Raw genomic sequence first — 288,358 nt, forward strand, 5'->3', positions numbered from 1 at the left:
TGTCGGCGTCCCTGTTGCTTCTCGATCGTGCTCATGCGCTGCCACTTGAAGCTGCTCTTGAGTCACCATTGATGTACTACACTGCTGATGAGGGTGTCAAACAACTTCATGTCAAAAATATACAAACTATCCCTTTACCTTACTGTGTAGTGGTAGTGAAGAATGGTGACGGGAGCATCATCCGGATCCTTGTTGGAGCTTTGTCACTTTTATAGTACATGTTGCTCCGAAGGCGGAGGAGAAGATCAAATTTAAAATGGTGCATTCACATGAGGGAAACATAAGACAGGCTAATGATGTACTGAAAAAGCTAATTATGAACCCTCGATAAATTGACATTTACGTGTATGCATGTGTTAGTCTTTCTGTGTGATACACAGGCTGGATGACAAGAGGGTTCACTCTGCATGTGTCTGTGCTCGTTGGCTCCATATGAAATGAACACAGAAGAGAGCGAGCATCTTCTCAGCTATTAAGCCTCTTTGTCCCAGTAGTGGAGGCGGGGGCTACGTACATGGAGTGCGAGCGGTTACCAAGCAGACGCGAATGTGAATGAAGGCACGAAAGTAATCAAATTCCACAGTTTCAGTGTGGCTGTGAAGCAAAGCCTTCTTCCCGACAGTCAACGCTTACTGAGACGTTTGATCGGCGGAGTAAATATTAAACAAAACATCGCAAAACGGTGCGCGTTCAGTGTCGCTCACTACATTGCAAAAGAAATGCAACCTTTCAATACGGTTGAAAACCAACAGTAGGAATTGCCTGGGAGAGATCAGAAACATTTCATTTTAGCTCACTGACATAGCTGCTTTTATCCACCGACTGCGTTGCTGTGTGTAGTTCTTTTGACACCATAGGATTGGTATGTGACGTTGTGAGTGTTCTATTAGGCGGCTTCTGTTTCTTCTTTGTAAACAAGAAAGATAACATGACAAAAAGATCATTGAATAATCCATCCATCCATCCATCCTCTATACCGCTTCATCCTCATTAGGGTCGCGGGGGCATGCTGGAGCCTATCCCAGCTGACTTCGGGCGACAGGCGGGGTACACCCTGGACTGGTCGCCAGCCAATCGCAGGGCACATATAGACAAACAACCATTCACACTCACATTCATACCTACGGACAATTTAGAGTCACCAATTAACCTCACCTGCATGTTTTTGGGAATGTGGGAGGAAGCCGAAGTACCCGGAGAAAACCCACGCACACATGGGGAGAACATGCAAACTCCACACAGAAATGCCCAGGGGAGAATCGAACCCAGGTCTTCCCGATCTCCAAGCTGTTCCTGTATTGGCCAACATGCTAACCACTAGTCCACCGTGCGGCCCTCATTGAATAATAACAAACAAAAAAAAAAAAAGTAAAAATGATCAATTATCGTCGATAAATTTTTGCACAATTATCGACCAGCAAAATTTGTTATCATGACAGGCTGCGTTGCAGGGTTTAGGGTTTGGTGGGAGAGGAGTGAGTGTTGTGACGGTGTAGCATAATGAATCCTTAAGGAGGTAAACCTATAAAATCAGCAAAGGATCTAATACTTATTTTCCCCACTGCATGTCACAACTTGTGGAACACGTAACTGTCAGAGAACTTACCATAATGAAAATGTTCACCTACCATGACACTGGACCTCTGGGTCTCCCCAGAACAGCTCCCTGCACTCGCTGCATGTCCTGCCTCCAAAACCTGGCATACATGAACACTGACCGCTGACCTGTGGAAGTAAGACCTATTGAGAAGCCATCTTTAGCCGCAACAACAGATTTTGGATAGCAACACTGCTTACCTCATTGCATGACGTCTCGTATGAATGTTTAGTGTCACAGTCACAAGCCTGACAGCCGCTACCGCTTGCCATGTTCCAAGTGTCAGGTGCACAACGGTCACAGTGGAGGCCAATCACATTGGGGAGACACTGGCACTGACCACTAGTACGGTCGCAGTGACAGTCACCTGATGATGGACAGCTGTCAGAATCGCTGCCAAGATGACAAGTGCACTCTGTGGACCACAGCAAGGTAATCATCAGTAACTGCAACTCTCTCTTTCTCTAAACGTCCTTGTTGGCGTCCTTGTTAGCTTGCCACTGTGTGTAAGAACCAGAACCAGAACCAGAACCAGAACAGCAATCGAAACAATGGCTGTATTGGGTTGAAAGTGATCAAATACACAGGCTAACGTGAGGTGTTTGCACAACAATGCAGCTGCTTTCAAAACATGCAATGTATCAAATTTCGTTTCAGTCGTGATTAATCACATTTTGTCCATAGCTAACTCATAATGAATCTGAATTAATCACAGATAGGAAAGACGTTTTTGTCTATAATGAGTCGGGATGTCAATCTCTTTTTGGAAAACGATTCGATACGCACACACGGGTTAAGATTCAAAAACAATATATTTTAAAAACAGAACAATTCAATAGCGTGTACAAAACGACATGGTTACACTTGTTGATCTTACATTATAAAATATATATAAACGTGTCCTTCTTACAGTGTTATCAAATGTATAAAAGAACACATCATATCGCCCTGTAAGGCAGGGGTCCCCAGCCACCGGGCCGCAGGAAACGTTGAGGTGCAGTGATTTTAAAAAAGCTGAAAGCTTCCCGTGGCCCGGTTCGGGGAAGCCCACAGGAGAATGACATGGCTTTGGAAGCTTCAAAGATATGAGTTGGTTGGAGGCACACCTGCACGTGTATCTTAAGGCCACACTTCAAACACACAGGTTCCTTGTTTGACATTATTGGAAAATCAAAAGAAATCAACTAAGAGATCAGGAAACTGTGGCGCTCCACAGGTTCACCTTTGCGTGTCATTTTCTGATTCCTGAAGGCTCCACGTTCTGTTCAAACAATTATCTGCAAGCCTAAACATGGGAATGTCCAGCCATCATAACCCTCAGGAGGGGGAGGGGTTCTGTATCCCAGAGATGAACACGTTTTAGTCTGAAATGTGCCAATCAACCCCAGGAGCAAAGCTAAAGAAGTTGATGGCTGAAGCTGGTGAGGGTGTGTCATTATTCACAGTCAAACAAGTCTTGTATCGACAGGGGTTAAAAGGCCACTCTACCAAGAAGAGGAGTACTCCAGAAGCAATGTAAAAAAGCCTGGTTACAGTTTGCACACTTTTTTTGGAGACATCCGCTGTGGTCTAAAGTGGAAGTAGTCAGCGCTACTATTTAGATGGGGATGAATTACACACAGTGAACAGAACGTAACACTTACAGTCAGTACAAGTTGCATATTTACAATCCGAAGGAGAAACTTGAAGATCATTCCAATACCACTGACTTAATGAGCTTGTTACTCCGGTGCTGATATCAATATCTACATTATGGACATCCCTACTCACAACCTCATCAACATTCCAGATGGACATACCAATGTCCTTTTAAAAAACACGACATTTGAATAATATCCAAACAAAAGTGTGACCTGCACACTTTTGAAATTCCACCTGCATAGTGAAGTGAACTTACTCTTGCAGTCCTGCAACAGGGCATCGCCATAGTATCCCTGCTTGCAATATTCACAGGAATCCCCCTCGCTGTGGTACAGGCAGCGCAGGCACTCGCCAGTTTGGGCGTCGCAGGATTGTGGGTCCAGCATGTCAATGTTGTTGTTGCACTGACAGGGCTGGCACAACCCTCCGACCACATCAGGGTTTCCATAGTAACCAGGGGCACACTCATCACATCGAGCACCTGAAAAAAATGGGTCCATATGTCCTTGACCTAAATTTCTATAGCAAATCTCGTAGCACTATTTCTGAAACTGTACTTAATTGCGATGCGCCAGTGGCTGAGCTTCAAAAAATGGAGCCGAATAAAAATAGTAGAAGGAAGAATTTGAGTGCAGAATAACATACTGTATGCTCTTCAACAGTGACACAATTACTCCTTTTTTACCTTTCTTTGAGTTTGTGGTTTTTACCCTCATTTTGTAAGATTAAATATATGTTTATTTCCCCTACAATAAAAACAGATACAAGCAGAGTCACAAAAGAAACTCACAATTAATTTAGCAGCTCCTTAAAAATCGAGGGGGGGTTACCATTCCACGCACCATTCTTACTCGTATTCTTACTTGTTTTTGTTAAGAAAGAGCTAAAAAAAAAAAAACATCACACCGCAACGGTATATAGACAAGAAACCACCGACGAGTACTGCTGCTGAATAACTGACAACTATGTGAGCTCTACACGTGTAACTTAGCGGCCATTTACAACAACAGTACAGCAAAGCACGCTGGGAAACAGGAAGCTCTGTTGTCAAAACCATTAAGACGCCGCACCGCTGAGCCGTACGTCGGCGTCGTCGCCATATTGGATGTGGCAAGGCTGCACTCTAAGTGAATACAAAGAAATGTACTTAATAAAGCGCCTTTCTGCCAAGAAATTGAAGTTAATGCCTCTCATTTATGCATTCACACACGCACTAACATACTTGGGAAACAGTTAGGCACCAAAAACAATGTATTTGATCTTCTCAGATGGCTAACATAAGACCTTTATTGACATTGACACGTTACATCAGCTATAGAGCACAAAGTAGTGACAAGTTGAAAAATCTGTAGAATTAGCATTTGGCACATTTGGATCTTAATGAGGTTTTAAGTAGAGCTACAATATGCAAAAACAAGAAGGGGGAGTGAGACAAAAAACACTTTGAAAAAGTCATTTATTGAAAACAACAATTAAACTGAAATAGGCTGTTTATCAGCTGATCAAAAGTTTAAGACCATCACTCAAAAAATAACAAAAAACTCTCCAAACCATAACAAAAAATGTTCTCAGTAGGACTCAGTAATGAGGAGCTCCACCGTTCTTGTTCATCACTTCCAAAATGGCTTTGGGCATGCTTGATGCCAGTGTTTCCAGGAGGCTAGTGGGAACATTGCTCCAAATGGTGAAGATGGCTTCACCAAGGGCATCAACTGTCTGGAACTGATGGCCATTTTTAGAAACTTCCCTTGCCATCCATCCCCAAATGTTCTCTATGGGATTTAAATGAGGGGAACATGCAGGATGGTCCACAAGAGTGATGTTATTCTCCCTGAAGAAGTCCTTGGTCAAGCCAGCATTGTGAACTGCAGCGTTGTCCTGTTGAAGAACCCAGCTGTTACCACACAGACGAGGGCCCTCGGTCATGAGGGATGCCCGCTGCAACATCTGCACGTAAGCGGCCGCCGTTTGACGACCCCGCACCAACTGAAGCTCCGGTGTTCCACTGAATGAAAAAGCACCCCAGATCATGATGGACCCCCCTCCACATCAGGTGGGATCTCCTTGTCATGCCAGTAACGTTGGAAGCCATCTGGACCGTCAAGGTTACATTTTTTCTCATCAGAGAATAAAACTTTTGTCCACCTTTCAATGTCCCATGTTTGATGCTCCCTGGCAAAGTCTAAATGGGCAGTTTTGTGGTGTTGAAGAAGATGAGGACTTTGAATTAATTTTTTATTTTTTAAACCCTTTTCCGGCAGATGTCGTCTGATGGCTTATTGCGCTGCAGTCGGCACCAGTAAGGGCCTTAATTTAGGTGGAAGACCGCCCTGTGTCTTGATGGACAGCCAATTGGATCCTCCGGCTCAGCGCAGGTGTCATTTTTTTGGGTCTACCGCTTGACTTTTTTGTTGAATGACTGATTTACTGCTCCCAACCTCAGCAGCAATGGCACGCTGCGTGAGGCCTTGCTTATGCAGCTCCACAATAACACCACATTGAAAAAGAGAAAGCTTCTTAGCTTTACCATCAGGAGGGCATGACAGTGTGAATGCCTGACAGAAAATGAACATTTTGAGCAAACTTTTGATCAGGTGATAAACAACCTATTTCAGTTTGTTGTTTTCAATAACTTATATTTTCAAAATGTTTTTTGTCTCTCTCCCCATTCTTGTTTTTGCATATTGTAGCTCTACTTAAAACCTCATTAAGATCCAAATGTGCAAAATGCTAATTCTAGCAATTTTTCAACTGGTCTTAAGATTTTGATCAGGAGTGTGTGTGCGTGTGTGTATATATGTATATATATATATATATATGTATATATATATATATATATATATACATATATATACATATATATGTACATATATATACATATATATATATATATATATATATATATAAAACAACAAAACAACTGTATCTGTGTAGGCTCTCAGTCGTACAGGAGTTGTCCATCGAGGAAAAGGCTTCTTGAGACGTCATCTGTACTTCTGTGAAGAAGGTGTCGGACGTTTCGCTCCTCATCCGAAGAGCTTCGTCAGCGAACTAATAAGTGCTGGTAGTTTAGGCCTTAAATACAGTAAGAGAGGGCGGAATTGGTGTGCCAACACCCTCCTCCTATTGGTTCGTTACACTAAGCCTGGGCGGAGTAGTGGTATAATCCTATCCTGTTATTAACACCTCCGATAAAAGGGAAGTGTCGCTCCCTGAATTGGGTATGAACGACTCTGATACTGGCTTGTTTAGCATCTATTGTTCTGGCTCGGCCCTGCCTTCACCTCATTTGCAAGACTAAGAGCTGTGGGTTTTGGTCTCAGTAACCTGCTGAACACAGGGTCCAAATTAAACCTCAAACCAATAGGAGGAGGGTGTTGGCACACCAATTCCGCCCACTCTTCCTGTATTTAAGGCCTAGGCTACCAGCACTTATTAGTTCGCTGACGAAGCTCTTCGGATGAGGAGCGAAACGTCCGACACTTTCTTCACAGAAGTACAGATGACGTCTCAAGAAGCCTTTTCCTTGACAAAACAACTGTACTCATTTAAGAGTATTGTTACTTGACAACAACTTTACTCAAGGAATAGATATGTCATGTTACACATGTCGATATTGGTTGATATCGGAAATTGAGAGTTGGACAATATCGACATCGTTTTTAGGTAAAAAAAAGCCAATATCGGACATCCCTAAAAAGTACCTTTGTATCCAGTGTCACAGGCGCAGAAGGCTTGTTGGGAATCATCAGCACGGAAACAACTTCTTGCAAACTGCCGCAGACTACCAGGGCCGTCAGGACACATACAGGGGCGGCAATGGTCAGCTGCACCCAGCATCGGATTGCCATAGTAACCATCCAAACACCTTAACAGGAAAGAATAAGCATGACATTCTCGTGACTCTGTCCCTTTATTAGATCAGAATCCATGTCAGAATCAGAACCAACTCTATTGGCCAAATATGTTTCACACAAAAGGAATCTGGTGCTGATAGTTGCTGTCACTCTCGTACTATACCAGAAGATGTAAAAAGGGTTAGTGGTTGGAGTTCTAATGTGTACACGGTGGAACCCCTTTAACTAGACCTAGACATCAGTGTTGCTTGTTTGCGACTTTGGCGCTTAAAGGGCGATATTGGTTTTCATAATAGAAGGAAAAAAACAATATTGACCGATACTACATTTTTATGCCAATATCGAGACATCCCTGCTTTCCATACTTGCATAGCAACCCAATTAATGGCAATCGGAAAGGAGCTAATGCAATGTGCTCTTGTCTTGGTTCTTTGCGGGATTATTGCTACTGCTGAGTAAAGTATATTTGCCCCTTCCCCTTTATCTCCGTGTATTAGCCCCTGGAAGATCTGATGTAACTCACCTGTCGCAGTTGTGACCTGTGCTGTAGTGTCTGCATTTGACGCACTCTCCAGTGTGAGCATCACAGTCTTCTGTGTGCCCATTACAGGAGCATGGACGGCAAGTTGGGAAGCCCCAGTGGCCTGGCAGACAGCGATTACACTGACGTCCGTACGCTCCCGAAACACAAGCACACTGACCAGTAAGCTGATCGCAAACCGGGGTCTGTGAGCCTTGAGGGTCGCAGTCACATACTGCAAATACAAAGACATGCTGTTTTATCTGTTCTTGATAAAAGCATACAGAACCAGTTCCAATTTTGGATCTACCTTCTCACTTAACCGCATGAGAAAGTGTGCATACACTTTTGACTAGAGATCATGGAATGTTTTTTTTCCAGGGCCGATACCTGTTTTTATTAGTTAAGGAGGCTGATATTTGGAGCTGATATTCATTTGCAGTGAAAGAAAAAACTTTTAACTTAATTCCGGTGTATGAGCCGCTACGTTTTTCTTAAACTTTGAACCCCGCAGCTTACACATATAGCATACACATAATAATCATAAATTATAATATTTTTGCTGTGTAAAGTGGCGGAATTGGCCTTTGTGACATGTATTTTCTAAAAGTCAATTATGTTATTATTTTACTTCTGCAATGAGTCACGTTCCACAGATGGCCGCTGGGCCACACTTTGGACACCCATGCGCAAAACCATCAGTGACTCTTCTGTGTGAGAAGATAGTTATTCAGGCATTTACAAACACAGCCTTTGTGTTGCATAATCCCTCTGTTGTGACATATACGGTAGGTGTATATACCTTTGCAGCCACTTGGCCCAAACTGGAATGTGGCTGGAGCACATCTGTTGCAGTCTCTGCCGATGACGTGAAGGCGGCATTGACACTGACCTCCGTTCGGGTCGCACACTGTGCTTAGAGATCCTTGTGGGTCACACTGGCATTCTGAAAAATTCGAACAAGTCTGCATTCTGATCTTTCAATTGGGAATATCCCTCAACATCTTCAGTCTCTTGTCATACTCGTACCTTTGGCCCCCTGGTGTAGCGTCGCAGAAATGCTGAAGATCAGGTTTCGGCAAATGTCGGTCATCTGTGTCTTGATCACGCTCTGGCTGTTCTCCACACAACGATAACGCTGAAATGTTTCCCATCCGCGGTTTTCACCAGATTCGCCTCCTTCTGAGGCGGTGAACAGGTCCAAGTTCTTACAGTGAGGCATCAGCACAATCTGACAAGAAGAACATGTGCCCGGTTCTCAAACCTGAAGGGGTTTTGTTTCAACCTTCGTGGTCACATCAAAGTCAGACCAGTCTTACTCGTCAAGTAAAACAGGGTCCCTGACGCGATTGATCAATTTTGCTTAAATATGTTGTACGTTGTTTGTAATTATGTTGCGCATTGTTCGTTTTTTGAAAGCAAACGGTAAATTTGCAAAAATGACATTTATGCCATGAGATTTTGACAAACTCCTTGTTGCAGAGTAAACAAACACTTCTCGAAGTAGCTCGTCGACTTTGTTCGGTATATTTTTAATCAAAATAGCAGTCATGCCAAAACACTGTGTTGCTGCTGGATGTTAACAGTATGGGGGTGATACCGTAAATTTGTTTTCTTTTCTGCAAGTGCAGAGAGTGAGAGACAGATGGAAGCCCACCTCGAACTTTTTTTTTTTTTTTTTTGCAGTGTTCATTTTACTGATGACTGCTTTCAAGGAACACCTTTACAAGAAGCATTTGGTTTGAAAGCATTTTGAAAAAAAATGCTCTTCCGCTGGCGGAACAGGACCCGGCCGGTAAACAGGGGGAAAAAAGACAAGAACGACCACTAAGTCAAAGTTGCCACACAACAGAGTAAGTCATGTGTTGTTTATACAATGTATTCTAAACACTATTCTACCATAGCGACAAGTCTGCAAAGCATTATACATGTTACATAAACATCTTTTCACAGCAATGTTGATGGTGGGGGGCGGGGACGGTGGCAGCGGCTGCCGATGGAACAAAGTACGAAATAAATCAGGCTATGAAGACCCTTATTTCTCATTAATAAGCCGATTAAAAAATAATAATTGAAGGATAAGCAACTCCTGAGTAATTTACACTTAGCATTCTGTGTTTTGAAGGCGACCAGTCTTCATCTCCATGTTTTAAGGCTCAAGTCCATGTTCTGCAAGTTCTCTATTTGATCTCCAAATGTTTCTCCCTTCTTTTCTCCAAAAACTATTGACACATCACTCAAATCTTGGCTAAAATAACTGTAAACATCCTCTGTCTCTTACAGCGCCATGGGTGTGTAGCTGAGAGGCGTTACTCCGCTTATGTCACTTCCGGAAATAATGCTTTGCTCCGACCACTAGTTTGTCATCTCTGCCGACATGAACTATAAATGTAATTTTTCCTAATTTATCGTTGGCTTTCAAAAAACGAACAATGTAGAACATAATTACAAAGAATATATAACACATTTAAGCAAAGTTGATAACTCATGCCAGTGACCCTTAAGGTCTCATCTGACAATAAAAAAAACATCTATACCAGCTTTGAGCTGAGTCCATTATGCTCTCCTAGTATTAAAATCTGATCACGAAGTTGAAGGTTTTCTCACCGAATCAATGAGCGTGTACGGAGACTGAACATCACTGAGGGCAGAGTACAACGGCAGGCTAAGGCGGATGGTATAGTTCAGACCAGATTCAAAACACACTGGTCTGGGAAGGGCCACATGTCTAAGGACGCAAAAAGGCAAAATGAAACATGATAACAAAACAGGTGAACAATGCAGGATACGGCAATAAATCAGAACAAAAATAAAAGTCAGTATTCATTGAAATTCGCAGGTGGTAAGAAAGAAGATTAAGCAACATGAACAATTCACAGTGAGGAAAGACAGAACTTAATCGTCGCATTTGCTCTTACCAATCGATTTTTTCCTGCTTTTAAAAAGCGTTGTAATTGTCATTAAAGGGACAGTTGGGATTTTTTTTGGCATGAAGTTGTATGACATCCCCATCTGCAGTGTAGTGCATCAACAGTGACTTACCCCCCACTTTGTCCCGTGAGCCCAGTTCTGGTCGAGTTTTAGTGATGAGGAAAAAAAACAGACCTCACAAATCACTCGGCATTACTTTCTCTCCCGTCATATCACTGCGTGCGGTCGCCCGTCCATTCTTGTGTATGTGAAGAAGGTAGCATCCATTCAGTCATCTGAATGGATGACGATCGCGTCGCAGCCATCTTCTTCGTCTTCTTGTGAAAGTAACGCCGAACAATTTGTGAGGTCGGATTTTTTTTGAAGGGGGCATTTTTGTGATGCAAATGTATTACTCTTTTGAACGCGCATTGTTTTGAGAAGCGAAACTTTTTACTTAAGTGACTCCAGCAACTAACCGGAGCTACGAACTCAGACCAGAACTGGGCTCACGGCACCAAGTGTGGGGTAAGTCACTGTTGATGGACGACACTGCTGATGGGAATGTCATAGAACTTCATGGCAAAAAATCCCAACTATCTCTTCAAGCTTCAATACTCAATACCACCTATGAAAATATGTGTACCCCACTTCGGCAACGCAGGCTGGAGAGCATATGTGTCAAAGTCAGGCCATTAAGAGCGCCGAGACACTCCAGGTTTTCTCTCCAACCAGTTTCTTCAGTAGGCGATTTAATTGATGAGCTCCTTTCCTCAAAAGTGAAGGTGTTGATCATTAAAACCACCATCCTTAGTGACCGGCTGGATGGAAAACCTGCAGTGTGTCGGCCCTCCAAGACACCCCTGCTGCAGAGCAAGGGTGCCCATTATGTCGATCGCGAGCTACCGGTCAATCACGAAGGTAGCGTGGGTCGATCACATGTGTCACCCAATGTTATAAAAGTCACTTTGTAGATGTCATATGACATCAGTCAGCTTCCTTCCTGATTCCCTATTGCTCCTCCATGGCAAAGTACTCCCTACTTAGAGACAACAAGGGAAGCAAGGTTTCAAGGCTAACTAGAAGAGCACTCAGAGAGCGCAGATCTCTGCCAAGCACCATAGTTACACCATAAATGTTACTCCTACATTTATTTTATCTATATATTTAGACTGGTAACGTTAACATGCTAGCAATGCTAACATGCTAATATTAACATGATAACACACGGCATAATAGTAGTAAGTGTGTCTACCCATGAAAATAGGTAAAAATGTTAGTATGCTAACGTTAGCATGCTAGCAGTGCTAACACCTATTGACTTTGGAACGGTCTGAATGGGTTGAGACATGTGGAAGTAGTTAGAAGTCGAGTTAGATCAAAGGCATTTTGCATTCCAAAAAATGTTGCGCTTGGCAGAGGTAACAAAGATTACCGTGATCCAGGGTGAAGTGAAGTCATCTGGTGGTCATCGTCCGGCACAGTATTTATACAACGACTGTCTGTTCTGATAGGTCCTGGTCTCATCACTGTCATCAAAACCTCCTCCCATTGTTCAGGCAGCTGAAGGAAGACATGACATGATTTGTGCTCTAACATGTTGTATACTACGGAGTCCCTAAGGGGACATGGAGAAAAAAAAATATATGATAGGTAAAAAAAACCAAAAACTTTTGCGTTCCCTCTCAAAAATGTTTAAGGGTATTGCACTTCTATGTACCTATACTTACTGTGGTAAAGTTAGAAACATATTCACATATTCAAACTTCCGAGCTCAATAACTCCCGAGTGAACGGTTCTAACACAGTAAACCATACCTATTTCCCACCGTGGCAACACAGCAAACAGCTACAACCCAGTTTTTATCAAAACAAGCCGTCTTCTGTGCAGTCTGACTTATAATGATCTCTATGAGAAGCCGGCAGCGCAGGGACCGTCTACAAATGTCTTCTTCTTCTTCTGTATTATGGCGGTTGGCATCGATGTTGACAAGAAAAATAGCTATTGGCTGTCCTAGAAGGCCATATGACATCGTTGGCTAGTTTGCATGTTTTTTGCATATGATGTTGTAAGAGATAAAAACTGGCTTGTAACTGTTTGTCTGTGTTGCCATGGTGGGAAAGAGGTATGGTTTGCTGTGTTACAACCATTCACTTGGGAGTTATTGATCCCGGAAGTTTGAATACGTGAATATGTTTCCAGTTTTACCACAATCTCTTTTGCGTTATCTCGCAAAAGTTTTGCGAGGGTACACAAAAGTTGGTTTTCTTTTTTTTTTACCCATCATATTTTTTTTCCCTCCCTCCTCCATGCGGGGCTTCGTAGTATTATGACACTGGGGGTGTCACGAGACACCCAACTCACGAGACAATGCGATGCATGAGTTTGAGTCCACGGGACAAGAGTTTGACGTTCATCTTAAGAAAAGTACAGTGAAAAAACATGACTGAACGAGAACGTTTTTATTTAACCGAGTCACAAAACAATGTAGGTGTGTTTTCAAATGTTCATTGTCCCACAAACTGCCGCTGGAAGTTACGTTTCAGCTGCCGTGATTCCTGACATATAACACCTCTTTGTGCACCAAACACGTTGCTGCATCCAAAACATGTAATTTGACCAAACGGCCACAAAAGGTTACACCTCGTTAAACATAAACAGCGTATTCCACACAGAATATTGATAACAGTGGAGGAAGAAATGTGGCAGTAGGAGCAGATAATAAGAATTAGTTGGAAGGAAAAGGGTGAATTTTGGATCATCCCCAAAATGGAATCACTTCTTCCATATCCCATTTCCAACAATTCCTGAAAATTTCATCCAAATCCATTCAGAATATTTCAAGTTATTTTGAACACAAGCAGACAGCCAAAAACATAACCTCTGGCTTGCTGCATTTAAAGGGGTGATGGATGAGGGAACACTGATCAATCAAAAGATCAATCAAACTGGCTATTAGTAAAGCCAGAGGCTACACTTTCCATGCTGTGTCCTACCTGCGGCTCATAGCGGATGAGAACGTCGTACTCCATTGAGTGAGGAATGTTATCAACCGTGAATTCCAGGAAGGCTCCCTCGGGGACGTTGACCAGGCCAATACCTGTCCAGGTGGGGCTGTGGTCGTGAGGGTGGGGCCTTGAAACCACCACCACACCCTGAAGAAACCAAACTCATTAGGCAAGCGTCAAAACCACCGTTCAGTGAAGAAATACTCTCCTGCTGTGGAAAAAACTCAAGTATCTTTTATCAAACAATCTTTTGTTTAGGGGGTGAAAAAACAAGTGGCAGAACCTAAAAAATGTAAAACAGCAAACGAGAGCAGAAATGCATCAGACGAAAATAAATCACATTGAATGAACGCAGCACACATTGTGCATAGAGGACTGCCAGCATGTGTGCACATCCGCTCCACTTTCCCCGTGAAATACGTGAACGGACAAGGGCAGGTGGCTAAGACGAAACGTGTGTAGCGATGGGGAACGGGGCCACACGCTGGAACTATTCATGCAACACTTCAGCCAATAAATAACTTACCTTTACTAAAAATAAAATAGCAATCCACACTCTTTAAACCGATCCTTCGCATCGTTGAACTTCCCTAAAAAGAAACTTTGTAAACCGGGGGTCTCTTAATGCGTCCTGGGTGCCGTTTTCAGCCCACGGGTCTTTGGCACACTCAAAAAAAAAAAAAAATAGGAAGACCAGTTGAAAAATTGCAAGAACTTAAATTTTGCACTGTTGGGTCACTAAGCACGAATCAGCATGAATCAAGCAGAAGCAGCCAGAATGAAAAGGCCACTTTTGGGAGAGGCTTTGAATGCCGTTCGAATACCGGTACTTATCTTATGGGAGGCAAATAGCAAAGTAATGTACATTTTATAGTATATGTACAGTATATGTTTACCATCGAAGTCTCTACGTGACGCTGGGACCTGTCGATATGAGGAAGAATGTTTATTTATTTTGTTTTATTATTTTTTTTAGCAAGGCTTTCAAGCGCAACATAGTATCATTAGACACGTGCACATCTGCTGAGACATCATGGCAATCATGACTCACAGGTCCAAACTTGGCATCTTCTGCCTCGTAGGTGTAGTGGTCGAGAGCAATGAAGTAGAATCCTGACTCCACTTGGTCACAACGGCGGCCGAACATGTGATCTCTGCAGACGCACTGACCACTCAGCTGATTGCACCTACGGAACAGTAAGCCAAGCATGTCAACTACGTTGATTGTGGTCTGTTCACAACAAGCAGTTGGCAGACCTGTATCCAGCAGTTCGTGATAATTACTTGTTAGCAGTTAATAACAGGATCGTTAGAGGTTGTATTGACTGTGTATCGACTCACTGGTTGTTAATTGCTCCTCCCAGGTCACAGTCACATGGTCTGCAGCCATCCATGTCATTACTAAGACCCCAGTGTTCAAGCTGAACACACACACACACACACACACACACACACCGAACAGATGTTAGCATTTGACGCCTCACCTTGTTTCATCCAAGCTCATCACTCATCATCAATGAACAGCACATAAAATGAACTGCCACAGTTTCTCATGCGTTGTCAGCGTCCTGTCGCATTTTTAGGTGTTTCGGTTGTCTAACTCACCACACACTGTTCACAGTTTTGGCCAGTCACCAGCCGTTTACAGAAGCAGTTTCCTGTCTCGCTGTCACAAGGATTCCCTCCAGGAAGTGTTCCAAGCAGGCTGCAGGTACAGGCTGACACACCACGGCAATATGTTCTTATACTTTCTTCAGTTGAAGTCATGCACACATTGCATTCATCTTGACAACAAATGCACCCTCACTGTGTCATACTGTATGTATGACAAAACTACTTTTAAAGCTACTTCCTTTCTTCTCATCTATACATTGTTTTAATCTGTCATTTAACTCAGAGCATTTCTGAAGAGGCATGACATCGGGTATCAGTTGGTGAGATAAAGAAAAACGTGAGCATTCTACGAGCATATTCAAGGGTCAAAATGCATGCAGCTCTGCTATTACGACCAAAGTAGGGTGCTTGTGTGAGGATGCCATCCATCCATCCACATTCCTGTCATACCCTTGCAGCCTTCAGTGTCATCACTGAGTCCGTAGTACGCCTGTTTGCAGCGGTCGCAGCGTTCACCCTCCACATTGGCTTTGCAGCGGCACTGACCAGCAATGAGTCCTACGCTAATGTCTGTCCTCCCATCACAGATTCCTCCATTCAGGGAGCCCAGGGGGTCACAACTGCAAGCTGAAAGGACACAAAGATGACAATGACTGCGTTTACATGCAAGTCAATATTCCGGTTTCTGAAACATTCGGAATAACCCGTTTACATGCGTGACGAAAAAAAAAAAACGCATGGACAACGTCTTGACGCACAGAAAACGTCATGACACAATCCACAAACAACAACACCACGAGCACGGCCTTTGTTTGTGCTTTGGTACTTGTACTGACCCACCAGCAGTCAGTACATTGAAACCATTGAGTAGCATAGTAGCATTTGTAGACATTTTCATAGCTAAACACATATATAAACACTTAGCACTCTGATGCTACGTGTTAGTATGCTAACATGTTAGCATTGCTAGCATGCAGCAACAAAAACTAACTGCAGGCTCCTACAGGTGGATGGTGGGTCTGTATTCATTTTTCTTTTTGTGCTTTTACTCTGATGTTGTTCCTGTCTCAGTTTTACACAGTACATCATAAATAAGATCAATCAGATCACGATAACATACACACAAATAAAGGCAAAATAAGAAACAAAAAACGATCTGCCCAAACGTTTATTATTGAATCATTATTTATTTGCACGTTATAATAATAATTAAGTTGGAATTGTCTAACAGCAGTCCTGGCCAATAGCACTCATGATACTTAAAATATACAGTTAATCCATGTGATCACCCAGTCTCACTCCATGGATGATCGCCATTGGCAGAATAAAACCCTGATCAGTTGTGATTCCTGTTGTTGAGAATTTATTGTTTTCATATGGATTGTAAAATCCATACTGCTCAATACTCACGTTGGCAGATATTTGGATCTCTCACGTCCTTCTCCGGGTGTTGGAAGTAGAATGGCTTGCACTGCTCACAGTTGTGTCCAACTGTATTGTGCCGACAGTCATCGCAGACACCGCCACTTCTATTTCCTGAAGCCACATACACGGCCAGGTCAAAGTGACACGAGTCCGCATGCTGGTTGCAGTTACACCCTGAGACAACCACAGAAACGCACCATCACAACACAAGTAGCTACAAATTCACATTTACACTTAAGTGTTTTTTAAATCACAAGACTTAAAGATGTGAAGGTGAATATGAGGGGTCGCGTTTGTTGAATTGACTCAAAAGAGTAAGATAAGGCTACGTACTTCGCTTATTCCAACCTGTCCTATAGACAGTAAATGGTATCCTTAAATTACTACATAAAAAAACTAAATTAGCCTGACTTTCTTTGAGGGCGGCGGGTGCCACTAGGTGAGCGCCCCGCCCCCAAAATATAATGGTAGGGAAACAGCTTCATGACAATCTGAAGGCGGTCCCGTAAAGTCAGTGCAAACTCACTCTTGCAGGCATTGGTGTTGCGTCCCTCAGCGGGTCTCCATGGGAGATCATGATAGAAATCTTGACACTTTTCAGAGTTCAGTCCTTTGGTGTTATGATTGCACATGCAGTGACCATGAACCTGGAACACATCATCACAACATCATCACAAAGCCCAATATAATCATTTATTGGTCCATGCTTGCCTAGTCAAGTCATGGTTAGCTCAGGTGCCGCCGCAGTGCAACATTCTCACCCTCTAACAGCTGCACAGAAGGTTCCCATGGCAACTTACCATCCCTTCCCTGGCATAACCAGTGTGCTGGATGGGGGCACACTCTGATGCGTGGCCATAGCAGAAGCAGTTTCCTCGAACCACCATGTCAAAGACAGCATAGTAATACTTCTCTTTAATCTCCATACGAGAGTCAAGCAGGTTGTCCCCCAGTGTGTGAAGTTTGGTGAACTTCACCCTTAGATTGGTGATCTTCAGCATGTCTGTCAGAATAATAATCAATGACTAAGCAAAATCCAGTAAATTCAACAATAACTTATTCAATACCAAAGACATATTTATACGTTTTTTTTTACGTATTAATATGTCTTTGACGTTTTTTTGCACGAGAGGCAAAAAGAGGTGATGCAGACTAAAAGAAGCCACCGTCACTGCAGTTTTAAGCCTTAAAAACGGCCACAAGGTGGCAGAACTGCATCTGATAAGAGCTCGCATGGTTCTTCTACATCAGGGGTTTCCAAAGTGCGGCCCGGGGGCCATTCACGGCCAGCGACTGCTTTTTTGCTGGCCCTCGGCACATTCTAAAAATACGATTAAACAATAGCATTCTAAAAACAACAGCAAAAATGGAAAAAATGCAGTAATTTCACAAGAAGACGAAACATTAAGGGAATAAAGTCATTATGATAACAGAAGACAACAGCATAATGTTGAAATATTATAGGAAAAAAGTTGTAATATAGGAAACAAACCAAACAAGGAATTAATTGGAAATTTGAGGAAAATTAGGTTGGGTAAATGCACAAAAACACCTAGAATGTTGATATATTTGTAAAAGTAGTGTAAGGGGAAACAATTCGCAATAATAATAATATTATTATCACTGATAAAAATGAATAAATATATTTTATATGTGTAAATATAAATATAGATTGTATTAAATATTTTGTTTGGGTTGTTTTCTTGAAAAAAATGTAAAAGCGGCCCCTGCATCTTTTAATTTTTCAGTATGCGGCCCCTCAGTGGAAATAGCTTGGACCCCCCTGTTTTATGTTTTACATGTACAGTGTGCCCTCGCTCCCAGACTAGCCCACGATAAGTGAAATCCGCAAAGTAGCCAGCTTTATTTCTTTACCATAATTGTGTGTTTTCAGGCTGTAAAACCCCTCACCATACAATTTTTTTCCCACACTTTAAAACACTCTCAAAGTTTAAATGTTGTTTGAATTTTAAATGATCAAACTACTGGATTGGACACAATAAATTATTAAGTCCGTATTCACTGCTCTGACCGTGCTTCGTCCTGGCGCCGTTCGGCTGTAGCGTTTTTGTCAACAACTGCCGTCGTCCTCTCCTCGTCCTACTCCTTGAACCGAAGATTCATTTAGCCGGCTTAGCTTCTTCTTCTATTCTTTATTGACGGTTAGCACACAGCTCATGCAGTTAGCTAGTTTGCTAGCGACGGCAGGAAGGAGATTGATTTACAATGGTCTACAGCAAATCAGGACGCAGAACACAATGGGCGGGTTCTCCCTTAACCAATATGGACTCTATATTTGGCCGGCTAATGTCTGCTGTGGGTTCCTAATATTGTAAACACACAGACAGGTGGAGATGCACACGTCTTCCACATGAGTACACAACACCCCCTTTTTCCCGCTTATTTATTGAGAACTGATATTTTAACTTACCGATGCTCGACTGCTGATTACTAAACAATGAACTCAAGAACTGATGAAAGATGAGAGTCTAATCTTTCTTTTGGTTGGTTCCATGTTTACTATATAGCCATAGAACAAAATATTCTGTGTGCCTTGAAAAATCAGTCATAATCGTCTAAAATGGCCGGTTCTGAAGCGGTTGAATTTTGAAAAATGTCTGGGATTGAATGAGTTAAACGATATGAAATTAATCAAACAACACATTCAAGGATGTTAGTACAAGTCTGTGCATACTTTGGATTCGGGGGCTATAGGGGTCATGGATCCGGAACGCCGGGTCCAAAACTCGGAAAATGACCTTAGGGGAAAAACACACCAGATTATTGACTCTTCAAACCGCAAGCGATCACTGAGAGAGTTATGAATAACAATACCTCGCCTTCGGTAGACGGTTCAATGTCAGAATAGCGTGAGTCACAGATGACATCATCAACCTTCTTCATGGGACCGGATGAAACGTCAGGGAAGGATGTTTCACAGTCGTAGGCAAAGTAACGATACACCTCCCAGGTTTTCCCAAAATCAGCCGAGCGCTCAATCACCATGGCAGCAGGTCGGAATGTCTTCAGGGATGACAGCCAACACAAAGCACCACGAATGAAAGAGAACACATAAACACTCAGTGGTAGGGGCGTCATGATGCAATCAGCTCACGAGACGAAACAAAACACGGTATTGGGCTCCTGAGACAAGACGATATTTTACATGATGCCTTTTTGCTCTTTTCCTCTTTTTGTTTTTTCCAGGAATTTTTTTCCTGGAATGAGCCACGCACCAGCGAAAGCTCAATGTCGTGTCTGCGTGCTTCCAAATCCGCACTGAAGCTGTACACACCACGTACGGATCCCCAAATTTTGTCCACGTTTTTGCAAGTAGACGGCATGCACTTGCAAGTACTCACACACAGACAGTGACCGTGCTAGCTGCAGCACCAGTGCAGCACCATCTGTCTAGGCAGGGGCGGTCGCTGTGTGTGACTGGCCAATCATAGATCATGAAGAATGAATACATAATAATTACGAGCTGTACTCGTTTCATGCTCGTACTCAGCAAAAATGCATAATCTGTAAAAGCCAGTCGTTTGCAACGAGTATCCGGCACATCCCTACTGTTAGGCTATTTTTTTTAACACCTGTCCTCTGTTAGATCGATCACTGCAATATCCCAATTTCATGTAACTTACTTTGAAGGTCATGATGAGATGAGTAAAGTGAAACTCTGCCTCCAGGTTCAGCTGGATTGTGACGTTTTCCAGACCTGCAGAAAATCAATAATAAAAACATTCCAATGTTCTCAAATATCTTTATTTTTAACCACATATAGTTGTTGACTAGAGAAAACTAATTATTTTATTTCGATTCAAATGTCTGTATTAACAGTCCATCACGAAGAGTGGAGAAAGCATTGACTGTTGACTGTCGCTACCAGAGACACACTGTGCAAATGAATAAACTTGCCTCGCCGTAGCCATCGCCACGACTTTTATTTACACCAAACTTCCACATCAGCTAGCATCCTGAAACCCTGGCTTGCATTGGCATGAGACAGACCTCATTTAGAAGTCCGACGTAGCGCATCAAAGACGAGGTACTGTTATTTCTACAAAATGAATGTGTGAACATGAATCGTTGCTGTTTCTGATCGTGCACCCTCCTTTGCATGATATCACTGCGTTGCAAATGTTGCACTTAGCCAACCGCTCTTTTTTATGAAGTTAAGCCAAACTTGCTTTTCGTTGGTGTTCGCGGCTATTTCTTCCAGTCGGCAAAGTGGGCATCGAAACTAGGAATCAAAATTAAAACATTTGAATGATCCGCGGAGAATCGGAATGTTAGTCCCGGTTCACATTGCTGCTCGAGACTCCATGCCCAACCCTACCCTGAGTGGAGCACCCGGCCTGATGTCAACTGTGTGTGCCACGACAGCTCCCATCGATTATTTAGTTTGTTAGCTTGTCGTCAAAAGCGAATGATGGTAATTCAGGGTCAAAATGTGTGCCGTTAGCAGATCTGGAGAAATGTAAAAGTCGTAAAAAATTGTCAGGATGACAGGGAATTTGCGTTAGAAACATTTTGAATTGCGGGGAAAAGGTTTTTGGGGTATGAGAAATTGTTGTGTACAAATGTGCTGAATGGGCTCAAGGTTTTGACATTGGAATGGGCTGGGAAATGTGGACCTTGTAAAAAATTATACTGCACATTCATTTCCAATCCAACTACTATTTGGTAACTGCTTTCTCCATAAGAACCTTGAAGCCGTTAGTCAGCTAAAATATCTGGATCGAGAGGTTGAACGTGTAACAACATGTGTGACTGATGTTGACCTTTGACCGTTGCTTGGGTCTCACCGTTCTCAGACTGCCACCAGGTCTTCAGTCTGTTCGGGGCGAACGTGGTGACAACATTCTCAATACGATGGTTGTCGGTCTGATTGGTTGGTTCACTGTAGGGGCTCACTGAGTCACACACAAAACACTTTTTTTCCTCCTGACGCAAAAGAGTAGACGAGTAGGGCAGAAAAGCAGAAGGCAAAAAAGAGGAGTTAATGAAAGGCGGAATTCCTCAGATTCCCGTCTTCCTGCTGTTGGTCTGTATGAATTCAGAGGAAGACAATTTATCCTTCAAAACTTTGCACACAGCAAACACGTAATTAAACAAACCTAAAAAGTGGCATCACTGGTGTGAATTCATAAGGTTTTCCTGTTACTATCAATTCAAAATTCAAATAAATTAAAATTACTGTTTTGCTTCGGACAAAGTGAAATCAAAGTTTTTAACTTCTCAATCAACAGAATAACGATGCTACGAAGTAAAAACGATACAGGCTTCCTCCGGGCTTACTTGGTCATGTTTAGGGCTGTCATACTTACCGTAATTTCCGGTGTATAAACTTTGAACCTTGTGGCTTATACAGCGCTGCGATGAATTTATGGCTATGTTCTAATCTCGTGACATCTCCTTTACTTCACAGCTCCTACTAATCGTTTAAATACTGTGCCACTCACGAGTCAGTGAGGAAAAGGTAGCTCCTTCTTTGGCAGGAGCCAATCACGAGCTACAGGTGAACTCACGATGAGCTTGTCAACCCAAGAGGTCGTTACTCATCTTACAAAGAATGCTAAAATCATCACACGGCAACTGTAACCCTCAAAAGGTAGTTAAGAAATGTACAATACGGGTTAAAACGAAAAAACAACTATTTTTACTTTTTCCCATGATGTATTTAGTCCCAGGAAAGCATCTTATTGCTTATTCCTGCCGGAGAACTGCAATGCTGTCTCTGTAGAACAAGGTCCAGTCCCTCTGGAGGAGTTTAGTTCCAGAACCTAAACTGTGGGTTGAGGTGAGTCTGACTATTTCTAGTGGAAATGTCTCAACCTCTCGCATAACCTGTGGCTTTCTTTCAGACATTCACTTTTTAAAAAATGGAAGGGGTGCTTCTTCTGACTGATCCTATAAATCTTTTAAAGTGAATGTGATTGCACACGCTAATTTAGACAGATGATTCTGTTTCATGTCCAACCATCGTCTGAGGGAAAAGGATTACTTTAAGTGAGAGAACTCCACAGTATCCTTTAGCAGCTGGACAAACATCTGCCTCCTGTTATATCAGCACCTCCTTATGGGGGTTGTGAAGTGTGTGTGTGTGTGTGTGTGTGTGTGTGTGTGTGTGTGTGTGTGTCTGTGTCACAGGGGGGCGGGGGGGGGGGGGGGGGGGGCTAAATGGATTGAGATGGGTAGTCAGCACAGGAAGTGGAGCAGACTGTAACCCCCAACTCCACTCCCCCCTTCAAGCCACAGACAAAGTCACACAACTTTGTTTATTTTGTTGAACATTCCGTTCCATCAATAGACAGGGACCAGTCTAACAAAACATGTCTAACTCGTCATCCTGAGGTGACCTATGGTTATGCACTAAGACAGGGGTCACCAACGTGGTGCCCACGACCACATGAGGTGCCCGCAAGCCTGCTTTTCATTCAGGTTTCCACTTAATAATGAAAGAACAGTAGAAAGAAATGCATTGTGAAATACAAAATGTGAGTTGTGGACACCAGCATTTTGTTCATGTTCTGGTAAAACAAGCATATTCGCTTTGTTTGGGTTTAAAATAAGCTCTGGAAATAAATGTTACAAAAATGAGTAGCTCTTGGCCATTTTCATTTTGTAAAAGTAGCTCTCACAAGGAAAAACCTTGGTGACCCCTGCGCTAAGAGATAAACTGTATGCCGTAATGTACATGCTTCACTACCACACACACTGCAGTGAGAGCCATGTCGGATCTCAGCACATTGCAGCCTGAATGAACATCATGCTGTGTGTATGAAAGCTATGCAAACAATGTCATCAAGAAATACTTTGCTTCTGATGTATCAATTGCATGTGAATTAAAACGTGTTCCAGCATTAAAGTCTGGGGAAAAAAACATGTAGTAGAAATGTAAATAAGCTTGCAAAAATAACAGCTTGAGGAAGACCAGGTGAAGTATAAAGTAACAAGAGCTGCATGGTCACCATGACCATGTTGTGTCCCACTGGGCATCCTCCCATTGTTTATGATACTGTCTGAAAAACATGTGCACCGTCATAGAGGTTCTGCAAAACTGATTTGCACTGGCCAAACTTTATGACCGCCTTGCACAAGAACACACTAATACTCATCGCACTTGCACAAATTTGACCTCGCATTGTCCCGCAATGCACCGTGGCAATGCGTGTCATTTAGACGCTACGTCTGAAAAGTGTGAAGACTAGTTTGCGCACAGTTTGCCTTGTCTTTATGCTTGAGGCGTGCAATTTGTGACTGAAAATGGGGCGCACTGGCACGAAATTCCACGCTTCCGCATGACCTGTTTACACCCAAGTCACGTACTGCTTACGCCAAGTGTACGACATAGTACACGAGACGCGCATTGTCTCCGGTACATTGTCACCACCGCTTGGTTGCACTTGGAGAGAAGTGGTACTTTTTACTGCCACCTGCTGTTCTAATTTAACATGCCTATTTATTGAAGAAGGTCATAACTTAATCCAAACTGAAGAAAAAGATACAATTTTGCCTGTCTGCATGCCAAATGTAACAATGGTGTGTCAACTATTAAAGGGTCACTGACGTGATTTTTCTACTTTGCTTAAACATGTTCAATATTGTTTGTAATTATGTTCGACGCTGATCTTTTTTTGAAAGTGGATGTTAAATTTGTAAAAAAATTACATTTTTGTATGTGGCGCCGACATTTTTGGTCGGAACTTGTCAGAAATAAGGCATTTCCCAAGTGACGTCGGTATAGGGACCGCCGGCCATATGGGACGCCTCTCATCTTGGGCTTTTAAACAAACACTGGAGTTAGCCCCTCGACTTCGTTCGGTATATTTTTCATTCAAATTCATGCCAAAACGTTTTGTTGCCGCTGGCTGTTCACAGTGTCAATTTGTTGTCTTTTCTAAAAGATGAAGGTTTAGACGACAATGAGCTAATGTAGCTACGCAGGAGAACCAGATTATACGGCGGGGCGAGTCACTTGCCGTGGCCGATGCAATGTAAGTGGACCGTACAGCTGTGGAGGTCTGGAGAACGAAGCAAATGCTAATTTCCGTGTACGTGATATGGCCCACCGCCTCGCATTCATTTCACTGAAGGCTGCTATGAAGAAACACTTTTACTAGTGTGGTATAAACACATTTTGGATGCTAGGAAGCTAGCAACAGGACTAAAGGAGGAGAAAGGCGTCAAAGTTGCCACAGAAGTCATGTCTCATTTCCATATTGTATTGTAAACACTATGCCACCATAGCAACAAGCATTCAAAGCAATATACACGTCCGCATCAGACGGTGGTTCTAATAAATACGGCTTCATGCCATGTTCTGCAAGCTCTCTATTTCATGTCCACATGTCGCTCGAATCTTGGCTATAATCACTGTAAACGTCTTCTATCTCGACCATCCTCTCATGTTTGTTTACCCCGCCTACATGAGAGCTGCGCCTTCGCTGACATCACTTGGGAAAAGCCCCTTGTCTAAGAAGATGAGTCCCAAAATGTCGGCGCCACATACTAAAATGCAATTTAATGTTTGCGTTAAAAAAAACAAACAACATGGAACATAATTACAAACATCCATCCATCCATCTTCTATGCCGCATCTCCTCATTAGGGTCGCGGGGGCTTGCTGGAGCCTATCCCAGCTGACTTCGGGCGACAGGCAGGGTACACCCAGCCAATGGCAGGGCACATATGGACAAACATTCACATTCATACCTATGGACAATTTAGAGTCTCCAATGAATCTAACATGCATGTTTTTGGAATGTGGGAGGAGACCCACGCACAGGGAGAACAGGGAGAATCGAACCCAGGTCTAACCCATCTCCAGACTGTGACTGTGTGGCCAACATGCTAACCACTAGACCAACGTGCGGCCAGTATAGAACATATCTAAAAACTGCATTTTTTTTTGGGGACTTTGCCCATCATCCACAATCCTTATGAGAAACAGGAACACATATGTCTTTCCCTTTTCTATGCGTTCTAAAGAGAGAAAGCGAGTTAGCATGAGCCAGCCAACAGTACACGTCATGGGAGGTCCCTCTTTCAACTATGAAGCCCTTTTATGTTTTATATACAGGTACATGTAGTGATCATGCATTAACACGTACATTAATGTGTTCATGCATATGTGATGTATACCAAAGTATATCGTAAGTAGTTTGTACAAATAAAATTAAACCATTACCATGTGGTGGCGACATCTCTGTTACTCACAAATCTTGTGACTTTTGGGTTTTAATACCTGCAGGTGGCTGACAATGCAGAAGGGTTCGGGACGGTTCAGGCCACAGGTGGAGGTGGACGACAACTGGTGGGCCCGACCAATGAGAAGATCTCCTGTTGCCGGGTAACAGCTGCCCTCGGTGCAGCCATCACTGAACTCTGCGAGGCTGATCTGATCCTGGCCTTGGCCCGCCATGGGCCCAAGTTGCTGGGACAAGGCAGACCCCAGTGAACCTAAGAGAAGAAGATTAACAAAGGACACAAGAAGGATTTGCTGCTTCAATTCCTTATTTTTACATGAAGCTATCCAACTAAGAGCGTAAACTTTGAGCAGCATATCAATCAGAACCAGCAGTCGTACGAATGATTTATTCACCACAGTGATTGTCCTTCATTTGAAATTCAGTTTTCGATGTCTTACAACAATGAGACGTGAAAAAGAAAAGTGGTTTTGTTTCGTGTGAAGCAGGACTGTCCAAACTTTTGTACTAAAAAAAATCAAAAGATTCCGTGGCTATTTTGATGTGTGAATTTACCAACCTATGCTCAGAATATATATATATATATATATATTTAAAAATAACAAAAAAAACAGCTTGCATCTCAGCTTTGTGTTAGCCTGTATGTGACAACACGGTGTGATTAGTGTTATTCGTATTCACATTTCAACATTTTCAATTGAAATGATGCTGCTTCGCTTCTTTTTCGCTCTCTTTCTTTTACTGTTCTTGTTTAATTGTATTTTGAGAATGTGTCACAGGCAGAGCCACCTGGCCCATTAGGCAATGTAGGCAAATGCTAGGGGTGCTCTGGCCTCCAGGGGGTGGCAAAAAAACTGGAAATAAATTCACCTCTATTATAATTATATTAAAACTAGTTATTACTCTTAAGTCTTAAAAGGGAAAAGCTCACACTGATTCAAATGTAAAGGAATGCCCAATTATGATTTCTCATTTATGAAATCTCTCCTAGGGTGCCACATTGGTAGCGGGCTGGCTCTGGTAACGGACCACTAAAAAGCAAACAAGAAAAAGCAGAGGGCCACAAATGGCCCCCAGGCCGCACTTTGGACACCACGTGCGTTAAGTCATTTGCACTTTGGTATTTTAACAGCGATTAGTTTTAATGTGTAAATTTACTTAAATGTGCGGCTGCAGCACTGGCCAAACAACAACAAAAAGTCCAAAAACAACTTAATTAAATGCATGAATTAAATCGCGTCGATTTACTCGTTTCTACTGGAACTAGCCACATTTATGTAACATAAAAGCAAAAAAAGACATAATATAAGTTTCTTACCAAGAAGCAGTGCCAGCTGAACGCGCCACATCTTCGCCTTCACACAAAACCGCCGTAATCTAAACTTTAGCAGTCTATCTGCTGATCTGAAGACGCCCACACACCACCGCCTCCTCCAATAAAGCAAGTACCAGCGCGTGCCGACAAACACCATCCGGAAAAACTTTCAAAATAAATCACTTGTTTTGTACTTTGTCTTTGAAATGCTGCACAGCAAGATTGCTATTTTGGGGAGTTTATATGCACGTGGACTCATAGAGAAACGTTTTGTTAGTTCAATTAGCTGTTTTTAGTCATCCAACTTTAAATGTGGGTCCTAACCACCCAGTTAGCTTGTGTAACACGATGTGCATCAGACATTATAATGGAAATGAAAAACAATTTAATACATCTTTGTTGAACGAGTTTTAAAAACAATAATAATAATAATAAACATAACTCTGATTTGGTATTTGCACGTATCATTGTACTGATATTGATTGCTTCCACACCTTTACTCTTGTAGCACAGGAGCAATGCAACTTCCTGTGTCAGTAATATACTGATATATTACTTAGTATTACTCGAGCTCGCTAAATTGTGAAACTGTTAGCCTCAATGTTAGCTAACTAAAATGTTTAACTGTTATAACCAGTGCTGTCACCAACACTTTAAATGTCTTAAAATAGACCCAATGCAGCTTTGTACATACTGTAACTTTAAGTCCCTAAGTGACATTAAAAAAAACATTTAGGAGTGGTTGTCACGTGACGATCATAGGCTATGGCTTCCCTTTAAATGGGAATGTGTCAGGTAAAATAACTATTTCCAAAAGTTATTTTTTTGTAATTAGATAAATGTTTAATTTAATGAAATTTGTAATTGTCAAATTCATTTGGAATACCCAATACACGTACCATCTTTGACAATAGTTAGTAAAAAGCATCAGAATGTGTGATATATCACCCACCATTTCCCTTTAAGCACAAATCGGCTTGCGTTTTTTTGGGTTAATGTTACAACCCCCACATTCCACACCGACTCGTCTCCCAACCCCAAAGAAAAACCTCAGTAATCTCACCTGCAAGAACAAAGGATGAATGTGTGTCTGGGTGGGGGATGCTGGGGAATTTGACCCCCCACCTGAACATCTGAAGACTCATTCAATTCCTGCTGCTTGCTGAGAGTAGGTCATTCCAATGACCCAGAACCTGTAGTAGCTTGCAGAGCCCAACATCACATCTGTCTGCAAACTAACATGAAAATAACAACACCATCATCAACACTGAATGAGTGCCGGATCGTGTCGCACACTGCATCAAATTTACTATGTCACAATTCCGTCCTAATTCCCTGAGGAAATTTAAATGAACAAGCTGTCTCCATCCTAAAGCACAGGAATTAAATAGTGCATTCATGGTGCTCATTTATTTAATTAAATATGTTTAGATTTTTACCATCATTAACGCATGCGCATCACGTCAAGTAAAAAGTTTCATTTAAAAACTGCATTTTCTCTTCAGTTGTGTTGTCCTTGACTAATATTTACATTTTGTTTGATGATCTGAAATATTTAAGTATGGCAAACATGCAAAAAACACCCAGGAAATTAGGAAGGGAGCAAACACTTTTTCACACCACTGCATATGATCATCAACATCTGACTTTTATTTCTGCTAGGAACTTTGAATATTAGTAACTGCCACCAGTGATCGGTCTTGCTTGTAAAACTGATACCAAGCCAAATGTAACAAGCCTAAGTAACGGCTCAGTGATCAAATGACCTCTGGAGGTCATCTGGAGCAGTTCACAATCAATGCTCATCTAAAAACATGGCAAGAACATACAACATATGAAAGAAAATTCTATTCGCTTTCCAACACCATTTATGAAGATGCAAATATATTTTCACACTGGTCCTGTCACCTGCAATGACGACCGTGAAGCAGCCAAGGAGCTGGAGAAGCAGGGTTACTCTACTGGACCAATAGGAGTGAAGAAGTCCAGCGAGACCCTAACCAGCCTTCTGTAGACTTCTTCAAAATACATAAAATTCCTATATTTATACCCCCCTGCACAGTTTCTGGTGCTATTTGGCATGAAAAATGCAAATATCACAACCACTGTTTTCTAAAACATTGGGAACCTTTGCCATTTTGGGGTGTTGGCAGAGTACAAAATCAGAGTACAGCCTCAACAACAAGAAGGAACAGGATGCTGACGAGGTACCACATTAGTGAAGAATACATGACAGCCTTCAGAGAGGACCCTCCCCAGTACGCTGCTCTCCACTGGGATGGCAAGATGTTGAAAGATGTCCTGGGAAGTGACCCTGGGACCATGTCAGAGACTTTGGCTGTGCTTGTCTCAGGTCCACCTGAGCTTCTGGGAGTACCGATGATAGACAGCTCAACAGGAATGGCTCAGACAGAAGCCTCCATGGATTTACTGGAGGCATGGGGGCTTGCAGGTGTGGTGACTGCCTTTGTGTTTGATACAACGTCTAGCAACAGTGGTGTACACAAGGGAGCTGCTAAACTACTGGAGCAACAGTTGGATAGAAAGGTCTTTTACTTAGCATGTAGACATCACATCCTAGAGGTTGTAGTTGGGGCTGCCTGGGAGAAGCTGTTCGGAAAGGTCAAGAGTCCAGACAATCCATGGTTCAAAGCATTCAAGGATGCATGGACAGATCTTACAACAGACAACCCCAAGAACCTGTCCATCAGACAAGGATGGCTGAAGGAGAAGAAGAAGGAGTGTGGGGAGCTGCTCCAGGGAATACTGACTTCTCAGAAGTCTCCAAGAGCAGATTATCGTGAGATGTCAGAGCTGACAGTCATACTGCTTGGTGGGACCTCTCCTCGTGGCATCCACTGGAGTCATCCTGGAGCCATCCATCAGGCCAGATGGTTGGCCAGGAATATCTACTCCATGAAAATGTACATGTTTGCAGAACAGATGCACTATGATGATGACACTGTGGCAAAGCTGGAACGCCTCAATGTCTTTCTGTCTCTGTTCTACACGCCAATGTGGATGACTGCAACGTTTGCTGCTGATGCTCCGTGAATGATCTGCAATTCAGGAAGGACATGCTCAAGTTCAAGAGAAGCGACCCAGAAATTGCAGAAGCGGTGCTTCAGAAACTTCAGAACCACAGGTGGTACTTGACACAAGAGGTTGTGCCATTTGCTCTCTTCAGCACCAGGCTCAGTGATGGTGATAAACAGGACGTTGCCACTAAGCTGCACGCCACTGAGAAGCCAGATAGTTTCAGGAGAGGGAGACCTGTGTTCCCTCAGGTTACAGCCAAGACGACTGTACCGGATCTGATTGGCCCAGAGAGTCATCTTCTGCTTGACACCCTTGGCATCGAGTGGCTCCTGCGACCTGTGTCCACATGGTCAGGCCGTGATGGTTGCAACAAGGCACTGGAGTATGTCTGGAATGTGAAAGTAGCGAATGACATTGCTGAGCGGGGAATCAAGATGATGAGCGATTTTGCAAACATCATGACTACAGATTGTCAACAGAGAGGGTACCTGCTTCAAGCTGTGGAATACAACCGTGAGCCATTTGACAGCTTCAAGAAGCAAACTCTGAACAAGTGACTGTGATGTCTAATTGCGACATGACCACAATATTTTTGTAATTTGGATAATTTTGTGGACATGATCTGTTTTTTGTTTTTTTTTCAAATGTATACTTGAATTGTTTCTGCAAATAGAACATTAAAAATGATTCAATTTCATACCCATTATGTTGTTCTATCAAAAAGTTTTGGGTGAAAAAACGGCAAAATTTGGCATTTTTCTAAGGTCATGGGATTATTATCTTTATGTCCAATGAGGCAAAGGTTCCTGACATTTTAGCTCAAAATGGGTGTGATTTTTGGCTTTTTCATGGCAAATAGCATCAGAAACCGTGCAGGGGGGTACAAATACAGTAGTACCTCGCATAACATAAACTCCCTATTACATAAATTCCACTGAACATAAAGAATTTATGTAAAGCTTTTGCTTCGTATTACAGAAGAAATTCCATATAACATAAAGCGTCAAGTCAGTGCAAGTCTTTTTTTTTTTCAATCAACTTTATTAATGCCTCAAGTCAGTCCAAGTTCAGACTAACTCTTGGTGACGCCTTCTGATGCATCACGCTCTCATTGGCTGATTTTCGCGGCACCGCCTCCGCTTTCATCTCATTGGCTGAGTTATACAGGGCGTACGTGAGTTTGTGTGAGAGAGAGGCTTCTCCCTTCAATCTCCTTCCTCTTCGTAGTCCTCCTGAAACTAACTTAAACAATTAAGTTAAGTTACAAATTAAAATTTTGCACACAGCATTATCGTGTAGTGCGTGTGCGTTCGTCTGTGAGACCAGCTGACTCTTAGACTCTTTAAGTCGTGTTTCGACTCAGGCTAGTCCTCCTCCTTCCTGCCTCCACTTGCGCTCCTGATCAAGACATCTCATGAACGGTAGGATTGTTTTTGTTTTTCAGTTTTATTCATTTACAGTAATCTTATTTATTACCTTATTTTATATTGGAATGTTACTGTACTATGTTTATGCTAATGTTTTGTTATATTTTCCCACCATATTTGGTGGACTTTGAATATTTTGAAGTGCCAAAGTTGTGAGTTTGGGAAGATCTTGGAACGGATTAGGCTATTTACATGTATTTTACGCTTCGTATAACATAAAAACCCTATAACGGAATGGATTATTGACATTGTAGGGGCGTCTACTGTATAATAATTTTATGTATTTTGAAGAAGTCTAAGCCTTCAACCATGGCGAGCAGTAAGTGCATGGGATGCGCCACAGCAGCGATGACCACCAGGAGACCATCAGAGAACGGCTGTGGGAGCCTCAATGATGTGTCCGGGAGGACACCGAACACGAAGAATGAAATGCCTTTGAAGAGGTGATGGACTGGACTATAGAGGTTTTGTATCCTTACCCGAGGTATGTAAGTAAAGACTTCGGATAGCAAAAATGGTTTACAGGAATAAAATATTTTTGTTCAGAATAACCCTTATGGCTGCTGCTGTGATGTTTATAGCTAAAAGAAAAAGGGAAAAAGGCTGTTTCAGTGTGTTACTGATCAGCTACCTTGCTTGGATGACATAACTCAGGCTCTGTTTAAGTACAGTGTAACTTGATGAGGGGCCCCACCCGGTGGCTGTATCCCCTCACTACTCTTAGATGAGTGAGTTCATCTCAGATGGCAGGAAGCCTTGTTCGGTTGTGAGACATCTGTTGATGTTTTCTTTTCTTATGGCTCTATTGTCTTTGTTGTTGACCTAAAAACGCGCCACAGTGAGGTCCGGGGATGTGGCAGGCCATGTGCAGAGGGTGACACACTGTGGTGACTTTTTCTTGTGGTGTTGTTTTAAAGACAAAGTTTATGTTCCACCACTTCCAGCAAATATCCATGACATGAAAGATGGAAGATCAGCTGCAATCAACACGGTGGCCCGAGACATCCTGAGGTGCGTTTGGGAAGAATTCTCATATGGGCTTGATGTTGTCCGTGCTGCCAGTGGTGGCCACTTTGAGCACGTGTAAAACATGAAATGAAAACTTGCAGGTATGTACAACACGTGTGTCCCAGCTGAAGTTTTCTGTTGTTTTTCCTTTTTGAAATATTGCGTGCTGATTTTGGTGCATTCTTTTTGAATCACCCTGTACTATTTTCTAGGGCCCATGACACTATTCAAGCAACCAGTAGATGGCGCTGTGATGCTTCTGTATGCACAGGCAACATACTGTACTTACGAAAAACGTCACGTGCCATTCGCTGAATTAACCCATGCCGACTTTAAGTACAGGCATGGAAAACATGATGAGACCACCCTAGTTTCTTCAGCTCCGTTACACCCCTAATATTTACTTACCTGTTAAATGTTGTGCTGTCATTTTGTGTGTGTGTGTGTTAGCACCGTGATTGTAAGCAGTGTTCTGTTTGGTGACCCCCGTTTCTCCATGTGACACACTCTTGGTTCCGTGGTCGCTTATGCTTTCACCCTGTGAGCATCACTGGCTTACCTTAGACCTTGCGGGCCGCATTTACAGTAGTCTTTCCTGTCAAGAATGTGACTTGGTGGGCCGTAAATGGCCCGCAGGCCGCAAGTTTTGAGACAAGTGATGTATACAGTAACGTGCATGGCACAAACAGAGCTGTACCCGCCCCTACTTTGGGCACCCAGGTTTCTTTTAGAAACTCTTATAGACATTTATTGGTCAGCATTTGAGGATGCAGAAGACAGGGTTAGATGGAGACAACTGATTCGCTGTGGCGACCCCTGAAGGGAAAAGCTGAAAGGAAAAGAAGAAGAGACATTTATTGATGGTCCCTGCGGCATTTGTGTGTGGATCTGGGGTGAGCCATGCCAGTCAAAATATGAAGAAATGATGTTGGTTGGTCACTTCTAATCACCTGACAGCGACGGGGAGGTGATGTCGTGGTTTGCTTGTCTACATGGAAACGACAAGGCGTCGTTATCAGATTTTCCCACTTTGGAAGCCGTTTCAAGGTGCTCAGAACACCATTTCTGTGTGGATGAAAGGCTGAAATGATAAAATACTTGCCTGTTTTGACATGAATACGTTTCCGTGGGGATAGCCTTTTCAATCCCGAGTTCACCGATTTATTTCCTTGTTGCAGTGTTGAGTTTGGTTGGTAAAGTTGTGTGGAAAGAGCAAATCATTGTAGTTGTTCAAAGTGTGTATGCTCTCTGTTTTGTGCGTTAGTTTCAGATGCCCTCAGCCAACATCTTGGCACTGGATTATGCCTTTGCTCATCAGATTTGCTGTCCTGGAAATGCCCCTTGATCTTCAGAATTCTGACTACTTCCACATTTGTCAAATGATTCAAACTATTCTAGACCAAAACATTCCACTCATTGAAGACATCCAGGCAATGTATTGTTGGCATTCCAAGTTTTCTCGTAATTGCACCCCAGGTAGCAAATGAACATTGAAACAATGTTGAATTATCAACGTCAGATCATGTCAGGATTCCCAAATCTCAATGTGAAGGTTTTTCAAAAAGGTAGTGCAATAATTACACTTCCTGGTCACTAATTCCATTTAGGAAGGCGTAATCTCGTGAGTAATTAAATCACGTTTTTGGGGGAAAGTAACTAGTAGCGTCAATTAGTTTTCATAAAGTAACTGACCAAAGGCAACACGTTGAAGATTAGATTGCTTAGCAATTTAACATGTTGTCATTTCAGACTGATCTTTGTATCACGGAGAATCCATTCACGACAGGAGAATCTCCATTTGATGAGTGATTAAGTGGATGTACAGTGGTCTATTCTTAAACCCTGGGTTAGATTCTCTGAACATATCAGTGCAGGCACAGCGGATTCAAAGAAGGTTATGTTGTTTATTTTAAGCAACACACACAGAGACCAAACAGTGCCTACCTAAAAGAAGCCAGTGTCTTCTTTCCATAAATGAGGGCTTTAAATCTTGTAGCTGACTGCTGGAATCTCTTAAGCCTCTGGGAATTGTTGAACTATGAGACATGTGTTTTGGCACTTTGGCAGCGGACATTTGTAGCATATGATTATGATCAACTTTGCTTTTAGTATGCAGAGCTTTTCATTTGAATTAATGTTCCTAGGTAGCACTGTTTGGTTTGGTTTAGTTTTATTTGAACATGAAGGTTCCAATGGAATACATCTCATGAATCATCCTTTCACACTTCCACATGTCCAAATGGAGTAGGAAGAAGCAAAGCTTATTTAATCCTACCCCCCCATCTATTCTACATCTATTACAACACTTGTTATTCACTTCCTGCGTTGCATGTCAAGTTTTCTGTGATAATCAGGATACTAATACATAAAAGATGACAGTAAGACCAAAAAAAAAACATTTTGTATATAAATGAAATATCAATAAAAAAACAGAATTTTTTCCTTTTTGTTTTTCTTTTTTTCCCCTTTATTTATTTTTTCCCCTTTTTTCCCTTTTTTTCTCCTCCCCTTTCCTTAAAAAAACAAAAGCAAAAAAAAAAAAAAAAAAAAAAAAAAAAAATATATATATATATATATATATATAACGAACCTGACAGAACATCATTGTGATGATGAAGACTCTTCTGCCTTGTATTTAGCAAACATCAACTGCTTGTATTATTTATGAATGTGCTCATCTCTGGACTTTGTTGGACTTCCTTACTCAATCCCTTCCATAGTTTCATTCCACACACGGAAATGCTGTGGCTTTTCAACGTAGTTCTCACATATAAATGTTTTAAGTTCAACTTTCCTCTAAGACCATATTTCTCCTCTCTGATTGAGAAATACTGGATGAGGTTTTTGGCTAACAAGTTATTATTAACTTTATACATTATTCTAGCCGTTTGAAAGTGTACTAAATCTGCAAATTTTAATATCTGCGATTTTAAAAATAAAGGCTTTGTATGTTGTCTATACTTGGTATTATGAATGATCATCACTAATATGTGATATTAAAAATAAAGGTGTGTATGTTGTCTATACTTGGTATTATGAATGATCATCACTAATATGTGATATTAAAAATAAAGGTGTGTATGTTGTCTATACTTGGCATTATGAATGATCCTCACTAATATGTGATATTAAAAATAAAGGTTTGTATGTTGTCTATACTTGGTATTATGAATGATCATCACTAATATGTGATATTAAAAATAAAGGTGTGTATGTTGTCTATACTTGGTATTATGAATGATACTAATATGTGATATTAAAAATAAAGGTGTGTATGTTGTCTATACTTGGTATTATGAATGATCATCACTAATATGTGATATTAAAAATAAAGGTGTGTATGTTGTCTATACTTGGTATTATGAATGATCATCACTAATATGTGATATTAAAAATAAAGGGTTTGTATGTTGTCTATACTTGGTATTATGAATGATCATCACTAATATGTGATATTAAAAATAAAGGTGTGTATGTTGTCTATACTTGGTATTATGAATGATCATCACTAATATGTGATATTAAAAATAAAGGTTTGTATGTTGTCTATACTTGGCATTATGAATGATCATCACTAATATGTGATATTAAAAATAAAGGTTTGTATGTTGTCTATACTTGGTATTATGAATGATCCTCACTAATATGTGATATTAAAAATAAAGGGTTTGTATGTTGTCTATACTTGGTATTATGAATGATCATCACTAATATGTGATATTAAAAATAAAGGTGTGTATGTTGTCTATACTTGGTATTATGAATGATCATCACTAATATGTGATATTAAAAATAAAGGTGTGTATGTTGTCTATACTTGGTATTATGAATGATCATCACTAATATGTGATATTAAAAATAAAGGGTTTGTATGTTGTCTATACTTGGTATTATGAATGATCATCACTAATATGTGATATTAAAAATAAAGGTGTGTATGTTGTCTATACTTGGTATTATGAATGATCATCACTAATATGTGATATTAAAAATAAAGGTGTGTATGTTGTCTATACTTGGTATTATGAATGATCATCACTAATATGTGATATTAAAAATAAAGGTTTGTATGTTGTCTATACTTGGTATTATGAATGATCATCACTAATATGTGATATTAAAAATAAAGGTTTGTATGTTGTCTATACTTGGCATTATGAATGATCATCACTAATATGTGATATTAAAAATAAAGGTTTGTATGTTGTCTATACTTGGCATTATGAATGATCATCACTAATATGTGATATTAAAAATAAAGGTTTGTATGTTGTCTATACTTGGTATTATGAATGATCATCACTAATATGTGATATTAAAAATAAAGGGTTTGTATGTTGTCTATACTTGGTATTATGAATGATCTTCACCATCTTTTTTGCAGTACAGTGAGTGAGTGAAGATTGCTTTTGTAATTATTCCCCATATCTCCACACAATACATTAAATATGGTCACACTAAGGAACAGTACAGGGTGTGGAGTGATTTTTGGTCAAGAACATATTTTGCTTTATTCAAAATAGAGATACTTCTCGCCACTGTATGTGTCAACCAAGATGTTCTGTAAATGTACGTTCAGTCTGGAAGTGACTTTTAGTTCTACCAGCTGTTGGTACTGTAACTATACATTACATTATGGTGTTGGGCAACATTTTGATGAAGAAACCCGGTTACACACCTGGTCAAATTAGAGATGAGGGTTAGGGTTAATATTGAGCTTGTTGTCCTAATGTTCACACTCATTGCGGGTTCATTGTTCTTGTTCTTGTTATTATTTTACCTGTCCTGTCCAGCCAATAGGACAAGTAGCAGAGGTGGGAGAAAGTCAGTGTTTTGCAAGTCTCAAGTAAGTCAAAGCCAAGTCTCAAGCCAAGTCCGAAGTCATAAGCTTGAAATTTTCAAGTCTTTACAAGTCATAATCGTGGTTTGGTGTTTACCATTTTAACAATCCAACCATCTATAACATGAGATAAACGCATGAATGTATTTTGAATTTGTTAATTTTTTCAAAAAAATAAGGCCAATGTCACTCTCATCCGGGAGAAACTCGGAGTAGAACCGCTACTCCTCTGCATTGAGAGGAATCAGATGAGGTGGCTTGGGAATCTGGTCAGGATGCCTCCCAGATGCCTACCTGGGGAGGTGTTCAGGGAACGTCCAACCCTGTCCTTCCTGCTTCACTGCACCAGTTCACATACAGTACACATAGGACTTTGGGGGGGTGACTGGGCGTGGTGGGGGTGTAGGGTTGGCTTGTAGCAGCTCCTGCCTCAGACTCGGTCGCTTCTCCATTTTACGGCAATTTGCATAACAATAAACATAAAATAAAGTTAATTAGAATTCATATAACAGTGGAAGAGGATCCTACACTTTCCTTTGGCAGAGCAAATCTGTTTAGCATGTAAGGACATTTAGATCACCAATCCTATCTGCCCCAATGGGTGGACAGGACAAAAAAAGAAAGTCATAAAAAGGTTTTCTATGCTCCAACTACGCAAATACAGTATTCCATTTATTAATATTGAATCCTACTTCACAGAAATTCACTTATCCCTTACTCTGTGGTAGGAAACCTTTATTATAAAATTTTTAATTGTCGCATCTGCCCTTGTCACAGCCAGCAAGCGGCCAGGGAGATGACATAATCAATAACCAAGTAGCGTCCCATTTCTTAGTGGCTTATTCCCCTTGGAATGGTTTTCAGGGGTAGAGGTAAGACGAAGGCGAAGGGCTAAGAGGTGGAATTGGGATCCAGCCTAAGTTTCCTCTACCAATAGGGGATCAGAGAAGGCCGAAAGCCTTGCTTCCCTTTGCCCCTGTTGACCACCTCCATGAACTCCACCAATTACACTAGCATCCCAGCTACCGCTGGCCACATACACACACTCACACACTTTGTACCCAGTGTATTTTCATCTGTTTAGTAACACTGCTCATATTCCTGCTTGCATGCTCTAACCATAAATACACTTCTTTAGTCACGCTTGCACTGGATGCTTCCTGGATGGGTCCAAAGCTGACTAGCGTGCCATTTATTCTAATCCAGTTGAATGGAATCCAATTGAAGTGATGAAGTAGGAGTATTTTCAATCAGGACTGAGTCTATTTTGAGCAACAGCAACTTTATCCTGCTGGCAAGTAACTCTGCAAACGAGAGGGACAAGGAGAACACTGAAACGTAATGTGTGACAATGTGTTTCAGACCTCCAAATAATCTTGCTCAATTAGTCATGAAAAGCTGACCTGCACGACTGAATGGAATACATGTAGTCACACTGTGCAGCGTGAATGCTAACTACTCTTTCCTGTCAGGGTCAGCTGCTTTGTCAGGTCTTATAGTAACAGAAACAAGACACTTATTTCAAGCCGTAGTCACACTAGGCCGGTCGTACGAGTGATGGAACACTTGATTCTTATTACTGACTCCAGTCTTCATGAGTCACTCACTGAAGTGAACTGGGTACCCGATTCACTCGAGTCAGTTGTCACAAAGCGCGTGCAAGCCCCCCGTACCGAATCACTGAACCCGTCTCAGAGATCAGCATAGAAACTCGTCTTAGCGGCTACTGGCCGATAAAAGGCCGGCCAGTCAACTCAGCATCCGGCACGGCTCTTAAGGCTGAGGGAGTGAGAGTTACCAACGTGCACCGTTACAGTCGCACATAATGGACTCACTGAACCCGCCACAGAACGCATGTTTACTAAATTGAATTCCGCAAATCCCTCAAGATAATGCTGCACACTTTGGAGGTAAAATGATCGACTCCGCACCATTGTTGATCTGCAGCAAATGTATTTGTAACAAATCCATCCTGTCTTCCTCTCTCTCTTCTCTGCCTGTCAGCATCTTATGCGCTGTGCTCCCTCCCCACCCCCCAATGACAGATGTGGAAACAGAAGCGCCAACAATTGTTAATAGCAACAAAAATACAAAATACTGAGCAAAATAAACTTCTTTACTTCCAAATGAACCTTTTTCAGGATAGCCGAGCTGCGAGCACCCGTCATCATCCGGCGACCTTGTGGTAAATGCTCGAGTGTCTGGAGTGTTGTATCCGTAAGCTCTCGGTGGCTTGGAGTTTGCGAGTACCTGAGTTCTCAGAGTGTTCGGTGTTGGCGAGCGGCTCGTACAGGAACAGGAAGTGGAAAGGAGAGTTGATTTGAGGTAAGGGCGTCATCAATAACGCTTGCGTACGCAAAAAAAACAGGGCCGAGAAGTTGCTTATGCCATTTTCCACGCAAAGTATGCGATCTACCAACCCAACCTGATGTGAGAATGTGGGCACCCCACATGTGAAGCAGGGAAGTGAAGTCATATGTTAGAAATAAACATGCAATGAATGCCAGTAAAGATTTATCCATCATTGCATGAAAACATCACGCCATTATTGACGTAAAACATTTGTGGAAAGTGCTGTTATTTGACATGACACTGATGGATATTATTTGTCATTTACCCTAAACAGCATTACGCACCAGTGTATAGCATCTACAGCTAAAGATACATAAAAAACACAACGCAGTACATGAATATTTCATCATTTTATTTTATAATCATGATCATTTCTTTGTGCTGCCTGCCCCTATGGGCCTGGTGGCCTTCTGGCGGCCGGGGCCTGGCCTTGCTATTTGGGGCGGGGCTCTCTGGGAGGTGGAAGGCGGCCCCTTTCCTTTCATGCACTCTCAGTGACAATCACACGCCCACACATTCCTGCACCTTTATATATATATGAAGTCTTCCTTACATACAGAGATACCTGTACATATGCACACTCACAGTACATGCGTACTTCCCCACATTACTCACTGAGTTAACCAGGGTGTTATTATGTTGTTGGTTTTATTACAGCGACGGTGATATCAGCAGTATGACTATATATATATATGTGTGTATGTGCGGTATATATGTGTATATATATATATATATATATATGTATATATATGTATATATATATGTATGTATGTGTATGTATGTATGTATGTGTGTATATGTATATTTTTTTTTTTTACAATGATGTGCATTACAGTAACTTTAATTCTATTCACTATCATGGATAATCATTTCATTACTACAGTTATGTGTGACTGTTTCAATGCGGTATTATCATGGTGATCACTATCATAATTCATCATTTCATGACTGCTATTGTGTGCGACTGTTTCAATGCAGTATTGTCATTGTGATCACTGTCATAGTTCATCATTTCATGACTGCTATTATGTCTGATTGTCATTGACAGCTTTGTCATTGTGGTTGTTGATATTGATTTGTCCTTTATCCTTGTTCGTCTTTATAGTTGTCACGGACATTTATTTGCTGATGTCGTTCTGTATGTTTCTGTTGTTCTGTCACAATTGTTGTTGTTGCTGTTGTTGTCCTTGTCTCTTGTCTCTCTTTTTTTTGTTTTTGTCCCCTCTCGCCCCCCACCCCCGTTTCCTTTTCTCTTCTTCTCTGTCCCCTCCTGCTCCGGTCCGGTCGCTCCAAATTTGCTTTATAACAAGCATCAAGGTCGAATAAATTTTGTATGACAGGGGAAGTGTATATCACACTTCTCTCTGGCAGAGTAAATCTGTTGAGCACTTGACGGCATTTAGGTATACAATTCTATCTGCTTTAAAGGCTGGACAGGACAGGGGTAAAAAAAAAAAAAATAAAAAAAAAATAATCATGATCATTTTACCGTAAATCACGGTGTATAAACCATGCTTTTTTTCCACCTCTAAGAAGCAAAAAATCGGGGTGTGGTTTATACACGATGACAGGTCTGTGACCAGACTCGGACTGAAAAATATCAGACAACGCTTCTACAACGCTTCAGCGGAAGATCACTCGTACTACAAGCCGGGTCACACCGCCTGAACTTTGCTGTAGCGTTCCTGGAGCGGTAAAAAAAAAAATGAATCACCGCTCGTTCACCACCGTTTAACAGAAGTTGGACCCCGTTAAGGCAACGCCGTATCCGCTCGGCCACCGCTGATGGTCCCTCCTCCCGCTCCGAAAGTTTTGAGCTGCACAAAATATTACGAGCAGCCAATTTTCCGCCACGGCAAAGTTAATCACGGCTCCAACAACGCCCAGTCAAAGTTTGCCGCCGCTAGACGCAAGTTCGTGGACGCTTGGGTCCGCTAGGCTAGAATTTGGCTATAAATACCGGGAGACATTGACCACAAGCGCATTTGGAAAGCCGTCTGTGGGTCAGGCAGTTGCTTTGGCTTTAGCGCCCTCTGCTGTACAGTTGCTGAAAATGTTTGGGTGTGCTTGAATAAACGTTGGAGTTTATTCAAATTCACACTGAAGCAATGCAACATTATGTAATTCCATTGCAGATGAATTGATGGACTTTCTTCTTCTTTTTGAAATTGCTTCGTACCTTTAAGCATGTTGATTTGAGATGAAAGAGTTGGCAAGCATTTATGAACTCAACTTTTTTTTTTCCTCACCGTGAGCCTGAAAATGGGGGTGCGGTTAATACACGGGTGCGGTTTATACACCGTGATTTACGGTATGTGTCCGATTAGCATATCAAGTTGTAAAGATGATTTTAGGACATTTGAAGTGTTGGCTTCATATGAGTTAATAAGATAATAGGTGATCTGCTTGCAAATATCCTCACGTTCAGTCTGAGCTATAAATTGAAACCACCCGGTCAGAAGTATACACCGTCTTCAGCGTTGTTTGACATTTGGGTTTCTAACCAATGGGCAAAGACACAAGAACATTTTAAACTCAGACAGGTGCTTTTAAGTGCTTCTCACACACTTGATCTCCCTCCAGTCATACACACCACCCTGGGTTTCCATCATGCTTGCTCCCGAGGAAGGAGCAAGACATGAAAGTGAGGGAAGGTATTTTTGTATTTGGCTGTTCACACGTTAAATTCTAATATTTCTGGATCATCGTGACAATTGACTGATAATCAAGAGAAAACTAATATCATGTTTCGTTATGGCCCTCATCATTTTACTTGGAATGGGACTCTGCAAGGGAGGAACATTATGTTCTGCACAGGTAGGCTTATTCTGGTGTTACAAAAACGGAGGACTTGTGCTCCGTTTGAGGTTTGTGACAATGTACTGTAACTTGTGACGATGTACTGGATTTTTTGACTTATTGCGTTTTGTACTTCTGTGATTGAGTGACTGACTCACGACTAGAAATCTGTGGGATTGAGCCATGTCCTCTTGTACTGAGCATTATATTTAGCATCCGGTTGCTCTTGATACTGCATCATCAGTGAGAATGAACAGTTTATTTTCCTTCAACGGCAACACACGCCACTGTCATTAATCACTGCGTGATTGAGCTGACAAGGCACATGCATGTTGAAGGGAGGAGGGAACGTATGAATTGGCCACGTACTGTACTTGTTTAGTCAGCTGTCTTTTCTTGTGGTCAACAAAAGAAACGGAAGAAAGGAAGAAAATGAATTGGTTTTGACACCTACTGGCAGACCAGGGCAAACGTCTGCAATGCTAGTCAAGTTGCGCTGCTGTCTTTGCTATGTGTCACTTATGTCCAGAATGCAAGTGTGTGCGCTGCCTGTGCTTTCTGGCATTCCACAAATACGAGCTGTCCACCCAAGTGGAAAACGTGGATTTGCATTGATAAGTTGTGATCATAAAATATAAATATTATTGAAAACAACAGTGTCCCTGGTTTATAAATACATTTTTTTGCACCTACGCTGAATAAATACGAAGCAAATTAAAGCTGCCTGGAGGGCACTGACTATTAAACGTACTGCAAGCATCACATCTCGCTGTCTTCGTGCTTTTAGTCTGTAAAATAGGTGCTATGTAACACCCACAAGCGCACTAGATATGTTTTTTTTCAGATACTATGGCAAAGATTTGCCAGTTAGCTATGATTGAATTTATAGTCTGTCCTAACAACATCATGAATGAAAATTATTGATCGCCTCTCTGAGAATGCTTTTGTGTGTGTGTGTGTGTGTGTGTGTGTACGCGCTATGTACGGGAATACCAGACGGCAGTGAGTGACAGCTAAGTGGGGCCAAACGCCAATTTACACCAATTTTTATGCAGTTTAACTCGTGATTGTAAAAAATGTAGACATTTTTTTGTTCAGTCTGTTCTCTTAAACCAGTATGGCAACAACATTGATGGTGTTATTATATTTTTTGGTCAAAATTTTTTGTAGCAATAGTTGATAAGATGTTTTTTTTTAATCATTTTTTTAGTTGTTCGTCTACCACAGCATATTTTATTATTTTTTAGTACAATATAATATAATATACACAAAATATATCCATCCATCCACTTTCTATGCTGCTTATCCTCACTAGGGTCGTGGGTATACTGGAGCCTATCCCAGCTGACTTCGGGCCGGGTACACCCTGGACTGGTGTCCAGCCAATGGCCAATGACATCACTCACATTCATATCTATGGACAATTTAGAGTCTCCAATGAAGCTAACATGCATGTTTTTGGAATGTGGGAGGAAGCCGGAGTACCCGGAGAAAACCCCCCCACACACACGGGGAGAACATGCAAACTCCACACAGAAATGCCAGACGGAGATTCAAACACAGATATTCCAGATGTCCTGACTGTGTGGCCAACATTCTAACCACTAGGCCATCGTGGGACCCATAAATCTGGTATATGTACTATAAAATAAAAGCATAGTATTATTTTTAGTCTATATTCAGATTTCTTTCTTGAGAAAAAAAATGTATCCACAGTTTTTAATTACCCATTGACCAAAAAAACATACTATATGCGATGTCACATACATCAGTCCATCAAAATCTATGTAGACCTTTAAATGCAGTGAAAATAAGTGAATTTCAAGAATTTGAATTAGGATTCAACATTATTAAATGGAGTATTTTCGTAATTAGAGAATAAAAAAAAGTATTTGTGACTTTGTAAACACAATTTTTATCATATTAGAGCCCTCTAGACATGAAATAAGACCCATATAGTCACCGTTACGCTCCTATTAGCCAACATAGTAGACAGAACCAGAGAAAATAAGCCAAGTAAGACATAAATAAGACTTATGCGAGTGTGTGTTTCAATAAATGTCTTCCGGATGTGTGGACAGGAAGTGATATTGGGGATTCAGAGTTGAACTTTACGGCCACAACAGTAGCCCGTGTTGTTATTATTATGATGATGACGACGACTAATATTATTATTATTAGTATGTTATCGGGCCGCACGGTGGCCAGCACAGTAACAGCCTGGAGATCGGGAAGACCTGGGTTGGATTCTCCCCTGGGCATTTCTGTGTGGAGTTTGCATGTTCTCCCCGTGTGCGCGTGGGTTTTCTCCGGGCACTCCGGCTTCCTCCCACATTCCCAAAAACATGCAGGTGAGGTTAATTGGCGACTCTAAATTGTCCATAGGTATGAATGTGAGTGTGAATGGTTGTTTGTCTATATGTGCCCTGCCATTGGCTGGCGACCAGTCCAGGGTGTACCCCGCCTGTCACCCGAAGTCAGCTGGGATAGGCTCCAGCATGCCCCCGCGACCCTAATGAGGATGAAGCGATATAGAAAATGGATGGATGGATGGATGGATAGTATGTTATCATTGCGCCTGCTGTGAGATAAATAATTATGAAATAATTAAAGCCTGTGGTCTGTGAGCCTGCGGAGTCTGGTGAGTGTTACTAGTGACACCTCGTGGCCAGTGTACAGCTCATCAACGTTTCAACCTGTATAACCTGTATTTGTAATTTAGTTAATTTACAACATTTTTATGCTTACATTATTATTAGTCAGAAAGGAAAAAGCAGTGGCTCACTTATAGAGGTACTTCGAATTCAGAGCATTAAGAAAAATCTTTTTGACCACCTTTCAACTTGGCACAATCTCCAATACAAGGAAGATGTGAAGCTGCACGCTAGCTGCACAACTCCTGCCACAACACAGAGCTCACTGCTTGCTTCTTTTTCCTGTTGTGTTCCTCGTGAAATAAAAAGCAAAGTGGTGTGCTGTTATAATGCGGTGTCCTATCACATTGCTAAAGATATGTTCCCCGTTGCAACAGTGGAAAAAAGGCTGCTGAAGACGGTGGGCACAATTATTTAGCACAACAAGCTCTACCACAAATGTACAAGGAAGTCAGATAGACAGTTGCTCAGCATGATGCACTTGACAGGTTGGTGTTCCTGGCACAAAATAAGGACATGCTTCTGTCTTCTAAAAATGTTTACCTAAAAAATATGACACTGTTCGATGTCGTCAAGGCCATGTGGTGGTGTCACATACTGTACACTTTTGATTCGAGATGGCCCCACAGAAAAAAAGTCCACCAAAACTCGGCATTCCTCAGAGTACAAACAACACGCTCGTTCAACCTTTGGAGATAATCGTCACCGTTGATGCTGTTGCTTACTCGTTTTTTTTTGGTCTCACTCCCATTTGTTCTATTTGGAAGCTCTACTTACAACAAAATATAAATTCTTATAATTTTTCATCGGGTATTCAAATTTTGATCAGGAGTGTATTATGTCTACTAGGTCACACTTTACAGTAAGGTACACAAAAATACAGTAGTTACTGAGGAACTAATGAAGAACTAATGAGGAACTAATGACTAAGGCACATAAATTTAGACTAGTTACTGAAGAACTAATGAGGAACTAATGACGAAGGCACATAGATTTAGAATAATTACTGAAGAACTAATGAGGAACTAATGACGAAGGCACATAGATTCAGAATAATTACTGAAGAACTAATGAGGAACTAATGACGAAGGCACATAGATTTAGAATAATTACTGAAGAACCAATGAGGAACTAATGACTAAGGCACATAAAATTAGACCAGCTCATGCAGAATTAGTGAAGAACTAATGAGGAACTAATGAGTAGAGTAGTTACTGAGGAACTAATGAAGAACAAATGAGGAACTAATGAGTAGTGGTTCTGGCTAGGTAGGCTCGTTCCTCATTAACTACTGTAATTTTGTGTACCTTATCGTAAAGTGTTACCCGTCTACTATATTGGATAATAGGAGTGTAAAGGTGACAATAGGGGTGTTATTTCATCCTTAGAGGGCTCTAATAATGTACAGGTTTTCTATTCTTTAACTCTGAAAATAGTCCATTTACAAATAAGGAATCCTACTTCACCAAAACTCACTTATCACAGTCGGGTCTGGAAGTAATTAACCGCGATAAAGGAGGGATTACTGTATATGTAGTTGTGTGGATATGTACATTTGTGTTTATGTATATACTGTATGTATATGATTATGTATGTGTGTGTGTGTATACTGTGTTGGCCTCAGATCCGATCTGATTTCCAGTTCGTAGCCGATATTTTTGACAATGTTATTCTAGATTATGGAACTGAAAATGTTTCTAGTAGGCAACTAAAGTTACCAAATAATATCTTTTTATAAAGTGTATTTCATTTAATGTAGAATTTACAAGTGTCGTTGTAAATCCCATGAAATAAAACTCTCAATAAAACACAGAGAAGAAGAGTCAAATCACACATGGACTTGGTGCAGTATTGTAAAATGTAATGAAAGTCATGACATGAGGCCAATGTCAGAGCTCCAAAGTCCATGGTGAGACTTACAGCTGTCGAGTTTTGTTTTAAATGACATTGCACTGCACTTTTTTATTTTTATTTTTTACAGCTGCGCTAAGGCGCTGTCGGCAACGTGGTGTCGTGATAGCAGAACAAAACTAAAACACGGCAAAAACCCCACAATCCACAAGGGAGATGGTCTGGTTGTCCGAAGCAACAAATTCGACTAGCTTTTCGCTCTCTTTTGGATAGTCCAGAGAAGTCCAGAGTTTGCTGCTTTGGTGCAGCAGCCTTTTCGGCGGTGGTCTTACTAATCGCTTCGTACCTGGTTTTATGTCTGGTCCTCAGATGACGGATCAAATTTGTGGTCTTGAAAGCAGCTCTCTTGAAACTGTCATTTTGCATACATAAGTGACTGTAAGACTATTTTCACAGTTCTTAGCTCAGTGATTAAACAAATGTAGGAAATGTAAAAGAAATCAATACATATGCCTTGCGTTTGTCATTCACAAGTGGGTGTGAGTGTGTGTGGGTTGCCACTGCCAAACATGAGTACTTAGCCATTAATCCTCTCTGAATGAATCCTACCACTGAATATAGTTTCTCTGCAGCTGCCCAGCCAGTCTTGTCAAAACCTTTTTATAGTGGCAGACTTCTCAACACCACAGCACAAATGCTTTCTAGAGCTCTTTATCCTGGAGGGATAGAGTTACAGTAGACACACACACACACACACACACACACACACACAAGTATGTATATCCACCGAGACACACAATACACATTCAACCAACTGTGCAAAAACATAATTGGGTCTTTATGCATTATGAACTGTTCAACAATTACATGTCTAAAAAAAGACAAAAAGTGTGCACTCGCTGGCACGACTCAAAGCTCATGAATAAATGCAGTCTCCCGATGATTCCCAATAAAGTTCGGAGGAGGCACTCTGTCACTGTCTGCCTGCCTACATCGTTCTCTCTCTCTCTCCAAAAAACAGGGAAGCAGATGCGTGTGTTGTGGTGCTGCGTGTGACACACGTTTCGTTTGACTTCCTCTCCATCTGTGCTTTGGGAACCCCATGTCTCTGTTGATGCCTTTTTGAGATCTGCATTTTTAACATTTTTCGATCATCCGTCTGGCACAGAGTGGGCTCAACCAAGAATGGCAGCCTCCCCAACTTCCTCCAGTGGTTTTGAGGTCCTCTTTTCCGATCTACAGGTAGGGATTCACCATGCAACTGCATTATTAACATAACAATAACACATATGCTACCTCTCAAACCCTTTAGAACAGCCCAATTTTTCCAGTTATTTATTGAAATTCAAGTGGTTCAAGTCCAGTGAATAGCTTGAAATGGTACAAAGGTAAGTGGTGAAGTGCCAGAGGTTAAAAAAAAAGGCAAGGTTACCCAAAAGTGAAAAAGAATGTGTTTTTCAGAATGATACTGTTTCAGGGACCACAAAATGTGTCAACAACTTAAAGCTGCTGTGCAGAAGTGGCGGTTGATCAAGCCTTGGCAGTTGGGTGCAACTCATTCCTGCAGGCGTTCCAAGTTCGGAAGTACTTACCACCTCCTCTGTCGGCATAAAACAGCATTGGGAGCACACTGTGGTACTATACCCTCGTGAACATCAGTTGAGCAGCAAAAAGAAAAAAAGGAAATATGAATGGAAGAGAGACAGACCATCTTAACGCTTAAAAATGTACTTGTTTCCTCCAGATAAATTGGAATGTTCTAAGACGTTTGACCGGTATTTATATGTGTTAATAATATATAACATGTAGCTAACAATAATAACATAATATATTACTATGTGAATATGTTGTAAAGTTGGAAAAAAGTGTATTAACCCATTAGAATCCATAGCCTTTTGTGCTTAATAAGGGAGAAGAGACGTGTGAATGTGTTACATTGGGCGTTCATACTTGAGAATAACTTGCCTTGACAGTTTGCGCTTAGCACCACAAATCTACTTTGAATTGAATGAAAGTACATGTGAAAAGGGCTGTAAACATGTTAAGGATGTTAAGTGTGATGTAATTCTTGCTCCTTGAGGTTTTTTGACTAAAGCATATGATTTAAAACACTTGGGAACTGTTTTAATTTGTAAAAAATGCATAACTTGTCATGAGCTTTGGGTAGTGACCAAAAGGACAGGATCAAGCAGCCGAAATGCATTTTTTCTGTAGGGCTCTGCCTCATACTGTTTGGATTTTTTTTAGCAGAGCTTCAATGACAGACAAGAGCTAAGCAGTTTTTTTTTGCATTGAGTTTGCTTACGGGACAAAGGTGGCCTTAAAACCGAGGTAGGCTACATAGCGAATGATTACAGCATGCAGTTACACCCCTACTGTATATTGATACAAGTGTCTCCTGTACTGGTGTCCGTCACTTTTAAAATGTCTTTTATGCTTTTGTGGACCTTGACTCACACTGCAACATACAGAGGTTTTGACGTTTTTTTCGGTTACCATCCAAAATCTTTACTAAAATTTTGCCTTGCCTTGTGTTCGCCTGCTTGTTTAGCATCCAAAATACTATCCGGTTTGTTTACGCCGCCATCTGGGATCACTCACCGAAGACGAAATTTTGCGTACTTGCACGTGATCGAGCAATGCATTGCGGGCCGCGGGCTCCATTTTAGGACAAGGCAAGGCAAGTTTATTTATAGGGCACAATTCATACATAAGGTAATTCAAAGTGCTTTACAGACAAGAATGGTAAAACCACTTCATAAAATCATTCCATAAAAACATAAATTCATTCTAAAATCGTTACGTAAAATTCCATAAACCATTCCAGAAAAAAAAAAATACATTGCCAAAGTTGAGGATTGTCGCACATCTTTTGGAAGACTGTTCTAGATTTTAGCAGCATAAAACTGAAATGCAGCCTCACCTTGTTTAGTCCTGACTCTGGGCACCCACAGGAGACCACCCCCTGAACTTCTCAGAGCCTGAGATGATTTAAGTGGCTCTAACATGTCGGAGATGTACTTTGGCCATCTAGACCATGAAGAGACTTCTACACAAGCAGAGCTCTTTTAGAGTCTATTCCCTGAGTGACAGGAAGCCAGTGCAGAGACCTGAGCACTGGACTAATATGCTCATATTTCCTGGTTCTAGTCAGGACTCTAGCAGCAGCATTCTGGATGTACTGCAGCTCTTTTCCAGCTCATTTCGAGAGCCCACTGAGAAGGCCACTACAGTAGTCTAGCCTGCTGGAGACAAAGGCATGGATTACAGTAGTCTCTCTAAATCTGGTTTAGACTCTATTCCTCATATTTTGGTCATGTTTTTTAGTTGGTAAAAAGCTGATGATGTTATAGATTTAATGCGGCTGTTGAAGTTCAGATCTGAGTCCATCATTACCCCTAGATTTCTAACCTGATGATTAGGTTTTAGAGAAAGCATCTCAAGGTGACTGACAACACTTTCTCTTTGTTTCTGTGGGCCAAAGACAATGATTTCAGTTTTGTCTGAGTTTAGCTGGAGAAAGTTGTTTTGCATCCATACACTGACCTTTTTGATGCAATGACAAAGTAAATAATGTGACCGTGTTCACTGGCCGTCAGTGACACGTAGACCCGAGTGTGGTCTGCACCGCTGTGGTCGGACACACTGCAGCTGCGTATTAGCTGGCCTGAAGGACATGTACAGATTGAACAATAGGAGTCCCATCTGTGTAGGCTCTCAGTCGTACAGGAGTTGTCCATCGAGGAAAAGGCTTCTTGAGGCGTCATCTGTACTTCTGTGAAGAAGGTGTCGGACGTTTCGCTCCTCATCCAAAGAGCTTCGTCAGCGAACTAATAAGTGCTGGTAGCTTAGGCCTTAAATACAGTAAGAGTGGGCGGAATTGGTGTGCCAACACCCTCCTCCTATTGGTTCGTTACACTAAGCCTGGGCGGAGTAGTGGTATAATCCTATCCTGTTATTAACACCTCCGATAAAAGGGAAGTGTCGCTCCCTGAATTGGGTATGAACGACTCTGATACTGGCTTGTTAGCATCTATTGTTCTGGCTCGGCCCTGCCTTCACCTCATTTGCAAGACTAAGAGCTGTGGGTTTTGGTCTCAGTAACCTGCTGAACACAGGGTCCAAAGGCAGGGCCGAGCCAGAACAATAGATGCTAACAAGCCAGTATCAGAGTCGTTCATACCCAATTCAGGGAGCGACACTTCCCTTTTATCGGAGGTGTTAATAACAGGATAGGATTATACCACTACTCCGCCCAGGCTTAGTGTAACGAACCAATAGGAGGAGGGTGTTGGCACACCAATTCCGCCCACTCTTACTGTATTTAAGGCCTAAGCTACCAGCACTTATTAGTTCGCTGACGAAGCTCTTTGGATGAGGAGCGAAACGTCCGACACCTTCTTCACAGAAGTACAGATGACGCCTCAAGAAGCCTTTTCCTCAATAGGAGTCCCAGGTTAGACCCCTGGGGAACACCACAGGTCATTGCCATTTGGTCTGAGACACAGTTACCAATTCCAACAAAGTACTTCCTGTCCTACAGATATGACTTGAACCAGTTTAGAGAAGTAGCAGAGGGTGTCAAAGGCAGCACTCGAGTCCAGCAACGAAAAGCAAGACTTTTTTAGCTTGTTAGTATTGAGTCTAATATATTTTTTTCCACTTTTGCAAATTATGGTTGCAGGAAATGTGTTTATTTTGTGTTATTTTCTTAATTGATGGTTTTGTGTTTTTTTCCCCAACAAAACCATGTAAAAGTGATGTTCAGTATTCAGTTGTCCGTTCATTTGCCATTTGTAAATCTTTTTGCAGCATTTTCTGCATGTAAAACTATAATGATTGTTTATGAAATGTGTTTTGTGTTAACATTGTTAGGTGTCTGGAATGGTTTATTTTATTTACATTATTTTCTATGGGAAAATTTTCTTTGGTTAGAGTCCATTTTGGTTTGAGTCAGACCTTCTGGAACTGATTTGTTAACCACGGCACCACTGAACACCATGTAAATGTATTCAAAACAAACAAAAAAACCTCCAGAGTCAAATGAACTTAATTTGTAATTATTCACATTGGACTTTTTAATTCATATACAGTATATTAACATTTATATTTCATCTGGAAGCGTTAAAGGAAAACTTAATCCCATAATCCACAATCCTTATATAAGACATGAACACTGTCTTTCTCTTTTTTTGCATTTTAAAGTTATAAAAAGTTCAAAAGACGCAGAAAAGAATGCATATATTTGGGCGCATCTATTCCGCCTATAAAGCCTTTTGACAAAAAAACTCCAAAAAGTGCCAACAATGCTCCGGTGACCTGCACTGCATCCAAGCTACAGCGACATTGATATTGTCGTTGTTTACAACTTTACGCCCAAGAACTACGTCGCTGGTCTTGTTTTAAACAACATAAACTGTAATAGGAACTGTTCATTTGTTGTTCTAATTGTTTTGCAACAATCTTACACACTCTCTGCACTGTTTGCGTTTTGGCAACATAAGCATCAATAGATGCAGTAAAATAGGATGACCATAACATTTTCTTAATTTCTACAGAATGCAACAGATGTTGAGAGCACCTTGAATGTCCTCAATATCCTGGATGAGCTTCTGTCAGCAGGTACGTTCATAAATTAATGGAAAAAAATGTCTGTCAACCTCATAACCTTTTAAAACCGCCAGACCCCAGTACAGGGGGCAGATTATTGCTATGGTAACTGCTACACAACGCCTGTATCAATAAACACATGCTATACAGTGGTGTGAAAAAGTGTTTACCCCCTTCCTGGGTTCTTAGTTTGCATGTTTGTCACACTTAAATGTTTCACATCATCAAACAAATTTAAATATTAGCCAAAGAACAAGAAATGCAGTTTTTAAATGAAACTTTTTATAATTAAGGGAGAAAAAAATCCAAACCTACATGGCCCTGTGTCAAAAAGTGATTGCCCCCACTGTTAAAACATAACCAAACCACAGTGAGAGCCATTATCCGCAATTGGTGAAAACATGGAACAGTGGTAAACCTTCCCAGGAGTGGCCGGCCAATCCAAATGACCCCAAGAGTGCAGAGACAACTCATCCAAGAGGTCACAAAAGACCCCACAACAACATCCAAAGAACTGCAGGCCTCACTTGCCTCAGTTAAGGTCAGTGTTCATGACTCCACCGTAAGAAAGACACTGGGCAAAAACGGCCTGCATGGCAGAGTTCCAAGACCAAAACCACTACTGAAAAAAAACAACATTAAGGCTCGTCTCAATTTTGCCAGAAAACATCTTGATGATCCCCAAGACCTTTGGGAAAATACTCGGATCGACACAAAAGTGAACTTTTTGGAAGGTGTGTGTCCCATTATGTCTGGCATTTCAGAAAAAGAACATCATAGCAACAGTAAAATATGGTGGCATGGTAAAATATGGAAGCATGAATTGTGCTGAAGGAGAATGTCCGGCCATCTGTTGGTGACCTCAAGCTGAAAGCAACTTGGGTTCTGCAGCAGGACAATGATCCAAAACACACCAGCAAGTCCACCTCTGAATGGCTGAAGACTTTGGAGTGGCCTAGTCCAAGTCCTGACCTGAATCCATTGAGATGCTGTGGCATGACCTTAAAAAGGCGCTTCATGCTGGAAAAGCCTCCAGTGTGGCTGAATGACAACAATTCTGCAAAATTCCTCCCGAGCGCTGTAAGAGACTCATTGCAAGTTATCACAAACGCTTGATTGCAGTTGTTGCTGCTAAGGGGGGCCCAACCACTTATTAGCTTTAGGGGGCAATCACTTTTTCACACAGGGCCATGTAGCTTTGGATTTTTTTCTCCCTTAAGAATAAAAAGATTCATGTAAAAACTGCATTTTGTGTCCAGTTGTGTTGTCCATCCATCCATCCTTCCATTCAAGATTCAAGAGTTTTATTGTCATGTGCATAGTAAAACAGCAGTTATACTATGCAATGAAAATCTTATTCTTTTCATTCTCCCAAGAAAAGAAAGAAAACACAAGAAAGAATAAGAACATAAGAAACATAAACATATATACCAATAAATTAAGCAACAAAAACAGAAGAGACATTAATACAAATAAATATACAAATAAATAAATAAATAAATAAATAAAGTGCTATGAGTGTGTGCGTGTGTTGCGTGTGGCGTGTGTGAGTGCTTCGTTGAGAAGCCTGATGGCCTGTGGGTAAAAGCTGTTTGCCAGCCTTGTGGTCCTGGACTTCAAACTCCTGTAGCGTCTGCCTGACGGTAGGAGTGTGAATAATGAGTGTTGTGGATGTGTGCTGTCCTTGATGAGGTTGTGTGTTCTTCGTAGGACTCTAGTTTTATAAATGTCTTGCAGTGAGGGGAGGGCTGCCCCAACAATGTTCTGTGAGGTCTTGATCACCCGCTGGAGTGCCTTCCTATCACGTGTTGTACAGTTACCGTACCAAACAGTGATGGAGGCGGTAAGGACACTTTCCATAGTGCATCTGTAGAAGCAACTCAGGATTGTGGTGGACATGCCAAATTTCCTCAGTCTTCTCAGGAAGTACAGTCTCCTTTGGGACTTCTTCAGAATTTGTTGGGTGTTGTGAGACCAGGTGAGGTCCTCGCTGATGTGTGTGCCAAGGAACTTGAAGGTTTTCACACAGGGGTCTATGCGGCTCCTTTTCCCTTGTTTTTGGGTCAATGATCATCTCTTTAGTCTTATCTGTATTGAGAAGGAGATTGTTATCACGACACCAAGCTATGAGGTCTGCCACCTCTCTTCTGTATGATGTTTCAACACCACCAGTGATCAGTCCGATGACTGTAGTGTCATCCACAAATTTAATGATGCTGGTGTTGTTCTGGGAGGCCACGCAATCATAGGTGAAGAGCGTGTAGAGGAGCGGACTCAGCACACACCCCTGTGGGGTCCCAGGGCTCACAATTCTTGAGCTGGATGTGCGATTGTGGACTCTGACTGACTGGGGCCTGCTGTTAGAAAGTTAAACACCCAGTTACAGAGGGAGGGAGACAGGCCAAGTGTAAGGAGCTTATTTGTGAGTTTGTGGGGGCTGACTGTATTAAAAGCAGAGCTATAGTCTATAAATAGCATTCTGACGTATGTGTCCTGGCCCTGTAGGTGAGAAAGGGCTGTGTGAATGGCAGTGTTGACTGCATCATCCGTGGACCGGTTCTGGTGATATGCAAACTGTAGAGGGTCCACACTTGCCGCCGGGATGCTCTTTTTGATGTGGGTCATGACTATTCTTTCAAAGCACTTCATAACAATAGGAGTGAGTGCTATAGGGCGATAGTCATTCAAGCAGGTCACGTTGCTCTTCTTGGGTACGGGCACTATGGTGGTGGACTTAAAGCAGGTTGGTACAGAGGCTTGTGCAAGCGACAGGTTAAATATGTCAGCAAGCACATCAGCTAGCTCTGATGAGCAAACCCGAAGTGCACGTCCTGAGATGTTGTCTGGGCCTGCTGCTTTTCGTGGGTTTGTTTTGTTCAGAACCCTGCGCACATCAGCTGATGTCACCATGAGAGGTGAGTCCTGTGTGCTCTCCAAGTCCGGCCACCCTCTCTGCTCATCAGGAGTTTGGGTGTCAAAGCGGGCATAGAACTCATTCAGCTCATCTGGAAGTGTGGTTTGGCTGGACGTGGCTATGCTACTCCGCTGTCGATAGTCTGTGATGTGCTGGGGCCCTCTACCTCTACCGCTTAGCTGAGATCGAGTCGACTAAGCAGGGAGACCCAGATTTTCCTCTCCCTGGCCACTTCGTCCAGCTTTTTCCGGTGGATCCCAAGGTGTTGCCAGGCCAGTTGGGAAACATAGACTCTCGAATGTGTCTTGGGTCTTCCCCGAGGCCTTCTAGCGGTCGGACTTCCCCTGAACACGTCCCCAGGGCGGCGTCCGGGAGGCATCCTGACCAGATGCACAAACCACCTCATCTGGCTCCTTTCAATGCGGAGGAGTAGCGGTTCTACTCTGAGTCTCTCCCAGATGACAGTGCTTCTCACCTTATCTCTAAGGGAGAGCCCAGCCACCCTACGGAGAAAACTAATTTCGGCCACTTGTACTGTAACTGTCCTTTCGGTCACTACCCAAAGCTCACGACCATAGGTGAGGGTAGGAACATAGATTGACCGGTAAATTGAGAGCTTTGCCTTTTGGCTTAGCTCTCTCTTCACCACAACAGACCGATGTAGAATCTGCATCACTGCAGACGCAGCACCAATTCGCCTGTCAATCTCGCGTTCCATCCTTCCCTCACTCGTGAACAAGACCCCAAGGTACCTAAACTCCTCCACTGGGGCAGGAGCTCTTCCTCGTTCCACCCTTTTCCGGGCGAGAACCTTGGACTCGGACTTGGAGGTGCTGATTCTCATCCCGGCCGCTTCACACTCAGCTGCGAAACGATCCAGTGAAAGTTCACGGCTCAATGAAGCCAGCAGGAGCACATCATCTGCAAAAAGCAGGGACTCAATCCTGCAGCCACCTAACCGGAACCCCTCAACGCCCTGGCTGCGCCTATAAATTCTGTCCATAAAAATAATGAACAGAATTGGTAACAAAGGGCAGCCCTGGCGGAGTCCAACCCTCACTCGAAACAGGTCTGACTTATTGCCGGCAATGCGAACCAAACTCTGACACCGGTCATACAGGGAACGAACAGCCTGAATTAACTGGTCTGATAACCCATACTCCCGGAGTACTTCCCACAGAATTCCCCGAGGAACATGATCGAATGCCTTCTCCAAGTCCACAAAACACATGTAGACTGGTTGGGCAAACTCCCATGCACCCTCAAGGACCCTGCTGAGAGTGTAGAGCTGGTCTACAGTTCCACGACCAGGACGAAAACCACACTGCTCTTCCTGAATCCGAGATTGAACTATTCGGCGGATCCTCCTCTCCAGAACCCCTGAATAGACCTTACCAGGGAGGCTGAGGAGTGTGATTCCACGATAGTTGGAACACACCCTCCGGTCCTCCTTCTTAAAAAGGGGGACCACTACCCCGGTCTGCCAATCCAGAGGTACTGCCCCCGATGTCCATGCGATGCTGCAGAGTCGTGTCAACCAAGACATGCCTACAGCATCCATGGCCTTAAGGAACTCCAAACGGATCTCATCCACCCCTAGGACCCTGCCACCGAGGAGCTTTTTGACAACCTCAGCAACCTCAGCCCCAGAGATAGGAGAGTCCACCGTGGAGTCCCCAGGCTCTGCTTCCTCATAGGAAGACGTGTCGGTGGGATTGAGGAGGTCTTCGTATTCTGTCCACCGATCCACAACATCCAGGTCAGCAGCACACCTTCCCCACCATACACGGTGTTGACTGTGCACTGCTTCCCCCTCCTGAGACGCCGAGTGGAGGTCCAGAATTTCTTCGAAGCTGTCTGGAAGTTGTTTTCCACAGGTTCTCTAAACTCCTCCCATGTCCGTCATTGATTAATATTTAAATTTGTTTGATGATCTGAAACTTTTAAGTGTGACAAACATTCAAAGAGGCCGCACGGTGGTCTAGTGGTTAGCATGTTGGCCAACACAGTAACAGCTTGGAGATCGGGAAGACCTGGGTTCGATTCTCCCCTGGGCATTTCTGTGTGGAGTTTGCATGTTCTCCCCGTGTGCGCGTGGGTTTTCTCCGGGTACTCCGGCTTCCTCCCACATTCCAAAAACATGCAGGTGAGGTTAATTGGCGACTCTAAATTGCCCATAGGTATGAATGTGAGTGTGAATGATTGTTTGTCTATATGTGCCCTGCGATTGGCTGGCGACCAGTCCAGGGTGTACTCCGCCTGTCGCCCAAGGTCAGCTGGGATAGGCTCCAGCATGCCCTCGCGACCCTAATGAGGAAGAAGCGGTATAGATGGAAACATTCAAAGAAATAAGAACTCAGGAAGTGGGCAACCACTTTTTCACATGACTGTATATCCAAGTAGCTCGAGGAATGGCAACTCAAAGCTCAACCACACCAATTTTAGAAAAACCTAAATGAGCAAATGTCAAAAACAAGAAAGACCAGCATATCTCATGAATCATTTAATAAAATCATGGAACCAAAATTAACCCTGTTTGAAAGCTAACACCAACAGCACAAGTGTCGTTCTTCTACTGCTATAACTCCCTGAACAAGCAGCTTCACTTTTTCTTAAACAGTACCAAAGATATGTACAGTAACCATCAAAGCGTCCCTTTTTACTTTGATATCAAGATCATCCATGTAGATCTTGTATGTGAAAAATGTTATTTATTTTGATATGTTGTTTCTAGCAAGCCTCTGAAGACCAGGGTTTAAGAGGTTAAAGTAGTTATCCAACCATCTGCATGAGCACACGACCTGATCTGGCCCAAAATGCCATCATCACTATACCCACGCTATACGTACATCTCCAGAACACACTGACAGTGGCTAAAAGCTCAAGTTGTACACCCTGGACTGGTCGCCTATCATTTATAGGGTATCTATTATGTCTGACACAGTCAAAATAGCAGTGTCCAGTTAACTACAATCCCTTGTTTCAGGTACTGATCATCGTATTGACTACATGATCAGAAAAGGTGGGAGCGAGGCATTGCTGAACGCGCTTGTCACCAATGGCTGTGGGCTCAGTCCCAACTACAGGATTCTGTTGCCAATCCTATACCTACTGGCCAAAGTTGGACACAAAGGTAACAACATACTGTGTGGGGGATAAAGCAAAATGGTCACACTTTATAATAAGGTACACAAAAATACAGTAATTACTGAGGAACTAATGACGAAACTAATGAGTTGTGGTTTGGGTTAGGGTTAGGTAGGTCAGTTCCTCATTAACTGCTAAAATTGTGTGTGCCTTGTTGTAAAGTGTAAGAGTGCAAAACCCAAGTATTTGCCACCCGTCAAATCAATAAATGAAATATTTGACCAACATAGGAGCCAATGGTAGACAGGTTTTCAAGAAGCACACCTCAGCTGCTGCATGATGCAATGTGTGTTTTCCAGACTGCTGTGTAGGTAAAAAGGCTGAGGAGGCTGGAGCTGTCCTGCTGACTCTAAACCTGCTCAAAAACAACATTCAACATGCCAGGAGAGCTGCAGCATGCCTCTTAGTCATCCGAGTTTTTGCATCATCAGGTAAAAATCGGAGGTACTCGGTTAACCTACAGTATAAGAACGCAGACACATGGTGCCTAAAGGAAATGATGGGGGCTTTTATCACAGACGTGGAACACAAAATAGAAAAACTGACCATGAATCGCAAATGTGCAGCGTGTGGGGATCCACTATACTGAGAGATGATCTGGATCTACCTGCTGCAATCGAACTTAGTACTGTAAGAGCCTGGTACTTATCTCCTGCACGTGCCTCGTGTTTCCACTTTAACAAGAATAAGAAAAGGGAAGCGTAAATGTGGATTTTTACATAATCATCGAACTTGAGTGAAATTCCCTCTCCCTCGACTGTACTCACAGGGCTCCTTTCTCTCTTTGACATCCATCGATTAAACAGCACTGTATTCCTGCTACTTAACTGACTTTGGGGCTTATTGTTTGAGTTTTATTTCTTTTGTGCAATGTGGGTATCATTAATAACACGTGGGAGGAGCAATCGCAATGTCATCACCCATCTATATGATACACATGGACTTGCGTGTGACCAAGCATACTTGGACTATTTCAACTACAGTCGTCCATCGTTTATAACGGGTAATTGGTTCCACATATGACCTCATCAAATTCATTTCTGGATTCAATGTTAATAAATTGAATATTTTTGTAGTTACATCGTAGAAAACCTGTTCATGACTTTCGAAATATTTTTTTTAACATTATTAGAGCCCTGTATACGTGAAATAACACCCCTATAGTCACCTTTAAACTCCTCTTATTCATTGTTTACACCACATTGCCCAACCCTTATGCTGCAGGGACTTGCACAGACGGCTGCGAGCTAGCAAGCTTACCAGTTACTGTAGCTTTCAATTTATTTATTCTAAACTGAAGAAGCCAAAAACTTACCACTTCCACACGGACGGGAGGATAACTTTTTTTTCGCCCTATCATGTGGGACATGTAAAGGCTGACTTCATGCAGTGTTAAGGTAATGTCATGTCAGGTAATGTCTCAATGGTCTGTGTCATTACTCCCACCTAGTGACCACAGTACGACATGTCTGTTACGGTTTGGCGTGTGTTTGTCTGGACCTCAGATGCAGAGGCGAGAAGAGGCGCAGGTTTTGCAAGAGTCTTTAATGGACAAAACTTGAACAATAGGCGATGGTGAAAAAACGTACCATGAGAAAGAAAACACAAGCTACCCTGGCAGAGGCAGGTAGCTGCTGGAGGCAAAAAGCAAACAGGCGAGAACGAGGCTCAGGCGTTTGTGTAGCAGGTACAATAATCCGACGCCTCACAGCTGGCAGCACTGGGCCTAAGTAGGTCGGTGTTAATTGGAGTCAGGTGAGTCCGGCAGCTCCGCCTCCTGCTGGGAGTGTGGGGTCTGAAGAAAGAGGGAAAACAAGGAGAAGGCAGGAACCAGACGAGGACATGGAATGTAACAATATCACTTGTATTCCAATATGTTTTGACTAATAATAGAACATAGTCTACCACCAAACAGCCATCCTTGATTCATGAATTAATTACTGAAAACCCGCCATATAGCGAGGGAGGCATTAATCAGCTTCGGAAGATCTGACGCCAAATTAAACATACTCTTACCAAATCAATGTTTCCAATGTAAAATGTAAATCGAATTCATGCTTTCCATCCATCCATCCATTTTCTATGCCGCTTCTCCTCATTAGGGTCACGGGGTTCATGCTTTCCAGAAAGTAAAAACCAGTTAGCACAAACCACTTTTGTTAAATCTAGTTTTACAATGACAGTTTTACATGCAGAAAAGGGTAAATAAATACATGTAAACAATGAATAAAGGAGATAACTGAACATTTAAGGTTACCTTCACTGAAGATGTGGTTGTTGGCAAAGACACAATGCGAGCCAAAGAAAGTTGCAGTCAGACAGACTCAGGAAACACGCCTAAAACAGCACAACAATGGGACGAATGTATATGCATTTGTTATTTTTCTTGATTAATTCTTTGTTTTATTGTGTTACAGTTTCCACGGCAAATCTGATTGTGTCAAACCAAGGGCAGGATGTAATTTACAAGCTAATGCCTCGTTATACCACCAAGAATCTGCAAACAATCAAGTACGTACAGAGAATTAACACATTATGCACCAACTGATTTAACTTTTGTACAGAACCAAATTTGTGCTGCATGACGGTCTAGTGGTTAGCATGTTGGCCCCACAGTCACAGTGTGGAGATCGGGAAGACCTGGGTTCGATTCTCTCTTGGTCATTTTGCATGTTCTTCCCGGGTACTCCGGTTTCCAAAAACATTCATGTTAGGTTAATTGGCGACTCTAAAAATTGGCCATAGGTATGAATGTGAGGGTGAATGGTTGTTTGTCTATATGTGCCCTGCGACAGTCCAGTCCCAAGTCAGCTGGGACTGACTTGGGCTCCAGCATGCCCCGCGACCCTAATGAGGAGAAGCGGCATAGAAAATGGATGGATGGATATGGCCAATCCCCGGTCCTGGACGCAGCTGCTTTGCTTTTTGTTGCTGTAGTAAATTGCTACCACTTGTATCACCAAAGACGTGTACATACTGTACACTACACCCATGTAAACAGAATGAATGTGAGTTAAAAGGTCATTAAAACCAGTTTTGGAAAAACAGCAGACAATTCTGACCACAAGCACTCACCGTAATTTCCAAACTGAGTGAGTGCACCTGAATATAAGCCACACCCACAAAAATGAAATAAAATAAAAACTTTGTACATCGTGGTGTGAAATACTGTAAGTGTTTTCCACCTTCCTGATTTTTTGCATGTTTGTCACACTTAAATATTTCAGGTCATCAAAAAAATGTAAAAATTAGTCAATGACAACACAACTGAACACAAAATGCAGTTTTTAAATGAAACTTTATTATTAAGGGAGAAAAAAATCCAAACCTAAAGTACATGCCACCCACCCCATTAAAAGGTGACTGAAGTGAGATTGAGAACAGAGCTGTGGGACTCCAGCTAACCACAATGAGAGCCATTATCCACAAATGGTGAAAACATGCAACAGTGGTGAACCTTCCCAGGTGTGGCCGGCCAACCAAAATGACCCCAAGACAGCAGCGTCGACTCATCCAAGAGGTCACAAAAGACCCCACAACAACATCCAAAGAACTGCAGACCTCACTTGCCTCATTTCAGGTCAGTGTTCATGACGCCACCATAAGAAAGATACTGGGCAAAATCGGCCTGCAAAGACCAAAACCACTGCTGAACAAAAACAACAGTAAGGCGTGTCTCAATTTTGCCAGAAAACATCTTGATGATCCCCAAGACCTTTGGGAAAATACTCTGTGGTCTGAGGAGACAAAAGTTGAACTTTTTGGAAGGTGTGTGTCTCCCATCTGGCGTAAAAGCAACGCCGCATTTCAGAAAAAGAACATCATAGCAACCGTAAAACATGGTGGTGGTAGTGTGATGGTCTTCAGGACCTGGAAGACCTGCTGTGATAAACGGAAGCATGAATTGTGCTGAAGGAGAATGTCCGGCCATCTGCTGGTGACCTCAAGCTGAAAGCAACTTGGGTTCTGCAGCAGGACAATGATCCAAAACACACCAGCAAGTCCACCTTATGAATGGATGAAGACTTTGGAGTGGCCTAGTCCAAGTCCTGACCTCAATCCTATTGAGATGCTGTGGCATGACCTTAAAAAGGTGCTTCATGCTGGAAAAGCCCCCAATGTGGCTGAATGACAACAATTCTGCAAAATTCCTCCCCAGCGCTGTAAGAGACTCATTGCAAGTTATCACAAACGCTTGATTGCAGTTGTTGCTGCTAAGGGGGCCCAACCACTTATTAGGTTTTGGGGGGCAATCACGTTTTCACACAGGGACATGTAGCTTTGGATTTTTCCCCCCCGAATAATAAAAAGTTTCATTTACAAAATGCTTTTTGTCTTCAGTTGTGTCGTGAAATGGAGCAAGGGTGGAATTAAATGAGCTCTGCCTCTGCCTACTCCTTTTAAGACATGTTGAATTGTAAACATGTGCTGCCACGTGATCTTGTTTGCATGTTCTTAATAAATTAAAACCATTACCAATTTGACTTAATTAGTCAGAGAATGATTTGACTATAAACAAATGATTTTTTTTCATCTGGCTATGCCTGTTTTGTACAGTGACACACAGAACAATTAAATGCTCTTCCACTAGATGGCAGAAGGTAGATAATGAACCTTTGGATCCACTTGCTGTTACCAGTCTTTGTTTGGGGGGTGCCATTAGATTTTTCTGACACAAAATAAGTGCCCTGGCTCAATAAAGGTTGGAGCAAACTGCTCTGCTAAGTGTTTGGAGTACCCAAAAAGCCCTTTTGTGGCTCCAGTCACTGTACACTGTGTAGGCCGACCACCTGGGTACCACCTGTGTACCACCTGTGTGAAGTACTGTACCACCATCACCACTTGATGTGTGAGACTTTACAGTATGTGACCACCCTTCACTTGTGACGGATACCATCAGGACCACATTTAAAGCAGAAAACATGACATATGACTGACTGTGCATGGTGTGTTTAAGGTTGCACGAGTGGGACTTAATTCTTCTTATGTTTTGCAGGGCGTCCATTAATGCATTTGCTGCTCTGCTTTGCTCAAGTAAGTTTTTAAATTTCCCAGATGATGGTTTGTAATTCAAATTCATTTACACATAGTCATCATTAAACAACAATCGCTAATCATCACTTTGCGATCTATTTTGATTTATTCACCTATTTCCATAAAGTAAATACAGTATGTGTGATATTATTGGGTCAGTTTGTTTATTTCTTGCGATCCTGACTGACTGAAGCAGAAGCTGCTGCTGTCCTTCCTGGGATCTGCACGAAATACAGCAGTATACAATGGTACTGTAATATTACAGAAAAAAGTACTGATATACATAATACAATTATTAAGAATAAATAAAAATCTTGCAATTCATTATGCATCCACTGATAAAACAATTCTCAAAAAGTACGTCATCAAATATCCTAACATATACTGTATAAGACTATAAGATTACATTAGGATCACCTCAAATGTTACTAAAATCGAAATCATCTACTAGGTAATATGTCTGCACTACTAGTATCACGACTGTGCTTGACTGGCAACCAGTCCAGGGTGTAGCCCGCCTCTCCCCGGAAGTCATCTGGAATAGGCCCCAGTTTACCCGTGACGCTCGTGAGGATGGAATCTATCACAGTAAACCAGTGTTGCCAACTTGGCGACTTTGTTGCTAAATCTGGTGACATTCCAAACCCTCTTGGCGACATATTTTCTCAAAAGCGATTAGCGACAAATCTTGCAACATTTTCTGGCGTTGTTGGAGAGTTCTCTGGTATTTGGGGACTTAAAAGTGAAAGCACGCATTGTTATACTGTTTCTGTTGTCACTGAGCAGCAGCACCTCCCCACCCCAAAGCGGTCACAAGTCGTCAGTACACTATCGGCTTCCACAACACACCGAGAGCATAGTGGAGCTCAACGCATCCATTGAAAAAAGGATGCACGAGGCGCGATGCCACCGGGGTGGATTTCGTCCTGTTTTATAGAGCGGGGTCTAAAAAGAAAATGTTTCTTAATTCATTAAAATGACTACTCATTGCACTGAAGCCTCAGTTGGACTCGGCCACTTACCTGTCAGTGTGATGGAAGAGATGTGTGATAAACAAGTACGGTAGTCCTAACTACAAGATAAAAGGGGGAGGCTGGAGGTGAGTCCGGATGTAATTATTACGCTGTCTAGACTTTGAGAGGCGCTAGCTGAGATAAAATATTATGATAAATATTATGTTTATTTTGATGAAATGATTTTTTAAAATTAATTAATTTTAAATTAAAAAAGTAAGAATCAAGTTTATTTGCAGTTCTAAACATAATTAAGGTGTTTTCACTCACTTTTTTGTCTCTCCTATGAGGTTGTGCTTTTTTGCTACATCACCTTTTACATCGTATGCAAATGATGTACAAATTAGCTGATGACGTCTTCTGGCAACTTCTAAGTCAGCCAATTGCTACTTTTTTTAAATTTTTTTTACTGAGCAGTTGGCAACAGTGCAGTAAACTCACAGGCTAGTGAAAATGTAGAGTGAACCTTTAGTAAAACTTGTCATCTGAATGCTTCTTCTATTTGTATAATTTGCCTGGGAAGGATTGATTCCATTCGTACATTCCCATAGAAATAATTAGTCAGTGTCGCAACTTCAAGGACCGCTGAAAAAAAGTGTGAAATCTTAACGTTTGAGGAAAAAACAAAGACGTAAGCATAAAGACAGCATAGACAGGCATAAACACAAACATATACACATTGTGAGCTTGGTGTGAACAGCGGCACATGCATGCTATGCATCTGACCTATATTATCACATACTTAGCAATTATTACTGGCTGCAGGAAGAAAAGCCCTATTTAAAAAAAAAAAAAAAGTTAAAATGTTTTCACCAAAAATCTGGTAAAAAAAAAAAAAACGTTGCATCACAACTATGTGTACAGTAGTACATATAACATAAACCTCCTTTTACATAAATTCCACTTCACATAAAGAATTTATGTAAAGCTTTTGCTTCGTATTACAGAAGAAATTCCATATAACATAAAGCGTCAAGTCAGTGCAAGTCTTTTTTTTTTTTCAATCAACTTTATTAATGCCTCAAGTCAGTCCAAGTTCAGACTAACTCTTGGTGACGCCTTCTGATGCATCACGCTCTCATTGGCTGATTTTCGCGGCACCGCCTCCGCTTTCATCTCATTGGCTGAGTTATACAGTACAGGGCGTACGTGAGTTTGTGTGAGAGAGAGGCTTCTCCCTTCAACCTCCTTCCTCTTCGTAGTCCTCCTGAAACTAACTTAAACAATTAAGTTAAGTTACAAATTAAAATTTTGCACACAGCATTATCGTGTAGTGCGTGTGCGTTTGTCTGTCAGACCAGCTGACTCTTAGACTCTTTAAGTCGTGTTTCGACTCAGGCTAGTCCTCCTCCTTCCTGCCTCCACTTGCGCTCCTGATCAAGACATCTCGTGAACGGTAGGATTGTTTTTGTTTTTCAGTTTTATTCACTTACAGTAATCTTATTTATTAGCTTATTTTATATTGGAATGTTACTGTACTATGTTTATGCTAATGTTTTGTTATATTTTCCCACCATATTTGGTGGACTTTGAATATTTTGAAGTGCCAAAGTTGTGAGTTTGGGAAGATCTTGGAACGGATTAGGCTATTTACATGTATTTTACGCTTCGTATAACATAAAAACCCTATAACATAAAGGTTCTCGGAATGGATTATTTATGTTGTAGGGGCGTCTACTGTATTATTATTAACCAGGGATGTCCAATAATATCGTCCCACCGATATTATCTGTCCGATATTGGAATAAAAATGTGATATTGGAAGATATGGGTATCAGGTTTTTCCCTATAATGAAAACTGATTTTAAAAACTGCTGTATATAATGGGCGTATGCCATCCCGTACTGGCTGTTGTCAAAGCACCCAGTACGGCCACTAGAAGTAAATACTTCGTCACGTCCTGTGTTATTCCTCGCAGTCGGAACTGAGCTTTCATGTGTTCAAACAACAAGCATGGGTTGTCTTGCCACAGACAGCACCGACATTAGCAAACTCATTAGCTTGTAGCAGCGCCGGCACGGCCTTGCTGTTGTCACTGTTGTCAGTCGACATTTTTACCCATGCCTAGGATCACCAAATGTGGAGGTGCGATTCACAACGAGACAGGAGTCGAGGTAGGCGGCACCAATGAGTTTACCCTCCACTCAACTCAACAACAAGCAACCAGTCTTCAGCAACAGCTAAGTGGCCAGAAAAAAACCTCATGACCCACAAACAGAAGTATGCTTGGTGAATGTCCGAAACGATATTGTGGGTCACCACAATGTGTTAATTCCATGACAGGAGATATGTGATGTTACACATATCAGTAACTGAGATCCGGGCATATTGGATATTGGCAAAACAGCCAATATCAGACATCCCTCATATTAACATTTAAACTTTTTCTGGTTACATTATGCCTTATTACTGTTTTTTTTTTTAACTTTTTCTGTGTATTTTGCTGTTTTCTTGCTGGTGGACACACTTAGTACACCTTGGGTGTGCAGGCCACACATAATTATCAAATATTATCCATACACACTGTTGCAACTGTCAGGATATCAATCGATCGGACAGACCAACCGTCTACTGAAAACGCAAACCGCCAGTGTGGGCAGCCCCTCCACCCCCCGGTGTTTAGCTGGAAAACTGACAACCTCTGCATTTGTCTTGTTTCTCTGTTTCTGTCCCCACCAGATGCAAACATCTGCTCAGCGGTAGCCAAAGGTTACATGGCTAGCCTCTTGCAGCTGTATGAGGACTGGCACAGCAAGGATACTACACATTCTGCCATGGAGATCCGCCATGCACTGTTGCGTTGCCTTCATAAAATCACACACAGTGCTCTTGGCAGACGTACTTTTGTGTCACAAGGAGGCCTCAGACTTCTTTATCATACAACCCAGGTAGAATGCTTCTTGTTTTATGAATTCTGTTTGATTTTAGAAGAAGCCTGAGACATACAAGTTAATAAGGGTCTGTTGACCTGAGACCATTTTAAGTCAGATCCACTAATTTGTGCTTAAAGGGAGGACCAGACCAAGTGGAGCACCTAGAACACTTTACTGGTGTTTTGTCTTCTTTGTTTAAAAAAAAAAACCTAATTCATATCAAAGATCTCTGATACATTTCTGTAAAAGGGATAGTTGGGATTTTTGACAGCAGTATTGTACTGATGTGACTTTTCCGCCTTCGTCCCATTTGCCGGATACGATACGGTCGGTTTTTGGTGTTGGGGAAAGTCGTTTACAGCTAATTCATTACAAATAACCAACACTTCCTCAAGCTAATTGTTATGTATCGTAGGGCCATAGACACAGCCCATGCTTGATGACAGTGTCAAAATTTGACATTTTTATGGGGTTCTCAATTACCGTAAATTGTGGTGTATAAGCCACACCCACTAAATTTACAGGAAAAAACAGATTTGTTCTCATATAAGCTGCACCAATGTATAAGCCACACGTGTCCATGTCATAAAATGGCATATTGTGCTGTGCACTAGTCCGTGAGGACCAGGCAGCTCTTTATTACGTGATATGATTTATTATAATCATGAGCTATGAGAAAACTCACAACGAGGTTGTCAACCCATTGGAAATTGCAGGAGGTCATTACTGAATTTAACAGTCTGACTCACTGTAACACTAAACTCATCACACAGCAACTTAACACTCAAAAGGTGTACCTGATAAATATCCAAACCAATGTGCCAATATGAGCTGGAAATAAAAAAAAAAAACAACATTTGGAGGTTTTGTCACCATGCGTTTAGTCTGAGCAAAACATTTAATTGGAAGACAAGCAGCATAAAAAATGGATGCATGGTGCTGCAATGCTGCCTCTGTCCACCAAAGGGTGCAAGAGGAAGACGGAACCCACAGGGAAGCTGACGTAATTGCAGCGCCCCAATGAATGCATTGCTCAGGCGTAATGCATTGTGGGAAAGCTTCAAAATATTTTTTTTTCCTTCATTTTAGGCTCGCATTGACACATGTCTGTATATTCCCAGGTATACCTTTTGAGTGTTAAGTTACATGTGGTGATGAGTTTGATGTTCCTGGTGAGCCACTGAAGATCTGAGGAGCCACTTGGGAGCCAAAAGAGCCGGCCCTTTTTAGTGAGCTGAGCTAAAAGAACTGGCTCTCTAAAAAGAGCCAAAATTTCCATCACTAATTACAAGAGCAAACTGGTGGAAATGACTTTTTATGTTTACGTCTGTCATATTTGTGGCTTTTGCAGACATGTTTGCTGAATAAATGTCTGGAGTCACTGGTGGAGCCCTCTGTTCAGCTGATGAGGAAGTGCCTGCCAAAGACCCCCCTGCCACTGACATCAGATCAGTCAGCATATAGCTTCCCCCTGCCTGGAAGACAATGTGCCGTTTGCGATGTAGCTGCAGCAACAGGTAAAGCCATGGCCATTCAAGCTAAAATTGCAAATATACTGCCTCAGTTTATGAAGTAACAGTTACCAAACTCACATCTAATAATCTAAAAAATAAGTATTGTACACCGCAGTGGAAGGTCAGTATTATGCTTTTTTAAAATTATGTTTAGACAGGTGTCTGGTGTACTAATAATGTACAAATGTTCTGCTGTGTCCCAGCAACAGCTGTTTCTTCGCATTGTGTATTATTTTATAATGTGCAGCTCATTTAGTAATGCTTGTCAGTGCAGTACTGTATAAAGTATGTAGATACAATAGACAGATACAGTATTTCCATTTCTTCTTTTTCATTTTGTTTTTGTTTTTTAAGATGGCAGCAGTGGGGAGATTGAGGAGGAGGAGCAAGAGGAGGAAGGTTGCCAAGAGGCTGCCAGCATAGACTATGTACGTTCATCGGACTGTAACTGGTATGAATGTTGGAAAACAAGAAAGCTACACAATTCAACTTTACATTGTATTATTAGTCCAGTTCTTTGTATCCACCAATGTCAGCATTTTCAGCGATGCAAATTGTGGGTGTTCATTTCATTTACTGTAACTCTCAACACTGCAGCTCATATGATTTTGTTGGAACTTTCATCGGAAGTCAACAATCCTCTGCAGAAACAGAATTTGACATACAGTAGAGGCACAAATACTGTATATACAGTCTTCCCTCGGCACATCACGGTTCGAATTTTGCGGCTTTACTTTTCAAACATACAGGCTGTCCCCAAAAAATGTACGCACCCTTTAGCAGCTGATAACTCAATTGTTTGTTTTTTCTTTGCAGATTAAACCCATTGAAACCCATTTGGAGAAAGGAAATAAATTCTGGAAAAAAAAGCGTGAATGCACACAAATAGCACGGAAATAGTTTTGTGATGTGTACGATTCCATTGCTTCGCACTGGCAGCAGTGTCTGGACCAGAAATGACGTCTGTTTGAGAACAAGCGGTGACAAAACAATGTTTGTAACAATGTTTGTAAATTCTATTACATTTAGAAAATCAAACAAATTAGAAGAAACACCTACATTACAACGACGGTGTATAAAGTCTGTATACTTTTTTTTGGGATACTGTATACCAATAAATAAATCATGCCTGTCACGGGAACAAATTTAGCTGGATGATAATTGTCCTATAAATGATTGTTGATAATTGATATGATTGACAACATTTTTGAGACAATTTTTTCATTAATTATATGGCAAAATAATGGGAGTATATTGTATCAAAAGCAATAAACTTCAATTTCCCAAGGGTATTTACCATTGTAATTGGAAAGTCAAGAGCTTTTAAATAACTTAAACAAATGACATAATACATTAAACAATCAAAAACAGACACATCAACTAAATGAAAATAAAATGGACTCTTTTGCAAAAATTGCACTTAAATAAACATCAATGTCAAACTAATGTAGGCGGCCAAATTTGAGCTGGACCACATATCTGTGGTGGCGGAGTAAAATGCAATGTTTAAAATGCAATTGCTTTTTGTCACATGTACGCTGTCCCAGGCGATTCCTACTGTCAAACATTTCTAACATTTCCCCAAATGTTGGCTTTTCAACCGTATTGAAAGGTTAAATTTCTTTTGCAATTTAGGAAGCGACACTGTCTGTGAGCAAGCACCATTTTGCACTGTTTTGTTTATATTTACAAAACAACCAAACACTTCAGTCAGCACTGACTGTCGGGACGAAAGTCCACTGCACCTGTCGTATTTCCCGCCTTCCTTGTTGCTACTTTCGAACAAGTGCGACATGTCGGTTTGTCAGTGTTCATGCGCTCACCTTGTTCAATCTGTTTAAAACAGAAATATTTCCACACTGGCTGTTGGCTGTTAGCCAGCACTCACTAGTAGCCCCGCCTCCGCGTACTGGGACAAAGAGGCTGAATGGCTGAGAGGAGGGTTCACTCTCTCCATTCGTTCAACGGTAGCACCAACGTACCCAGACAGATGCAGAGTGAACCCTCTTGTCATCCAGCCTGTGTGGTAAACTGGGACGAGGAAATCAAACACGCATGCATGCACATCTCAATTTAGCCGGCAAAACTATCGACTTTGGGGATTTTCATCGTTCGATTCATTGATTTATCGATTATCGTGACAGGCCTAATCATGCTGTTTCATAGTTGAGTATGGCACCTATGGTCTGGTGCTTGTGTGTCTCAATGAACATTATAGCAACATGACTGACACCTAGTGACCAGTGTAGAATACTACACAGTTGGAATGTATCTACTGAATACCTTAAACACATAATTGTATTTTAGTTCAGTTAGCAACTTTTTGCGTAAATTTAGACAAAAATACATTAAATTTGCTTAAATAGGCATATTTTGAAAATTAATACTCGGTCATATTCAACCATGAAACAGTATCATTTATTATAATAGTGTGAAGTCGCAAAATTTGAAGCCAACGTGTCGATCGGCTACTGTACATTGTTTCATCTGTTGGAAGACTAAATTACGTCATTGCATGTACGGTATTTAGGCATAATTCAGAAGCAACGGAGAGGAATGTTTGTTGCTTGTTATGGATCACAAAATATTTCTTGTTCCAGGATGATGACTTGGAGACTGACCTGAACAAACTTTGTCTTTGCCCCGACCCAGACAGACCCAAAGAGCTACTGCCACAGTACAGCCGTCTCTGTCCCGAGCTCTTGCATGACTTCCAGGTAATGTTTGTGAAAGTGTTGCTTCTGTCAGTATGGTATCCTTGTGTGTGGCTCATACTACAAACAATTAATTACTGTTATCACCACTGTTAGCACCAGTGTATCACAATTTAAATTCATCCTCTTATTGCTTTAAATTTGCATTTCAGTTAGTTTACATTTGGTTCGTTCATTGTAATGCTTGAAAATGCTTCATTTAGGCAGAGAATATGTAAAATGTGCTTAAATAGGCATCCTTTTTTCCAAGTAATGAATTTATATATTTTGGAAAAAACTTAATAGAGTGAAGCTACAAAATTCAAATCGCAATGTGGCAAGAGATATGCATTGAAATTTCCAATTTTTTGTTTTAAATACTATAATGTCGAAAATCTGTCATGTTACGTGTATGTACTGTATCACGAGGGTGTGTCATGGTAAATGTACCGGTTTTCCTTATTTGAATTAAGTCATGGAATTTATACTTAGGGTTGTCCGATATTGGCTTTTTGCCGATAACCGATATGCCGATATTGTCCAACTCTCAATTTGCGATTCCGATATCAACCGATACCCACACTGATATGTGTAACATCACATATCTCCTGTCATGGAATTAACACATTGTGGTGACCCACGATATTGCTTTAGACATTTGAGATATTACTCTTGGGGATTAATGAAGTATCCATCCATCCATCCATCCATCCATCCATCCATCCATCCATCCATCCATCCATCCATCCAAGTGTGATGTCATGGGGCGAGGTTTTCCCCTACTTAAGAACGATTCAACTTAGTGTACTGTATATATCATATGTATATACCGGGGGGGTGAGGGAAGAGTTTTACATATATATATATATATATATATTGTAGCTGTTCATTCATTTAAATAATCAACATTTGATATGATATATTTTTTACATTGGTAACTTTTTGGGCAATAAATTAATTTAAGACAACAACAAAAATCTGAGGAGCCACCTGGGAGCCGAAAGGCTCATCTCTTTTTAGTGAAAGGAGTCAAAAGAACCGGCTGTCAAAAAAGAGCCCAAATTTCCATCATTAGGGACCACCACCCCGCACTTACACGTCTGGCAACGCCTCTTAGTGTGTTTCTAGCAGCAGCAGCAGTCTACTTTTGTGACAGAGGTTGTGATTAGATTCAAATTATATTAACTATTCTTATAACTTCAGAAAAAAAATGCTCCACAAAATGCTTGAAAATAATCAGCACAAATCTGTCTGTTTCACCCAGGAGCTGGATTCGAGTTCAGAGAGAAGTTCACCATCATCGTCATCTTCATCGGATGACGACACTGTGCTTTACAAAAATGTAGCTTTTCACTTCTTTGGGGCCGAAAGACGGCAGAGTGCTGAAGTTCTCTCAAAGACAGAAAAAGGCACACCAAGTCAAACCAAATCAGGTTAAGTTGTATTTATAATTTATTGTACGTAACATCCAAGATCTAGAGCAGGGGTCACCAGCCTCTAGCCCTTTCTTCCAAGAGGTACGTTTACAAAATGAAAATGGTCAAGAGGCCCTCATTTACTTTCATAGCTTATTCATATTAAACAAAGTAAATGTGCTGGTTTTACCAGAACATTGACAAAATCTTAAATCCAAAACTCACCATCCGTCCATCCATTTTTCTCTCCTTATGCGGGTCTGAGTCGTGGGGAAAGCAGTCTCAGTAGGGAAGCCCAGACTTCCTGGTCCCCGACCACCTCTGCCAGCTCCACCAGTAGGACACCAAGGTGTTCCCAGGCCAGCTGTGAGACATAATCCTTCCATTATGTCCTCAGGCCCCCAGGGCCTTCTCTCGGCTGGGCATGCCTTAACACCTCACCAGGAAGGCATCCGGACTAGATGTCCGAGCCACCTCAACTGGCTCCTCTTCATGAGAAGGAGCAGCGAGTTCCTCCCAGATGACCGAGCTCCTCACTCTATGTCTTAGGGTGAGTCCAGCCACCCTATGGAGGAAGCTCATTTCAGCCGCTTGTATCCGCCATCTCGTTCTTCCGGTCACGACCCAAAGCTCATGACCATAGGTGAGGGTAGGAACATAGATGAGGAGGTAAATTGAGAGCTTTGCCTTTCGGTACAACGACCCCATTACTGCAGACGGTGCGGCGATCCGCCTGTCGACCTCACTCTCCAACCTTCCCTCACAAGACCCCCGAGATACTTGAGCTCATTCCCAACCCTGAGGGAGCAATCCACCCTTTTCCGACTGAGAACCATGGCCTCGGATTTGTAGGTGCTGAGTCTCATCCCGGAAACTTCACACTCAGATGCAAACCGCCCCAATAAACGCTGTAACAATTGTTTTACTGTATGTAACAATGTAACAGCTTTCAAAACATAATATATCAAAAGACAACTAAGTACATGACTTGGACCATTGTATTCAAAATAATTTGAATGAAGACATGAACTTGTGAATGTATGAGCCCCTGGAAATGCTGCGTGGAAGTATGAAGTGAAGTGGGACACTGTGTAGTAGTGCTATATTAGTGATGGACATGGGACTTAACACGTGCATCTTTATTTCACTTTAAAACGCGGTATAACACTCTTATATTAGATAATGGTGGACATGTGGATTAACAGTTGCATCTAGTTTTGTTTATCGCACAGAGATGGGACTTACATGAGGCTAAAACCCTGCAATACGCTCGTAAAACTTGCATGAAAAAAACTAGAATGTTATCCTGACAGTGTGCAAGGGGCAATAAAGTGTTGTGTTATATTGTTTTACAAAGTCACAGCTTACCATGGTGTAAAAAAAAAAAGCAGTTTGTTTTGCCGTTTCTCTCGTCGTATTCACTGTTGCAGCCGACTGAGTGAGGGGTGGGGGCCAGGTACTCGGGCAGGGTGCAGCGCAGAGACACACAAGAATGGAGCGACAGGAATTCCGCGCAGATAAAAAAGAGTTCATGTATTTGTTACATATTCACTGATGTTGATTAATTGGTGATAAGTCATAATTGGCTCGGGCTCTAATTAAAACAACCAAAAAATGTGTCCACCTGAATTTTGGATTTCAGAATGCATTCCTTTGAAGAGTACAGAACAGTGTTTCCTCGTTTATCGTGGGGAAAGGTTCCCAAATTGCCCGCAATAAGTGAAATCTGTGAAGTAGCCAACTTTATTTTTATTTTTTACAATTAAGGGGGAGACCAGTCCAGGGTGTACCCCGCCTGTCGCCCGAAGTCAGCTGGAATAGGCTCCAGCATGCCCCCGCGACCCTGATGAGGAGAAGCGGCATAGAAAATGGATGGATTAAGGGGGAGATAACACGCAAAGCCCGTGGGAACGAAATTGGGATGCAAATTATTTTCTGCATGCACGCAGCCAGGTCGCAAGGGAAAGACAGACTTGTGTGTGTGGCAATTTTAAAAGTACATTGTGTACACACACACACATATATACAGTATATACAATACATATATATATCAAGGGTACCCAAGTGTTACATTTAAAATGTTAAACTGGTGGATAGACCTTGGTAATGTTATCAACACAAACTTCAAACATTGCAAAAAACACAGCCAACATACCAGAGCCCGAGACATCTTCCATTTCCCATAGCAACCCTCCCAAGTTCACTCTTTCTTAAATGTAAAGTACATAACTCGGTGTCCACTCGGTGTTAGACTTTTGTTCAAATAATCTCATTTTACTCTTTTATACACAAAAAAATCACTTTAGTTGCAGAGTTGAGTAATTATTCCATGAATATATACCATTGTAATCATCATGGGGTTTGTTTTTCCATGGAATTATGTTCTTCAAAATTTTCATCGGCAGGCGGACACAAAGGTTATGTACTTTTCACTAATGATTACACAACAGTTATTTTTTTTTACACTGAATATTTGAATAAAACACATTAGAAACCAATTTCAGACATCATTCTTTAATTCTAAGTAGAAATCATGACAAAATGATCAGAGAAAATATTGTTTATTTCACAACAAAAGTAGACATGCTTTACATGTAACATTTCAATGTCCAAATATAGACACCTTTTACAACATAGCCGTGATTGCGCAAAATAAAAACATGAACAGGCTTAATTTATTATTTATTAATTTAGAATAATTTATTTTTATTATTTAAACGTCTATAAACGTCAGAGTGATAGGGATAGTACACATTGTTAGAACAACAATTTCAAATACTACTCTAGTCCAGTTGAAGACAGCAAAGGGTACCCTTGATCTGAGGATGCTTTGTGTTATTATTGGTTGTTGGTTTCAACATTTCAGCTTTTTCACATTGTGCCTTTTGCTGCTGTGATGCAATTGTTTCTGCAGTGATGCAATGACAAATGAGCCACAGGCTTCAGATGGCCCCTGAGCCGCACTTTGGGCACCTCCATACCCCGACTTTTGTGGCTCTTGGTCCGGGTTGAGCCTGTGGCGTCGGCTTCATGAGCAAACCACAACTATTTAGCTTGTTGGCTCAGTGTAGTGGAAGAGCGATGCAGACTGAGGAGAGGGGTGCTGGTCAAAGCGCTACAACGGTCAGCCCTTAACGAGTGGCGTCGTCACGGCTCAAAGATTTATTGGAGTAATAGTTGTAACTTTGAGGTAACAAAGGCAGACTTTGAGCCCGACAGTATTAACGTGCTATAATTACTGTTGTGAGCGCAAGCACATTGCTGCAGCGCCCCGTCACTCCCTCCCTGTTTCGCTCGACATTTTTGCTAGCATGGAGGAGCGGGTCGGTGTTCTAGTGTACGTCTGGCCGGTTTTTGGGGGAGGGGGTCCTTGCTGGGGCTCGCGGGTTGCTGCCTGGTTAGCAGCGAAGCATATGGGCGTGTTCAGTGGACAAAATGCGTGCCTGTTGGTCGCTCTCACTGATATGATAATACAGTTTTTTCAAAATGTCTTCATGATCGACCGGCAAAGTCCCAAAGATTGACTAGTTGCTCATGATCGACGGGTTGGTGACCCCTGCCGTACGCCCGTCTTGCAATCGAAGTGAGTGGGCTGCACGGGCCTCATACGATGCCCACACACGTACCTACCTGGTGAGTGGAAAATACGACAGCCTGACATGGAGCACACTTAACAGGCACGAGTCGCACGCCGCACTCACGATCTACCAATCTTTGACGGAAGGCAGAAAAAAAGGTATATAAAGTATTTTGCGTAATTGCTTACTACTTCCTATGTCTTTGGCATACAGCTGCTGCCATATTAAAGGCCAAAGATTTCAACAGTCATAATGGCATCCTAAGCACCAGCTCTGAGGTTGGAGGCAAGGTTAGAGAGATGAGGTAAGTTGTAAATCCTGTACATCTGTGTGCGTGTTTGTTTTCCTGTTTTTGGTCAGTTAGGGATACCAAAGTTATTTCTATTTGAAATTATGAGAAAGATAAGATTTTAGGGAGTTTTTTTGTTACTTTCCTGAAAGTCCAAAGTTTACATGCACAGTGACGAAGTCTTTAAACATGGCTTGGCTTTGCTTTGCTAGGTTAACTGACATTTGAGTTGGTTGGAGGCACACCTGTGCATGTACCGTAAACGCCGGTGTATAAGCCGCACCCACTAAATTTACAGGAAAAAACAGATTTGTAGGTAAATAAGCCGCACATGCCAACATGGCATGGCAACATCGCAGTGCCAATACTGACACCGCAACGTTGTATGTCAGCCAATACCGATACAAATATCAACCTTCTTTTCTCCTTTTCTGTGATTGTAACAGATTTGCATGCATGTACTTTTATAGATGTTCAACCAACAAAAAAAAAAATTTGGAAACTCAGTTGAAATTTGTTTTCTGGTTCTAGGGGCGAAGCAAAGTCCGGTCCAACAAATGATGACCAGGATAACAAAGAGGGAAACAACAACTTTTACAATTGTGCCATGATAGACAAGTTAATTGAAAGACATGGTGTTTCCATCCCTTATCATAAACCCACCATGTACCGTGCTGCAGCCATCAAAACAAAATCTATTCCAGGATTCAACATCCTGGCTTTCCCTGATTTTTGGGGTCACATCCCACCAACAGGAAATGAAACCATGGCCCCACGCAAGCCCAGTGTTCAGAGGTACACCATTACACACCTAAACAACGGCATGCAATCCTAACTCATACTGTATTGTGGCATATTTTGGTGACTTGTACAAGCCATGGCATGCAAGTTTAGTCAGTCATTCTTATCTTGGGCCATGTCATTACATAAGAAGTTTTAAAAAAATGAGACAGTCAAAAATAACACGTTAATTTTTATAATTATGTTAGAATTATTGCATGCGCATGGAGGCGAGCCACACCTCGCTGTGACGACAAATGTAGCATCCCCGTGGATGTGCACAGTCTGACCCTTTTTTTTGTTTTACGTTATTTCTACCATAACACATAAACAGCATTACGCAGTTCTAGGCCTGTCATGATAACAGACTTTACTGGGCGATAATTGTCCTACAAATTATTGCCCAGTTCTGGTCGATGATCCGTGACGAGGAAGGCAGTTCCGCTTAATTGATGGGTCATTTAAGTAAGCTTCTCAAAACAAAATGCTATTGAAAAAGAGTAATACATCTTCATCACAAAAATGCCTCCTCAAAAAAAATGTAGTAGTTGTCTCCCGTCGTATCCCTGCACACTGTCGCCTGAGCATTCTTGTGTACACCCCTAATCAAAGTCTTAAGACCAGTTGAAAAATTGCTAGAATTGGGAGTGAGGCAAAAAACATTTGGAACTTGTCTTTTAGACAAACAAACCGAAAAAATTAAATAGGTTGTTTATCACCTGATCAAAAGTTTAAGACCACAGGCTAGAAAAGCCAAAATTTGCTCAAAATGACCATTTTCTGTCATGCATTCACACTGTCATGCCCTCCTGATGGTAAAGCTAAGAAGCTTTCTGTTTTTCAATGTGGTGTTATTGTGGAGCTGCATAAGCAAGGCCTCACGCAGCGTGCCATTGCTGCTGAGGTTGGGAGCAGTAAATCAGTCATTCTGCATTTTTTTGAAAGCTCCTGAGCATTATGGAACAAAAAAGTCAAGCAATAGACCCAAAAAAATAAAAATAATCACACCTGCGCTGAGCCGGAGGATCCAATTGGCTGTCCATCAAGACACAGGGCGGTCTTCCACCTAAATTAAGGCCCTACTGGTGCCGACTGCAGCGCAATAACCATCAGACGGCAAAAGTATTCTGCGGGAAAAGGGTTTAAAAAGCAAAAGGAATTCAAAGTCCTCATCTTCTTCAACGCCACAAAACTGCCCGTTTAGACTTTGCCAGGGAGCATCAAACATGGGACATTGAAAGGTGGACAAAAGTTTTATTCTCCGATGAGAAAAAATGTAACCTTGATGGTCCAGATGGCTTCCAACGTTACTGGCATGACAAGGACATCCCACCTGAGATGATGTGGAGGGGGGTCCATCATGATCTGGGGTGCTTTTTCATTCAGTGGAACACCGGAGCTTCAGGTGGTGCGGGGTCGTCAAACGGCGGCCGCTTACGTGCAGATGTTGCAGCGGGCATCCCTCATGACCGAGGGCCCTCGTCTGTGTGGTAACAGCTGGGTTCTTCAACAGGACAACGCTGCAGTTCACAATGCTGGCTTGACCAAGGACTTCTTCAGGGAGAATAACATCACTCTTGTGGACCATCCTGCATGTTCCCCTCATTTAAATCCCATAGAGAACATTTGGGGATGGATGGCAAGGGAAGTTTCTAAAAATGGCCATCAGTTCCAGACAGTTGATGCCCTTGGTGAAGCCATCTTCACCATTTGGAGCAATGTTCCCACTAGCCTCCTGGAAACACTGGCATCAAGCATGCCCAAAGCAGTTTTGGAAGTGATGAACAAGAACGGTGGAGCTCCTCATTACTGAGTCCTACTGAGAACATTTTTTGTTCTGGTTTGGAGAGTTTTTTGTTATTTTTTGAGTGATGGTCTTAAACCTTTGATCAGCTGATAAACAGCCTATTTCAGTTTAATTGTTGTTTTCAATAAATGACTTTTTCAAAGTGCTTTTTGTCTCACTCCCCCTTCTTGTTTTTGCATATTGTAGCTCTACTTAAAACCTCATTAAGATCCAAATGTGCCAAATGCTAATTCTAGCAATTTTTCAACTGGTCCTCAGATTTCGATCAGGAGTGTTTATTCAGGCTGGCAAAATGATCAAGCTCGTTTATGTTTGTCGTGTGGACAATTGATGTATTGATTATCGTGACAGGTCTACTCTGTTCCAACACCATGTATGCATATTGGAGTTGCAAAAATGTCTCTCCTTGGAACAACACTTCCTCATTCTCACCACAGTACCGTGATGTGCATTCACAAACACTCTGAACTCCGCACTCCGAACATTAACACAACAAAAGCAGGTCATAGGAGACCACTGGACATCAGCAACAACAACAACTACTGCTGAAGTTCATTCATGCAGTCTATTTTTCACTCAAAAAAGAGCAACGGCTTTCATCACATCATCATCAAAATCCTGCTGTGCACATCCAAGGCCACCCAAAACCTCGCCCCCACTACTTTTCAGATTTTCTTCAATGTTGTCACCTTACATCCTCCTCCCCCCTCCACCTCAGAGCTTTCAGTCATTCTGCTGCCAAACTTTGGAAGTCACTCCCACCAGACATCCGTATTCTGGACACTCTTCCACGTCCTCAAAACCAGACTCAACCCCCCCAGGACATCATACTCTGTGATTCACAGTGGCATCTTATTAAATTATTAAAATTATATATTTATATGTTATTACAGTGTTCCCTCGCTCAGTCACGGTTCACCTTTTGCAGATTCGCTGTTGCACTCTTTTTTATTGCTCCTTTTTAGTTATTACAGTGTATGAACGTTGGTACAGGCCGAGCCTGGCCCTTTAAGAACAATTGCATTGGGGGAAGTTGAGTGTGCAATGAGGTTTTGCTCCGTTAAAGATTTTCATTTTTCGCAAGCCGCCACCTCGTCTCTGCATACTGGGGGTCAAGCACTCGACAGCCTCAACTCGAATCGAGTTTTGCAGCCTCAGAACATATACAGTATAATAATATGTACAAAAATATTGTTGGCTACTTTGAAGTTTCACTTATTGCGGGCTATTTTGGGAACCTATCCCCCAAGACAAACGAACGAACAGTGTATATTAGATATTGTAACTGTAACACGCCCCACCCGTCAATGTTTATGTTTGGACATAAAGTGGACAGAAAAGTTTGGACACCGCTGACATACTACAACCTTTTTGAATGGTTGCAATGTCACACACGTTTTGAAAAAAGTGACTTAATCCTACCTGAATTCATTGTCCTACCCTTCAATACTTGTTTTGTCAGGCAGAAAGTGTTTGAAGACATCCAACGCTTCTTGAATACTGATGACATGGTCAATCAAATTGTCTTTGACCTGGAGGATGACAGGTAGGTCAACAGTGCACGCTAATAAACACAGCACTTTTCCTTTCTTGAATGGTACAATATGAGGCATACATTTTGTTTGTCTTAAAGTAAAACCACATGAGAGTTTATTTTAAAAGTATTAGACATAAGTAATAATAATACAGTAGCAAGTAAAAGTAATAAGCACTGTTTTTCTTTGTTAGCTCACCTGACAGGCCAGATTCTTTGAGGTTTTTTTCCAGGTTTGAATGTGGAAACCTCAGAAAGGCTGTTCAGGTTCGCAGGTATGCCCATGTTTTTAATAATAAGTGTTTATTTTTCATTTCAGAATAAAGAAAAACATTATTCATACTGAAATGCATAAGTAACCCAAAAATAAGAAACTACAGCATGTGGATTCTGAGCCACGGTGGGCCGAGACACTGCAGGTTTTCTTGATTTTAATGATAAAACACCTCCTTCAGTTTGAGGGAAGGAGCTCATCAATTAAAATACCCGCTGGAGAAAACCTGCAGTGTCTCGGCCCCCCCGTGGCACGAGTTTGACATGTGGTCTATTGGGAGTACAGTGGTATCTCGTTTTTTGTTGTATAATCACTGCTGTTAATAGCTAAATATATAATATGATTGTACTAGCCAGTTGAGAGACAGTCTCTCCAATGTGTCCTGGGCCCTCCCCGAGGCCTCCTTTCCGGTCGGACGTGCCCTGAACACCTCCCGAGGGAGGTGCCCGATGCCCACCGGATGCCCGAGCCACCTCATCTGACTCCTCTGAATGCGGAGGAGCAGCGCTTCTACTCAGAGTTTCTCCCGAATGACAGTGCTTCTCACCACCTAAGGGAGAGCCCAGTCACCCTACAGAGAAAACTCATTTCGGCCGCCTGTGCCCGCGATATTGTCCTTTCAGCCACTACCCAAAGCTCGTGACCATAGGCGAGGAAGGTAGGAACGTAGCTCGGCCGCTAAATTGAGAGCTTTGTCTTCCGGCTCAACTCCCTCTTCACCACAACGGACCGATGCAGAGCCCGCATCACTGCAGACGCCGCACTAATCGGCCTGTCGGTCTTTTCATACATGTAGAATGTCTTTATTTACAGAGAAGTCTGTACTCAGCATTGCAAATTAAGGTAATATTCTTATTAAACCGTATGGGAACCAGGTCTAAAATCTGAGTCACCATTTTTGTTGTTCGCTATTGTTATTCATGAGATTCATACTAGGTAACGCATGCCCTAATTAAAATACTAGTGACAACCCCTACGTACTTTGCAGCTCAGCGATTACAACTGACTCAACTCCTTGACTGAACCAGGCTATTCATTTTCCACATCCCAAAAATCCCTACTTTTGCAGAAATTCCACATTTTCCAAACACAAATTACGTTTTATCTGAAGAAATCCTTCTACTTGAACGTTCGTCCACTGATTAATGTCACACCAAAGCATCCTGCTAATCAGAAAAATTCAAGCTATCTCCTGTATTTCTGAAATGATAAAATTCACAGTTTTCCACAAATTTCACATCATTTGACTCAAATTCCCATTGAAAACATTTCCCTATCCATTAAAAGCAGGGATGCTCCGATCAGGGTTTTAGGCTGCCGCTTCCGATACCGATCATACGTGAGTGAAATCAGCCGATACCCATAACATGGATTAACTGTACATTTATTTACTATGAGTGCTATTGGTTGGCGCCACTATTAGACGATTCCACGGGCCCCTGGCCAATAGGTAATGTTCATTAAACAACAACAAAAAGTGTATGGAGGACAAGACATAATGACACTAACAGACAAAGTTAACACGTACCTGATGGATGTCATATCCACTTCCCCGTGGAAGAAAAACAACCTCCAAACTAACCGCATTACTCGTTTTAAAAACAAAATGTCACTGTGGGAAAAAGTCACATTTAGAGTCCGAAGACGAGAAGCTAGGCGGATAATTCCACATACGTGGACAAAAGTGTTGGTACCTTCGTTCAAAGAAAGAAAAACTCACAATGCTCACAGAAATAACTTGAAACTGAAAAAAGTAATAGTAGATAAAAATTCTATGAAATGTAACCAATGAACGTCACACATTGCTTTTCAACCAGGCTTCAACAGAAATATTGAAAATAATAAACTCATGAAACAGGCCTGGACAAAAATGATGGCACCCTAGAAAGAGTGAAAATAATGTGAGCAAAGGGACATGTTCATTCAAGTGTGTCCACTAACAGGTGTCTACAACCTTGCCATCAGTCACTGGGCCTATAGATAGGACTCTAGCCTGTCACTGTGCTGTTTGGTCACATGGTGTGTACCACACTCAACATGGACCAGAGGAAGCAAAGAAAACATTGTCTCAGGAGATTAGAAAGAAAATGATGGACAAGCATGTTAAAGGTAAAGGCTATAAGACCATCTCCAAGCAGCCTGATGTTCCTGTGACAAGAGTTGCACGTATTATTCAGAAATGTAAGATCCATGGGACTGTAGCCAACCTCCCTGGACGTGGCCGCAGGAGGAAAATTGATGACAAATCAAAGAGACCGAGAATACAAATGGTAACGAAAGAGCCCAGAAAAACTTCTAAAGAGATTAAAGGTGAACTTCAAGCTCAAGGAACATCAGTGTCAGATCCCACCATCTGTCGTTGTTTGACCCACAGTGGACTTAATGGGAGAAGACCAAGGAGGACACCACTGTTGAAAACAAGTCCTAAAAAGCCAGACTGGACTTTGCCAGACTACATGTTGACAAGCCACACAGCTTCTGGGAGAATGTCCTATGGACAGATGAGGAAAAATGGAACTTTTTGGCAAAGCACATCAGCTCTACGTTCACAGACGAAAAAATGAAGCAGATCAATAAAAGAACACTGGGCCTCATTCACGAACATCTTCTTAAAAGTCTTCTTAAGAAGTGTACTTAAGAAGGCGCGGGTTGGAAACTGCGCCACATTCACGACACGTTCTTAAGTAGGGATAATCGTTCGCACCGGTGTTCTTAGGTTGATGAATGCCAACTGGGATGCCCGTGCATGTGAGCCCTAATTTGCATAGGTCACCGCCTATTATTTCCTATATAAGGTCAAAAATGTGCCGTGCGCAACGGGCAGCTGGAGGCGGAGATGGCAACGCGCAAGGGCAAGACTGAGGAGCAGCTGGACAACAAACAGAAGAAAAACGTCAATTCTACTGAAATAGAGGTGCTTTTACAAGGAGTGAGCGAACACAAGACCACCTTATTTTCACGTGTATCCACCGGTCATCAGGCCATCCAAAAAGAGTCGGCATGGAGCACCATTGCAGGAAACATAAATGCCGTTTCCACGGAGAAACGCACCACCGCAGAGGTTAAAAAGAAGTGTTTTGACTTAAAATAGACTAAAAAAAAAGATTAGACTGCACCGGAGGGATCTGCAGGAAACGGGAGGCGGGCCATCAATCAGAAACCAAACCATTTCGTAAACTCTAGAAAATATTTACACGATCATGATGGAAAAATAAAGTCAAAATACATAGTTTGTGTGTGACAATGTATTTTTTCTGTGGTTACATTTGATTAGACGCTGCCTAATTAATACAGCAGCCCCGTGCTCTGGCTCAAGACGTGGCTGGGGGCGCATGTCGTTATCTGGGGGTGCTACGTGCGCAATAGGCACACCACGTTTCATTGCGATGTTATTCTGATGATCCTGCACACCTGCAAGAACAGAGAGGGAAGCCTGAAGCCTGAAGCAAATAAATCTAATGGTCCCTTTACATTCTCTCTCTGCGCAGCGCACGTCCAGCCAGCCTTTTTTTTTGATGAATTGGGATTTGAATATATATTTATCCATGGAGTATATTTTAGTTGTTTTGACGATAAATCATTGTTGGGATATTTTATTTGCACTACATTTTTTGGGATCAGGTTGCAAAATCCATCATGAGGGCGATTGCCATTGAAAGTGCAAGCTTTGCTTGTGCGTAAGAGTCCTCCTGAGCGTTCGTAGAATTTGTTCTTAGATCTAAGAACTGTGAGTTAAGAACACGTTTCATGAATGCCAAAAATCTTCGTAAGAAGGCTTTAAGAACAGATTTGTGCGTAAGAACGTTTCGTGAATGAGGCCCACTGTCCCTACTGTGAAACATGGAGCAGGATCTGTTATGTTCTGGGGCTGCTTTGCTGCTTCTGGAATCTGTGCAGGGTACAATGACATCTCAAGACTATCAAGGGATTCTAGAGTGAAATGTGCTGCCAGTGTCAGAAAGCTTGGTCTCAGTCGCAGGTCATGGGTCTTGCAACAGGACAATGACCCAAAACACAGCTAAAAACACCCAAGAATGGCTCAGAGGACAACACCGGACTGTTCTAAAGTGGCCTTCTATGAGCCCTGGCCTTAATCCTATTGAGCATTTTTGGAAGGAGCTGAAACATGCCGTCTGGAAAAGGCACCCTTCAAACCTGAGACAACTGGAGTCGTTTTCTCATGAGGAGTGGACCAAAATACCTACTGAGAAGTGCAAAAGTATCATTGACACTTACAGGAATCGTTTGATTGCAGTGATTGCCTCAAAAGGTTGTGCAGCAAAATATGAAGTTATGGGGTGCCATCGTTTTTGTCCAGGCCTGTTTCATGAGTTCATTATTTTCAATAATTCTGTTGAAGCATGGTTGGAAAGCAATGTCTGACGTTCATTGGTTAGATTTCATAGAATTTGTATCTATTATTACTTTTGTCAGATTCAAGTTATTTCTGTAACCATTGTGAGTTTTTCTTTCTTTGAACGAAGGGTACCAACTATTTTGTCTACGTGTGTATGTATCTAGCTAGCTGCAGAAAGCTTTGCCCAGCTTTTCATTCCAGCTTCATCTCTTTCACATTAACATAAAATTTGTTCAGAAATTGCCTTCTCTAGATATTTGTGATGATTTTATTTCTTTTCCTCTACAGATATGAATATGACCTCATTTTAAACGCCGATGCCAACTGCTGCAAGCACACTCAGTGGTTTTACTTTGAAGTCAGTAACATGGTGCCTGACGTTCCCTACCGTTTTAATGTCATCAACTGTGAGAAAAGCAACAGCCAGTTCAACTATGGTGAGAACTGTTTGTGAGCCAAGTTTTCAGAAGGAAATATTAGAAGAAAAACTAAGTTTGGACCATTTCAATGAGAAATTGTGACCTGATCTGTCAAGTCACAGTTTCATGTCCTTCGTGCCAGTTAGCGTTGGGTTGCTAACTTGTTAAGATGGCTTGAGCTAACACACTGCAGCAGCGAGAATGCGCGAACCTTTCCAGCATCACGTCGGCTGCTTCGATCCTTCGGTTCCACGGCAGTTGCCCATTTGGTGGAAATGTTTATTTGTTGTCACATTGTTGTCAGATCTATGTGAGGTAGTTTTAGTCGACGAAAACTAACAATGTCTGGTTTTAGTCAGTTTGGTTAAATAAATAAATAATTTTTGTCTAATTATTGGAAATTGGATGAGGAAAAAAAAAAACAAAGAGAGCCACTAAGCCTGGGCGGAGTAGTGGTATAATCCTGAATTGGGTATGAACGACTCTGATACTGGCTCGTTAGCATCTATTGTTCTGGCTCGGCCCTGGCCTCACCTCATCTGCAAGACTAGGAGCTGTGGGCCTTGGTCTCAGCAACCTGCTGAATACAGAGTCGTTCATACCCAATTCAGGGAGCGACACTTTTATCGGAGGTGTTAATAGCAGGATAGGATTATACCACTACTCCGCCCAGGCTTAGTGTAAGGAACCAATAGGAGGAGGGTGTTGGCACACCAATTCCGCCCACTCTTACTGTATTTAAGGCCTAGGCTACCAGCACTTGTTAGTTCGCTGACGAAGCTCTTCGGATGAGGAGCGAAACGTCCAACACCTTCTTCACAGAAGTACAATGACGTCTCAAGAAGCCTTTTCCTCGATGGACAACTCCTGTACGACTGAGAGCCTACACAGACACGACCATATAAAGGGTTAACGAGAGCACACAAACATACGTAATTGTGTAAATAGCTTACAAGATTGAACATTCCAAAAGAAGTGAATTGAAACATGCTAGTACAACATACTAGTACAACATACTACATAGCCACTGCAGGCAGGACTCGTGTGATCATGTATGGACTAGTCACCCTGGCAAAATGACTTGTTTTGCCTTTGCATTTACTCGCCTGCTTGAGCCGTCAAGTAAATGCAAAGACAAAAAGCAAATGGAGAAGACAGACAAAACAGGAAAAGCAACGACAAAATGGAAAAAAGAATATGGCAACATTTGTAGATTTTTTTTAATTATTGATTTTCTTTATATTTCCACATTCCCTGTTAATTTTGGCACCACTGTGTCGTCTTGTCAACGAAAACTCACTCACGCCTCGTCACCGTTTAGTCATCAGAGAGCCACGTTTAGCTCATCACCGTCTCATCTTCGTCATGATAAAAAGGTTTGTCAATGAAATAATAATAAGTCAAATGTACAACGCACATGACCAATTTCATGCTAAACAACTGGCCATTTATGTTTCTGAAAATACTTTTAATCTACTTACAAGGAGACAACCTTACAAACTGAAATGATTGTTTTTAATGTATTATTTTGTTCATTTGTGCATTTATGTACTACAGGAATGCAACCAGTGCTTTACTCTGTACGGGATGCGCTGAATGGTCAACCCCACTGGCTCAGGTCTGGGACTGAAATTTGTTATTTCAGGTAAGAGTGAAATACCTGGGCACATCCAGAGGCTACAGGGCATTGAAAGGTCAGCATTAAATGCAGAGCTGTAGTCCACGGAGAGTAGCAGCACACACTGTAGCTCCCCTGTTTGGATGGCATCTCTGTTGATGGATCTTGTGGGAGGAGAACTACACAGTGAGGATAGGGTTTCATGCACACGTTGTTCGTTTTATCCTCCAGAAACCACTTCTGTCCAGCTCGTGGCAGTCAGAAAACGACATTTTATACTCTGACGTTCACCATCACCTTCAAATACAATGAGGATGTGTGCTACCTGGCCTACCATTACCCCTACACTTACTCTGCTCTAAGGGTGAGTCAGTTTCACTTATTTCACTGTCCACATATTATTTTACAGTACAGGTATGTCAGCTGGGCAGTTGTGGCGGTTTTCATTGCTGAGTGATTACAAGAAATGACCATGCCCCCCTGACTCCCCTTCTTGAGTGCTTAAGTGACGTCAAGGTCTGGTTGGTTCAAAATGTTTTAAAGCTCAATGAGAGGAAGACAGAAGTTATCCTCCTTAATAATAATGACCCCCTCTTGGACTTGGGCCCCATGAAAAACCATGTCAGTCCCACAGCCAGCAGCCTTGGCGTCATCATCGACAGTGATTTTAAACTTAATACGGTAAACAAATCAACGCCGTTGTAAAATCTTGTTTTTATCATCTTCAGCTTTTATGCAAAGTCAAATCATTTTTATCATTGCAACATTTCGAACAAGCCACGCACGCTTTTATTTGGTAACTTCTGGACTACTGTAATGCGCTCTATTCTGGAATAAGCCATAAATTACTCTCTCGCTTCCAGTTAGTCCAGAACTCTGCAGCACGGCTTTTAACAGCAACCAAAAAGAGGGAGCATATTACCCCAATTTTAGCCTCCCTGCACTGGTTGCCTGTGTGTTTTAGAATTGATTTTAAGATTTAATTGTTTGTTTTTAAGGCTTTGAATGGGCTGGCCCCTCAGTACATCTCAGACCTCACCCAAATGTACACTCCAGCACACACTTTGAGGTCCGAAGGCCAGCTCCAACTGGTGGTGCCTAAGACCAGACTTAAGACAAAGAGGAGACCGGGCCTTTTCTGTAGTTGGCCCCAAGCTGTGGAACCCCCCCATGTAAAAACAGTCCCCACAATTAGAAGCTTTAAGTCTCGTCTTAAAACCCACTTTTATTTTCTGGCTTTTAACTCGGCATGAGTCCTGTGGTCCTCTGTGTCTTTTATTATTTTTTAGTTTTAATGGTTTTATTTATTTTAGTTTTTAAATTTAATTTACTTATTTATTTTTTACCTACTTCTTGGACTTTTGGCTTTTATTGTTTCTATTTCTTGTTTTAAATATTTTACTGTTGTACGTTTCTTTGTTTCTATTTGGTCTTTTAGTTTTTACTGTAGTAATTTTTACCTATTGTTTACATTTACATTCCTTTATTTACTTGTTATTTATGGTTTTGCTTGTCTGTGCAGCACTTTGGAAACAGTGTTTATAAAATGTGCTCTATAAATAAAGTGGATTGGATTGGTTCACCCAGTACAATGCTTATCACCCAACTACGAGTTGAACTGAATGAGATTTGTTGTTCGGCCCCAAAAGGGAGATAGATAGATACTATATTAACATCCAAGAGAAATTCACTTTTCAAGCAGCTCCCCAAAAATCATAATAAAGTCATAAACTATCAAGGCAAGACAGGCAAGGTAACAAAAGAAAAATAAGAAACTAGAATAAGAATACATAAATAAATAACACAGAACGGTTCACTTCCAATTTGTGGTGCAATAATGCATAATAATAAATGATTAAGGATCGGAGTGGACGACGCAGTGATCTACCTGCTGCACAGATCACTGCTACACCTGGAGGACAGCGGGAGCGCTGTGAGGGTCATGTTTTTTGACTTCTCCAGTGCCTTCAACACCATCCAGCCGGCACTACTCAGAGTGAAGATGGAGAGTGTGGGAGTAGACCAACACCTGACTGCATGGGTTACAGACTACCTCACCAACAGACCACAGTATGTGAGGCTCCGTCACTGTGTGTCTGACATGGTACTCTGCAGCACAGGTGCCCCTCAGGGTACGGTGCTCTCCCCTTTCCTCTTCACCCTCTACACCTCGGACTTCACACACAACTCCACACAGTGTCACATCCAGAAGTTCTCCGATGACACAGCCATTGTTGGTTGTGTTTCAGAGGGGAATGATCTGGAATACAGGACGGTCATCAGGGACTTTGTCAGCTGGAGTGAGCTTAACCAGCTGCAACTGAACACCAGCAAGAAAAAGGAGATGATCATTAACTTCCAGAGGAAAACATCTCACTTCACACCGGTGAACATCCAGGGAGCGGACATAGAGTTGGTAGACAGCTACAAATTCCTGGGTGTTCACCTTAACAACAAGCTGGACTGGTCCGTCAACACCCACGCCCTCTACAAGAAGGGCCAGAGTCGCCTCCACCTGCTGAGGAGACTGAGGTCCTTTGGTGTGTGCAGGACTCTTTTACGGACCTTTTATGACTCTGTGGTGGCCTCAGCCATCTTCTATGCTGTGGGCTGCTGGAGAGGGGGCAGCACGGACAGGGACAGGAGCAGGATAAATAGACTGATCAGGCGAGCTAGCTCTGTCCTGGACGGTCCTCTGGACTCCGTGGAGGAAGTGGGGGAGAGAAGGATGTTGGCTAAGCTGACATCCATCATGGACAACACCTCTCACCCGCTACATGACACTGTGGGTTCCCTTAGCAGCTCCTTCAGCACCAGACTGTTACACCCACGGTGTAAGAAGGAGAGGTTCCGCAGGTCCTTCATACCGACCTCTGTCAGGCTCTACAACACCTGCACCACCTGAACCATGTTGTAGTCACTATGCTTTCTTTACACTGTTCTCTTTACTTGTCTTGCTGCTGTAACAAGTAAATTTCCCCGCTGTGGGATAAATAAAGTACATACATACATACATGATAACACAAAGTTATTCATGATAAGGTAATAAGTCCAGTCTTGTGTGTGTTTTTATGCCCCCCCCCCTTATGCTGAAAAGCCGCATAGCGTGGGGTAGGAATGATCTGCTCAGTTATTGGGTTGAGCAGGGCAGTGATAGTAATCTGCCACTGAAACTGCTCTTCTGTTGGGGGATGATGCTGTTTGTCCATGATGGAAGTCCTTATTCATTCACAGCTTGTGCACCGCCTGTAGTGCTTGTGTGTTTGATGTCGGGTGTGGCTTACATGCTCTGAGCAGGAAGAAAGGGGGTTATTGTACGTTGGAATTGCAGTACCCCTGACCCATGACAGACAGCACCATTGATACTTCGAATCTAATGTTTCGCTCATGCAGCAAAAATAATAAGCAGCTACTGGCGATGACGTACGGAATGAGCTCAGTTTATAGTTTCACTGATTGCGTTAGGGCCGCAGTTATGTCCATTGGCGACTGTGAATGTGAGCGTGAATGATTGATTCTCTATATGTGCCCTGCGATTGGCTGGCGACCGGTGCAGGGTGTATCTCGCCCGGAGTCAGCTGGGATAGGCTCCAGCATACCACCGCAACCCTAATTAGGATAAGCAGCATAGAAAGTGGATGGATGGATGATTGCATTAGTTCACACTTTCATACGTTGTGCTTTACCTTGTTATTATGCGGATGCTTGTGCCACATACAAATATACAGTTTTCCAAATTGTATAGTGTGAAGCGTTACTTACCGGGAATCTTATTTGTCTTGCTTATTGATAGTAGAACATGTTATTTTAGTTGACTGTGGGCCATGATTTTTATGACTGTTTTGTTGAGACATAATATTAAATATGGAACTTTTTCTACAACTTACTTTGCATATTGCAGTATTTGTCTTATTTTACACAAACTGTATTCATTCATTACACAAGATGTGACCTAACATGAGTTTGAGGGAGGAGCTTCAGCCTATATTCGTACTGTAGAGGAAATTAAGTGCTGGACAATATCAAGATATTGGTAAGAAAGACACTTGAGTAGTAATATGCGGATCCATACTTCAATATCGATACTTCCAATACCAGCTCTTCATGCACTAAAATTGATTCAAATCAAAATATCGATACTTTTGATAATTCAGTCATTTGGGGTAATGTTGGTCTGAAACCGTGACCGAATAATGTTTCCATCATTCATTTGAATGGTTTTATTATTTTTTATTATTGCCTTTATTGTTTAAAATAACATTTTCACATATTTTATTTTTTTTTATTTTTATGTTTTTCCTCTGTTTTTGGCTGTATTGTAAATCACTCTGTGGCATCAATATACTTCAGGGCTTGAAATAAATACATAAATTAATGTATTTAAATGAATAATGTATTTAATTAATACATTGGTTAAATATCTTGTATTACTTATGCTATGATATGAAATGCACAACTTTTTAAAATTTCCCAGACACAGGTGAATTTAAAATGAAGGCATAGGATCGGTATTGCCGATACCAGCCTGAATTATGGGGTATCACACATCACTGATTTTGAGCATCTCTAATTGCTTGTTGTTGTTTTTTTTTAAATTGTGACCAAATAACAAAGGCTTCTTTCTCATTTTTGATTCTCAATTGAATATCAAATGAACAATGAACAGATTTGTATTTATGTAATATGTTTCTTATACAAACTCATGTTTTATGTTTGTCAGACTCACCTGAATTTGCTGCATCGGTCGATTGATCCTGCCAAGGTGTTTTTCCGGCAGCAGATTCTCTGTGCGACTCTCGCTGGAAACGCCTGTCCAATAGTCACCATTACCGCCTGTCCTCCGAGCAAGGGCTATAAAGATATTCACCAGCTACGTGAGTACTCATCCTAAAGTTAGCTCCTGAATGCATTTTTTTACTTTTGTCAAAAAACAACAACAAAATAAACAAAACAAAACTAAACAGCCAGCATGCCAGCAAACCCAATGAAGGCAAGCAGTACAGAAAATGGATGGCTAGATGGATGGATGGATGGATGGATGGATGGATGGATGGATGATGCCAGTGCTTGGGTTCTGAAGGCCTGTCTGAAGCAACCGCGTAGATCGCTTATGAGGAGAAACGCCTAGGCTTGCTCAGGCTTCGGTTTCAGAGAATGGCAGTCCTCCACCTGACTTTACATTAGAGCAGTTATCATGGGAGTTATGCATTATTTGCCAGGAGTGTCCCTAACAGGTTGATTAAAGGTAACCTCCGGGCTACCTTTGACAGGATCCTCCCTTCAGATGCGTCGGCATCGAGCATGAATCTCATATTAAACACATCAACCCCAAGATTAGGCTGTATTGCTTGATTTCTATTTATGCTACATAGGCCTGTCACAATGGTCGATCAATAGAAAAAAAAAGAGGCTGATAATTTCGACACCTCGATAAATTGATGTGTGCGACATGTACGTATGTATGTTCCATTTCCTCGTCTCGCTGTAGCGCACAGGCTGGATGACAAGAGGGTTTACTCTGCTTGTGTTTGATCGCATTGGTTGTATAGTCAAATTAGAAGGAAAGAGTGAGCCTCCTGTCAGTTATTACACATCTTTGTCACAGTACGTGGAGGCGGGGGCTAGCTACGTAGTGATTCAATACACTGAGTGCTAGCTAGCAGTTAGTAAGCAAACGTTAATTAAGTCGAATGCCACAGTTCCAGTGTGGATGCGCTGGGGGGCATTCATCCCGGGGGTTGGCGCTTGCTGGGGTGTTTGAGGTTGAAGTGAAGTGAAGCGATTCACAGGGTATGCGAAGTGGTGAGGCCCCACTATTCGTAAGTGCCATAGTAGGCACAGGTACACTACACTTGAGGACCATCTGGTGGCGCAAATGTGACATGACACAGTGATCATTGAATGATAAACGTAACGATAACATGGTCTAAAAAAAGGTCAAAATTATCAATTATTGTTGATAATTTATAGCACAATTATAACAAAATTTGTTATTGCGACAGGCCTAGTCGTAAACTTTGTTTCTAACTTATGCACATTTAATTTATTTTCATTTCATTTCATTTTTAACCCTGTCCTGTCCAGCCTTTAAGGCAGATAGAATTGTAGATCTAAATGCCCTCAAGTGCTCAACAGATTTATTCTCCCAGGGAGAAGTGTGATATACACTTCCCTGTTATATAGAATTTATTTGACTTAGATGCATGTTATGCAAATTTGGAGCGGCCGGACCAGAGCAGGAGGGGACAGAGAAGAAGAGAAAAGAAAACAGAGGGGGGTGTGCGGGGATAAGAGGGGGACAAAGAAAAAAAAAGACAGAGACAAGGACAACAGCAGCAACAACAATTGTGACAACAACAACAGAAACATACAGAACTACATCAGCAAATGTCTGTGATGACTATAAAGACCACGATGGGAAGGACAAAATAATATCAACAACCACAATGACAATGCTGCATTGAAACAGTCACACGTAATAGTAGTAATGAAATGATGAACTATGATAGTGATCACAATGATAATACTGCATTGAAACAGTCACACATAATAGTAGTAATGAAATGATGAACTACGATAGTGATCACAATGATAATACTGCATTGAAACAGTCACACATAATAGTAGTAATGAAATGATGAACTATGATAGTCAACAGAGTGACAATAACTGTAACGCACATCATTGTAAAAACTATAATCATATTGCTGACGTCACCGTCGCTGTAATAAAACCAACAACATAACACCTTGGTTAACTCAGTGAGTAATGTGGGGAAGTACTTATGTACTGTGAGTGTGCATATGTATGTGTGTGCAGGTATCTCTGTACAGTATGTGTGCATGTCATATATATAAAGGTGCAAGAATGTGTGAGCGTGTAATTGTCACTGAGAATACATGAGAGGAAAGGGCCCCCCCTCCACCACCCAGAGAGCCCCGCCCCAAGTAGCCAGGCCGAGCCCCCACCGCCAGAAAGCCGCCAGGCCCACGGGGGCAGGCAGCCCAAAGATCAGCGCCCCAAGAGTCAGCCCAGAGAGCCCTTCTCCCCAGGAAGACCAACAAGCTGGGGACCCTAGGGTCCCAGACATACAACCCAGAACCCGTGGCACGGAGAACGCGGACTACCGGGGAGCAGGAAGACCCCAGGCCACCCTATCCCAACGGCAGGACGCCGCCAGCAAGGCAGACAGAGGAGCCGGCGAGGAGGAAAGCGCGCAAATGAGCAAGCGGGCGGGCACACGGGCGAGCAAACCCCGGAGAGGGAGTGGGAGTGTCGCAGCCCAAACTGCAGGGAGGCCAAGCACCAGAGCCGAGAAGGCAAGACTAGCGGCAGACCAGCCGCCGGACCCCGCCACCACCGGGAGCCCGACCGGCCACATGCCACCAGAGCAGACGGCGTACCACCCGCACCCCGCCCCCGACAAGCCCGCGGCTGACCGGAGAAGGCAAAGACACTGACAACGGCCCAGCAGAGCACAAAGACCAGCGGTGACAAATGCCCAAGGGCCCAGCAGAGCACCACCTCCACACTAGGCCTGTCCCCAGGGCACACGCACTCCCGCCCCCCGCCCGTCACCCAGTCCCACAGTACCCGTGAGCAGGACCAAGCCCCAACCCACCAGAGAGTCCAGCGCCCCAGCACCCACCACAGCGCAGCCACCACAGGCCCCCGCGGCGGCATGCGGGCCACCCGTAGCACCGGCACCACCCCCCTGGGACCGCCGAATCCGCCCCGAGAGCATAGAGGCGCCCGTGGCACGTGTTAGTCCACGGGAGGCACCGCAAGCCGCGCTCCCGGCGCAAGCCCTGGCATCAACAGGCCCCCCTCCAGGGAAGGGCAGACGAACCAGACAAAAGCATCCCACAAGCCAGGCCACCCCAGGCGAGCCACCGCACCGCGACGGCCAGCGGACAGGTCCACGGCCCCAATCCCGACCCTGGTGGACAGGCGCCACGGAACAGGCAGGAGGCACCCCCATCCAGCCCGCTCCACCCGTGTATGTGATAAGGTGTGATTGTGTCTATTATGCAATTAAATATATTTTAAAAAATTAAAAGAGGACAGCTCTGAAGAGCTGGACTCTGTGTCCCTGAGGGGTGTGTCTGTGTGCATGTATATGATAGGGGTGTATGTGGGTGATAGCTGATGATGCAATTAAAATTGGGGGGCAGCTGCCGTCCGGTGGGCCCCCCACCCAACCAGCCCCACCAGACCCTAAGTGTCTACTGTGCGATTAAAATTGGGGGGCGACAGGTCAGTGGCATGGCAGGGACAAAGGAGCCTCCGCAAGGCAACTCCCCCGCCCGACCACGCCCGACCGTAGACCACCCTCCAAAGTCCTATATGTATGTGAGGTGGTGCATCGGAGCAGGAAGGACGAGGGCACCACACGCCCATGCCCCAACACCGCCCAAACCGAACAGGTGGGAACCAAGGGCACATGACCGACTGGCCACCCACCACAGCCCAGGCTCGGGCAAGCCACAGGCCGCAGAGCACACCACAGGCCCTACCCGGCCCGCCAGGATGCCCAGTCCGGCCCACCCAACCCCCCCAGAGGCGATACCCCCAAACCCCCGACACCGGAGCCCCACCGGAGGTAGCGTCCACAGCGCCACCCCCAAACCGCCAAACACCACGGACCAGCCACACGCCCCAAGGCAGACCCAACCGCCACCAGAACAGTGGGAACCGTGCCCACATGGTCCACACACACCAGAACGGCCGGCAAGGGAGCAGCACTACAGCGACCACAAGAGAACCGGACCCCACATAGAGCGGAGCACGGCCACACCCACAAAGCACGCAAGCCAGAGGCGCCAAGGAGGGACAGAGAGGCAAGCACCGCACAACAGGGCCCACGGGAGGAGCTACCCCCCGCCGGGCACCAAAGAAAACGCCCCCGCCCGCCCCGCCGCAGACCAGCCATCACCCCACCTCCTGCCCACCCACCAACACGCCAAGGGAGACACCCCGGAGGCAGGCAAACAACCACCAGCCAGGAAACAGTGACTAGCCAGACACCAGCAAGTAGCGGGGACCGCCCGCCAGCCCCCCACACCCACACCGGACGGCCCCATGCGGCAGCCGAGTAGGAGTGCCCAGGGCAGACCCCGCCCCTTATGCACCTTTTAGAACAGAGGTGCTCACACCTTTTCAGCGTGTGAGGTACTTTTAAATGCCCCACAGATCTACATTTTATATATATACTGCTCAAAAAAATTAAAGGAACACTTCGAAAACACATCAGATCTAAACTGGTGGAAAAATGATGTTGAATATCTTTCCTGATAATAAGTGGGTGATGTATTAGTAAGAAAATGATGCCACATAATTTGATAGAAATGAAAATGATCACCCTATAGAGGGGGAAAATCAAAGACACCCCAAAAATGAAAGTGAAAAAATGATGCCGCAGACTGGTCCATTTTGCTAAAATGTCATTGTAGCAACTCAAAATGATTCTCAGTAGTTTGTGTGGCCCCCACGTGCTTGTACGCATGCCCGACAATGTCGGGGCATGCTCCTAATGAGACTACGGATGGTGTCCTGGGGGATCTCCTCCCAGATCTGGACCAGGGCTGAGCTCCTGGACAGTCCGAGGAGCAACCTGGCGGCGCCGGATGGACCTAAACATCATGTCCCGTGCTGACGTGAAGGCGTGCTGACGTGATGCTGTAATCTCGCGAGAGTGTGTGTGACGCGCGGAATACAGACAAGCGGAACATAGCGCTCTGGAAAAAAAAAGACAAACAATCAACTACTAAAACATCCGCAAAGTATCTCGACACAAAACCAACATATTAAACACCTTAGACGCCTAGCCAACCAAAATACTGGAAGATCTGGAGGAGTACATCGACGGGTGCTTCGAACGCGTAGTTATGGGAAAATCACCGAAAACACCAAACCCCAAACGGAGCCGCCCGGAGGACTCACCTGGAGAAATATCTCCGCCAGGCACTGACATCAGAGACATCCTTGAGTCCATCGACAAGAGGCTGATTTGCTTGGATGGCCGCCTCGCTCTCGTCGAGGTGCTTCACAAAGAATTCCAAGCCATCCGTGAATCTCTGGAATTCAGCCAAAACCAGATCGTCTCCTTGGTTACGGAGAACGCCACCCTCCGCGACTCGGTGAAGTCTCTCACCGAGGGAGTTTCACAACTCGTCCAAGAAAACAAGACCATGAAGGAGACGATCTTAGACCTCCAGGCCAGGAGCATGAGGGACAACCTGGTCTTCGCGGGAATTCCCTAAAAATCTGAGGAGGACCCGGAAGAATCGGTGAGGGCCTTCATGGTGCAACAACTCAAACTCCCAGCGGACGCCATCCAAAACATCACTTTTCACCGCGTTCACCGCCTGGGAGCCAAGAAGCCAGAGAACCGTAGGCCGAGACCCATCGTGGCGAAATTCGAACATTTCAAGCAGAAGGAACAGGTGAAGGGCCGAGGCCGGGAGCTGAAGGGAACGGACTTCAGCGTCAACGATCAATTCCCCCGAGAAATCCTCGACAGACGCCGACGCCTGTTCCCTGTTCGGAGGAAGTTCATCAACGAGGGATGCCGAGCTGTCATCACGGTGGATAAACTCTTCGTGAATGGACAACTTTACCGCGACCGGGAGGTAACACCATGGCTGTATTGATATGGTAACTAATGATCTATCTCAACCAGGTAACTTTTATTTCTATCTCGCAGCGCGCACACTTGTAGCATTTGCATGTTACTGTCTGCTCCCACTTTAGCCCTTCCCCCCCCGTTTTTTTTCTCTCTCTATCCCACTGTATGTATGCACAGCCTTTCTTCTTTTTTTGTCCTTTTTTTCCTTCTTCTCTTTCTTCCTCTTCTATTCCTCCCTCTGTCTCACGTTTTCTCCCCTCCTCATATTGTCACATATCCTCTTGTCTGCCAGCTGTCTCCTTCAATCAGCATCTCTCTACAGTGACATCATACACCCTCAAAGTCCAAACCCAACCAAATTCAAGCTATTCACACAAATACACGCACGTGCACGCATTCTCCTACACATACACATCATATTCTACTATTGATATGGATATCACAACTACTCACAAGCACGCTCATCTCACTTATGCATAAACGCACATCACGTCCTCACTTTAGTTGGCTTAGTTCATTCAGGATTACTATGTTACACTTTGCCTATGTACAAATTAAGCATACATTTAAATGTACTGTATATACTCCCATGATTTTTACTTCCAGGTACACATACTTCACATTTGATCTTGTTTACACACACATCACTAAAGCTAGTGTAGGATGAACTCACTACAGTTTGTCACTTGGAATGTCAGGGGAGTTGGGTCGATAGAAAAAAGACAAAAACATTTTAATCATTTGAAGAACACCCAAGCAGACATTGTCTTATTACAAGAGACTCACATGTCCAAGTCAGCTGTCCATACACTTCACTCACCACAGTTCCCACACACATATTTAGCAAGTTACAACTCCAAACAGAGAGGGGTAGCTATTTTAATTACCGTAACAGGAGGGTGACTTTTACACTCCACAACACTATTACAGACACAGAAGGGAGATACTGTATATAATTATGAACATATCTGTTGATAATGTACATTTCTGCATTGCCAACATATATGGTCCGAATGTTGACGACCCCTCCTTCTTTCACGCCTTCTTTTCTTCTCTCTCTGCACATTTGGATACAAGTATGATCTTGGGAGGGGACCTCAACTTAGTATTTAACCCAGAAGTGGACAGGTCTAGCCCAGCTGGGAGACATCGTGAGTCTCAATCAACATCGATACTGAAGAAATACATGAATGATTTTGGTCTTTGTGATGCTTGGCGCTCTTATCACCCGACTCACAGGGAATATACTTATTTCTCACCAGTGCACCACACCTACTCTCGTATTGACTACTTTTTGACAAGCAACTCAGTCATATCAGACATTTCAAACATTCACATACACCCTATCACCATTAGTGACCACGCCCCAGTCTCTCTTTTTCTCACTAACCAAACTACGAGCGCTCCTACTAGATGCTGGAGATTAAATACATCATTACTAAAAGACTCAGACTTCCTAAAATACTTTGAAAGAGAGTGGACAATGTTTTTAGACTTCAATGACCAACCCGGTGTCTCGGCTAGTATTCTGTGGGAGGCAGCAAAAGCAGTAATGCGCGGAAAAAACATTTCATATTCATCATATAAGAAAAAGAAAGAGAGATTACTAGAATCAGAGTTGGAGAAAAAAATCCAAATCCTCGAAGCAGCTCATGCTGACTCACAAGATGAGCATATCCTAAGTAACCTAAGAAAACTGAAATTAGACTTAAAAGAAATTACTGACAAGAAAATTCAGTTCCAACTGCTGAGACTACGTTTGGAAAAGTTTGAGCATGGCAATAAACACGGAAAATACTTAGCTAACCAACTAAAAGTCAATAAAGAAAAAAGCTCTATCTCCTCCATTAGAAACTCAGGAGGTCACATCACTCACCTCCCGGAGGAAATTAATTCCGTCTTTACGAGCTTTTATAAAAATCTATATACACCTCAGATTAAACCATCTCTTCCAGATATCGAAACATTTCTCAACACCATAGAATTACCAAAATTAAATGACGAACAGGTGACAAACTTAGATGTACCCATTTGATTAATAGAACTCCATAACGCTCTACACCGGTTGGCGAATAACAAAGCACCAGGACCTGACGGTTTCCCTGCCGAGTTTTATAAAACATTCTGGTCATTACTATCTCCAGAACTAGAATGGTCCATCCATCCATTTTCTATACCGCTTCATCCTCATTAGGGTCGCGGGGGCATGCTGGAGCCTATCCCAGCTGACTTCGGGCGACACCCTGGACTGGTCGCCAGCCAATCGCAGGGCACATATAGACAAACAACCATTCACACTCACATTCATACCTATGGACAATTTAACCGCCAATTAACCTCACCTGCATGTTTTTGGGAATGTGGGAGGATGCCGGAGTACCCGGAGAAAACCCACGCGCACACGGGGAGAACATGCAAACTCCACACAGAAAGGGGAGAAGGGGAGAATCGAACCCAGGTCTTCCCGATCTCCAGGCTGTTCCTGTATTGGCCAACGTGCTAACCACTAGACCACCGTGCGGCCCTTCTTAGAATGGTTTTGGAAATTAAAGACAGTTCATGCTTGCCTCCAAACATGAACTCAGCTACAATCAGTCACCTGCTGAAAACGAATAAGGACCCAACACTACCTTTCAGTTATCGTCCAATTTCACTGATTAATGCAGATCTTAAAATAATATGCAAAGCGTTAGCTATAAGGCTGGACAAAGTCACCCCTCATATAATACACCCTGATCAATCAGGATTTATCAAGGGGAGAAACTCAACTAGCAACGTACGCCGTCTAATCAATCTGATTGATTACTCTATCATCCATAATTTAGAAACCACAATTGTCTCATTAGATGCTGAAAAAGCATTTGACAGAGTAAACTGGAAATTTCTCTTTGCAACACTACAAAAATTTGGCTTTGGAGATTCATTTAGAACATGGATTAAAATACTATACAACACCCCGAAGGCGTCTGTTCGGACCAACAATCACATCTCTCCAGAATTTACTTTACAAAGAGGTACAAGGCAAGGGTGTCCACTCTCTCCCTCACTATTTGCTATCTTTATCGAACCTCTTGCAGCTGCAATTCAACAACATATAAATATTAAAGGGATCCACACCACAAATGTTCATCATAAGATAAGCCTTTATGCTGATGATGTATTACTCTTCCTAGATAATTCACATTCTTCACTTTGCGAATCTATCTCACTCATTAACAATTATAGCACCTTCTCAGATTACGCCATTAACTGGTCTAAATCCACAGTACTGCCCATTAACTTTGGTTTCCAGAGCACCCCCTCTATACCACTGTGTTCAGGGAACATTAAGTATTTGGGTATTAACATTTCCTCCAACCTGTCAGACCTGATCCGCTTGAATTATACTCCACTATTGAAGTCAATAGAGGATGATCTTGCACGTTGGAGAACCTTGCCCATCTCACTTACAGGCAGAGTATCCACCGTGAAAAGGATGATTTTACCAAAGGTTAATTATCTATTTTCCATGATCCCCACCAAACCATCTATAATTTGGTTCAAGTCATTAGATTCATATATAAATAAATTTCTTTGGAAAAATAAGCCAGCACGAATAAGTCTCAAAACGTTACAAAAATCTAAAGAATATGGGGGCTTAGAACTCCCAAACTTCTCCAACTACTTCCTTGCAAACAGGTTACAGTATATCTTAAAATGGATCAACCCTAACCCATTGGATTATTTATGGCTAGACATAGAACAATCACTTAGCCACGAAATCCCAATTTGTAACCTGCCCTTCATTAGCCAAATCCTCCGGAAAAATAATTGTTTTAAAAGTATAAATATAAGCACCACTCTGACAGCTTGGTGGGAATTTTTAAAAATAACAAAATTCTCGCTCACTCCTTGCCAATACACTCCCGTCTGGAATAATCCTGACATCTTGCTTAAAAAGAAACCATTAAATTTCCCAACATGGCATGAAAAAGGAATAAGTTGTATGAAAAATATAATTATAGGAAACAACTTTATCTCATTTAACGACCTTGTTACACAGTATGGAATAAATCGTAACAAATTTCTTGAATACATACAAATTAAATCCATAATTAAAGCAAGTTTCAGGACCATATCATGGGAAAGCAATACCACTATTGACCAATTTTTAAAAATATCTGCCCCTAAAACATTATCTAAATTATATATTCTACTTTCCAAAAATGACAACACAATCGGAGTACCAATCTCCAAATGGAGCTCAGATTTATCTTCAAGCTGTGACCCTGAATTCTGGAAGCAAATATGTCTTAATGTTTCCCGGTTAATCAATAATCCCAACCTACATCTGATTCAGTTTAAAATCCTTCATAGAGTACACTACACAGGACATAGAATGTTTAGAATGGGCTTAACTGACTAACATCTGTACACACTGCTCAGACCATAGAATAGACAACTACTTACACTCCATGTGGACCTGTGCTCCCATTAAAATTTTTTGGCACAGAGTGTGTGAGTACCTATCTTTGGCACTTGGGTTCTTCATTCCTACCTCCTCTTTACTATGCCTGCTGGGCGATCTCTCCACAATTGATGTAGAAACAAACCAAACAGCTCTTCTCATCACTGCATTAAGTATCGCCAAGAAAACCATTCTCATCAATTGGAAATCAAGGAAGAAACTGAGCCTAGCTCTTTACAAAAATCTTTTGTTAGATCATATAGCTATGGAGAGAATGTCTGCTGAATTTAAGGAACAAATGTCTGAATTTCAGTCTATATGGGCACCAATAATTAATTCCCTGACCTGACTGTCAGGGGGGTGAGGGCGTCTGTCTCTGACCCTGGGGGTCTCGTTCATCTGGCATGGGGTGTGGTCCTGGTCGCTGGGTGGCCCTGGTACCTCGGGGACGGGCGGGGGCGGGCTTGGTGTCCCGGGTCTTCTTTGCTGGGCTGCCTGCCTGGGGGGGCTGGTGGGGGGGGGGGGGGGGGGATCCGGGTTGGGTGATGGGGCGGGGGCGGGGGCGGGGGAGCCGTCCGGGGGGCGGCGTTGGTTGGCCTCCGGGGTAGGTGGGTGGGCGGGGTGCTGCATCCTGCGGGTGCCGGGCGCCTACTGCTGCTGGGGGGGCCCGTGTGCGGCTGGTGGCGCTGGCTCTCCCTCGCCTCCTTTGCCTCTAGGGGTGGGGCGGGGTCTGCCCTGGGCCCTCCTGCTCGTGGGGTCGTCCGGTGTAGGGTGTGGGGGCCGGCCTCTTCCCCTGGTGGGGGCGTGGGTGCCTGAGCCCAGCTGCCCCCGCGGAGCTCTCTCCCCTGGGTGGTAGGATGGTTTGGGTTGCCCCTTTTTATTTATTTATTTTATTTTATTTTTTTTAAAATTTAATTTTATTTATTTATTTTATTTTATTTTATTTTACCGATTTATGTGTGTGGTGTATGTGTGACAGGTGGGAGCTGCTTGTTGTCCTCCGGCACCTGTGGCTGTCCCCCGGGTGACTGGGGGCGCGGAGGTGGGGGTTGCGGATGTGCAGTTTGGGCTCGGGGTGGGGGGTGCGTGGTGCTGGGGTGGGGAGCATCCCTTGCTTTCTCCCTTCAGGGACGGGGCCGCTGTGGCTTGGTGGGCGGGGGATGTGGGGTCCTTGAGCGGGTGGGTGCGCGTGGGGGCGGCCGGCGTGGTGTTCTTCTGCGTGGCGCTGGCCAGGATTGGCGGGGGGATGCTTGCTCCGGGGTGGCGTGGTCGGGGGGTGGCTTTGGCCGGGGGCTTGGAGGTGGGGCTGGCGGGGGGCTGGCGGGCGGTCCCTGCTACCTCCTGGTGTCTGGCTGGTCTCTGCTTCCTGGCCGGCGGTTGTCTCTCTCCCTCCAGGGTTTCTCCCTTGGCGTGTTGGTGGATGGCCGGGGGCTTGGTGGTGGGGCGTGGTGGGGGGCGGGGCGGGCGGGGGCATCTGCTTGGGCGCCAGGCGGGGGGCCGCTCCTTTCGTGGGCCCTGTCGTGCGATGCTTGCTTCTCTGTCCCTCCCTGGCGCCTCTGGCTTGCGTGCTTCATGGGTGTGGCCGTGCTCCGCTCTATGTGGGGTCCGGTGCTCTTGTGGTCGTCGTGGTGTTGCTCCCTTGCCGGCCGTGGTGGTATGAGGGAGGCGCGTGGGCGCGGTTCCCGCTGTCCTCGTGGCGGTCGGATCTGCCTTGGGGCATGTGGCTGGTCCGTGGTGTTTGGCGGTTTGGGGGTGGCGCTGTGGACGCTACCTCCGGTGGGGCTCCGGTGTTGGGGGGCGCTGTGGGTTTCGCCTCTGGGGGGTTGGGTGGGCCGGACTGGGCGTCCTGGCGGGCTGGGTAGAGCCTGTGGTGTGTACTGCGGCCTGTGGCTCGCCCGAGCCTGGGCTGTGGTGGGTGGCCGGTCGGTCATGTGTCCTTGGTCCCCCCCTGCTCGGTTTGGGTGGCGTTGGGGTGTGGGGCCCCCGTCCTTCCTGTGCCACTGCACCACCTCACATATATATAGGACTGTGGGGGGTGGCCTACGGTCGGGCATGGCTGGGGAGGGGAGCTGCCTTGGGGGCTCCTCTGCTCCTGCCGTGCCACTGACCTGTTGCCGGGCGCTTGGGCGTTTGTTGCCGTTGCGCTTTGTGCTCTGCTGGGCCGCTGTCTGTGTCCTTGCCTCCCCCGGTCTGTCTGCAGGCTTGTCGGGGGTGGGGCTCCGGTGCGCGGGTGGTGCGCTGTCGGCTCTGGTGGCATGTGGCTGGTCTGGCTTCTGGTGGTTTGTGGGGTCCGTCAGCTGGTCTGCTGTTGGTCTCGCCTTCTCGGCTCTGGTGGTTGGCCTCCCTGCAGCTTGGGGTGCGGTGCTCCCGCTCCCTCTTCGGGGTTTGCTGGCCCGCGGGTGTCGGTTGGCGCTGTGTGGTGGTTCGCCTGGCTGCTCGCCCGTTTTCCCGCCCGCCTGCTCGGTTTCCCGCTTTCCTCCTCGCTGGCTCCCCTGTCTGCCTTGCTGGTGGCGTCCTAACGTTAGGAGGGTGTGGCCTGGTGTCTTCCTGCTCCCCGGCGGTCCGTGCTCTCCGCGCCTGGGTCCTGGATTGTATGTCTGGGACCCCGGGGGTCGCATGGGGGCGTAGGGGTGTGTATATGTGCGTGCGTGTGGGTGCGTAGGAGTGTGTATGTGCGTGCGTGTGTGTACTTTTATTTATTTATTTATTTATTTTAGTTATTTATTTGGGGGGGGGGGGGCATACAGGGGTTTGCTCCGTGGGGTCGAGTGCTGGGTGATACATCTCTGCCGCCCGTGCCTCCGCTGGGTGGGTGGAGGGTGTGCCTCCTGCATCCCTGGGCGGGGCGGCCCTGTGTCGGGGGTCGGGCGGGGGTTGGCCCGGGGCAGGCCGGGCTCCGCTCCCTGGAGGTGGCGGGGGGCGGGGATTGGCGCTTCCGGCGCGGGCGGGCTTCTTTCCGGTTGTGGGGGCGTCTCTGGGCCTGCCGGTTTGTGGCCCCCGGTACTCGTCTGCCTTTGTGGGGTGTGATCTTTCGCTGGTCTCGGGGGTTGGCAGTCTTCCGGCCCGCCGGCGCCCTGTCCTTGGTTGGGATTACCTCTCTTCAGCCCCTTGCTGGTCTTCCCGGGGGGGAGGGCTCTCTGGGCTGGCTCTTGGGGCACTGATCTTTGTGCTGCCTGCCCCTGTGGGCCTGGTGACCTTCTGACGGCGGGGGCTCGGCCTGGCTATTTGGGGCGGGGCTCTCTGGGAGGTGGAAGGCGGCCCCTTTCCTTTCATGCATTCTCAGTGACAATTACACGCCCACACATTCTTGCACCTTTATATGTATGAAGTCTTCCCCACTTACAGAGATACCTGTACATATGCACACTCACAGTACATACGTACTTCCCCACATTACTCACTGAGTTAACCAGGGTGTTGTTATGTTGTTGGTTTTATTACAGCGACGGTGATATCAGCAGTATTACTATAGTTTTTTTTTGGTTTGTTTTTTACAATGATGTGCATTACAGTAATTATCATTCTGTTCACTATCATGGATACATGGATAATCATTTTCATTACTACTATTATGTGTGACTGTTTCAATGCAGTATTGTCATTGTGATCACTGTCATAATTCATCATTTCATGACTACTATTATGTGTGATTGTCATTGACAGCGTTATCCTTGTGGTTGTTGATATTGTTTTGTCCTTTGTCCTTAAGTCCTTGTTCGTCTTTATAGTTGTCACAGACATTTATTTGCTGATGTCGTTCTGTATGTTTCTGTTGTTCTGTTCTTGTTGTCACAATTGTTGTTGTTGCTGCTGTTGTCCTTGTCTCTTGTCTCTCTTTTTTTTTTTGTCCCCCTCTCATCCCCGCACCCCCCCCTGTTTCCTTTTCTCTTCTTCTCTGTCCCCTCCTGCTCCGGTCCGGTCGCTCCAAATTTGCTTTATAACAAGCATCAAAGTCAATTAAATTTTGTATAACAGGGGAAGTGTATATCACACTTCTCCCTGGCAGAGTAAATCTGTTGAGCACTTGACGGCATTTAGATCTACAATTCTATCTGCTTTAAAGACTGGACAGGACAGGGGTAAAAAAAAAACAAAAAAAAACATAATGTCCCAGAGGTGTTCTATTGGGTTTAGGTCAGGTGAACGTGGGGGCCAGTCAATGGTATCAATTCCTTCATCCTCCAGGAACTACCTGCATACACTAGCCACATGAGGTCGGGCATTGTCGTGGACCAGGAGGAACCCAGGTCCCACTGCACCAGAGTAGGTTCTGACAAAGGGTCCAAGGATTTCATCCCGATACCTAATAGCAGTCAGGGTGCCATTATCTAACCTGTAGAGGTCTGTGCGTCCTTCCAGGGATATGCCTCCCCAGACCATCACTGACTCACCACCAAACCGGTCATGCTGAATGATGTTGCAGGCAGCATAACGTTCTCCACGGCATCTCCAGACCCTTTCACGTTTGTCGCATGTGCTCAGGTTGAACTTGCTCTCATCAGTGAAGAGCACAGGGCACCAGTGGTGTAGTTGCCAATTCTGGTGGTCTATGGCAAATGCCAATCGAGCTCTACGGTGCTGGGCAGTGAGCACAGGGCCCACTACAGGACGTCAGGCCCTCAGGAGCCTCATGGAGCCTGTTTCTGATTGTTTGGTCAGAGACATTCACACCAGTGGCCTTCTGGAGGTCATTTTGTAGGGCTCTGGCAGTGCTCATCCTGTTCCTCCTTGCACAAAGGAGCAGATACCGATCCTGCTGAGGGTTGAAGGACCTTCTACGGCTCTGTCCAGCTCTCCTGGTGTAACTACCTGTCTCCTGGAATCTCCTCCATGCGTCCAGGTACCTCATGGATGCCCTGGTCCAGATCTGGGAGGATATCCCCCAGGACACTACGGACACCATCCGTAGTCTCATTAGGAACATGCCCCCACGTTGTCAGGCATACGTACAAGCACGTGGGGGCCACACAAACTACTGAGAATCATTTTGAGTTGCCACAATGACATTTTAGCTAAATGGACCAGTGTGCTGCATCATTTTTTCACTTTCATTTTTGGGGTGTCTTTGATTTCCCCCCTCTATAGGGTGATCATTTTCATTTCTATCAAATGATGTGGCATCATTTTGTTACTAATACATCACCCACTTATTATCAGGAAAGATATTCAAGATCATTTTTCCCCCAGTTTAGATCTGATGTGTTTTCAAAGTGTTCCTTTAATTTTTGTAACTGTAACTGTAACAGTGTATAAAAACTGTATATATATATATATATATTTACAGGTTTTATTTATATATATATATATTTACAGGTTTACCAATCGTCCATGGATGAAATTGAAAACCCAAATTCCGCACCAAACTATAGGTTTTTAAAGGCGCCAGATATTTTTCATGGCATGTTTTGCAGGGTGCAAAACTTATATCATTCTCAGAATGACAGGAAGTCCCACCCGGCAGACATACTTGTTTTGGCTTTGTGAAGGGAACGTGGCCGGGAAACGGTTGCTATAGGTTGGATGCTGCAGTGGGGGTGGAAGTGATTGACGTTAAAAAGCAAGTAGTGGCACATGCACATCCTGATGAGGATAAGCGGCATAGAAAACGATGGATGGACAAACCCAAGTGTAGAAAACATGCACTTCTATAGTGGAGTTCAATGCAAAGCAAAGCCATCAAACATTTTTTGTCTACATAACTAGCCGCTACAAGTGAACATCCCATCCCTTTCCCATCAACTCAAACTATGTAAATGAAATTTAAATATAATTTCAACAAAAACTATGATGATGATTTGTCTCTCTCCAGGCAATCGACCCTTTATTGTGCTGACAAGTCGTGTACATCCTGGCGAGTCCAACGCTAGCTGGGTAATGAAGGGCACCCTAGAGTTTCTGTGCAGTAGTGATCCAGTAGCCACAGCACTGAGAGAGGCCTTTGTCTTCAAGATCATCCCCATATTAAACCCAGATGGAGTCATTAATGGAATGTGAGTAGACTGACTGACTGACTGATGTTTACTTGACAAATACAGTAAGCAGTAAATAAATCAGTCATGCTGTGTCAGAAAACAAAACAGTGATGATTGTGTTGGTCGATATTGAACAAAATGTGTAGCTAATATTCGGGTTGATACAGGCTTATTCCAGGGGTGTGTATCAGGTTTTTAATAACTGTAAAATTATCTTCAAATTATCTAATAAAATTGTTTTACATGTCCCAAAAGTTTTCAGAATACTGAATATATTCTGTTCCATACAGTAATCCCTCATTTATGGCAGTTAATTGGTTCCAGACCCGATCATAATAAGTGAATTTCCATGAAGTAGGATTCCATATTTATATGGAATACTTTCGTACAGCATACAAAACCTGTGTACGACCTTCTAAATACGGTTTAACATTTTTAGAGCCCTGTAGACACAAACTAGTACCCCTATAACCACCTTGACACCCATAGACGCTCATATACACTCCAATATATTGGACATACTAAGAGTAAATAAGACATTTAAGACTCATGCTTGTGTGTGTTGCTGTAAATGTGTTTCGGTGCTAGGGGAGCTGAGTGATTGGCAGACAGGAAGTGACATCAGGAGTTCAGAGTCGAGTTTCAGCTAGACGTGGATGAGGGCCTGTGTTTTTATTAGGGATTATCATGCCTGTTTGCAAAAAGCCTGATGTTCCAGCAATCAAGTCTGATGCTTGTGTGCCTCAGCGAACATTACAGCCACATTACTGATACCCAGTGACCAGGGTAGAATACTACATGTCACAGCGTCTTTTGAATAAGTCTGCTGAATGCCTTATACATATTTCAGTTTTATAGTTTCAGTTCATTTAGCTATCATGATTCCTATCATTGCTATCATTGCTTGTATACGTTCATGACAGCGGGAGATTGGAAGCTTCCCTCCAGACTGAGGAAACTGAATAATAATAAATTGTATTTGTAGTGCAGATCTGGGAGGAGATCCCCCAGGACACCATCCGTAGTCTCATTAGGAGCATGCCCCCACGTTGTCAGGCATGCGTACAAGCACGTGGGGGCCACACAAACTACTGAGAATCATTTTGAGTTGCTACAATGACATTTTAGCAAAATGGACCAGTGTGCTGCATAATTTTTTCACTTTCATTTTTGGTGTGTCTTTGATTTCCCCCCTCTATAGGGTGATCATTTTCATTTTTATCAAATGATGTGGCATCATTTTGTTACTAATACATCACCCACTTATTATCAGGAAACATATTCAAGGTCATTTTTCCCCCAGTTTAGATGTGATGTGTTTTTGAAGTGTTCCTCTAATTATTTTGAGAAGTATATATATATATATTCTTATCTCTCACTAACGTAACTCTTACTGCGGGAGTACAATTTGCATTAAGTATGCTTGGAAAGTCTAGAAAATACATTTACACTCAAAAGATGTGCATTCAACTTAAGTTATGTGGTGTGTTTGAATGGGACCCCTCATGGCTCATAAAGATGCGGCTAACTTTCGATTCAAATGCTACTATTGAAAGAGACTAGCGATAGATTTTCAGACGTGTGTGGTATATTTTTTTAATTTGGAGACGTTAATCCATACAAATGTATAAAACTGTGGCCTGTTATTTATCTTTCTGTTCATAAAATACAGCAAAAATGGGCATATTTCACGCATAGTGGCAAATGCTGATCAATCAAGATTAATTTGAAAACTGATTAATTTGATTATTAATTAATTACATTTACATTTACATTTTATTAATTGATTAAATTTTTTATCATTTGACAGCCCTAATTTTATTGAATAAAAGGTAGGGGGGGAAAGATGCATCCAGTCTGTTTCAAAAAGGCCAGAACAATTTCCGGGTGTCCAGACTGAGAAGTCGACTGATTAAATTGACAATATTTGATTTGTTTCACTGCAGGAATCGTTGTGATCTGAACAGAGAAGACCTGAATCGTCAGTGGTGTAAACCAGACCCTGTTCTCTGTCCAACCATCTACCATACCAAAGGCTTCCTTTACTACCTCAACAGTATTGGACGAACTCCCCGAGTAAGATGAACATCTTCCTCGTGTGTGTGAACCTTGATTTATGAATATATGCAAGTTCGCTGGAGTACCTCATCCACACAGCTGTCCCGGTCAGAGAGCCAGGCGTAATGGAACGTTTGATGGGCTTTATTAACACACAGTTGAGATTTTCATCCAACTGGCTGATTTGACATTAATGTGTCTGGCATCATAGAATAGAATAGACAGTGGGGGTGGCATGGCTCAGGTGGCAGAGTGATTGTTTCCCAACCTGTAGCTTTCGGGTTCGATCCTACGTCCTCCCGTGATCATGCCAAAGTGTCCTTGGACAAGATACTGAACCCCCAGTTGGGTCACCAGTAGGTAAATGTGCTCGCAGTGTCAAATCGCTTTGAGTGCCTTGGAGGTGGAAAAGTGCTATACAAGTTACCATTTATATAAACACATTTCAACAGCAGATGGCTTGAATTTGCCATTGGTCCTAAGCAAGGTGCCTGACGTAAAAAACAGGAAGTCCACCCTGAGCGGAACCTACATTAAATGTAAACGTATAATTTGTCTAAACAAGCAATTATTTGATGCCTTATGTCACATTTTCCCCAAGCCGTTTCAGTTCAAGACAAGGTGGGCATGTATACAGTACTAAATAAGCTTTGTAAATCATGTCACATCAATTTCAAATCAGTAACACTTTACAATAAAAAGGTACACAAAATGAGAGCAGTTAATGAGGAACGAACTCTCCTAACCCCAGCCAATTCTCATTAGTTCCTCAGTAACGACTGTATTTTTGGTACCTTATTGTAAAGTGTGACCCTCAGATCAATTAACAAAGAACAGGAACACAAAAAATATTCACACAAATACACAAACCTACTATGCCTAAAAACATGCTGCATTGCTACATTTCAAATTCACACAACTTTGTGTGGTTTGCACAGTGTGGTCAATTTTATTTAATAAGGACTAGCAATTATTCCAAGAAGAGTGGTCAAATATCTAGCCAGGATTATGCCAGAAGCTTGTTGGTTGCTATGAAAAGCGTCTGGTCGAAGCGACTTTCTCATGGACATTTTAACCAAGTATGCGTGGGGGTGTTTGAATATAGTTTGGCCTTTGAACATTACAGAAAATTCTAAAAGATTTCAAACCTGGAAAATGGAAAATGCTCCATTTAAGTGTTCAGATGGTCTGCCTCTCCTATTGTCAATTCCCTTTTTTCTTGCCATTTTAGTAGCAACAAATGACTTTCTATAGTACAATGCTGTTCAACTGATGTTCAAGAGGGTATAGTACCACAGTGTGTTCTGTTCCCAGCACTGTTTTTACGCAGACAGAGGAGGTAGTAAGTACTCCAGAACTTGGAACCCCTGCAGGAATGAGTTGCACCAACTGCCGAGGGTCGGTCAACCTCCATTTCTGCAGAACAGCATTCAATTGTTGACCCATTTTGTGGTCCCTGAAACAGGCCTTTTTGTATCATTCTGTACCCGTATTAATGGTTACCTGAATGAATCGTTTTCTGTATAAAAGACACCTGTACACACCTTCGAACAAACAGACTCCAACCTCCACCACGGCCAAGACCGAAGAGCTGTCTACGGACACCAGGGACAAAAATGTAGACCTGGCTGGGCGGAGCCAATCTGGAATTCAAGCATCTTGGTGAGAAGCAATCAACTGTTGGAGCAATTACTGGAAAATGGAAGGCACCCTAAGAGACAGGGTGAGGAGCTCGGTTATCCGAGAGGAGCTCAGAGTAGAGCCGCTGCTCCTTCACATCGAGAGGAGCCAGCTGAGGTGGCTCGGGCATCTAGTCCGGATGCCTCCCGGACGCCTCCCTGGTGAGGTGTTTCGGGCATGCCCAGCCGGGAGAAGGCCCCGGGGAAGACCTAGGACACGCTGGAGGGATTATGTCTCACAGCTGGCCTGGGAACGCCTCGGTGTCCTCCCGGTGGAGCTGGAGGAGGTGGTCGGGGACCGGGAAGTCTGGGCTTCCCTACTGAGACTGCTGCCCCCGCGACCCGGACCCGGATAAGCGGAGGAAAATGGAATGGAATGGAATGGAATGGAAGGCACACAAGATCTCTGACAACCTCCCTTGATCTGGGGCTTCATGCAGGATCTCACCTCGTGGGGTAAAAATGATCTTGAGAAAAGTGAGGAATCAGCCCAGAACTACACAGGGGGAACTGGTCAATGAGCTGGGACCACAGTAACAAAAGGTTACTATTAGTAACACACGTCGTAATGGATTAAAATTCTGCAGCGCCCCAATGGTTTCCCTGCTTAGGCCGGCACATGTCCAGGCCCGTCTAAAGTTTGACACTTACCATCTGGATGACCCAGAGGAGGATTGACAGAATGTCATCTGGTCAGATAAGACCAAAATTGAACTTTCTGGTATAAACTGCGTTCGGCGTGTTTGGAGGGGGAATAATGCCGAGTTGCATCCCAAGAACACCATACCCACTATGAAGCATGGGGGTGGAAACATTATGCTTTGAGGCTGCTTTTCTGCAAAGGGGACAGAATGACTGATCCATATTAAGGAAAGGATAAATGGGACCATGTATTGTGAAATTCTGGGCAATAACCTCCTTCCATCGGTGACACCATTGAAGATGAAATGTGGCTGGGTCTTCCAGCATGACAATGATCCCAAACACACTGGAGATCTAGAGAATGGGCCAAAATAGCAGCTCCAGTATGTGCAAGCCTGGTGAAGACCTACAGGAAACGTTTGACATCTGTCATTGCCAACCAAGGTAACATTACAAAGTATTGAGCTGAACTTTTGTTATTGACCGAATATTTATTTTCTGCTCAGAGAACTCTAAAAGAGCTCTGCTTGTGTAGAAGTCTCTTCATGGTCTTGCGCCAAAGTATATCTCTGACATGTTAGAACCACATGAACCATCTTGAGCTCTCAGAAGCTCAGGGAGTGGTCTCCTGCGGGTGCCCAGTCAGGAGTCAGGACTAAACACGGTGAGGCTGCGTTTCAATGTGTTGCTGCCAAAATCTGGAACGGTCTTCCAGAAGTTGTGTGACAATCCTCAATTTTGGCAATGTTCAAATCCAGACTGAAAACACTTCCATTCAACTGTGCAAATGACAACTGACAGTGTTTTTTATTTTGATTTTTTTATCTGCACTGTTCATTCTTAATTATGTTTTGTTTGTTTCATGGAATGATTTATGGAATTTTATGCAATGATTTTAGAATGGTTTTATGTCATGATTTGTACCCTTGTTTTCTGTAAAGTACTTTGAATTACCTGGTGTACGAATAGCACTCCATAAATAAACTTGCCCTGCCTTACTTTTTACATATTTTGAGTTCAGCTCATGAAAAAACAAAAAGTGTTGCATTTGTATTTTTGTTGAGTGTGTATGTATGAATCTTTGTATGAACATATCGTCAGTTCTAAAATTCTTGTAGTTTCTAATGGCTTACATTTGTGGTGGTTAAAGATCCTCTCCATGTCTTCTCTGTCAGGTCTTCTGTGATTATCATGGCCACTCTCGAAAAAAGAACGTGTTTTTGTATGGCTGCAGCGTAAAGGAAACTCTCTGGCAGTCGGGTTCTGCTGTTGACACAGCAGGACTGAAAGAGGACCCTGGATATCGGGTGAGCAACGTTTGCTGTCTTGCAAAGCTTTCTAAAGTGACATGGCATTTACAATGAAATGCTCTCCTGGTTTGGAAGTGGAGTGTTGAAAATGCCACTGTTGCAGTTCAGTAAATGAAAGAAAAAAGAAGATTGTGCCATGGTTGTCAATGTTGTTTTTTCATTACCGCTTTCTCTCTGTTTTGTAGACTATTGCAAAGGCCTTAGATCGTATTGCACCAGCCTTTTCTTTCAACAGCTGCAACTATATGGTAATACTAACAACTGATTTGATCATTCCAGCTTTTATAATACAGGGTGATTCAAGAAGAGTGCGCCAAAATCGGGACGCAATATTTCAAAAAGGAAAAACAATAGAAAACTCCAGCTTGGACACGTGTTGTACATACCTGCAAGTTTTTATTTCATCGTTTACAAGTGCTCAATGTGGCCAACCCCGGCAGCACAGATAACATCAAGCCCATATGAGAATTCTTCCCAAAACGCACCACCGTGAGGTCTGGGGATGTGGCAGGCCAAGCACAGAGAGTGACACACTGTGGTGCCTTTTCTTGTGGTGTTGTGTTCAAGACAAAGTTTATGTTCCACCACTTCCAGCAAATATCCAAGACATGAAAGATGGAAGAACAGCTGCACTCAACACGGTGGCCCGCCACATCCTGAGGCGCGGCCACATTGAGCACTTGTTTTCTATTGTTTTTCCTTTTTGAAATATTGCGTGCTGATTTTGGTGCATTCTTTTTGAATCACCCTGTATGTCAGTCTGATCAATGCAATTAACATTTACCACGTCCTCTGCATTTTTTCAAGTCATGAAAGCACCCTGAAAGCATGGTGATAAATAAAGCAAATCCAGCAGCAATGTTATCACAGACATGGTTAGGCTTGGGCCGATACCAGATGTTGACCACATGATAACTTTGGGCAAAGATATCACTGAGGGATCCCGATCCAATCTTCAGGATTGGGATCGGCTGCTGTTCCGCTGTATTTTGAAGATCGATAAAATGGGCTTCCGAGATCGGGCCAATCTGGTTGCTGTAGTTTGTAACTCTGGGCCACACTGCGGTAATGCGCTTCAAAGCTGGTGGCCACTCAACTCCCATCACACGCAAGAAGAAGAAAACGCAACAGCACCATGTAGACATCTCACCGTGACACCGTGGTGAAGTTAGTTTCACTTTGGATGTTGGATATTGGGCTCAGTAGCTACAGCAGTAGTTCCCTCTCACTGTGTCCGGACTCCTCTGTCTTGGTGGGCGGAGCTGGCACAGGAAGTGCCGCTCTAACCGCTGGTTGTTTATACTAGAGACCGTCAATAAATGACTATTGCGCTGGAGAGAGTTTGTTAAAAAAAAAAGTCCTATATTCTAAATCACACCACAAATTGATCAATAACCATGTGGAATGATTAGCCCTACCCTAAAAGCATTTTGCATGCCCATTTTTTCCAATTTTATCTTTTTTTGGATTAGGGACCTGACTGACAGAGGTTCGTTTACAGAAGCCAAACAATATTGTGGAATCAAAAAGTAAATTCAGCAATACTTTGGCTGCATTATGTTTAAGGCTTTGAAGAGTTGTTTTCATAACCACATTCAATTCCACACATTCATGTTTGTAACAAAAGCTTATTTAAAAAACTCAAATAAAATCTTGATAAATAAATATATATTAAATTCAATAAAATAAAATAAAATAAAATAAATAAATACAAGTTTTGGTTATTTCTAAAAAATGCTTCCTACTTTTTACATTTTCCTAGGTGGAGAAGTCGCGTTCATCCACAGCCAGAGTTGTTGTTTGGAGGGAAATGGGCGTGCTGAGAAGTTACACCATGGAAAGCACTTACAATGGTTTCGACCAGGGAATATACAAGGTTTGTACATTTGTGTGATGGAACTTTCCGAACTTTGATCACAGTGTTCATTATCGTGCGTGTATGCATAATGCGTAAAAGGGGGTCAACAACCTACACTGCAAAAAAAGGGCTGACCAAATGTTAAGATAGAAAGTCTACATTTAAAAAATAAAATGTCTCTACCTAGAAATAATCAGGACTGAAATCATAGGGTTTTTTTATTTGTTGGGAAAGCCAAAATAACTTATTTTGAGAGTTATTTGCTCAATTTTAACATTTATGAACTAAACGACACAAAAAGTAATCCCTCAGTCTAAAATGAAGTTTATACTATAAAGTCAGTGAGTAAATAGCCCTTAAAACTAGCAAATGATCTAACATGTCTACAAATAGGATTTTAAATCTTGGCAAGTGGAAAATCATTTGCAGTGAGACGCTACCTCAGTTGGCACACTGGGGTCAAACCAATGATGTAGTTGTCACTTTTTGGCATTGTGGTGCTGTGGCACGACCCCAGGATGCGGAGGATGGGACCCAAGTGCAGGTAAAATGTTTATTTTAATAAAAATAATAATAATAGCCGTGCAGTGGCAGGTTCCAACAACGAGCAGTGCATTGACAATGCTCCAACAACCCAAGGGCGCACACACCTGAACTAAATAGGATGACTAAAATTAGCAAACGAGAGATGAACGAGAGGTGAAGAAGACAGAACACAGAAGTGCTACAGAAAACGGAAGTGCTACAAAATAAAAGCCGTGAAACGGGAACTCTGGCATAAAAATGGAAAATGAACTGTCGTGAGAGTAGTGACACAAACATTTTGGGTTTGACCTTTAACTCCAGCAGACGAATGCAGTGTCAAAACCGCCGTTTATGGCCATTAAAGCAAAGAGTTTGACGGTGCTTTATTTTAAAGACAAAACACAAATTGGGTGGACTACTGGTTAGCATGTTTCTGTCGGTGTGTCTGCAGTGCGTGCATGTTTTTTTTGGGGTACAAGATTGATCACCATTTGCAGTTTTATATATGGGGCGGCACGGTGGTCTAGTGGTTAGCATGTTGGCCAACACAGTAACAGCCCGGAGATGGGAAGACCTGGGTTGGATTCTCCCTTGGGCATTTCTGTGTGGAGTTTGCATGTTCTCCCCGTGTGTGTGTGTGTGTGTGTGTGTGTGTGTGTGTGTGTGTGTGTGTGGGGGGGGGGGGGGGGGGGGGGTTCTGGGTACTCCGGTTTCCTCCCACATTCCAAAAACATGCATGTTAGCTTCATTGGAGACTCTAAATGGTCCATAGGTATGAATGTGAGTGTTTGTCTATATGTGCCCTGCCATTGGCTGGACACCAGCCCAGGGTGTACCCCGCCTGTTGCCCCAAGTCAGCTGGAATAGGCTCCAGCATGCCCACGTGACCCGAAAGAGGAGAAGCGGTATATAAAATGGATGGATTTACATTTTCATTGTATTTTATGAACAGAATGATGAATGAGGGAACACGATTATCTATGTATAACATCCCGTATGTTTATTACCAGCGCCAAACCATGAACTATCACTGGTCTACACCCAAAATGCTTCTGACATGAAAGTAGCATGCGCGTGTTCATGTGTTCAAATTTCCCTACAATGCACAACCTTCTGCACGCTGCACTGCTCCACGCTCTCTCACTTCCTCCTTGCTGTCGAGTGTGTATGCCGAGCTCTTATCAAATGCACTTCTGCCACCTTGTAGGCGCTTTTATGGCTTAAAACTGCATGAAAACTCTTACTGTACACTTGTGTCATCAGCTCTTTAAGAGATACAAGAGATACAAGAGAGTTTTATTGTCATGTGCATAGTAAAACAGCAGTTATACCATGCAATGAAAATCTTATTCTGTTGATTCTCCCAAGAAAAGAAATAAAACAAATGAAAGAATAAGAACATAAGAAACATAAACACATAAACATATATACCAATAAATTAAGCAACAACAACAGAAGAGACATTAATACAAGCAAATAATACAAATAAATAAATAAATAAATAAATAAATAAATAAATAAATAAATAAAGTGCTATGAGTGTGTGCGTGCGGCGTGTGCGAGTGCTTCGTTGAGAAGCCTGATGGCCTGTGGGTAAAAGCTGTTTGCCAGCCTTGTGGTCCTGGACTTCAAACTCCTGTAGCGTCTGCCTGACGGTAGGAGTGTGAATAATGAGTGTTGTGGATGTGTGCTGTCCTTGATGAGGTTGTGTGTTCTGCGTAGGACTCTAGATTTATAAATGTCTTGCAGTGAGGGGAGGGCTGCCCCAACAATGTTCTGTGAGGTCTTGATCACCCGCTGGAGTGCCTTCCTATCACGTGTTGTACAGTTACCGTACCAAACAGTGATGGAGGCGGTAAGGACACTTTCCATAGTGCATCTGTAGAAGCAACTCAGGATTGTGGTGGACATGCCAAATTTCCTCAGTCTTCTCAGGAAGTACAGTCTCCTTTGGGACTTCTTCAGAATTTGTTGGGTGTTGTGAGACCAGGTGAGGTCCTCGCTGATGTGTGTGCCAAGGAACTTGAAGGTTTTCACCCTCTCCACCTCAGTCTCATCAATAAACAGGGGTCTATGTGGCTCCTTTTCCCTTGTTCTTGGGTCGATGATCATCTCTTTAGTCTTATCTGTATTGAGAAGGAGATTGTTATCACGACACCAAGCTATGAGGTCCGCCACCTCTCTTCTGTATGATGTTTCAACACCACCAGTGATCAGTCCGATGACTGTAGTGTCATCCGCAAATTTAATGATGCTGGTGTTGTTCTGGGAGGCCACGCAATCGTAGGTGAAGAGCGTGTAGAGGAGTGGACTCAGCACACACCCCTGTGGGGTCCCAGTGCTCACAATTCTTGAGCTGGATGTGCGGTTGTGGACTCTGACTGACTGGGGTCTGCCTGTGAGAAAGTTAAACACCCAGTTACAGAGGGAGGGAGACAGGCCAAGTGTGAGGAGCTTATTAGTGAGTTTGTGGGGGCTGACTGTATTAAAAGCAGAGCTATAGTCTATAAATAGCATTCTGACGTATGTGTCCTGGCCCTGTAGGTGAGAAAGGGCTGTGTGGATGGCAGTGTTGACTGCATCATCCGTGGACCGGTTCTGGCGGTATGCAAACTGTAGAGGGTCCACAGTTGCCGCCGGGATGCTCTTTTTGATGTGGGTCATGACTATCCTTTCAAAGCACTTCATAACAATAGGAGTGAGTGCTATAGGGCGATAGTCATTCAAGCAGGTCACGTTGCTCTTCTTGGGTACGGGCACTATGGTGGTGGACTTAAAGCAGGTCGGTACAGATGCTTGTGCAAGCGACAGGTTAAATATGTCAGCAAGCACATCAGCTAGCTCTGATGAGCAAACCCGAAGTGCACGTCCTGAGATGTTGTCTGGCCCTGCTGCTTTTCGTGGGTTTGTTTTGTTTAGAACCCTGCGCACATCAGCTGATGTCACCATGAGAGGTGCGTCCTGTGTGCTCCCCAGGTTCAGCCACCCTAAGTCATCATTAGTCATCATTTGTAGTGCCCCAAGAGCCAGCCCAGAGAGCCCCCCCCCCCGGGAAGACCAGTAAGGGGCCGAAGAGAGGTAATCCCAGCCAAGGACAGGGCGCCAGCGGGCCGGAGGACTGCCAACCCCCGAGACCAGCGAGAGATCACACCCCACAAAGGCAGACGGGTACCGGGGGCCACAAACCGGCAGGCCCAGAGACGCCTCCACAGCCGGAAAGAAGCCCGCCCGCGCCGGAAGCGCCAATTCCCCCCCACCGCCACCCCCACCCCCAGGGAGCGGAGCCCGGCCCGCCCCGGGCCAACCCCCGCCCGACCCCCGACACAGGGCCGCCCCGCCAAGGGATGCAGGAGGCACACCCTCCACCCACCCGGCGGAGGCACGGGCGGCAGAGATGTATCGCCCAGCACCTGACCCCACGGAGCAAACCCCTGTATGCCCCCCCCAAATAAATAACTAAAATAAATAAATAAATAAAAATACACACACGCACGCACATACACACTCCTACGCACCCACACACACGCACATAAACACTCCTACGCACAAACACACCCCTATGCGCACGCTCATACACACTCTTACTTACTCAAGCGCGCACACACACACACACACACACACACACACACACACACACACACACAGTGGTCGACTGCCCGACACCCGGAAGCCCCACCCTATCCCCCGTTGGTAACCCAAGGAGCAGCGGAGCCGGGGACCCCGGGGTCCCAGACATACGATTCAGAACCCAGGGGCGGAGAGCGCAGACCGCCGGGGAGCAGGAAGACACCCGGCCACACCCCCCCAGCGGTAGGACGCCGCCAGCGAGGCAGACAGGGGAGTCAGCGAGGAGGAGAGCGGGAAACCGAGCAGGCAGGCGGGAAAACGGGCGAGCAGCCAGGCGAACCACCACACAGCGCCAACCGAGACCCGCGGGCCAGCAAACCCCGAAGAGAGAGCGGGAGCACCACACCCCAAGCCGCAGGGAGGCCAAGCACCAGCGCCGAGAAGGCGAGACCAGCAGCCGACCAGCCGACGGCCCCCACATACCACCAGAAGCCAGACCAGCCACATGCCACCAGAGCCGACAGCGCACCACCCGCGCACCGGAGCCCCACCCCCGACAAGCCCACAGACAGACCGGGGGAGGCGAGGACACAGACAGCGGCCCGGCAGCGCACAAAGCAACGGCGACAGACGCCCAAGCGCCCGGCAGAGCACGACCCCCCCCAGCGAGCCCGGCCCCAGGGCACCCGCCCCCCCACCCCCACCCCGCCACCCAGGCCCACAGTACCCGCAAGCATGACCAAGCCCCAACCCACCAGCTGGCCCGGCGCCCCAGCAGCCGCCACAGCGCAGCAACCACCGGCCGCCGCGACAGCACACGGGCCACCCGAAGCACCAGCACCGCCCCCCGGAGACCGCCGAACCCGCCCCAAGAGCGCAGAGGCGCCCGCGGCACGTGTCAGTCCAGGGGGGGCACCGCAAGCCGCCCCCCCCGGCGCAAGCCCCGGCATCAACAGGCCCCAGAGGGCCACCCCAGGGAAGGGCAGGCGAACCAGACAAGGGCACCCCACAGGCCAGGCCGCCCCGGGCGAGCCACCGCGACGGCCAGGCCCCCGGCCACACCGCCGACCCTGGCGGGCAGACGCCGAGGTGCACGAGGCACCCCAATCCAGCCCGCCCCACCCGTGTATGTGATAAGGTGTGATAGTGTCTATGATGCAATTAAAAAAAATAAATAAATAAATAAAATAAAATAAAAGAGGATGGTGTATCTGTGTGCATGTATATGGAGTGTATGTGGATGATAGCTAATGATGCAATTAAAATCGGGGGACAGCTGCCGCTCGGAGGGCCCCTCACCTGGCCAGCCCCCCCAAACCCTAAGTGTCTACTCTGCGATTAAAATTGGGGGGCAACAGGTCAGTGGCACAGCAGGAGCAAAGGAGCCCCGCAAGGCAGCTCCCCTCCCCAATCACGCCCGACCGTAGGCGTCTCTGCTCATCAGGAGTTTGGGTATCAAAGCGGGCATAGAACTCGTTCAGCTCATCTGGAAGTGTGGTTTGGCTGGACGTGGCTACGCTACTCTGCTGTCGATAGTCTGTGATGTGCTGGAGCCCCGCCCACATGCGCTGAGGGTCTGAGGTGGAATAGTAGCCCTCCAGCTTCTGTCTGTACTGTCTTTTGGCCTCTCGTATGGACCTCCTCAGGTCATATCTGGCCTTTTTGTAGTCATCAGCGGTGCCCATGACAAATGCAGTCGAACGAGCACGTAGCTTAGCCCTTACATCACAGTTCATCCACTGTTTTTGGTTAGGGTATTTTCTGTAATACTTGGTGGTGGTAACAGTCTCTATACATGTGCTAATGTAGCCAGTAACAGCAGAAGCATATTCATCCAAATCAACAGTACAATCTTCCCTCCCCGCTGCAGTTTTAAACACATCCCAGTTTGTGCAGCCAAAGCAGTCCTGAAGTACTTGATCAGTTTCTTCATTCCACACTTTAACTGCTGTACTTACAGGGGGAGCTTTTTTAAGAAGTTGTCTGTATGTTGGATAAAGGAATATAGAGATGTGGTCAGCCTTTCCAAAGTGGGGTCTTGGAACAGCCTTCAAAGCACCTTTCATGTTGCAGTAGACTTGGTCCAGGATGTTATTTTCCCTTGTGGGAAAGCTCACATGCTGGTAATATTTGGGGAGGACAGTCCTGAGGTTACAGTGGTTGAAATCGCCAGATATAATAAATACAGCGTCTGGGTGTTTGGTCTCGTGTTTATCGATGATGTCATGCAGGAGGCCTAGTGCATTAGCAGTGTTAGCTCGTGGTGGGATGCAAAAAAACATAAAAGACGTACAAATACGTCTTGGGGAGCGAGCGTTTGGGTTTACAAAAAAACGTATAAATACGTCTTTTCTGGGATTTTGCCGGAAAAGGGGGTATAACAGTATTTTTAGCGTTTAGTGTGCATCAGGTATGCCAAATTCAGTCGGTTCTCCTCTTACACTCGTTTTGTATGTTTATAGGGTCTGCAGACAGGAATCGGGGAGCTGCAAGAAATGGGAATGAAGTTTTGCCACAGTCTGCTGTCCGTTACTGAAGATACGAGGGTCCTTTATGGCAAAGAACTGATCAACCACGTCAACCTGGACCACAACATCCTAGACCATAAATCACACAAGTAAGATGTTTTCCTAACCATTTTCAAGCCATTCAAGAGATAAATAGCTCGGGTCGGTCTTTAAAATGAGAAAGACATATTCATGTCTTACATAGGGATTGTGGATGGGCAGAATTCCAAAATAAATTTCAGTTTTCCTTTGAGGCAATACAAGACGTTGATGAACTGTAGCCTACTGGCCACTAGGTGTCACCAGTAACACGCACAGGACTTGAACGTCAAAGACGGACTTTTATATTTTAGAATTATTGATCTCACAACAGGCACAATAATAACAGCAATCAGCCATCATGATAACAATAATAATAATAATAATAATAAGATGGGCTACTGTCAACACAACACAAGGGAGAGCTTTAACACATTTCCAATGTGTTAAAAGAGCACATCATGTCTCCGAGCATGCTCTAAGGCACAGATGTCAAACTCAAGGCTTGGGGGCCAGAAGTAGCCCGCCACATCATTTTATGTGGCCTGCAAAAGCCTGGGAATTATGTGTGTCAATAATGCACTTCATCTTTTTCCTTTTAAATTTATATATTCTTTCATTTCGACAGAAAAGTTGTACTGCGTGCAGTTTTTCTAAACTTTTAATATTATCTGATCAGATATTCTGAGCATTTTTTGTTATCATAAATAAATCCCTGAATGTCTGCTTGTCACCTTGACATTTTCACTTCACTTCTCAATTCAAAGCAAGTTATCCATCATTTTGTTAGTCAAAACATAATCAAATGCACGGGCAATTGTGTAATCCTCTCTTGAGGTTACATTTATATTGATATGTATTTACAGTTACAAGTGGCCCTATGAAGGCAGCCATAACGGCGATGTGGCCCTCAATGAAAACGAGTTTGACACCCCTGCTCTAAGGCAACCACCGGGCCAAGGGAAACAATAAATAATAACATATAAAGGGATACCCACTTTGGAAATATGGGCCATTATTTCAAAAAATAATACACGTACAAATCCCACAGTTTTTGCATGTTTAATACGGCGACATGTCCCGCTTTGTTTGACGGTCTTTGAACGCATCTTCTAACTTTGTCCCACGCTGCAAATTTGCTCGCAAATATGAAGCCCCAAAGGGGCGACATGGCTCAAGTGGTACAGCGGTCGTTCCTCCTTCCTCCTGTGACACTGCGTCATCAGGAGGTCAATGTGCTAACAGTAGCAAAGCGCTTGGAGGTGCCAATATTATGTGGGGAACGCATAAAGAAAAAATCACATGAGCAAATGGCCAAGTCGTCATAAGAAACCTCCTAATTACTAATGAGGAGCAGCTGTGACCGGCAGCTTCTTCAGAAGGTAGTACTCAAGAGCACTAAACAGGAAACAGATGTACAAATTAAGATTCAAGATTCAAGAGTTTTATTGTCATGTGCACAGTAAAACAGGTAGTTCTACTATGCAATGAAATTCTTATTCTGTTCATTCTCCCAAGAAAAGAAAGAAAACACAAGAAAGAATAAGAACATAAGAAACATAAATACCAATTAATTAAACAACAACAACAGAAGAGACATTAATACAGATAAATAATACAAATAAATAAATAAATAAATACATAAAGTGCTATGAGTGTGTGCGTGTGTTGCGTGCGGCGTGTGTGAGTGCTTCAATGAGAAGCCTGATGGCCTGTGGGTAAAAGCTGTTTGCCAGCCTTGTGGTCCTGGACTTCAAACTCCTGTAGCGTCTGCCTGACGGTAGGAGTGTGAATAATGAGTGTTGTGGATGTGTGCTGTCCTTGATGAGGTTGTGTGTTCTTCGTAGGACTCTAGTTTTATAAATGTCTTGCAGTGAGGGGAGGGCTGCCCTAACAATGTTCTGTGAGGTCTTGATCACCCGCTGGAGTGCCTTCCTATCACGTGTTGTACAGTTACCGTACCAAACAGTGATGGAGGCAGTAAGGACACTTTCCATAGTGCATCTGTAGAAGCAACTGAGGATTGTGGTGGACATGCCAAATTTCCAAGTCTCCTTTGGGACTTCTTCAGAATTTGTTGGGTGTTGTGAGACCAGGTGAGGTCCTCGCTGATGTGTGTGCCAAGGAACTTGAAGGTTTTCACCCTCTCCACCTCAGTCTCATCAATAAACAGGGGTCTATGCGGCTCCTTTTCCCTTGTTCTTGGGTCGATGATCATCTCTTTAGTCTTATTGAGATTATCACGACACCAAGCTATGAGGTCCGCCACCTCTCTTCTGTATGATGTTTCAACACCACCAGTGATCAGTCCGATGACTGTAGTGTCATCCGCAAATTTAATGATGCTGGTGAAAGAAGAAAGAAGTAGAAAAAATGTATCCAACATATAAAAAGAAGTTAACAAACAGGATCCCAAATGTTTTGTCAGTGGAGGAAGGGAATGAAAGCATAGACAGGAATCCCAACTCCAGGTTCCTCACTGATGTGACAAAAAAGGAATGTGTTGATATTGTCAGTAAATGTAAAGCAACGAGGGTCATTAATGTGATCCGCTGACGTACATCAGAAACTTAAAAATTTCCAAACAAAATGAAAGTCGCTAAAGTATTCCCAATTTTAAAAAATAGAGACAAACATCAATTTTATATGTATGTCTATCTATGAAAATGGATAAAAAAATTTACGCTAATGTTAGCGTGTTAGCATGCTAACACCTAGCATGATAGTGCTCAGTTTTTATACTGTACATGTGTCTACCTATGAAAATAGCTTAAAATGCTAGTTATGATTGCACAATATACCGGGAAGGCTAAATGTCCCAAATGAGTTGAGAATTTTGCCTTAGAAACGGTGTGAAGGGTTGAGAAATGTGGAAGTCGTTACAACTCTTCAGATCAAAGGCATTTTGCATTCTGAAAAATCTGAATGTTAGCAAAAATGGGAATTATTGGTATGTGGAAAATGGCATGAATGTCCTTATTATTATTATTATTATTATTATTAGTTGAATGCTTTGATGTTGGAATGGTCCGAACGGGTTGAGAAATGTGGAAATAGCTAGAACTCTTTAGATCAAAGGCATTTTGCCTTCCGGAAGAAAAAAACTTGGGAATATTTGTACTGTGGCTAATAGCATGAATGCCTTGTTGGAGTTGATGTTGGAATGAGTTGAATCGGTTGGCAGTAGTAAATGTGGCAGTAGTAGCAGGTAAGAATTAGTTGTAGGGAAAAGGGTGAATTTGGGGAAAATTGTGAATTTTGGATTGTCCCCAAAATTTCACCAGTTCTTACATATCCCGTTTCCGATGATTCAAGAAAATGTAATCCAAATCCATTCAGAAATGTTCAAGTTATTTTGAACACAAACTGACAAACCAATGATGTAGTTGTCACTTTTTGGCATTGTGGTGCTGTGGCACGACCCCAGGATGCGGAGGATGGGACCCAAGTGCAGGTAAAATGTTTATTTTAATAATAATAATAATAATAGCCGTGCAGTGGCAGGTTCCAACAACGAGCAGTGCATTGACAATGCTCCAACAACCCAAGGGCGCACACACCTGAACTAAATAGGACGACTAAAATTAGCAAACGAGAGATGAACGAGAGGTGAAGAAGACAGAACACAGAAGTGCTACTGAAAACGGAAGTGCTACAAAATAAAAGCCGTGAAACGGGAACTCTGGCATAAAAATGGAAAATGAAATGTCGTGAGAGTAGTGACACAAACATTTTGGGTTTGACCTTTAACTCCAGCAGACGAATGCAGTGTCAAAACCGCCGTTTATGGCCATTAAAGCAAAGAGTTTGACGGTGCTTTATTTTAAAGACAAAACACAAATTGGGTGGACTACTGGTTAGCATGTTTCTGTCGGTGTGTCTGCAGTGCGTGCATGTTTTTTTTGGGGTACAAGATTGATCACCATTTGCAGTTTTATATATGGGGCGGCACGGTGGTCTAGTGGTTAGCATGTTGGCCAACACAGTAACAGCCCGGAGATGGGAAGACCTGGGTTGGATTCTCCCTTGGGCATTTCTGTGTGGAGTTTGCATGTTCTCCCCGTGTGTGCGTGTGGGTTTTCTGGGTACTCCAGTTTCCTCCCACATTCCAAAAACATGCATGTTAGCTTCATTGGAGACTCTAAATGGTCCATAGGTATGAATGTGAGTGTTTGTCTATATGTGCCCTGCCATTGGCTGGACACCAGTCCAGGGTGTACAACGCCTGTCGCCCCGAGTCAGCTGGGATAGGCTCCAGCATACCCACGTGACCTGAAAGAGGAGAAGAGGTCCAGAAAATGGATGGATTTACATTTTCATTGTATTTTATGAACAGAATGATGAATGAGGGAACACGATTATCTATGTATAACATCCCGTTTCCGATAATTCGTGAAAATGTAATCCAAATCCATTCAGAAATGTTCAAGTTATTTTGAACACAAACCGACATCCAGATACATAAGACATAACCGCCGCGTGGCGCTTTGCGGAGAAAAAAAAATATTCGACAATTTAATCACCCCCTGACTTTGTAAAGAACTTGCACAAATAATTGAGTTCCACTTCATTTAAGATAACACTGCGCACATCTATTTTAAATTCGGATGACAGAATGCAAACTTCTTCTATCTTGTCTTCTCTCATCCAGCTGTTTTGAAGATGACGAGCCTCCGTGCGCTGAAGACATTGAATATTCCACAGAGTGTCCTGGTCTTAAAGGCAGTGACATGGAATCAGATATAAACAGATGCATGGCCGGCACTGATGAGGAGGAGGGTGTTGCTGCCATTCACAGCAGTTAAGTCCTGTACCTCACACAACACTGATGTCCACTGAGACTCTAGCTCAACGGTTCTTTTCACACAAACATGAATGTTTTCAAAAACTCATATTTTCCCCACTCTGGTGTTTAAAAAAAAAAAATCTGTCTTTATCCGCCACCATTCACTGGTTCTCATGCACATTTTGGTTCGGTCGGACTGAACAGGCGTTCAATCTTGGTCAGCTTGCTAGCGGACTGGAGTGCAGAGTGAGGAAAATGTGGACGCTAACTGCACCAAAGGACCGGCTATGGTGTGTCACCAAATGCAACTAAAATCAGGCAATGTTTAGCAAAACCCAACAGACAGCTGAGTAAAAATCACCAAAATAATAAAATGTATAAATACATGACAATACAGGTGGAATGTACACCATACGTGTACCACTGTTTAAGACGCCCACACATTTTACATGTTTGTCTTTATGCTTCACTGGTCATGTTTTTTTGTCAGGTCGTGAGATTTCGCACTTTGCTCGGCGGCCCATGAATACACCATAGTTGTGTGCTGTGACACCGTGACTCCGATTCCATCTTCTCATGGATCATTATCATTCATTAGTGGTGAGTCCCTATACAGTTTAGACTTTATACTTTAAATGTGTTTAATAAGTGTGTCAGGCAAATCTAAAATGGATATTTTTAGACATAAAAATAGCTATTTTTATCGGTTTATCAATTACTCACAGATTTTCAGAATACCAGAATTCACTGGTAGGCGTGGAAGGTAACTCCCGCAAAAAGCAGGGATATATACATTATATATTTGAAAAAGTTATACAAGCATATGGAACCCAGAATACATCATGTTTTCGTCTCACAGTGTCCCATACTCGCATTGAGCTGTGACTTTATGCAACTGCTTTACTGAGCATGATTTTGTCCACCGACAAATGAGTGTTAATGCTAACTGTACTGCACACACGATCTACATTCCTACCCTCACCTATGGTCGCCTGTAGTGACCAAAAGGACAAGACGGTGGGTACAAGCGGCCACGGGTGGCTGGGCTCTCCCTTAGACAGAAGGTGAGACTCACTGTCATCCGGGAGAAACCCGGAGTAGGACCGCTGCTCCTCCGCATTGAGAGGAGCAAGGCGAGGTGGCCCGGGCATCTGGTCAGGATGGGGAGGTGTTCAGGGCATGTTCGACCCGTAGGAGGCCTCGGGGAAGATCCAGGACACGTTGGAGAGACTTTGTCTCTCAACTGGCCTGAGAATGCCTCAGGAGCTGCCGGAGAGAGGGAAGTCTGGGCTTCCTTGCTGAGGCTGTTGTGTCGACAAAAGGCCAAAACGCGGAGAAAATTATGAGTTTTAAAATATCCATGTTTATGTGGACATACTGTAACCTGGGGTCCTTGGATCCCATATAGTCTTCATAGGAGGTTAAAAAAATCAGGATTGTTATGAGTGGCCCTAACTTTTTGCATAAAATGGAGTAGTTTTTTTTACATTTACTTACATATTGTCATACTGTGTATGCATATAACAATAAAATATCGATAAATAAAGCAGAATAAACACACTGAATGCACAGTTGTCTTTGTGTGAATGTTTCATAGCTTCCGTGTGATTCTTAAGTGGGTCCGTGACTCGAAAAAGGTTAAGAAACACTGCTCAAGATGAAACAAGGAACAGGTGTGCTCATGTAAAACCCTCTCCAGTGGTCCAAGTGGGTGTGTCTTGCATGTATGTGCATGTATAGTTAGAAACATCCATTTCTTTATCACCATCACACACTGTTTTCTCTGCGCAAAAATCATTGATATTCTCCACATGCTCCTCTCTCGTCTCCAAGCCTTGCCAGTGTCTGTCCAGCGAGTGGTTATACAACGACACATCGCTGCGTCAATGAATGATCACCAAAAAGCATTTTAATACACTGCTGGACTTTCTGAGTAGCTGTGGAAAAGCTGTATTCATTAGTGGAGCAATCCCTACAGCCGGCAGAGGATCTGGCTGCTTGACCAGAATTCTCAGCCTGCACACCTGGCCCTAGTCCTCCTTGGGAATGTGATGTTTTCCATTCATAGACAACTTCAGTCTGGTTTGAAATCAGTGGCGGTTGCTCTAAGACTGCAAGGGAAGCTCAGCTTCCCCTAAAATGTCCACACACACACACACACACACACACACGCCCACACACACACACACACACACACACAAGTGGTGATATATGTGTAACCCGCCCTGTTACGCACCGCCCGCATTGGGACTCGCACTCAGAACCTTCGCAATGGGAGGTGAGCGCGCTGACCAGACGGCCAAAAGGCCGGACTGTCGACCGCGTGTTCAGCGTAGCTCTTAAGGCAGTGAGGTTTACCAACGTACACCTGCACAGCCTCATAGGCTGGCATCCGTTACATATGGACTGCTGTGTGTACATTTCATTGACGAAATATGCGCAAGAATACATTCATCTTTTGTTCAGAATCAGCTCCATATCACAGGTGACTGACACGACGTCCTTCTCATTCATTCACCACAGCACTTTTGCACAGGCGGACGCTGAGCGTCTACTAACATAAGGTTGTACTGTCATTTTATGCTCTTAATATGTCAGTTGCTGGGTTTCAACACATTATAGGCATTTGTGTCACTTCTTTAGTGGGGTACTTAACGGCGTACACACTCAGCACACCGCAAAAAATGATTTGGAAGAAAGTTTAAAAAAGTTTCCCAACAATGAAAAAGTAGACCAGAGTTAGCTAGTTTTTCACACCTGCACACGTGCAGCACTTGAAATACATGTCCACGAGACCATAAACCGAGACGAGGGGGCCGTGTTCCGCCCACACACCTGGGATGTGGGCCTTTAAGAAGTCGGACAGCAGATGGCGCCGTCGCCTGCCGGTACCGGTCTCGCTCCAACGTCTGTTTCAATCAGCTGACAAGACGCGTCACAGGAAGGTCACGAGACCACTCTGAAGAAGACGGCAAGTGTCAGGTATGAAAAACTTGCCAACTCTGGTCTGTCAAAAAGAACAGTCTAGAATTTATTAATGACAGACCAAATGAACGTCATCGGGTTAAGGAAGTTGCTAGAAATTGGTTATTTTTTGCTAATAACAAGCTGAAAACCTCATTTTGATTGTTTTTCACCAACAAATCAGGAATATTTATCTCAATACTGATCACATGGATTAATTCTAAACGTTTCACTTTATTTATGATGAGTGTCATTGGCCTGGGGTGCCATAAAAGGGAGGCAGTCGAGAATCCTGACTGCCAGGGGGCCCAAAAAATAGGTAAATACTAATCAAATGAATCCTAGTTTTTTGTTTTTTTAAAGGGGTGGAAGCAACATGATTTTTTTCCCATGAGGCCTACAGTTCCTGGCTGCAATCCTGCTATTGGCAGAACCCTAAAATCACCTTCATTTCGACAAAAACATATTTGTCTTGCTTTTTCGAGAGAACATATGAGACGACTGTCTTCACCACTGAGAAAGGCTGGTCATCTAGTCCTAATACTGTAATTCAATTATTTTACGAGTTTGCATCCTGCAATGCGTACCGCAAAACTGTGTGGCATGAATAGCATGTTAAAAAGCGTTAATTATTAAATTAAACATATTAAATTGTGCACCGTTTTTTCATCTATTTATTCCTCCCCCTCTTCTTCTTTTTCTTCTTCTTCCCAGTTCTTGTTCCGCCTCATTTCTTGTCCACTACCCACTCTTCCATTTCTTAACCAATTCAAACAAATCCAACATCAAAATGTTCAGCTCACTCGGGACAAGCGTGCTTGCAATTCATACTCTTCAAAATATTCAGACATTTAGTGTAATTCCATATTTTCTGTGAAAGATTTCCCATTGAAAATGAATGGGCAATTTAAATTGCACCCTCTGCTGGTGAAATGTTGTTTTACATACACCATTACAGAATCAGTCTGTGGAATCGACAGTAGTAACATGGCTTAGTTCAGGGGTGCCCAAACCTTTCCCACTGCGGGCCACAGACTGAAAAATGAACGGATGCAAGGGCCACTTTGATATATGCTCAGAAGTTATATATATTTCAAGAAAAACTGCATTTCATCTTTGTGATAAAGGTGAAAAAGCCTACTATTAGTGTCAACGTCGCTCTTTGCTCTATTTTTTCCCCCCGTTTTTGCTGTTGTTTATGTTTTTTATTTTCAAAATAGTTCAACTTTCTTCCTAAATAATTCATGCATATTATGACTTTATTCCCATAATATTTTGAAGGTTTTCCTATCATATTATAACTTTTTCCTCCACTGAATTTCCAAATTATTCCAACTTTATTTTGTTTTGTTTGTTTCTCATATTACAACTTCTAAAAAGTCAGGTACTTTCTTTAATATTTCATGTCTATGTGGCTACAATTACATGATTTTTCCTCATAATATAACAAGTTTATAAATATATCTTTCTTCTGTTATATTTAATCTTTATTTTTGTAAAATTCCTGCAGATTTTTCCATTTTAACTGTTGGGTTCTTCTTTTCAGTTTTCTTGACATTTATGACGTTATTTTCCCTCATATTATTACGACGTTGTTCTCGTAAAATTGGGGCTTTTTTGTGTTACACTACAACATTTTTCTCTTCATATTTTGACTTTATTCTTGTAATATTACTGCTGATTTTTCCATTTTTTCTGTTTTGTTTTCTTTAGTTTTCTTGTTAAATGATGTTTTAAGAATGTGCCGTGGGCCAATGAAAACACAGCCGTGGTGGGCAAATTCTGGTGAGTTTCTGAAAGTTGTGTAGCTCAGCTGCCAGAGTGTTTGGCTCCTGACCCACAGAGTGTTGGTTCAATTGCAGAGTTGAGCTCAAATGAAGTGTTTCATTTTAGCATATTTCCACAGCATTTCAGCCTAGCTTCAGCTTCCAAACGGCTCCTATGTTCATTCTAAACGGAGCTTTTCGTACCTTTACAAAGCATTACAGTTTCGCTTCAGCTTTTCAGCAGCATCTAGTTTAATATGCCATTTGAAGAACAAACACTGAACAGAGTATGGTCAGATTTCAAGGCTCACGGTGTGTAATTATTAAAACAAATTTAATGAATCGGACTAATCAGACTCCCTATTTTTGAAATGTGGTGGAGAATGAAAGGAAATACTTTAGTTTTGACTTATAATTAGTTTGGCCCTTATATGGAATCCTTTGTAGTATTCTACGCGTTTAATCCTATTAACTGTGGGCTGCACTTTGGGCGCCACTGTTGTGTGATTGTGAAGGCAACATCCTAAACATTAAACGTCCAGCTACTTGTGGACCGAACTGGATCAAAAAGTCTCCTTAAACTCCTTGGAGTAACTCTGTCAACACAGCCATATGCGTTCTCAATCCTGCTTTCCCGAGGCTTATTTTAATGTAATTTACAATATTGAGTGACTTGGCATCAGATTCGTAACAGTGCTGTAGGTTTTACACACTCATTTATGGCTGGCCAGCCAACAGAGGCACTAAATTTTCACTAATGACTTTCCAATGGTCTTTAATTCTCCATTTAGGAGGAGAAGAAATGTCAGGGCCGACGGAAAGGTTAATGTGACTTTCACCCACTAATAAACATGGTTTGATCAGGGAACAATGCAATTAAAAGCTTTATTTTATTTGCCGGCCTCTCTCACACACACACACACACGCACGCACACGCAGAGAACACAGTGACTCACCAATTACATTTGAATTTTCAATTAAATCATTGAAGTTAACAAACAGAATGGGTGCTACACTCGAAGAAAGAGAATCTTCTTTTCGGTCTGGAAATAACATCATTTAAAAGTTCAACCCATTAAAAGCTGGTGATAAATCTTGTGATGTCGTGCGCTGCATCACAGTAACACCCTTCATTCGGTCAGTTCCTGTCATCTGGCGTTTCCTGTTCTCTGCTGTTTGCAGGCAACTCGATCCGGTGACGAGGCAGGTGTACAGTCTTCGTCTACCACACCTCATCATTTCCCCGTGTTGAGCTGATCCCGCTGTTCTGTGCAGCAACGTCCATGTTCCCCTGTCGGCATGGTGTGGTATACGTTGGCACCGCTCAATGTGTCCAGAAAGGAGTATGATGAAGCAGAGCTTTTTTCTTTTTAATCCAACCCCTTTTCTATGTCAGTTGCTGATCATTTATTCACCCATCCATCCATGTTCTGTTCTATATACGAGATCATACACAAGATTGGGTCCACGAGACGAGACAAGACTTTAAAATGAATTTCAGGAAAAGTACAAGGAGAAAACAACGGTTTTTATTTTTTATAAACAATATTATTGTCACCATTTGTCACCGTTGTCCACACACCTGGACAAGCTGGTGAGGAAGGCAGGCTCTGTCATTGGCAGATCCGGGCAGCCTGACAGCTGTGGCAGAGCAGAGGACACCAAGGAGGCTCCTTTCCGTCATGGACAACCAGCATCATCTCAGTGGCAGATTACCATCACTGTCCTGCTCCACCCATAGAATGAGCAGACCATTCCTCCTCCACGCCAAGCAACTTTTCAACACAACAGAGGATTGGTCTTGTCAGAAATGGTTTAATTGTTGGACTGTACTTTTCCACAAAAACATCAACGGTGACAATTATCTCCAAATGTTGAATGAGCGTGTTGTTTGTACTCTGAGGAATGCCAAGTTTTCGTCTTCAAGGAAGTGCTTGGTGGGCCCAAGATGGTGCTCCACCACACCGGAGGAGAACTGTAACTGATCGGCTGACAGAGCTTTTTGGTGGCCGTGTTATTGCTTTGAACCGCCGGGTGGGACAACCCACGGGGTCCCCTGTCTTGAAATGCTGGCCTTCCAACCGTATTAAAGAGCAGCGTTTCTTCAGCAACGTATTCAACTACATCGGCTGTGAACGCACACCATTTTGCGCTGTATTTACTTTGCTGATCAAACCTCTCAGTGAGTGTTGAGTAGTGGTGTGTAGTTTTTTTTTTAGATAGGGTCAGGTGGATATGCGTAGGTGGGCGAGTTTGTTTAGTTTATGTTGCCACCACTTCCTTACAAATTTGGCATACCGGCTCATTCGTGTCGATGGGCTTCCCTTGCTCATTATTAACATCCCCACGCGGGGGTGTGGCATTTTCACTTTGCAACCCTTTTTCTTTCCTCCATTGTTCCTCACGAAGCTCCACTATGTGCACCCCCCCCACACACACACACTGTGAGACAAAGTGACTGTATGACTGACCAAAGGTCTTACTCCATCTCAAAACATCTCAAGCCGTTCTATGAAGCATCTAGCCGGGTTCCAGAGTAACTTTTTTAGTAGGAGACTGCAGTGACCCCTAACGTCAAATTTTAGGAGAGCAAGCAGAAAATATAGTAAATATTCACATTTCCTCTTATTTTCACTGTACTTGAAGAATAAATGGCAACCGTCTAACCACCTGTTACTGTCCCCAGCTTCTGGAAGGCCTCCTTGGTAGCATCATATGCAATATAATTCCAATGCTGTCATTTTTTCACACATAAGCCAATCACAGTGCCCGCGACGCAAGAGAGTTAGCATCGCAGCGGCAAGTTTTCTGGAGGTTGGCCTATGCAAATTTAATGATTAACCTTGCAAATTGTGACTTTGCCAAGCTACGGTGGCTTACCTGGGTGAGGTCGTGGGCAGTGGCACAGTTAAGATGGTAGAGGCTAAAATCGAGGCTGTTGCTTCATTCCCAGTCCCACCCACAACTAGCCTGGCTGCCCCAACGACCGTTTGAGTTGACACAAGCGACATTAACACTTTTCAATCAGGTACATCTATCTGATCACCGACCTAACCCTAACCCTAACCCGAACCACTACTCATTAGTTATTCATTAGTTCCTCAGGAACCACTCTACTCATTTGTTCCTCATTATTTCCTCAGTAACTAGTCTAAATGTATGTGCCTTACAATTAGTTCTTCATTAGTTCCTCTGTAACTACTGTAAATGTATGTCTTTTAGTTCCTAGTAAGTAGTAAGTAGTCTACATGAATGTACCTTAGTATTAGTTCCTCAGTAAGTACTGTATTTCAGTGCACCTTATTGTAAAGTGTGACCCACATAACACATAATTTGTCATGTCCTGTGTGCTGCTTTGCTGCCCTCTGCTGGTTGTTTGGTGTAGCACACCCCTGAGCCGGCCAGGAGAGCCTAATTGGACACACCTGCAACCAATTAGCACCTGGTCTTCTTAAGCAGCAGCCAGACAATCCACCAGTGCCAGATTGTTACCCGCTATTCATCAGTCTGCAGCGCTTTCTAGATCCTTGTTTCATGTGTCGAGCTTCTTCCGGTCCCTCAAGTATTCCCTTCCAGGCTATTCTCCACTAGTGGTGTTTTGTGTTTTCTATGGTATCCTGCTTGGTTCCCAGCAGCGACTTTAGTTTTGTATTTTCTTTGCCAGGGCGGCACGGTGGTCTAGCAGTTAGCATGTTGGCCACACAGTCACAGTCTGGAGATGGGGAAGACCTGGGTTGGATTCTCTATTGGACATCACTGTGTGGAGTTTGTGTGTTCTCCCCGTGCTTGTGTGGGGGGAAAAAAAGTGTATTGTTTACTGGCTTTGCTTGGCATCATGAACTCTACTACAGAAATCAGTGTTTTCTACACGTTGGCTTCTTAAACTATTATTAAAAATGTGCCATTGGTGAAACCTTTTCAATATGTTGCCTTGTCTTGGGCTGCATTCTCTTTTGCATCATCATTTTACATTCTTTTATATGCTAATGTTTGATAGCAAATGCTAACTGGATGTAATACATGAACTGTGTGCCCTAATGAACGTTACGTAGCTAATGTGACTGACATATTAGCAGTACTCACTCACTAGTACACAACTACTTAGGATTATGTGGAATGATCTTTATTTCCATGTTGAAGTGAATTATGATAGCAACTACTTTGATGACCTGGAAACTCTGAACATGTGAATGTGAAATACTAATCATGAATATTTACAATAGAGTATCAGAGTTTACTGCTTACATTTTGTATATGTTTTATAGAAAGAGGTACATCATTTGGACTTGTACTTGCATGCTGAGAAAGTGCTTGCATTCCTGATATATGTTTATAACCTACAGAAATACATACTCATATTTTGTTAAAATAAATATATACTTTCTATATTTATAGTAGTAGGTAGATCTTTGGGACTTGCTCATTTTAAAAGTAGCTGGCAGGCTAAAAAAGTGTGAGCACCCCTGGTCTAGACAGTACTTTTAGACAATTCCCGCATCCTTCCACCAAATATTAGTGCCAGGTGTTTTCACTGACTAGAAAAACTCACCAAGCAGTTGTCAATTTCAGATTCACCAGCTTAGATTTATGTTACAGTGATTGACTGTAGCAAAAAGATGTAATTCATCTCGTTCCTTCTTCCAAACGACACTGATACTGTCTTTGCCCCTCTCAGGTAAAAGAAAGGGGGTTCCTTGATATCTCCGTTTGGTTTGGGGTTAGACTGGGTTAAAAAAGTGTGTTTAAAGCATTTGTGAAGTAATTGGATCAACACATTGCAGCTAATAATAATTACAGGCATTTACACAGTAATGATGGACCAAACATTTCTGTAGCAGATGTTTCATGTATTATGGTTCACACAGTTCAGAAAGGACAAACACCTGAGAGGTACAAAATGAAATTACCGACTTAAATTGCTGCTGAGATATTTCACTTCAGCTGAAGGGTGAACACCACCGACCAACACCTCCCCCCACACCCCCTCTCTCTTTCTCACACACACACACACACATTCCCACCCACAATTAATAGCTGCTAAGAAATCACATTTGGTAATTGCTTTGTAGCACTAACCTTTTCTCTAGCAATTAAATTAGGGATGAGTGGAGCTTGGCTTGGCTTTATGAAGTCAGCAATTCACACACACATCATGTGTGTGGGTGTGTGTGTGTGTGTGTGTGTGTGTGCGTGTGCCTGTGTGTGTAGTCCAACAGGGGGGAAGGGAACTTGTGAAAGCATTTTCATTTGTCTATGTTTCGGTAACATATTGTCACCCTAACAAAGCAATACAAGCACTACAAGTTGTACAAAAATAAAAATGAAAATTGTTTTCTTTCTCATGCTGGGCTTGCCACAAAAGATATACCCAAAATAAATATTATTTCTCTATGCCTCTACAAGGTCTTACCTTAATTTTTTCCGATGTATTTAAACCAGCAAAGACTTTGGGATACAGCAAGTGAACAAAAAAGATGGGAAGGTAAGATGAAACAAGCTTTGCTCCTTCCAATTGTAATATGTGATGTATTCCAATGTAACTTGTATGCATGTTCAAATAAATGAAACCATAACCGTCACCAGGGTCTACATGGATGATCTTGGGGACATTTTCATGCTTACTGACGTACATGTCAAGATTCAAGATTCAAGATTCAAGAGTTTTATTGTCATATGCACAGTAAAACAGGTTGTTCCGCTATGCGATGGAATACTTATTCTGTTCATTCTCCCAAGAAAAGAAAGAAAGAAAACACAAGAAAAAGAATAAGAACATAAGAAACATAAATACCAATAAATTAAACAACAACAACAGAAGAGACATTAATACAAATAAACAATACCAATTAATAAATAAATAAAGTGCTATGAGTGTGTGCGTGTGTGAGTGCTTGGTTGAGAAGCCTGATGGCCTGTGGGTAAAAGCTGTTTGCCAGCCTTGTGGTCCTGGACTTCAAACTCCTGTAGTGTTTTCGCTGTTGGAGTAAGAGTTTGCTCAGTCTTCTTGTTGTATGAAATGATTCATGAACGATGCTGAGGGCTGCTCCACAAGGCAGGTCTAGTGACCTGGGTGCCCTGCTCACGTGGCGCCTCACCGGTCTAGCTCCGTAACCCCTGTACCAGTCTGGCGTGATGACCTAATGGGACATGTCAGGGTGCCACGATGCAGCTTCCACTGCCATTTGCTGGTCTGCTCGGGGTGGGGGGCTCTGGGTGCATATATATCAATATACATGCACACATGTAGACATGCCCCAGGGCCTTGGAAGTTTCCATAGTTTTACATATTTTCTAAATAATTTCCATTTTTATATGCAGGCCGAAAACTTCACATTAGCACTGACAAACAAGTAAGTGGTGTGCTCCATCTTTTTATACAGCAGCTGTGTCAGCCACGTGACTTTTTCTTGGAGTGATAAGCGTATCGACACAGGGCTTCACTCTATGACCTTGACACATGCGCCCACGCATCGATGTTCCCGTACCACCGCTACATGTTAACTATGGCATCGCTACTGTGAATGGTAATACAGTAATCCCTCCTTTATTGTGGTAAACTGGGTCCAGACTCAATAAGTGGATTTCCACAGAGTAGGATTCAAAATTAATACACAGAATATTGTTGTAGTTATGGCATAGAAAATCTGTTTACGACCTTGTAAATATGTTTTTTTTGCATCATTAGAGCCCTCTAGAGATGAAATAACACCCATATAGTCACCTTTACAATCCTATTACCCAAAGAAGTAATATTAGTGATGGTTGAGTATTGACCCGGTCGTTCAAAATTCACAACTTTGTTACTGAACCAGAACTCTGTTCACTCGTTCACTTACCCTGCTGCTGCTGGCTGAATTGAAAAGGGAAAAGCCACCAATCAGCATAAGCCGATTTCCGTAAAAAAATCGTGTGATCGTCAAATGCCAAAAAATGCCTTTCAAAGCCGATCACCTGTGGCTAGCACTCCGCAGCCCGCAGCGATCCTTTCCTGTGGTGTAGTGTCGTGCCCTAACTCACATTTGGCCAGTGTCGTCCTCCCGCGTTCCCTCAAAGCGAAAGTGATCACGTCTGCCGCGTGGAACCTAAGTGCGAGCACATGCCACAAACACGATCTTGTGTGGGTGAAAAGCTTTTATACGGTATTTAAAGAACAACACTTTATGGAGTATGGTGAGTTTTGGAGGCTCACGGAAGCTCACGTCAACAACCCGTATGTATGTGACAGCCAAGTCTCCTCAAAGGGATAGTTGGGATTTTTTGACATGAAGTTGTATGACATCCCCATCAGTGGTGTAGTCCATCAACGGCAACTTCCCCCCCTTCCCACTTGGTCCCCTAAGTCCAGTTCTGGTTGGACTTTGGTGAAGAAGAACATAGTTCCAGGTAGCCGCTGGGGTTTCACACGTAAGGAGTTTGGCTTCTCAAAACAATATGCGTTCAAAAGAGCGCATCACAAAATGCCTCCTCGACCTCACAAATGGCTCGGTGTTATATTTGTCGCCTGTCCATTTTTGTGTGTCTGACGAAGACGATCGCATCGTGGCCATCTTGTTTTCGTGTGTGTTCCACGGCGGTAGAAGACGTGAGAGTCTTCAACACATACACACAGAATGGGCAAGAGACAGTGCGCAGGCGGGGGACAAATATGACCCCGAGCCATTTGTGAGGTCGAGGAGGCATTTTTGTGATGAACGCATATTGTTTTGAGAAGCCAAACTCTTTACTTGTGAAACCCAGCGGCTACCTGGAACTACCTTGTTCATCACTGAAATCACCCACAACTGGACTTAAGAGACCAAGTGGGGGGGTAAGTCGCTGTTGATGGGGATCTCATCCAAATTCATGTCAAAAATCCGCACTGTCCCTTTAAGGAAGGCGCCTCATCCTCTGGAAGTTTTAGGATTTGTGTCGTAAATCAAATATGTTTTTGTCGAAATGAAGGTGATTTTATGGTTGAAAAAAAAAAACATTGCCCCGCCCCTTATGTAATAATTACTAATTTTATTCAAAATTAACTATTTTTGGGCACTGGCCCTGGTCGTTATGCGTCGTTAAGACATGGGATTGCTATCGGTATCGGACAATTTCAGTCCTGATATCAAGAGCATGTTAACTCCTTTGGTTTACTTCTCTGATGACCTAATCGACATATTTTGTATTCTGTCAAAAATGTGACAAACACTGCAAAATGTCAGGAGAAAGCGTATAACAAGTTACCCAGCATGCCTTGCGGTGGGACTATACGTTTTTTTTGTGGCATGGGTATTGTGTGTCGATATTTATTCAAAGGTTTAACATAAAGGAATTTGGAAATACCCAGTGGGCCGGATTAAGACGCTTGGCGGGCCTGATGTGGCCTGTGGTCTGCAGTTTACCCACCCCTGGTTCAGGGGACGAGAAGGGACCAACATGTAGAAGCCACAAGATGGTGAGAGCATCCACTTTGCCTGTTTCTGTCGTGCCGGATGGGCCAAATAGTCAGCTGGTGCAGTTGCAGGACGAGGACGACAACCACCCTGCAGAGTTTTGCATACTACAGTACCTCCCCACTCCTAATGTAGTTTGTACGCTATCTCTGCATACTAGGGTCTGCATACTACCTCCCCACTCCTATTGTGGTTTATATACTAGCTCTCCATAGCCCTCCTCCTGTTCCCTCCTATTCCACCTCCTGTCTCCTCCCCCCGGAGGACTAGCTCTGTCGCTCTCTGCACTTGTCTCTTCAGTCAAGGAGAAACTAATTGGAGGAAAGAATAGAAGAAAGGAGCTGTGGGAAAACTAAACGAAGCATAAGTTTACTTCTTACAGAATGCCACAAAAAGGTAGGCCTGCTTTGCTTTGGTCATCTCCCTTCAGTGTCCACCTCTTGTCATGCTTGGAAGTCATTTGAACGCCACACAAAATGCCTCTTCAGATCTTCAAACGAACAATCTAGTCTGTAAAACAAGTCTGGTTTGATTTCAATGTATTACTATTGACTTATTTGACTGTTTTAGCAGTTTAAGAAGCTTACTTTTAAATTGCAAAACGTATTGGCCCTCAATAATAAATATACTGCATCATAAAAAACAAAAGTGTCAAAATAATGACATTTTGAGCGTAAACTAAAATGATCTCGTCTGAGTCATCTTACATAGTTTGCTTTGCAAAATAATACACTATAGCATATATTTTTTAAGAGTTTTCCTCATAGCAGCCAACACATCTGATATTTATCAGTTATTATGATTGATTTTAAAGAAACAAATACAAATTGGTTCAGCATTTGGACACCCCCGCATAAATGCGATGGTATTCATACATCATTGACCGGAAAGTGATGTTGTAAATGAGATATCATGTGTCTGTCACAATTACCGCCTACCGAACAACACCAGTTCGACTTAATTGATTGTCCAATTAAGTCGGCGTTGACGAGGTCGTAATTAAGCAAATTAACCGCGCGATTAAACAGGGCGGAACGAATTTAGCCGCCATGCGAACATGTGAATTTGCAGCATCTGGAGCAGAGGACACATGTTCTAATGAACACCTGAGCCCCACAGTGTGGAGTATCAGGCCCGTAACCAGATATTTTTTGGGGGGGTGCAAAAATCACAGTGGACTTTTAAACCAAGCGGACCTTTGTGGCCCGCGGGGGGGGCTGAGTATATAGAATATGGTAGGATCATAGATACGGTATGTCATGCGTGACAACATCCGCTAAAGTGAACGGATTTCATGAATTGACTTCAAGGCAGACGAAGAGGCCAATTAAAGGCTCCGGAAGTTTTATGGCGGTTTTTCAACTGCGTTTGACGAGATCACCAATTTTGGGTTTTTAATCAGCTGAAAGCGTGCTTAAGAAAAACATTCTTCAAATATTTCGCTGTGGCGAATCTGGGTTTCACTTTTTTTTTTTGAACCACTGAAATAAATAAATACATTTCTGAAAGATATGACTTAGTTCAATACAGTAACTCTTTCTTTTGCAACCATTAAATTCAAATTAATTCTTCTGCCCCACACATGGGCGACTGGATGATGTTTCAAGGACATCATTTCACGTCGGATTTTTTAAAATAAAAGGTTAAAAAAACTACAACAAAATCAAAATAGGCGGAGGTAGAAAAATTAGGCCTACTGTTTTTTTATATATATATAAGCGTCCAGCTTAGTGTGATAAATCCTTTGCATTATACAGGATGCCTCTATCAAGGCTGTAGATGCATAGGGCCTATAGGCCCATAGACAAGCATATACAGATATATATATATATATCTATCATTTGCTATTTTATATGTATAGAATAATAATTAATATGCTGTTCTTTTTCATGTATTAATTGTAAAAATATAATTCTATGTGTTTTATTTATTTTTTTTTAATATGACATTATTTTTTATTCAATAAATTAAGGGAAAGGGAGCGCTAACGTAATTTCTAAGTATATTTAAATGTTATTGTAAAAAAAAAATGCTGTTCTTATATGGGGCGGTAGTGCTGTAATTAGCCTTCTATCGACTTCAGTACAAATAGAAATCATCTTTGAATTGCAGTGGGAGTTTTTAAGTTATTAATTACAAATGTTTATAGTGTTATTTTTTATTATTATGTAGGTTATCATGCCGGCATGGCGCACGTCTTGTCTTCATTCCTGCATGCTGACAGCGCCTCGATGAAACTTTGATATTTATCGTTTGTCATTCGGGCTTCCTGGCGCGGTTTTGTGCTGCGTTTTTTTTGTTTTTTTTTTAAAGCCGCAACTAACGAGGCAAATACGGACACCGAAATCCTGCAGACACACAAAGAAAGGCCAGCGGGGAGCTGCGATCTTTGTATTCTTTCACAGGCTGCAAGGTGCTGGGTTGTAGCGGGGACAAGGTGCCTCATAGCCGGCCTGGGTCCTTGTATAGACCTCCTTCATCGTCATTATGCGCGTCGTTAAAGAGAAGAAAACTAGAAGCTTTCAAGTCCTTTCAAGTCCTTTCAAGTTCTTCTCAAGCCAAGCAGAAAGGTTTGCGGGACTATTCGGAATTCATGCCAAACGTTCCCTAGTAACAATTAAACGAATACTGAACTTGTGTACTAATTTCTGTACTCATTTTAGGAAAGAAGTGTACTGCTTCAATACAAACACAACTTGTGTACATTTATGCCTTTGTGGCAGGAATATAGAAACGCATTTCTCTCTTTGTACACACACACATTTGCACTGCTGCCAGAAATGAAACACATATTTAAAAGACTGCTAAAACAGTATTTTAACTTAATCGGTTTTCTCTTTGATTATTTTATTTAGCTTCTTCACTTTTTCACATTTTCATTTCTTTTTGAACACTTTTTTATTTTCCTTTTCCTTCATCAGCAATGTAGTTTTTATTCTTGCTTACTGATCAATTATCTTTAGTCACCATATTTATGTATTCTTATTTTAATCTGCTCTTTACCTTGTCTGAACCTTTTCATTTCTCTTTCCCCCTCTGCTATCACCCCATAAAGTTACCCATCTATAGCAGGGATGGGCAAACTGCGGCCCATGGGCCACGTCAGGCCTGCCGAGCGTCTTAATCGAGCCCACCGGGCATTTCCATTGCCTTGGCACAATCTAAAAGTAGTTCAAAAGAAAACCTAAAAAAAACAAACAAAAAAAACAGTAAAAATGTAAAAAAAAGAGTCTGAATATTATAACTTTACTTGAATATTTCAACTTTTCATTTAAAATTTGAATATTCAGACAAAAAGTGGCAATCTTTCAAAAAAAACCTAATTTCACAACAAGAAAGTTGTCATATGAGAATAAAAAATATTTTAGGAGCACAAAGTTAAAATATTAAACAAAAGAGGATTTTTTTTAAAGTCATAAGGGCTTTGCAATAAGGTACACAAAACTCCAGTAGTTACTGAGGAACTAATGAGTAAAGTAGTTACTGATGAACTAATGAACTAATGAGAAACTAACGAGTAGAGTAGTTACTGAGGAACTAATGAGTAAAGTAGTTACTGAGGAACTAATGAGGAACTAATGAGTAGAGTAGTTACTGAGGAACTAATGAGTAAAGTAGTTACTGAGGAACTAATGAGGAACTAATGAGTAGAGTCGTTACTGAGGAACTAATGACAAAGGCACATTGATTTAGACTAGTTACTGAGCAACAAATGAAGAACTAATGAGGAACTAATGAGTAAAGTAGTTACTGAGGAACTAATGAAGAACAAATAAGGAACTAATGAGTAAAGTAATTACTGAGGAACTAATGAGGAACTAATGACAAAGGCACATCAATTTAGACTAGTTACTGAGCAACAAATTAAGAACTCATGAGGAACTAATGAGTAAAGTAGTTACTGAGGAACTAATGAAGAACTAATAAGGAACTAATGAGTAAAGTAGTTACTGAGGAACTAATGAGGAACTAATGAGTAGAGTAGTTACTGAGGAACTAATGACAAAGGCACATCAATTTAGACTAGTTACTGAGGAACAAATGAAGAACTAATGAGGAACTAATGAGTAAAGTAGTTACTGAGGAACTAATGAAGAGCTAATAAGGAACTAATGAGTAAAGTAGTTACTGAGGAACTAATGAGGAACTAATGAGTAGAGTAGTTACTGAGGAACTAATGACAAAGGCACATCAATTTAGACTAGTTACTGAGGAACAAATGAAGAACTAATGAGGAACTAATGAGTAAAGTAGTTACTGAGGAACTAATGAAGAGCTAACGAGGAACTGAGTAAAGTAGTTACTGAGGAACTAATGAAGAACTAATGAGGAACTAATGACAAAGGCACATAAATTTAGACTAGTTACTGAAGAACTAATGAAGAACTAATGAGGAACTAATGAGTAAAGTAGGAAGTAAGGCACATGCATTTAGAGTAGTTTGTGTACCTTATTGTAAAGTGTTACCGGTACACAAAATTACAGTAGTTAATGAGGAATGAACCTAACCCTAACCACTACTCATTAGTTCTTCATTAGTTCCTCAGTAACTAATCTACTCATTAGTTCCTCATTATTTCTTTGTTAGTTCCTCAGTAACTACTGTATTTTTGTGTACCCTATTGTAAAGTGTTACCAGTCATAATATCATGAGAAACAAAACAAAAAGTAAAGATGCAACATTTGGAAAATTAGGTTGGAAAAAAGTATGAAATAATGAAAATATTCTGGGATCAGGTCATAATGCCAAAAAATATATACACTTGAAATATTTGTAATAAATAAATAACTGAAAGAATGAGCAATATCAAAGACCCAACAATCCCAACAACGTATTTATGCATTTTTTATGTTTTTGTACGCAAGGGGCTAAAGGAGGTGATGATGCAACTCCTCATCGATGGATTAGGCTTGAGAGCAATTTTGATGCCACAAAGAGGCCCACTCGGTGGTGCATCATGAAAGGAAGGAGAAACACACATGACAGGAGGAGGAAGCCCTTGCATGTTAGATTGCCTAAAAAAAAATGACAATCACGTCCTGTTGCACGTTATCATCTTCCGCTCCACTCGGCCAGCATTTCATGTTCTAGAGCGGGGGGGGGGTCCAAACTTTTTCCACCGTGGGCCGTATAGGGGCCACTTTGCATTTCCACTTTGCATTTTGTCAATCAAAGACGCTAAAAGCAATCCGTTGTAGGTCAGTGAATGCTAAGCTAAACGAAACATCCACATCGTAGCTGCGTGGTCCAGGTCACAAAGAGTCGAATATAGAATCGAACAACATGTGTCATTAATAATGAATTCATTTTAGTTTTAAATCATGTCGAGGGCCAATAAAAACCAAACTGCGGGGCGGGAATGTCTTCAGGGCCATCATTGGACACCTCTGTTTGACGTCATATACAAGCCTCAAGGTCCATGTGGGGGTTGTATGTGTTCATGTGCTCTTCGTAACATAATGAAAGATCTCTGTTTGCACAGATTACAGAAGTCAAACGAGCTGGGAGAGCGGAGTGGTCTCCATGATGCAAAACAGTGAGTTTACTGATTTTATTTGTTGCTGACATTTCACTTTTGATTCAACACGTCTTTTCAATTCTTAAGTTCAAAGTTGAAAAGAATTATGTGTGTGTGTCAGTGTACCATTTACAAAACTTATTTTTTTGATTAATATTATTGCAATTTATGATGAGCTACTTTTTGAGTTGAGTTGACCATACCAACCAGTATTGGGCAAATCAAATTAGTAACAAAATTACTCATAAATGTAATTAGTTACCAAGGAAAAGCCACTTACTGTTGAAAAGCCAGTCATTACCACACAGAGGAGGGCCGTCAGTCATGAGGAATGTCCATTGCAACATCTCCACATAGCTACCCGCCGTTTGACACCTCTGCACAACCTGAGGCCCCATTGTGCCACTGAAGGAAACAGCAGCCAGGATCATGTGTACACTGTGCCATGTGCAAAACATCTCAAGTGGGATCACCTTGGCATGCTATCCGGATTGTTAAGGTTACATTTCACGGGGTCTTGTTGACGCGTGAGGGAAGGTTGGAGCGTCTGCAGTAATGCGGTCGTTGTACCGGACCGTCATGGTGAAGAGAGAGCTGAGCCACAAGGCAAAGCTCTCAATTTACCGGCCAATCTATGTTCCCTATGTTCCCTGTGTTTTATGGCGGGACTCCCCCTAAGAGATAGGGTGAGGAGCTCGGTCATCCATGAGGGGCTCGGAGTAGAGCTGCTGCTCCTTCTCATGGAGAGGAGCCGTTTGAGGTGGCTTGGGCATGTAGTCCGGATGCCTGTTGGTGAGGTGTTCCGGACATGCCCAGCCCCCCGGGGCAGAACTAGAACACACTGGAGGGATTATGTCTCGCAGCTGGCCTGGGAACGCCTTAGTGTCCTCCCGGTGAAACTGGAAGAGGTGTGGCCACGGACCGGGAAGGCTGGGCTTCCCTACTGAGACTGCTGCCCCCATGTCCCAGACCCGGATAAATGGAAGAAAATGGAATGGATGGATGGGTTGGCTTCATACAGCCAATGCCACACTGGTTCAGGTTGTGCTGATGTTATCCCCGTTAGCGTCGTCTAACTGTCTCGGGGTACAGCTACATTTTGAGTTAAAGGGATAGTTTGTGTATTTTGACATGAAGTTTTTTGACATCCCCATCAGCAGTGTAGTCCATCAACAGCGACTTACCCCCCCACTTGGTCCCATGAACCCAGTTTGCGTTCCTCTTAGTTGCTGGGGCCTTTTCAGTAAAAAGTTTGGCTTCTCAAAGCAATACTTGTTCAAAAGAGTAATGCATTTGCATCATAAAAATGCTTCCTCAAAAAAAATCGCACCCCACAAATCGCTCGGCGTTATAGTTATATAAGTTATACAAGTATAAGGTGGCCTCGCCATCTTGTTCCTGCACGCTGTCGCCTCTCCATTCTTGTGTATGTGATGAAGGCGCTCGCTTCTTCTTCCGCTGTGGTACACACGCGTAAACAAGATGGCCGCAGCGCTCCGCCCCGGAAGAAGATGCGAGCGTCTTCATCGCATACACGAGAATGGAGAGGTCTTAACATTTTGGGCAGGAGTGTGCACGTACGGTATGGAGAGGCCGATATATATTGGGATGATGATCGATACACCAATGCTCTTCGGCAACGACATTTCACAAACTTTCACAACAGAAAGCAACAGATTGACTCCAAAAGAGTCCACCAAATAAAAATCAAGATGAGTAATTAATGTGATCGCTCCTTCACACAAAATACATGGAGCAGATGAGGTATTAAAAAAAATAGACAGGAATAAGAATAAGAACAACGTATGGACCTGTTCTATAGGAAAGCTATCCTTAAATGACTTCCCTTATGATCAGGTACAAAAGAGAAAATGTAATTCATTTGACCTTGACCGCTTATCACTGAAACGAAATACAGATGTATTAAATGGGCCGAAACCTGCTGAGCTGCTCCCACAAGCGGGGCCTCATTTATTGTGTTGAATGCATTGCATGTGTGTCGGTTGTGGGTGTGCTCTGGGGGGTTGGGGGCGCGGTGGAAAGTGACTCTCCATATGTCTCTATTAATTGTGTGTTAGCAAAGCAAAGTCGGGGCGTTTTCCTGTGGGAAATGATTGCTGTGATTAACATTTGTGCTCCCTGAAAACACAGTGTGATCCTGGTGTGAGGCAGCGTGAGCGAGGGTGAGACAGACAGACAAACAGATGGATTGATATTTTGCTCATCCGATCAGTGAGTAAATGAGTTGTATGTTGTGGTATATACAATAAATCATACACTTCCAACACAATACAGTAAATAGAGAATGTATAGAGGTGGTGTAATGACCCGGAGAAAGCAATTTCTGTGAAACTGTGTGTGAAGAACTGACATGGCATGGAAAATGTGTCTGGGGGAAAAAGTAGGAATTTTGGGGATGTGGAAAAATGGTTAGGCCGCACGGTGCCCGAGTGGTTAGCATGTTGGCCCACAGTCAGGAGATTTGGGTTCGAATCTCTGTTTGGGCATCTCTGTGTGGAATTTGCACGTTCCCCCCGTGCGTGTGTGGGTTTTCTCCGGGTACTCCAGAATCCTCCAACATTCCAAAAATATGCATGAACATGCATACGTACAGTATGAATGTGAGTGTGAATGGTTGTCTATATGTGGCCTGTTCCTCTTTTCTGACCTGTAAATGTTGTTACTGTTGTATTCTCATGTTAAAAAAAGTCAGATCATGAGGTTTGCGTATTTGGAAGTGAGACCTGAAAGCAGTTTTGGATGGCTCTGCACGCTGTGTTTTACAGAGTTTTTTAACACTGACTTACTTTGACGTCAGCGCAAGCCGGAGTTCCTGATATGGGCATGCCCAGGCAAACGCTGTAGGCCTGCCCTCGCTCTGCTCTGTTCACGGTGTTAACACATCGAGAAATGGCTCCCAGGAAATGCTTGTCAACGTGTGCCTAAAGAGGCGAGCGTCAGGCAGAAGTGGTTGGAGTTGCTGATTGCCGGCCAGCGAGAGAAAAATATGCTCATCCGGCAACGGCACTTCACACGGGACTGTTTTGTGAACATGGGCCAATACGAAGCCGGACTATCCGTTGTTGTTGCTGAAGTCTGACGCCTTTCCGACGTTACTTGGTCGTGATGAAGAGTCAGAAGAGCAAGTAACAATTTATCAGTGTCCTAACTGTGTTTATTTTGTGTAAGCAATCAATTAGCGGACAAAAGGAGTTCAGCAGCTGTCCAGAAATCCTCGGGAGCGCTTGGGAGCGTGCCCACATCGGAGTAGGCTCGAGGGGAGGCGTACCTGGAGGAGGGCCGGGGGTGGAGTAAATTACACAGACTGTTTGGGGGAGATGCAGGAAACACTGCAGGAAGAGGTGCAGAGTCTGGAAGATCTAGAAAGCTTTCTGTGCAGGTTACCGTGTGTCGCTGCTCTACAGGAGTCCACGACTCAATGCAAAGGCCTGATAATTTGTATCATAGGTCCCCTTTAAGGAATTCTGTCAAAATGTAATGTTTTGGTTTGAATTGGTTGAGAAGTGTGGCAATAATAAGAATTAGGGACGTCTGATATTGGCTTTTTTGCCTGTAACTGATATGCCGATATTGTCCAACTTTCAGTCTATCTATCTATCTATCTATCTATCTATCTATCTATCTATCTACTGTATCTATCTATCTATCTATCTATCTATCTATCTATCTATCTATCTATCTATCTATCTATCTATCTATCTATCTATCTATCTATCTATCTATCTATCTATCACACTCCATGTCATGAGGTTGTTGTAGCCACTGAGCTATTGCTAAAGAATTGTTGCTTGTCGTCGAGTTGAGTGGAGAATACACTGATTGGTGCCGCAATACCGATACCAATATGAACGGTACCAATATGAACGGATATTACATTTTTATGCAGATATCGGGCCGATCCCTAGTTTGAATATGTGGAAAAATTACATAAATTTCAATGGGAAATCAGAAATTGTGAATTTCCGTGAAAACTTGGGAATTTCTGGGATGTTGGAAACAGACAACCTGAATGTTTCAGTGTTGAAATGGTTTGAATGGGGTGAGTAATGTGACAGTGGAATTTGGACACCTCTGCTTTAGAGGAATGGAAAATGTGAATTTTGAAATGATAATGTATTTAACACATATAATTATACACTTAAGGATTGAATTGTTTGAACGGCTTTGATGTTTGTCATGACAGAATAAAGCTGGTTAGGACTATTATAACAACTGTTCCACTTGACTTGAGTGTGTATGTTTGTGTGTGTTCTGATTGATTGTATGATATATTCATGCCCTTTGGAGAGCTCTCTAAATCTACAATATGCTTTCCCCCACTGAGCCATTAAAAGACAATAGACAATTAATTTATTGCACAGCAAATCCCCTCTTAACCTGCCCTGTGTCACATTATCACACTGTGTTGCAGACAAAAGCAGTGAAACCGTTTGCATACCTCCTTTAAATGATCTCAATAAAGTTCGCTCACCCAGGAGGGTGGAGAGTTTTTATCTTTTTAAGGAAAGCAGAAAAAGGTGAGAGTTGCATTGTAGTTTTAGGAAATAGAAACACGTTTCCTAAGAAGTATGTAGTCAATCACTGTACTAGTCCCTGGACTGCTGGAGATACATTCAGGTGTCCAAAGCAATTTGCGGACCGTTTAATTTTTTTTGCATGTTTTAAAAAAAGAAAGAAAGAAAATCATTTCAAACAGTCTGCATCAGAACATTACCAAGGGCGATTAGGGCCACACTGAAGGAAAAAAGTTTCCTTTGTAAAAAAGTGTTGGCCTCAATTGGGATATTCAAGAATCATTTCAATAAAATTGCAACTTAGCAGGCTTTACAATCATCTGTAATTGAATTGACTATAATAACAAACCACATTAGCAAGGATTGTTGTCATTTTTTTGTATTTGACACAGTTCAAAAACACAAAAACAAAAACTACTGACAAAATATAGACAAATGTGTTGGCCTCTATTTGAAGTGTATTTAACTGCTCAGCACACCTTCACCTACATGGGCTTGTTTTATGACACAAATATATAAAAGATTAAAGTGGCCACTGCATCCCTTAATTTTGATTTTGCATTTATTTGCACCCTCGGGGTGGGGGAACAATATCCCCTACCTTTGACTGGTCGCCAGTCAAACTGTTGTAGGCATTTATGCCATTATTCAATAACAATTACATTTTGTAAATCCTTTGAGGGGAAATTAAATTGTTTAATCCACACACACACCCACACACACACACACACACACACACACATACCTGCAGTTCATCCCAAAGGTGTGTGATGGGTTTGAGGTCAGGGCTGTGTGTTCTTCTCCGCACCAAACTTGTCCTACCTTTATGTATACACATTCATTTTCCAAAAAAGGCTTAATTTAGTATAAAGTACGTATAAAATGGATACCAAATGAAATCATAAATTACTGGAAAAATAATTATGATTGATTACTAAGGGTGTCCAGAGACACTAATTTCACAAGACGAGACAATACACGAGTCTGGGTTCATGAGAACAAGATGAGATAAGATTTTTTTTTAAATATGACAATATATTGCAATCTACTAATTCAAATTTAATTTCGGTAACTTTACTGTATACTCTTCTGCACTGTGTGTGTATGCTAGCAGCCCCGCCTCCACCCACCGAGACAAAGAGACTGTATAGCTGGCAAAAGGGCTCACGCCTTGCATGCTTTTTCTGTGGTGCTGAAACCAATGCACAGAATCCACATTCTGCCTTTCTGGAGGTGGGAGACGAGGAAAACAGACACGCATGCACATGGCGACACAATGAAGGCAGCAACATGATCGTGTTCATTGTCATTTATTGTGTGATTATTATTGTTATTTCTAATTAGGGCCGTCCATCGATTAAAATATTTAATTGCAATTATTAACATTGTTAAGTCTTAATTAATCACACTTAATCACAGATAGAAATACGTTTTTATCTGTAATAAGCAGTGACATAAATCTCTGTGGTAATTAATTTGATACGCAACTACAACAATAACTACACCAAATTTGATACTTTAGTGACCTGTTGTGCTTTGTCTTCCTGTTTACTTAGACCACACATACAGGAAAATAAAGATGCTGCTGTGAAGTTCAGAGTGTCTGTGAATTCCCCTCGCTGTCTTCTAGTGACAATGAGGAAGGACTAGAGGCATGTTTGTGAGTTGGAGATACATACAGTACAGTATATGGCGTTGGAACTGCACTGCTGTTGATGTGTTCAGGTCAGAATAAAGCTCGAAGAGAGCGTCAGACTCTGTGTGACTGTGTGGGGACATATCGTGCCTCAGTCTACCATCATAACATTGAGGTGTGGCTTGACATAACGTGCACACGTTACTCACTAAAAATGTTTATGTGATTCATAAAAATAATTAATTACTGCCATGAGGCGGGTATTGCGGGTATTATGCCAACAGGGTATTTGATTACTGGCAGGGCGTAGGTGTTAATTGCCTGGATCATATTCATGCCTTTTCAGCTCACTCTTCAGGATCTGCCTCACCATCTGTAGGTACTTGGCAGTGGTGCCTCCTTATGGTTCCACACGTTGATGCTCACCTGTGCCATTGGCTTCCACAGCCTCACTGAGCCGCATCCTCTGTCTGAAACTGGTGTCCATTTTTGTAAACTTCCCTTGCCATCCATCCTCAGATGTTGTCAAATAGATTTAGATAAGGGGGACACGCAGGACGGTCCACAAGGGTGAGCTTAGCCCTCTGGAAGAAGGTGTAGCATTGTCCTGTTGAAAAAGCCAGTCATTTCTTTTTGTCTCACTTCCATTTCTTCTTTTTGCATTTTGAAGCTCTACTTACAACCTCCTTAAGATCCAACAGTGCAAAATGTACATTCTTGTAATTTTTCAACTGGTCTTAACATTTTGATCACGAGTGTGTGTGTGGGGCCACAGGGTGGGCTAATAAAATGTTACCACTTTTTAATCATACACAATTTTTTCAAATGAGAATGTATTCAAAAATTGCATTTAGAGATTTGTAACAGAAACATCAAATTAACATTTAACATCAGGTTTCCCTCTTTGTCTGTCATTTTCTACACAGTTCAACAATTGATGACATATTCAATCCACGCTCCTCTTATGTGGATTAAAGTTTCTGTTACAAATCTGTTCATACAATTTTTGGATAAGTTCTCATTTCAAAAACCTGTGTATGATTAAAGAGTGGTAACATTTTATTGGCCCACCCTGTATATATAAACAGTGCAGGCCAGATGTCACACAATACAAGCCCATGGTCCCAACCCCATTGATGAGGCAAGGAATTCCACTAAGTAACCCTGACAAGGCACACCTGTGAAGTGAAAAACATTTCAGGTAACTACCTCACAAATCTCACTGAGAAAACACCAACGGTTTGCAGCGCTATCCAAAAAAGTAAACATTCTAAGACATAAAATACATGTCTAAAAAAGATTTCACACTTTTTTGTTGAGTTCATAATCGCACGTGTTCATTCATAGTTTTGGGAATCTTCAATGTAAATAGTCATGAAATGAAAGAAAACACATTGAATGAGAAGGCGTGTCCTAACATTATGCCTGTACTGTATATAATATACTATATACTATACACTGACTTTATAAAATATAACAATGAAAAAACAGAAGTCCTAGCCTTCAGTCCAATCAATAATACGCTGTTAGTTTGGAAAAGGAAACAATCCCGTACTCAATATGTCATAACAATCATGATCATAATAAAATAATAATGCCATAACAACGTGCAACATTTCAGACTGAGCCTGATGGTGTTGTCAACAATCCAGGTAGATAAAAAAGGTGGAACATTTCCAAGTAAACAAGTTACATGGCAAAAAATGTCACAATACTCACCTCTGTTGGTCAGGCTGCTCAGGTTTTGCCTCAGAAAACAGGCGAGCCTTAGTCTTAGCCCAAGGAACATGGAGGGGTGTCTCTGTGACATATCAGCGTATCATAACAAACTACAGGCTTGAGCAAAATGAGGGTTTTGAGTTGGGGCCATTAGCAAAAACAAAACAACAACAACAACAACAACAGTGATTTAATGAAAATAGAGTTAAACATTAGGACACTAAAGTCATATTAATAAGAGAGAAAAGTTGTAATCTTACGAGGAAAAAGTTTTAATTTTATGAGAATAAAATTGTAATATTAGGCAAAAAAGAATGTAACCCAAGGAAATTTATTCAAAATTTTAACTAATATAAAAAAAATATAAAATTATCAGACAAAAATAAACAAAGTTACAATTTTTGAAAAATGTTGTTAAAAAAAACGGAAGTAGTTATAATATTACCAGAATAAAATGAAAATATGTAATAAAGACATAATATTATGAGAAAAAGAACATTTACAAGAACAAAACTGAAATATTTGGAATATTTAAAAAAAAAAAGCAAAAGCGCAAAAAATTGTATTTATAGGAACCAAAGTCAGAACACTTTTCCACCGATAATCACAAAGCTGAGGAGGTGGCCCAGTGGTGAGCATGTTGGCCACTCAATCGGTGGATCAGGAAGATGTGGGTTCAAATCTCCGTTTGGGTTCCAAAAACATGCTAACTGGAGTCTCTAAATTGACCACAGGACAATTACGTGCCCTGCTGGCGACCAGTCCAGGTATACCCCGCCAGCCAATGGCAGGGCACATATAGACAAACAATCATTCACTTTCACATTCATACCTATGGACACAGAAATGCCCAACGGACATTCAAACCCAAGTCTAGCAAAGTAGACTTTCTGTGAACACACCATTTTACGCTGTTCCCTTGGTATTAGCTTTGTCGACCATACGTCTCAGTGAGTGTTGGCTGTCCGAACGAAGGCTCTGCATCTCGATGTGTAGTTTTATTTATTTTTAAACTGGGTCAGGTGGATATGTCTGAGGTGGACAAGTTCGTTCAGCGTACTGGCTCGTCCGTGTTGATGGGATCACCTTGCTCATTTGGTTGGAAGCCGGAATATTCCCACATGGGGGCTTTTTGCTTTGCAATCACCTTTTTCCTCCCAATTTCTACGACATCGCCTTGCATTGCTCTTTACGAAGCTCCCTTGCTGCACTCTGTGTTGTTCTATGAAGCGCCCAGGTGCTGAACTAATGCACAGAGTGAACTCTCTTCCTGCCTGTTTGAAGGCGAGAGACGAGGAAAAGAAACACGAATGCACATGGCAATATATGGAGGCCGGCAAAATATCAAGTCAATTTTCATTTATCACATGATTAATTAATTATCGTGAGACAGTTTGTTGTTTTTTTTACAGAGAAATCTCATCGCATTTTAATCTTGCGAGATCTCGTGACGTTCCTTCTTAAAGACTTTTTGTTCTTGTTTCGTGAGCGTAGGTCACAGTGGGATAAACCAGCTTGGAGGTGTGTTTGTGAATGGGAGACCTTTGCCTGATTCCACCAGGCAGAAGATAGTGGAACTGGCCCACAGTGGCGCTCGACCATGCGACATATCCAGAATTCTACAGGTACAGTGGTAAAAGTATGTGTTAATTACGTAACTATTTTATTTTGAGTCACAGGCTGCAACATAATCGCCTTTTTATTACCTACCAGGCAATAAATAGACGCTTTAAGCACTGTCACTGTCATACTTGAGTCATAATTATGAAACAAACATATGTTTGACATTTTATATGTGACATTTGCATTGTTTTCAGGTGTCGAATGGCTGCGTGAGTAAGATCTTAGGCCGGTATTACGAGACAGGTTCGATTCGTCCTCGGGCAATCGGAGGAAGTAAACCCAGGGTGGCCACTCCAGAAGTTGTGGGCAAAATTGCTCTGTACAAAAGAGAGTGTCCATCGATCTTCGCCTGGGAGATCAGAGACAGGCTGTTGGCAGAGGGCGCCTGCACTAATGACAATATACCAAGCGTAAGGTTTCATTTTTGTATGTTGATCACAGACACAGCAATTCAAACCTGTTCAGAATGGTAACAAGGATTAAACAGTAACATTTTACTCAATGTTTTTTATATATTGTACCAGCACTGTAGCAAAGGACAGGTCACAAGATGAAACTCTGATCACTCATGCATTTCATTAGGCCTGTCAAACGATGGAACATTTTAATCAAATTAATCCCAGTTTTCAAATTGATATAATCAGGATTAACTCATTCAGTAGCGGCCATTTTAGACGATGTTTCAAGGCACACAGACTATATTACGTTCTATGGCTATATAAACATGGAACCCACCATGAAAGAAAGATGAGACTCTCCTCTCCCCCTCATCAGGAAAAAAAGAGTTTGTTTCTACCTTTTTCCGTTCTTTGGTCATCAGTAGTAGAGCATAAATAAGTTTCAGGGAAATATCAGTTCCCAACAAAAACAGGCAGAAAACAAGCATTTTGTGAGAAGATACATTTCACGCATGACTTTCACTTTGACACAGTTTTTTTGCTTTTGTGACAGCTCAAATGTCGAAACAACCATACCAACATAAACAACACAAAAAAGGGTTGTTTTGCATCAAAATAACTAGAGATGTCCGATAATATCGGCCCGCCGATAATGTTGCCCTAATATTGCATAAATATATGATATCGGTAGACATCAGTATCAGGTTTCTTCCCCGATAATGAAAGCCGATATGAAAAAAAATGCTATATAGGTGGACATTTTAATGTTGACACGGCCAGGATGACACCACAGTTTGTTCATATACAGTGTAAGCCCACCTCCTTTGCTCGGCTAGCTCCTCACGTTAGCCTCTGGGACGCTAGCTGTTAGCCATTCAAGTGAAGCACATATAAGCTGCACTCCCTGAAGGTCTTGACGTTCTTGCCAGCTCGTCAAATTCACGTTTCCCATGATAACAGATGGTACCGAAGGCTTGATTAGCCACTTCCAAATGTGCCCTTTTTTTGTATTTTATCAACAAAACGCAAAATGACACCACGTACTCGATTTGACTGTTTTGAGTTTAAATGCATTTTCATACTTAAATGCAGCAAATTGTACTTGCGAAGTAAGAGTTACGTTAAGTTACGTTAGAATATTCACTGTTTCTTCGTCTTTGTTTATTTAGAACACACATACACGCATAATAAAGATGATGTTCGGAGCGCCCCTGAATGCACCTCTCTGTAGTGACAACGGGGTCGTGTGGTTCCGGTGTTGGAATTGCACTGCTGTTGATGCGTTCAGGTCAGAATAAAGCTATAAAAGAGTGAAGAGCGTCAGCCTGTGCCTCTGTCTGTCGTCGTAACAGAGAGGGGTGGCATGACATGCGTTAATTACGGTAAAAATGTTCACGTAATTAATGGAAAAAAAGTTAACACACTCTTTTTGACAACTCTAGTAATAATTCTATATAATGTCAGCGTTTAAAGCGACATTTTCGTTGTTTCTAATGTGCAGCCGTCCCTCGTTTATTGCAGTTACTTGGTTCCAGACCCGACCGTGACCAGTGAATTTCCGCAAAGTAGGATTTAATATTACGATTCATAAAAAAGCTCTGTAGACATGAAATAACACCCCCTTTTGTCACCTTTATACTCGTTTTACCTAATGTCGTAGACATGATAAGTGATAACACATAAATCGCATTATGCCCTTTTGACGGCTTTGTTTACATTACATTGCGCAACTTTCACGCGCAGGATCTCTGCAGGGACATAAGCTGCTTGAGCTACCTAGTCAGCCTAAAATGTTTTTATTCGAAACTGGAAGGATTTGAAACTAAGTGGGGAAGAAGGACAAAGTAAGAAGCCAAAAACGTACCGCTTGCATACAAAATGGGAGGAGAACTTTGTTCACGATGTCACGTCGGACACCGCATCCACGGCTGACTCTATACAGTGCAAGTCAAGGTAATATCATGTAAGGTAATGTCCCATCAATGTAACCTGACTGACGCCTAGTGACCACAGTACTACACATGACTTGACATTTGATATTTTTGGACTTATAATAGGCCATAGTCAACCACAAAACAGCCATCCTTGATTAATTCATTCATTTAAAAAAAAAAACGACAGACTGAATGAGCGATGTTGGAACCGAGATGTAGCGAGGGACGACTGTAATCGCTTTTTCTGTATCATCAGGTTTCTTCAATAAACAGAGTGCTCAGGAACCTGGCCAGTGACAAGCAGCAAATTGGCACAGAAGGAAGTGAGGCGATGTTTGAAAAGCTCAAAATGCTTCACGGTCAAGCCACCTGGGCGGGGCGCACTGGATGGTACCCCGGCTCCGCACTCATTGCCACTGGTAAGAACTCATATTGCTCACTACACCTGCTTTTTTACACAGCTTATCAAAGCCAGCTTTGCCGCCTGTCTCTGTTCTGTGTGGATGGCACCAAAGACGAACTGGATTTTTGGATTAGAGTTACGTTATCAGGAAGTGAGGGAACGTTTGAAAAGCTCAAAATCCCACCTAACCATACCCCGAGCCAAGCCTGACAGGCACAGACTCTACTGTTTTGGGACTGATGTTGAAGAATCTCTGTGTTGAAACCAACAGTTAAAGTTAAGGGACAACTGACCTTTTTTTTCCCACAATACCAATGTGAGACATGAACACACGTCTTTCCCTTTCCTGTGCGTTCCAAACAGACAAAAATTGCTATCAATGCAGATAATGGGATTCACCTATTACGCCTGTCAAGCCCTCTATAAAAACACCTCCAAAAACCTTGGAGGTTTCATGATACTTTCATGAGCACATGTAATATAGTGATGTGGGTCATTAGATATATATACTGTACATGAAATCAGTGCACCCAGGAAGGAAATAAAATGACACAAACATGGTCACCGCAAATGAATCTGCATGAATCTGAATATATACTTGAAGTGGCTCAGGCATCCTCTGTGGATCCCTTGTAACAGATAGATCACTTACCGTACCTTAGTATGGAGTACAGTACTCGTAGAATGTTAAAACCACATGATGAACGGGACAGGGAGTCAACCTTGTTATGTATAAATCCACATATAAATGTTTGTATCAAAAAATTTTGAGGTCACATTTTACAATAAGGTACACAAAAATGCAGCAGTTGTGGAGGAACTAATGAAGAACTAATGAACTAATGACTAAGGCACATACATTTAGACTAGTTACTGAGGAACTAATGAAGAACTTATGAGGAACTATTGACTAAGGCACATACGTTTAACTAGTTACTGAGGAACTAATGAAGGACTTATGAGGAACTATTGACTAAGGCACATACATTTAGACTAGTTACTGAGGAACTAATGAAGAAATGTTGAACTAATGACTAAGGCACATACATTTAGACTAGTTACTAAGGAACTAATGAAGAAATGATGAACTAATGACTAAGGCACATACATTTAGACTAGTTACTGAGGAACTAAAGAAGAAATGATGAACTAATGACTAAGGCACATACATTTAGACTAGTTACTGAGGAACTAATGAAGAACCTATGAGGAACTATTGACTAAGGCACATACATTTAGACTAGTTACTGAGGAACTAATGAAGAACGTATGAGGAACTATTGACTAAGGCACATACGTTTAACTAGTTACTGAGGAACTAATGAAGAACTGATGAGGAACTAATGACTAAGGCACATACATTTAACTAGTTACTGAGGAACTAATGAAGAACTGATGAGGAACTAATGACTAAGGCACATAAATTTAGAGTAGTTACTAAGGAAGAACTAATAAGGAACTAATGAGTAGAGTAGTTACTGAGGAACTAATGCCCACTAATGCCCAGGTTCGTTCCTCATTGACTACTGTAAATTTGTGTACCCGATTGTAAAGTGTTACCAATATTGATATGTGCTTGTTTCCTCCATCCTTGAGGTAGAATGTCCACAGACGGAAGGAACGGAAAACACAATATCAGCCAGCTCCAACAGTGACGATCCAGATGAGACTCAAATGAGGCTTCAGCTGAAGAGGAAACTGCAGAGAAACAGAACATCGTTCACACAGGACCAGATAGAAGCACTTGAGAAAGGTGTGCATCGATGTGTTACGTAACAATATGGCCATATTGAGGCACAGATGAGATTGTACACATACAATACCTTACACATTAATAAACGATTATTGGGGTCTTTCATGTATTATAGCAGGAATGTGTGTTCCCAAGAACTTGTGTATAGTCGTATATTTGCGTATTACGGTAATAGAGCAATATATTAATAATAGGGGATGCACGGTGGCCAAGTGGTTAGCATGTCAGCCTCACAAGCAGGAGATTGAAAGTTCAAATCTCTCTGTGTAGAGTTGGCATGTTCTCCCTGTGCGTGTGTGGGTGTGTGTGCACCCCCACTGGCTCCAGCTCATTTGTGACCATAAGGACTAGTGATATAATTTTTAAAAAATGAATGAATGAATGACGGTTGATATAGCGTTCCAGTTTGGGGGTTTTCCCCACACAGGGAAACCCACTAACCACAGACAACATTTTTCAGTACTGGGGACTGCTGCGTTGCTATGGCAATTGCTCAATATCAAACATGTCCATGTAACTAGAACAACGCCAGTTAAAAGCTAAACTGAACGCCACTGATTTTAGTAAAACAGAAGACAATTCAAACCACAAGCAAATGTCAAAAATAAGTGAACAGTCATGTCATGAGTAATTTCATAAAACAAAAGACTAATGCGACAAACTTTGCCTACCTTGAAAGTGAAAAAGTGATTGCCCCCTAAAGCTAATAAGTGGTTGGCCCCACTTAGCAGCAACAACTGCAATCAAGCGTTTGTGATAACTTGCAATGAGTCTCTTACAGCGCTGGGGAGGAATTTTGCAGAATTGTTGTCATTCAGCCACATTGGAGGCTTTTCCAGCATGAAGCGCCTTTTTAAGGTCATGCCACAGCATCTCAATAGGATTCAGGTCAGGACTTGGACGAGGCCACTCCAAAGTCTTCATCCATTCAGAGGTGGACTTGCTGGTGTGTTTTGGATCATTGTCCTGCTGCAGAACCCAAGTTGCTTTCAGCTTGAGGTCACCAACAGATGGCCGGACATTCTCCTTCAGCACAATTCATGCTTCCATTTATCACAGCAAGTCTTCCAGGTCCTGAAGCAGCAAAACAGCGCCAGACAATCACACTACCACCACCATATTTTACTGTTGCTATGATGTTCTTTTTCTGAAAATGCAGTGCTACTTTTACGTCAAATGTAATGGGACGCACACCTTCCAAAAATCATCAAGATGTTTTCTGGCAAAACTGAGACGAGCTTTAATGTTGTTTTTATTCAGCAGTGGTTTTGGTCTTGGAACTCTGCCATGCAGGCCGTTTTTGGCCAGTGTCTTTCTTATGGTGGAGTCATGAACACTGACCTTAACTAACTAACCTCTTTCCAGACTGATAGATCTCAGTTAATCTCAGTTATGTTTTAACAGGGGGGCAATCACTTTTTCACACAGGGCCATGTAGGTTTGGATTTTTTTCTCCCTTCATAATAAAAGTTTTCAAGTAAAACCGGATAAAGTGTTCAGTTGTGTTGTCATTGACTAATATTTACATTAGTTTGATGATCTGAAGCATTTCAGTGTGACAAACCAAAAAGAAAGAAATCAGGAAGGGGGCAAACACTTTTTCACCCCACTGTAAGTAGCACAGTAGTCTCACTCAGTAAAGACTCTTACTCAATACAGCATACCTTCCAATCACTCATCAACTGAATGACACATGTCGTATTTTATTTTCAGAATTTGAAAGGACTCATTATCCAGATGTGTTTGCTCGAGAGCGTCTTGCCAACAAAATAGACCTACCAGAGGCACGGATACAGGTATGCTTTTTTTTTGTTGACATTCTTTCCAGTTAATTGTGTGTACGTTTGCAAATGAGTGCAAGTGTGCTTGCATTATTCTCACGCTGATTTTTGTTTCTTAACTTAAATCATTTTACATGCGAGGTGTGTCAGAAAAGTTTCGGGACTGCTGATCTTGATGGCATTCTTTGACGTGAGGTGCATCGCCCACCGTGAGGTCTTGCCGCAGGGCCAGACGAGCAACTGACACGTCTGCAAAGAGATCCTGCAGCATTCAGTGCGCAGGAAGATGGTGAACTTGTGGCTCCTTCACCATGACAATGCATTCGCTCACAATGTCCTCAGTATCCAAGAGAGTTACTGGTTGAGAAGAACATCGGCGTGCTGTCGCAACCCCCCCTACTTGTCTGACCTGGCTCTGTGTCATTTATTTCCTCTTTCCCAAGCTCAATGTGGTCATCAAGGCCCCTTATGGAAATTGGACAACATCAAGACAGCAGAGCTGCAGAGGGTCAGAGACGAATCCTTACAGGGGTGCATACAGGCGTGGCAGAGAAGGCTGGGAAAGTGCGTTACGACTCCAGGGGGATTACTTGTAGTTTGGATTTTAAATATATCTTTTGTGACACCAGTACTGGTACTTCGCTGACACACCTCGTACTGTAAGACTTTGTGGAAAGTTGGCACATGGTCCGAGGAAGACCTCGTTCAATTTTGGTGTGAATTGAGTAATTTTATGTTGACTTTCTGTCCTACATCATAGCATCCATTCGTCCATTTTCCTCTGCTTATGTTGGTCAGGTTATGGGGGCAGCTGTCTCAACAGGGAAGCTCAGACTTCCCCATTTACAGTCAACTCCCCAAGCTCCAGCGGGGCAACCAATGGTTAGGGTTCGGGTTCGGCGTCACGGGTCAAAATGGTACATTACCATTTAAAACTGACAGACCCCAGTACAGGGGGTAGCATGGTTGCATTTGTGTTACTTAATTTCTACATGATGCTTGCATCGCAATACAAATATATTCATCCCTGTAGAGGCAGCGTACACACCCAGCCAGCCAATCTCAGGGCACATGAGGACTCAAACAACCATTCACACTCACTTTCACGCCTATGAATAACCAACTTTTTTCTTGTGATAGCTACTCATTTTGTTAACTTTGTTGACATTATTTAACTCGCCCCTCCCAAAACAGAACATTAACAAAATGCTGGTATCCACAACTCACATTTTCAACATTGACAAAAAAAAAATTGGCCATGTGCATTTTGTATTTCTAAATGCATTTCTCTCTAGTGTATCTGAATGAAAAACAGGTTCACGGGGGCCTCGTGGTCATGGGGGGGGGGGGCGGGGTTATCTGGTCCCACTGCTCTTGGCCACCATGCGCCCCATGTCATACATAAATAACTTTGTAAAACAAACACTAACGTGACAAACTTAGCACCGTTTGAAAGCTAACACCCTTTTGACTAGGATTGGGCATCGAGTCTCAAGCATTGATGAGAACCGGTACTACCATTGCGATCGATGACCACTTCGCCGCAAACACCAACGAAGAAGTGGCTAAAAAGTTTGGCTCAGTGCAACATGTGCAACATCATGCAAAGGAGGGCGCACAACCAACACCATTTTTGGACGTGCTACGTCGGATTTCATTTCAGCAGTCAGAATCAGGGGAGACAAACAATAAATGAGGTCTGTCTCATGCCAATATAAACCAGGGTTTCAGGACGCTAGCTGATGTCGTGGGAGTCTGGCATAGCTAAAGGACAGGGGCTACGGGTTAAGCAAGTTTATTCATGTGCGCAGTCTCTCTTTCTTTTCACAACGGTCAAGACACCTTTTAAAACCACACAACACACTTCTGGCCTTCAAAATAAGAGCACTTTGGGCTACACCTGTTTACTTGTGGTAACAAAATAAGGGTGTCCTAAAAAATATCTTACACCAACATTGAGGCAGCAAACAAAGTATCAACATCTTTTGTGAAAGTGAGCTCGTGTAAAAAGAAACTTCACAACATTTCTATTCAAGTTGAATGCTTTAATATTTATATACAGCGTACCCTCGCTACAACGCAGTTCACTTTAGGGGGCCTCGCTATTACACAGATTTTTTTGTGTGCAGTTTTTTACACTGTAGGATGCTTTTTTTTTTTTTTTTACAGTGTATGAATGCATTGTGTTCTGCATCCTAAATTCGCTACGGGAGAACCCGCATTGTCTTCTGCGTCCCGATTGGCTAAGGGACTGTAGACAACCAATCAATGTCCATGCCATGTGTCCTGTACAGTACAGAACACGTTCAGCTTGCCTAATTTACATAATAGTTGGATCGCTAGCAGTGTGATTCTTTAGTGCTGTATGTTTTCTCCCCGACAAAACTCACAATGTCGACTAAACGCTTTGTGCCGACAAAGGCGCCTGCAGTTGCAGCCAAAAGGTGCAGCTGCAGGGCACCATTATGGAATAATTATGGAACAAATGAGTCTTCGGTTCGTACCATAAAGAAGGAGGAAAATAAGATGAGGACGACAGCAGCAACACATTTGACCAAGGATGCAAAAAGGGCTTAACTGTCCACAGCAAGACCACGGAGAGGCCGCCTCTGCGGATGCCGTGGCAGAGACATACATGAACACATTTAAAGTCATCATGGAGGAAGGGGGATATAAGCCTGAACAAGTTTTTAATATGGATGAGACAGGCTTATTTGGGAAACACTACTGCTTGAAAATAGCCGTGTAAGAACTCCAAAGTAAAGTGGATAAGAAGTTCATATCATGAAACAATTCATGGAGAAGTTCAGACATTTCATCCAAAAATAACTCTGGTTAACGCCCTCATTTAGACCACGCAAACTTTTATGCCCCGTAAAAGCATCGGAATAGACAATCATTAGGAACTGGAATGGAAACAAGGAATTCGAATCGAAATCGCAATTGTTCCAATTCAAACGATGCCCAACATTACTTTTAACAGTGCAAATACCATTCCTCGAGCACTAAAATGAGAAGATCATTGTTCAAACCAAGATCATCCATGAAGTCCTTGTGTTCCAGCAAGGCTGTCAAGCGCAGGGTTTAACAGTTAACAGTTCAGCCTCGGCAGAACTCCGTAACATTGGACTAAGGTTTTTCTCTATTTTGTAACATTCATAGGTTTGGTTTTCCAACAGAAGAGCAAAGTGGAGACGAGAGGAGAAGTTGAGAAATCAACGGCGTCAAGTGTCCAACTCCTCCAGCCATATTCCCATCAGCAGTAGTTTTAATGCCAGTGTTTACCAACCTCTACCCCAAACTACAACACCAGGTACTGATGACAACAGATGTACATTTAGTACGTATGTACAATCAAACCCCTGTCTTTTAAATGAAATGGGTCATAAAGTGCTTATAGCTTGTGTGTGTCCAAAAGGACAAAGGCACAAAATTAACTTTTAAAAAAAATGATGTCCTGAATTAAAACAAGAAAAAGTAAAAATGCAATGACCAAAATTATTAGCCCCCTGATAATTAACGGTCAATAGTACCGACTAGGGGTGCCACGAGATCTTGCAAGATTAAAAGATTTCTCGTTCACAAAAAAAAGTCACTTGATAAAAAATTCATTAAACACACAACAAATTAAAATTAACTCGATAATTTTGCCGGCCTCTATATATTGCCATGTGCATGCGTGGTTGTGTTCCTCGTCAGGAGGAGGGATCACTCCGCATTACTTCAGCAACCAGATGCTTAATAGAACAACAGCATGCCATACATAAGTGCATGAATGGAGTGAGACCTATTGCCAGTCATACAGTCAATTTGTCTCTGCAGGGGGAGGGGGGGCCGCTAGCATACACACAGCAGAAGAGCGTAGCCTCGAGACGAGCAACGCCAAGGTAACATCGTGGAAATTAGGAAGGAAAAAGACGATTGCAAAACGAAATACCACAGCCCTGGTGTGGTAATGTTCTGGCTTCAAACCAAATGAGCAAGCTGAGGTCATCAACACCGACAAGCCAGGACACCGAATTTGTTGGAAAGTGGTGGCAACAAAACTAACATGACCCGACCCATCTGGAAAAAAAACTACACATCGAGATACAGAGCCTTCGTTCCGACAGTCAACACTCAGGACGTTTATACGCACTCAACAAAACTAATGATTGCATGAATTGGCATAAAACTAGCTTTTAAACATGCATGTAAACATCTTGAATAGATTCTGTTTGGCTTTTTAAAAGTCAGGGTAAACACCTTATTATGCGATGAGAAACTAGTTCTCTCTCTTGCATGTGTGCTACAGGAGTGGAACCCGGCGTTCTGCGTACGCAACAGTCTCCATGGCAGGACATGGCCCGGAATTAATTGTGGCCAATCGAGTCGTGATTGTGTAGGAATTGCTAAATGTTTGCTGTATGCACATTGCCAGTAGCTGTTCAAGCTAATACTGTATGTGTCCATGTTCGCTGGATGAAACTTTAGCTACCATTTAAATTGTTTTTTTAAATTATCTTGTGAATATGGAGAAAACCATGTCTACCATTGGCTACTACAGACATAAAGTAGATTGTTTCTGTGAAAATTGCTAGGCATCCAGGACAAGATGCTCGTCTTAAAGTGATTAGCGTGAAGCAGTCGTGCCTGACAGGTCACTGTTTTGCAATCGCTTCAACGGACACATAGTTGATGGCACATGTAGCCTGTAGGAAGTTGGCAGGTCTCGCGAGAGAAACAGGCAATGAGCTCACTGAAAACAAAAAAAACCCAACAAAATAACAGGAGTTGCAAGCGTTTTTACAAAAACAAAATTGAGCCCAAAGTCGTTTCTAAGCAGGTCTGGCAACGCTGTGACTGGAAACTGGAAAAGCCAAACCTTTAACCCATCTGGCGTTTTGGGAGGCACACAGCACATGGCCAACAGGCGCGGTGGAGATAGTGCATGTAAACAGGAGGCGTCACGCTGATGTGTGAAAAATGGAGAAACCAGATTATTTCAGTAATCTGACTCGTTTATGTCTACGTGCGGTAGTTTGGGGAACGTCGCTCATGGATGAGTTTGGACTTTTCACGGGTTGAGGTAAGGGTAACTTAACACTTAACTTGGCTCACGACTGTTGGTGGATAAATAAGAGTTTATAAACACAAAATGGTAACAGATTGTATACACACACGCATGCACACGCAGCCAGACACTGTCCTCATTATTTGCTTTTGTGTGAATATTTTTAAAATATGCTGATGCACAAGGTTCTGATGGATCCCCGTCTTTTAAATTTTGTATTTCCAGTGTCCTTCTCATCAGGATCTATGTTGGGGAGGTCTGACTCCGTTCTGTCCAGCAGCTACAGCATACAGCCCATGCCAAACTTCAGCATGGCAGCCAGCCTGCCCATGCAAGTAAGACTGTTTTACCAACAATTAACTACATTCAGTACTCATCAGGGGTCCCCAGCCACAGGCAGCAGGTCCGTGGGCGGGGCCAAACCTGGGCGCAGGAAGCTTTCATGTCCAATGATAAAAAAATACACAAATCTATTATATATCTACATCAATCTACATCAATCATAACTACATCAATCCCACTTTGTTCGACAGTCCTTGAACGCAGTCCTTGCTAACTTTCTCCCACGCTGCACAGAGACTACTATACTGTATTTTTACCCTTTTTCTTTCCACTCATATTTGCTCCTAAATGCTGACACTCTGTGGGAATGCTTAAAGGTAAGATTTGGTGACCTTAGTGAGCGCTCATGTGCACAAACTCAAGTTAATTTATGCCAGCACACGGCCTTTTACCACACGCCTCAAACAGCGATGTGATAATCTTCTCCAGGCCGGTACTGGTGGATGGTGGCTGTGTATTCATTTTGTGCTTTTCATTTGATGTCGTTTTACACAATACATAATAAATAAGGCACATTAGGTCGCTGTAATGTGTGGCTTACAAGTTTTCCTTGCGATTAATCACAAGATTTTCGCAACAACTACTTAATTCAAACACAAAACAATGTCCAAACAAACATCTCTGATTGCACGAACTCTCACACAAACATCTAACAGTGTAATGGTGTCCAGCCTCACATGACGGACAACATACTTCAAGGTTTCATGGCTTTTGTTAATCTGTACTTTCAGGCATCTAGTCACACATCTTACTCGTGCATGCTGCCCACCAGCTCAGGTGCCAATGGAAGAACTTATGAGACCTACACTCCTCCGCACATGCAACCACACATGAACAACCAGTCACTGGCCTCCTCTGCATCATCAACAGGTATGGTGCTATCAACTAACTACATTTTGGTTGAATATTACCCACTCTCCTAGGTCAGATCATAAAGACAAACTGATGGGGGGTGTATAGTTGCATTGCTGAATATTAACCTTATTGTGTTGCTTTTTCAAGCTTTTAATCACAGGCAGACCTGTTTTTACTCTTTCATCAGGTCTGATTTCTCCAGGAGTCTCAGTTCCAGTCCAAGTTCCAGGAAGTGAAACAGACATGTCACAGTACTGGCCACGTCTGCAGTAATGTCGCTTGTAGAAACACTCTTGTGTGGCATATCCTTACTTGTCAAATTTCAGAAGGAATATTTCATTGTGAAACGGTACAGATTGTAACTAAACTCTGCAGAAACGTGAGACAGGGAGTTGGGGTATGGTTGAGATTGGAGGACTTCTACAGTGCTTAATGGTTACTATCAACCATGCTTACCGTCAACCAGTACGCCTTAGCAACGACTTTCTCACTGCGTCATCAGCTGCCATTCAAAATATGATCTGGTGCTTTGGTTTAAGTGGCGACAGAAACATTCGTTGGTAAAAAAAAAAAAAAGGCACACACTGCCCAAAGCTGCTCATTTTTTATCAACAAAAAAAATTCCAATCCGAAGACGTGAGCGGAAAAAAATGTCTGCTCTGAATGTGTTTAATTGGAAGGTTCCAAAAGCCAGCAACGTGTACAGAACTTCCTAATCTAGTGACCGTGTTTGCGCTTGTAAAAACCGTGATTGGCATGGTTTTTTTTTTAGAATTTTGGGAAACCCCAATAAGCTCTGGGTTCAGAGTTATAATTCCAAAACTCTTATCTCCAGATTTTATCAATAAACCAAATTCAACCCAAAGTAAGCTATCATATACAGCATGAACAATGAATTGTGTTTTGGCATGAATCTGATTTTTATTTCCATGTGTTAAGTATTTGTCTTGTCCATTGACTGGGGAAGGTTTCCATAATAAACTTGTTTCATCTCCAATAATCTTTGGATGTTTTTGATGCACATTTTATAGTTCAATATCACCATCTTGAAGTGCTTTCGTAAATATAGTATAATATGTGCATATACACATGCTGCAAAAACCAATGGGACATAATTACCTCTGCCAAGTGCAAGTGCCAAGGTTATGTTTTTGCCTGTGTTTATCTGTTTGTTTGTTTGTGTGCAAAATAACTTGAAAAGTTCTAAATGGTTTAGGACGAATCCATCCAACCATCCACCTTCTACTGCTCATCCGAGGTCGGGTCGTGGGGGCAGCAGCCTAAGCAGGAAATCCCAGACTTCCCTCTCCCGAGCTAATTCATCCAGCTCCTCCCGGTGGATCCCGAGGCGTTCCCAGGCCAGTTGAGCGACATAGTCTCTCCAACACGTCCTGGGTCTTCCCCGAGTCCTTCCTCCGGTCGGACGTGGCCTGAACACCTCGCCAGGGAGGCACCGGAGGCATCCTGACCAGGAATTCTACTCTGAGTTTCTCCCGTATGACAGTGCTTCTGACCTTATCTCTAAGGGAGAGCCCAGGCACCCTACAAAGAAAACTCATTTCGGTCGCTCATACCTGCGATCCTGTCCTTTCAGTCACTACCCAAAAATCATGACCATAGGTGAGGGTAGGAACGTAGTTCGACCAGTAAATTGAGAGTTTTGCCTTTCAGCTCAGCTCTCTCTTCACCTGTGTGGCTACGTTTTTTACACCGAATGCCTGACACAACTCTCCCATTTATCCGGGCTTTTGGACGGTCACTGGAGAGCCCAGTGGTTGGATTTTAACACCTACCAGGAATCAACCCCACGTTGACTGCAAAACTTATTTTTGGAGTGTTTAATATCTGCCACATTATAAAAAATGTAAAAAGACAATGTTTGCACAATGTTTGGTTCATGAAATATAGTGGCAAATAAAACCTTGCACTCACCAAAATATGTATCAGTCAATCGGGATGATTTGGACAACATGTGATTTTTAGCTATGAATACAAAATTAGCATGGAGTCATTCTTGCTTTGCAACTGGTGTCCTAGAAGCGGAACAGAAGGCATTCAAGGTAGGTTTGGGCATCGTTAGAACTTCAACGATTCCAATTCTTCGTCTCAATTCCGGTTCTTAACAATTCTTGATTGTGATGCTTTTAAGAGACGAGGCCATAAACGTTTGCGTGCTTTAAATGAGGGCGCCAACCAGAGTTCTTTTTGGATGAAATGTCTGAACTTCTCCAGGAATTTTTTTAATGATATGAAATTTTTATCAACTTTTCTATGAATTTTACACAGTGCTATTTTCAACCAGTACATAAATATCAAACCATTCAACTTGTTTCGTTTTACAGGAGTTTACTTTCACAAAAGACGTTTACTTTTGAAAAGTAGTAGACTTTGTTGGCTGGCTCAGTGTTGGTGTAAGCTATTTTTAATGTAATTGTATTACTTTGTCGTAAGTAAACAGGATGTAGCCCAAAGTGTTGTTATTTTGAAGGCCGGCAGTGTGTTGTGCGGGTTGAGAAGGTGTCTTGACTGCTGCTATTAGAGACGAGCTGTTGCATGTGAATAAACTTGCCAAGCCATTGTCCTAGTTCCCGTCCGAATTTACACCAAAATCTAAATCAGCTAGCATCCTGAAACCCTGGGTTACATTGGCCTGAGACAGACCTCATTTATTGTTTGACTTCCCTGATTCTGATTGCTTAGAAGAAGTCCGACGTAGCGCATCAAAGACACCACAAATCACCACATTTTTTATGAAGTTAAGTCAAACTTTTTTGTCACTTCTTCAATGGTGCTCACTGGCTTCTTCTTTGTTGATGTTGACGGTTATTTCTTCAGGTCGGCGAAGTGGGCATCGACACTCGGAATCAAAATAACTGAGGTTGGATCACGGCGGCAGCAGCCTAAGAAGCTAAGACAAATGGGAGAAGGTCTAAATGGTTGCCAAGACAGGGACGCTTCTTACCATGTGAGAAACAAACCTGCACTGACAGCCAGTCTCAGCTGGCAGAAGTAAGCCTAATTGCAAATCTGCAGCAGGTGTGCCTCCTGGTACTGTCCCTCACCGGTAGTCTGGCAATCTGTCAAAAAAGGAAACAAAGAAGCATTAACCAAAGTACAAGTAGATGCAGGCCAGCACAAAACAAAACAGACTAAGGGACAGGCTAGCTATAATGCAAAACAAGCACAAAATGTACATATCTGTGCTACTGGGTCAGAGTTAGGAAAGCTGCATGTTTAGGGATTTTTGCAGTAGATGAATGATTCTATACTGTTGGAAGGGCTAGCCTACTTGCTAGCATTCACCTGTTGCTAAGTTTGTTACATTAGTATTTTGTTTTGTTTTATGTCCTTACCGCCTCCATCACTGTTTGGTACGGTAACTGTACAACACGTGATAGGAAGGCACTCCAGCGGGTGATCAAGACCTCACAGAACATTGTTGGGGCAGCCCTCCCCTCACTGCAAGACATTTATAAAACCAGAGTCCTACGAAGAACACACAACCTCATCAAGGACAGCACACATCCACAACACTCATTATTCACACTCCTACCGTCAGGCAGACGCTACAGGAGTTTGAAGTCCAGGACCACAAGGCTGGCAAACAGCTTTTACCCACAGGCCATCAGGCTTCTCAACGAAGCACTCACACACGCCGCACGCAACACACGCACACACTCATAGCACTTTATTTATTTATTTATTTGTATTATTTATTTGTATTAATGTCTCTTCTGTTGTTGTTGCTTAATTTATTGGTATTTATGTTTATGTGTTTATGTTTCTTATGTTCTTATTCTTTCTTGTGTTTTCTTTCTTTTCTTGGGAGAATGAACAGAATAAGATTTTCATTGCATGGTATAACTGCTGTTTTACCATGCACATGACAATAAAACTCTCTTGAATCTTGAATCTTGAAATGTTTCATGACATACGCTGGTCTCGGACTGCTTGTGGATTTTCCCATTTAAGTGCTTGTGGCTTGAACTGTCTTAGTTTTTCGAAACTTGGTTTGCTTGAGCTTTTAGCGGACGTTCTTGTGGTTAAGTGGATGTATAGCATGTGTACCGTATATTGACAGAAGTGTCGTGTAACAGTTACCATAGCAACACATCTGCAACCGCGCTGCCCCCTGGACTGGGATTGCACGTTCGACTGGTCAAAAGTTTTGAAGTGTTAAGATATTCTGTTTGTCTGTCGTCCAGCAACAAATGTCTTTCTCAAGGACAATGCTGTTCAACTAATGTTTACGAGGGTATAGTACCACTGCGTGTTCCCAACACTGTTTGCATGCAGACCAAGGAGGTAGTAAGTACCCCAGAAGGTGGAACACCTGTAGGGATGAGTTGTACTGGCGTGTGTACATTTCATTGACTAAATATGCGCTAGAATACCTTCATCTTCAACCGTCAACACCCACGCCCTCTACAAGAAGGGCCAGAGTCGCCTCCACCTGCTGAGGAGACTGAGGTCCTTTGGTGTGTGCAGGACTCTCTTACGGACCTTTTATGACTCTGTGGTGGCCTCAGCCATCTTCTATGCTGTGGGCTGCTGGAGAGGGGGCAGCACGGACAGGGACAGGAGCAGGATCAATAGGCTGATCAGGAGAGCGAGCTCTGTCCTGGACGGTCCTCTGGACTCCGTGGAGGAAGTGGGGGAGAGAAGGATGTTGGCTAAGCTGACATCCATCATGGACAACACCTCTCACCCGCTACATGACACTGTGGGTTCCCTTAGCAGCTCCTTCAGCAGCAGACTGTTACACCCACGGTGTAAGAAGGAGAGGTTCCGCAGGTCCTTCATACCGACCGCTGTCAGGCTCTACAACACCTGCACCACCTGAACCATGTTGTAGACACTATGCATTCTTTACACTGTTCTCTTTACTTGTCTTGCTTGCTTGCTGCTGTAACAAGTAAATTTCCTCGCTGTGGGATAAATAAAGTACAAATACAATACAATCTTCGATCCCCAGCGACTTTGCCTTTGTTAAAAACTACTAGCGTTGTGTTTGGCAACTCTCTTCTGTCACTCTGTGGTTTCTTTCCCAAACGAGCGGCCGCAGCAGCGGTGCGTCTCCCCCCGTCACGATCACTCACACTCACAGCCGGTCACGCAGCAGCTCCGGCTGCTAGCAAGCTGCACATCATGGCAGATACAAAGTGGCAAAAATGTGTCCTAGTACAGATAAGTAAATAGAAGTATTTGTCACATGGGTGCAATGAAAATGCTGTTAGCTTGGAAAAGAAAACAATCCCATATTCAAAATGTCATAACAATAGTAAGCATGCAACATTTCGGACTGAGCATTGTGTTTTCAACAAGTTAAAAAGCAAACAAGTTAGCATACTCGCCTCTGTTGGTCTGACTGCTCAAGTTTTAAGCCCTTTTTGTAAAATCCAGCACCTGCTACTGGTTACATCCGTTCTGGTCTTCAGTCATGCTGAGCTACGGAGCATGCGCGACAGCCCAGGCTTTCGCGTTGTTTATGAGACACCCTGTAAACCGACTGCCTCTCTCGCGATACCCGTTGCATGTCTCCACAATCCATTCATCTAAAGATTTATAGCTGATTATTATCCATACAGGAGGCTTTTACCAGTGCAGCCGAATCGCTCGCTTGTCAAACCAGATATCCAGTCACATCGGTTTATTGGTCAGAATCCGACTATTTAAAGGGATAATTGGGACTTTTTGACATGGAGTTGTATGACCTCCCCATCAGCAGTGTAGCGTAGCAACACTGACTCCCTGTTTACTTAAATGGCCCCAACAACTAAGTGGAACCACGTTCCTCGTCACGGATCTCCGACCAGAACTGGACTCAAGGGACCAACTTGGGGGGGTAGGTCACGGGTGGTGTACTACGCTGCTGATGGCGGTGTCATACAACTTCATGTAAAAAATCCCACCTATCCCTTTAATATAGCAAACGGTCGGAGGAGAGTATACTGTAAATCCAGTCAAACAACAGGCACCTCACAACCTCCGAAATCCTGCTGGCAACTTCATGTAAACATGAATCATTTACATTCCAATTAAAAACGATCAGGATGTTGACAATTTACATCTTAATGAAATACATTTATATGTTAATCATGGAAAAAGGGATGCCTGTCCACAGACAAATAAAGAGAAGGAAAGCCAGGGGAAGACTGACATGAAACCAAACAGAGCAGATGGGAATCACATTAGTGTTTTATTCACATTGACATCTCTGTTTCACCTCAGAGGGATTTTTTGCCACCGACATCTGCGCGCACTGGCCTTCATAAAAGGGTATTGTGACTGTCCTGCATCCTTGGAAAATATATAAACGATCCGGACGTTGTGACTACATCAGAAGCTTTTCAACTGTCACTCAACCGATCAGCGTTAACAACATTAAATTCACAAGCGAAGACGATGATTGAGGAAGATGATGAGGAAGGGGGTCAAGGAGACACATTCACGCTACAGAAGCTGAAATAAGTGCCGGGTGTGACATGTATCCCTGTGGCGCATGTGCAAAAGGATGAAAAGTGGAGTAACATCCACGCTGGTGTCTGTCTGTACCACCATTTCCGGTGTGAAAGGCGCTACTTTTTTCTCGCGCTTTGAACCTGCGCGGCCTCATAATTGCTGGTGTGCGATAACACTGATTTCTTTTCCGATTCGATACCGAGTAAAATTCAGGCTGGTATCGGCAATACCGATCCGATACCGACACTTGCCACAAATACACGTAAGGAATCAAGTAACTTCGAAAAAGTAGTGTATTTCACATCAGAGAATAGCTCAAAGACAAGGTCTCAATGATTTACTTTCCACTGTGTTCCTGTTAATGATATACACCACCTCAAAAGACTCAAGTATAGATATTTTGATTTGAGAATTGATTTTAGAGACCCAAAGGTCTGGTATCGGAGGTATTGATATTTAAGTATCGATCTTCAAATCACGACTCATCATGGAGAACGCGTGGAGAGTTGCACGTGATGCATCTTTCAGGATGAAGGTGCTCAGTCTAGTAGAAGTGGTATCAGGAGGTGTCTGGACTGCTGTGTGCTGTGGACGGTAGCACGGGTTCGGGGACAGATTTGCCTATGGGTGGAGGTGGCACTGAGTGCGACAAATAAAGAGAGGCATGTGTGGTGAGGGAATGTGGGGCTGTTCAGTTCCGACACTGAAGAGGACAACTTTAGTGGTTTTAGTTCTCAGGAGGAGGACGAGGACAGCGATGAATAACTTTTTTGGTAGGCCTGTGTTACAAATTTTCCTGGATGATAATTGTCCTAGAAATGATTGCCAATAAATGAAATCAACATAATCAACATTAATTTGAGACCATGCATAATAATGCCAGTACACCCTATCAAAAGCAATAAACTTTCATTTCTCATTATTCCTCAGTATTTAACTTTGTAAATGGAATGTCCAGAGCTTTTAAATTCAATAAATTAAACGACATAATAACAAAACAAAAAATGACAAAAACACCCCAATGAAAATAAAAGTCTAGTTTTAGCAACTGTAACTGCTTTTGTCGAGTGTAATAATAAATAAATAAGATGGAAGACAAGCATAATAAAGCAAGTGCAAGACTCTTCTGCTTTGTATTTAGCAAACATCAACTGCTTGCATTGTTTTTTGAATTGGTGCATTGTTTTAGTTCCTTGAAAGCGGTTTTCCTTTCTCATGTTGGGAGACCTCAGTATTTATCTAGTTCCTTGATGTCTTTGACAACAAGAGCTCGGGTCTCTGGTCCTCCAATTACTTTAATGAAGATTTTGCAATTTGCACTCCAAGTACCTTGGATCCTTCCTTGCTTCCTCAGATCACGTGCGATTTCATCATTGCGCTTTGTCAGGTGGTCATTCATGTAGACGTTTGCTCCTTTCAGCAGTGCAGTCTTGAATTTCCTGTTCGTGAACTTGCCGATGATGACGGGTGTAGTGCTGTTGTTGCCATGCAGTGGGATACAAGCATCAATAGTTTGGATGTTTCCGTCCACCTCCTGACATTGCAAAAAGGTGACAACTTGTTGCTGCGTTGAGGCGACATCCATTTCGTCTGGTTCGTCCTTATTGGCCACTGCCCTGGCATAGGACATAGGTGTGATCCGAAGCCCCGTCACAACCACAATATTCATTCGCATGTCCTGATCCATGTCATCGATGGTGGCTTTCAGTGGCTCAATGATTTTGTCTTTTTCGTCAGTGTCTTCTTTGAGAGTGGCTCTCAGTGATGCATTACTTTCCTGTAATTCTTTATCCTTCACTCTCAGACATTGAAATTCATCCGTCAAGTCCTGGACCTTCTGCACTAAGGAGCCCATGTTTTGTTGCGTGGGATCCAGCTTCATTACCTTATTTCTAACATATGATTAAAATTTTGCCATGTCTCCAAAAGGTGCGTACGCCAACGACAAAGGTGGCGTAGCGGTGCACACATTTTCACGTCAAGTTGTGTTTTTATAGGTACCATACTTTGCGTGCAAAACGGCGTATGCAACTTTTCGACCTTGTTTTGTGCGTATGCAAGCTTTTTACAGGTGAGGCCCCTGGTCATCATTATTGGCACCCATGAAATTTAAGTACATCATGTAAAATATCTTCTGAAAAAAATGAATCTAGTCAAACAGCAAACAGAACAGCAAATGATAAAGCAACAATTAAAAAAAAAATTGGAGGAAAAAAAAAAGAAAAATTATTGGCACCCTTTAAAATCAGTGTGGGGAGAAGTCTTTGAAGTTTGGTGGGAACTGTGGAGAAACACCACGTAAAACATCCAAAGACCTGCAAGCTGACCTGGAACAATCAGGACTAATGGTTTCACCCCCACAATGCATCGCACACTGAACCAAACACAACTCTATGGACGAAGGCCAAGGAAGACCCCATTGCTGAAAAAAAAGACATAAAAGGAACCACTGATCTGAGCCAGAGAGTACCTGAGCAAACCACAAGCCTTGTGGGAAAACTCTGTGGACAGATGAAACAAAAATACAACTTTTTGGCAATGCACACCAACAATTTGTTTACAGGCGGTGAAATGAAGTTCACAGGGAAAACAACAACCTCCCACCATTAAGCATGGTGGAGGATCCATCATGTTTTGGGGCTGCTTTGCTGCATCGGGTACTGGAGGCCTTCAACGTATCACAGGAAGGATGACATTTTATTGTAAGAAAGCTAGGTTTGAGTCGAACGTCATGGGTTCTCCAGCAAGATAAGGAACGAAAGCACTCAAGAATGGTTGAAAAGGAAAAAGTGGACTGTTTCAAACTGGCCAGCGATGAGTCCTCATCTTAATCCCATTGAAAATCTGTGGTGTGAGCTGAAATCTACCAGTGGGAAAAGGAATCCTGCAAACGCTCAAGAGCCTGAAGAAACTGCAAAGAGAGTGGGAGAAAATACCAGCTGAGAAGTGCAAGAAGCTTCTAGATGGCTCCAAGAAACGTCATTGCTGCCAAAAGGTGTGCAACCAAATATTGAGCAGGGTTGCCATTATTACTAACCGTGTCATTTGTTTCCTCTTTGAAATTGGAACATATAAGTTGAAAATGTACTTTTTTGTTGTTAAATTACCTTGGAAATCCATTAGTAAAACTCTGATGATATTAGTTTGGTACATTTTCATTTCGTTCTGCAGATATTGTACAGGTTGTGCAAAAAATGAAAGGGTGCCAAAAATGGTGACCAGGACTTGATTTAAAAAAGTGTAATTTGGAGACGAAGAGGGACGGCACCTCAAATACAGGAATACTGTGTGCATTTAAGCATTGTGATAATATTGGTTGGTCTTCTCCACAAAGAAAAAACAAAGAGCTAACGAGATGCTTCACCTCCAAACAGAGAGATAACCAAATGACCAATCAAGCCAAGTTTTGTTGTCGAGCAGGGCATTGTGAAGGCCCATGCTCTCAGCTTTAGAGGCTTTCTCTCAGACAATAGGGGGTTGGCCTGCTCGGCACTTCAAATGTGGAGGTCAGACTGGTCCACGTATCAAACACAGAAGTGGGACAAGGCCACACAACACACAAGAAGGCTGGATGGGGCCACACACTCAACCAGGGCTGGCCGTCCTATTGGCGATGACACAGACAACACACAGCCAGGCGGACTTACATCACCTCTGGCAGATCAGGTGCTCCTTCTCTTCATGGCTTTTCTCCTTTTCTTCCTTTCTACTGTGGCCAATCTTCTTACACCACAATAGAATGGAGGATCCCGCTTGGCCACAATGCTGTTCTGCAACAGCATGGCCAATCCTGTCTCACGACAAAGCACGACATTCTCTGCGGCTCAGCTTCAATTAGCTGTGCTCTGATACATCTCAATACAGCCTCAGTACAATTTAAATATGACTCAAAACATCTCAATTCAAGCTCAGTGCCCTTCAATGCCGCTTCAATACTCAGTCCCAACATTTTAATACGGCTCACTTCATCTCAATACAGCGGTGGCAGATCTAAATGCTGCCCCAGAACAGCCTCTAAGGGCATTCAGCACATCAGATTGACTACCTGTAGCCCCCAGAGTGCTGACTGTTTGTTACCACTGTGAATAAATGACTGACAAAATGGAAAAAATTCTAATTGGGATGCCAAGTCAAGAGTTCAGCTTGACTCATAACGATGGGGGTTAATACTGGCTTAACAAAGTGAATGGCTGTCAGCACAAAATAACTCAACCATGCTGGCTGGATCTGGACACCACTGCCTTGAATGAACAGTCACCTTCCATAATGCATGCCAGTGTTTGCTGTCCTCTCAGTAGCCCTGAATACAAGACAACAACCCAGAAAGAGCCACTTTAAAAATGTCCTAAAATGGGCCTTATACAACTTTGCGCTTGACTTTAACTCCTTAGGCCCCGAAGTCACTGAATTACTCGCAGATAGTCAATATGGATACAGAGCTAACATTTCAACATGTCCTTACACCCCCAAATGTAGTACCTTCTAAAGTAAAGTAGCATTCCTCTGTCGCTAAAAGTCATTCAGCAAGCACCTTCTCTTACTCCGGGGGTGTCCAAAGTGCAGCCCAGAACTTTTTTTTTTTTAATGGCCCTCAGCACATTCCAAAAATGTAATTAAACAGGAAAACAGTAGCAAAAATGGGAAATAAGGGCGCTAATTTTACAAGAAGAGCTAAAATATTAGGAGAAGAAAGTTATAATATTCAGGAATAAAAAGTGGCAATCTTTCAAGAAAATTTTTTTATCATTTTACAAAAATAATGTCAAATTAAACAAAGAATAAAGCTGCAACATTTGGAAAATGAGGTTGGTTCTGGTGTTTATTGAATCATTCCAAACCCAGCAATGTTTTACATTTGCTTTTTAGGAGAAACTGTGCTTGATGTTGCTCACTCAAGTGTGTACGACGGGAGCGACACACAAGTAAACTTTGATTTGAACGAAAATGTGAAAACAGTGTAATGAATGAAAATGGATACGTTCGTTCTAAGAGGAAATACGGTACGGTTGAATAAGAAATAATAAAGAAATTGAACATAAAATGAGGTTGAAGAAAATGAAATAAATAGGTGGAACTTTCCAGAAAAACTGACAGACCATAGCTTGAAAAGGAACAAACGAATACGACATATACGCAATTTGTCAGCATGCAAGTTGCCTCTTTCTATAAAACATCTACCGTATATAAACTCTAACATGGGGGTAGGGAACCTATGGCTCGGGAGCCATATGTGGCTCTTTTGACGACTGCCTCTGGCTCTCAAACATGATAAAAACATGATAACATGATAAAAATGTATTTTAGTTTTTTTGTTCGCTGACCTTTTAAAGTACATTACAGAAATCAGTGTTAAAAATGATGCTAAAATAAAAATATAAAACTTTGTGATGCATTTTCGTCCACAATGCGGGGTGGCCAGAGCCAGTGCCAGCTGTCCTTCTAATATTTTCCGGGTCAGACACCAAAATTCGATTATCACTGGATAATGCGGTAGCCTACTTGCATCATTGAGATGTCAAGGAGTAAACTTCCCTTCCATTTCATCCAATAGTCAGCTTGCTAGCTATTATTGGATAGCTTCAGTGTAACAATGTTAATAAAAAGAATAACTTTAGAGACTTTAGACGTCTTGCTTAAAAATGCCCACATTTAGTTGTATTCAATGTTAAAAAGTATCATATGGCTCTCAAGGAAATACATTTTGAAATATGTGGCTTTTATGGCTCTCTTAGCCAAAAAGGTTCCCGACCCCTGCTCTAAGGGCCCTGTCACACCTTGACGATTTAGCCAGCGCATGCCCGACGTGATCATTTTGATGGCATACGTTGAACTGTGGACGTTTTTTTCAATTTTGGGCGTATACATAGCGTATTCATAACGAGTTGGACGTATATCTGACGTATTAGTAACTTATATAGAACGTTTCTATAACTTATAAACAACTTATACCAACGAATGCGTAGCGTGGTGCCACCGTTCCCAACTTATGCCCAACGCCAGTCTAACTTATGCAAACCGCACGGCAGCGTATGGCCGACGATCACGTGCCGTAGCCTATAAAGAGGCTGCCACTTGATGACTCACCTCACTAGACATCGCAGTGTCAACATCACCATCATGCCGAAGAAAATTTCCAAGACCAAGAAGTATCAGGACAGTGACGGAGGGATCCATCAACACCCACAGCCTCCCCCTCCCACTCTCACTCTGATGGAGATGACGCAGGTTCTAACGCCTCTTCCCCTCCTGTTGGCTCCATTCCGTGTTTTTGTTATCCAACTGTTATTTCTTAATGCCCATGGTTTGATGCACTGTTGTGTAATTTGTAAGGCATTAATAAAGTTCATTGAAAACAAAAAAAAAAAGTTGGTTGCATTCCCAGTGTCACAGTGTTCTCTACTGGTCAAGCATGTAGCAGTATAAATATATATTTACCACAAGGCATACCATAATGTACTGTAACTTTGAGCTTTGTTTACAATCTAACAGTATTAGCTAGACTTGGAACAGGCTATCAACATACCGTAGATGTCCAGTTTCATTTGAAAATCAGTCAAAATAAGACATAGAAAATGGAATGTCGGTACAGTATAGTCTCATGTCATCTCATCTCATCTCATCTCATCTCATCTCATCTCATCTCATCTCATCTCATCTCATCTCATCTCATCTCATCTCATCTCATCTCATCTCATCTCATCTCATCTCATCTCATCTCATCTCATCTCATCTCATCTCATCTCATCTCATCTCATGTCATGTCTACAGCTGTAGGTTCAGCTTCAGCAGTTCTCTCTCTCTGTACGTTCTCAAGCCATCTGACAAAGCAGGGCATCAGTTCATCAGTTCATCAATTCAATCTTAAAATATGTGCGAACAGAATTTCATAACGCTCCACATCATTCACTCCCGTTAGGTTTTGTGCAAAGCGGCTCGTGAACGCGGCGTCCATATTTAATGACCTCCAATGCATCACGCTCGGTTCTTCTGAATCACGGCTGCTGAGAAGACGAAGACGAAGGAGCGGAACTTCACGGAGACTGAGGTGGAAATCTTAGTCGGAGAGCTGGAGGCCCGCAAAAACATCACAATGAACAGAATAAGAATTTCATTGCAAAGTAGAACTGCTGTTTTATGCACATGACAATAAAACTCTTCAATCTTGAATCTTGAAAAGCACACAAAGAAAAGCCAATCATTTGTGGAAAAGGAAGAGGATGTTTACGCACAAGGGCCCGACACTATCCACAAAAACAGAGGCCGCGGGGATGCTGGAGCCAATCCCAGATGACTTGAGGCTAGAGGCGGGCTACACCCTGGACTGGTCACCAGAAACAACCATAGACAAACAAGCATTCACATTCACATTCATACCTATGGACCATTTAGAGTCCCCAATGAAGCTAACATGCATGTTTTTGGAATGTGGGAGGAAAATGGAGTACCCAGAACCCCCCCCCCCCCCCCCCCCCCAAACACACACACACACACACACACACACGGGGAGAACATGCAAACTCCACATAGAAATTCTCAAGGGAGAATCCAACCCAGGTCTTCCAGTGGCCAACACCCTAACCACTGGGCCACCGTGCGGCCCGCGCTGAAATGACAACATATAAATCAAAGATAGCAAGTTAAACCAACTTCTAACCAAAAACGATTGCGTTGCATTTCAAATGATCCACACTAACCTTAAACTTGATTAATTAAGGCAAAAATCATCAAGTATATCCAGACAGACAGAAAGATAAATGTATAAGCACACACACACACACACACACACACACACGATCAGACATTTATCATTTAGCTTGTGAGTACAGTTGTTTTCCTGTTGGTCTTTTGGGACAAATTCCATATACACAAACGGAGCCCAAGAGGTTTCACCATGTTTCAGCCTGCCAAACACACACACACACACACACACATTTCAAGTAAACAACATTTTGTAAATGCATATGTTCCCTTCAGAGGGTTGAAATGCTTCTTGTCAAACACTCCTACCACAGGTTTCTATAGCAACATGTGTCATAACCAACAGTGTGCGGTCAGGGCCAGCAAGGCCTTCTCTGCTGGCCTAAACGCTATCAGAAGCACAGACCTACATTTACAACTTCAATTCTAGTACTTGTTCCATGAAACAGTATTATGCTTCCAGTGCGTGTACAGTCGTCCCTCATTTATAGCGGTTAAGTGATTCCAGACCTGATCGTGACAGATTCATTTCTGCGAGTGTTAAATGTGAAAAACAGGGAATAAAGAAAACATATTTTTGCGTTTTTAAATATGTTTTTTAACATTATTAGAGCCCTGTAGACATGAAGTAACACTCCTGTTATTTATTGTTTACACCGCATTGCACATCGCTACTGCTGCAGGGATTCGAGATGGCCGCTAGCTTGCAAGCTAAGCAGTTAGCCTTGAATTTTTTTAATCTAAACTTAAAGGAAAACTGCAGTCCTTATGTGAAGCGTGAACACACATGTCTTTCCCTTTTCTGTGCGTTCTCACAAGACACGTCATGGGATTGACCTATTTTGACTATGAAGCCCTCTAAACAAAACCCCTAAAAAGGTTTTATGGTTTTATAGGCACGCTGTGATCATGCATGAACAAGTACTTTGGTGATAACGTGTAATACTTACAGTATCTTGTCGTATTTTGTATTTTATTTGTAGCTCGGTTGATATACAGGTCAGTTACGTAAATGAAACACTGTTGACATTTTTTTTTAAGGCTTTAAAGCTTTAGCATCAAAATAGGTACACGTGCATTGTTAGCTGGCTTATGCTAACTTGTTTTCTCTCGCACAGAAAAGGACAAGAAGCATGCGTTCATGTTTCACATCAGGATTGTGGATGATGGGCACATTTTTTTTTAAAGTGCAGTTCTCCTTTAAGAAGCCAAAACTTACCACTTCCACATGGAATGGGAGGAGAACTTGCATTTCAATATGTTTGGACTAATTATGAAACAGTCACTATTTATTAATTAATTATTTTTAAAAAACAAATTAAACCGTCCAATTGCGAGGGACGACTGTTGTGTGTTAGATTTTTTTGTCCAATCAGATTTCAACTTCAGTGTGTTGCCATGTTCATTTAATCGGACCAGGGCCTTCAGCATCAGCAGTGCTGGCCCATGTCACATACACACCATTAGCAATGGGGCTGTTTCTTTAACCAACCAGATTTCAGATTTGCCTCTCAAGGCCAGCTGGCCCACAGTACTGTCAGCATTGTTGCGTCCTCTGATTGGTTGATCAGAAGAAAACTGTTCGACAAGCCAAATTACGCTCAAAATGCCAGAGTGAGGAGAAGGAATCGACATCTCAGGTGAGTAGATGTATTTTACTTAACATGACAGTAGGGCTATCAAATAATTCAAATTTGTAATTGGATTAATCACGGTTTTCAAATGAATTAATCATGATTATTCACCATGTCACACTATGTTACCTTCTATTACCTTACCATATAACCTCATCATTTCGCTCTGTATTTTCAACTAGGAAAGAGTACATTTGGAATACAGGAAGTGAACAAATGTATCGCAGTTGATGTGAAACGGATGCGGGGGTAGGATTGAATAAGCTTAGCTTCTTCCTACTCCTGTTTGGACGTGTAGAACTGTGAATTGTACTATGTGATGTATTCCAATGTAACCTGTATGCATGTTCAAAATAAATAAAACTACAGTCAAACCTGTATAGAATGGCCACCTGCCTATAGCAGCCACTGAAAAATCCCCCCCCCCCCAGCAAATGTACATGTTATAGACCCTGTGTATAGCAGTCACCTGTCTAACGCGGCCACCCATTTTGTATCCCTTGGTCAATATCTGACCGCATATAGCGGCCATAATACCGACTCAAGCAGAAGCTTCATGCACAAAAAAGTTTCGTTTTTTAAGCAATGAAGCCGTCGTGTGTAGACTTTAATTACTGAGTCTTAGTTGGACATAAAAAAGCCGTCTTCTTACTTTGCAATGCCGCCCTGAAAAATGGCCAATGATGGCCAAAACGGTAATCTTCCCACTTTGCAATGCCGTGAATAGATTCTAAAATAGCCAAAACACCTGAATAAAACATAAAATATCACTTAATTGTCAACTAATTAGAGATTAGAAGCCAATTCAATAAGAAAGCAGCGATGGTATTGTTAGTTTATGATGATCTTCGCACCTCCTCCGCACTCAGTTGTTCACGCACACACCCATTCATGACTGCTTCACGCGTATCCTGTACTTACTGTATATCCTCGAGCTCGTTCACTAAAATTTTTATTTCTTGCTTTTTTTTTTTTTTTTTTTTCTTCCCCTGTCCTGTCCAGCCTTTAAAGCAGATAGAATTGTATACCTAAATGCCGTCAAGTGCTCAACAGATTTACTCTGCCAGAGAGAAGTGTGATATACACTTCCCCTGTCATACAAAATTTATTCGACCTTGATGCTTGTTATAAAGCAAATTTGGAGCGACCGGACCGGAGCAGGAGGGGACAGAGAAGAAGAGAAAAGGAAACGGGGGGGGGGACAAAAACAAAAAAAAGAGAGACAAGAGACAAGGACAACAGCAGCAACAACAACAATTGTGACAGAACAACAGAAACATACAGAACGACATCAGCAAATAAATGTCCGTGACAACTATAAAGACGAACAAGGATAAAGGACAAATCAATATCAACAACCACAATGACAAAGCTGTCAATGACAATCAGACATAATAGCAGTCATGAAATGATGAACTATGACAGTGATCACAATGACAATACTGCATTGAAACAGTCGCACACAATAGCAGTCATGAAATGATGAATTATGATAGTGATCACCATGATAATACCGCATTGAAACAGTCACACATAACTGTAGTAATGAAATGATTATCCATGATAGTGAATAGAATCAAAGTTACTGTAATGCACATCATTGTAAAAAAAAAATTATACATATACACACATACACACATACATACACATACATACATACATATATATATATATATATATATATATATATATACATACACACATATACCGCACATACACACATATATATATATAGTCATACTGCTGAAATCACCGTCGCTGTAATAAAACCAACAACATAATAACACCCTGGTTAACTCAGTGAGTAATGTGGGGAAGTACGTATGTACTGTGAGTGTGCACATGTACAGGTATCTCTGTATGTAAGGAAGACTTCATATATATATAAAGGTGTAGGAATGTGTGGGCGTGTGATTGTCACTGAGAGTGCATGAAAGGAAAGGGGCCGCCTTCCACCTCCCAGAGAGCCCCGCCCCAAATAGCAAGGCCGGGCCCCGGCCGCCAGAAGGCCACCAGGCCCATAGGGGCAGGCAGCACAAAGATCAGTGCCCCAAGAGCCAGCCCAGAGAGCCCCCCCCCCCCGGGAAGACCAGTAAGGGGCCGAAGAGAGGTAATCCCAGCCAAGGACAGGGCTTTTAAAATTGTGTTTAAAAAAAAAAATCAAAGATGGAAATTTGTGACGTTCTGCAGGACAGGAGCGAGCGTCCCCTGTCCTGCGCTCTTATTTGGCGGGCTGTGCCTTCTCCGGGGAGGACGAGGCAGCCGCTTCATGCCTGGTGGCCGCACAGCTGCTGTCAATTAACATTTGTGGCGGATAAAAGGCGCGCTGGTTCATTTTTGTTATTGATATTACTAGTTTCCTCAGCGGAGCTGTTACCTAGATTTACCTACCTGTTTATGTGTCAACAGAGCGTTTTCCCCTATGTCTCTTGGTTTTGCTCCAGTCTTTTTGTGAATACATGTTAATATGTGTGCGCACAAATTCAAAATGGACACCAACCTGTCTATAACGGCCACCTGTCTATAGCGGCCACTTTTGCCGTTTTTCCCTTTAGTGGCCGCTATAGACAGGTTTGACTGTATTACCATTATCATGTCTGAAGTGTGCCCATTTTTACTGTATTTTAGTGAAAGAAAGATAAATGACATGGCAGGATTATATGTACAGCATTTGTATGTTGTTGTTGTTGTTGTTGTATGTACTTTATTTATCGCACAGCGGGGAAATTTACTTGTTACAGCAGCAAGCAAGCAAGACAAGTAAAGAGAACAGTGTAAAGAAAGCATCGTGACTACAACATGGTTCAGGTGGTTCAGGTGTTGTAGAGCCTGACAGCGGTCGGTATGAAGGACCTGCGGAACCTCTCCTTCTTACACCGTGGGTGTAACAGTCTGCTGCTGAAGGAGCTGCTAAGGGAACCCACAGTGTCATGTAGCGGGTGAGAGGTGTTGTCCATGATGGATGTCAGCTTAGCCAACATCCTTCTCTCCCCCACTTCCTCCACGGAGTCCAGAGGACCGTCCAGGACAGAGCTCGCTCTCCTGATCAGCCTATTGATCCTGCTCCTGTCCCTGTCCGTGCTGCCCCCTCTCCAGCAGCCCACAGCATAGAAGATGGCTGAGGCCACCACAGAGTCATAAAAGGTCCGTAAAAGATGTCTTAACAGTGCCAAATTAACTTAAAATGTAAACCAAGTTCAGAGATGGCACGCGTGTCTGGAACTATTTAACTAACAGTGGTTTCTTTCATAGCAGAATCTGACTTTTTAGCTGTTATTATGAGCAATGAGGAGCGGCGTTCAAAGACAGCACGTCTTTTAAGTTGGATTCACATGTTTTGAGTGAATTTTCTGGGATTTCCGAGCACACTTAAATGCAGCAAATTGGACTTCTGCATCAAAGTGAAAAAGTTAAAGCTAAAAAGTGAGCGACAAGAATATCCACGTATTGATTTTCATGGTATTCCTGTTTATTTAGACCACACATACACGCATGATAAAGATGTTTGGAGCGTCCGTGACCGCAGCTCGCGGTCTGTCTCGGGACAATGAGGAAGTGTTGTTGCAATGAATGGACGGGAGACGTGTTTGTTTGGAGTTGGAGATAGATATATGGTGTTGGAATTGCAATGCTGCTGATATGTTCAGGTAAGAATAAAAGGTATAAAAGCGCTTCAGACACTGTGACACTCTGTGGGGAGCAACGCTGTGCCGCCATCTGTCGTCATAATGAGAGCTTTGGCTTGCCATGATGTGTGTGCGTTTAAAAATGTAACGGAATTAATGAAATATATTAGTTTTTGATAGCCTTAGTTGTAAGATAAATATTGTTTGTGAACTGCTCCAGATGACGCTGCACTGTAAATGTTTGGAGTTGCTGAACCCTTAATTACAGAGCTGGTCCATTTCTGCTCGTTACATAGTACTGTGAAGTAGGAGCAGTAACACCGGCAGCATGCAACCCTGACAACCCCGAGGAACAAAAGCAACACGTAAAAGGTACTACAGTATGTCAAAGGGACAAAGCTTGAACGTTGACACTGTTAACAAATAATAATCCAAAGCTTTGTCTGTAATACTGTACATTTTGTTCAACCTTTTAATGTGATTGTTTTGCATGGGACTCAGAACTCCTGGCTGCGCCCCTGCTATTGGCTACAGTATATGATACGAGACAAGGAACCAGAAAGTCGCCTCCATTGAGGCAAAAACTTATTTTACTTACTTTTAAACTCGTGAAAATGACAAACAATGACACGACTTCAAGAAGACTTTTGATGTGAGATTGAGTAAATTGGCAGAGCTCCAGCAGGACTTCCAGGTAGCACATAGGTGGGCTCCAAGTGAGAGCGCAGTCGGCGAATCCAGTGTCTTCCATCTCTGAGAAAGGCTGCTCATCTCGTCCGATGAATTCAATTATTTTTAAGCTTATTTGCTTCGCACTCTTACCCACGCACATACGGGCTAGTGTTGTCCAGCGTTTGGGATGCTGCCCTGCTGTGAGCCTTAAAAACTAAAACCACACTCCAGCAAGTGTTTGCTCTTCAAATTCTGGAATAAATTAAAGATTTTAACGTGCTACCCCCGCAAGATCATTTTCGTGGCCGCTACCCGAGACGTTAGGATCGCTACCGGCTGCAGGTTGCAACAGCACGAGCCACAGGTGCTTGGCTTTTGTGAGCGCCGTCGAAAGGCATTTACCGGCACATGTCGATCACATGCTTTTCCACGGAAATCGTCCTGAAACTGATCGATGGCCGATCGATCGGAGCATCCCTAACAAGGAGCAAGTCAGTTTATTGAAAACTGCGTTTCAACTAAAATTTACGAAGGGAAACAGAGCGTAGCTCTTCAGGAAGGAAGGAAACTTTCCTCTTGCTTCAGGCAAGCTTTTATTTATAACGTGGCAGCAGAACAGAGCGGTTGAGCACAAGCAGGTTAGCATGTCTAGCGCTTCTCACTTCCGCCTTCTTTACCCCGCTCCCTCCACATGCCTAAGGCGTTTCTCGTATTTTTTGTAAATGTACAACTTTATTCTCGCATTGTACGAACAGGCCACTCATCAGACGATTCAAAACTCAAGACTGTCGGCAAAACAAGAAAAACAATTCTAAAATGCAGACGGGGGAAGGGATCAGCACTCTCTCATCCACTGATCCTCTTCGTCCTCCACGCCAGCTGAATGAGAGAGAGTCCCAATCCCTTCCCCCGTCCGCATTTTAGAATTGCTTTGTCAGTCTCTCCAAAGTTAACTATCTTCCGGATTCCTTGACGAAGTAGGGTGACGCCAGCAGGTGCTAGTGCTGACGACGTTTGGTGACCACATCTGGCTGATGCAAGCTGTTTATGCGTTGTTATCTTTTATGTTCCCTCTTCCCCTTTCGCCTTCTGTTTAATAAAGCATCAATTCTATAAACTATTTGGAATCATGCACTCAAGTATTGGATGAATTGATTAAACAGTTATATCTATACTGTACTTATTTTAAGGCACTCAACAATAATTCAATCAAACATCAGTGCAACCAGGTATTGTAAAATCTGTCGTAATAATTATTTACCCACTCAGTAAATTCATTTTTGCCTACAAGACAAAAGATTTTAAAAGTCACAAAGGCAAAAAGGTTTTGCGTCTTTCAACCGCCGCTCATTCAAAGCCTCATGCAACGTGCCATTACTGCCGAGGCTGGACACAGGAAGACAGCCAATTTAAATGTCCAAAAAGATCCCGAGGGATCCTAAACAAGTTAAATGGTAGATCCCACCTGAGGATCACACTTGTTCTTTTTTTTTTCCCCCAAGTGTTTTCATGAAAACACTTGCACATCCTCAACCCAAATGAAGGCCCTTACTGATGCTGACTGCAACCCAATGGCCATGAGATGACATCTGCTTCTTAACCCTGTCTTCAATGCCCTTTGCAGCTAGCAAAATCATTTTTCTGTCTAATATGGTAGACCAGACACGGTGAGCGTGGCAACGTGGTGCACTGATTGTTTTCCTGATCAAGCTGAAAGGATTGGAAAAAAAAAAACCTTTAACCTAATAACAAGCTAACAAGACGCTAATGACGTGACAAGGTCTGAGGCTCTCTGGGGCCCTCAGCCAATTAGTTAGCACCCAATGAGGCATCAGTCTTGCTAACAAATTGGCTGCTGTGAACCCACTTTTACTCCCAGTTGGTCACACACAGTCACTAAAAAGCATTCTACCCATATTGGAATGATATGTTTATATACTGTATGTACTATTCAAGTATGGCGTACTTTATATAAAAGTTAAATGACCGAAATGCACTATACTACAGGATATGTGCAGTATATCATGGCCGTGGTTTTATTTGTTTTGAGCATGCTTAACATGACATTTAAGTGGTTACATGTTTATACATGGTCAGGCAAAAGGATCTGACACATTTGTAGGTTAAATAAAAGGCAAAGAAAGTAAAGAAACAAAAAAGTGTTTTTATTTTGGAAAAGTACATATAATGCCATTTTTTTCATATGATGCCATTTTGCTTTGTTTCTTTATAATGCCATTGTTTTTCATCTCTTTTTCAGTTGCTGCCATGAATTGGACTGGTGAGCATCGCGCTTTCATTGTGGAATCGTTTATCAAAACGAACGAATCTGTCACTGCAAAACAACGAGCGTTCCGTTTGCACTTCAATCTTGGTAGACGTGATCCCTACCAGCTGGAAACACCATCTTGTTATGGTTACCAACTTCACAGCTACTGGATCTGCATTGAGTGTGTGGACAATAATGGATCCCATTTGACTGATTTCATTTTTAAAACATCATGAAACAGAATGGCACTGTATTTACTTTTCCAAAAAAAAAAAACTATTTTGTTTCTTTACTTTATTTGCCTTTTATTTAACCTGATGTCAGATCCTTTTGCCTGACCCTGTACTTGCAGCATGTCTGACAAGAAACAGAGCCTGTTTCATCTTACCCCTTCTCAGAGTCTCAGCAATTATTTAGGTTGTTCACTTCCTGTATTTAAATACACTCCTGATCAATATTTATGTAGAACGAGTTGAAAAAAAGTCAAGAATGTCCATTTTGCAAGGTTGGATCTTAAGGCGGTTCTATGTAGAGCGGGGGTCTCAAACTCGCGGCCCGAGGGCCATTTGCGGCCCACCAAATCGTATCTTGCGGCCCGCGACTGGACATCAAAGAGTAGTGTAACTGCAGCCCGCAACATCCGGCCAAGCTCAGTGTTACTTCCATACCTACAGGGGCAAGTAAACACCAACACTGAACTAACAGTGGTGTTATCACGTGAATGTATTGTGAATTGTATCGTATCGTGAGGTACCCTGAGATTCCCAGCCCTACTCCCAATACTTGATGTGGCCCAGCCTCACCCAGACTCTACCTCCACTGGCCCCCAGTGAAATTGAGTTTGAGACCCCTGATGTAGAGTCTCAAAATGCCAAAAAAAAAAAGAAATGTGAGAGAGTGAGACAAAAAAACTGAGTAAGCAATTTATTGCAAACAAGCATTAAAGTAAAATGGGCCGATCATCAAGTGATCAAAAGTTTAAGACCGCAGCTAAAAAAAACCCAAACAAACCCTGAAACCCTCCTAAAACAAATGAAACTCCCTGACTTTATTTTACGAGGCGCTGGCAGCATTGTTTCACTCTGCTCTGCTGCAACACGCAAGAGATGTGTGAGTATTGAACGAGTCGTTTCACTGAATCGGCACTCACAGGTGCTCATCTCTGTTACTCACCCCTGCTCCAGCTAGCTAAATTAAAGAAGGAAGTCAGGTAACATGTCACAGCGTGATTAAAAGCGGGAGAAGCTTGGGGGAGGCTGCGGAGCTTTAAGTGCATGCGCTCTCTGATCGGGGACTCCAGTGAATTGAGTACCTGATTCACGCAGGGGTCTGCGCACACACTCTGTGACAAGTGATTTGAGTGAATCGAGTACCCAATTCTCAAGTTGTTCCACACAAAGCCTTGGCCGCAACCATGTTTTTAGTCATTTTTTGGGGAGGCCTCAGAGTGGCAAGAGCAGGGAGGGAGTACCTCATCGATCGTCACTGGCACGGCTGCGCAAGGTGTAAGTACACGCCACACGCCTGGCCGTGAGCGGTTGCGTGCATCGTACGTTGCGTACGGTAAGTGAGTTCTACGTGCTTACAACGTGCTGCTTGCAACGTACGGTCTCCACGTTATCGTACGGAGGCCGTACTTACGTGCTGCTCACGTCCTTACTTACTCGCATGTTGTGAGTGCGTGCAAGTGCGAGGTTCTCCGACTTTCCGAGGTTCCCTAGATGCCACCCATTCCACCACAGAGACTCCGGGTTGTGATGCTGCAAGAGCGGCTTCAAGTGGCAGAGCACCTCCTCTCATCTCAGCCCGCCTCTGCTGGGGCATCCGCTGCCCTCTGAGCCGCAGATGCAGCCGACCCCCTCTTCTGTGTCCTCTGCATCCCCGAGACGAAATGCCGGCACTCGTCTGTCTGCTTGGCCCCACTGCTGGAATCAGCGTGCATGACTGTGCGCTCATTGGACAGCCGAACTGGGGAAGTGCTGAGACTGACGCCGCACCCGCCCCGCACTGTGCGCCCGCTGGCTGCAGTGGGCACGCGCGTCACACAGCATCCATAGCCCAACGCAGCAAAAGTTCCTCCTGCACTAAAAGTGCTACGCCATGTCTGCGTGCTCCCAAATCCGTACTTGTGCCTGACCCAAATGTTTTGCTCATGTTAAAAACTCTCAAGGTGCATTCAAAGTGAACTGCACTCTGACAGCATTCTAAATGTTCTTATGGCATTCCAACAGCATTCTGATCGCATCTGCCACCTCAAAACCTGCCAGAATGTCTTCAAGTGTGCCTCAAATTAGCCAGAATGCAGCTCGAAAGCATCTCAATTGCTGCTGGAATATACTTCGATATTAAAAGAATTCTGCTGGAATGCACTTCAAATGCCGTCATAATCTTTCCATTGCTGCTCGAATGCGCCTCGAATGCAGTCGGAATGTCCGAATTGTCTCTTGAATGAGTGTGGATGGAATTTGGAACACCGTATAACTCACCATTCATGTCACGCCGCCAAGGTGAGGAACTCCACCAACGGCCGCCGGCGTGGACAGGGTGGAGCTGCTGCAACTCAAGAAGCCCCTGATGAGCCAGCTCCTGTTCCCGATGATCTGCACCTGCCGACCAGACTTCAATTGGTACTCGTACAGCCTCCAAAGTGCTTCCTAAATATTCTGACTGCATTCCAACAGCATTCTTAATATTCCTACTGGGTTCCAAAGAACATCCAAAGAACTGCAGGCCTCACTTGCCTCAGTTAAGGTCAGTGTTCATGACTCCACCATAAGAAAGACACTGGGCAAAAACGGCCTGCATGGCAGAGTTCCAAGACCAAATACTCTTTGGTCTGAAGAAAAAAAAGTTTAACTTTTTGGAAGGTTTGTGTCCCCTTACATCTGGCGTAAAAGTAATGCCACATTTCCAAAAAAGAACATCATAGCGACATTAAAATATGGTGGTGGTAGTGTGATGATCTGTCGCTGTTTTGCTGCTTCAGGACCTGGAAGACTTGCTGTGATAAATGGAAGCATGAGAATGTCCGACCATCTGTTGGTGACCTCAAGCTGAAAGCAACTTGGGTTCTGCAGCAGGACAATGATCCAAAACACACCAGCAAGTCCACCTCTGAATGGATGAAGACTTTGGAGTGGTCTAGTCCAAGTCCTGACCTGAATCCTATTGAGATGCTGTGGCCTCCATATTGCAACTGTTTGGCTCACACGTGGAACTTGTGTGATTGTGCTGAATTGATTTTGTGAGTGTGTATGTGCGCGTGTCTGGCAAACGTTTGAAAAGTGATCTAAAGCGTTCTAATTGCAGGCGCTACGTTCGTGAAAGTGATTTAGTTTCTGTCTCTGTCACATCAATATTCCACCAACCCCTCATTTAAACATCAGCTGTCACATTCCCCTCCCCCAGACTGGATAATCTCCACTGACCACTTTTGCTGATTGTGGGGGGGGGATAATGAAATCATTCAGACAATGCTCAACCCTCCCCACACCCCCCTTCTGTCAAAGTTTTAACTTTCTCTGCTGTTTCTCTTTCAGCTCTGTGAAGAGAGCAGCGTGGCCACACGGATGAGATGGGATAAAAGATGAGAGATGATCATCATGCAGTCTCTGTCAGCCGTGACCTTTGCAGGTTGACTGACCAGAGAGAGCAGAGTCATTACCAGTCTTTATCCCTTTGTGTGTCTGTCTCAATCCCGCTGAGAGGAGAATAGCTCTGTCATTTAGGGCACCGGTTCTCAATTTAGGCTCTGGGACCCCTGTGGGGTCACCAGATAATTTTGCCAGGTCATAGAATACATTTGTATTGCAACAATTTATATTTTGACTTTACGCTTTCTGTGAATAATTCATTATCAACCGCTCCCATCACATATACCGTACAAATATGGAACTAATTGTGTATACGTGTTACTCTCAGCCAAAACTCTTCTATTTATTATCTTTATTATTTCATCTTTTTTTTTGACACTCGACTACTTTGACACGACCACACCTCAACAGATTCCCACCATTCCAACATCAAACTTTTCAGCTCATTGGAGACACAGAGGGCTGGCTATCGAAACACATTTTCACAAATTCCCACATTTCCTGTATTTCAACATTTTCTGTGACAACATTCCCATTGAAAATGAAAGGATAATCTTCACAAGTTCCACATTTCTCACTTGATTCAAACCGTTCCATCATAAAAATGTTAGCTATTGAAACATACAAAAGAACTAGAAAAGCATTCAGAGAGCGCAGACCTCTGCCAAGCACCATAGGTCCCCCCCATTTACACCATCAATATTAGTCCTGCATTTATTTTATCTACATATTTAGATCGGTAATGCTTCACCTAGCATAGCGGTAAGTATTTATATAAGTGTCTATCTATTAAAATGGCTAAAAATGCTACTATGCTAATGTTTGCATGCTAGCTAATGCTAGCATAAATAAATATACAGTCAAACTTGTCTATAGCAGCCACTAGAGGGAGTCTGCAAAAGTGGCCGCTATAGACAGGTGGCCTCAATAGACAGGTTGGCGTCCAGTTTGAATGTTGACCAGTAGAGGAAAAAAAAGAAAAAAAAGGGGGAAATTCTTTTTAAAATTATAATGTTGACCAGTAGAGGGCACTGCGGACTGTGGATAAAAGTTGTACAGCACTACTAGGCTTGTTATTATCATGGTTCATGGTTTTAATCCTGAACATGCATGAGTCAAACAGTAGCACATCACATAGTACAATTCACAATTTTGCATGTCCAAAAAGGAGTAGGAAGAAGCAAAGCTTATTTAATCCTACCTCTCATCAGTTGCAATACATTTATTCACCTCTTGTTCTTCAAAGTGTACTTTGTAGGTCTACATGACAATGTAGTGCAATCATAGCCAAGGTTTTTACTTACTAAAAGGAAGCTAGAGGCTTAATAATAACTGATAGAATATATCCACGACCCACAGAACAAAGCTGTGCTAGTAATGTCTTACGCTTGTTTTTAATATTTTACTTTTTATACGGCAGAGTGTCATTACAGCTTTAGTTCATCAGGAAGTGACGGGAAGTGACGGCGGGCGTACCGAGCAGGAGAGCTAGGCTCAGTGCTAGCTGTGAGTTTGGAGAGAGTTGGGAAGTGTGTTTGTGTTGGCGTGGATGTAAAGTCCTGCAGTGTTCTCCGCTGTTAATAAAGCCATTAAAGTGCATCGGCGACGTGAGTCTCTCCTTCCCCACAACAAGCAGCATTACAGTATTGACCAGTGCACACCAGGAAATAAACGGTGTCATTTCTTACAGGCATTGGCTGGACAGCTATGTAGTGGGGCTTGTTTAACCTTTGCCTTGTGGGCAAGCAGGAAGGAGAGACGATGCTGAGAGATGTGTGTGTGTTCTGAGCTGCTGTCTGGTGGCCGCGTTCAATAAATAAAGTTGGCAGAAGCAACAGGAGAAGTTTCCTTCTTTGCTTCGGAGCTGAATAACACTGACAAGTTAACAGACTAGTAGCGAACGGAAAAGAAGACGGCTTTGTTTGTGTCGAATACAGAAGATGAGGACTTTGATGGATTTGTGGATGAGGATTTATCAAAAATAGCGTGAGTACATTCTAAAATACTTCAATTAAGTACAACCCAACTCAGTTTTGCTCCGGCTGCCGCATGCATGCTAGCATATGTTTTTTTTTATTGTAGCGTCGCTGGGAGCACGTCCTGTTCCCAGCCTACTTTGCGGTAATGTTTGGTGCAAATGTTCTTAAAGTTACATGTTTGACCAGGAAATAGCAAGCTCAAAAGAAGACGGCTTTTTCATGTGGAACAACTGACAGTTTGTGTGGATCTTGTGAATGATTGTGACTGAGCTAGGACTCAGTAATTAAAGTCTACACACGACGGCGTCATTGATTGAAAAACGAAACTTTTTCGTGCATGAGTTGGTAATTTGGCCGCTATATGCGGTCAGATATTGACCAAGGGAGACAAAATGGGTGGACGCTGGCCACGTTGGACAGGTGACTGCTATACACAGGGTCTATAACATGTAAATTTGCTGGGATTTTTCAGTGGCTGCTATAGGCAGGTGGCTGTTCTATAAAGGTGGCCGCTAAGACAGGTTTGACTGTATTTCAATCACATGTCTGTGCTGAAAAAGTATCTTTACATATCAAACAAAATATCAACCAAGATCACATCGAACTTAACAGATTTGCATAAATCAGGGGGTGTTATCATTCCACAAGAAAGAGCTAAAAAAAAAACTATCACACCGCAACGTAATAGGTAGATAGCAGACAAGAAACCACCGACGAGTACTGCTGCTGAATAACTGACAACTATGTGAGCTCTACACGTGTAACTTAGCGGCCATTTACAACAACAGTACAGCAAAGCACGCTGGGAAACAGGAAGCTCTGTTGTCAAAACCATTTAAGATTCAAGATTCAAGAGAGTTTTATTGTCATGTGCATAGTAAAACAGGCAGTTCTACTATGCAATGAAAATCTTATTCTGTTCATTCTCCCAAGAAAAGAAAGAAAACACAAGAAAGAATAAAAACATAAGAAACATAAATACCAATAAATTAAGTAACAACAACAGAAGAGACATTAATACAAGTAAATAATACAAATAAATAAATAAATACATCAAGTGCTATGAGTGTGTGCGTGTGTTGCGTGCGGCGTGTGCGAGTGCTTCGTTGAGAAGCCTGATGGCCTGTGGGTAAAAGCTGTTTGCCAGCCTTGTGGTCCTGGACTTCAAACTCCTGTAGCGTCTGCCTAACGGTAGGAGTGTGAATAATGAGTGTTGTGGATGTGTGCTGTCCTTGATGAGGTTGTGTGTTCTGCGTAGGACTCTAGTTTTATAAATGTCTTGCAGTGAGGGGAGGGCTGCCCCAACAATGTTCTGTGAGGTCTTGATCACCCGCTGGAGTGCCTTCCTATCACGTGTTGTACAGTTACCGTACCAAACAGTGATGGAGGTGGTAAGGACACTTTCCATAGTGCATCTGTAGAAGCAACTCAGGATTGTGGTGGACATGCCAAATTTCCTCGGTCTTCTCAGGAAGTACAGTCTCCTTTGGGACTTCTTCATAATTTGTTGGGTGTTGTGAGACCAGGTGAGGTCCTCGCTGATGTGTGTGCCAAGGAACTTGAAGGTTTTCACCCTCTCCACCTCAGTCTCATCAATAAACAGGGGTCTATGCGGCTCCTTTTCCCTTGTTCTTGGGTCAATGATCATCTCTTTAGTCTTATCTGTATTGAGAAGGAGATTGTTATCACGACACCAAGCTATGAGGTCCGCCACCTCTCTTCTGTATGATGTTTCAACACCACCAGTGATCAGTCCGATGACTGTAGTGTCATCCACAAATGTAATGATGCTGGTGTTGTTCTGGGAGGCCACGCAATCGTAGGTGAAGAGCGTGTAGAGGAGTGGACTCAGCACACACCCCTGGGGGGTCCCATTGCTCACAATTCTTGAGCTGGATGTGCGATTGTGGACTCTGACTGACTGGGGTCTGCCTGTGAGAAAGTTAAACACCCAGTTACAGAGGGAGGGAGACAGGCCAAGTGTGAGGAGCTTATTTGTGAGTTTGTGGGGGCAGACTGTATTAAAAGCAGAGCTATAGTCTATAAATAGCATTCTGACATATGTGTCCTGGCCCTGTAGGTGAGAAAGGGCTGTGTGGATGGCAGTGTTGACTGCATCAACAACATAAAAGTCAAGGCACAAGAAACACAAATGTATTCCGATATAAAATATGCAATACATGAATTATCTACTCACTAACATTGTGATAAAGACACAACTACAGTAGTTAGCTGGGTAGCTCGTCATGCTAGTGGCAGGTGTCTCTGATGTCTTTGCAGTGATCCTGCGCAATGTGGTGTAAACAAAGAATAACAGGAGTGTAAAGGTGACTATAGGGGTGTTATTTCATATCTACAGGACTCAAATAATGGTAAAACATAAATTTTAAAAAAACATAGAAAGTTTTAAACTGTTTTTTTTTTTTTTGCTCTAGGTAGAAAAAATATTCCATTTCTTGATATTGAATCCTAATTTGCAGACATTCACTTAGCGCGGTCGGGTCTGGAACCAAAGGAGGGGTGACAGTATTGTGCCTGTTGCACCGCCGATCGTCTGGCGCTCGTCTCACCGAACAATTCCTGACACCTTGTGACAAATGAAGAATACTACACTCACAATTTCAATTTGTCCTCGTAATGGCTTATATTTGTATTTCACTTCATTTAGCCATTTTTATGCTTCACTTAGATTCAAATGATGCATTCAGGTCCCCAAATGAATAAGACATTTATGCGTGTTTGTAAACGTAGGTAATTAGTCTTTTCCATTCTGTTTGAAGACATTAGATATCCAAAAAAGAATTATGCGTGCGAGTAGGCAGGTTGAGACACGCAGCTGGGGCTCCAGGGCATCGATGACCCTCTCGCTGCCAAAGACAACGCCTACTGGTGTGTTCTCCAGGGGATGAACCTTCACCTTACACTTATCTTTAGCTCAGACTAAATCCCACGGCAGGCTCTGTGTTCCACCTGACAGCTTGAATGAAAAGCATAAATGGAGCAACCCCAGTTAGGAACACAGAGTTTCATGAATCCATGATGAGATACTCACATTGGGCCTCATTCACGAAACGTTCTTACGCACAAATGTGTTCTTAAAGCCTTCTTAAAGCCCAATCGCCCTCATGATGGATCCCAAAAAATGTAGTGCAAATAAAATATCCCAACAATGATTTATCATCAAAACAACTAAAATATACTCCATGGATAAATATATATTCAAATCCCAATTCATCAAAAAAAAGTAGCTGGCTGGACGTGCGCTGCGCAGAGAGAGAATGTAAAGGGACCATTAGATTTATTTGCTTCAGGCTTCAGGCTTCCCTCTCTGTTCTTGCAGGTGTGCAGGATCATCAGAATAACATCGCAATGAAACGTGGTGTGTCTATTGCGCACGAGCACCCCCAGATAACGCCATGCGCCCCCAGCCACGTCTTGAGCCAGAGCACGGGGCTGCTGTATTAATTAGGCAGCGTCTAATCAAATGTAACCACAGAAAAAATACATTGTCACACACAAACTATGTATTTTGACTTTATTTTTCCATCATGATCGTGTAAATATTTTCTAGAGTTTCTGAAATGGTTTGGTTTCTGATTGATGGCCCGCCTCCCGTTTCCTCCAGATCCCTCCGGTGCAGTCCAATCTTTTTTTTTTTAGTCTATTTTAAGTCAAACCACTTCTTTTTAACCTCTGCGGTGGCGCGTTTCTCCGTGGAAACGGCATTTATGTTTCCTGCAATGGTGCTCCATGCCGACTCTTTTTGGATGGCCTGATGACCGGTGGATACACGTGAAAATAAGGTGGTCTTGTGTTCGCTCACTCCTTGTAAAAGCACCTCTATTTCAGTAGAATTGACGTTTTTCTTCTGTTTGTTGTCCAGCTGCTCCTCAGTCTTGCCCTTGCGCGTTGCCATCTCCGCCTCCAGCTGCCTGTTGCGCACGGCACATTTTTGACCTTGTATAGGAAATAATAGGCGGTGACCTATGCAAATTAGGGCTCACATGCACGGGCATCCCAGTTGGCATTCATCAACCTAAGAACACCGGTGCGAACGATTATCCCTACTTAAGAACGTGTCGTGAATGTGGCGCAGTTTCCACCCGCGCCTTCTTAAGTACACTTCTTAAGAAGACTTTTAAGAAGATGTTCGTGAATGAGGCCCATTGCTCTTACGTCAGCCTGATCTGATTCAGGCATGGACACACTTCTTTATACCTGACTTGGAGAACACAGAGATGTACCTGTTCCTGTACCTGTCTGATGAAATGCCCACCTCTTCACTTGTTCACGTTGGTCTATCATAATAATCACACTTTTCTTTTATAGTATGCATACTTTTTATTAGTAGGGGTGCCACAAATGAAAAAATATCCAAAACATATAGCAATATATTGCAATCTGCTCATTTAATTTTCATTATGCTACACTCTATGCGTATGCTAGCATCCCCGCCTCCACCCACTGGGACACTGTATGACTGCATGACGAATGGGCCATGGTGCTGAAAGCAATGCACAGATTGAACTCTTTCCTGCCTGTTTGGAGGCAAGAGATGAGGGAAACAGACACGCATGCACATGGAAATATATAGAAACAGGCACAATTAGACAGTTCATTTTCATTTATTGTGTAAACAATTCACTCATTTATTACCATCCCAGGCCGAGTGCCCATGAGACACTTTTTCTCTTTCTCTTAAATCTTGTCAGGCTGTTTCTTAATTATTTGTATTATTTCATTAATCTATCCTTATTAAGTCACTGCTTCGTCTATATTCTGCATTTACAGTATTTATACATGATATAATGTCAAGACTTTACTCCTGTATGAATTGTTGATTCTTTATAATCTGTTATGTAGTTTAAGGCGGTCGATGATTAAAATATCTCACCACGATTTTTTCATCTAATTTTCCAAATTGCATCTTTATTTTGTTTTGTTTCTGTTTTTTTCTGTATTTTGTCTTTAATATTTCAGCTCTATGCTACTTAAATGACATTTTTTCCCTCATAATTGTAAAATCATAAAATTGTGACATGATTTCAGAATAGAATACAACATTTCTTTCTTAATATTTGGACTTTATTCTGGTAAAACTGCAGCTGTTTTTACCATTTCTGCCATGCCAACTTTCTTCTCATAATTATGATTTTCTTCCCATAATATTTTGGCTTTATTTTCATGACATCATTTTAAAAAATGACAACTTTGCTCGTTGTTTTGTTTGTTTCGCATATTTCACTTTTTTTTCTTAATATTTTGAGTTTATTCTTGTAAACGGCTCAGCACGGACAGGGACAGGAGCAGGATCAATAGGCTGATCAGGAGAGCGAGCTCTGTCCTGGACGGTCCTCTGGACTCCGTGGAGGAAGTGGGGGAGAGAAGGATGTTGGCTAAGCTGACATCCATCATGGACAACACCTCTCACCCGCTACATGACACTGTGGGTTCCCTTAGCAGCTCCTTCAGCAGCAGACTGTTACACCCACGGTGTAAGAAGGAGAGGTTCCGCAGGTCCTTCATACCGACCTCTATCAGGCTCTACAACACCTGCACCACCTGAACCATGTTGTAGTCACTATGTCACTATGTATTCTTTACTTGCATATCTTCCTTGCTTGCTGCTGTAACGAGTGAATTTCCCCGCTGTGGGATAAATAAAGTACTATACATAAATTTACAGCTGAATGTGTCATTTTTGCTGTTTTTTTCCTTCTTGTTTTCTTGTTAAATGATATTTTTACAATGTCCTGAGGGCCAATAAAAAAAACATTCACAGGCCACAAATGGCCCCCATGCCCCACTTTGTACATCCCTGCTGCAGCGTCCTGAAAGCATTTGAAGTTTATTGACAAAGCAGCACTGTGACACGCGCACACACACCCCGACTCTGTATGTTTACACACTTTCAATTCAAGGCTTGGAAGCGTGAAGCCTTGCTATGCAATGGATATGTCACATACACACTGAGGGAACACGTGTTACAGCACACAACCACATGATGGCCCTCTACTGCTTCCTCTTCTTCATTAGCGCCTTGCCTCCATTGCATCTCCGCCTCCATCTCCTCTTGCGTAATGCTGAATTGCCCGCCACAGCGGCAGCAGTATGTATACACGCACCCCTCTGTAAAAGTACAAAATCTATGGTGAAAATCTATTTTACATCAGCCGTGAACATGATACCACAGTCGTGGTGTTACAGTAACACAGTGTATCCGGAATCTGATTTTGCGCTGCGGGATGTTTGGTTCGGCCCGGAGGCGTAACGATTTCCCACACAGCATGCTTAAAAGTGAGGGGCAGGAAGTGTAACTGCCCGTAGTCACGTGTCTACTTGGTGAGCAGATCCAGCGCGTGTGCAGCCCAGCCTTTGGCTAATGGGGAGTCAAGGCAAGCGATATTGCCAAGGAGAAGCCAGACCTTGAAAACCCTCTTCTGTGATGAAAGCAGTTTGCCACCAATGCAGGAAATGAGGAACTTTGATGTCCTAAAAAATGAAATAATTCACACTACTTAAACTGCTACTGTTACGCTTTTGCTGCACGTCCCGAAAAAGAAGCATCAACTACGCTCCGGAAATATCTAAGCTCCAAAATAAGAATTTGTTTGTGAAGCAATCAACATTTGTTTTCGTTCATGAACTACCGACACTAACCACTCCCAAGTTCCAAGTATTGTCATTTAGAGCATTTACATGCAGAATATGAAAAATGGTCAAAACACAACAACAAAAAAAAGATTCAGAATGTTTTTTTTGCATTTTCATTTTTAAACAACCCAATACAGTGGAGCCTTGCTTAGTTACCGTGTTTTTTGTTTTGGTTCATGTCTAAAATTTTGCCTGGCGTTGTGTTTTTATAAACCCCAACAACGTACTGGTACGTCTTTTACGTTTTTTGTTCCTGCGCTGGAGGCAGAAAGAGGTGAAGACGCAACTTTTAAGCGGTAAACACGTGCATTTGCTAAGAGCTCGTCAGGGATGGTGTGAATGGAACAGTCGCAGGTGACAGGAAGGAGGCCGTGAGACAGCGTGGAAGAGTGTAGCGTGCGGGTTCGGCATTGTGGGGACACACCGTGTCTTTCATCATTTATATCAGGGGTGTCCAAAGTGCGGCCCGGGGGCCATTTATGGCCAGCGAGTGGTTTTTTTTTTTGGCCCTCGGCACATTCTAAAAATACGAATAAACAATTTTTAAAAAAACAGCAAAAATGGGGGAAAAAAGAAGTCATTTTACAAGAATAAAGCCAAAATATTAACGGAGTAAAGTCATTATATTAACAGAAAAAGATAGCATCAAGTGAAAATATTATCGGAAAAAGAGTTGCAATATAAGAAACAAACCAAACGAAGAATTAAGTTGGAATTTTAGGAAAATTAAGTTGAGTAAATGCGATAATGTTATGATAATAAAGTCAAAATATTATGAGAATAAGTCATATTAGTATGAGGGGAAAAAATGTACAAGTACAACATTGACATATTTGTAAAACAAACAACAACAAAAAACAGTTAAAAAGTAATGTAAGGAGAAACTGTTTATAATAATAATAATAATAATAATAATAATAATAATATGCTTTGTCACTGATAAAATAAATACATGTTTTATATGTGTAAATATGATATTAAATATTATTAAAAATGTAAAAACGGCCCCTGCATCTTTTGATTCTACAGTATTTGGCCCTTAGTGGAAAAAGTTTGGACATTCCTGATTTATATGGATTCACAGTAAATGCATTTCAAACCGTTTTCTATAAAAACGTGTTTGTTGTTTCTGGAACGGATTCATTGGACTATTTCTTGTGGGAAAAATGGATTTGGTCAGCGTCCGTTTCAGTCAGTTGGAGCTTCTGGAACAAATTCATTACGTCAAGCAAGGTTCCAGTGTACTAATGTTTTAAAATCGATATCTGGTGCAATCATCGTGATCAGAGCTTCCGTGTTTTCCACCGGTCAAAATTTGCCGTGGTCTGTGAGATTTTTTCAGAGCTCTATCAATGATTTATTTATTTTAATTATTATTGTTGTCATTTCATTTGATAATTGTATTCATTTGATTCATTCAATTCAACCCATTCAACCCCGGCCATTTTTCAAAATTCAACCCCTGCAGTCGCGGCCCTTTTAGACGATTTTGACTGATCTTTCGAGGCACACAGCCTATTGTGCTTTATAAACACGGAACCTACCAAAGGTTAGACCAGTGGTTCTTAACCTGGGTTCGATCGGTGAGTGGGTCTCAGGGGTTCCGCGGAGCCTCCGCCACGGAGGTTAAGACACACCAGACCCATCGTGTCAATTCGTGATGACACGCCCCCGTTAGCCATCACTGGCTGCAGATAATCACATTGTGATTATTCGTGCTGCGAATAATTTAGCGTGCTCATGGTGCGTTCCATTTGTACTTGGAAGTTGGAATTTCCAAGTCCCTAGCGGGAACGCCCGACTGAAAGGCCCCCTGCAGTCGGAATGTTCAACTTGGAAGTCAGAGCATCCACACCACCTCTGAGTTAACAATCAATGATGGCTGCCTCGTGTGTAAACAATAAATAATCAATAAACAATTTATAAAAAAATATTGATATAGTGTAAAGTTTTTCTATTTAAGTTTTTCTAATCTATTTCATTTTTCACTAAAGAAGGGTTCGGTGAATGGGCATATGAAACTGGTGGGGTTCGGTACCAAGGTTAAGAACCACTGGGTTAGACTCTCGTCTTTCATCATAAAAAAAAAAAGTTTGTTTCTACCTTTTTCCATTCTTGAGCAATCAGCAGTAGAACATACACAGGTAAGTTTCAGGAAAATATCAGTTCCCAACAAAAAGGGGAGAAAACCAGCTTTTTGTGAAAAGATGAATTTCAGCAGAACTTTCACTTTGACATAAATATTTTTTGCTTTTGTGACAACTGAAATATCTAAACCACTATACCACACCACAAACAACACGAAAAAGGGGTTGTTTTACATCAAAATAAAAATGCATTCACAAATATAACACTGTCAAATATTTTCACATTTGGAACTAAACTGTGTGTGCACGCGTGCACGCGCATGCGCTAGAATTTACCTAGAATGTGCCACGCTGTCTCACGTCCTCCTTGCTGTAGAGCGAATGCACTTCTGCTGACCTTGTGGCCGTTTTTATGGCTTAAAACTGCATGGGAACCTCTTTTAGAAAAAAAAAAAGTAAAAAAAACGTCTTTGGGAGCAAGCGTTCAGGTTTAACAAAAAAAAATAAAAACATAAATTTGTCTTTGCTATTGAATGAATTCATTTGAAAAATCATTAAGAGTGGTTTAGACAAAAACTAACCAGTTTTATGTTTTGCATTTTGTTCCTTGACTGTACCCAAAATAAACCGAACCATGAACTTAAAACATAGCTACGTACCGAGCCGTGACGCTGGCGTACCGTTACACCCCTGTACGATCAGGAATTTGGAATTAGGTCCCACACAAGAAGAGCAGTTAAAAATATCATTTTTAAGTAACTTGTACAAGAATCGTCAATAAGAGACCAAAAGCGAATCACACGCTTGTATTAGATTTTGTGTAGTTACCCTCGTTCCAGGTCATGTCTTCTACGGACACTGTCGAGTCAACGAGCCAATCCTGTTTCAGTTGCTGAGCTGCAGAAGGCAGAAGACATTTTCTGGCATGAGTAGAGGAACAGCAAACAAGACGATGTGCAACATTTCAAATCTGATGTTGCCGTTTTAATGAATCAGTAGCAAGTACTAAAGGGAACGTCCACACAAACACGACTACAGTGGAACCTCGGTTAGTGTACACCTCGGTGAGAGAGTTTTTTGGTTAACATAAAAATTGTGCACTAAAATTTGGCCCCAGTTTGCGTACATTTAGCTACATTCTCCGGTTACCATACAATGAGGTTGTTATTAATATAGTCATCCCTCATTTATCACAGACAGTGATAAGTGAATTTCCGTGAAGTATGATTCAATATTGCTAAATTGAATATTTGTGTAGTTATAGCATGGAGAAGGACCCTCTAAATATTTTTTAACATTATAAGAGCCCTGTTGATAAGAAATAACACCCCTATAATCACCTTTCCACTCCTATTACCCAATATAGTAGGCATGATAACACGCATCACTTCCTCGCCCAGACATCAAAGGGTTGCCAACTTACGCAAAAATAAATAAGGAACTCCTAGATGTTATTTTTGCGCCTCTTGACTTGTTACAAGAAATGACCATGCCCCCCTGACTCCCCTTCTTGAGTGCTTAAGTGACATCAAGGTCTGGTTGGCTCAAAATGTTTTAAAGCTCAATGAGGGGAAAACAGAAATTATCCTCCTTAATAATAATGACCCCCACTTGGACTTGGGCCCCATGAAGAACCATGTCAGTCCCACAGCCAGCAGCCTTGGCGTCATAATCGACAGTGATTTTAAACTTAATAAACAAATCAACGCCGTTGTAAAATCTTGTTTTTATCATTTTCGGCTTTTATCCAAAGTCACACCATTTTTATCATTGCAACATTTCAAACAAGCCATGCACGCTTTTATTTGGTAACTTCTGGACTACTGTAATGCGCTCTATTCTGGAATAAGCCATAAATTACTCTCTCGCTTCCAGTTAGTCCAGAACTCTGCAGCACGGCTTTTAACAGCAACCAAAAAGAGGGAGCATATTACCCCAATTTTAGCCTCCCTGCACTGGTTGCCTGTGTGTTTTAGAATTGATTTTAAGATTTAATTGTTTGTTTTTAAGGCTTTGAATGGGCTGGCCCCTCAGTACATCTCAGACCTCACCCAAATGTACACTCCAGCGTGCACACTGAGGTCCGAAGGCCAGCTCCAACTGGTGGTGCTGGAGACCGGACTTAAGACCAGGGGAGACCGGGCCTTTTCTGTAGTTGGCCCCAAGCTGTGGAACCCTCTCCCCCCTCATGTAAAAACAGCCCCCACAATTGAAAGTTTTAAGTCTCGTCTTAAAACCCACTTTTATCCTCTGGCTTTTATCTCGACGTGAGTCCTGTGGTCCTCTGTGTCTTTTATTATTTTTTTTTAGTTTTAATTGTTTTAGTTATTTTAGTTTTTAATTCAATGTACTTTTTTTTTTTTACCTACTTCTTGGAATTTTTTGCTTTTATTGTTTTTACTTCCTGTTTAAATATTTTACTGTTGTACGTTTCTTTGTTTTTATTTATTGGATTTTTTAGTTTTTACTGTAGTGATTTTTACTTATTTACACTTACATTTACATTCCCTTATTAACTTATTATTTGTGGTTTTGCTAGTCTGTGCAGCACTTTGGAAACAGTGTTTATAAAATGTGCTATATAAATAAAGTGGATTGGATTGGATTGTTGCATTTCTGACACCATAAGTGATGGAATATTGAATGTAACAGTTATGAGTCCGCGTAATGAGTCAAGTGGCATTCCGAGACAAGGCCGGTCAGTCGTGAATGGACAGGACAGCACTATTCTGCACCACTCCAAACGACGTAGTTACACATTGCTACATTACTATCCTTTGGCAGCATCATACACTTTTTTTTTGTTATTAACAGTACCTGGAAAAAAAACAAATGAAAAGTTGAGAAAAGAAAACTATTTCACCTAAAAAAAAAAAGAAAAGAATTAAAGAATAAATAGGCAGCCACCTGCTGGTCAAGGAATGATCGTTGTGTCAATGGATGAATAGAATGGTGAACAAATTTTGGGCTCGGGGTGGGGGGTGCGTGGTGCTGGGGTGGGGGGGATCCCTTGCTTTCTCCCCTCAGGGACGGGGCCGCTGTGGCTCGGTGGGTGGGGCGTGTGGGGGCCGTGGGCGGGTTGCGCGTGGGGGCGGGCGGCGTGGTGTCCATCTGCGTGGTGCTTCCCGGGATCGGCGGGAGGATGCTTGCTCCGGGGTGGGGCGGTCGGGGGGTGGCTTTGGCCGGGGGCTTGGGGGTCGGGCTGGCGGGGGGCTGGCGGGCGGTCCCTGCTGCCTGCTGGTGTCGGGCTGGTCCTTGCTTCCGGGCCGGCGGTTGTCTCCCTCCCTCCGGGGTTTCCCCCTTGGGGTGTTGGTGGATGGGCGGGGGGTGGGGCGGTGGCCGGTCTGTGGCGTGGCGGTGGGCGGGGCGGGCGGGGGCATCTGCTTGGGCGCCGGGCGGGGGCCGCTCCTCTCGCGGGCCCGGTCGTGCGGTGCTTGCTTCTCTGTCCCTCCCTGGCGCCTCTGGCCTGCGTGCTTCGTGGGTGCGGCCGTGCTCCGCTCTATGTGGGGTCCGGTGCTCTTGTGGTCGTCGTGGTGTTGCTCCCTTGCCGGCCGTGGTGGTATGCGGGGGGCGCGTGGGCGCGGCTCCCGCTGTCCTGGTGGCGGTCGGATCTGCCTTGGGGGCGTGTGGCTTGTCCGTGGTGTTTGGCGGTTTGGGGGTGGCGCTGTGAACGCTACCTCCGGTGGGGCTCCGGTGTTGGGGGGCGCTGGGGGTATCGCCTCTGGGGGGTTGGGTGGGCCGGGCTGGGCATCCTGGCGGGCCGGGTAGGGCCTGTGGTGTGTCCTGCGGCACGCCCGAGCCTGGGCTGTGGTGGGCGGCCGGTCGGTCATGTGTCCTTGGTCCCCCCCCTGCTCGGTTTGGGCGGCGTTGGGGTGTGGGGCCCCCGTCCTTCCTGTGCCACTGCACCACCTCACATATATATAGGACATTGGGGGGTGGCCTACGGTCGGGCGTGATTGGGGAGGGGAGCTGCCTTGCGGGGCTCCTTTGCTCCTGCTGTGCCACTGACCTGTTGCCCCCCAATTTTAATCGCAGAGTAGACACTTAGGGTTTGGGGGGGCTGGCCAGGTGAGGGGCCCTCCGAGCGGCAGCTGTCCCCCGATTTTAATTGCATCATTAGCTATCATCCACATACACTCCATATACATGCACACAGATACACCATCCTCTTTTATTTTATTTTATTTATTTATTTATTTTTTTTAATTGCATCATAGACACTATCACACCTTATCACATACACGGGTGGGGCGGGCTGGATTGGGGTGCCTCGTGCACCTCGGCGTCTGCCCGCCAGGGTCGGCGGTGTGGCCGGGGGCCTGGCCGTCGCGGTGGCTCGCCCGGGGCGGCCTGGCCTGTGGGGTGCCCTTGTCTGGTTCGCCTGCCCTTCCCTGGGGTGGCCCTCTGGGGCCTGTTGATGCCGGGGCTTGCGCCGGGGGGGGCGGCTTGCGGTGCCCCCCCTGGACTGACACGTGCCGCGGGCGCCTCTGCGCTCTTGGGGCGGGTTCGGCGGTCTCCGGGGGGCGGTGCTGGTGCTTCGGGTGGCCCGTGTGCTGTCGCGGCGGCCGGTGGTTGCTGCGCTGTGGCGGCTGCTGGGGCGCCGGGCCAGCTGGTGGGTTGGGGCTTGGTCATGCTTGCGGGTACTGTGGGCCTGGGTGGCGGGGTGGGGGTGGGGGGGCGGGTGCCCTGGGGCCGGGCTCGCTGGGGGGGGTCGTGCTCTGCCGGGCGCTTGGGCGTCTGTCGCCGTTGCGCTTTGTGCGCTGCCGGGCCGCTGTCTGTGTCCTCGCCTCCCCCGGTCTGTCTGTGGGCTTGTCGGGGGTGGGGCTCCGGTGCGCGGGTGGTGCGCTGTCGGCTCTGGTGGCATGTGGCTGGTCTGGCTTCTGGTGGTTTGTGGGGGCCGTCGGCTGGTCGGCTGCTGGTCTCGCCTTCTCGGCGCTGGTGCTTGGCCTCCCTGCGGCTTGGGGTGTGGTGCTCCCGCTCTCTCTTCGGGGTTTGCTGGCCCGCGGGTCTCGGTTGGCGCTGTGTGGTGGTTCGCCTGGCTGCTCGCCCGTTTTCCCGCCTGCCTGCTCGGTTTCCCGCTCTCCTCCTCGCTGACTCCCCTGTCTGCCTCGCTGGCGGCGTCCTACCGCTGGGGGGGGTGTGGCCGGGTGTCTTCCTGCTCCCCGGCGGTCTGCGCTCTCCGTCCCTGGGTTCTGAATCGTATGTCTGGGACCCCGGGGTCCCCGGCTCCGCTGCTCCTTGGGTTACCAGCGGGGGATAGGGTGGGGCTTCCGGGTGTCGGGCAGTCGACCACTGTGTGTGTGTGTGTGTGTGTGTGTGTGTGTGTGTGTGTGTGTGTGTGTGCGCGCTTGAGTAAGTAAGAGTGTGTATGAGCGTGCGCATAGGGGTGTGTTTGTGCGTAGGAGTGTTTATGTGCGTGTGTGTGGGTGCGTAGGAGTGTGTATGTGCGTGCGTGTGTGTATTTTTATTTATTTATTTATTTTAGTTATTTATTTTGGGGGGGGGGGGGGGGGGCATACAGGGGTTTGCTCCGTGGGGTCAGGTGCTGGGCGATACATCTCTGCCGCCCGTGCCTCCGCCGGGTGGGTGGAGGGTGTGCCTCCTGCATCCCTTGGCGGGGCGGCCCTGTGTCGGGGGTCGGGCGGGGGTTGGCCCGGGGCGGGCCGGGCTCCGCTCCCTGGGGGTGGGGGTGGCGGTGGGGGGGAATTGGCGCTTCCGGCGCGGGCGGGCTTCTTTCCGGCTGTGGAGGCGTCTCTGGGCCTGCCGGTTTGTGGCCCCCGGTACCCGTCTGCCTTTGTGGGGTGTGATCTCTCGCTGGTCTCGGGGGTTGGCAGTCCTCCGGCCCGCTGGCGCCCTGTCCTTGGCTGGGATTACCTCTCTTCGGCCCCTTACTGGTCTTCCCGGGGGGGGGGGCTCTCTGGGCTGGCTCTTGGGGCACTGATCTTTGTGCTGCCTGCCCCTATGGGCCTGGTGGCCTTCTGGCGGCCGGGGCCCGGCCTTGCTATTTGGGGCGGGGCTCTCTGGGAGGTGGAAGGCGGCCCCTTTCCTCTCATGCACTCTCAGTGACAATCACACGCCCACACATTCCTGCACCTTTATATATATATGAAGTCTTCCTTACATACAGAGATACCTGTACATATGCACACTCACAGTACATACGTACTTCCCCACATTACTCACTGAGTTATCCAGGGTGTTATTATGTTGTTGGTTTTATTACAGCGACGGTGATTTCAGCAGTATGACTATATATATATATGTGTGTATGTGCGGTATATATGTGTATATATATATATATATATATATATATATATATATGTATGTATGTGTATGTATGTATATGTATGTGTATATGTATATTTTTTTTTTACAATGATGTGCATTACAGTAACTTTGATTCTATTCACTATCATGGATAATCATTTCATTACTACAGTTATGTGTGACTGTTTCAATGCGGTATTATCATGGTGATCACTATCATAATTCATCATTTCATGACAGCTATTGTGTGCGACTGTTTCAATGCAGTATTGTCATTGTGATCACTGTCATAGGTCATCATTTCATGACTGCTATTATGTCTGATTGTCATTGACAGCTTTGTCATTGTGGTTGTTGATATTGATTTGTCCTTTATCCTTGTTCGTCTTTATAGTTGTCACGGACATTTATTTGCTGATGTCGTTCTGTATGTTTCTGTTGTTCTGTCACAATTGTTGTTGTTGCTGCTGTTGTCCTTGTCTCTTGTCTCTCTTTTTTTTTGTTTTTGTCCCCTCTCGCGCCCCCCCCCCCCCGTTTCCTTTTCTCTTCTTCTCTGTCCCCTCCTGCTCCGGTCCGGGCGCTCCAAATTTGCTTTATAACAAGCATCAAGGTCGAATAAATTTTGTATGACAGGGGAAGTGTATATCACACTTCTCTCTGGCAGAGTAAATCTGTTGAGCACTTGACGGCATTTAGGTATACAATTCTATCTGCTTTAAGGCTGGACAGGACAGGGGAAAAAAAAAAAAAAAAAAAAAAAAAAAAAAAAAAAAAAAAAAAAAAAAGAATGGTGAACAAATGTTCACACTTGGCTTTAGCAGTTCGGTTGCAAAGAAAAAGTCATTATCGTGTTCACTTTGACAGTGATAATGACTCTGAGCCATTAATAATTAGTGTTAAACTTGCTCAGGTTTTAATTAGTGTTATCACCGTGTGAAGGATAATTGCTGCTAAGCAAAATATGAATCAAAGGCTGGCAGACGATGGCCGTGCTGAGGGTCGCATAACAGATAACAAAACCAGAAACCATCATAAACAATAATCCATCCATACGCTTCTCAATAGGGTCGCGGGGGCATGCTGGAGCCTATCCCAGCTGACTTCGGGTGCATAAACAATAATATACGCCAGAATTCATGTAAGCGCTGACGTGGAAAAAGTGCAATGCAAGCATTACATCACTAAAAGGTGAGCAGAAAGGAAAAGAACTTCCAAGAGAACCTGACTGAAGTTTGGCTTCTTGGGCTACAACGACTCACCAAATCATGAATCAAGCATCAGTTTAAGATGAGACCCCCTTAGTTTCCCTTGAATGCCAGTTCTCCAGACCAAGCCAAACACCTGTGAATGAACTATAACTTTTTCCAGCGAGGGCCACATAGATATTCAGTAAAGCAACACATGGAGGTATGCTAAGAAGCTCTGTATATGGAGCCCAAGAAAAAACTGCATTTCACCTTTGGAATACAGGGGATATGGTACTAAATATGATATGCTATTATTTGTACATAATAATACAAGTTTATTCTTTGTTTATTCTAAATTGTGACTTTTGTTCTTCGTTTGATGATGACTTTTTTCCTTAATATTTTGACTTTATTCCTGTAAAATTACAGCTGTTTTTTCCATTTCTAGTGTTTTTTACATTTTCCAACTACGGTATTTCATTTCGGATTTCCTCTTGTAAATTTTCTTCTTGTAATTATAACTTTATTCCCATAATATTTTTTATCTTTTAAAACAATGTATTTTTTCTTTATTTCAATGTTCTTACTAAAATGTTATTCCTCAATTTTATTCTCATAAAATTGCAACTTTTTTCTCATTAGAAAACTATTTTTCTTCTCTTAATATTTTGACTTTACTCTGCTGTTGATTTTTTTTTTAAATAACTTTCCAAATAGTTCAACTTTCTTTTTGTATATTTTCTTCTCTTAATATTTTGACTTTATTACCATGTTATGAATTTTCCCCAACCTCAGTTTCCAAAAAGTACAACTTTCACTGTATTTTGATTTTGACACTACAACCTTTTTTCTTTAATATTTCAACTTCGTGCTCCTAAAATGACATTTTCCCTCATGCTATTACTTTATTCTTGAGAAATGATGGCTTTTTTTCCTTGCTAGATTATAACTTTTTATTAAGTTACCTTGTTAAATTAAATTTTTAGACTGTGGTGCAGGCTGATAAAAATCACAGCTGCGTGCCGCAAATGGCCCCGGGGCCGCACTTTGGACACCCCTGAACTATACAATCCAGGGGTGTCTTAGGACAGTTGCCATTTGCTCTGCTCTTAAAAAAAACATTGACTATTAAAGGCTACGGACAAAATCTACCAAATCAGATTTGACTATGAAAAGCCCTAAAAGTGCCAAAATGATGCCAATGTTTTCGGCCATGGCTGCAGAAACTAGGCTAATTTGGTTGCATACCATGCAGGCATGGCCAAAAATCAATCAATCAATCCTATCCACTTTATTTATAGAGCACATTTTATAAACACTGTTTCCAAAGTGCTGCACAGACTAGTAAAACCATAAATAATAAGTAAAAGTAAAAATTACTACAGTAAAAAGTAAAAGAGCAAATCAAAACAAAGAAACGTACAACAGTAAAATATTTCAAACAAGAAGTAAAAACAATAAAAGCAATAAATCCAAGAAGTAGGTAAAAAATAAATCAGTAAATTATTCCTAATACACAGCTTGGGGCCAACTACAGAAAAGGCCTGGTCTCCCCTGGTCTTAAGTCCGGTCTCAGGCACCACCGGTTGGAGCTGGCCTTCGAACCTCAGTGTGCACGCTGGAGTGTAAATTTGGATGAGGTCCGAGATGTACTGAGGGGCCAGCCCATTCAAAGCCTTAAAAACAAACAATTAAATCTTAAAATCAATTCTAAAAGACACAGGCAACCAGTGCAGGGGGCTAGAATTGGGGTGATGCGGTTCCTGTCAAAAGAGTTCTGGACTAACAGTAAGCGAGTCATTTGTGGTTTATTGTAGAGTAGAGCGCATCACAGTAGTCCAGACGTGGCGAAATAAAAGTGTCAGTTCAAATGGCTGTCGATGATGACGCCAAGGCTGGTGGCTGTGGGACTGACATGGTTCTTGAGGGGGCCCCGAGTCCATGAGGGGGTCGCTATTGTTCAGGAGGATAACTTCTGTCTCCCCCTCATTGAGCTTGAAAAAATGTTGTGCCAACCAGACCTTGACGTTGCTTACGCACTTGAGAAGGGGTGTCAGGGGGGCATGGTCATTTTTTGTAAGAGGTAAGTAAATCTGGCAGTCATCTGCATAAAAGTCAAAGATTCTGTTCATTGGTTTTCTGGACAGAATTTCTCGGTGGGGCCAGCATGTTGAGGGGGTTTGGTGGCTGCAGGATTTGGTCTGTGCTTTTTGCAGATGATATGGTCCTGCTGGCTTCATCGGGCCGTGACCTTCAACTCTCACAGGATGGGTTCGCAGCCGAGTGTGAAGCAGATGGGATGAGAATCAGCACCGAGGTCCGAGGTCCCATGGCTCTCACCCGGAAAAGGGTGGAGTGCCATCTCCGGGTCGGGGGTGAGATCCTGCCCCAAATGGAAAAGTTTAAGTAACCCGGGGTTTTCACCACAGCGTGTCTGGGCTCTATCTTGGCGATAAGGTGAGAAGCACTGTCATCTGGGAGAAACTCGGAGTAGAACCGCTGAGAGGAGCCAGATGAGGTGGCTTGGGCATCTGGTCAGGCTGCCTCCTGGACGTGTCCCTGAGGAGGTACTCAGGGCACATCCGACCGGTAACAGGCCTCAGGGAAGACCCAGAACCCAGGATATTTGTCTCCAGTCGCCTGTCTAGTCTTGTGTATGTGGCAACAGTGCACCGCACCGTGGAAGAAGACACGAGCGTCTTTGTCACATATACAAGAATGGACAGGCGACAGTGCGCAGGGATACGGCAGGAGTCAAATATAACGCCGAGTGATTTGTGAGGTCTGATTTTTCCGAATGGGCATTTTTGTGATGTGTTGCTCTTTTGAATGCATATTGTTTTGTGAAGAAACTCCTTACTTGTGAAACCCCAGGGACCACCTGGTACTACGATCTTCATCACTAAAATCCCTTCCACATCTGGATTTAGGAGATTAAAGGGTGGGGGATGTACTACACTGCTGACGGGGATGTCACACAACTTCATGTCTAAAAAAATCCCAACTATCCCTTTAAGGTTTGTAGCATTTTATACAAGACTCGGCTGAATTTAATTACAGTCAAACTTGTCTATAGCGGCCACTAGAGGGAGTCTGCAAAAGTGGCCGCTGTAGACAGGCGGCCTCTATAGACAGGTTGGCGTCCAGTTTGAATGTTGACCAGTAGAGGGAAAAAAAAAAAAAAAAGGGAAAATAATAATAATGTTGACCAGTAGAGGGCACTGCGGACTGCGGATAAAAGTTGTACAACACTACTAGGCTTGTTATTATCATGGTTCATGGTTTTAATCCTGAACATGCATGAGTCAAACAGTAGCACATCATAGTACAATTCACAATTTTGCATGTCCAAAAAGGAGTAGGAAGAAGCAAAGCTTATTTAATCCTACCCCTCATCAGTTTCACATCAGTTGCAATACATTTATTCACCTCTTGTTCTTCCAAGTGTACTTTGTAGGTCTACATGACAATGTAGTGCAATCATAGCCAAGGTTTTTACTCACTAAAAGGAAGCTAGAGGCTTAATAATAACTGATAGAATATATCCACCACCCACAGAACAAAGCTGTGCTAGTAATGTCTTACGCTTGTTTTTAATATTTTACTTTTTATACGGCAGAGTGTCATTACAGCTTTAGTTCATCAGGAAGTGACGGGAAGTGACGGTGGGCGTCCCGAGCAGGAGAGCTAGGCTCAGTGCTAGCTGTGAGTTTGGAGAGAGTTGGGAAGTGTGTTTATGTTGGCGTGGATGTAAAGTCCTGCAGTGTTCTCCGCTGTTAATAAAGCCATTAAAGTGCATCGGCGACGTGAGTCTCTCCTTCCCCACAACAAGCGGCATTACAGTATTGACCAGTGCACACCAGGAAATAAACGGTGTCATTTCTTACAGGCATTGGCTGGACAGCTATGTAGTGGGGCTTGTTTAACCTTTGCCTTGTGGGCAAGCAGGAAGGAGAGACGATGCTGAGAGATGTGTGTGTGTTCTGAGCTGCTGTCTGGTGGCCGCGTTCAAGAAATAAAGTTGGCAGAAGCAACAGGAGAAGTTTCCTTCTTTGCTTCGGAGCTGAATAACACTGACAAGTTAACAGACTAGTACCGAACGGAAAAGAAGACAGCTTTGTTTGTGTCGAATACAGAAGATGAGGACTTTGATGGATTTGTGGATGAGGATTTATCAAAAATAGCGTGAGTACATTCTAAAATACTTCAGTTCAGTACAACCGAACTCAGTTTTGCTCCCGCTGCCGCATGCATGCTAGCATATGTTTTTTTTTATTGTAGCGTCGCTGGGAGCACGTCCTGTTCCCAGCCTACTTTGCGGTAATGTTTTGGTGCAAATGTTCTTAAAGTTACATGTTTGACCAGGAAATAGCAAGCTCAAAAGAAGACGGCTTTTTTATGTGGAACAACTGACAGTTTGTGTGGATCTTGTGAATGATTGTGACTGAGCTAGGACTCAGTAATTAAAGTCTACACACAACGGCGTCATTGATTGAAAAACAAAACTTTTTCGTGCATGAAACTTCTACTTGAGTCGGTAATTTCGCCGCTATATGCAGTCAGATATTGACCAAGGGAGACAAAATGGGTGGCCGCTGGCCGCGTTGGACAGGTGACTGCTATACAAAGGGTCTATAACATGTACATTTGCTGCGGGGGATTTTTCAGTGGCTGCTATAGGCAGGTGGCCCTTCTATAAAGGTGGCCGCTAAGACAGGTTTGACTGTATATCGTCATATCCTGATCCCCAAAATATCGTGATGCAAGCAAAGGTCCACATCGCCCAACCCCAAACACACCATCCATCTGCTTTTAGTCCGCTGCCCCGGCCAAATTTTAGAATGCGGTTGGTGAGTGGAAAAGGTTCACCCACGCCTACTGTAACCGGTTTTCTCCCTCTCTGTTCGGCTACTGCCTCTCAAGCTCAACTAGTGTTGATCTTTTAGGGTACGTTATTTTGAGCAACCATGCGGAAGATGTTCTGCATTGCACAATTATTTGAACAATGACGACCAACGAACGGGGACACTTGTTACCTCTCCTCTCTTGGTCATATTGTCTCCTGGCGCTGTGATCACTCAGGATTCTCCAGGCCGCATCAATTTCAAGAAACATCCTCATGCCGGACTCTGCTTCTGAATCACACACGTCTCCAAGACGATCTGGGTGGCACTGTTCAAACCAACAATGGGAGAATCCCAATCACAGGAGGGAAAAAAAGGGACAATCCGCCCCAAAGGACTACAGGTTTGCAATACAGTCGATACTGTAGGTGTGTGTGTGTGTGTGTGTGTGTGTGTGTGTGTGTGTGTGTGTGTGTGTGTGTGTGTGTGTGTGCACGCACGTGCCTGTCCAAGCTGGGGAATGTCCCATTTCCCACACTATACACACTTCAAGTGAGGGACGATCTGCCTAAAAGCAGACGGAAAGGCGATCTGTGGCAACGACTCAGAATGTGCACCCGACCGTCCTGAGCCAAGTTAGTTCTACCCCACGCCTCCTGGCCCTGACCTCGAAGTGCGGTGACCTGCTTTTGAACACTTCACCTCCCGTGACACACTTAAACAGACAAAGATGAATGCATGAGATGACAGCAGCGTTCTACCCTTGTTCAGGCCAGAACAACCACTCTGCAACTGCCCTGCACTTCCGGTAACGAATTTTGCTGAAAATAAAATCATCACCCCCCTGTTCACCTTCCTAAAAATAAAGACTATAGGGGTGCAACGGTACAGGTAACCCACAGTACGGCCCTATCTCGGTTTTTGGGCTGCGATTTCGTCATGTTTTTTGTGCATTCACTCCCTCTGCCTTGTGAAGCAGGACGGGTTACACATGCAACTGCAATTCTACCCCCCAAAAAAAAGAAAAGAAAAAAGAAAATATCGATATAGCATATAGAAAAAGTAAAGGATGTGGGGGCCACTTTGACATGTTCATTAAATCCAAAGTCGGTCAGTGTATTGTACTAGAAGCTAAATGGGCTTTGTGTTTTAGGTTTTCATCTCGTCTTTATGTCCTCGTCTTTGTCCATTTATGGAGGTGAAATGTTCAAAAACAGTGCACTGCACCCCAACGTCAGGATCCACTGGGTCCTCGTCACCTCTGTGCACCACAAACAAAGACGGGCGGGGCTGCACAGCTTTTGTCGCCTATACTCTCTAATATATACTATGTTCTATAATCTGCTGTCAAATGCCTCGCCTTTTTGTCCACTTTTAGGCAGACATTCCCTCATTTGAAATATGTACAGTGTTGAAAATGGGACATTACATGGCGGGCAAGGCTTTTTACCAGCTTGGACAGGCATGCATGTGCAAAATGTGTCGCAAACACGCAGCACACAAGGGCGGATTGTCCCATGCGGACCAAATGGTACACGGTTTTACCGCGGGTTTGGTTCATTTTTTTAGCCAATTTCTGTAACATGAAAGCCAATAACCAAGAGCTGGACAAATTCTCCATTCAAATGAGTATTTTTGCAATGACAAAAAGGAATAATGGGGGATTTTGGAATGAGCAAAATAAATAAATATTTTGATGTTGGAATGGTTTGAGTATCGGACGATTTCCATGAAAAAGCAACAACTAATAACACGCAACTTCAAACTGTTAGCTCCAAACGCCTGCAAGGCATGCTGGGTAGTCCAGCTACAACAACAATATGAACTATGAACAATAAAACATTGGATATAAAGAGTATGCTAACTCCTCCTTGTTTACTTTTTTGACGACTCCCTCAGCATATTTTGCATCGGCCGTGTTGTGGATTGCTTTTTTTTTGTACAAGCTAGAGATTTCACATTTTCTGGCGACTCAAACATGCCACAATAGCGCTGCAAGTCATGTTGCAAGGATTTTGGAAATGCCCGGTGTTTTTTGAGACGTTGGTGGGCCTGATGTGGCCCGCGGGCCCAAGTTCGCCCGTCCCTGACCTCGCGTCTTTGGTTAGCGCCCTCTCGGCAGCCGCCTGTCCGTGCCATACAGTTAGTGTGTTATAATAAAAGTAAATGTAGAGACGCTGGAGAGAAAGAATCACCTGAAAGAGTGACTCAAGTCAAGAGAAAACTCTAGTCATATTTGCCTGTGTGCGTGCTTGTGACAGAGAGAGAGAAAGAGAAACAGAGCCTTGTGTTCACCTGCAAGGCGAGCTTCTGATATCTGTGTCTGAGCTCGTGAAATGAATCTGAAGGGCTGGCTCCCAGAACAGCATACAGATCCTTCTCCGCTGCCTCGGACACACCTTTGTAAATTCAAGCACGAAACATCTAAACGAACGGACCATGAAAGTATTTGTTACGCGTCAAGTATGGGTCATTTCCACAGCGTGACGACTCGTGTCGTCACCGGTGTAGACCCGTCTGGGTGATGTTTTGGCGGATTACAAAAAGGCACGTTGCAGGAACGTGTTGCGACTCAAACTATTCAATAATTATCTGATACTCACTGCGGCTTAACAAACATTCGTAAATGATAAAATATCAGACCTGAGCACACGTTGTTGTCGCCGGCCATCGGATATTATGCCCCTCGACAGCTGCCCAAGTGTCCGCTGTTGTGACGAATCCGGTGGGAAACATAACAAAGGCACCATTAAGTTCCGCGTGTCACCGATACCAAGTAGGTACAGCGCAGCACAGACAAAGGTTTGAAGATCAGATATTTATTTGTAGATCATTTATATATTTCAAGATCGTCACAATTTTATGATTTTGCTTTTACCTTGTTGATCATGACTACAATCAGAAAGCAAAGCGCTAACATTTTCAGCAAATGTAAAAGATGAGGAAAAAAAACCATTATATTTTATGGGTTAATTTCACCAAAATGACTGCCTCGTGATTTGTTTTTCGTCTTGAGTTATTATTGAACATTTGTGACTTTATTTTTGTATTTCCTTACCTTTCCAGGGGGTGTTATATATCAGGTGTGGCTTTGGGGATGGTTAATAGTGATGGAATGCTGTCTTAAATGAATTTATTACCAAATGAAGTGTATTGCGTAAAATGAATCACTAATGTAACAAGTACTTGATATCAAATGTTTATTATTTAAATGGATTTACTGAAACCTCATTGGGCAGCTCCAAAAATACTGTATATGCTATGAAACAATGTGGACACAGAGATGGCGCCACGCATCTTGACCAATGACATTTCCCTCTCCCACGGCTACTTCGTCCAGCTCCTCCCGGCAGATCCCGAGGCGGTCCCAGGCCAGTTGAGAGACATAGTCTCTCCAACGTGTCCCGGGTCTTCCCCGAGGCCTTCTTCCGGTCGGACCTGCCCTGGAGGCATCCTGACCAGATGCCCGAGCCACCTCATCGATTCTAACCTATCTCAGCCACCCTACGGAGAAAACTCATTTCGGTCGCCATCTTCCTTCAATACAATCTAATATCCGCAGGAAGAATCAATTGCAGCTCTTTTGTAAAATGCAGAAGAAGCATAAAGTGTTTATTACGGAAAATGACTTTGAGGGAAACAGCTGCCGCCTATACTGTATTGGTATCAGCTGTTGTTAGTATCAGGAATGAGTGTTGGACAGTATGCGATATCGCCTGTCGCCAACATGGAGCATCTGTAATGTCAATTCTCACTCATCCTGAGAATTCTCAGTGCATCTGCTTTCCTCAACTGATTCAAGCCACTCCCAACACCAACACATTCATCTCAGTCGAAACATTCAGACTGTTCGTTTCCAAAAATTCCCACCTTACCACATTTTCCAGGCCACAGAAATGACAGCATCCACATTTCTCAAACTATCCCCGTGAGGCTTCAGCTCTTCAGCAATCACACACAAAGTGTACAGGAATGGCCTGCTCTAATTAATAGTCAGTGCATTCTCAGAGGCAAGTGCATTCCTGTAAAAAAACAAACCCGCAACATTGAGATTTGAACCCTGCCAGCGTTCCTTTGCTCCTGCTAATGAAGCTCTGCTGTACGACACCATTTGTTTCATTCACAAATGAACTTTTGCAGGTCCCTTCATCCCCGAACAGGTGTGAACACGCTGTGACAAAGCGTGTGTGTTGGTGCGCTCGGCATGTGCGTACTGAGGCTTCGGTGTAGGGCATGCGTGTCGTATGAATTCATGCGTGCGCTCAATTCATTCCAAGTGTGTGCGCACTGAAGCGTACGCTGGATTAATTGCATGTGCTTGTGCATTCGCGTGGCGCAAAAGTGTCTGTAAACTTCCAAACTCAACTCTCCAATCAATTGGATTCCTAACAAATAAAACAGTTCGCCCATGACTCCACAGCAATCATTTTGACACATGAAAACGGGTGCAAATACCTCCGGTTAGCGGATGATCCACCAATATGACTGTGTCTGTTTGATGATGTCATCACACAGGCAACACTCAATGGTACTCCCGCTAATCAAACCCAGGTTATGCTTTTGCCAGCGTTCGTCAGTTTGTTTGTGTCCGAAATAACTTCTGAACAGACTTGGAGGAGGTTTTATGGAATTGTCGGAAATGGGATACGGAAGAACTGATGGGGGGGGTCATCCAAAATTCAAAACGTAGCCAAAATTCACCCTTTTCCCTCCAACTAATTATTGTTAGTGCTCCTGCTGCTCCTGCTGCCACATTTCTCAACCGACTCAGACCGTTCCCAAAGTCAAAATTCTCAGCTCATCGTGCTAAATGTTAGCATGTTAACATTAGCATGTTAGCATTGCTAGCGTGCTAAAGTTAGCATACTAGCGTTTTTGGCTATTTTCATGGGTAGACGCACATAGAAACACTTAACATTGTCACACTAGGTGTTAGCATGTTCATCTTAGCATATTAACATCAGCATAGTAGCATTTTTAGTCATTTTCATAGATAGACACTTATATAAAGTCTTAGCACTATCATGTCAGGTGTGCGCATGCTAACATTAACATGTTAACATTGCTGGCATTACGTAACATTAGCATATTAGCATTTTTGGCAATTTTCATAGTTACAGTAGACACTTATACAGGGTCAGGCAAAATGATCTGACGCATTTGTAGGTTAAATAAAAGACAAAGAAAATAAAGAAACAAAAAAGTGTTTTTATTTTGGAAAAGTACATATAATGCCATTTTTTTCATATGATGCCATTTTGCTTTGTTTCTTTATAATGCCATTGTTTTTCATTTCTTTTTCAGTTGCTGCCATGAATTGGACTGGTGAGCATCACGCTTTCATTGTGGAAACGTTTATCAAAACGAACGAATCTGTCACTGCAAAACAACGAGCATTCCGTTTGCACTTCAATCTTGGTAGACGTGATCCCTACCAGCTGGAAACACCATCTTGTTATGGTTACCAACTTCACAGCTACTGGATCTGCATTGAGTGTGTGGACAATAATGGATCCCATTTGACTGATTTCATTTTTAAAACATCATGAAACAGAATGGCATTATATGTACTTTTCCAAAATAAAAACACTTTCTTGTTTCTTTACTTTATTTGCCTTTTATTTAACCTACAAATGTGTCAGATCATTTTGCCTGACCCTGTATAATTGCTTAGCACCATTATGCTAGGCGTTGGCATGCTAATTTTAGCATTGTTAACATTAGCGTAGTAGCATTTTTTTGCCGTTTTCATAGGTAGACATAGGTTAAATAAACACTATCATGATAGGTTTTAGCATGCTAACATTAGCATCTATAGCTCCTGGGGGAGGTCTGTGCTCTCAGAGCGCTTTTCTAGTTTGATATTCAGTCACTTGAAGTGGATAAAACTTAATTTCCACTAGATAGACAGATAGCTGTAAATGACTTGTTAGACTTTGTCAGTAATATTTCTTGAGTTAAAGAAACGTGTCCCATTTTATGACGTTATGTAAAAGGTTGTACCCCAGTTACAGAGACAACGACACAATAAAGGAGTCTTTAATGGGTACTCACTTGGAGCAGAATTGTCAACAACAAAGTGCGATCACTTTTTCACCCTATTGTGTATATTTCATGCTTCTCACTGATGCTTTTGTGACCTCGCAGGCTGTTCCGGCAAGATTCGGACTGCTATTTGTGTCGCTCACTTCTGTCTGTCAGTGCCAGTGGAAGCACTACAGTAGATATTGCATTTGTGTTTTTTTTCACCATTCATACACATTTGTAACTGTAATGTCGTTAGTACGGCAAACACACGCACTCCGACGATACGCCTTTACTACATGAAACCAAGCTGACAGACTGATTGAGAGATGTTTGGAAATCAGAAATCCGACCTGATCCCTCACAAATGAGGTGTACAGCTTTGGGAATGTTCACACCGGGTTGGGTCCGCCTTGCAAATATTGGAATTGATGTTGGTTGCTGCTCAGACTTCAGCTGGACACAAAATGATGAGGCCAAAATCAGCTTGTCTGTTGTCTTTTGCACGTCTCAGACAATCTGAGCCGTCATCAGACGTCTGTCAAGTTAAATGACTTGGAAGCCACCTCGTCTGCACGTGCCAACATGTAGTGCAGCTAACGTGCATGTTTGTGTGTGTGTGTGTTTTATTCTCTTTGCCTGAGTGGATGCATGTTGTCTTGACAAGGCTCTTTGTCCTCTTGAATGAAAGCTTCTGGGCACGCACACACACACACACACACGCATCAGCATGCCCCAGCAGGGGGTAAGAGAAAGCCATTAAGCTAATGAGCTTTTTTGACCCACTCACCCACTAAATGCCTGGAAAGGTTGGCTCCTGACACATGCAAAATGTCCCAAGTATCTTCTTGACTAAATCACAATGCGTGTACAGGTGGAACAGGTCGTCAGAAGATGCCATAATCTTGCTGCTTTCTGCGTAACACATTTCAGGCCAAAACAATCTTCTTACAAAGCAAGCGAGTCACAGTCCCTTCATCGACGGTGCCGTCGAGGCGTTTTTGAAATTTTCCCATTCATTTCGCCGACAACTCTTACGTGCTCCTACATTTTCGGGTCTCCGTCGGCTACTCGCCCTGCCCTCCCAACGACAACAGGAGCCAATCCCAGGAGCCAGGCGTTTCGAGACGGCTGAGTCGTCGCCACTCTGGGGTGCGGCCCAAACTCCAGACTCAGCTGAGCAATGTGGGACGGCCAGGATGGCGAGCCCAGCGGAGGCGACGTGAGGACCCCTCTGGTTGACAGGAGAGAACCTCGGGATGCCGTAGAGCTCGTGTAGGGGCTGGAGGACATTTGCCCTCCAGGCGTGGAGCAGAAGCAGGAGGCGCTCATGCCCAAGTCAGTCTATTGACCGCGACAGAGGGGTGGTCTACAGAATAAACGGTCCTCCTTTATTAGTGAACTTACCTGCTGAGTGTTGAATCAGAGCAACTGGACTTCCTTGATTTTTCATTTCTCGTTTTACAAATGCTCTGATTCAGCTCGCCGGATAAAACATCGACCGAAAACCTTTACTTCACTTTTTGTTCAAATCATTTTTGAATTTGTGGGAAAAAAACCTGTCTTGTTTCTCCTGCGTATGTGTGGTTCTATAGCTTTACAATAGCTGCTTCATGGGTTAGATTCGATTTGAACACTTTACAACGACGGTGACCGGTGGAGGGAGCGTGGGTCGAAGCGCCAACCTTCCAATTTCTGGACAACCTGCCCTACCTCCTGAGCCGCTGCCGCCCTTTACATGCTCGGAGCAGGAAATAATGCCTTCATGTCTGGATTGTGCTGAACGATTTGATGTCGGCCTTGTTAGAACTGGTTGAAAAATGTTGAAATACTTGCGTACTGTAATTAAGATCAAAGGAATATCCTGAAGTCAATTAGCTTTCTGGAAAAATGTGAATTTGGGGGAAAATTTGAAATTTTTACATGTTAAAAATAAATATCCTTAATTGTGCTGAACAAGTTGGAATTGGTTGAAAAATGTTGAAGTACTTGTGTACCGTAATTAAGACCAAAGGAATATCCTGAAGTCAATTAGCTTTCTGGAAAAATGGGAATTTGGGGCAAAATTAGAAATTTTTAAATGTTCAAAATAGATATCCTTAATTGTGCTGAACGAGCTGGAATTGGTTGAAAAATGTTGAAGTACTTGTGTACCGTAATTAAGATCAAAGGAATATCCTGAAGTCAATTAGCTTTCTGGAAAAATGTGAATTTGGGGGAAAATTTGAAATTTTTACATGTTCAAAATAGATATCCTTAATTGTGCTGAACGAGTTGGAATTGTTGGAATTGGTTGAAAAATGTTGAAGTAGTGGAGTCATAAAGATCAAAGGAAATTACAGTCATTTAGATGAAAGAAAACTTGTGAATGTCTGGAAAAGTTGGAATTTTTGGAACGTTAGTTTGACACTCTGGATGTGTGTAATGTTTTCATGGTGGAATGGTTTGAATCGGGTGAGAAATGTGCGAACGGTGACGGTTTGAAAAATGGCCCGTTCATTTTCAATGGGAGAAGTTCTGGGAATCTGGAAATTTTTTTGAAAAAACTGAAATGGTGGCATAGGATTCCCGAACGAGCTGAACGATTTGATGCTTGAATGGCGTGAATCGGTTGAAAAATGAAGCAAAGTTTGTGCAAGTGTCAAGGTTGTTTTAGCTCTTGATGGACGGATGTTTGGAAAAGTCTTTTTGAGTATTTTGCACCGTTGTAATGGAATAATATTTTATTACAGCTCCAGATGGATGCTTTGATTGCTTTTAATCAGTTCCAGTATTTTGTCATGCATTCTCAATGTCCTTAAACCTTTTCGTTTGTTGTTTAGTGATTATGGTTAAATGTGAGGAAATGCCGTTTAATTCAATGGAAATTGTTGGACTGGGAAATACCACATCCCAGGAAAACCAGTACTTTGGGAAATGTCAAAAATAGATTGATGGTATGAGTTTTTTTTAAATGAGCTGAGTGTTTCGGTGTTGAAATATCATGTGAAAATAGTAGAAATCCTTCCGATCGAGGGAAAATGTGGATTTCCGTAAAAAGTGGAAATTTGGGGGGGATGTGTAAAATAGATGTCCTGAATATCCTCAATGAGCTGAAGATTTGGCGCTGATGTTGTTTGAATCGGTTGAGGAATGTGACAAATGTAGAAGTTGTCCAAATCATCCGATCATCCATCCATCCATCCATCCATCCATCCATCCATTTTCTATGCGGCTTCTCCTCATCAGGGTCGCGGGGGCATGCTGGAGCCTATCCCAGCTGACTTGGGGCGACAGGCGGGGTACACCCTGGACTGGTGTCCAGCCAATGGCAGGGCACATATAGACAACCACTCACATTCATACCTATGGACCATTTAGAGCAGGGGTCACCAACGTTTCTTCTTGCGAGATCTACTTTTAGAAAATGAAAATGGCCACGAGCTACTCATTTTTGTAGAAATGATTTTCATAGCTTATTTCAACCCAAACAGATCAAATATGCTTGTTTTACCAAAACATTCACAAAATGCTGGTATCCACAACTCACATTTTATTTTTCACAATACTTTTCTTTGTAGTGTTCTCACGTTATTAACTGAAAACCTGAATGAAAAGCAGGCTTGCGGGCGCCTCATGTGGTCGTGGGGGGCTACCTGGTGCCCCCGGGCACCACGTTGGTGACCCCTGATTTAGAGTCTCCAATGAAGCTAACATGCATGTTTTTGGAATGTGGGAGTACCCGGAGAAAACCCATGCACGGGGAGAACATGCAAACTCCACATAGAAATGCCCAAGGGAGAATCCAACCCAAGTCTTCCCGACTGTGACTGTGTGGCCACCATGCTAACCACTAGAGCACCGTGCAGCCTCGTCCGATCATTTTGTTTTATGGTATGATGGAAAATGTGGAACTTTTTGGGGACATTGTTGATAGCTAGCCAATCGCGTCCTGACTGAAGGGAACATTCTGATGCTGGATTGGTGCGCTGACCCAATTTGGATATTTGTGGTTAAGTGAAAACATTGAAAATGCTGAAATAAAAGTGCTGTATGGAAGACAAAGGTTACTACTTGGGAGAGCAGTCGTGCTGCTAACTACAGTTCTGATGGCAGGAGAGAGACAGAAGCAAGAAAGTTGCAAATGGACTGTGAGATGCTGGTATTGATCAGTCACACAGACAAAGAGGTGAGACGCGGCACCGTGGCCTGACACTGCAACTGATCGAAAACTAATTCCCCTTCATCATAATCATCTTCATCTCAGTCGTAACCGGCCTATCACAGACACAGACGGGCCAAGGTCCAGCCACAATGTCATTGCCTCTAGCAATTTTTAAAATATGTCCTGATTCCAACTAGTTTTTCTGTCACACGCTAAATAATTCCTGTCAATGTTTTGGAATAGGGTCAGTTGAGTAGACTCATGATTGTTTGGATGCTTTTGTGTGTTCTCTTCTGGTACTCCGGATTCCCTCCGCCACACAAAAACATGCACGGCATGTTTCAATTTCATTGCTTGTGTGTCCAAAAACTGGGAACTGTTCCAGAGTGGAGGCGCGTGCCGGGGACAGACTTTGTCTGCAGACCTCAGAGCCCTACCTGGGGTGTGAAAGAAAGTTCTCCCGTTTCGTGTGGAAGTGGTACGTTTTTGGCTTCTTACTTCGTCCATCGTTCCCACTCAGTTTCAAACATATTAAGTTTAGACTAAATAAATCGGAGGCTAGCTAGTTAGCTCGGTAGGCTGCCATTGTTGAACCGGCGGCCATATCTTGTGTTGCTTCAGAGATCCCGTGGCGTCTGCATAAGTACGGCGCAATGTGGTGGAAACAAATCTAGCAGGATTGTCGCAGTGTACGTCTACGTATGGAAGGTTAACGTTCGACTGGCTGTTGCGTGTATCAATCAAGTAATGTCATAGTGAGGATGGATGATAGGCTGATGTCCATCTTTTTTTTGCTAATGCCATTCGGTCGACCTACATGACGTTAGAGATACTACACCAACAAGGGACGTTCCCAATGTTAAGGGTGAGTTATCATGTCTACTATTGGGCAATATGAATGTAAAGGTGACTATCCAGGTCTACAGGGCTTTAATCATGTTAAAACCTGTTTTTAGAAGGTCATAAGGACACTGTTTCTATGCTACACTTTTTGACTCGCTTCCGTCTTCCATCTCAGGTTCCCCAACATCAACATTCCCCAACAACACGGTCAACATGGCTTGTGCTGTTTTTATACCTTCTTTCCGCAGTTCACTCCTGCTGTGCAGCCTCTCCTCCTCCGTATCTTCCGCGGGGATCTGCGGTCGCTCGGCGTAGCGAAAAATTGTGTGGCCATCTTGAAACACATCAAATCCGGTCTATATCGATATGAACAATGCGCTTGTTTTTGATATCATGCTTAAAAAAAATATCGATATTTTAAGAATATGGATATATCGCCCAGAGCTAACTCATACTCTGTACATCAGCACCTCACACCTGACATTACAGTAGATAGTAAATGCACGCATGACTAAATGGTTTCATTGTCCATGTGTGATTCAGCTTGTCTTTGTGTCCATTTCTTTTTCCTCATGTAGGATTCTCACGTTTGTCTATGCTTAGGTCGATATGTCGCGGGTGACAAATGGCGCACCCGCGTCTTCGTAAACATCCAATCAAAGACCTCATGACTCCCAGCGTACCTCTGACCCTTCTATCCTCAATAATATAATACGTGCGTTTGTGCATCTCCAGGTATCATTTTGATGTCAATATGTGTGATGGCTTGCCAGGGGTGGAGCAGAGCAGTTCTTGGATTTGAAAAGGTGCGCTGAAGCATTTGTTTTTTGTTTTTTTTTTGCTAGGCAGCCTGTCGACAAAAGCTGTCATCGGATCGTCTGATGAACGACGGAGTCAAAATAATCACAAGGTAAAAACCCCAAACACACAATCAATAAACCCAGTGAGAGAAATGAAGGTGCTGCCGTTGATGATGGGTGACCGGGTGACTTGTCTTGATTCAGCCTTCACATGAAGGGCCCATGACAACCATGTCCCTGTTCATGTGCGCTGACTTTTCCCTGCTGGCAACATGTATGCACTGTACAGTATATTGTATGCATGCACATGACATTCAGCAGGCCTGTCGCCATCACCAATAAATCAAGTAACCGCATGATGAATAAAATCAAACTGTTTATTTTGTACGTTGCTTGTCAAAATGTCGTTTTGGGGTTTTAACGCCATGCGCTGAAGTCATTTCATGTTGCTTGTGTAAGGACAATCAATTTTTGCGGCGCACTGAATTTGTGGTATCACTAATGTCATTAGAAACGTATCAATAAAGGCTTTTGCACTCCTGTCAGATCGAGTACTTCATAATATCGCATGACGACATCAACGAGCGATTGGAACGTCAGTGTTCTTGCAATGGAATGAACCGGCACACAATAAGCAAGTAATAAGTATCGCAACGCCCCGATTAAGTGGAGGTGTCATTTTTGGGAAATTTAGGCTGGGGGAGAAGTGATGATAATATTATGAGAATTAAAGTCACAACATTTCAAGAAGAACATTTATGCAGATTAGTGAAGAAGAAAGTTGAAATATTTGGTACATTTAAGAATAAAAACATGAAAAATGCTAAGAAAAGAAGTTGATACAATAAAATTAGGTTGGGGAAAAAGTTACACTACCATGGGAATAAAGCCAAAATATAAAAGGAATAACAGCAGAAATGAAAAAAAACTGTAATTTTGTGAGAATAAAGTCATAATATTATTTTTTTTTTACATAAAAATAATAAAAACAAATCAAAAATCCAGAATATTAGAAAGAATAAAATAAATAATAAAAAGCAATACATTTCATGAGAAATATAAAAACGTGTAAAAGTGAATTTTTTTTCTCATTTTTAAAAATATTTACAAAATAAAAATAAACAGTGAAGAAATCGTACAAAATAAAAAAAATATAAAAAAATAGCAGCAAAAACGGGGAAACAAGATCAGAGTGAAGTTGATAGTAATAATACTTTATCACTTCTGTCTTGAAATATACAGTATATACAGCTTCTTAGCCTATCGTGACCTGTTCTGTATTTAATTATTTGTATCCTCTTTTCTTATTTTTCTTATCGCTCATGTCTTGCCTTGATTGTTTTATTTTGTGGTTAAGTGATTAGGTTCATGATGATATTTTTGCAGAGATGCTGGAAAAGTGAATTTCTCTTGGAGATGAGTAAAGTATCTACCCACCTACCTATCTATACGTGCTGATTTACAAAATATCAAAGTTGCATCCCGTCATTTTCACTTGAATGCGTCCTGTTCATCAAAAAATATGCGTTATTGGAGCAAATTTTACATGTTTGTTTGGCTAAATAATCAGAAGACGCATTCAAAGACGTTGTGATAATAAGTAGTATTGTACACGGGTCACTCAGTGTCAGTGATGATGGGTGAGACACACAAGCACCAGACTTGATGGGCAGAACATCAGGCAGCTTTGAATGATTTCCCAACAAGCACTAATTAAAATACCGCCCAAAAAACACCGTCTTATTTTCTCTTATTATGTCTATTATATTGGGTAATATGAGTGAAGGTGACTTCAGGGGTGTTATTTCATGTCTAGAGGGCTCTAGTAATGTTGAAAAGTATATTTAGAAGGTTGCAGCCAGGTTTTCTTTGCTCTAACTACAAAAATATTGATTTTATTAAAAAGGAACCCTACTTGGCGGAAATTCACTTATCACGGTCCGGTCTGGAACCTATCACCCGTAACAAACGAGGGATTACTGTAACCATAGACAGAGATAGCACTGAGCCGTACGTCAACATCGGCACCCTATTGGACGGGTCAAGGCTGCGCTGTAAATGAATACAAGTAAATGTACTTACTTTACTTTCATAAAGTGCCTTTCTACAAAGTCTATTCCTCTCGATTATACATGCACACATGCAATCAAATATTTGGGAACCAGTTAGTGCGTGTGTGAATGTATAAACGAGAGGCGCTTCATGAAAGTAAGTACATTGACTTGTTTTCATTTACAGCCTATCCCAGCTGACTTCCTATTTAGTCATGTTCAGCGCTCATCATATCCTCATCAAGTCATGTGTTTGAAACTTTGTTTTGTATTTGTACTTTATTTATCCCACAGCGGGGAAATTCACACGTTACAGCAGCAAGCCAGATACACAAGTAAAGAATGCATAGTGACATAGTGAATACAAAATGGTTCAGGTGTTGTAGAGCCTGATAGCGGTCGGTATGAAGGACCTGCGGAACCTCTCCTTCTTACACCGTGGGTGTAACAGTCTGCTGCTGAAGGAGCTGCTAAGGGAACCCACAGTGTCATGTAGCGGGTGAGAGGTGTTGTCCATGATGGATGTCAGCTTAGCCAACATCCTTCTCTCCCCCACTTCCTCCACGGAGTCCAGAGGACCGTCCAGGACAGAGCTCGCTCTCCTGATCAGCCTATTGATCCTGGGATGGCTGAGGCCACCACAGAGTCATAAAAGGTCCGTAAAAGAGTCCTGCACACACCAAAGGACTACACTATCAATGAATGGATGATAACGCTTCGGTGTTACACTGAAATGATTCCCACCGCAAACAATGACGCTTTTTGCATCTTCCGATCACCTCTGCGAACCTCCGGTCATTGGTGTCACGTGTAGGCGGGGTCTGCTGTCTATTGGCTGTAAGCTTCGTAATGCCATGTCAGTCATTGAGATCAGACGTTGCTATCACCTCCCACAAACTTGACTTAAGTGTTTCCCTCATTAGATAAAAATCACATCCATAGTTTTTACTTACCCTTCGATTAAAAAAACTTGTGTACAATATATAAAAATATACTTATTTTCATAGCCACAACAAAGTTGTGGGGTCAACGCTTGAGAAGCCATTCATTTTCCAATGGCGCCATCTACTGGTCGTCATTGTATTACCACAAAATCAAGATCGTGCCTCTGCTTTGGTCTGACCATTGTCTCCGTATTCACGTCGCACAATCCAGGCCATATGACTGGACAAGAAATGTTTATTGACAAATTGACACTCAAAGATATGACTGTCGTTTTTTGAGACCAACATGGCTCACTTTTTTTCTCTTATCTGCATTTACGTCAGGCTGTCCAGCTGTCCGTTGATATTTATAATTTACCCCCCCCCCCAAAAAAACAACATATACACACATTATACATGCATTTACATCTAGAGACAAATCTTTGTATTATTATTAGTGTCAACATTTTGGCCTTTTTTGAAGGTACATTAGGCTTTTTTGCCGCGTTTGCTGGTTTTAATATATTTCTGCAATGAGCCACGTTCCACAAATGGCCCCTGCGCCACACTTTGAACATACATGGGTGTTTTGTCAGGAAGGTAGCAGACGCAGGATTGTGTCCAAACTCTGCCTTCTTGGCTCTGTTAGTCTAGGGCTGGGATACATTGTGGAGGGATTTTTACAGCTTTCAGATGTGCCATTGCACAGCGTTAAGAAGGTGGAGCTCACCCCCGCTCGCCTGCTTGGCGGATTCTTCACCTTTGTTGATTACTTGCGTTCACTTACCGAATAAATGCAATAAAGGGAATAAACACTTAATTGAGCATACTTAGTCACTAAATATGGCAACCATGTCGCTAAATTGTCAACATGATCTCTTCTACGTATGAAGTGTGTTATGAAATGGACGTGGTGGTCGCCGGTACTTGAGAGTTGGCACTAAGCTAAATGCAATGTCAATACTGTAGTACCGCTCGGCGATCAAGGGTGCAGACACGTCCCAAAATCTAGGTGGGTTGATCTGACAAATCCTGAGTAAAATTGATCAAATGTAGAATTCCCACAGCATCTGTTGGGACAGCCAACAAGTAGCAAGCAGCTGTTCAACTCCCATGGAGAAAAAAAACATTCACACTCGCTAACGCTGTGAACACAAGGTAGGTTGGATTGCAAGGTGTGCCTAAAACACTTTGTGTGTGTCCAATAATGCATTTTATTTTGCTTGTTGGACACAATATTTCACTTAAGGACATTTGGCATTACCTATTTTTTCCACTTCCTGTATGAAAGGATGGTGTTAAAAAAAAAAATCAAGAAGAAAACAGGGGTTAAAATAATGACACCAGAAACCTTAAAGAACATTTAAAAATAATAAATTGGGAATAAATTGTGAATAATAAACAGGAATACATTTGAATTAGTGAAACGTTAACTGAAACATTGATGTTGAGCTGCATCGATGTCTCCTGCCCATTCTTGGGTATGTGATGAAGCTGCTGGCATCTACTTCCACGACGGAGCGCCGCAGCCATCTTGTTTACGTGTGTTCCACAGCAACGAGCAGAGCGTCTTCAATATTGACAATCGATACTATTGACAGTTTTGAGATTAAGATTGTTAATTATGAGACATAATGAGTACATTGTATCAATAGCATTAAACTTGAATTTCTCAAGAGTATTTAACATTGCAATTGGAATGTCAAGAGCTTTAATAAATTAAAACAAAAAAGGAAAAAAAAGTTATGTAGTGTATTGTCAAACTAATGTAGCAGGTCATATTTACCTGGCGGCGTAAAATGCAATGTTTCTGATGTCTTTCAACACGTCTTCTCAGTTATACGCTTCAGGAATTGCGGTTAGTGACGTGTTGTACGTCTACGTTCGCCCAGGTAATTCCTCCTGTCAAATATTTCTGAAATTTCCCCAAATGTTGTCTTTTCAACCGTATTGAAAGGTTGCATTCCTTTTGCAAACAGTCTGTAAGCGCACACCATTTTGCACTGTTTGCTTTATCTTTAGTTTGCCGACCAAACGCCTCAGTAAGCGTTGACTGTCGGGACAAAGGCTCTGGCGCACTTCCACATTGGGGCTGTCATTCGGCTTAGAAACCACCGCTTTGGTGCCGTCGTTCATATTTGTGTTTGTTTGCCAACTTGCTGCTTTCACTCTGTCTTCGTAGCCCCGCCTCCACGTACTGGGACAAAGAGGCTGACAGGAGGCTTCACTCTCTCCGTTCATCCCACTATAGAACCAGTGCGCGCAGACACATGCAGAGTGAATCCTCTTGTCATCCAGCCTGTGTGCTACGGAGAGAAGAGGAAAACAAACACGCATTCATGCACATGTCAATTTATCGAGGATGGCAAAATGATCGACTTTAGTGTTTTGTTTTGTTTTATATCGTTCGATTCATTGATTTCATTGATTATCATGACAGTCCTATATACATATGACTATTTTCTTACAAACGTAAATTCGAACGTGTGTGAGTATGCAATGTTTCACGATGGAATCCCCACACACTTTTATAAATGAGGCCCCTGGTCCAACTGCCATTTGTTGGGCTTTAGAATCCCTCGAGGAGAATAGAAACACAAATAATCTGCTCCAGAATCAATTTGTGACCATCATAAAACCATTTATTGAGTGAATGCCATTGTAAGGTAACATTTTAACATTCATAAATGCCATACATGTGTAAATAGAAGCTAACCCGTGTATAATAAAAGCTAAAAACAATAAAAGGGGAAAAAAATGACAGGGAGGGACACGATCAGCATTAAGACTTCATGCATACTCTGAATTGTCATTTCAGCGTAAAACTGCTGTAAATATTAAAATAAGCGTAGTTTGTAACATTGATGACATGTGACAGCTCTTAGGAGGTGAGTCGCTTTTTACATTAAAAAGGTGCGGTCTTGTTTTAGTTAGGAGCTGCATTGGCGGCTCCACCATTCCAACAACGCACTACAGTATGTCCTGGCCTCTTCCTGCTCAGCCATGAGTGCTAGTTGTCGATAGCTTTTCTTGAGACTATGTGTATAGTAATCCTTCATTTATTGCAGTTAATTGGTTCCAGACCTGACCATGATAAGTGAATTTCCATGAAGTAGGGTTCCTTATTTATAAATGATAGATTTTCGTAATTAGATTTTAGAAAATCTTTTTAAAGACCCTCTAAATACGAGGTTTAACATTATTAGATGCCTCTAGGCATGCAATAACACCACTATAGTCACCTTTACACTAGGGATACCCAAAACAGCAATCCCTGGTTTATTGCCGTTAATTGGTTCCACACCCGATCGTGAATTTTGGCAAAGCATGATTCTTTAATAAATGAAATATTTTCATAGTCAGAGCAAAGCAAACCTGTTTAACGACCTTCTGAATATTTTTTTTAGCATTACTAGAGCCCTCTAGACATGAAATGAAACCCTCAAAGTCACCTTTACACTCCTATTGCCCAATATAGTAGACATAATAATAGAAAATAAGACAAGATGCAACTCATAGACTCACACGTTAGCGCTGACAGCGTACTTCCTGTGGTGGCTTGTGTCTCATCAATGTAACGTGAATGACGCCTCGTGACCGGTGTAGAATATTGCCCCAAGGAGAGACTCACGATGCGCTTCAATCGCTTTATTAACAAGTGGAGAACAAATATGCCGTAAACACACACAACAGGAGCTGCTCACCGAGACGCAGTCAGCTCTAGCTAGCTGACATCACACACGTCACTTCCCAGGCCCCGCTCCTTAAAGGCGCGACACAAGTCACAAGATATTCCACTGCATACCACGTCTTCTGAATGCCTCACATTTGTATTTTCATTCATTTAGGCATTTTCATGCTAGAAAATGCTTAATTTAGGCAAAGAATATGTGCAATTTGCTTTGATATGCAATTTTTTGTTGCTGTCAGTAGGCCGAAATCCACCACAAAACTGCTATCATTTATGCAATTATTTTTTTTGAAAAACTGCGATAGTAAGGGTGCGGTGCTCGACCCCTGATATAACAAGGGACTGCATAGTAGACATAATATACCACCTGGCTCCTCTGTACTCAGCCACATTTTCTAGGGTCCCTGACACGATTCATCAACTTTGCTTCAATCTGTTTTATATTGTTTGTAATTATCGTCTACATTGGTTGATTTTTTTAAAGCCAACAGTAAATTTGCAACAATGACATTTACAGCTCATGGCGCCAGCCATGACGAGCTAGTGCTTGCTGTTCAGCCTCATTTCTGGAAGTGATGCCATCGTCGTACGATCACTCAGGTAAACAAACGCAGTGGTGTACGAGACAGAGGATGTTTACAGTGAACAGAACGATGTGTAAGGGCTGGGACATATGGACCAAAACTCATATCCTGATATATTTAGGTCGAATACTGCTATACGATATACCTGTATATAGCGATATTTTTTCCACAAGGTGAGTCTTCACTTTTACTAACACGAAATTCATCACACTGCAACTTAACACTCGAAAGGTGTACCTGACAAATATACAAACATGTACCAATATGATTTTGAAATGAAAGAAAAACTCTTAAGGTTTTCCCCCAAGGCATTGCATCTGAACAATACATTCATCGGGGCGTTGCAATGATGTCAGCCTCCCTCTCTGCTCCGGGCTCCTCTGGTGGACGGAGCTTGATGTTGCTTGTCCTCCAATGAACTGCTCTTCTGGCAGTAATACATTATGGGTAGATGTTAAAATAGCTTCTGTTTGTTATTTTAAACTCATATTGGTACTTGTAATGTATATTTCCTAGGTACCTTTTGAGTGTTCAGTTGCTGTGTGATGAGTTGAATGTTGTTTGTAAGATGACACCGTGAGTCACACTGTTATATTGAGTAATGACCTTGTTGTGAGTTTTTTCATAGCTCATGATTGGCTCCTGTCAAATAAAGAGCTTCCTGGTCCTCACCGACACGTGTGTACCACATAGTATGATTTTATGACGTAGACACATGCGGCTTATACGCTGGAATTTAGGGTAATTGTGACTGGGAAGCTAACTGGACATCACGAGTCCATTGTTTTCAGTAGGTTTTTAAATCTGTTTTTTTTCCCCCCAACATTGCAACAGGGACCATATCTTTAGCAATGCGATAGGGCACCACTTTTGTAATAGCACACCTCTGTGAACGCAAGGCAACAGGAAAAAGACGCAGTGTGCTCTGTGTTGTGGCAGGAGCTTTGTGAAGTTGTGCAGCACAACTTCGGGGCTTTGGGGCTATATTCATATCGATGTGCCCTACGATGTGTTGATAGAATTCCAGGAGAAAAGAAGGGAGACCCCTTTGGAGATGAAATGGAGAACTTGCAGAACATGGACTTAAGCCTTAAGACATGGAGAAGGAGATTAGTCGCCTTCACAACACAGAATGGTAAGTGTAAATTACTCTGGAGTTGCCTATCCTTCACTTATTGCTTTAAATCGGCCGATCAATGAGCATAAAGGGTCTTTACAGCTGTCTTTGTTTTAGATTTCACTGCTGTCGCAGCTGCCGCCCCCAAGTCGGCGCTTGTGTGTCTCACCAAACATTACAGTAGCATTACTGACACCTAGTGACCAGTGTAGAAGAGTACACATCATCACATCTTTGAATGCGTTTTCTGAATGCCTTGTATTTGTAAAACAGCCTGATTTATGAATATCTATTTGAAAAGCTAATAAGAGTGAAGCCACAAAGTTCAAAGCACAAAGTGAGGAGGGGTTATTAAAATACGGCAGGCTTGTAAAGGGAATAGAGTATAAAAATGTGCATACAGTGGTGTCGAGGCCTCCAGTCAAAGTCTGATCCGGAAGGCACAGTGTTGATCAAGACTGAGTGGCTCAGTCTGGTCTTGTCAGCTGAATCGTCTGTTCCAAAAGGATATGAAGGTGTTGGAGTTGAAGGTGCCAATGAATATGAGCAGCAGAAGGTAGAGACTCATCATGATGGCAAAGTGGTGTCTCAGGAACCAGGAGTTGCTGTGGGAATATCTGTGGGTTGGGGGGGGGGGACAGCATCAGACCACACTGATCATATTTTTTTTTTATTTTAAACATTTATTTCATTTATCATATCACTCCAGTACCACTATCACTACAGGTGGTCCTCAATATAGGGTTTTCCCATGTTACGTGCGTGCTCCCATGTATTAGTCCATCCATTTTCTTTTGCTTATTCAGAGGTCTCAGTAGGGAAGTCCAGACTTCCCGGGTCCCCGGCCACCTCTTCCAGTGAGGCAGAGAGGACACCAAGACGTTCCAAGGCCAGCTGTGAGACATAATCCCTCCAGCATGTTCTAGGTCTGTGCCGGGCCTTCTACCGCCTGGGCATGCCCAGAACACCTCACCAAAAAGGCGTCCGGACTAGATGCCCGAGCCACCTCAACTGGCTCCTCTCCATGTGAAGGTGCTGCGGCTCTGCTCTAAGCCCCTCCCGGATGACCGAGCTACTCCCCCTATCTCTTAGGGGGAGTCCAGCTACCCTACGGAGGAAACTCATTTCAGCCGCTTGTATCCGTGATCTCCTTCTTTCGCTCACGACCCAAAGCTCATGACCATAGGTGAGGTGAGGGTGGAAACACTGGTAAACAGAGCTTTGCCTTCCGGCTCAGCTCTGTCTTCGACCTCACGCTCCAACCTACCTTTACTTGTGAACAGGACCCCGAGACCGCCTTATTGTGGTGGAGGGGTTTGAGTGCTCGAGTGATCCTGTCTGGGGCTATATGACCCTGGTAGGGTCTCCCAAGGCCCGAGGTGACAGGCCAGACCAAGAATGACTCAAAAGACCCTATGAACAAACAGGTAGGGACCGCACCTTGCCCGGACGTGGGCCAATTTGGCCAAAAAAACATTTAAAAACGCAGCTGCATGGTTTTGTGACTGGTTTAAATGTAAAGCTTTGTTAGTATTTCGTGTAGTCTTGTTCTCGTGGACCCAATCTGGTGTATCATCTCGGCTTGTGAGCTGGGTGTCTCATGACACCCCTATCATGTACTGTGGTGTTCGTTTGTGTCCTTTATCCAATGTGTGTAGCTCTTACCGGGACAGGTGTCTCCTCTGGGAGTAAACCAACAGGTACTTGACACGTAAAAGCTGATTGTTTGTGACCACAAAGTATTTCTGCGGCACATCGCCTGCCTCGCTATTTTTGGCCCGTGAACGCTGGCGGTCGACGATTTCTGAGTCTGAAAGGGGACATGAGTGGAAGATGTTGAAACCTACAGCGCGTGTCACACGTAGCTGCTGTGTGCATAGCGGTGTGACACACCTTTTTTCTTCACCTGACACTTGACATCTGGGTGATCAATGACTTCACACAAGGCAACACAGCTGAGAAGCGGACCCAGCAGGCTTTCCTGCCAACCGCTGCTGTGGGGACTGTAAAGGATGGCCATGCTGAGGTCACTGGTGAGGTAGGTCCCCTCTCCAAACACGGAGTTCTGAGTGTGTCACACGACAAGAACCAAAATTCATCAAGCCGGCAGACTTTATACACCTTACACCTCAAATTTCAAGGTCCTTAAAGATAATTTTCAAGCTATGCAAGCACCTTACAGCTGCGCTAAATCACAGAATTATAATTATGGAGTGGACAACATAGATGGAACACAATCTGTTTGAGGAGACCGACGTAAAAACCACACTTAAGAACTGGGGGCTTTTCTGTAACGGGGTACATACCGTATATGCTGTATGCATTTTACCAGGATTATCAGGTATTTTATATAAATTATTACCAACTCATGCTATGTTATGATGGGTTTTGAGGAGAATTTGGGGGGCCATGAATGCTGAATTGCAAATGTGAGCAGAGACACGACACCAGGGGTCTTCAATTAAAACTGTTAGGTCTGTTGATGCAATTTTTTTTACAGCGAAGGTCTGAACGTAATTTTGCCTTGCTAGTCCTGTCACGATAATGGTTAAATCCATTAGTAGTAGTAGTAGTACTTTATTAATCCCACAGCAGGGAAATTCACTTGTTACAGCAGCAAGCAAGATACACAAGTAAAGAATGCATAGTGACATAGTGAATACAAAATGGTTCAGGTGTTGTAGAGCCTGATAGCGGTCGGTATGAAGGACCTGCGGAACCTCTCCTTCTTACACCGTGGGTGTAACAGTCTGCTGCTGAAGGAGCTGCTAAGGGAACCCACAGTGTCATGTAGCGGGTGAGAGGTGTTGTCCATGATGGATGTCAGCTTAGCCAACATCCTTCTCTCCCCCACTTCCTCCGCAGAGTCCAGAGGACCGTCCAGGACAGACATTAATGGAACGATTAAAAAAAAAAAAGGTTGATAATTGGCACGTATGCGTGTGTGCCCCATCTGCTAGTCTCCCTGTGCTACACAGGCTGGATAACGAGGGTTCACTCGGAATCTATCTGTGCGCATCAGTTCTATCGTTTGAATGGATGGAGAGAGTGAACAATCTGTCCTCTCATTCAGCCTCTTTGTGGAGGCGGGGCTACCAGTGAGCTAACACAGGAGCACCAAATTAGCCTTGTGAGACAGCATATGCTAGCATAAACAAAGGCACCGAAGCGATAAAAGGTGACGAATGATATGCCGTATTTGTTCAAAAGAAGTGACGAGGAAGCGTGGGAACACGACCAACTTGTATGCACACCTGTAACACCGCCATCCTTTCTAGTTTTCCCAACTGGGGGAAAAAAAAAAAAAAAACTCCTGGAGGTGCAGCAGAGCCTTCGTCCCGACAGACAACGCTTACTGAGGCGTTTGCTCGGCAATGTAAATGCAAGCACTCTTGGACACTGTCACCTGCTACATTGCAAAAGAAATGCAACCACTCAATACGGTCGAAAAGCCTACATTTCGGAACATGTAAGAAACGTACACATACACGTCACCAACAGCCATTCCTGAACTTTATAACCGAGTGAAAGACGACGTGTTGGGGGACATAAAAACATTCAATCTTACACCGCCACTATCAAGTTAATTTATTATGTTGTTTGATTAATGTATTGTATATAAAACCTCTTGACATTTCGATTCTAATGTTAAATACTCGAGTAATAAAAGTTTATTACATTTGATGCGATGTGCTCGCATTATTACCTCGCATTATTTTTTGATGAAAAAAATGGGCTTCTGTCAAGCTAATTGTGAGTGAAGCTCACATGGTTACACTGTACTTCAGTACCATCTCGTGGTTCAAATGTGCATTACACCTCATGATTATTATTAATGAAAAAAACGGTATCAAAAATGCAGAAATGATCGAATATCAGTGATAATTTGGAGCTCAATTATGGACCAGCAAAATTTGTTATCGTGACATTGCATCCGTTTGATGAGGCCTTACATTGAACAACCCGATTGTTTCATGCACCCATTTTCTATACCGCTTCTCCTCTTTAGGGCCGCGGGGGCATGCTGGAGCCTATCCCAGCTGACTTGGGGCGACAGGCGGGGTACACCCTGGACTGGTGTCCAGCCAATGGCAGGGCACATATAGACAAACACTCACATTCATACCTATGGACCATTTAGAGTTGCCAATGAAGTTAACATGCACATTCCTCCCACATTTTTTGGAATGTGGGAGGAAATCGGAGGTCTCGGAGAAAACCCACACACACACGGGGAGAACATGCAAACTCCACACAGAAATGCCCAAGGGAGAATCCAACCCGATCTCCAGACTGTTACTGTGTTGGCCAACATGCTAACCACTAGACCACCGGCCCCTATTGTTTCAATACAACACAATTACCTTGGCACCTAAATTGCATTTAAAAGAAAAGAGGACAAAATTTCACATAAATAATGAAAAAAAATTGACTGTACAAACAATAAATGAACACAAGAGGATTATTTTTAATGTAAATCAAACTGCACCGGTTTCTCCGAAATTTTCTTTTTAAATAATAACAATTTAATAAGTGTGTCTTTAACAGAAAAGCTGCTCTTAAAAGTTTCGCATTTTCTTGTTATTGCAGCTGACACTGCGATTTGCCTGAATTTGTCAAACAATTGCTCTTTTTGTTTACTTTGAGTAAGATCTCTGCAGCAGAAGCACTCCACAACTCTTCCGTCAGTCAAAGATTTTTTTTTTTGTTTTGTCCCAATATCCATACAATCCTTAGTGAACATTCATTTGCACGCTGCTGTGCTGTAAACAAACAATGCAGTACGACTTGTACATTTTCCATACTGCACGCTAAATGATGTTATTTTCCGCGCTCTCACATCAGACTTGGTGGATCCTTCCCTTGGAATTGATTTGTATTTTGTCAGGTCGCGTCACTTGTGCGCTTTTGACCAGCGCTACAGTTTCAAAGCATATGAGAGACAGCGCTTTGGCACTGGATTCTGGAAGAATGAGCATACAGTGTATCGGTCCGTCCAGTCACTTTTCTCTGTCAACTTTTACTACTTTTGAGCAAGCCACGGCTCTCTCACTCACTTTTCACTTTAGACCGCGTTTGCTGTCAGGTAAACGTAATAACTGTAAAGTAAAGTAATTACGCCCGCACACTGCTGCTGCGATCGGTCCACAAGCATGATTATAAGTTATTATATTTCCCATTCACTTTAGTTGGCCGCCATTTGGGTATGGCCGTACTATGCAGTCGTCCCCCTTTTATTGCGGTTAATTAGTTCCAAACCCGGCCGCGGTAAGTGAGTTTCCCCTAAGCAGGATTCGATATTAATAAAGGGAATATATTCGTAGTTAGAGCATAACAAAACTTGTTTATGACTTACACTACACTACATTTTGCTTCAAGTACAGTTCAGTGAAAAAACACAATTATGCTTCCCAATAGCAATGGGAAACAAAAAGCAGCACTTTTGGTGATGTTAATAATTTCAAGCACCTTAAAACACTCTTCAATCCTTGCGAATGGACCTTGAGTCAGCAACAACAGATGAATTGTGATCAGTCATGTGTTACGTGCTTCAGATGAAGCTGAGGGCCTGACTGACCTTGTTGAGGTGACAGTGCAGCCCGTTGTGAATGATGGAGTGGAAGTTCTCCAGGCGACTTCCGTGGAAGGCGTAGTAGACATCTCTGCCCGCTCTGGTCCGTTCAAACCTTGCATTCAACTGGTCGCAGTACTCCAGCTCAAACAGGAAGTCTGGTGCTGGCGCAGAAACACTCTCATTTTCTGTCAGGGCACAAACTTTGGCATACTGGTGGAGACAGGAGAAAGAGATAATTGCATGGGCAGTTGAAAATAATGTGGTATGAGCATATTAGCGAAAATGTCGTACTTCGTCCTTTTGTAGCGTCTTGACTGCAAAGCTCTTGGAAGAGAGAATCCAGTGTGTGAGGGCGACATGGTGCTGTCTCTCTCCTGGTCGCAGTCTCACCAACACTCTCACACCGGGGAAAGAATTCACATCTGCCAGCTAGAAACAAAAATCATTTTCATGCTTTTATATCATCAACATGTCTACCAACCAACCCCATTTTGAAACTATTACTTCATTTGACAACATACTGTCATTTCGTGATTTTTTCCTTAAACTTTGAACCCTGTGGCTTATACAGCGGTGAGGCTAATTTATGGCCATGTTCTAATTCACGACATTTTATATCCTTCAGAACTACTACTCATGTTTTAAACACTGTGCCGCTCGCAAATCAGTGAGGAAATGGTAGCTCTTTCTCTGGCAGGAGCCAATCTCGAGCGAAAAGAGAACTCACAACAAGCTTGTCAACCCAATGGAAATTGCAAGAGGTCATTACTCATGCAGTTTTTAAATGACACTTTTGATTCATGGAGAAAAAAAAATCCAAACCTACATGGCCCTGTCAAAAAGTGATTGCCCCCCCCCCCCCCCCCCAATAAAACATAACTTAACTCAGATTAAAAGGAGATCAATCAGTGTGGAAAAGGTGCTTATGCTCTTATGCTTCTAATCTCCATGATTAGGTAAATTATTGGTAGAAAGACTTACATTGGTGAAGGTTGAGGTGCACAGGAAATAGTCAGACGCAAACTTTAACTAGCTTGAGGAGATGTTCTACAGTGTTGTGAAAAACTATTTGCCCCCTTCCTGATTTCTTATTTTTTTGTTTTTCACACTTCAATGTTTCAGATCAGACACATTTAAATATTAATCAATGACAACACAACTGAACACAACAGTCACTTTTTAAATGAAACTTTTTGTTATTAAAAGGTGGAAAAAAATGAAAAATGGTGAAAACATGCAACAGTGGTGAACCTTCCCAGGAGTGGCCGACCAACCCAAATGACCCCAAGAGCGCAGCGAAGAGTCATCCAAGAGGTCACAAAAGACCCCACAAGAACATTCAAAGAACTGCAGGCCTCACTTGCCTCAGTTCAGGTCAGTGTTCATGACTCCACTATAAGAAAGACGCTGGGCAAAAACGGCCTGCATGCCAGAGTTCCAAGACCAAAACCACTGCTGAACAAAAAGAACATGACGGCTCATCTCCGTTTTGCCAAAAACGTCTTGATGATTCCCAAGACCTTTGGGAAAATACTCTGTGGTCTGATGAGACAAAAGTCAAACTTTTTGGAAGGTGTGTCCAATCACATCTGGCATTTCAGAAAAAGAACATCATACCAACAGTAAAATCTGGTGGTGGTAGTGTGATGGTCTGGGGCTGTTCTGCTGCTTCAGGACCTGGAAGACTTGCTGTGATAAATGAAAGCATGAATTCTGCTGAAGGAGAATGTCCGGCCATCTGTTGGTGACCTCAAGCTGAAAGCAACTTGGGTTCTGCAGCAGGACAATGATCCAAAACACCTCTGAATGGATGAAGACTTTGGAGTCAAAGTCCTTACCTGAATCCTGTTAAGATGTTCTAGCATGACCTTAAAAAGGTGCTTCATGCTGGAAAAGCCTCCAATGTGGCTGAATGACAACAACTCTGCAAAATTCCTCCCCAGCGCTGTAAGAGACTCATTGCAAGTTATCACAAACGCTTGATTGCAGTTGTTGCTGCTAAAGGGTGCCCAACCACTTATTAGCTTTAGGGGGCAATCACTTTTTCACACCACTGTGAATCTGCTTTGGGGTTTTTTTCTCCCTTAATAATAAAAAAAATCATTTAAAAACTGCATTTTGTGTGCAGTTGTGTTGTCATTGACTAATATTTCCATTTGTTTGATGATCTGAAACATTTACATATGAAAAACATACAGAAAAATAGGAAATCAGAACTGGTTTGGACACACACAATACAACCTCATGATCCCACCCGAATAATAAGACAAGAAATTCCACTAAGTGACCCTGACAAGGCACACCTGTGAAGTGAAAACCATTTCAGGTGGCCATCTCATGAAGCTCTACAAAACTTTTGTTTATACTTATTTTGTAGAAAGTTTTTTTTTTACGTATTTAAAGCATCATCTTTAAGTAGTATTGGTTGTTGGCAGCAATGTTTGAGCTTTTTCCTCATTGTGCCTTTTGCTCAACTAGCTTTTTAACATTTTTGCTTTTTTTTAATTTTATTTTGTTTCTGCGGTGATGCAATAACAAATTAGCCACGGGCCGCGGATGGCCCCTGGGCCGCACTTTGGGCACCCCTACTTTTGTGGATCTTCGTCGGGGTCGGGCTTGTGGCGTGGGCGCTATGAGCAAACTACAACTCTTTTTAGCTCGTTGGCTCAGTGTCGTGGCCGACCGATGATGGTGGAGGCAAGAGCGACCGGTCAATGCGTTTAAATAGTCAGTCCTAATGAGCCGTGTCACTGTAGCTTGAATAGTGTTTTTGAAGGTGCGCATCTATGGAATTATATATGTGCCTTAATTCTGAGGCTGCAAGGCAGATTCGGAGCCGTATGAACTACTGTTGTGTTCTCAGGAACACCGCTGCGCTCTGTCACTCCCTTTCTCTCTCTCTCTTTCTCTCAACCTCTGCACTCTTGTCCTGCTTGTGGCTTGCGGGGTGAGGTGAGCCAGTGTACCTGCGCTGGTGCATTCCGCCGGGTTTTGGGGACTGGGCTCCTTGCTGGAGGTTGCGTGCCTGGACAGCAAGGAGGCGTTCAGTGGTCAAAAATGCGTGCCTGTTGGTCGCTCTCCGTGAGTAAGGGCACTGATTAATACTTTTTGTTTTCTAATATTTTTGCGATTGACCGTCAAAATCCCAAAGCTCAAATGGTGGCTCGGGATGGACGGGTTGGTGGCCCCTCCTGTAAAGTGCCCCACACGAGTGAGTACACCCTCACATTTCAGCAACACGCCGTCAAACTGCAATGCGGCCCGCTTCCCAATGGATGGAATCCTACTCTGCTTCACAACGTCACAGTACACGTTGCAATTCATGTTTCCCCTCAATCAAGCACAGCTCCCCGGTGTCGACAGCACTTGTGTAGCCCCAGACCGCCGTGCAAGCACCACCACACTTGGAAGCAGCCACAGTTATCTTGGTACTCACTTGTGTTGCTGTCTGTGTGGATCAGGTGTGTCCAAAGTGCGGTCGGGGGGCCATTTTCAGCCCGTCGCTTGTTTTTTTTATTGGCCCACGGCGGATTGTAGAAATAATATTAACCGCCCACACACACAAACAAAAACAAACAAAAATTGGGAAAATAGAGCAAAAAGTCCAAATGTAGAAGCTGAAATGCTGATAGAAATAACTAAGAATATCACAAAGCCTTGTCTTTCGATATATTGTTTTTTAGCTTTCTCACAAAATTAAAAGAGATGCAAATATCAACATGGCTACCCCGCATCCTTTGACTTTAAAGTATCCTGTGTGCAAAAAGTTTGGACACCCCTGATTTAGACAACAATGGCTGTGTGTTGAGTAGTTAATGCATCTACTGCTAGACAAGCTGCATGTGAAGGGTGTATTTACAGGGTGTTTTAAATGTATCGCAACAAATGATGTGTATCTTACCAGTGCATCAAAGTCTTTAGCGTCCTCATGTATGTACCGGGGAGGGAAGGGTCGAAGCAAAGAGTCCCTCCTGTAGCTTTGTGCAGCAGCAACAAACAGGCTGCAACGAAGATCTGCTGCCACTGGATCTCGATGCAGACAGGAGCACACTAACTCTCTGACCACCTCAGGTGGGAGCGGCAGCTGCATTCCCAGCACTATAAATACATGCGCACGGCACAAGAGATGCAATTAGTTCAGGTGTTAACAGAATAACGAAAGTGCTTGTTGTCAAAGACATCAGAGAACTGGACAAATACTGAAGATGCCATCGTCTTGACTGCAAAATTAAAGACAACTCACAATGACCTGAGTCATCAACAATAACTACTAGTAAACTACTAGTAACATAGATTATGGCAAATGAAAACAGTACATTTTATTCACTGAACATCACCAATAAGTTACTGTATTACTTAACTACTCATTAATTGTGCAGTGCAGTCAAAATGTACCCCCAGTGTTGATCTATTTAATCTGATGCTTCGTTTATCCTCACTAGTCCACTCATTCTATTTATTTTTTAACCATTTAAACAGGAATACAAAATGTACTCCCGTTGTAGTACTTTTGACTAAATTTTAATCTCATTTTTATCCTTACTTTTAACATTTATATTTTTCCCTTTACCTTAACGCAGCACAAGCTACACCACGTGCCATTATTCTCACTGTTTTTTCCCACACCGGAAGTGAATAACAAGTGAGCAAACTCGAAAGAAATGACTAAATGTACGCAAACAAAACACCGTATGTGTCAACACATCAAAGATACGGCGTGGGGACTGGGTAGGGTTAAATAAACTCTTCTTCCTACTGCTTTTCAGACGACGTTGAAGTGTGTCCTTATAAATCTTGTTAACTTCCAATAACACGGTGAGGTAACCTCTATCACCGTATTCCGTCACTGAAAACAGCTGTCCGTGAACAACCCAGCTGTGTTCTGAAAGCCACTACTAAGCACATTGGCTATGTTTCCTCTGATCGCAACACTTTTTTACTAGCAGCTACTGCTACTGTTACTCCACTGAACAGTAGTGACAAACATACACCACAATATATGCGCATTACCTTTGGGTTTGCTCATGCTAGCTAATGCTAGCTACCACAACAAGTGACAGGCTGCGAATCTAAAAGCTGCACAGACGACTCTGGACAAACTGCTACTGAGAACGTGCCACTGCAATACAGTCATGTAGTACCTCGACTTGTTTTCGTTGACACAAAAGAGCTCAGCCGTCTGCCTTACCTTCAGTGTGCTCAACTCACAGCACAACAGGGAAAAACTAACGTCAGCCAACGACGCTGCTGCGTTCAATGCCTATCTGGGAGAAAAATTGCAGTTTGCTCAACTCACGGCATAACAGGGAATAGCTAACGTCAGCCAACGCCACTGTTGCGTTCAATGACTATCTGAAAACGTTTGGATCGATACGATATATGTCGTATAGTTAATCCGGTCCGTGGTCAAAGCAAGAGATGTAACGTGTATGTATTTTAGATAACTCTTGAATAAAACGGCCATGTTTATGACTTTGCTACGCTTGTATCTTCCGCACGACAAATGTTTTGCAATCGTACCCAACGTATGAGCGACGAATGCAACCCGAATTTACAGTAAAACCGTGGCTAGTGAATGGCTAACTGTCCAATTTCATCGTCTTCCGGAACGTTTAAACAGCTCACTGGCCATCACTATTGCTTAACAACTGAGAAAATAATCATTTCATCGATTAGATTTTGGTGCGTGACTCAAACAGCTTCTACTGCAGCCCACAGTGCAAATCATAAGATTCAGTGTCAACTTTCGGCTGCAGGTGTTATGCCTCCTTGGAAGCCATATAAAGTGAATATGATAATAGGTTGGTTTGTCTGCTGCTTAAGAATAACACATAACGTCTGTCAGGGTATAGGTTCATTTAGCCAATGTCACTGTTATGACCGATAAACAAGCTTGCTAGCGCCTCCACCACAAACAGGAGCAATGTGCGGATCGATACTGGAACGTCGATTCATGATTTAAAATCGACTCTCTTCATTTAGTCTAAATGATAGCAATGTTGGTGTGAACTACTTTTCCTCCGCCTGAGTAAGGTGCATATCATGCACTTATTGCACTTAATGCGCAGCGGCCCACTGCTCCGTCAGTCAGTCTTCGTCTGTTCAAACCATGGCCATCATCAGCTCTCTGTCAATTGGGAATACAGTTTTCATTCTTATTGTAGCTCTTAATTAATCATTACTATTTTAATGGTTTCATTTTTATACTTACTTTCTTTTTTATTGTTCAAAGTACATTTTTCACATATTTGGTATGATTTTGCCCAGTTTTTTCAGTTGTTGTATCTTAGCTGGCTCTATTGTCAATCACCTCAATATCCTCCAGGGTTTAAAAATTAATTAATACATTCCTCTGATGTTTTGAATTCTTTGTGCTATGATTTCAAATAAACTTCTTTTTCAAATTCGCCAGACACATTAAGTGTAATTTACACCAAGTGTCGGTTGGTGTCGGTGTCGCCGATAGCAGCCTAACGTGACTCAGTATCGGCTCGGAAACGAAATCAGTGGAATCGCACATCGCATCAAAGACAGAGCTTGAACATTGCGGTGACGTCACTGGCGAGCACCCAATCAGATTGGATCGTTATCGTCGCCAAAACCAACTGCTGCTTCTTTGTGATTGGTTGATTCGGTCCAGCAGCAAATCCAGTGTTTGTGTTGGAAAGTCCTACCCAGGCGGGTAAAAGCCATCCATGAGATGTGTGCGTAAAAAAAAAAGACACCCCCCCCCACCACCCGCACATCACGTGACCACCTCTTCCTCCCAGACCCATCATTCGCAGACCAACGGTGCATTTTTCTGTCGGTTCCAATCATGCACTTGGATGAAGATTAATTGGCAAGATGCTTTTCAAACGATCCGTTGGATACTAGCAACTCACTAAACGCAAGGTAAGGGTCTTTAATCACGTATTTTCATTCATCCCGGACTCCGGAGCCTCGGTGTCCGGAGGAAGAAGCGCCGATGCACCCGTGACATGACGCACAGGCTGAAGGACGCGCTTCTCCATCGCCCCGCATCGAGATGCACGGTGCCCCACCGCCTCGCCACTACCACAGACGACAGAAAAAACCCATTGGAACGGGTTCAGCATCACAACGTGCAACAATGACCATGATTGGCCGTTCGGCCCTGCGTAGATAGCTTCAATTGTAAAGCAGAATGATGCCCTTCACTGTATCCACCATGCTGTGCACCAACATGTCCTCTACAAACCGTCACATGACGTAAATCGTGGTGAATGGTAGCATTTTTGCAACGGCGATGAGGTCAAACAGTTGTTCTAAATACAGTATTGTGCAATATGTCAATCCAGTTGGCCCGTATCACCATTGTTCCGGTTTCAGTGCGCAAGGCCACACTGATCCCATCTTTCTCTGTTGCAGAGATTCGATGTAAGCCAAGCGTTTATTCATCTTGAAATGTAACCAGGAAATAAGCTTTACTGTGATGGATGGATGATATGAATGCATACTTCACACCGGGGTGGACAAGTGTGTCACAAGAAGAGCCTGCACGCGCAGGATTGTCATTCAAACTGCAATGTTCTCTCGTGTTTTGCAGTTTTTTTTGTTTTCACGGCAGTTGATATTAGAATTCTTTTTGCAAGTGGAGGAAAATACATTTTTGTCGCCATGGCAGGTAAGACCGAACACCGTTCTCAGCTGTGTACTGATGGCATGCGGGGTTAAAGCAGCAGTAATCTCAAATAAATCCTATCGCTGTCTTTGCATCCTAGAAAACAACTTCCCTCCGCTGCCTCGATTCATCCCCCTCAAGCCGTGCTTTTACCAAGATTTCAACGAGATCCCAGACCAGCGTCGCACCATGTGCAAGCGGCTCTATTACTTGTGGATATGTGAGTGTGACTGCTCGCCATTTGTGTCGTTGTGTCAGAAGCTGCACACTTTTGTTTTGCCGAAAACATTGGCCGGTATATATCTGCAAGACTAGAGTGACTGCTCTCACAGTGGCGCTGAGCCTGATTAATATTTCCATTTGTCGTTCAGTTACATGTTGTTGTAAACACTCAGCTAGTCATCCAACTTAGTGGGCATTCCCATTTCAACATTGCCAATCCTGCAAATTTGCAGATTTGTATAAAAACATGTGATTATTTGTGCAGAAACCCACCATTTTATGCTTCTAATCCCCATAATTAGATCAATTATTGGGAGAAAGCCTGACATTGGTGAAGGTTGACGCGCACAGGAAGTACCGTCATCAGAGGCAAACTTTAACTTGCTTGAGGAGATGTTCTATAGCGTTGTGAAAAAGTGTCTGCCCCCTTCCTAATTTCTTATTTTTTTGAATGTTTGTTGCACTTACATGTTTCAGATCATCAAACAAATGTACATATTAGTCAATGACAACACAACAGTCACTTTTTAAATGAAACTTTTTACTATTAAAGGTGCAAAAAAATCCAAACCTTCATGGCCCTGTGTGCCCCCCTGTTAAAACATAACATAACTGAGATGAATTGACATCTATCAGTGTAGAAAAGGTTATAAAGCCATTTCTAAAGCTTTGGGACTCCAGCCAACCACAGTGAGAGCCATTATCCACAAATGGAGAAAACATGGAACAGTGGTGAACCTTCCCAGGAGTGGCCGGCCAACCCAAATGACCCCAAGAGCGCAGCGACGAGTCATCCAAGAGGTCACAAAAGACCCCACAAGAACATTCAAAGAACTGCAGGCCTCACTTGCCTCAGTTCAGGTCAGTGTTCATGACTCCACCATAAGAAAGACACTGGGCAAAAACGGCCTGCATGCCAGAGTTCCAAGACCAAAATCACTGCTGAACAAAAACAACATTAAGGCTCGTCTCAGTTTTGGCACAAAACATCTTGATGATCCCCAAGACCTTTGGGAAAATACTCTGTGGTCTGACGAAACAAAAGTGAACTTTTTGGAAGGTGTGTGTCCCATCACATCGTAAAAGCGTAAAAGTGGGAAAAGTGCATTTCAGAAAAAGAACATCATACAAACAGTAAAATATGGTGGTGGTAGTGTGATGGTCTGGGGCTGTTTTGCTGCTTCAGCACCTGGAAGACTTGCTGTGATAAATGGAAGCATGAATTGTGCTGAAGGAGAATGTCCAGCCATCTGTTGGTGACCTCAAGCTGAAAGCAACTTGGGTTCTGCAGCAGGACAATGATCCAAAACACACCAGCAAGTCCACCTCTGAATGGATGAAGACTTTGGAGTGGCCTAGTCCAAGTCCTGACCTGAATCCTATTGAGATGCTGTGGCATGACCTTAAAAAGGCGCTTCATGCTGGAAAAGCCTCCAATGTGGCTGAATGACAACAATTCTGCAAAATTCCTCCCCAGCGCTGTAAGAGACTCATTGCAAGTTAACACAAACGCTTGATTGCAGTTGTTGCTGCTAAAGGGGGCCCAACCACTTATTAGGTTTTGGGGGGCAATCACTTTTTCACACCACTGTGAATATCCAGTCAGCTTGAAATTTACACCCTTAACTCAAACATCGCACACCGACAGGAGCCTATCGACTCAAATGCCTACCTCACTCGCGGTGCAACCACATATAACAAGTAGCGCATGTGGAACACACAATGTAACTGCACCACACGGCCATATGCACGTTTCCCCAGCATGTCTTGCGGCTTTCATCCCCACATACATTGTGTGTTGCACATGTGTTATTTCTTGTTGTACCATGAGGGGGGGAGGCATTTGCTTTGATGACCTGCTGCTTTGTGTTAAAGTAGACATTTTTATGGGCGTCTCAATTACTTTCCTGTGAAAAGCGGGGATCTGGATCTGCCAGTACAGTAATCTCCTGTTGATCACGGTTAATCGGTTCCCGACGCGACTGTGATAAGTGAATTTCCACAAAGAATAGGATTCCTTAGTTATAAATGGAATATTTCTGTAGTTAGAGCATAGAAAAGATGTTTTCAACCTTCTAAGTAAAGGTTTTTAACATGATTATAGCCCTCCAGACACAAAATAACACCCCTTTGGTCACCTTTACACCTGCATTACCCAATATAGTAGACATAACAAGAGTAAATAAGATATTTAAGACGTATATAAGACTCGTGCTCGTGTATGTCGCTGCAAATGTGTTCTGGTGCCCGGGGAGCTGAATGGGGGGCGGACAGGAAGTGACGTCAGGGACTCAAGGTTGAGTTTTAGCTTGGCCCTTGACACTATTGATACACCCAGCCCTACTGTCTGCCGACAGCTTTGCAAATTGCTGCAAAGAAGAAAGAAGGCTAATTCATCCTAATACGTCTGCAGCGTGTGGCTGAAAAGGAGACGCGCTGTATATTATTTGTCAACTAGAAACAAGTCTAAGTGGATTGTAGGCCTAGTCTCTTTTAAAGGAGGATGATTCACATACAGTAGATTGGAAGATGTTTTTCAAACGATGCCTTCTATGACAGTGAATAGTGCCACCCTGGCTGTCAACCTGATTGGCTGCCTGGCATGGATGTGTGGTGGAGGTGGAGCCACCAACTTTGGTATGGCCTTCCTCTGGCTCATCCTCTTCACGCCTTGCTCGTACGTGTGCTGGTTCAGGCCCATCTACAAGGCCTTCAAGTAAGCGTCCACGTAAATGTTGGATGTCTTTAGAAGCGTTCTGTTTTCTGATGGTCAGTCATTCCCTCCCCTCAGGACTGACAGCTCTTTCAACTTCATGGCATTCTTCTTCGTCTTCATGGCCCAGGTTGTGATCAGTATTATCCAGACAGTTGGCATTCCGGGATGGGGAGTTTGGTAAGCACCTCCGGTTGTCCCAGTACACTTCACAGGTCCATGAGATGCCGTTCAAAGATCATCATGCTCGCATTTGACTGACACTGCCGGGAAGGTATTGATTCAGTAAAGGTCTCATGTTATACTAATTTTCAACCATGTTAAGTCAGTCTCGGAGGTCTGCTACGACGGCGCTTTAGGGCCACAAAGGAAGACTGTGAGAGACTGTGAGAATAGAAGTTGTACATTTACAAGAATAAAGTCATGCATTTCCAAAATACATTTTTTTAAAGGCCTAAATGTACAACAAGAAAGGGTAATATTACCTTTGACCAAGGCCAAAGGTCACATAAGTCCCCTCTTTTCATAGCTGTCTCGTACTCTAAATGTATGACTCTATTTTCGTCATATTACGACTTTATTCTCACCTTTTTCTCGTAAATATACGACTTTATTCTCTTAATATTACGACTTTTTTCTCGTAAATTCACGACTTTATTCTCACTGTTTTCTCGTAAATTACGACTTTTCACTTTTTTCTTATAAATGTACGACTTTTTTCTCATAAAGTCACGATTTTATTCTCACTTTTTTCCTGTAACTTTACGACTCCATTCTTGTAATATTGCAACTTTCTTTTCATAATATTACAACTTTTGTCTCGTAAATTTTGTGACTTTATTCTCACTTTTTTCTCGTAAATGTACGACTTTATTCTCGTAATGTTACAACTTTGTCGAGTAAATTTTGCGAGTTTATTCTCACTTTTTTCTTATAAATTGATAACTTTATTCTCGTCATACTACAACTTTTTTCCTGTAAATTTGCGACTCTATTCTCATAATTTACGACTTTATTCTCGTAATGTTACAACTTCTTAAGTAAATTTTGCGAGTTTATTCTCACTTTTTTCTCAGAAATGTACAACTTAATTCTTGTAATATTATGACTTTTTTCTCATGAATTCACGATTTTATTCTCACTTTTTTTCCTGTAAATTTACGACGACATTCTTGTAATATTCCAACTTTCTTTTCATAATATTACAACTTTTGTCTCGTAAATTTTGTGACTTTATTCTCACTTTTTTCTCGTAAATTGATGACTTTATTCCCGTAATACTACAACTTTTTTCCTGTAAATTTACGACCCTATTCTTGTAATATTACAACTTTTTTTCTCGTAAATTTACGACTTTATTCTCATATTACGACTTTTCTTGTCAATTTACAATTTTATTGTTCTAATATTACAACTTTTTTCTCATAAGTATGTATGACTTTATCCTCTTAATATTACGATTTTTTTCTTGTAAATTCACAACTTTATTCTCGGTTTTTTTTTTTGTAAATGATGACTTTTCACTTTTTTGTTATGAATTTACGACTTTATTCCCGTAATACTACAACTTTTTCCCTGTAAATTCATGACGCTATTCTTGTAATATTATGACTTTTTTCTCTTAGTTTTATGACTTTATTCTCGTATTACGACTTTTTTCTTATAAATTTACAATTTTGTTCTCCTAATATTAAGACTTTTTGGCTCATAAATTTACGACTTTATTCTCACTTTTTTCTCTGAAATGTACGACTTTATTCTCCTAACCTCAGATGTACTTCTATTTTTAAATGTGGCCTTAACACTCCGTCATAGCACAAGAGTATATTGGAAGCGTGCTGGCCGACATCTAGCCTTGATGCGGGAGTTTCGGAAAAAGTGCTTATCGTCAGCCCTTCTGGGAACGCTGGCCAGCATCTCCCAACTTAACTCTCAGTCAGTGGGAAAGTGTGTCTGTCTCCCAACACTGACGCTCCTGTGATCCATCAGCGGCTGGCTGGCGACCATTACCTTCTTCAGCACCAACATCGGCTCGGCTGTGGTCATGCTGGTTCCCACCATCATGTTTACTGCAGTGGCGGTGCTCTCCTTCATCGCCCTGTCAAAGGTTACTCGCACATTTATCCCACCCGCACCTTTATTTGGCGTTGACCGCATCGCTGTCTCTTTCAGGTGCATAACTTCTACCGTGGCAGCGGTGGCAGCTTGGGGAAGGCCCAGGAGGAGTGGGCCACTGGGGCCTGGAAAAACCCCCATGTGCAGCAGGCGGCTCAGCAGGCAGCCATGGGAGCCGCTCAGGGAGCCATGCAGCAGAACCAGTACTCAGCAGCCCCCACCTACAACTACGATGATCCAATGTAGGACGGGGGTTTTGGGGAAAGATACAAAAAAGGGATTTATTCAAAACACAACTCATAATTAGGTGCCCTTCATTAGCTACGAGAACAATGTTGGGAGTAAGTGTTAGGTGCAAATGTACTGTACATCTGTTCATCACGTGAAATGCATCATTTTTATCAAGTTCCTTTTCAGGATTGTACCAGTATCGACACTGGCAACCACTGAAACAACATCACGCTTCGGAGAGACCAATTTTGTAACCTTTCCTCATGTCAAGCAAAGTTTGAGGAGCGCCCGAGTACAAAGCTATCTTTTTTTAATCCTGGAAAGGAAAAGTGCACTTTAATGCAAATTTTGCCCATCATCGCCAATCCTTATGTGAGACACCAACACACACGTCATTCTCTCTTCTGTGCGTCGTAAAGATAAAAACAGATAAAAAGAGGAAGCTCGTTACTGCCAGCAATGGCGATGTGGCGGAGCAACATTGTTGTTATTATTAACACTGTTACACCTTAGGCCTTTCATGCTAATAGATAAAGCGATTAATCGAACCATAAAAAAAATAACATGTCGATAATTATGACACCCTCGATAAATTGATGTGCACATTGGTTCTATGACGGAATGAAAAGAGAGAGTGAACCCTCCTCTCATTCGGCCTCTTTGTGGGGGCGGTGCTACTAGTGAGTGGCTACAGAGAGTTAGCGCTCAGCCTCGTGAGCAAGCATACGCTAACATAAATGAAGCGATAGTTTCTAAGGCGAACGCAAACGTGTGCGAATATTTAGGTTTTCAACAGAATGACAGAGGAACCGAAATGTCGCATGTGTACGAAAGCAGTGACGAGGGAGAAGGGGAACACGATCGACTTGTATGCACACCCGAAACACAACCGTCCTTTTCAGTTTTCCCAATTGGGAAAAAAAAACACCGCTGGAGGTGCAGAGGAGCCAAGGCTCACTGAGGCGTTTGGTCGGCAATGTAAATATAAACAACATAGCACAAAATGGTGCGTGCTCAAAGACAGTGTCGCTCGCTGCACTGCGAAAGAAATGCAACCACTCAATACAATGGAGAAAAAAAATATTGTCGATAATATCGATGCTCGACGACAATTTGTAGCACAACCAGAAAAATTAGTTTACGTGACAGGCCTAGTTGCACTAATCGAACTATGTTACCGCCGCATTAAAGCTTCGCCATACCACACCGGATAACTACCTAGCCACCTAATGACTAAGCAACGTCAGACCACTACCAAAACGGTAACGCTACATGTTGGAACTGCTGCCGCTGTTGATGTCATTTTGTTTTTGTGTGTGGAAAATTTAACGTTAGGTGCTGGGTTTTTTTTCTATGTTGCTATGTGAAATCAATGCACCCAGGAAGGAAGTTTCGCTGATGCTTCCAATGAGCAAAATACTGGACGTATTACATGTTATCATGAATGTGCCTGTTGCTACACGCTCACAGAAAAACAGATGGACGGAAAACCTTAACATTTTGTCGGAGGCATTTTAGTAGCGGGCTTTATAGGCGGGATAGGTGTACCCCATTATGTGCAGTCACGAGCTGCCTCTTTTTATGTGTTTTTATATCTTTAGAACGCACAGAAAAGAGAAAGGCGTGTTCGTGTCTCACATAAGGATTGTGGAAAGCGCGCTTTTCCTTTAAGGTTGGGGCACAGCTGTAATTTGAGAAATACAGTACAGTACTGACCCGAATACAAGACAGTATTCTTTTGAGAAGTATGAACAGATCCTGAGCAAATAACGATTACGATGTGAATTTTAAGCATACCTGCCAACCCTGCAATTTTACCTGAGTGGGCCTGGCATGATAACAAATGTTGCTGGTTGATAATTGTGCTATAAATTATCGACGATATTCGATATTGTCGACAACATTTTTTAGACCATTTTTTTCCATTATTTATGTTCATGAGGGGTGTAATTCACATCTGAAGCACTGGATGGTACTCAAGTATAGTTTACGGTGTACCTGTGTGGGACATTGGCTTGACACAGAAGTGAATTTTGTTGATACAATATTTGCCGACCAAACGCCTCAGTAAGCGATGACTGTCGGGACGAAGACTCCGCTGCCCGAGGCACCTCCATTGGTAGTTTTTTTTTTCCCAGTTGATAAAACTGTCTGTGTCTGTCGCACACTGTAGGCCAGTTGTGGGCAAACTTTTTGACTCACAGGCCACATTGAGTTAAAAAAAATTAGCAGAGGGACGGGCCGTCTATACTGTATATAGTTGGTCATCAAACAGAACAACATTGCAACGAAACAAAAACAAAACACATCCACAGCAAGTAAAGGCATCACATACATCAACTACTCCTACTACGTGGGTGATAAACAACAACTAAGCGCTACTAAACATAACACGTAACCTAAAACTGTTATTTCCAAAAGCCCGCAAGGCATGCTGGGTAGTCCAGCGTCAAAAATAAGAACTATGAACAATAAAACACTCGACTTCAAGAGTATGTTAACCTCCTCCTTGTTTACTTCTCTGCCAACCTGCAATCTAGCAAAATTGCGACAAAGACGGCGGGACAACATTGGGAGAAAGAGTACCGCGAGCTACCCAGCATACCTTGCAGCAGGAATATATGGGTGTTGTTTTGGCTTTAGTATTGTGCCTAGATATTTATTTGTATGTCCACACCATGCAGTAGGTAGGTTACTTTTTGCGTCGTGTGTGTTGACGTTTGGATGGCTTTTTTTTTTGTGTGAGCTACAGATTGCATCTGACTATTTTGGCGACTCAAGTGTGCCACAATAGCACTGCAAGTCATGTTGCCGGCTGCAGTTTCAATGTTAAAGGTTTAAAAAAAAAAAAAAAGGAATTTAGAAATGTCCCGTGGGCCTGATTAAGACTCTCTGCGGGCTTGATGTGGCCCACAATCCGCAGTTTGCCCACCCCTGCCGTCAGCAGTCTGGTGTTCACAACCAGTTTTTCTTATTTTCTTGATAGTTTCCCTTACATTCAAGATGCAAACGTTGAGGGTGTATGACACGACCTTGAGAAGCTAGCGCTAGTTCTCCCTGTGCACTCACTACCACCCCTTGAGGCACAAGCGGGTATTGCAAGATGACGTGCCCAAGTGCCGATTTGTTGCCAAACTTGTCCAAATGACAAAATGTTGTCAAATTGTTGATCAGATGGAATCTTCTGATTCATAATGTTTTTACGCTCCGCTCTGCTTTCCTTCCTATTCTCACTGGATAAACTTATCAGGGTTATCTTTACTGCGTGTGTGACAAGCACAGACAGTATTTTGGGTGTGAGGGCACTCTTTGCTGCAGGCGACTGGTCAAATCAAAAAGCAACACAAACATGGCTCCGCTCCCTGAATGTATTCCTGTAGCGATAATGGATATATCGATTTAAAAAGCCCAGGTCGATAATTATAAGCGCTTGATAAATTGACATGTACGTGTATTTGTGTGCTCCATCTGCTCGTCCGTCTGTGCTACACAAGCTGGAAGACAGGACGGTTCACTCGTCATCTGTGCGCATTGGTTCTCTCGTGGAACGAATGCTGAGAGTGAGCTCTCTGTCGTCTCATTCGGCATCTTTGTGGAGGCGGGGCTACAAGTGAGCCGATGCAGGCTGCGACGCAGGAGGACCAAATTAGCCATGAGACAGCATATGCTAACATGAATGGAGGCGCAGAAGCGGTAGTTTCTAAGGCGAACGCAACAATATTTGGGTTTTAAACAGAATGAACAAGGTGACGAACCGATATGTCGCATTTGTAGGAAAGGAGTGACGAGCAAGCAGGGGAACACGACCTGAAACACCTCCATCCTCTTCAGTTTTACCAACTGAGATGAAAAAATACCCTTCGTCCTGACAGCCAAGCTTAGTGAGGCGTTTGGTCGGCAAAGTAAATAAAAGCAAAATGGTCCGCACTCACAGTGTGGCTCGCTACATTGCAAAAGAAACGGAAACTTTCACTACGGTAGAAAAGCCAACATTTCGGAAAATGTTTGACAGACAGCACGAATTGCCTGGGAGAACGGCTTTTTGTGTTTTTGTTTATGTTTGTTTAATGTTTTGTATTTAAAACCTCTTGACATTCCGATTCATTCCGATGTTAAATACTCTTGAGTAAATAAGGTTTGTTGCATTTGATACGGTCTACTCGCATTGGGCCATGAAAATCATGAAAATCACTGACTGACGCTCACACGGTTACGCTGTACTTGAGTACCATCTAGTGGTTCAAATGTGCATTACACCTCATGATCTTTGAAAAATGGCATCAAAAAATATGACAAAATTGTCGAATATCGTCGATATTTTGTCGCACAGTTTGTTATGGTGACAGCCCTATATACAGTGGATCCCTGCGTATTTGCAATTTAGCATTCGCATTATCTTTCAGGACGTCTCTGCGCTCTGCAGATTTGCAGCTTTTTGATGAAAAGGTGTTTTCATTTGCGGGAGAAGCCTGGCCTTTTGTGCTTCTCATCCACATAATGGGCTTGACTTGCACAGAAAGTAGTCAAGGAGGCAAACTTCAGCTTGCTTGAGGAGATGTTCTGTACACGTATGCAGTCAGTCAGCTTGATATTTACACCCTTAACTCACACATCGCACACCAACAGGAGCCCATCTACTCAAACGCCTGCCCCGCCCACGGTGCAACCAAAACTACACACAGTGTGTGGCCATTTTGGTCAAGTGTCGTCGGCCACGGCACATTCACACGTAAACAGACAGACGATGAAGATTTGAGCAGCGTGTCGATAGTTTGCGCGGAGGAAGAAACGTGGAGTTGAAATAGACAACTTGCAGAACAAGGAATGAAGCCGTATTTACTCTAACCGTATCGTTCAGAAACCGACTATGAACGTGGTGTGTCGGACACTGAGATGTCTGATGGTAATGACGAAGACATGCGGGTGGCTTCAAAACAGTTGCTTATCCTTTAGTAATTGTTTTAAATGGGCTTCTTAATGAGCGTAAAGGGGTCTTTGGAGCCTTTTTCATTGTGTATTTCGTGGCCTCCACACCTTCAACATACCTCTGTGAAAGGATGTTTGATCACGTATCATGCTTTGAATGCTTGTCGCCATGGTGGTATAAATGAGACTCAACTTTGTCTGCTCTGCGACAACTTTGACGCCGTCCTCTATAGCATCAGGAATAGTGTCCAAGCATCCAAAATGCGTTTATAGCATACTTTCAAGACAAATGGTTCTTTCGCAGCAGTCGTCAGTGAAATGAACGTGAGGCAGTGGTCCATTTGTCTCTCGTTCATTGTCATCTTAAACCTTCGTCTTTTGGAAAAGACCACAAAGCTACAGTATCGCTCGGACACTGTGAACATCCAGCGGCAACACGACATTTTGGTGGAAAATAAACAGATCAAAGTCGACGAGAAGCCTGCGCCCGTAGACATCCATCTGTGCCGCCGCCACTTCCGGAAACGGCCCTTTACAAAGACGGCTATCAATGTAATGCTTCCCGCCACGTACGATATATGTGACAAATTTACAGTTTGCTTTCAAAAAAACAAACATAGAACATCGTTACAAACAATATTGAACATATTTAAGCAAAGTTGATAAATCATGTCAGTTACTGCCTGAGAATATTTACTTATCTTGGAAATTTGACATTCCCACATACGTAGTTTGCTCATGCACCCGGTTGGGAATCGCTGGATTCGACACAGGAGCATGATCCATGTGGTGCAGCTTCATTGTGTGTGTGACTCATGTTATTTTGTGATTGTCCTATGGGGGGGGGGGCGTTTGATGACCTGTTGGTTTGCGTTAGTGTCAAATCTCATCTCGTCAGTTACTGTTTGCAAATAGCGCGGCTCTACTGCACTGAGAGCCGCCGGTAAACGATCATTTTACGACGCCATTTCCCTGCTGACCGCTCAAGGTGTGCGCAGAGCTGCAGTTCTAATGGACAAACACTCCAAACCCGTGTTGCCAACCTGGAAGCAAACTGGCTGACGCAAAGTGAATCATGTTGTAAGCGGCCATAGCAGTCAGTGTGTGATCGCTTCAATTCAAAGACTTCCTACTTTATGATGATGCTCTGGATTTCATTGTAATTCTGTGGCTGTTGGTGTTATCCCACAAGGTGTATGTGTAATATGATATCATACTTTTATCAAGAAAATCGGTGAGGTGAAAGTGAAAGTGAGCGTCCTTGTGCGTGTCGTCGTGTTCTGTGGAGGTCGCACGTCCGAACGTCTTCAGCTTCCAAATCCGCACGTGATTACGGCGGCGACACGGTATTAGACTCGAAAGAAGTGTACAAAAAAAGAAACCGCTTGTTATTTCCAAAAATGTGCGTCGTCCTGTGTGGTTGTGATGACGTGGTTATTCGATACGCAGATTGTTTGACCTATTTGTGTGTTTTTTGATGGTGTTTGGATGAGCACATGTTTGTTGTCATTTTGGAACTTTTCTCCCCCTCTTTTTTGTAATTCAAGTTTCATGAAGTTGTTTTCATTGCCCCCGAGGGGACATGGATAAAAAAAAAAAACTGATGGGTTAAAAAAAAATTTGACGTATTTGCTGGCAAAACATTTGCGAGATAACACACGACTTTTGCGAGATAACGCAAGACTTTTTTGAGAGCTTGTAAAACTTCTGGGAGATAATGCAATATTTTTGTGAGATCACGCAAAACTTTGAAGCGATAACGCAGTACCTTTGCAAGAGCTTGCGATACTTTTGTGAAATAACGCTTTGCAAAAGTTCTCGCAAAACAAAAACTTTTGTGAGATAACGCAATAATTTTGCGAGATAACGCAATACCTTTGCAAAAAAACAATACTTTTGCGAGGTCACAAAAGTTTTGTGAGATAACGCAAAAGCTTGGCAAGATAACACAAAACTTTGGTGCGATCTTGCAATACTTGCGAGATACTTACAAAACTATGCGAGATAATGCAATACTTTGTTTCGAGAGCTCACTACCTTTGCAAGGTAACACAATACTTTTGCGAGAGCTCACAATACTTTTGCAAGGTAACAAAACTTTTGCGAGACAACGCAAAACAAAGCTCTTGCAATACTTTTGCGAGACCTGGCAAAAGTTTACATTCGTGTTTACATGAAGAGCGTTGTACTTAACGTGTTCAGAGCGGATGTTTGCGTTGAAACTTCAAATTAAGAGCAGCACAGTGGTTGAGTTTCTGGATGAATGAATGAAGGCATTTCCTTTCCGCTACCAGTACTCAAAGAGATGTGCGTCCAGCAACACTAGCTACATTGGATGTTAGCATTTTATTTTCAAAAGACGAGCTGAATAAGCATCATTTGAAAGCATTTCAAACTTGTTGCTATATTTGCAGCATCACTTTATCCCTCTATATTTGTTCAGTAAGGGATGAGCAAATGCTTCAGATGGAAATGAAATGATGAATTCCCACCCCATTTTGCAAACGTTTACGAGTTTTTGCAAATTTTTGCAAACTCTCACAAAAATGTATTTTTTTTTGCCCATCAATTTCATTTTTCTCCAAGTCCCCTCGGGGGCTCTGTGGCAGAATGACACGGCTGCTCCATGTACAACAAAACTGCCAGTGAAATCAGTCGCGCAATAGTTGGCACAAGTCTGCCAACCTGCGCAGTGGGCGGGACTCTCGTGTTTGATTCAACGCTCTCAAAATGGTGATTTGACAATGTTTCATTTTGACTGCGTGTGACTCGCAGAAAGAGCACGAGGTGCACAGCCAATCACATCTACAGTCAAGTGCACGTATTGCAGACAGACAAGCTCGCTTTTTAGCCACATTGGAATCAGCCCAACCTTGCTAGCATACATGCGGTGCACTGCACAGCTGACATGCTACACTTCCTCGTGCTGTATCCAAGCCATTACCTCTCTGTCTACTCCATAATGTTTGACATGTACGTATGATCATGTGCTGCAGCTTGAAGAAGGATGACAAGTTGCTTGGGATGAGTCAATCATTCATCGAGGAATTTGAGGAGGTGTGTCTCCATGGGGGAGGTATACAGTATATGAAAAATGCGTTTTTTTTGTGAATTACTTTTGTAATATTTGGTCCTGCCATAATAGATATTAAACCGTTATTGCTGCAATTTCCTGACTATTTCTTGGAGTTGGAATGCTCTTAAAGGCAGATTTCCCGTATACTGTACATTTTGTCCGTCAAACTGTGCGTGTTTGAAAAGATTTAGGAAAAGGGGATTAATACGAGTGGTCCCAACGACTTCTGTGATGTCAATCGAGTTTTAGCGTAAGTTGGAAATTACAGTGTGCCGAAATGAATCCCTATGTCCCACACTGTACACGAAACACATGAAGGACATAGAAAAGCAGAATAGAAGAGCAGAATAATGCCAGGGAAGTCTGGAGAGGCCTGCAGACCATCACAGGCCATGGTAAAGGAGTGGGGAGAGACCAAGCCAGTGGGGACAAGATCTGGGCAGATGAACTCAACGTGTTTTTCAACAGATTTGAGTCTGCCCTCCCTCCCTCCCCCACCAACTCACCACTCTTCACCCCCACATCCCCATCCCAGCCATCCTCTACTCCCCTCTCCATAACTGATGATCAGGTGAGAAGTCAGCTGAGGAAGATCAAGGCAAGGAAGGCCCCGGGACCGGACGGCATCAGCCCTAGAATCCTCAAGGACTGTGCTGACCAGCTCTGTGGAGTTCTCAGGCACTTGTTCAACCTCAGCCTGAGCCTGGAGAAAGTCCCGGCCCTGTGGAAGACCTCCTGTGTGGTCCCGATCCCAAAGACACCGCGTCCCAAGGAGCCTAACCACTTCAGGCCTGTTGCCTTGACCTCTCACCTGATGAAGACCATGGAGAGGATTATCCTGCAGCACCTGCGACCCATGGTGGGCACTCAGCTGGACCCCCTGCAGTTTGCTTACCGGCCTGGGATAGGAGTGGACGACGCAGTGATCTACCTGCTGCACAGATCACTGCTACACCTGGAGGACAGTGGGAGCGCTGTGAGGGTCATGTTTTTTGACTTCTCCAGTGCCTTCAACACCATCCAGCCGTCACTACTCAGAGTGAAGATGGAGAGTGTGGGAGTAGACCAACACCTGACTGCATGGGTTATAGACTACCTCACCAACAGACCACAGTATGTGAGGCTCCGTCACTGTGTGTCTGACATGGTACTCTGCAGCACAGGTGCCCCTCAGGGTACGGTGCTCTCCCCTTTCCTCTTCACCCTCTACACCTTGGACTTCACACACAACTCCACACAGTGTCACATCCAGAAGTTCTCCGACGACACAGCCATTGTTGGTTGTGTTTCAGAGGGGAATGATCTGGAATACAGGACGGTCATCAGGGACTTTGTCAGCTGGAGTGAGCTTAACCAGCTGCAGCTCAACACCAGCAAGACAAAGGAGATGATCATTAACTTCCAGAGGAAAACATCTCACTTCACACCGGTGAACATCCAGGGAGCGGACATAGAGTTGGTAGACAGCTACAAATTCCTGGGTGTTCACCTTAACAACAAGCTGGACTGGTCCGTCAACACCCACGCCCTCTACAAGAAGGGCCAGAGTCACCTCCACCTGCTGAGGAGACTGAGGTCCTTTGGTGTGTGCAGGACTCTTTTACGGACCTTTTATGACTCTGTGGTGGCTTCAGCCATCTTCTATGCTGTGGGCTGCTGGAGAGGGGGCAGCACGGACAGGGACAGGAGCAGGATCAATAGGCTGATCAGGAGAGCGAGCTCTGTCCTGGACGGTCCTCTGGACTCCGCGGAGGAAGTGGGGGAGAGAAGGATGTTGGCTAAGCTGACATCCATCATGGACAACACCTCTCACCCGCTACATGACACTGTTGATTCCCTTAGCAGCTCCTTCAGCACCAGACTGTTACACCCACGGTGTAAGAAGGAGAGGTTCCGCAGGTCCTTCATACCGACCTCTGTCAGGCTCTACAACACCTGCACCACCTGAACCATGTTGTAGACACTATGTCACTATGTATTCTTTACTTGCGTATCTTGCTTGCTGCTGTAACAGGTGAATTTCCCTGCTATGGGATTAATAAAGTACTACTACTACTACTACTACTACTACTACTACTACTACTAAAACACAGTAAAATCCCTCCTTTGTCACGGTTAGTTGGTTCCAGACCCGACTGTGCTAAGTGAGTAGGATTCCTTATTTACTGTATTAATGGAATACTTTGGTAGTTAGAGAACAGAAAACCTGTTTACAACCTTCTAAACATGATTTTTAGCATCATTAGAACCCTAAAGACATGAAATAACACCCCTATAGTCACCTTTACACTCCTGTTACCCAATATAGTAGACATAACAAGAGAAAATAAGACATAGTAAACCTGTTTATGACCTAAATATGTTTCCTAAACATCAATAGAGCCTTGTAGACATGAAATAACACCCCTATAGTTACCTTTACACTCCTATTAGCCGCTATAGTAGATGTAATAAGAGAAAATAAGACATAGTAAACCTATTTACGACCTAAATATGTTTTCTAAACATCAGCAGAGCCCTTCAGGCATGAAATAACAGCCCTATAGTCACCTTTACACTCCTATTAGCCACTATAGTAGACATAATAAAAGAAAATGGCCAAATGCAATCAGATGGGTGTAGACATCCAGGAGTCACAATGGACGACAAAATCAGCTGAAAATCCTACATGAAAAAATATGCAACATAAAGCAGAAAGAAATACTTCTGAATGAAGCAAAATTCATTCTGGACCAACGATCACTCCATGCTCTCCACTGCACTCTGGTTTAAATCTAATATACTTCAGGGTTTAAAATAAATACATTACTACAAGTAATAATTACATTATTAGCTTAGTAAAAGAATGTACTTATTTAAATTAATACTTTAGTATTACATGAATACTTTAATGTTTATTGTCTTATATTCTTTATACTATGATAGAAATTACGCTACTTTTTTCAAAGTATAGGTATTGTCAACCATCACAAGTTAGCATTGTGCTCATGTGTGTAGCTGTAAACGTGTTCCGGTGGGAGGGGAAGTTGAGCGGGGGACAGACAGGAAGTGACATGGGGGGTGTTCTGGATTACTGCGCCTGTTGTGAGATCATTCTAACATGTAATAAAAACCTGTTGCTCCGGCGACCAAGTCTGGTGCTTATGTGTCTCACCCAACATTCCAGTAACATTACTGACACCACCTAGTGGCCAGTGCAGAACAGAACACATTGTCACATCTGTGAATGCCGTATTTCAGTTCATTTGGACGATTTTTATGCTTGGAGATGCTTAATTTAGGCGTCATCCACACAGAAATGTTTTCAGGGCAAAGTGTTTTATCGTTTCAGCCTCTTATCCGCACAAGGAACGGGGTTCTGGGTGACCTGAAAGGGTATTCTTTGAAAACTGTTTCCAGAGTGGGAACATCTGGCAACGCCGCATCGCCATTTCCATACAGACTAGCAATCGTCACCGCCCGTCACGTGACCAGAAATGAACTTTGACGGCAACTCGACATAACATATGAGAATTTCAACGTACACGACTCACCTCAGTCGATAGTCTCCTGATATCTTGTTGCCTTGTACTCCATAAAGACTCGCGGAAGCATTTCCACCTCTCGTGGAAGTCAGAGAGTGGATCCGTGGGGTCAGGTGCTGGGTGTTACATCTCTGCCGCCCGGGCCTCCATCAGGGGTTTGGGGGCAGTGCCCCCTGCATCCCTGGGCGGGGCGGTCCTGTGTCAGAGGTCGGCCATGGGGTGGCCCGGGGCGGACTGGTCTCCGTTCCCTGGGGGGGGAGGGGGTTTCTTTCCAGTGGTGAAGGCGTCTCTGGGCATGCTGGTGTGTGGCCCCCGGTGCCCGTCTGCCTTTGTGGGGTGTGATCTCTCAGGGGTTGGCTGCCCTCTGGCCCGCCAGCGCCCTGTTGGGATTGCCTCTCTGCCGCCGCTTGCTGGTCTTCCCGGGGTGGAGGTCTCTCTAGGCTGGCTCCTGGGGGACTGATCTCTGTGCTGCCTGCTCCTGTGGGCCTGGTGGATTTTTGGCAGTGGGGGCTCAGCCTGGCTTTTTGGGGCGGGGCTTTCTGGGCGGTGGCAGGTGACAATTACACGATCACACATTGTCCTTGTCTCTGTTCTTTTTTTTGTCCCCCTCTTATCCACCCCCCGTTTTCTTTTCTCTTCTTCTCTGTCCCCTCCTGCTCCAGTCCGGCTGCTCCAAATTTGCATAAGAACAAAACATCCAAGTCAAATAAATTCTGTATAACAGAGGAAGCGTATATCACACTTCTCCATGGCAGAGTAAATCTGTTGAGCACTTGAGGGCATTTAGATGTACAATTCTATCTGCCTTAAAGGCTGGACAGGACAGGGGAGAAAAAATAACCCTAACCCCCTTTTTTTTTTTTTAACTCATCAATTTTTTTTTCTCCATGTCCCCTGTGGGTCTCAGGAAAAAATCATTCTGGTTAGCGCCCCCATTTAAACCATGCAACCTTTCATGACGCTGACTTTTACAAGCATTGGGATTGACAATCATTAGGAACCGGAATCGTTCAAAATCAAACGATGCCCAACCCTACTTACTGTGAAGGACGTGAAAGCGGCCTACTGTCTGACAAATCACCCCAAAAAACATTTGCTGCATTACAAATGGGTATAATACAGTACAAAAGGAAATCAGTTCAACGGAAATCATCTTAAAATTCTTTATTCATAAACTTGATGCAAGTTTACAAATTACTGTACATGGTCAAATGTCTTCAAATGAAAAAGAAAAACAAAAAAGAAACTGAAAACCAAGCAAGCAAATTGTGCGAGACGTCATCTGTTCATTGAGTCCAGTTCCGAGAAGTGCGCAACGCCGTTCCTACCTGCCTGACTTTCAATCTTTCCAGCTCCTGTTTTCACCCCTCAAGGCGGAGTTTTGGCATCCGCAGGTCGGCGGTGCCCACGTGGAGTTGATTCTGGTCTTCTGGGTTGCGTACACTTTTGTCACAATCCAGTGCTTCAGAGAAAGATGCCCTCCAGTTGGCATCTCAGCGTCCTTTCGCCTTGATTTTGAGGCCTCGGTGAGTTTGACAAATGTGCTCAGAAGGCAAGGGCACAGCACGGAGCATCAATCAAGTTGGGTTCCCTCCTAAGTTCCTCTCACATCTGCCGCTGTACGGGGAAAGACAGCAGTGACGGTGACCAAGTTAAGACAAATTTAGCACTCTCACACTAGAAGCAATCCTTCCATTTATCATGCCAAAAGCAGCACAGAAAACAGGTAACTCCGTCATGTAACAGGATTGTTGGAAGGTGCAAACCACGACAATCAAGGCATGTCTGGACTAACCGACTGCACGAGTACTGAACCCGACAACCTTTGTTAAATGACTCTGCAAAGTCAGTTCAGCGCAATTCTACTGAAGAGGGATCTACCTTTCCAGCCACAAGTGAGTGTTGCACTACTACCACAAACGTAGCCAATAGAAAGCCATCTCTTGCAGGGGTGACATGTTGACAGGGATAAGGCAAACGTTATGCTCAGCTTTTTCAAATCTCACCGCATCGTGTCCTGTTGTCAAGGATGTCTAATTTTGACCAGTTCTCAGACGACAACCCAGCTCCGTTTGGTTCTGTGGACCCCAAATGCGCCACACTTTTTTTTTTCTTTTTTTTTTTTAAAGACAAGAGTGTAGGGTCAGCTGCATTTAAAGATAACCATCAAATCTATGGCAACTGGCTCATTTATTGTCCAGGATGCTCATATAATAATTAAAAACATTTGGTAGATAGTTCAAAAACAATATGTGTACCTGTTAGTTAAAAAAAACAAAATAACGCCAAGCGCTTGGGTATGACTTTGACCGTTCTCATTTGAAGTCCACTTTGTCCAAGCAGTTTTTTCCTCCATGCTCGGACCAGAGAAAAGGACAATCCAAGATATATGAACAGGGCAGGTAACACCCTCACATCATATGAAGGAATACTTTTCAGATGAACCAACCAGACGGGTGTGCAACAAACGTGATACACTCCCAGCAAGTCAGATGGGGGGAAATACTCCAAAGAAAATGAGACACTTTGACCCATGTTCCCAGTGCATAGTGGTTGGAGATCCTTATCCATCCTCTTTAGGGGGTGTGTACCAGCCTGGAAAGGGGGCATAAGTATATAAGTAATGCAGTACATCAGGGTGGGCATGCACTGATCCCAAATCAGTGACAAGCATTTACGTACCGTTCTTTTCATGAATCTGCACAAGGGATTTGTACGACTGTTGTGCTCTGGCAAGATTGTACTGGTTCTATGGGACAAAAACATTCAATTACATGCAGACAGTTGACATTCATCAAACATTTCATCACTACCATAAGGCAGGCAAGGAAGAGCCTCATTTTTTAATGACGGAAAAATAAATCTTAATATTTTCCCACTGAACTGTATTATAAATGTTTCACATTTTCGTTAAGTAAAAATCGCTGAATTTGCACATTTCCTGATCAGAAACACGGCAGAAGCGTGGCTCCGAGGCCCCACCTACCGTCTTGAGTGTGCACTGAGTTCGCTCGTGGTGCCTACCAGTTCTAAGTGCAACATCATAATCTGCTAATCAGTCAGTAAAATACGTAGAAATGTCACGAGGGAGGGAGCTGCAGTACCGATGCATCCTGAATTGGGGCGCGCGTGCTTGAGCTGACACTTCCGGTGAGGAGCGTTTTTTTTTTAATTAATTTTTTCAATTGAAATACACAAACAGCGGCGCCAACTATAGCTAGATTTACAAACAAGTCAAATGCAAAATATTTTTATGCTCTGCTGAATGAATTTGATTGCCAGGATGGAGGATTGTATATCCAATCTCACCAGGAGGTGATCAGACTTTTACAACAAAGCAACAGAACTGTTCCTTCCTGGAGGAGGGTGCATGTACTTCGTATACAGATAAACAGCAACAACACAAATGTTTAACAGACGGTAAAAACAAATAAATGGGACAAAGAAGTATCTGAAAACAATATGAAAACTTGAACCAAAGTGAATTAGTCTTGTCTTTTTTTATTTACGTGGTTCTTAAAGGCTCACTGATATCATTTATCCACTTTGCTTGAATACGTTCTATATGGTTTGCAGTTGTGGTCTACATTGTTCGTTTTGTCAAAGCCAACGGTCAATTGGTAAAAATGACATTTATATTACGTGGCGGGAGCCATGACTAACAGCTGTCCTTGAAAGGGGGCGTTTCCCAGAAGTGACGTCAGCGAAGGCGCGTAGACATGTGAACAGACATGGCGGCGTACCAGACAGAGGATGTTTACGGCCATTATAGCGAAGACTTGAGCCATGTGTCAATAGTTTTCGAGGAGGAAGAAACATCTGGAGTTGAAGTTGCCATATTTATTCTAAGCGTATCGTTCAGAAACCAACTATGAAAGTGGCGTGTCAGGCGCCGAGATGTCTGGTGATTATGACGAAGACATGGGGGTGGCCTCAAAACACAGAATGGTAGGTGTAAATTACTTTGGAGTTGCTCATCCTTCAATTATTGTTTTAGATGAGCGTGCGTAACATGTAGAATGCTTGTCGCTATGGTGGCATTGTGATTACAATACAATATGTACTGTAAATAAGACATGACTTACTCTGTTCTGTGCCAACTTTGACGCCTTTCTCCTTTCCTGTGTAGCATAGCATCGGGAATAGCATCCTAGCATCCAAAATGCGTTTATAGCGTACTTTCAAGCCAAATGCTTCTTGTAAAGGGGTTCCTTCATAGCAGTCTTCAGCAAAATGAACTTTGCAAAGAACAAAACGCGAGGTGATGCATCCATTTGTCTCTCCTTCTCTGTACTTGCTTCGTTCATTGTTGTCTTAAACCTTCGTCTTTTGGAAAAGAAAAGAAACTTACAGAATCACTGACACCGTCAACATCACAGTATCATTGACACTGTCAACATCCAGTGGCAACTCAACATTTGGTCATTTCTCCTATTTTGATGAAAAATATACCAAACAAAGTCAGCGAGCTACCTCTGGAAGAGTTTTGTTTACCGGGAGTTAGCTGAGAGCTGCACCTTTGCCGACGTCGCTTGGGAATGGCCCCTTTTCTAAGGTGCAATTCTAAATTTTACGAATTTACAGCTCGCAACATAGAACATAATTACAAACAATACAGAACATATTTAAGCAAAGTTGATAAATCATGTCAGTGACCCTCTAAGGAGGTTCTAAGTCGAGATTCAAAATGCAAAAAGAAGAAACGGAAGTGACACAAAATCAAGAAGCATTAAAGTGAAATAGGCTGTTCATCACCTGATGAAAAGTTTAAGTCCATAGCTAAAAAAAAAAACAACAACAACCTGGAAACCCCCCTAAAATAGAAATAAAATGATTTTAAAACAGGACTCAGTAATGAGTAGCTGCAACATTCTTCTTAATGACCTCAAAATGGGTTTGGTCCAGTGTTTCCAGGAGGCTCGTGGGAATGTTGCTCCAGGTGGTGAAGATGGCTTCACGGAGGGCATCCACTGTCTGGAACTGATGATTTTTGTAAACTTCCCTGGCCATCCATCTGTACATGTTCTCAAGTGGATTTAGATGGGGGGAACACACAGGATGGTCCAAAAGAGTCATCTTATTCCTCTGGAAGAAGTCCTTTGTGAAGTGCAGCGTTGTCCAGTTATTACCACACAGACCAGGGCCTTCAGTCATGAGGGATGCTCCCTGCGACATCTCCATAGAGGCAAATGCAGTTTGACGCCCCTGTGCAACCTCAAGCTCCATTGAAGGATCGTGATGGTGCACCCTCCACTGTGCTGTGTGTAAAATATCTCAGGTGGGAGCTCCCTGTCACGCCAGCAACATTGGAAGCCATCAGGACCGTCAAGGGAGGAAAAAAGAACTTTCTTCCACTTTTCAATGTCCCATGTTTGGTGCGCTCCTGCAAATTCCAAACAGGCAATTTTGTGGCATTGAAAGAGACGAGGCCTTTGAAGACAATGCTGGACTGCGATTGGCACCAGTAACAACCTTCATTTCGGCCGAGGATGGTCCCGTATCTTGACGGACCGCCAATGACATCCTCCGGCTCAGGGCCAGTGACATTTTTTGGGGTTTACCACTTGACTTTTTGGTTCCATAACCCTAAGGATGCTTCCAACGATTGTCTTGCTGCATCCAACTTCCGCTGCGAGAGGCCTTGCTTATGCAGTTCAACAATCCCGCCGCGTTAAAAGAGAGAAAGCTTTATTTGCCTTTGCCATCAAGAGACCATGAATGTGTGAAAGACTGAAAATTACATTGAATTCACATTTTTTCCTCAGATTTTGCCTTTTAGAGGCTGTGGTCAAAGTTTTCATCATGTGATGAACAGCCTATTTCACTTACTCACTTTTTTTGCGTCTCACTGCCATTTCTTCTTTTTGCGTTTTGAAGCTCTATTTAGACACTTGTTAAGATCCAACAGTGCAAAATTAAATTTTTTGCATTTTTTCGATTCATCTTCAACTTTCAATCAGTGTAAATTATGTATTATCTTGGTTAATTGGTTCCAGACCCCAACGTGATAAAGTCTGTTTTTATGAATGGAATATTTTTCTGCTTAGAAAACCTGTTTACAACCTTTTAAATATAGTGTTTAACATTATTAGAGCTCTCCAGACATGAAATAGTACCCCTATAGTCACCTTTAAACTCCTATTACCCAATACAGTAGAGACAAAAAGAGAAAAAAAAGATAATGTAGACTCACATATTTGCATTGGCAGAGTTCCTTGTTATTGTTCCTTTTTTGACTCCCCCCCCCAGAACTTCTGTGGCGGCTATTGTCTAATCAATGTAACATTACTGACATCTAGTGACTAATGTACAATAATACATATCGTCACAATGTGTCTTATCACTGCATTGGTATTTTTGTTCATTTTGCCATTTCCATACTTGAAAATGCATAATTTAGGCCACAATTATGTAAAATTTGCTTAAATATGCATTTTTTTTTTTTTTTTACTAATAATTCAACCACGAAACAGTGATGATTAATACATTTTGGAAATCTGTGAAAGAGTCATGCCACAAAATTTGAAGTGCAACGTGGTGACTGTATTTATCCTGCAACAGATTCATATTTCTTTTCAACTTTTTTGCTTAGATCTATCAATCAACTTGTATTTGTACTTTTTTGTATTGTATATTTCTTATTTACCTTTTGAGTGTTAGGTTGCTATGAGACGACTTCAGTGAGTTTTTTTCACAGCTCATGATGGGCTCCTGTCAAATCAATAGCTTCCATTTCCTCGCTGACTCGCAAGTGGTAGGAGTTGTGACGTAAAGGAGATGTCACGACATTATAGCATAGCCTTACATTAGCTGCACCCCGCATAAGCTGCAGGGTTCAAAGTTTAAGAAAAAAGTAGCGGCTTTTCACCGGAAATTACTGTATATGCATCATGGCCAAGTATGCACCACCAGAAACATATTGTAGTCCTTTTGGAAGAACTCACTTCTATTAATCATTACAATGACTCTGTTTGCATTAGCAAGAAAAACAAATCAGCCTAATATCTGAAGCCTACATTAGGAAGCATCCCTGAATATGATGCTGTGTACAGCACTACTATTTACCAAGTCCATCATATTGGATCCGGTGAGCCTAACTGAGTGTTGCCTTGTTTGCACCCAAAGGCAGATTTGAGACAGCAAACACGGCGGCAAAACGGCGACTTGCTCACATGATCTTAAGCCTTGTGAGAATGTCGATGTAAAGCATGACTGAAGACTCTTGAACATGAATAGCAGCACTTCATGAATACATTGATTGTGTCACCTTATTGGCCCCAAACTGAACTCTGGCCTTTCCTTTCACTAGAGTTGCATTTATCTGCATAATGACAGATTCTATGGAATAGGCACTGCTCCAGCCCTGCAAAACACACACAAATAACCTCCAGTTATTAACAAATCCTCTGGAAATCGTAGTTATTAACCCACCTGTTTTGTGAGAAGTTCCATACACAAGGCTCCTCCTCCTAGAACATAACTGGAATAGAAATATGGGGATGAGTTTGGAGAAATCCAGGTGTGTTCAAAGCGGGCGGGAAGAGACGAGCACACACTCACCCTCCAGAGAGCACAGGAGAGACAACCCGCACAAAAGGTGGGTCAAAAGGAAAATTATCCTGTCGTTGCAAGGAACACAAATACTTCAGTCTTGATAAGACTCTTTAGTGCCAAAACGGAATTTGACAATGAATAAGATGACTCACTTTATAAGAGAAATTGAGCAAAATGTAGTCTACTCCTTCCTTTTCTTTTAAGACCTGCAAGTCACTATGCAGTGGACTGTCTGGGTCTACCCTAGAAAGAACAACAGAACAGAAATCACACATACTCATCACAAGCTGGACAAACTGAAAGCAAACGAGGTTTTACCACTTACGTCCTTAACTTGACATGCCAGTCATAAAGGCTGTCGTTGACTAGTTCCACTGAATAAATACCTGTCAAATGACACAAAACACACACACACACACACACACACACACACACAGCGTTAAGTAAGCTATACATGAAAAGCACAGACATGACATCATCACTAAAAGCGGGCAGACCAGCAGTAACGTACACTAAATGTTGTGAAAACATTCACGCACAGACCAATGTTGGGACAGGAATGACCTGTTGACAAACTGAAAATAGCAGCAACTGTTTGTTGATTTGTCCTAATCAAATATCATGACATTACTACGACCACGTTACTACAATCAGGAGAACCAGACTGTCGAGCAGAGGGAGCCACCTGCTGTGGCCCAGCACGAATGCACTGTATTCGGGCACACGCTCCGAGCAGCCCTTGTGACGCCACAAGGGTCTCTGGCAAACCTTTAGCCCTTTTCAAATGCCGCGGCGCTGGCGTTTCAGGTGGGTGGCAAGATGTTTTGTTTTTTTTTCCCCTCATTGTGGAGTGTTTGGCACAACGAGGAAAGTGGATGTTTGTTTTTACAAGTGAGCTCAGGGGACGTTAAAGGAAAAGTGCACAATTTTGCCCATCACCCACAATTCTTATGTGAGACATGAACACGCATCTTTCTGGGTTTGGTTGCGTTTTAAAGATATAAAAACAGCGAAAAAGACTTACCTAAGAAAGCAAGTAATGGGAAACACTTATTCCGACTCTCAAGCCTTCTGAAAAAAAAAAAAAATCTCCAAAAAAGCGCCAACAAGGCTCCATTTATATAGAATGTGACGTGCATATTAACCCAGCTACAGCAACATTGTTAATATTATTAAACACTGTAACGCTGATTGAACTACGTTACTGGCATATTGACACCTTGTCACGCCACGCCAGCTAGCTTCTAGCTGGCTAGCGACTAGCTTCACCACACGCGCTCACAGTGCGTCAGTGTGGATCTGCCACTCCTGCTGTTGCTGTTTTTTGTTTTTGAGTTTGGAAAGGTTAAAGCTAGGTGTAGCCAACGTTCCCTCTAAGGTGCGCGAGTGCGATCTTGTGTTCTCAGAGCACAACAAATCCTTTCTACGCAACAAAGTAAAATCCAACCTTGTTGGACTGTGAATAAAATAAACACGACAATTTATTCTGTACCATTTTGCAATGCAACTTCGTGACTGACAGGCGAGAAAAAGCGCCAACAAAATGATGACCAACACTGTTCCTGATCCTGCTAATTTTCTCAAAAGCGACTAGTGACAAATCTAGCCACTTTTTCTGCAATCATTGGAAATTTTCCTGGTATTTGGGGACTTAACAGTGAAAGCACGTATTGATCTGCAGCTTGTGTTCTCACGGAGCAGTGGCGGGTGCTCGAGAGGGCCGCCCTGCCCCAAAGCAGTCTCAAGCCGTCGAGATGCCACTGGGATGGATCTCGCCCTGTTTTACAGAGTGGAATCTAAACTATAAATGTTTATTATCTTAATTAAATTACCATTCATGACACTCAAGCCTCATTCGGACTTGTTCACTTACCTATCATGACTTACGATGTGTAATAAGTTGAACAAGTAGTCCTAACTACAAGATAAGAGGAGGAGGCTTTAAATTAAACTAAGAATCAAGTTTATTTGTAGTTCCAAATGTAATTAAGGTGTTTTTACACACTTTTTTCTCTCCTACAAGGTTATGCTTTTTTCCTACAGCATCTGTTACAACAGCATATTCAAATAATACGCAAATTAGCCAATGACGTCATCTAGCCAATAGCTACTTTTCCTGCTGACGAGTTGGCAACCATGCCTGTCTGCCCTGTTGGCACTTGTGCACGTGTGACCAGATAAAAGTATGTGGCTTGGGTTGACGTTCACTTTGTTCCTTGTTATGGTGAGAATGAAAAATTGTCCATAAAATGTGTAGTCATTTCACGACAGCTTGTCACATCTATGCCAGCGTGTGTGATTGCTCACGTTTTGATCTCATTCCGTTTTCTGCCAGCTTTACACATTTTGCCTGGCTAGAAAGGCAGGCAGGCAGCTAGCTAGCTCGCTAGCTCATTTTTGTCCCACGGGTGAGCAACAAGTGGCTATCACATTCATGCTAACATACTTTTTTTCACTTAACAATGTTGCCCTCTTGTTATCATGATAATACCTAAAGTTGTTCAACATAAACACGTAGTGTCTACAGCTTTAAAATAGTGACGCGTTTACGTGGGAAGGTAATGCTTAATCATTTTCTGTAACCTTCACTTTGAGATTCATTTTGGTCTCATGTCATGGTCTCATGTCATGGTCCCATGCAATGGTCTCATGCAATGGTCTCATGTCATGGTCTCATGTCATGGTCCCATGCAATGGTCTCATGCAATGGTCTCATGCAATGGTCTCATGCAATGGTCTCATGTCATGGTCTCATGTCATGGTCTCATGCCATGGTCTCATGCCATGGTCTCATGTCATGGTCTCATGCAATGGTCCCATGTCATGGTCTCATGTCATGGTCTCATGCAATGGTCTCATGCAATGGTCTCATGCAATGGTCTCATGTCATGGTCTCATGTCATGGTCTCATGTCATGGTCTCATGCAATGGTCTCATGTCATGGTCTCATGTCATGGCCTCATGCAATGGTCTCATGCAATGGTCTCATGCAATGGTCTCATGCAATGGTCTCATGTCATGGTCTCATGTCATGGTCTCATGTCATGGTGTCATGTCATTGCCGATGCTTGTCAAAGAGGTATGAACTGTAGATCTTTTCTCTGACATTGCTGTGGTACTATAGGGAAACTGGACAGCTGTTTATAGTCACCTGTCTTGTAACTCTGTGATCTGTAGATCTCCCTGAGTTCCTTCATGAGGCGGTCCGAGGCCTGCACAGACCCAGAGACTGCCCCCTAAAAAATACACAAGTGGATTACTGAGGTTGGGGGGGAAGGGGTGGGGGTGGGACGTGGGGGGCGGGGGTTGTCAGGGTTTTGCAAGTCCCAAGGAAGTGTTTAATCTCATGTCAAGTCAAGTGTCAAGTAAAGACCTGCGAGTCCAATTCAAGCCTCAAGCCAAAACAAGACAGAGTCCTTCCAAGTAGGGATGCTTCGATCGATGGACAGATTTCGGTAAAAAAAAACAACACATGATCGGCATTTGCCGTTAAACGCCATTTCAAAGCCAATCAGAAAAACCCATCGCCGTGCGGCAGGAAATCCTACATGTCTGCTGTGTCACCAACAAAATGAGGCGTCTTGTGTTGAACTTCTCAAATGGCATGGTCAACTGTCAGGGGGGACGTGACAGACATATTTGTGCAGACCTGCCAACGTGTATGATTTTATCACACTCGGCATGCGATTGGACTCTGGAATACGCTTGTATGCTTCGCTGTGCTCCATTTTGTTGTATTTTGCTGGTTTCAGTTTTGATTTCAGTCTGTACAGCACAGATCAATAAATAGATATTATCAGTTTCTCAATAGTATTTCAAATCAGGGGGGCCAAAGCATTTCTGTCCTCCAGTGAGGGCATGACACAAAAAAATCGAGAACCACTGGGCTATGCCAATCGATGCCAGCCTGCTTGATCACTCCCTTACCAAGCTTCTTGTCCTCACGCTCACCGCAGTCACACTGTTTTTAAAACAAACGAGCAATGCGTTTAGTTTGGAGCTGGTTTTTGTCCCACATGGAAGTGGACATCAGGCTCGTGGGGTATGCACTAACTTTTTCACGTGTCATTGAACAGTTTTGAGCTCTTGTTATCACAATACCAACGATGTCTCGTCCCTCCAAACGCTATTTGTGTGTGTTTAATGAGTATGAAGCCTTATGCTGGTGATACTATGACAGGGGTCTGCTAGCTCGCCAGATGATTTTCAGTAGCTTACTAAAGTGTTTCTGACAAATGAGCACAAAATGGCATAAAGGCGATGGGCACACTGTTTGAGTGGAGATGTGCTTGGTAAATAAAGTAGTGTACAACTGAAATGTTGGCAGTCAGGAAGAAAAGACAGACAGTTGACAGCTCTAATAGTGATTAAAGTTGGTCACCTCTGCAACCTGGACAATACTTTTGTTCTCTTTTAACTTAAGCACCACACATTTCTTTGCTAAGTATATTTATTTCTATTATTTTACTCTGTTAATTTTGTTATCTTGAGGAAAAAAATAATCACTCAACAGTTTATTTCCCATGTATTTGTTTTACTGCAAAACGTGCATCAAATTAAATGCAGGTTTGTGTCAAAATAGTACAAAAATGGTTTCACACAAATAAAGGCAAAAAAACACGGCAATCCGCCCGAACGTTTATTTTATCCACTTATGTCTTATTATTATTATTTATTATGCATTACTGAAACTGAAGGGATCTGTTATGCTACAAATGTATTCTTATTCTATTTTCTTAGCTCTCCTATTTTGCTTTGTTTTATTTTTTTAAGTGATTAAGTTTATTAGGACACTTTTGCAGAGCTGCTGGCAACAAGAATTTCTCTCTATCTAATAATTACTATGTGCCAGGGGCCCTTGGAATCGTGTAACGGCACCCCTGACCAGTATCACTCATCATAAAAAAATTGAAATATACAGTTATTCCACGTGATCGGTATTGGTATTGGCCGATCTTACTTATAGATGATCAGTATCGGCAGCATAAAACCCTGATCCGAGCATCCCTACTTGTAAGTCATAAGTCATAGGGTTTGCCAAATAAACAGCCATTTCAACAATGTAACAATCTATTGCATTTGACAAATGCAATCAATGCATTTTGAATTGAAGACCAGTGTGGCAAGAACGGTCATAAGAAGAGTGCTAGCATAATTTTTTCCAATTACGGTAATCCCTCGTTTAATACGGTTAATTGGTTCCAGACCCCATCGTGATTAGTGAATTTCCGAAGTTGCCCCCGCGACCCTAAAGAGAAGAAGCGGTATAGAAAATGGATGGATAGATGGATCTATTCGTAGTTAGAGCACAGAAAACCTGTTTACAACCTTTTTAAATACAGTTTTTGACATAATTAGAACCATCTAGACATGAAATAACACCTGTATATGCAGCAAGGCGACGGAGAAGTGTATCCAAACTCTACCGCCTTGGCTCTGTTGGTCAAGGGCTGGGTTGAATTGTGGAGGGGTTTTTACAGCTTTCATACATGCATTGCATGGCGGTACTGCGGTGGAGCTCACTCCTGCACACCTGGTGGTGAGTGGTAAGTACTTCACCTTTGCTGATGGCTTGTATTTAATTAGCTTTTTTCCCCAAACGAGAAATCTTGTCACGTTTTAATCTCGTGAGATCAGATCTCGCGACACCCCTATTAAAAAGTCATAAACCGGTTTTCAATGCTCTAACCACAAGAATATTACATATATCAATATTGAATCCCATTTCGCAAAAATTCCCTTATTGCGGGTCTTCAACCAAATAAGCACGATAAACGAGGCTCGACTGTATGTCAAAAGTGGAGACGCACACGTATCTTCCAGGATCAAGGCTAGATTTTCAACAATACACTTCTAATACCCTTTTGTGGGACATGAGACACACTTCAATTAAAAATTGTTGTTTTTTTTTTGTTTTTTTTAAATATGGGATCTTTAATACAGGGTTATTCCGATTAAAAAAAACAAAAAAAACAACCTACATTCAAGTGGTCCTGTCTCTGGTTTTTACGGATCTTCTCCAGGATTGCCAGGTTTTCTTTTTCGATCCCGTCATCTTCCGACTTTTTGCCCTCCACGGGCTCTTCTTTCATCTCGTAATGGTCCAAGTCTTGGTCCAGGTCAATGTCCTGCTGCCACAGTCAATCAGTGGTGTTTAGATACACGTCATAAAAAAATAACTAAATTGAATAATATGGCAATAACAATTCACAAACATTGCTACCTCTGCCATTTCTTCCTCTTCTTCCTCCTCAGATGTCACTTCATCTGATGGCCCGTGCTGAAGTGTGGTAAAACGACAAAAGTTAGATGTTGACATTTTTCCAACATGAGCAAATCATCTGCATGTGCACTGACCACCTACCTTTCGCTCTTGGATAATGGGGCCAGCAGGTAGAGGCTGGTCGAGCATCTCTACATCTGGATGCTGAGGCAGGTTGTAAAGACGACAGAGATCACAAATGAGGCGCTTCAGCTGCTGAAGAAGCTGCATGCAGAAAAGAGCATTACGTGAAAAATTTAGTTTCAACAATGAGCAGAGTCCCTGTCATTTTGACCTAGCGTGTTGTGCTGGATGCATGCAAGCAAACTTACCAACGTGCTGCCTTTTCGGACATCCTCTAAGCGCTCCAACACTTCTGCAAGACTTGGATCATCAGAGTCTACAAACCATATCGGAGGTGTTGAGGGGTAAGACTCCTGCAAATAAAACAGCAAACGGAAGTGAATATGGTGCAGTGTTTCTCATACACAGGCCTGTCACGACAACAAATTCTGCTGGGTGATAATTGTGCTATAAATTATCGACGATAATGTCAACCTTTTTTAGACCATGTTGTCATTACGTTTATCATTCAAGATCACTGTGTCATGTCCCATTTGAGCCACTAGATGGTACTCAAGTTTAGCGTATCTGTGTGAGGCACAGAAGCGTCACCACTTCACATACCCTGGGTATCCAGGCCGCCAACCGGGACGAATGCCCACAGCACATCCACACTGGAACTGTGGCATTCGGCTTAGAAGCTATCGCTTTTGTGCTTTCATTCATATTAGTTTGCTTGCTAATTGCTAGCTAGCACTCAGTGTATTGAATCACTACAAAGCTAGCCCCCACCTCCACATACTGTGACAAAGACGCTGCATAACTGACAGGAGGCTCACTCTTTCCCTTAATTTGACTATACAACCAATGCGCTCAGACACAAGCAGAGTGAACCCGCTTGTCATCCAGCCTGTGTACTACAGCGACACGAGGAAATGGAACAGGCATACACGTACACGTCAATTTATCAAGGCACCTTTATTATTATTTATTTATGATCAACCTTGTTTTTTTCTGTCCTTCATTTACTCATTTTTATCGATTATTGTGACAGGCCCACGTGTACATTATCTTTAAAGCAGCGCACACTGACATGGAGCCCGGGAAACTTCAACAGGATTATTTTTTTTTTAATTCCCGCTAACCTTGACCGGACCGGTGGCCAGCCCATCGCAGCATGTAAACAGACAAACAACCATTCACACTCATATTCACCCCTGTGGACGATTTAGAGCAGGGTGTTCACGTTTTTTCCATATACTGTGACCGTGATGAGTGATTATCTGCACTGTAGGATTCCTTATTTGCAAATTGTATGGTTGCAAATCTCTTTGCGGTAGGATGGTCAGATTTGCACCGAGATACACAGGTTACGATACGATACATGTTAAGTACAGAACGATGCTGTGGTTGACGTCTGCTGATAGACAATCTCACGTTATGAAATTTTAAAAAAGTTCCATGAAAGTGGCATTCTTGCAGTATTTTCAAACGTGTAAAGAGGCGCATCATTTCCCCCGCTGGCAAAGATAAACTCAACAGAATCACATGACAAATGTATTTATTTTTAGACACGCACCAAAAAAAAAAAAAAAAAAAGACTGAATCTTTTTGCTTGATGGGATCAATATATATATACTGCTCAAAAAAAATTAAAGGAACACTTTAAAAACACATCAGATCTAAACTGGGGGAAAAATGATGTTGAATATGTTTCCTGATAATAAGTGGGTGATGTATTAGTAAGAAAATGATGCCACATCATTTGATAGAAATGAAAATGATCACCCTATAGAGGGGGGAAATCAAAGACACCCCAAAAATGAAAGTAAAAAAATGATGCAGCAGACTGGTCCATTTAGCTAAAATGTCATTGTAGCAACTCAAAATGATTCTCAGTAGTTTGTGTGGCCCCCACGTGCTTGTACGCTTGCCTGGTCCAGACCTGGGAGGAGACCCCCCAGGACACTACGGACACCATCTGTAGTCTCATTAGGAACATGCCCCGAACTTTATTATAAATCTTCCTCTCCGAACTATGACTGCCATATTTTCCCTTTACGTTCGTATCATGACAACTTTTTCCCCAACCTAGTTTTCCAAAAACTACAACTTTTAAAAAAATAAAGTCTTTAATATGTCAATTTTTTTCTACTAAAATCACGTTATAATACTTTTATGTAAAATTACAACATTTCAGCATTAGATTACAACTTTTTCTCTTAATACATATAGATTTTTTAGGTTTCCTTTAATTATATTTTAGAATGTGGGGGAAAAAAAAAAAAAAAAAAAAAAACAGCAGCAGGCCACACTTTGTCCACCCCGGTCTCCAATGAAGCAACACACCAAGTCCACACGGGGGTCTGAGCCGAGCTGATGGAGTCTGGCGTTCTTGTTAAACTTTAATGCCGATCTGAACACGCCAACTGCAGCGCTCAAGTCCAACACGGTAAACCAGGACTACGTTTGTACGTCGCTCTCCACACCCACACACAACACAACACTTTCTCGTCATCCGTCAGTCACACTGATGGCGAGCGAGGTGCATTCACAAACACTGGAATTATCAACATTGGCTGCCACAGTGGTGTACCAGTTATCAATTTCTGCTTGTATTGTGCATTTGGAATGTACGCACATAAAAGAAAACTGCACTTTTGGAATTTTGCCCATATTTCTCAATCCTTGTGTGTGCCTTCTAAAGATATAAAAACAGCTAAGAATGCACGTAATGGGGCACGCCTATTCTGCCTAGAAAGCCTTCTGGAAAAAAGAAAACTCCAAAAAGCAGCAACAACGCTCCGTTCCCATAATGTGACATGCATATTAACCAAGCAACATGGGGCATTCTAAACAGTATTATACGGAACGGTGCTAAGAAAGACTACCCTCTTTATTTTATAGATGGAAATGATAAATATGACAATATGAATCAGGTAGTTGAAAAGTTCAACAACTACTTCGTAAATATCGGACCGGAATTGGAAACAAAGATCCCAAATGACCCACCAGTAGAAGAAAGAAATGAGATCATAGACAATAATCCCAATTCCATGTTCCTCACTAACATTACACAAATGGAAATCATTGATATTGTTAATAAATTCAAAGCGAAAACATTAACGGATTGCAACGGAATAGAAATGGAAAGGATAAAAAGGGTTATAAATGAGATTGTACAACTGCTAACATACCTTCGCAACCTATCATTCCAGACAGGTCAATTCCCAAATAAAATGAAAATAGCTAAAGTAGTTCCAATCTTTAAAAATGGAAACCGACCAGTGTCCTTATTGTCACAGTTTTCCAAAATCATTAGAAAACTATTCAATAACAGGTTGGACAATTTTATAAACAAAAATGAGTTACTCGTGGACAGTCAATACGGATACAGAACTAACATTTCAACTTCCATGGCACTGATAGAAATTACAGAGGAAATCACCAATGCTATAGATCACAGAAAGTGCACGGCTGCAGTATTTATGGCTTTAACAAAAGCCTTTGACACAATTAATCATGATATTCTAATCACTAAACTAGAAAGGTATGGAATCAGAGGGTTAGTCTTGAACTGGGTTAAAAGCTACTTAGCTGACAGGAGGCAATATGTGAAGCTAGGAGAACATACGTCCGAGGAGTTAAACATATCATGCGGCGTTCCCCAGGGGTCAATCCTAGGACCAAAACTATACAATCTATATATAAACGACATCTGTAAAGTCCCAAGAGACCTAAAGCTAGTATTATTTGTAGACGATACAAGCGCATTGTGTTCTGGAGACAGCACACCAGAGCTAGTACAACAAATCACAGATAAACTAAATCTACTAAAAAGATGGTTTGATAAAAACAGACTATCCCTGAACCTCAGTAAAACTAAAGTAATGCTATTTGGTAAGTGTAAAAAGGAAACGTACCAGCAAATACAAATTGATGGTGTAGACATTGACAGGGTGAACGAAAATGCATTTCTCTGGGTTGTAATGGATGAGAAGATGAACTGGAAATCTCACATTAAAAATATAAAACATAAAGTGGCAAGAAACACAATACTGAATAAAGCTAAATTTGTCCTTGACCAACAAGCACTACATACGCTCTACTGCTCACTGATATTACCATATCTAACTTATTGTGCCGAGTTATGGGGTAGTAACTACAAAAGTGCACTTCAGCCACTAACTGTGCTACAAAAAAGGTCATCCTTTAGGATCATCCATAATGCTGCTTACAGAGAACACACAAACTCTTTATTTATAAAAATTACAATTATTAAAATTTGCGGATCTAGTAAACCTTCAGACGGCTAAAATTATGCATAAAGCAAACAATAACCTTCTACCGAAAAATGTAAAACAATTCTTATCAACAAGAGAGGAGAAATATGATCTGAGGGGAAAATTGAATCTAAAACACCTATATGCACGGACAACACTGAACACTTTCAGCATTTCTCTATGTGGAATCAAGTTGTGGAATGGATTGAGTAAGGAACTCAAACAATGCACAACAATGAGCCATTTTAAGAAAAAGTACAAGCAGTTGATGTTCACAAAATACAAAGAAGAAGAGACCTGGACCACTGTGTACATACAATACAACATCTAACCATTACTATACTGACTACTAACTCTTCATTGTGGTGAGTACATGGTCTGTACTCACTCATTGTCAATCAAACACTTCTTCAATCATTCTATCAGTTATTATTAAGCCTGTAGCTTCCTTTTACTAAGTGAAAACCTTGGTTATGATTGCACTACACTGCCATGTAGCCTTACAAAGCATGAACCAAGCTACGGCCACATTGGTGGTATTGTTATTAACATTTTTACGGCCAATAACTGCGTAGCTGGCGGGGTGACACCTCGCCACACCACACCCGCTAGCTACTAGGCCGGCTAGCGACTAGCTTAACCACACACTCGCTCACAGTGCCTCAGGCCACCAGCCAAAGGTAACGCTACATATTGCTGCTGTGTTTTTGTTTTTGACGCTAGGAGTAGCCTTCCTTTCTATGTTGCTGTGTGAAATCAATGCACCCAGGACGGATGTTCCCAAAATCATGGTACTATTAGTGCTATCATGAATGTACCTGTTACTACATGCTCACAGCAAGGATACAAAACCAGAAAACCTTGTTGGAGCTTTCTAGGCCCAATAGCTGTGTCCCATTACGTGCATTTGTTACCTGCCTCTTTTTTTATCTGCTTTTATGTCTTCACAACACACATTCCAAATAAAGTACACTTTGAATTGTATTCATATAATTGAAGTATTTAAATTAATCATTTGTTCAACATGCACAGCACAAAAATCCTTAACAAAAAAAAGTTTAATATTTGTATAATTTCTATTTTTTGTTGTTTGTTGTTTAGGTAATGCTGCAGACTGTGTCATTTCAACGTGACCACCCATAACTACTTGCAAAATACTCAATGTTGAATGGCCTGAGAGTGAAATATGTGCAAATTACTGTTAGTCAGAGAGTCATAAAATACAATGGAACCTTGGTTAGCATCATTAATCCTAGCTCATGACAAAACAGGAAGATGTTGTCTTCGCTGCCCCACTGTCTTTGGGAACAGTCACGTCTTCAGTGAAGGTAAAAGTAACCTTAAATGTTCATTTATCCATTTCATTTGTCATTTATATCCATTTTGAACTGATCAACTTCCGGTTCCGGTTGCCATTTTGTTAGCAAGCAACGGATGCTAAGAAGGACGTTTGTGATTTAAAAAATGCAACAAGAACACAACTGGGCTCGCATGGTGTATTAATAACACAACAAGACACGTGCCGTATTGTACGCTATCCGGAAAATGTACGCAAACCAAGGCAAAATTATGGTGTAAATTTTAGACCTAATCCAAAAAATACGCTAACATTGCTTCCACTGTACTCGAGATGTCCGACAATATTGTCCGACCAGTGTTCTCAGCTGAAACAGGAAACAGAAAACCAAAACAAGAGCCCAAAACAGGAAACAATGTGAAAACTAAAGAAAACCAAAACTAAAGTCCAACCAGTCATGCGGAGCATGACATAACGTACGGTGTCTTCCTTTGATGCTTATAATTTTATATCACACACCTAGCAGAGTCGTACATAGAAATGTGGCCGTTTTTTTTCCCACAAAGGGTGTTTATTTGAAGATATGCTCATGATGTGACATCCGTTTGAGGGAAGAGCTGCTGTCTATATCAGCATCGGTAATGAAGTACTTGGACAATAACCGATATCGATAAGATATACACTACGTTTGCATGCAGTCAATATTCGAGCTCAAGTCAATATTCCGGTTTCTGAAACATTTGTAATAACTCGTTTACATGCGTGACGTGAAAAAAACCCAACATCAACAACAAAAACAGCACAGACTACGTCTCGACGCACGGAAAACGTCATGACGCAATGCGCGGGGCCGGTAGCAGTTGTCTTTGTTTGCACTTTGGTGCTGGTGCTGACCCACTACCAGTACTTGACAATATTCTGTCTCCCTTTCTTCATGAATGCAAGGCACGGATGTGAAGAAATAGGAAATAGGAGCCGGACCGGTGCCACACATATCAATGCTACCCATCTCCACCAGAATTTCTGGCTCACCTTCTGACAGGTTTGACTTTGGCGGTACTTTC

At 42.9% G+C, this 288,358-nt stretch overlaps 7 protein-coding genes across 22 annotated transcripts in view; 3 read left to right on the forward strand and 4 right to left on the reverse strand.

Annotated features, from left to right (window-relative positions):
• lamb1a (laminin, beta 1a) overlaps nt 1-27,224 on the reverse strand; it is a 44,153-nt gene extending 16,929 nt beyond the window's left edge. Inside the window, exons 1-23 of one of the 2 annotated variants that reach the window (XM_054777225.1) lie at nt 27,103-27,224; nt 25,823-26,037; nt 21,381-21,519; nt 20,217-20,290; nt 19,408-19,596; nt 19,268-19,331; nt 17,373-17,575; nt 17,099-17,219; nt 16,558-16,746; nt 15,598-15,774; nt 15,139-15,251; nt 14,875-14,954; nt 14,585-14,720; nt 13,522-13,680; nt 11,961-12,088; nt 10,223-10,343; nt 8,645-8,846; nt 8,418-8,561; nt 7,619-7,850; nt 6,943-7,106; nt 3,495-3,719; nt 1,798-2,012; nt 1,629-1,725 (exon numbers count right to left, since the gene is read on the reverse strand). In XM_054777225.1, coding sequence (XP_054633200.1) covers nt 1,629-1,725; nt 1,798-2,012; nt 3,495-3,719; nt 6,943-7,106; nt 7,619-7,850; nt 8,418-8,561; nt 8,645-8,846; nt 10,223-10,343; nt 11,961-12,088; nt 13,522-13,680; nt 14,585-14,720; nt 14,875-14,954; nt 15,139-15,251; nt 15,598-15,774; nt 16,558-16,746; nt 17,099-17,219; nt 17,373-17,575; nt 19,268-19,331; nt 19,408-19,596; nt 20,217-20,290; nt 21,381-21,519; nt 25,823-26,037; nt 27,103-27,133 — 3,418 coding nt within the window. In that variant the 5' untranslated portion in view covers nt 27,134-27,224. The remainder of the gene's footprint in view (nt 1-1,628; nt 1,726-1,797; nt 2,013-3,494; nt 3,720-6,942; nt 7,107-7,618; nt 7,851-8,417; nt 8,562-8,644; nt 8,847-10,222; nt 10,344-11,960; nt 12,089-13,521; nt 13,681-14,584; nt 14,721-14,874; nt 14,955-15,138; nt 15,252-15,597; nt 15,775-16,557; nt 16,747-17,098; nt 17,220-17,372; nt 17,576-19,267; nt 19,332-19,407; nt 19,597-20,216; nt 20,291-21,380; nt 21,520-25,822; nt 26,038-27,102) is intronic. The other variant, XM_054777227.1, reaches the window with a different exon arrangement.
• A 3,964-nt stretch (nt 27,225-31,188) lies between these two features.
• LOC129181477 (cytosolic carboxypeptidase 4) lies at nt 31,189-129,970 on the forward strand. 6 transcript variants are annotated; one of them, XM_054776735.1, is made up of 29 exons: nt 31,189-31,559; nt 31,857-32,049; nt 32,510-32,674; nt 48,091-48,311; nt 52,628-52,691; nt 58,580-58,726; nt 59,040-59,171; nt 61,158-61,251; nt 63,737-63,774; nt 67,467-67,675; nt 69,012-69,177; nt 69,529-69,602; nt 71,775-71,891; nt 73,132-73,300; nt 77,074-77,164; nt 77,681-77,944; nt 81,199-81,282; nt 81,465-81,545; nt 86,190-86,338; nt 87,878-87,965; nt 88,170-88,302; nt 92,659-92,812; nt 108,822-109,002; nt 110,931-111,060; nt 114,539-114,670; nt 114,859-114,921; nt 116,436-116,549; nt 123,086-123,240; nt 127,821-129,970. In XM_054776735.1, exons 4-29 carry the CDS (start codon nt 48,255-48,257, stop codon nt 127,972-127,974), a joined length of 3,240 nt encoding a protein of 1,079 aa, XP_054632710.1. In that variant the 5' UTR covers nt 31,189-31,559; nt 31,857-32,049; nt 32,510-32,674; nt 48,091-48,254; the 3' UTR covers nt 127,975-129,970. The 6 variants fall into 6 exon arrangements, with proteins under 6 accessions (XP_054632710.1, XP_054632709.1, XP_054632711.1 ...); XM_054776734.1 differs by having other exon boundaries at nt 31,857-32,674; XM_054776736.1 differs by having other exon boundaries at nt 31,860-32,674.
• An 11,435-nt stretch (nt 129,971-141,405) lies between these two features.
• Nucleotides 141,406-170,022, forward strand: LOC129181900 (paired box protein Pax-6-like). 3 transcript variants are annotated; one of them, XM_054777654.1, is made up of 11 exons: nt 141,406-141,507; nt 146,595-146,648; nt 156,015-156,145; nt 156,338-156,553; nt 158,732-158,894; nt 160,479-160,631; nt 162,345-162,427; nt 165,575-165,725; nt 167,691-167,800; nt 168,539-168,677; nt 168,850-170,022. In XM_054777654.1, exons 1-11 carry the CDS (start codon nt 141,495-141,497, stop codon nt 168,933-168,935), a joined length of 1,299 nt encoding a protein of 432 aa, XP_054633629.1. In that variant the 5' UTR covers nt 141,406-141,494; the 3' UTR covers nt 168,936-170,022. The 3 variants fall into 3 exon arrangements, with proteins under 3 accessions (XP_054633629.1, XP_054633631.1, XP_054633630.1); XM_054777655.1 differs by lacking the exon at nt 141,406-141,507 and having other exon boundaries at nt 146,606-146,648; nt 156,015-156,159; XM_054777656.1 differs by lacking the exons at nt 156,015-156,145; nt 156,338-156,553 and having other exon boundaries at nt 141,442-141,507.
• Nucleotides 170,023-201,446: 31,424 nt separating this feature from the next.
• On the reverse strand, nt 201,447-220,361 carry dnajc24 (DnaJ (Hsp40) homolog, subfamily C, member 24). 2 transcript variants are annotated; one of them, XM_054777329.1, is made up of 5 exons: nt 220,278-220,361; nt 219,930-220,033; nt 217,827-217,962; nt 206,165-206,233; nt 201,447-202,724 (listed from the first exon to the last, which is right to left on the reverse strand). In XM_054777329.1, exons 1-5 carry the CDS (start codon nt 220,303-220,305, stop codon nt 202,507-202,509), a joined length of 555 nt encoding a protein of 184 aa, XP_054633304.1. In that variant the 5' UTR covers nt 220,306-220,361; the 3' UTR covers nt 201,447-202,506. The 2 variants fall into 2 exon arrangements, with proteins under 2 accessions (XP_054633304.1, XP_054633305.1); XM_054777330.1 differs by lacking the exon at nt 201,447-202,724 and adding an exon at nt 202,731-203,087.
• A 14,674-nt stretch (nt 220,362-235,035) lies between these two features.
• parp16 (poly (ADP-ribose) polymerase family, member 16) lies at nt 235,036-248,974 on the reverse strand. Of its 5 annotated transcripts, XR_008570515.1 has the most exons (8): nt 248,397-248,457; nt 247,288-247,484; nt 243,678-243,815; nt 243,390-243,596; nt 239,705-239,876; nt 239,477-239,621; nt 238,213-238,428; nt 235,036-237,783 (listed from the first exon to the last, which is right to left on the reverse strand). XR_008570515.1 is itself a non-coding variant. In XM_054777566.1 (7 exons), the coding sequence occupies exons 2-7, from the start codon at nt 247,474-247,476 to the stop codon at nt 238,293-238,295; spliced, it is 987 nt and encodes a 328-aa protein (XP_054633541.1). In that variant the 5' UTR covers nt 247,477-247,484; nt 248,575-248,974; the 3' UTR covers nt 235,036-238,292. The 5 variants fall into 5 exon arrangements, 4 of the variants coding, with proteins under 4 accessions (XP_054633541.1, XP_054633542.1, XP_054633543.1 ...); XM_054777566.1 differs by lacking the exon at nt 248,397-248,457 and adding an exon at nt 248,575-248,974 and having other exon boundaries at nt 235,036-238,428; XM_054777567.1 differs by lacking the exon at nt 248,397-248,457 and adding an exon at nt 248,528-248,646 and having other exon boundaries at nt 235,036-238,428.
• A 1,141-nt stretch (nt 248,975-250,115) lies between these two features.
• Nucleotides 250,116-264,403, forward strand: scamp5a (secretory carrier membrane protein 5a). Its single transcript, XM_054777106.1, has 7 exons — nt 250,116-250,280; nt 250,954-251,031; nt 251,129-251,248; nt 253,810-253,966; nt 254,042-254,143; nt 255,953-256,070; nt 256,136-264,403. Exons 2-7 carry the CDS (start codon nt 251,025-251,027, stop codon nt 256,322-256,324), a joined length of 693 nt encoding a protein of 230 aa, XP_054633081.1. The 5' UTR covers nt 250,116-250,280; nt 250,954-251,024; the 3' UTR covers nt 256,325-264,403.
• A 4,581-nt stretch (nt 264,404-268,984) lies between these two features.
• LOC129181197 (ubiquitin-conjugating enzyme E2 Q2-like) overlaps nt 268,985-288,358 on the reverse strand; it is a 20,910-nt gene continuing 1,536 nt past the window's right edge. Inside the window, exons 2-14 of one of the 3 annotated variants that reach the window (XR_008570388.1) lie at nt 281,984-282,088; nt 281,754-281,876; nt 281,613-281,669; nt 281,371-281,520; nt 278,541-278,625; nt 275,715-275,775; nt 275,542-275,632; nt 275,396-275,454; nt 275,267-275,315; nt 275,103-275,198; nt 271,921-272,161; nt 270,518-270,584; nt 268,985-270,430 (exon numbers count right to left, since the gene is read on the reverse strand). Coding sequence is in view for 2 of the 3 variants with exons in the window: in XM_054776011.1 (XP_054631986.1) it covers nt 270,399-270,430; nt 270,518-270,584; nt 275,103-275,198; nt 275,267-275,315; nt 275,396-275,454; nt 275,542-275,632; nt 275,715-275,775; nt 278,541-278,625; nt 281,371-281,520; nt 281,613-281,669; nt 281,754-281,876; nt 281,984-282,088 (975 nt within the window). In the remaining variant the exon portion in view is untranslated. The remainder of the gene's footprint in view (nt 270,431-270,517; nt 270,585-271,920; nt 272,162-275,102; nt 275,199-275,266; nt 275,316-275,395; nt 275,455-275,541; nt 275,633-275,714; nt 275,776-278,540; nt 278,626-281,370; nt 281,521-281,612; nt 281,670-281,753; nt 281,877-281,983; nt 282,089-288,358) is intronic. The other 2 variants (XM_054776012.1, XM_054776011.1) reach the window with 2 other exon arrangements.

The sequence above is a fragment of the Dunckerocampus dactyliophorus genome, chromosome 5 (genome assembly GCF_027744805.1).
Source record: "Dunckerocampus dactyliophorus isolate RoL2022-P2 chromosome 5, RoL_Ddac_1.1, whole genome shotgun sequence".
NCBI lineage: Eukaryota > Metazoa > Chordata > Actinopteri > Syngnathiformes > Syngnathidae > Dunckerocampus > Dunckerocampus dactyliophorus.

Excerpts from the sequence above, each read along its gene's own strand:
- LOC129181477 (XM_054776734.1), top strand. The coding sequence starts at position 48,255 with ATGGCAGCCTCCCCAACTTCCTCCAGTGGTTTTGAGGTCCTCTTTTCC. Across the intron at positions 59,172-61,157 it reads CCGAGTTTTTGCATCATCAG|TTTCCACGGCAAATCTGATT; the intron begins GTAAAAATCGGA and ends ATTGTGTTACAG. Across the intron at positions 71,892-73,131 it reads AGCTCTTGCATGACTTCCAG|GAGCTGGATTCGAGTTCAGA; the intron begins GTAATGTTTGTG and ends TGTTTCACCCAG.
- LOC129181900 (XM_054777654.1), top strand. Across the intron at positions 165,726-167,690 it reads ACCCCAAACTACAACACCAG|TGTCCTTCTCATCAGGATCT; the intron begins GTACTGATGACA and ends TTGTATTTCCAG. Across the intron at positions 167,801-168,538 it reads CAGCCAGCCTGCCCATGCAA|GCATCTAGTCACACATCTTA; the intron begins GTAAGACTGTTT and ends CTGTACTTTCAG.
- dnajc24 (XM_054777329.1), bottom strand. The coding sequence starts at position 220,305 with ATGGCCGGCGACAACAACGTGTGCTCAG. Across the intron at positions 217,963-219,929 it reads ATCAGAAGCTCGCCTTGCAG|TGCCACCCAGATCGTCTTGG; the intron begins GTGAACACAAGG and ends TGGTTTGAACAG. Across the intron at positions 202,725-206,164 it reads AGACATGACCTGGAACGAGG|AGGGGTGCGTGTATACATAC; the intron begins GTAACTACACAA and ends GTACTTTTACAG.
- parp16 (XM_054777565.1), bottom strand. Across the intron at positions 239,622-239,704 it reads GTGTCAGGTGAAGAAAAAAG|ACTCAGAAATCGTCGACCGC; the intron begins GTGTGTCACACC and ends GTCCCCTTTCAG. Across the intron at positions 238,429-239,476 it reads CAGAGGAGACACCTGTCCCG|ATATTCCCACAGCAACTCCT; the intron begins GTAAGAGCTACA and ends CCCAACCCACAG.
- scamp5a (XM_054777106.1), top strand. Across the intron at positions 253,967-254,041 it reads CCCATCTACAAGGCCTTCAA|GACTGACAGCTCTTTCAACT; the intron begins GTAAGCGTCCAC and ends CCCTCCCCTCAG. Across the intron at positions 254,144-255,952 it reads ATTCCGGGATGGGGAGTTTG|CGGCTGGCTGGCGACCATTA; the intron begins GTAAGCACCTCC and ends GTGATCCATCAG.